This window comes from Apteryx mantelli, chromosome 3 (genome assembly GCF_036417845.1).
Source record: "Apteryx mantelli isolate bAptMan1 chromosome 3, bAptMan1.hap1, whole genome shotgun sequence".
Classification (NCBI taxonomy): domain Eukaryota; kingdom Metazoa; phylum Chordata; class Aves; order Apterygiformes; family Apterygidae; genus Apteryx; species Apteryx mantelli.
In genome coordinates this window covers 128,179,929-128,468,286 of record NC_089980.1, presented here as the reverse complement: position 1 = coordinate 128,468,286, position 288,358 = coordinate 128,179,929, and positions in this window count along the sequence as shown.

Genomic DNA, 288,358 nt, shown 5'->3' with positions numbered 1-288,358 from the left:
AAGCATTGCTCATTAACTTTAGGAAGCAAACAATATTTTGCCTTTTTTTTTGGGGGGGGGGGGTGCAATCACTTGGCTATGAGTCTTGCCTCTCATTTTATCCTGATTCACTCTGAAAATTTGTCGGTACTTCAGACAGTTCTTCAGACTCACTCTGTCTTGTGTTACTTTGCACCATGGTAATACACATAGTAATGTACGTGTCCATTGATAGGCCAAAAAGTGAACTTCTGAAGGGGACAAATCAAAGTCACACCAACTTCATCTTTAGAAAGAGTCATGTGAAAATATTGCCAGCTCCTTTCTGCTGAACATTTCTTTGGACGCTGCCTCTGTACTAGTAAACTATAGAATGCCAGAGCCTGTTTTCTGGCTCTAAGTTACATCCATACTATTAAAGCTTTTCAAGTGTCCAAAGCAGGACAGCTGCAGCCAAACTACATACTGGGAGTAAATCCTGTCCCATGCTAAATCATGCCACCTGCATGGAAATTATCTGGGAAATTGCCCGCTGACCCAGGCCAGAAGTATGCCAGGGGCCATTTTCATAGTGTAACAAAGTAGATGATTGAACTCCAGTGCCCAGAAACCCTGGCATTCTTAATTTATTAGTGTAGGCATTACTTTAGTTTACAGATTATCCAGAAAACACAACCTCTTGCTTCTATTGTGTTTTCTAATCAGAGATACTTAATTTCTAAGTCAGTGCCTCCAGAACACAGAGAAGGAGCATCTAGGTCTTCAGGTATTTCTTGTATCTAAGAAGTTTAAGCAACAATCACTGTCTGGATCATGATTTGGAAACCTCTTCCATGGTGCATCCTATCAACTGTGTTAGTGTGTGACAGGTTCATACTAACCTTTAGTTTGCCTCCTTCTGCTCCAATAGGGATAGTTATTCCAATGTGTGTCTTGTTGTGCTCCAGTAAGTAGTTCTTCTCCTCAGGGTTTACTATGACTCGGCCATTTACTCCCATTGAAATGTTTTTAGACAGAAAGGTGGATTCTTGAAGCACTAATGTGGGGATAATACTTGGCACAGTCCATGTTAGCGTAGTATCAGTGAAGCTGGTACCATCTGTTGAGTTGGATAGACAGTCCCAGAAGGCCAGGCAATTGGAGTTGCCAGTGAGTCTTCATTCTGCAACAGTTGTCTTTCCCTGACTCCCTTTTATCAGGGTGCCATTTACAGCTAATGAAACACCTTACAGGGTGTTAGCAGACTGGTGGCTATTCTGTAGAAACCCTGGCACTCAAAGTAGACTTGAATCACCAATTTCAGATGAATAATTAATTTATTAAGAAGAACTGACAGTCATGCTCCCAGTTACTTTCCCTGTTCTCCTTCCGGTCCCAGGAGTTTTGCCTTACAGGCTTCAACAGGAGGAGCAGGACACAGAGCCACCTGTTTGGGCCTTTTCTCTGGCATGTTTGCTTCATGATTTTGACAATTTAAAACATCCTACCTCCTTGTCAAATGTTCCAATTGCTACTGTTCTGTGAGAGACAGAGGGTGCAGCTATTACTGTTTTTTAAAGAGCCAGGCTACATCTACCCCTCCACAAAAAGAGACTGGGTGAGTCAAAAGGGCACAGAGCTGCATCCCCTGCATGCGTTTATATGACAGTGGAGAGCCAAGGCCATGGGGTTAGTCAAGGTGAGACACACTTCCTAGCCCTTGTGCAGCAATTAAATATTTGTGTCCAGTTCCCTGCGTCTGATGGGGGTGGGGGTGAGAAACCAGAGACAAGACATGACACTGCACTAGGGACGCAAGTAACGTAGTGTCACGGTAGGAAGGATGTTTGTCAGGGACTAACACCCTCTTAGCCCCTGCTGCTCGGAAGACAGATTGTAAACCTCTTCCCTTAAAATGTAGGTTGCATGGAAATGTGCAGACTGTGTTTCCTACTAGCTCCTCAGACAGTTATTTCTGGTAAACAAGTAAGAAATCCTTACCAACAGGACAGGAGACAGTTGTGTCAATCAACAAAAGCAGCCACCGCTGCCTGTACATGGAGGTGGAAGTGACCATGTTCATATTTACACCACCAACCTGTTGGGATGCAGGAAAAAAAAGTAAAGAAAAACAAATGTTTTAGAGAGGCAGCAGAAACAGCACAATTTTATGTTCGGTTGAGAGCAACAACTCACCATGCTGAAATCAGACTCATTGCTGTGATAGGGTGCACGGAGATATACTCGAGACGGTGTGTTATTGAAGCTGTAGCCTAGTTTTGCTGCATCGCTTACCATTATTCTCTTTCTCCCTGATGGAGAAACAAACATCAGTTGCCATAGCTGGTATGCAATTTTTTGAGTCTGCAAGAGAGAGAAATTATGTTAAGATACAAGTATACAAAAGTCTCTTAAAAAGCTATGAAATTGTAGAATCTATTTTCCCATTAGGAGCTGGAGTAACTGGAGTTGCACTGGACATACTAGTCCACTAGTAACACCCTTGACATATATAAAAGTGAGGAATCCTATAGCTCTTTAAGGCATTTTTAAAGGGGGTCTTACAGCAGCCCTAGAAGAAACTTAAACTAGTGGCCTTGAACAAATCCCCCTGGTCAAATTGCCTGTGCTGTTAATTAAAAGGTTGCCTTCATGTGAGTTGATTGTTGGAGCAGTCTATAGGCCAAATGACAGACTACCTTTTATAGTATATAACCATACTGTGTTACACATAAGAAGAGAATAATGTCTGTACTGGTCTAGAATGGAGGTCTGTCCTAGACAGTATTTCTTCTCAAATGATGACCATATGAGGGAATAACCAAAAAGGACAATAGACATAAGAAGAAAGTGAGGCATGAATAAAAGTACGACAGGCATATATTTCCCCCTAATACTTTCCAGCCTCAAACAATTTTCAGCTCAAGTACTCCTGAGCTATTTGTGGCTTCTTTGTATTTTGTATGTCTTATTGGATTTCTCCTCTATGAACTTTTCCTGAATCCCCTTGAGATCAAGCAAAATTTTAGCAGCCGCAGTATCTTTTGGCAAGGAGTTTGACAGATTCACTATCTGTTGTGTGAAGAACCACCTACCTTTGTTTTGTTCTGAACTCAACTTTCACCAACTCCTACAAGCATGTGGCCCTTCTGTCCCACCTAAACATCTTTTTGCAGTCTTGAACTCTAAGAAGACTTGAGAGGTTTTTCAGTACTAGATGGCATCTTTGCCATATCCATTTTTTCTATGAGGACAGAGATAGAGCTATGCTCCAAGAATGACTCATGATGTTAGAGAGAAGAGACAGGCTAAGAGCTGTTAGGAAAGACTCTCCTTCATACCTCTGGCAGTGCTGACATCCATGCTACAGTGTAGTCATTTGAAACTGCAGGGACATCAGTTTTCACTGATACCTGGAAACACAGAGGAGATTGGGAACAAATAAAATCTTCAGCATTATTGCAGGCATGAGAACTGAGGCCTTTCAGATTTCTTCCCCAGTGTCTGCTGGGATTTAGCAAGCTACATTCACTGGAGGTAATTAAAGTGTTTCCAAGCTCTTGATTTTAGAGGTTCTTGACTGCTGTAAGTTCTGTGCTCTTAAAATGAAAATTAAAGCCATAGTATTTATGGGGATGCATGTATAGTAGAGTAAAGAGGGTCCTGGGCAGTGTGCTTTAGGTGACCCTGCTTGCGCAGGAGAATTGAACTAGATGATCTCCAGAGGTCTCTTCCAACCTCCAGAGGTCCCCTTCCAACCATTCTATGATTCTGTGAATGTCTTTGTGTATAACCAGGTAAACTAATGGTCCTGTTTCATATATGGTAAGCTGTAGGCTAGATCACCAGATATGACTGCACAGCCTCCAGTCCTAGCAGGGGAAATATGCTTTTGTCCTACCTTCAGTAGGTGCATACAAAAATTAGTGAAGTTCAGTTTGTCCAGTGCCTTATTCCTAATTTGACTTTTAGATGCCAGTAGCAGCCTGGACAACCAAAGCGTAGCACCTCCAGCAGGAAGCAGATTCTGTCTCACAAGTGCTGTCCGGTGACACAGCAGAGGTGTAGCTCTGCAAACTCTGGATTTTACTATTTTAAATGAAAGGATGACATTCTTGCAGCTGTGGCAGTACTTTTTAACACAAAGGTACTCCCATGAGTGTAACAGGTAGGGTCTTCCTGGCTTCCGATTTGCTTGCAGTGGCATGAATTACAGCATTCTTTACAGTTAACTGAGTTTCACTGCATGCAAAATACCAATGACATGTAAATGTGTTATTAATGAGCATCTACAGTTAGGCTTTCTGCTGAATAGCCACATGTTGCTATTGGCCCTGGGTGCATAGTGTAAAATCAACTTCTGACATAAGTCTGTATTTGTGGAGATTGCTGTGCCTCGCAGGGAGCTTGGCTGTAACTCAGCTTTTGATGGGAAAGTTTTTACCTCCATGTAGTTTTCTTCACACACAATTTCTCTTGGAGCCCAGGAAGAGTAGGAGCAGTACATAGGGTAGGTGTAGGTCACAGCTGCTCTCATGTTTGGAAATGAGGACACCCTGATGTTCACAGTCAGTGAAAACAGCTCATCTGCCTAGGAAGAAGAATTAGAAATTCAGCAGGTCATGTAGAAGGTCATGTTCTTATGCACACAGGAATGGCTGTGCAGGACCATCTTGCCTACTGTCCTGTTTCCAAGAGTGGCTAGTAGTGAGGGCTTATTTAGAAGGATAAGAGCAGGATGAGACCTGTAGTGACAGTTCCTCCACAGTACTATCTTGTCTTAAGTGGTTTGTGCACAGGGGCTTTCTGAGCCACATTGTCTTAGTACTTACAGACTCTGTGTTAGATCAGATCTCAGCAATATTCTTTCCATAGTATTAAGTGTGCAGCTAGTCAGAGGAAGATACCCTTATTTGACCTTCCTCACCATGTGGTTCTTGTTTCTCTCATTCATGATTGCTGTGTGCTTTCTCACGGAGACAAAGCACTAGACTTTTTAATTTGATGTAGGTAGTTCAGGTCTGTCTTACAAATGCTGTTTAGCATTTGTCTTAACTAGCTCCATTAAGAGATCTCCTCTTGGTGCTTCGACTCCACAGGAGCCAAACGTGAAGACACTGACTGTGCTGCTATCTACAAACAAACAAACAAACAAATGCAAAACCTTTCCAGAGAAACTTCCAGTCTGGATGTTCTGGTCATTGCACAGCACAGTGTCCCCCTATTCATATTAGCATAGGATCTACCCAGCAAGTTTCATCTTATTTTTGCTGTGAGGCTTCCAGAATCAACCAGACATGGACAAAAGATGAAGTTTCTATTCTGATATATTCTGTTTCTAGGTCAGGTGGGGTACAATTCATCTCAACTACCATTTAGAAATTAGAAATCCGGGCTAAACTTTTAAACATATTTTAGGATGGTGTGAATCACCTTCCAGAGATGCCTGTTTTTCTCCATTGACTATTGTAGAAGTGTAAACAACTAGTTTAGACTAGACATTATCTTTTAGATGGCTCAAGTTACATGAGACAAATCTGGGTCTAATAGATGTGTGTGATCTACGTTCCTAGGCATGTGTTAACAGGCACATTACCACATAAATTAAGCCAGGAAATGATCTGCCAGAATCACACTGCAAATGTTGCTTTTTCAAGCAGATGCCTACTTCTTTCCAGAGAGGCTTTCAAGAAACTCTCTGGCAAATCAACAGCAACAAGAATATGCTTGAGAGCTGGCAGCTAGTCAGCAGAATTATGCTAAGTGTCATTTCATGGAGAGAGGAAATCCCATGTCAGTCACACTGAACAAACCTCATACTGGAGAGCCGTTGCCTATTCATTTCTACACACCACCAACATTATACTAACTCCTTGAGTTCACTATTTCTTGAGTTCTCAAAACATGTCACTGGAATGTCATATAATATCCCAGTCTTGTGTTTTTGGAGAGGATGTACTGTCTGAAATTGTTTTCAATCTGTCTCTGGGTCTTACCTCATTGGCCACATGACAGCCAAGCACTGATGCGCGGAAGACGGGGTTGCCCCAGACATCTTCTGACAGGACATAGCCACAGCGAGATGCTAGTTTCTCATCCAGCAGAACAGGGCCGGCATAAGGATCTACAGAAACAGGATATTGGGGAATGACATCTGGGAAGAAAAGCTCAGGTAAGTCACTGGGCAGAGTACTGCTGAGGCCTCTTCACCCAGCTGTCTTTAGAAAAGAGGCCCAGCTGGGTTGAGTGCTCTCCAACAATGCGTATTGTTAACAAGCTAGTGAAGCCATGTTGTTACGTGTTAGAGCACATGTGATAATTGGCGTTTCTCAAGCTCACACACATTTTGTTCTCTTTAGTGCCCACTTCTTCCAGAAGCTTGTGCCACAGCCACCTTGAAGTACTATTAAGGAGAGTTTCTCTGAGATACTGCACACATTTCTCCCTCTCCAGTTTTGCTCTCTAAAAAGAATTATGGGCTATTATGTCCATCTGTTTTCAAAATCCTCAAGTTGTGGTAATCTGTTGCTCAGTATGATCAAAGGATGCAGTCATGGACATATTTTGGATGGGCACTGCTACAAGTTGATCAGGTTCGCCACTTACCTCTGCCAGACAAGGCACTGTGTACTGTTAAACCTAGAGGGGAGCTGAGTAACAGGCACTCTGGGAGATGACTGAGCTCAGCTCTTGATGCTGGTACAGTTAATAACATCATTGTATTCTGTTAATTATCTGCTCCTCTGATTAAGGAGCTATTTTAGTCTTGGGTTAGACACAAGAATCTATACAAGTAGATAGGATTTTACTAGCTGTCATTGTAATTTCAAGATTTATCTGTCATCTTTATATGTCGGACAGTACTAATAACTGCTGTTTCAGTAGACATATTCTTGCAGCCAGGATAGTGTAAGGAGATAAGTGAGAAGAATTTTGGAAGAAGAGAGAATAGCTTTTATGAGACCAACTGATAGAGCTGGAAGAAACAAACAAGCTTTGTGTGCCTGAAGGCTTGTCTGTTTTTTCCAGAGATATCAGTTGCTCTCATAAAAGCTCTCACTTCTCTCCACACCCTTGCTGTACTTGATTTTTTCAGTTCTGCCTCCAAATTAATTGGAAAAAAAAACCCAACCCCAAACCCAGAAAAAAATGGACTGATCCCAACAGAAAGAAATATGGTTTGGGGTGAAATCACATACTTTGTTCAATTTGATGTAATCATTTTCTGGTTTTCATTTTGGTTAAATAGATTTTTTTTCCTTTCCTCAGCAAAATGGAGACCCTTTGTTCAGTCTGAAATAGAGTATTTCACTGCCATTGTGGTGTTAAATAAAATAGAAAAAAATCTTTTAATTGCTGAAGTCCTTACCCAGTACTCATCGAGAGTATGTTTTCTGGGTATTACTCAGCGTATGCTGCTGTTGTCGCCTGTGCTGTTTAGGATGTACCCAAGCTACAGTTTCACCTGATTTCCTGACTAGACATGTGTAAGGTCTCAGCAGAGAAAAGGATAAAACTCAAATGCCAGTTCTTCCTTATTGGACCGTCCTTTCTCCTTTTCTCAGGCATAGTAGACAGAAGGGGCAAAGGGGACTATGGCTGTAGATATAAACTTTACTGCTTAGAAGCTATCTGTAGAGATATTGGGCAAATTCACTGTGATAGGTCAGGTGTAGGCAGCAAGGACATTCTGCCAGTTCTTTCAGAGTAAGTTACCAGTTAACGCGTAGATGGCAGCAGGATCCAGCTCATAGACCCCGCACTTAGGTGGTACTCCAGCCTTCATCTTGCTCAGGGCAACCACTTTGTGACTCACCATTGATTTCCAGCTGGAAGAACTTTCCCTGGAGCGAGAGTTTATTCAGTTTCATCCAAAAAATCCTTGAGTGGCAACTGCTGTCTACAAAACCTGGTGGAAGCACACAGAGAACAGATGAGCCAGTGGAATGGTAGATTAGAGGAGAGGCATATGTCATTTTGAGTAGATTTACCTAGTTCTCCCTTGAGAACTATCCTTGCCACTCCCCGCTATCCTTTTATCATGTTTCACCAACCTTGGGGAGCCATCCGCCTCCCTTGTGCCAGGCAGAACAATAAGAAAAGCAGCCAGATCCTGTGGTATAAATGTACAAACAAATGATGGGATGAAAGAGAAAAACAGATGAAGGTGGAAAACGAAAGAGGCAGAAATCAAAGACTTTTTACCTGCATAGTGAGTAACCTGCAGCCTCCATATGTTCCCAGAGACCTGTGCAAGTGCAGCAGAGTCCTCCTCACTTTGAAGTAAAGCTGATCCAGCTATGGAGAGGAGACTTGGTCAGACTCAGGAGGAGAAGTATAGCCAACCTTTTATAAAGGAGAGATTATTCTGTCTTCTCCAAACCTTGTGTGTGAATCAGGAGAGAAGCCTCCTGTTGCAGAGGAAAGCCTGGGTTGAATCATGCAGTGCCCTCCAACGTTATCTGAACTCCCTACGGTGGGAGGCACTGTCCCTCTCACTCAGCCAGAAGGGCAGAGCACCAGGTATTTACAAGGTCAGATGTTACTGCTGAGCCTAATTGTAATGAGAGCAGCAGGAGGTGCTCAGTACTTTCCATCAACCCCTAGGAAGTAATCACATTCCCTATAAGCTCACTGGGTAGCTTTGGCTTCTGGATCTCAAGTGCATATGCAACATTTTCCCAGAGGTATTTTAACTGGGTCTATATAGGAAATATATTTTTGTTACTGTGAAATGTCCTAATGACCCAGCCATGCCAGAGATAACAGCAGTTCTTTGGCAGCTACGTGTTTCACTTTCATGGATCCAGTTAGCTTGCCCTTTGATTTGTTTGATTATCAGAGAGTGTTTTGGTGAAAACATCATGTTTTAGAAGTGCTCCAGTATCACTGGATCAGTCAGACCAAATGCAGGTCTGGTCAGTAAATGGCCAAACACATTGGCTGGAAAGAGCCAGCTGTTCTGCCTGTGGTTGGAAATACCGTGGGAAGCAGAAAGGCTGAGAGATTTGGTGAGCTAAAAATGCAGCTTGTGTGGCAAGGATGAATTACAGCGGGGTAGGAAATACAGGAAGACTGACATTTTAGCCACAGAAAGCTAGGGTTTAATCTCCTTCTAGTCTCCATTTTGGGGTGTTACCCAGCCAATCCTTATGCAGTTACAACCTCACCTTACTTTCATTCACATGTGTGAGCAGAGCTATGCTGTAGAAATGAGATTGCTTTTATGGTATAGTTTGCACTGCCTCATGATCAACAAAAATCAGTAAGGACATAGCATAATCAGCTTTCCTTTCTCTGTCCTCCTTTCTCTGAGGGCCTCTGCAGTAACAGCAGTATCCACACAACTGTCCTTGTGAGATAGGCATGTTCATTTTATACAACAGGAAACAGTGGCACTCTTATGTAAGCACTCTGGAGCAGAGCCACAGGACTTCAGCTGTCTATCTCATAAATGATGGTCTTTGGCCACAAGACCCTCTCCCCTTCAGTAGAAGCCAAGGTCCAACTTCTGTAACAAACTTCTTGTGAGCCCACAGAGAACTCACTGCACGATCCTGGCCTATGTTAATTCTGCTTTCCTGGGATTCAGAGTGACTCTTCATTGAATCCAGCTGTGACTGGAATTCAGCTGGAAAGGCTGTATTCAGATACCACAGTGATGAGTGTGGTGTAACAATGAGATTTTGAATTTTGAGTGAAAACTCCAGTATATTTGGATAGCAAACTGTTCCAATTCTGATAAGCAGCTTCCAAGAGCCATGTAGCATCTTTCTGAGATACTGGGAGTCAAAGTCAGGGAGCCATGTTTGTGAAAGTGTTATTGCAATTTATTAACCAAGAACAAGCCAGCCATCAGGACAGGTACATGACTGCAGTTAGCTGACTTCTTTGCACAAGCAGTAGGGAGATGGATTTCTGGATCTTTGGAGAACTCAGAGCGTCAAGATTACTTTGTTTCTGACATTAATTGTGGTGCTAAATATGGCAGACAGGACTTTGGATGTGACATATCAATTGTGGTCAGTGTGCGATAGCCAGCTATTGGCCTCGTTGTCAACCAAACAAAGCAAAGCAAGTCCAGGTCAAATCCTTTTGGCTTCCAAGGATCACTTAGCTGCTGCGGAAAGCATTGTTAACATTGGGCGGCTGGAAGTATAAGCTGCTTGTGGTCCCTAAAGTCCCCCTGGTACTCATTATAAAAGTAGGGAGGATAGGCTTGTGCATTCCGGGTTATTATATGTTGTCTACTCAATTTTCCTTGCTGTTTAGGCAGAATAAGAGCACCCATCCTACTGTTCTTGTAGATTAATAAACAGCTGCTGTGTTTTGGTGTTGAGGTGATGGCATTCTGTGGTGGATAGGATGGTTCATGATTTGGGTTCTTCTGAGTTGAAAGGTACCGTAGGAATGTAATATTTTGGTTTCTCTTTTTTTTCAGCAGGGGTCTGGAACTGGGTTTTACGTTATATAAAGTGATTGAAAGTTTAAAAAAGGATACTTGGAGCACCATATATATAGCAGCTCTCCCAGTGAGGCTTGCTTTTAATGGTGGAGAAAGGATCCAACACTTTGAGTCATAGTATTTATCTTTCTGTTGTTCTGTGGCATTGAAATTTCCAGCTTACCTGAATGATACAGAGATTTTTTATTTTTCTGTCCCAAGTCCTTTAATTATAACGTTTCTTCTTTGTTTTCCAACAGGTTAAAATAGAGGGAAGGATTTTTTTCACTAGGTCCTACATCATGATTTTAAGTAAGCCTAATACTTTGATGTGTAGTCGAATGTAGGATAGAGTAAAATGGTATCCATTCTTGGACAAGTGTTTGACTGGTGAACAATAAATGGGAAAGGAAAGGGGGTGAAGTCTGGTTTTAATATTCCAAAAGCAGAATCTTTGTTATATATAGATGGGAAAAGTCAAGATAAAGGAAGGGACAGTGAAGCAGGGTAATGCCACTTAGAAACCATGAGGCAGGATGAGAATGTTTTAGTGTATAGCTGTATTTAAACTTTCCCCTGTCTCTTGTCCTTGGGTGACTGCGCAGGCATTGCCATCTCATTGGGCAGTGGTGTACCTTCATGGTATGCATCTGCCCCTGTGCAAGAAGAAGGGGGAAGAGGTCCCGGAGGGGGACAAAGTTGGCTATACATTATTATTAGGGCCCAGTTCCTTCCCATGATTTGTTTCAGCTTTCTGTTAGTGATCCGTTTGCTGGAAGTGAACGGCAACTGCAGTGCAGCAGTTGAGAGGGTGGGCTGCAGTTATCTGGCTGGCCTTTGAATTAGAGACTGAGGGAAACACAAAACCCTTGGAGAGCCTAGCCAGGCATTGAATACAAATCCCTGCCCTCCTTGTCTTCTTGCATCTGCAGGACTAATGAATCTGAAATACTGATAGAGATATTGGTATTTAAGTATTTCTAAACCTATAAATGTCTGCCCAAGATGGTGACCTAAGAAGTGACAATAAATTAGAGAGAACCGTGAAGAAAATCATCAAGAGGTGCTAGAGAAGATACTTTTCAATGGGGAGATTTATGCCTTGTGGGAAGCTGAGAATCAGATATCTAAGCTGCAGGTTCCCTGGGTGCAAAATGGGACTGACGATAAGCTTTATCTCTAAGAAGTGTTTTCTTGGGGTGCCCCATGAGGCACTGAGAGATGTAAGTGACTTCTATCATCCGGGAAGTGATCCTGTTCTGGAAAGGCTTTAATCACCTTAGCGTGGAAGAGTGCCCAAGCTAGCGAGCTTTGCCTGCCACTGCTCTCTATATACATCATTAGCTTCTAAGTGTTTTCAAAGGGCTTTTAAATCCCCAGGGTAAAAATAGCATTTAAGCATAGTTCTGGTTTAAATTTATGTAATATTGCAAGATAGATAATCTCGTTGATATGACTAAAATACTCTGCCCCTTTTCATACACACACATAGTGTTCCGGAGGGCTGAGGCCTAAATGTACTTACTGTTGGGTGCAGATGTTACAGAGGAAAAAGTACCCTGTAAGGAACAATTATAGAATAATCTGCTCAAAGAGGCAATTTCTTCCTATCCCCATGAGCTAGTAGTTGGCTTATACCCTGGACTGTGATGGTTTACATTCCTAGTTTGTTATTATAAAACTATTATTATTATTGTCTGTATAATGTGTGTTTAGAAAGTGCCCTTACGTTTATGCCATTTTTATCTTTAAAATACACCACACTCAAATTCATATGAATTCCAAAGAGCAACACTTGTTATCATTGCATGCCATTAATTTGTTAAAGTAGTGGAAAAAGCACAAATAAGCAGACCTGTATAACGATGAGCTTTTAATTTTTTTAACGTGCTATCGGTGTTAATTTCTGTGTGCCTGCAATGTTTGTGTTCAGTGTAACTGAACAATAGAACTTTGTTTTTGTTCTTTGTGTAAATTAAAAACATCTGTTCTCTTTATACGAAAAGTTGTTTTTTAAAAGAAGCTGGTCTGATCTAACTAAATACCAATGCTGTGTCCACAATGAGTTACTATTAATATTTGGGAAAGGCAACCATCCAAAGCAAGTGTAATGTCAAATCACTGGCGGGAGTGCATATTTATTGCTAGAAGTGACAGATAAAAATGCAGAGGTTACAAAAACAAAATTCTTGTGGATGACTAATGATGCGTATATATGCCCCCAATGCCCCATCACCACATTTACAGTTTGTGGGGTGTTCTCTCTGGCCTGTTACTCCCCAGGATTAATTGACAAGAGGCTAGTAGCTTGCCACCCTCCATGGAGAAATGACTCTGATCCCACCTTCTCTCCAGCAGACCCTGAATAGAGTGATCTTCAGGGAGGGTTGGAATCTATCTGATCCATCTATTTAATTTGTCTGGCTTTTCCCCCACCTTGCTCTGGTATTTGATTGCATAGGTTTGTTTTATAGCCAATGAAGGTATGTGACTTTTTTCCCATGTGTGTGGAAGTGGTGGAGCACCCAATGTATGCTGTTATAGTGCCTGTGATGCCAGCATGATGGTTGTTTTCAGAGTTGTCTATAAAGTCTCGGTATGGAGTTGGCATCCTAAGACCAGAGTCTGTCATCTTTCTCCTGATGAATAGTGCTGTATTCAGCAGTAGTCTTGCTGAAGTAGTTGGCTGTTTCCAGGAAATAAACTATTTGTCATGACCACCAGTGGCAAAACTGGGGTCTCAGAGGTTCAGAGCTCTGTCTATCTGGTAGTTATAAGCCTTGTCACAGACATCTTAGAAAGGGAACACATATAATTAATATAATTTCTTGATATCTAAAGGACAAAGCAGTGAAGGGGCTGATTCAAGAATGCATATCCATTCAGTAGAGCAGTTAAGCCTTTGCTTGAATCTCATTTATTTCAATAAGATTTAAACTTATAACTAGATACTTCCCAGAACCTGGGTGTACAGAACCCACATCTGCTTTCTACCATTCCTGTTACTATTTATATTGGTCTCTATTGTCCTATGCCAAACAGGCAAGAACCAAGAAAAAAAATGTGGCTCTGTTAAAGAGTTAGATATTTCATTGATATTCCTATTGCAATCAGCGCCACAAAAGATAGCCTGTTATCATCATAGCTTCCCTGCTTCCTCCTAAAATGCCCCATCCTAATGTGTCCTTCCTCTCTCCCATTCTTCCTCAGAGGAACCCTATTTTACTTACTTTCCCATATTCTTTTTCTTGAATATCCCTAATACCTGTATTGTTTATCTACCATCTCTTATTACAATATCTGCATTATCTCTTCACTTCCTACCACGATGTCTCTCCCATCCCTTACTCCCTCTCCTTCCAACAGGTACCTGCACCTGCTCTCGCTGCAATTCATGCAGATGGGGAAGCTGCCTCCCATGGAAGCCAGATATTATCAGCCAGCTGGTGGTGTTTTGCCTCTGTGTCAGACACCAACTGCTGTCTTCAAAATCCAGCTGAGTTCAGAACTTGCTGAGTCACATTTTCACCACAAAATACTCATGTTCCTGAGAGTCACACTGTTATAGGCACTGTTTGGCCAGAGAGGAGTAGACAGCTCTCACCCTGAAGTGCATCCAGGAATGCTGGCAAGAGGTTGCTTTTTATTTCCTATCTCGAGTTACCGCAACATGGGTTAGGACTACAAAAGCTTGAAATTCCTGGCAAGCTAACGCTGTACATCTGTCTAAGATGATGGCCAGTGTGGACAACCATGGGCTTCGACCCATGACCGGTATGAAGCACTTTGTTCCTTGCTGAGCAGCTGTCATTAACAGTGATCCGTGAGATTTCTTTCTGATTTCACTTTCTGATTTGCATGGCTACGTTCTTCTCTTACGAGATCTCCACAGTTGTCTGGCTGCTGAGGTGATCTACCACTTGGAATCACTTGCTAATTGTTCTTGTTGTTTCATTGTCTGGAGAGCATGTGCTATTTCTGTCAGCCTGATGAACCCCAGCCTTTTGGATCTCCTCAAGCACTGAAGAACAGGGGGATAACTTCAATTCTTTTATCTATCAAATGGGATTAGTACCTGCTCCCCAGGACATTTGTGATGGTTTAATGGTTAATGCTTGCAAAATGATTCTAGAACAGCTATAATTCACTAGGCTCAGTTTTCCAGTGAGCAAAGGTCTGTTTGGAAAGATGTTCAGTGGATTCTTTGTCTCAAACTGGTGGCAGCTTATGTGACCTTCCTAATGCCAGAAAATGTTGAGTTAAATTTGGTGCTGTACTAGAATAACTGAGTCTTGATCTGGGTTTCATAGGGAACCTCTCAGACTTCCCTTGCTCTCATTATGACTTGGATCGCAAGAAGCTGCCTTCATGGTCCAGAGTGAGGAGGAGAGCAAAATACAGAGTTGCTTGCAGTGTACTGTTTTGTTACCTTGAGGGTATGGGGACTGATGCCCTAAACAGTTTTGGCGCTGATTCTCCCTAGTTATCCAGATAGATTCCTATGCACGATACTGTTGTAATATGTGATCATGACATTGTTATTTTTGTGTGAGGGCAGGACAATGGTAGATTTGGCTGAACACATTTTCAGAGTAGTGTTAAGAGCAATAGTTGCCCTAGGCTTTGGGGTGGCCTTTGCCCTCTTTGCTCTCCTGACAGTTCTGCTATAGCCCTGCCAGGGTGCTTCAACAGAGCAGTAGTGCCACAGCTGCAGTACCACAGCAGTAGTGCCACAGCTGCAGTCTTTTCCTCCATTGCAGTGGCTGTGCCTCCGCTGCACCTGAGCTGATCAGGCTCCGCTGTCTGCAGAGTGAGTTCAGACTGCCTGCAAAACTCTTCTGCCCTAGGACTCTGGGCCACCTTGTCTGAGCAATTTTTAAGGAGGTGCGGTATATGAATACTTTCAAGTCAGACACAGAGTTGGGGTCCACATGCATGGCAGGTAAGTGGAAGCTGTCTTTTGCCACAGAAATAGCACCTATATTGCCCACTGCCAGACCTCATTGCTGCTGCAAGCAGTGTTGACAGGGCATCTCACAGCAGCAGGCTTTCTGCTCTGCAAGCAGAGACTCCTGTCAAATCCAGGCAGGCTTCAAGATAACTGCGAGGGCTGGCAGGAGCAGTAGTGGCAGCAAGGCTCTCAGCAGCAGCAGCAGCAGCAGCAAAGGCCTCGCAGGCTTACTTTTTCCCAAATCCTTTCCACCTCTCTGGGCCATTTGAGACAAAACTGCAGGTCTTTGCCTTTCATTCACACTTTTCTTTCCCTGGTGTACTTTTTCTGTGTGTGCTTTTTTTGCCTGTTCCCATTAGGTGTCTCCCTTTTCCTCTTTTTGAAAAAGCCAGGGTTGTATGTTTGGCAGTGAACACTCCTCATGGCACTGGTCTGAACTGGGGAGCCCAGTGGGAGCACTGTGGATCAGGGATATACTTTCCCTTTGAGGAAGAATTTCTGGCTTGGGCCATGTTGTCATAAGATGGCCAGATTTTGCTCAGGGATCTTTGTGCAGGAAATTTCTGTGGCAGGATAAGGAAGCTGAATCCTGCCACTGGCCCCTGCCAGTGCAGGCCTGCGTTCTCTCCCTTTTCACAACTCTTGGACTGCCTCAGTGTGTTCCTCAGGGCTCTTTGTGGTTTAGGGCTGACAGCAGCCCTGTCCAAAGAAGCACATATGTTTGCATATAGTGGTAGTGTTGACTGACAGCACTTGCTGTGGGAAACAGCTAAGCATCTAGTGGGGTTATTTTGTAGCTCCACCAAACCCACCTCGATGGGGTTTCAGGCTGAGCCCAGATTCCATGGAGAGGTTACTGCTTGGCAGGAAACCAAGTCAGTGACATGGAAGAAGAGCTTAAATAAAGACTGTTACCTTCTCTCAGCTGCTCTCTGCTACCTAGGATATGCTCTCTGCTATCTTTGGGACCTACGGTGTTCCTCTGTGTTAAAGATACATAAAACAAATGCCAAGAGGGACATCCTCATAGCAAGCTATGCACAAGGATTGTTGTTGCTTGCACCCCCAATATTAAATGGTGGCAATGATATTTTTGAACATATATCTGAATGTTCAGATAACATATATCTGAATGATATTTATATGCAGGGAGAAAGGCCCTTTCAGGCCTCTGTGGCAATGAGATGTAAAATACTGACTAAGCTAATGTCAAGGCCTGTTAATGCTCCTTTGCAGGGAGACTTTCACCCTTCTGTTCTGCAGCTGATGTCTGAACCTACCTCTGCTCTGATCAATTTGGGTGCCTGTGAAGCCCCCATGACATTTCATGGGTCTGTGTAGAATTATTAAAGTTTTCTGCATCCTGACATTGGGAATAGATTTCTGCTGATCCAATATTATTTGGCGCTCAAAATATAGAAGGTTTTGAAGGCAAAGGCAAAGGCAACTGTGTACTAGGCTGTATCAGCTAGAGTGTAACTAACAGGTTGAGGGAAGTGATTATTCCCTCTATTTGTTGCTTGTGAGACCACACCTGGAGTACTGTGTCCAGTCTTGGGCCCCTTGGCACAAGAATGACATTGACAAACCAAAATGAGTTCAGCTGAGGCCATGAGGATGGTCAGGGGACTGGAGAACATGATGTAGGAGGAGAGGTTAAGAGCTGAGTTTGCTCAGCCTGAAGAACAGAGACTAAGGAAATATCTAACTTTTCTGTCCAAATGCCTAAAGGAGGGTTATAGAAAAGGTAGAATCAGATTCTTCTCAGATGTGCATAGCAAAAAGACAGGAGTCAATGGTCACTGTCTGTAGGAAGGGAAATTCTGATTGAATATAAGGAAGAAAAATTCATGATCAGTGGTTAACCACTGGCATAAGCTGCCCCATTAACCAGTGGCATAAGTTGCCCAGAGACACTGTGCAATCTTCATAAGATTTTTAAAACTTGACTGGACAAAGCCTTGAGCAGCCTGATCTAACTTGGAAGATTTGAGCGGGCATTTTGACAGGATGATTTCCAGAGGTCCCTTCCAACCTAATTTATTCCATGATTCTACAATAGTTGGATATCATAGGTGTAATTTCCTGGCGAATTGAACTGAATCTCTTGTCAGTATTGTTTTCACAGGCACACCTTTCATAACCACCACAGAGAAAAAAAAAGTGAAAAAAACTTCTTTTTTTCTGAAACGAAAAATTGTAGTAAAATAATATGCAAGAAATACACATAAACTCCAGTGTTTCAAAGCTGCTGGTTGCTGCTAGTGTTGGCATGAAAGGAAGCATAAAGTGGATTAAGTGCAAGGGCAAACAATCTGAGGCATTCTGCTAGTGGAGTCTCCTGTCATCCTCCTGCTTCTCCATATGATGATGATCCAAGCTGTAGAGAGTCTCAGATTAGGTTCCAAGCACTGAATCACTTAGACTCCCTGCCTTCCCCTGCAATGATCACACATAGAAAGCAGACATGACTGAAAGAGACTCGGGCCAGTTATAAAAGGAAAGCCACCTTTCAACACAGTCCTCCATGCTAAAAGACTGTTTGGTTTTATTGTTTAACAAACACCCCGATGGTCTGATAAGGAACATACTGGTTAAGCTGAGCTTCCTTTCTCAGACTTGATAAAGGTGAGGTTTGGAAACCACAACTGCTGCAGAAAAGGTGGTGGTAGCCGTGAGGTGGTATCTGTCTCTTGATGGCTTTCCTCCCCGATAACTCCTGATCATGTTTCAATTTCAAGATGTTGCAAACAAATGACAAACGTATCTTCCATGATGCCAGAAAAATGCATTGACCAGGTAATTTTTACGTGGCTTGAAACCTCCAGAATTAGAAGAATATTAATGCTGCAAAGTGAAACTCTTGGTTATTTGGTAACATTAACTCTATCCTTTTATTGATATGAACTATGATACAAAGGTGTAACAAGGTATTGCCTAACTGCTCTTGGCTCCTATATACACGGGAAAAGGACCCTGCTCTAGATTGGTCTGGTAACTAGCAAATGGTTAGTGAATGGGTGTGTGGGTGAAGACTTTCTGGGTCTGTCTATTGTTATGTTAAACTGTGTCAGAGCACAGGCATTGGTTTCTGGCACGCTTTTGCCCTGGACAAATTTGCAGTCTTCAGACTTCCCAGAAGTAGTTTGGGAGTTAGCACAGACAGATGGGAGGTTTGGAGTGAAAGCTAAGAGTGCTTAACAGTATGGATACAAGTAGGGACAGCTCAAGTTTACTAGCATAAATGTAGTTAGTGAGACTGTTGAAGCCCACTTCTGTGCTTGGCTCCTACACCTACTCATCCCTGGACCTTAGTCCTCATCCTCAACTTTGATCATGTCTTCCTTGACCTTTGCCTTGCTATCTGTTTCTTACCAACCTGCCTGAGCCTGCTTCAGCCTGGCCTGCTCCCTTCCCACGGTGTTGCCCTGCTGTGGGCAGTTATTCTGGCTTTCTGTCTGATCACTGCCTGTCTCTGCCCTGTCCTGTCTCCTGGATGTGGTTTAGATTGTCTTCTCAATTTAGGTGCCTTCTCTGTATTTTTCAGTCATGACCTTGCTTTGCCTCTTAGCATCACACTCATGACTCCTCTGGTTTCTGAGCTCATTTTGCCATAATTTTCACCACTGATTCCAGGCTGGTTTAACAAGTAGGCAGATCCATGTTGTTGCAGTGAGCTATTTTCCTTAGTCTGCAAATCATGGAAACACTTCAGTATGTCCTTAAGTCTATCCCGCTCAGAGTGCTTAAGCATGTTCTAGTGTTGACCTGAGCAAGGAGGAATCCTGTTGCTGGGTGCGACAGTATGTCCTAGTGGATTGATTTAGGCTCCTGAGCAAGTGGAACAGTTCAGAGAGTCTGGGTAGGACTGCAGCCAGATCTCAGACGTAAACAGCAATGTCAGCAGCATGTTTCCTGTTGTTGTTGTGGCCCAGATAGTTGTGCCTCTGAAAGGCCAAAAGTGACATATGTGAAGAAAGGACACCAATTAATAGGACTCAAGGGGAATATTCAATGTACGGTAATCTATGTTGTAAGGCACGGGGAAAGAAAGGAGTAGCTTTCACTAGGGTGAGCCTAGGAAATTCTCAGCAATAATTCACCCTAAAAAATGATGATGCTACACTTGTGGCAAAATCTGTGGAAAATGGGGTTGGAACCAGTTAAACTAAAGGGGCTTTATCAACGTCTGAAGCTGGAATTAACATTAGATCAGTCAAGGTTGCCCTTACTTGCACTTGGGTGTCATACTTAGTCCAAGTTCTCCATCAAAACTGCTCCAGCTGTGCAGGCCAGACTTTGAGACAAAGATAATCATTTCCTTCTTTGCACCTTTGAATTTGTTTGAGGTTGTTTTTCTTTGCTCTTGCATGATTTGTCCTTTTCCCCCTAAAATCAAACTAAAATTAAATTTCAAGCAGTATTTCTGAATTTTTTTAGAAGTTTGAGGTGATCCTCTCCATTGGAGTGACCCTACATGACACTGCAGCAGCTCAGTTCCTTTGTCAAGGGAGAAATCAGTATAATTACTGGCTGTAGTCCCCCCTGCCTGGGGGATTTGGGCAGCTTCAGGCAATGAAAGATAGCAGCTCCATGGTTACCGTGAACAGTTTCAAACAGTAACTGCAACTATTTTTCACCCCTCTCGCCTAGAGAAACTGAGCTGCTGCTCTGCTGTCTTCTGCCTTCAAACCTTTTGGCCCTCATTTGAGCAACACCATTTCGAAGTCCTATGCCGGTGTGCTCATTACGCATGTGCCAAATAATCCTGTTTAACAAGTCCATTGACTCCAGTAGGACTGTTCATGTGCTTCAGCCTGTGTGTATTTAAATGTCGTGCTCAAGCAGGCTTTATCTTGGATTACCACCAAAGTAATTGATGGGAAATCTATTCAGAGGATGAAAAATATTGAAGCCTATGCCTAACATGGTTTCTTTTCAGGTTTAAACTATATAAACACTCTTAATAAGCATCTTTGGCAAAATTCATGACCCAGCTGTGCCACTTTTCTTGCAATACATTTGTGCCTGGATTCATCTTGCCTGCCTCTAGAAAATTACTTGAAGCACCTAAGTAAGCACTCATGTTGCACTCCCTTGTGATAGTTAGTAGAGAGAGGTTAGCTCTTCCAGACAGCAAGTCTGATCTTAGCTCAGCTCTTCTCTGGAAGCGATGAGGAAGCCTCTCTTTCTTCAGGGTTCATACTGGGAATTTACAGTGACTGGGCTCTGAAATTAGGTGTCTCAATTAAGTCCCTAAAGTTGGGGGCAGAAGAGGATGACTTCAGGTCTTAATGTCTAAGAATCTCCTATAAGTTTATTATTAAAGTCGTTGCACCCAAAACCCGTGCTGACCTTGAACTGGTTGTTCAGGATTATTGAATTGGTCCTAATCCTGCTCCAGCTCTTTGTATGGGTCCTGAATCAGAGCCATGGGCTTCAGCATGGCTACGGGTGACTACAGCAGTCTGTCCTCTGTGCCGAGAGCTGTGAGATCAGAGTCTGAGCATCCACATTCTCCACGCAGATGATTTTGCACTACACGTACGAACCAGATTATTTTCAGTGAAGAATCATATATCATGCAGCAAGTTAAAAGGACAAAAATCTTACCCTTCAGGAATTAATTTCCAGCTATGGAATACAACAGATAACATGTATCCACAACAAAATATGATAAAATACCTTAAGAGTTAAATCTGATGAATACAAAATACTCTGAACTATAACTCAAGTTATTCACTAGGTTTGTTGAAATCTCTCTCATGCAGCATTTTAAAAGACATCATTAACATTTTTTAAAGTAATCTTTTCCCAGCAATTCTGTATTAATAACTATTTACATAATAAGTTTTTGTAAAAGATATGTACATAACATATTTCTTTGAAGATATGCACTGGGTAACTTGGAATAAATCCTACCTCATTTAATACAGATTTTCTGAGACGTGTAGAAAAATGAGAGTCCTGAAAAACCTGGAAAGAATTCAAATCTGATGAAAAACAAAATATTATATATGATTAAATTTTCCAACCAGCTTTAATAAATGCACCGATATTTAAAACAGAACAAAACAGAATAGTGAGGTATGTCAACATTTTTCAAGGCTTCTAATCGTATTTTAGAAGAGGAATACTGCAAACATATCCAAATTATTATTGTTCCTTTCTTTTCTTCTAAAAAATGCTGTTAAGTAAATAAAAAGGTAAAAGGGTATTAGAAGACTTAAAATCCTTTCAACAATAAACTGAACATAATGGAGATCAGTATAATACTCAAATGATATAAAAATTAAACTAAAGTTAACACAGTAAGGAAAATAATAAAATATTTTTTTTTTTGTAGCAGGGAAATTAAAAACTAAAAAGAGTAACATTTTCTATATGAGGTAGAAATTCATCAATAAAATCAATAATACTTTTGCCTTGGAAGGTGTTTCCTTTATGGATTTTAAACCTATATCATATAAAAACTACTTATTTTAAAATTCCCAATTTAGTCCTGATTTTTCAGGCATTTCAACTTTTGAACATATTTCCTGTATATACAATTCAGTTCTTCATTCTGTGAATGCAAGCTTTTAAGACACAATACCTGAGGTTCTGGAAATATTTCATTATCTATTTAAGAGCACTCTTTCTAGTCTGTCACTCATATACTTTTAATTTAAACCGAGTTGAAATGGGGAAGTTAAAGCAAAAGCAGAAAAGAAAATGAAATGTGAGTCTGTTCGGCTGGGGCACAGCCTGTCTGTTAAGGGAGATCAGAACACTAATCTCATTGTTGATTTACATCAGATTCTTTTAACTTTTGTCTGAGTCTTAAGTGAAGTTGTTTGAATCAGTTTGTAAATGTAGATTGAAGTAGCAATTTATACCATTATCTTGACAGGCAGCTCAATCAGGATAATTAATTGAAAATATCTATTTAAAACTCATCATTGAAGCAGAACATTTAATGCTTTCCTTTTTTAAATAAGTAAGGATTATTTACTAAGGAAATGGGAAATTGAAACACTGTTTTTTTTTTCTAATTTTATTTTCCAGAAGACAGATGTACTTATGGTCTTACAAACTTTCTTTTCATTGGTGTGATAGTGCATGATGCTTTCTAAGTAAGTCATGAATGGAACTTTTTAAGAAATCTATAAAAATTACTTGCAAATTGTAAAGTTCAAATTTTTAAAAAATGTTTAACAAGTTATAGTAAGAGAAATAGTATTCAGATAACAGATATGACTTTAAAATACAGGCCCCAATTCAGTAAATCACTTTAACATGTAGTTAAGTTGATGAAGAATTCCCTGTATATGTATGTATAGTGAATTCCATTGCTGCAGTGAAGTTTAGGCATCCAAATCAGGAATCTTTCCAGTGATTAAGGCACTCATTTTCAGAAACCTGCTTTCCATATGCTTAAAATTTAGGTTCTGAATAGCAGCACAGGTTATCTGAACTGGATCTCACCTATTAGCTTCAGTGACAGATTTTTTCTGATGATTTCACTGGTCAGGGGGGTCTATATGCAATTCTTAGTCACGTGGATTTTCTCATCACCTTGTAACATCCATGAGGGCAGTAGGCTTGCAACTGCTGATAGTGTGGCAGCATCCCTAAACTTCATTCAAACTGGACTTGTTGCAGGGATGCAGCTTTTGTCAGCCTTTGAAGGTTGTTCTCTGGTCAAAATATAAGGGATTGGCAGTGAGATGCAGGAAGGATTTTTATGAAAGATGCCAGTCCAGTGAAGAGCAGAAAGATACTAAAAGGAGCTTCTGTATATTAGTATGAAAGGAAAACCTTGTTTGGCTCTGAGGGCATAGTTCTTCTTTGTAGAAGGTGCCCAAATATTTTTCAGCCAGGAATCCTGTGAAGGAGTTAATATTTCCCTGCTTTAAAAACAAGAAAACTAAGGCACAGAAAACTTCTTTTTATCCTAGTATCAGGGAGGCAGCCAGTGGTAGAGATAGCTCCTGATCTCTAGTTCCATAGTGCTGCCAGTTGAGTATGTATTCTCATTGTTTCTTTTTCTCTCATGGAGTTATTAATATATTTATATTGTGTAATAAATAGATACCTACGATATTTTTCAATACACTAGGGATAAAAATGGGAGCAGTGTGTTAGTCTGAAACTGCCTTTTCAGTGAAAACATCTTAATCTTTTTGATGTGTGTGTAAAACCAGTTGAAAAGTTAATGAAAAAGGTGAAGGCACAAGGAAAAGAATAATGTGAAGTTTTTTACCATCTGTTAGAGTGGGCTTTTTTTAGAAGTTCAGCAGTGCATGGACAGCTGGACAGCTGGAAGAAGCAGAAGGATGTGGGTTGCAAGAAGCCCTTCTGGTGTCCAGTAGGACACCTGGTTCCAACATGTTTGCCTGGGGATTCATGGAATGCCTATACTTAGAAAGCTCAGATTATTTTAGAGGAAGTTTTAAGCAGATCAGGGCTGTTTAAACCTTTACAATTTAAAGGGCTACTGCTCAGCACAGAAAGAAAATGTTGAGTTTTCAAAACAGTGAGATGCAGTGACAGAAATTGCACAGCAGCACTGGAGAATAAATACATGCCGTTCAGGCTGATAAGCATCGGGGTACAAACTGAGTATGAAGATAATTTATATTTGTTTTTCTTTGGCTATTATGAACTTTGATGATTTTCATCCTAATTTAATAGCACAATAAATCATTTTTATGAAATGCTCTTTAATTGCTTCCTTGTTAAAATGTGAGCTAATTGTCCTTGGTCTTGGAATAAAACTTCAGTGAAAATAAAATACAATTCCAAATAACCCGAGTCTTTCAAGTTCAGCAGAGTTGCAGCAAAGTGCAAATGTCAGAACAGTCTTTTGTTGTGTTCCCCACTGGAAACGGTAAAAGACCAAAACCTTGCTGTGTGCTAGTTGGTGCTGTAGGGTGAAGAGCTAAGTCTGAAGAAATTCTATCATCACTAAGATTTAGCTTTCTGCCTCTCTGAGCACCTCCACCTTTTCTGACCGTAGGAATGACTAACGCTGAAAGCACACTTATCTAGGCAGGCCTGTACACTCAAGTTGAACGTGCTAGTGCTATCCTGTCACAATTGTAGTGCTGACTGTAGAGAAAGCTCTGCTGCTCAAAAAACTCCTATGCCTGCTCCTTGGGAATGACACCAAAGAATACCTTATAAATGAAATATGCTTCCCATTAGGGATTACAGCATCATTTGATCAAAGTCCACTGGAAATAGCTCTTGGCAGCATAGACGTTCTCTGTAACTCTTCATTCGCTTGAGTCTGATTGGCAAAGTTGGGAAAAGCAAAGCTGATTTGAGGGCTAGAGGACAGAAGGACACAATAGAGATTTTATTGTTTTTGTTGTCTTTCTTGTTTTAAGGAATGGCTGTGTGAAATTGGCTTTTTGGATGCAAAGAAAACATTGGCAATGGGCTTGTTCTTCTGCAGAGTTGATCGTGCCCTACATGTTGGCTCAGCTTGTAAGAAGTAATGCAATACAGGCATCGCTTAAAATTAAACAATTTTTTGGCAACTCTGGTGAAATATATTGTCATCGGCTATAGAGCACCGACACACTTGATAGAGTTAAAGAATGTTTGGAAGACTTCAGACTCTCTCTGGTTTGAGTTTAATGAAAACTGGGCAATCAAAATGTCTACCTGGCAGCTCACGAGAGACACTTCATGTTCATTATTTCTTAGTTAAACTATCTATCTACCCCGATGTGCAAGGCTACAAATTTGTATACATTTTTATATAGTCTATTTCCATTGTAAATTACCCATAAATTAGATACAGACTTTTAGGCACAGCAGAGGGTTTTTTCAATCTCTATTTTGGTATTAGGGACAGATATTGTAAGGTTTTGTACATTGGTTCCTCTCTTGAGAAGATCAGTGCTTGCAGTTGGGAGAGAAATACATCACTCCCTTGCCTCTTCATTCCATCTTTCTATGAGGTATAAATCATAACGTTTAAAAAGATGAAACACTGGTGCAGTGCCATTATTTACAACTTTCTTGTAAAGATTACAGAGCATCTGACAAATGTAAGTTGATCCTGACAAAACCTCAGTAACTTATTATGGAGCTAAACCTGTCCTTTATAGAGATGGGAAAACATAAGTGATATGATTTATCCAAACTTCCACGCTCCAAAGTTCCCCCCCAGCATATTTTAAGCATAGTCCTGTGTAAATGAGTTTGAGTCAGTTTTCATGTAACAAATAAATCTACAAAGTCTTTAAGACTAAAGGCAGAGATAGATGAAAAAAAGAAGAGATGCTCTTTTCTGCCATATTGTGCCTGCAACTATAATGTTTGCACTTCAGTGCACGGAAAATGTGGACCAATTCACTAATTTCATTGGATTTTGTCTTGTGATGGTACCTAGCTTGTGCAGACAGAGAGATGCATACACATTTGGTTTCTCCTTATCAATGGAGGAGACAGGGACCTGCTCCCAGCTTCTTACCCTCATTTGAAGTCTTTACAAAGCTGTATTACACTACCAGGTCTTAGGCAAAATGTCCCATTGTTAGTGTATGGGCTATTCTGGTTTTTTTAAAAGTTGTAAAAAAATGGCTCCTCCCAAGCACTGAAGAGACTGGTGGAAACGAGTGCTTTCCTGCTGCAGCAGGCCTTAGAAGAATTTCTTTGAAAGGTCTTTAGGCCTCTCTCTTTTTCTCTCTCACACTCTCTCTCTCTCCAGGCACACATGCTCATTTTACTTTTATTTCCTTTTTGTGAGTGTAATGTGCAGATTACGCAGCTGTCTTCTTGGTTATTAAATGGATTTTTATAGTTTAAATATATCTCATGTCTGTGGATATAATGGTCCCAACATGTTTATGACAGGTTATGTCATTGGTTCCCTTGTTAGGAAGACTAACAAAGCTTCTCCATTAGCTTAAGAGGTCTGGGAATTTTGTGCATCCTGTTCTTGTTGGTGTATGTCAGTGCTGGGCAGAATGCCATTATACCTCTGAGCATAATTCACTGGTTAAGAACATGTGAGTATGTCTCCCTCTAATGTGTGGCTCCAACAACAACCTGCTCATTCCCCAAAGCCAGTGAAAGCGGTGTTGCCAATTCTTGTGCTTTTATTGTGAGTCTCTTGACATTTGGTGTGTGCCTTAAAAAACACAGCTCCTGGAGTTAATATGAATGCATAGGAACCTCAGCTTTCATTTGAAAAATAACATAAAATAACACATTCTGAGCCTTCCTGTTGTGAAAATGTTTGGAAGTGGACCCCAGCGGTTAAAACTTCAGAAAGTAAATACAATCAACCCCAAATGTGTTACTAAAATCATCTCTCATGGTGTGATTTTTATTTAAAGACAAGTTCATGAATATGGGAACCTGTCTAACTTTTGGATGACTCAAACTGGCAATGTAAGAGATGCTGTTCCTGTTCAAGTGCTGGACTCTTGTACCTTCGATGCTAAAATTCTCATGCTTGATTCCCAATGACAAATATAGTGCTGATCTGTATGCTGCTAGGGATTCATCTCATCTACAGCCAACAGTCTTAAGCCAGCCTGTGGAAATGACATCCAGGTATGTTGCACTTAGTCAAGGACAACTCTGCTTTAGTTCTCTCACTTGGAAGAAAAATCAGACCTGTGCAGGTGCTAAGCAAATTCCTCTCTGGTTACATCTGCATGGATGGCTCAGAGAGATCTTGGCTCCTTTGGTCTCTGCTCCAGAAGCCACACAGCAATGTTAACATAGCAATGCACTCTGGTTAATATATTCTGCTTTTCAGCATTGTAGTTAGTTTGGGCACTGTGCTGCACTAATACAGCTATACGACTTCTAGACGGGAGCTGGGTTTCATCTGGCCAGCTTGGAATTTGGGGTAGAGTGCATTGGCCTGTCTGCACCACTGTAAACAGACTTATCTTAACAGAACTCAGGGAATTGCTTCTTCATGGTAAATTGCCAAAAAGAGACCTTTTGTGATTGAATCTGAAGGCCATGCTTTCTCGTGCGCTGTGCCTGCAAATGTTTGACAATTGTCATGTTCATATGTGTGCATTAATGGATCATTCCAGGTTGGATTTGCTGTTTATGTCTTGTGCTTGTAAATGTCCACCCATGCACGTATCGATATGCGCTCTTTTACCTGGACTGGACTTTATAAAGATCATGGTTGTTTCATCAGAAATTGGCACTTGAAGTAACTTCAACACTGGCTCGATGATACTTATTGCTCCAGTTCCTGATATTCTTCATCTTGCTGTCTTTTTCCATCCTTTTCCTCCTTGGGTTGAGCCAACACCTGTGGTCCCATATGGGCAAATTTGGCAGGTCCAGGGGATGGATAACAAGCTCTGGAATATATTTTTCCAACTGTGTCATCTGGCTTATTGGAGAATTCTGGCTTAGCTGTACTGCCAGTACTGGAACGACTCTGGAACTGTCTCCTAGTCAAATGGTTGTAGAGCTGGCTAGGTTGCTTTGTTTTCCTGGACAGTGTATTGTCTTTTTTTCCCCCCCTCTATATATTTTTATTCCCCTTTCACTGTGAGAAATGTGGTCCATATGAAACATCTGACATTAAAGCCTTGTTTTAAATTCCTCCTGCAATCCTTGTGCTAGGTCTATTAAGATAAAAGAAAGTCTTTTTCCAGTGTCCATGTATGTTCTCATTATAACTGGGAAGGGTATTTTAGGAGCTACCTGTGTCTCTGCAAACTGCTTGTGAACATCTACATTGAAACTCTAAGAATGAGAGTAGACTTCCTCACTTGCAAAACCACAGCTGTGGTTAATGACTGTAATGGAGATTAAGCAGCACATTTTCTTGTGAACATTAATAACTCCTGTGCACATTGTCCACATTTTGCAACCACATTTTCAAACCACTGCATGTTTTTCAGAAGAAAGCTGCTTGAGGGAAGCTTCTCTTGCTACCAAATGCTGGCACTTCGTAATAAAGATCTGCACTTGATTTAAAAAGCAGAAATACAACAGAACTTGTGGATAACAAAGCCCGGTACTAGAAAATCATCAACCAAATAAATCAACTAGCTATTATTGATATTATTGATCTTAGTTTTCCAAAAAAATGGTATTAGACTTCGGCATTCCTCGGGCTGAAGAGAATGAGGAGTTCATTTTTGATTACTTGCCATAGTGCATATGTCAGTATTTGCCACTGACTTTCCCTCATCACAGCCATCTGCAACCCTCCTGAACAAAATCATGTGCAGCATTGTGTTTAATGTTCCTGAAAGAAAAGGGAACATGTAATAATTATTTTAAAATAAACACCAAAGGGACAAGTACTGTGTTCTTTGGCTTAATTCATGCATGGATGAAATCATTTTTATAAGCAGGCTTGCCAATGTCTTGTTTCAAAGTCTGAGCCTTGGAGGAGGGCTGCAATCACTGAATGAAGTGTCGGCCATCCCTCTCCTCCTCCCACCACCCTCCCCCGTGCACATCAGTGCGGCAAAGACGCAAACCACAGCCACCACAGCACAATGGCAGTGGCTAAGAGGCCAGGCTGCATTAAATATCTACTCAGGCTAAAAATACAGCATGGCAATAAACATGAAAGAGAGGCCTGGGTGCTTTGCAGCTGCTGGGTTTGCCAAAAGCCTCAGGGCTGCACTCGTGCTGTGCTCATAATTCTACCTCAGTTTCAAAATCAAGCAAATGCACAGCCATGATGCTATTCCCATGTGTGGTGTGTGTCTTCCCAACCAAATGGAAAATGCTTCTTTGGTTAGTCAGCTCCAAGAACTTTTGGAGAATCTGCCTTTTTCCCTGAGGGAGCTGGGGACTGTGTGGGTCCTTCAGTGGGTCCTGTGACAGCTGACCGTATGAAGTGCTGCCCACGCTGCAGGGCACTCATCAGTCCACAGTCAGAAGTGCTGTTTGGAGTCAGTAAAATATAACCCACAATTACAGTGCGTATTTGTCAGCTCCATCTACTGGCATATGCAGCATTAGCCAACTATGTATGCATAAAATTTGTGCATTTATTAGATATGTGTGCATGCCTGCCTGCCTTCTTTTTCTTTCTTTCTTTCTCTCTTTCTTTCTCTTTCTTTTTTCTCTTTCCCTTCTCTTCCCTTCCTTCTTCCTCCCTCTCTCTCTCCTCCCTCCTTACCCTCCTTCTCTCCTTGCCTCCCTTTTCTGTGACATTTTCCATGCATCCAATGAGGCATCTCCAAAGACATCCAGAGAAAGACACTATCACAGTGTGAACAAGGAATGACAGAACATGTTATCTTCACTCGAAGGTGGGCAGTGTGGCAGCAGCCAAACCCAGGGCAGATGAGTGGGACTGCTATCTCCCTTGTTCTCATTCGTGCAACCATAGCCACCACCGTGCAGCAGCAGCGATGTGGAGAAGGGACAGAAATTTGGTACAAAACACCTCACTCTGCAGGCACTCAGTAGTACCTCCTTCTCCGTCTTGACTAGGTAGGAACCATAGGCATTTATTTTGAGGAAGCTGGTTCACTAAGTGCCTACAATTTAGGCACCAGTTCAGTGCCTAGGAGAATGGAGTCCCACCTGCTGCTGTTTGTTAGGATGAACCCAGGGGAATGAGCTTGCTGTGGTGAAAGGCAATTTCTTGTTTGAGGAGAAAACCCAACCACACTCTGCTCTCACAATCATGAATCTCTGAGATGGACTACACAGAAAACCACATGAGACTGTCGGGTTCTCAGCCTACTTGAGAAGGAGCAATCAGACTGAACGTATGAAGCGTGCTGGGATGCTCATGGGATATTTGTGCCCAGCTGAGGTCAGGAGTGGTGAAGTCCAGGATAATATCTAGCTCACAAGTATTTTATTTTATTTTTTTTTTTAAGTTGATCCACACAGGAAGAATTGACATCTGTGAATAGCATTATATGCAACAACAGGAGTCTGGACGTGATGACCTCTGCAGTGTCCTTTCCAGGCCTGTTTTCCTATGCTACCAACGTGTGGGGACAGATGACCAGGGAGTTGGCAAGGGCATTCACCAGCTCTTGGCAGTCATTGTCTAGTTTAATTTTTAATTACCCTTGAGGCCAATCACAAGATTTTACCAATGCCCTCAGTGAGAGTTGCATCAGCCAGTATTCAGAAATCACAGTGAAAACTCAAACTTTGCTTTGGCATTTGTTCTGAGGAAAATTTTTAAACTTGAGTATAATTTAGATGAGACCCGATAACTCACTTCTGTTTTTTTTTTCTTTTTTCCATATCATTATCAGACTTCCTTGAAACTGTGACCATCTTGCCAAACAGGAGATGGTACATAAACTGTTTATTATTTGTAGGAAAATCAGTAAAACCTTCTCCAGAGGAGAAGACACATGTAGGACCCCCTAATTCCCAATTAGAAATAATTTGAAGAAGTAGGCTTCATCTTGTTTGTCTGTACAAGTCTGATTTTTCCCCTATTAGCATCATTGCTTAAGTGCTGCACCAGAGCAATTCATGCCAATGAATGCCACAGCCACACAAGTTACCTTTACAGACAAGCCACCCTACATTAGTAGACAGCACAGAGTTAGAATATGAGTGCTTCAAAGGCTTGCAGACATCTCAACAAAAAGATGCTAATCCTGTGAGCAACATCCTGAACAGATGTCTGTTCTGTAATTGCTTGTGTGCATGTTAACACTAGCAGGTGATGATCTGGCTGTGGGACAGTGCATAGATGTGTGGGTGTGAATGAAAGAGGATGATTTTCTTGACGATGACATTTTGATGTACAGTAGCGTTTGATGAAATGCACTATTTCCCCTAAAGTGGAACCCAATCAATCACAATGGGTTGAACAGTATCTACCTAGTCTTAGCCATTTTAGTCAGTGGCTAGGGAGGAAATTGTTACTCCCCAGCCTGAGTGGAATGAGTCATGAAAGAAGCCAAGATGCTGGCTAGAGATCCTGCATGAGTTTGATACAATATTCACTATGTCTTGGAAGAGCTATTTTAAGAAGAATTTGGCCAGAATGCTCGACTTTTGATTCTTTTTTTTCCTTCTCCTTGCATTTTACTATTTCCCTGTAGCATGTTCTAAATGTTGTGTCTTGATTTATATCTGTAAATAAATCTTCTTATTTATGAAGATGTAATGTCCCTGGGGTCCAGGAGGCCCCAGCCATTCCATGTAAGTGAAGGAGACGTTACCTAAGTGGACCATGAATCAGATGTGGGGCAGACAGGGAGAACTATTTTTACCAACCCGCTTAACTTGTGAGGAGGTCTGCCCAAAAGCCAAGTGGGGGCAGTTGGTGGGGGGACTTGTACCCTGAGGTACCATTTTGAGTTTTACAAGGTGCTTAGGCTGTGCTGAATTATGTAAAAGAGGAAGGAAACAGGAGAGACGGTGGAAAAGGTTTCATGATTAGTATGCTATCTAAGCAATAGCCAGGGCATTCTTGACAGAACAAGAAAAGTAGAAACAGGTGGCACCTGCTAAAGTGAGTGGGTTATCTTCTGTTGCTGTTGTGCTAAATGCAACCTGATAGAAAATCTGTAGCATCTTAAATTAAGTTGGTCACAGTCCAGAATTAACAATGCAGCTTTTCCCTGAAAAACATCTGCTTATAGGCTTCACTTCTGTTCCTCCTCTGTCCCTCTGATGCAATGAAATAATGCCTAGTGTTAATGGTAACGTTTCTGACCAGTTTCTGTGGAGATGTTACTTTTTCAGCCCATATGTTTGGGGAAGGAAATTTATAGAAGATTTCTGCTTCTCTTGGGAGGAAAAGTTCTGCCTTTTTGTGGGCAGGTTCTGGGTGGAGAAATATGGTGTGATCTGCAACAACTCCAGGTTATTAGAAGTGCAGGTATCTGCCACTCAACCTTTCTCTGTATTTAAGGCCTTTTTGGCAGGGTAGAAACCTTGTCCTAATCTGAGTATAATTTCCATTGCCTTCAATGGGAGATTTCACTGACTGATCAAAAGTCTTTTCTTGCTTATTTGTTTTTTTCAATTTGGCTTTGTTTTTCAGGAATTCATTTTACTCATTTATCTTGGTAATAACACTCCGCTAGCTCTTTTCAGTGAACTGAAGATGAAGAATGGCTCTAAGTACTTTTACAGATAGTTTTCAGAGCCTATTGTTGATGGCATGGTCCTGAATTGTGATTAGAAAAGTAACTGTCTTGGAAAATCCATCTTCTTACTCAAGATATCTGCTCTAGGTTGTTTCTGAGTCTAAATTATTATTCTCCATGATTGCAGAATTTATTGTGGTTATTTTAGTGTACTTAAAATATTTCTAATGACATCTTTTGTTTGAAAATATTTTCATTGACTTTTTCATTAAAAGACTCTAATTTCGTGGGAAGATTGAGGATATGAAAAATGCAATGATTTGAATAAAAAAAAAGAAATATTGCAAGTGAAAAACAAAACATTATCATTAGAAAGGGCCATTTCAGGCCACCCTCAAGTCCTCACTTTCTCATATGGGCCTGACTCCCCATCTCTGTGTGCCCATATAGCCACAGGTTTCCTGTGTTGCACTGCTTCCTTTTGCTAGGGAAGGACACCTGTTAGTGTGTTCAGGAGATGCAAGACAAACAACCATTAACATGAAACAAGCAAACAAAATTAAAATATTTGTTTATCAGTTTTTCTCTAAGAGGCAACGTTTTTCCAAAAAAGGGGAAAAACGCTGGCATAGGTAGGAGTCTGACTGAATTCCTCGACATGTCACATCAATACACTTATCAGCTTAGTAATGATGACAATGTCTTATTACTGGTTGTGAGGTAAGTGACAGAAAGCAGCCAATTTGATTATCAACTCCCCTGAGGACTTTGGAGAGTGACAAAGAAGAAAAATCTTTCATCCTGCACACAGACCAAATATGATATGTAATCACAGAGCACAAACCAAGCTAGTCTTTGTCAGCTGTCTAATTATAGCTAGATCCAGCTAAATAGCCAGCAACATGCAGTCCTCATTAAATCAGTTGTTCACACAAATTATTGTTAGGGTCAAGAGAAGCAGGGATACTGAGGGACTGGACAGAAGTCATACAGGGAAAAAATATTTAGTAGAGAGGAACCACTCTGTAGTCCCCTATCTTTGGGAACTGAGGAACTGCAATATTTGAAGAACCTGTCTTTTTTATTAGCTTTTCAGTTTGTGACTCACAAAGGGTGCTAAAGATGGTTACATAGCCACTCTCCGCAATAGTGTTCTCCTGCTGAAAGCTTTCCTTCCCAGCTTTTATGATTGTGTTTTCCCTTGGCTTTGGCTTCTTTTATGCCATTTTACTCACTGGTAAAAGATGGGACAGCTGTCTCTTACCAGTAAGTAAAATGGCATAAGTGAGTAAATAAAGAAACCTTCAAGCCGTTTAACAGAAATGTTGGTTACATGTGGACAGCTGGAATGAGAGTAACAGCAAGGAAAGCAACTGGTAAACCCACGATAAAATTGGCTAAACTGGTTGGGAAGTGTCTGGGTGTCCATACTGGCACAAAAGGCTTTGAGGATCCTTCAAAGCACCTTGAAATCCAAGGTGCAAAGCATTTTGATAGCTATTTTTTTAAACATATCACCAGTGCATTTTGCTTTTCCTTCTGTCCACCTGCCCCTTCTCCCTTAGAATTCTCCTGAGGAGAAAATCCCTTCCTGAACTCTTGCTCTAGTTGTCTGTCTTCTGCTTCACTTCTGATCAGCCAGCTTTCTCAGGCTATGTCAATGGTTCACTTCAGTAGCAATAGATGAATGACACAGGAATAGATCAGATCAGCATTTTTCTCCTGAAACTGTTCTCTGAGGTATAATGACTTTAAAAAATAATGGGAATTTCTGCAGAAAAAACATGTTTTCCTTTGGCTTGGGAATGTTTAAAAGAAATTTGAAAAATCCTCTGAAATTTTCTGCAGAAAACAAATGAAAGTTTGCCAGCAGCTCTCAGTAGGACAGAGAGTTCTTGCTGTGTTAGCCAGAAGCAGGCAGCAAAGGAAAACTGCTGTCAAATCAATAAGAGTGACAAGCTTCTCTCTGCTCCTGCTTCCCTCAACTCCCCACTACCTTACTCTGAGCTTTGCTGGTATCAATAGCAAGGAATGAAGGGAGGGGCTCTGTCCACTGAGGACTTTCCTTTCTGATAGGAGCCTGGTAACTGTTACTTCTAAACTCAAATGCTTCAGCTTTAAACTGGGAGCTCTATGATCCTACATATGTACCTCTGAGCAGAGTAGTATATAAAAGCCAGTCACTGAGAGCAAGAGGGTATCCACAAGAGCCTTTGGATATAAAAGGCCATGGATACAGAAAATGCAAGACATATCACTGGTGATTTTGCTTCTATTTATTCTCAAAGACCAATGTGAAGGAGTTCAAGAGCTGAATTCATTCTTAGCTGTGCACTGAAGTCGACAGAGTTAGACCAGGACTGCATTTGGCAGTATTTCCATATCCTGCAATTCAGCATGGAATATGTAATCATCTGACAGAGGATTCAGTATGTTTAGTTGTATAACTGCTAGAACAGATAAAAGATCAGCCAGGCAAACAATGAAATATGAAAACGGTTCTCGTAAAAACATCCCAGCCTTGGGGCATGCATCTGCCAAGACTACTCCATGGTGACATGAATGGACATAGCATTTAACTACTCTCCAAGAGGAGAGAGGATTACAAGGAGGTGGGGAAAGCAGAAGAAGCCAGTTCAGCCCTGCCAACAATAGCAGGTTGCAATACTTAATCTCAGTGCTTGTGCCAATGCACTTCGAAGCTGCTGTTGTTTTTATGAGGAAAAATGCAGCGAAGACTAATCTGTGTATTTATGTCTGTCTGGAAATGTTATAAGTGCCGTGTGGTCATTCTGATTCCAGAACCAATGGGGTCAGTATTCCCATGATGGAGAGACTTGGAGGGGGTGCCAGAACTCAGCTGCTACACATGGGACCAAAAGCAGAGAGAGTGAGTAAATGGTGGGATTCATTAAAGTGGGAGACTTAGGCAAACAAGGAACTCTATGAACATTTCCTAATAGCAGGATTTTCCTGGGCTGTTTCAGTTCAGTGCTACAGGAGATATGTCCTTGAGAAGTTCTAGAGCCTCATCTTCAATCCTTTCATAACAAGCTTCCCTATTATGCAGTTAATTTGTTCATTAATTTTCTTGTGTGACTGTAATTGCCAGTGTTAGTTTGGGGGACTTTATGCCCATGAGATATGCTAGAGCAAACATCCTGTGGGCCATAAGCTTTAATGATCACACTGTACAATTGCAACAAAGGTCAGTGGCAGTATGAACTTCCTTCAGTGTCAATGTAATCCTGTGTTTACCAGTAAAATGTTATTTAGCAAAAGGGACTGCAACTTATTATCTACTCTTCTTTCTGTTCCCAATTACAATTGAACATTTCTTCAAAAAATGGAATGGATTTTTAACGGTAACTACTGCAGTTTGCTCTTTGTGTCCCATGTCTCTCTTTTGACAGGGACAGCAGATGTGGTAAATGCAGTGCTGTTTTTTGCGGCCAGTAGGATCTGTACTCGGATCACTGGCACATTGCATAGGTTATCAAACACTATTGGTTTAGGACAGGCTTAATATGGAAGGGAAGGGAAGTCGGGAAGGGAAGATATCTGTGGCCTGTTCCTGCTTCTTAGCTACTGCCAATACCGACAGATTTTGGGAGAGCGGGTGCTTTGGTAGGATGTTATGTTACTGGTGATGGAGCAATATGGAAGCAGGTTGTCCAGTGGCTCTTTGAAAGATCTGCAAAAGAAGTGGATCTGGATTCATCTGGACATGCATTCCCTGAGGAGGCTGGAGGAATAACACAGATGATTTGCTGCTACATCATACTACTATTTGGTTACACAAAAGCATAATACACTGATCTATCTTTCCTATCTGATCCTGCCATGGTAGTCTCCATGCTGTCTAAGGGTTTGTTTGATAATCTGTCTCTGGTGGTTTTTTAAAGCTTTGCTTTAATCCAGCTAAAGCTTGACTGGTAAAAGACAGTGACATGTAGGAGTAAGGCTTCTTTGGCTTTCCTTTTTGGGTAGGACAGATATTTGGCAGCTGAGTTTCCCAGGGACCTAAGGATTAAAGTGAACCTTAAGTTTCTTTTTTACTTAAGTCTCTGTCACTCCAAACATGACATTTTTCTTCTGTATAAACTACTGCAGAGAAGAAACGTTTTCCAGATGACAGTGCTTCATAAATGGTGTTGTAGGATGTCGGTTATCTGTGATGGGAGTCATGCATCTCTGCAGTATTCATGGGATCTCTTTGACCATGAAACTTGTTCCAAGGAAAATGAAAGGTGTGTGTGGACAGGTAAGAAGGTGAACACAATCCTTGTCTAAAACAGATTATCCACATTTATGAACTTCATGAAAGTTCAGACCTTGGTGAACCTGGACTAAGCCTGGGCTAACCTGTACCTTAATAATTTGCTTCCATTAGAAGCATCTGTAAAAGTTTTGATTTCCTAAGGGCTCTGCATCTATTTATGTTCTTATAAATTCTTAACGGATGAAAAGAGCTTTTCCACCATAGTTGTGGCCTATTTTCATGGTCACTCAACTTCATGACCTTTCAGAGGCAAAACTGACTGGTTAATGTGAGTGTCTTACATAGCAGGAAGGAGATTTTGGGAGAGTCCTGCACTGACATGAGTTTCAGCTGAAGCAGAAGACTGAAACCCTTAGTTTGGAAAAGTAGTTGATAACAAAGAAAATGAATATTCAGCAGTATATGTACTTCAGATACATATTCTGACATGTTCTGCTGTATTTTCTTGTGATGATTCTGTGGAAGCCATTTTTTTCTCATGTTATCTGGGATCAGATCCCTCAAAGATATGGGACACTGTGGAAGGGGAGACACTGTTCTTCAGATGAAAAAACAACAAATAAATAAACCTTGCATTTGTGTAGTCGGGCACCGATACCAGGTATCTAAAGCTGTTATATATGAAGTTTATCATAAATTGGAATGCTCACATTGGTGTTCTTGCCAAATTTGTCTTGGGTAAATTACTATCCACATTCCAATTTCTTGCCAAAAAAAAAAAAAAAAAAAGATTTGCCATGTGCTGAGGCCCTGGACTGTGCTTAGATCTGGATTCAACCCCTGTCTTGCTGTGTACTCCCTCTCTGAGAAAGGCAATGATTACCTTCTCTGTGGGTAAATAACCACTGGGACGATAACTTTGGATGGCTGATCAGAGATTAAATTAAGGAGAAGCTCGAAGACTCTCTGGCAGTGGGGGCCTTAGCAGATGAAAGTGCTCTTCATCCCTTCCTCATCCCCTGTTCTAAATACCTGTATGATGCTACCATAACAGCTACAACCCTTACTTGGTTTTCCCTTGCAGGCAGTTGCATTTCGGTGGTGTTATGGATGGGTGAAATGACTCTTGCAAGCATGTAACACAAATGAGTTGTATGTCTGCCATAGTACACGGAAGAAATGTGAGTCATAAATCATCATTAACATCTGCTGGAAAATGTATCAATGCCCCGGCAGTTGTAGGTTACTCTGTCAGAGCACTTGACACAAGACCCATGATTGGCGTTGCTCAGTACATTTGGGGTGCAAGTTTGTAAAGACTGAGACTGCTAACGGCTGCTTTAACAGGCATGTCAGTTTTGACTTAATGAATTTGTTAATATCAAGCAACTTTCTTCCCCCAAACAATGGGGTTGGTAATTCACAAGCTGTTATTCTTGGAGCCCCACTTTAACAAAAGCCAGCCTCTGTGTCTGAATGTTGCTGCTTTCATATTTTATTGCAGAAATTACACAAAAATATTTGGCTTGTCTAATCAGGGCTTGACAATATACTATATATTGCTGAAAATGTGTCATCGCATTATTCCTACAAAAACAAACTTTTGTGTTTTTTTTCTTTGTCCATTGGCATTTTGCTAGTTCAAACTGGGGAATACGGGATGTCTATGTAACTTGTCTATTAATACAAAACAAATGGTTTGGGTGTAATGGTGGTATTATCAGGGCTACATAGATCCTTTGAACCTATGCTTGTTTTCCTCCCTCTTTGGATCTATAGGTTTAGCTTTACAGACTACATTAGACTATGCTATTGGCACCTGTAGTTTCAGAAGTTTTATGAACATGGGACTAGAAGAGACCTCCTCGAATCTCCATATTAATCCATGTTACTATGTGTGCTAGATCTTACGGTTTGTTTTGCAGGAGAGCTTTAAGGCCAGGAAAACTGGTTATCTAATCGTGACTTATTTCATTACAGAGGTCGTAGAATATCACCCATGGCATTTCTTGCAGCTGGATGAGGGAGTACTTGCAGGATGTTTTCCATTGTGATCAGAGATGGCTCAAGACTTTTCTGCAGTATAGGTAAAATTTCACTTTGGGGCAGCAGCAGCAGGGTTTTGAGGGAGGGAAGGCTGGAGGATTTCAGGAGATGTGGGTGAGGACACTGGGACAGGTCAGGAGGACTGCAGAAGGCAAGCATGAGATCAGTGATATTTTGGAGACTGTGAGTGTGAAACAGGCTTAGGACAAGTCACAGAGTAGATTTGGAGGTAATTAAGGTTATATTTTAGTGAGTGTATGGTTGGTAAAGGGGTCACAGGGCCAGGTGGTTTCAGGTAGAAGTTTTTCAGGTAGGAGATGGAGAGGAAAAGGGTCATTGTTTCCAGAGACTGGATGGAAGTGTTGAAGCTTTTGGGAGAGCTCTGATTGTGGAGTAGAAGGGACTTGTGAGATATGGGAAGTTTTAGAGGGCTAACATTAGAGGCAAGGATCCCTCTTATCCTTCCCCCAGTATAACCCTCTTCCCTCTTGACTTTACTTATTGCTCTCCCAGTTTGCTCAGATGTGAGCTCCACAACCCAGCCCATGCTTCACATAGCAGCCTGCCTTCCCTCCACCTCCCTTGGCAAAAACGGACCCCTTCTTGCAAGCCTTCTCCTGGAACAGGTCCTATTTGTTCTGTCACATTCCCAGGAAAGTAAAAGATAGAAGGAAATGGATGAGGAAGGAGTCCACAGGCAGGCATAGGGCTTGGAGAGTGGGGTTTTCTGCTTCTGCTTCTGGGAGCATCAGGATGGGGCTTGATCTGCTTCCAGCGTGGGCTTTGCCTCCACCACAAACCCTACTCTGTCCCTTGGGACAGGAGCAGCGCACTGTCCAGGTGTCTGGCTGAGCTGTGCTGTGCTGTGGTTTAGCAGGGATGCTCCTCTCTTTTCTGCCATTACAAGAGAAGGCAGCTTGTGGCCACCTGTTTCCTGCTGCTTGAAGCTCAGGACTGCTCACCTACTGATTTGGTTTGGCTCTGATCTTAAACAAAAGCTGTGCAAATAGTGAAGAATCTATCATGACTCTTGGTAAGTCGTTCCAATGGGTGTTGTGAAAAATGTACGCCCTTTTGCTAGTTTGAATTTACTGCATGAGGTGTGGGAGAAAAGAAATGGATCTGAAGAAAAGTGCAAGTTTTGGCAAGGCTGGTTGACTGCTGGAAAAATGGATGGTAAAGAGGGTTTTTCCCTAGACAGAAGGTTAGAAACACAGGCCAGAAAAAAAAAAAGAAAAAGCTGACATGAACTGGATTAGGCAACTAACGAAGAATTGAAGCAATATATTATATTGCTACTGTGGAGCAAAATAAATACCTTCCTCCCAGGGATGAGGGATGAGGAAAGAAGTGAATAATTTTTCAGTGTTCAGTTGTAAAAAAGATGATCATTGTCTTGTCGGACAACAGAGGATTCTTGGCTCTGCAAGGAGGAACATGTGGAAGAGTTAAAACTTTCAAACCTGGATTGAAGATTTATGAACTGTTCTTATAAAAAGAAATGAGAATTTAGCTTTGATAAACAGAGATCAAATCATATCCTTTCTGTCCAGTTTGATATTCCTTTTGCAACAATGGACCAGGCCTGATTCTTCAGAGGAAGTCAGTGTGTTTTGTATAATGCACATGGACAATAGCTCAGTCTTGTGAAGGGAAGTCAGGCCATACTTGGATACCTAAGTCCAATTTTGTTTGCTGACAACCTCTAATGTAGTCAATGACTATGTACTCTGTCCTTTTTTGCAAGCCATGCTGCTTGACATAATGATTGTAACCCTCATTGAACAACAGGAAGAGAAGAGACCACAAAGCTCAAGAGATGATAGTATGATTTCCTAGATGCTGAACCTAGCAAGTTAGAGCAATGGGACATAACCTAAGAAGTATAGAAGATCGATGTAAGATGCCTCTGTGTGTACTTACCTGTTTTATTACGGACAGAGATGCCATTTTCTAAATCTAAATGAAAATGACTCTTTTTGAGAATTAATCTAGGTTCTGGGAGGATTATTTGCACAGCTCTGTCTCCTAGGAAAATTGCTGCTGCAGGTGGTGTGGGGGTCCAGGCAGCTGTTGCAGGTATGTTGTGAGGCCAGTACACATCTGGATGCACTAGGTGGCAGGGTCTGCCCATAACACAGGAAACGCTGCTGCGTGGGGATGGTGTTTGCATGGGACAGAGCAGCAGGTGGAGAGCATATTTCCTCAGAGATGCCAAAAACAAGAGTCCAAAAGATCTCTATCTAAAGATGGTATGCAATTCATTATCAAATGCAAAACAGCCTTCTCCAGCATAGTTCACTGGTGAGCGAGACTTACATTTAGTTGATTGAAAAGGGAAAAGTGGAGTTTTGCTATCAGAATGTCTATGAGCCATGTCTTCGGATAGAAAAAGAACACCACTGGAAACAGCTTAGCAACTTCTTGCTCTGCCCTTTTGATATTCAGTAAATTTAAAAATGAATTACTTTTTAAGCCTTGGACAGACAGAGATTCATGCTTCATATCCTGCAGTTGACCTGACAGAGAGAGCTTTTCATTCTTGTTGGAAACTGTGCTTCAGAGTAACAAACTGCAGGTGTCTGCAAAGGGAGGACCTGCCAGTCAGTGCGGACAGGATCCGACATCTTCTGTAATGAAAGCCTGACCTTTTATGAGAAGCCTTTATTCAGGGGAGGGCTTTTCACAAAGAGAAGAGTGTTAGAGATGCTGGCAGACGTGAGAGATATGAATAAAAGAAGAATTCATATCCGTGCTTCTGCAGAGGGGGATTTTGAGGTGTTGTGGTTTGCATAGGATCATATGGAAAGTTAATGGCAGGGCCAAGACTGGCACCAAACAGGCTCCCTGAAGTCCTAAGCAAGGATGCTCTGACCATATTTGGAATGAAAGCGGGAGTAAGGTCCTGCTTTTTGAGATGTGGGCTAATGATGCTGGCTGACAAAAAGAAGAGAATGTTTTGGAATGGCAATAACCCTGACTGCAGTATTTGAGTGTGCTCTGTAGTGCACCCTAAAAGGATGCTTTGGTGGGGGGAAACAGGTCCCGTTTTTCTCCACCATATAGCACAGTGGTTTTCAGCCTCTACTCTGCAGAGAGAAAAGGCAAAATGTATACATTTTCTATCTAGAGATTCATTCCTCCACTGGGAAAGTTTCAGGGACCTCCAAATCAAAAAAGTTTGGAAACAACCAGTGCGGTTGTAGCCTGCTCCCTTTGTAGTTCAGAGACATAGGTATTAAAGACAGGCCCAAGCAAAAATGGGAATCTTCATGCTCTGTCCCTGTGAAGGAATCTGAATTGTCTCTTTTTTTTGTAAATTGAACAGACTAACAGTATGAATCCAATCTGGGGTTTTTAATTTTAGGCAATGACTAAAAGTCATTTAGGTCATAACTTCATGTAGACCTCTGTTGTTTGGGCTGCTCTCTGATAAGCAATTGGTTAAAATAAAAACATTGCCAGGTGCTGAAAAAGCCTGAGAAACACTGTCCCTTTAGGTATTTCTTTGAAGATCCCATCTGTAAAAAAGGCAGTGTTGCTTTTTGTTGTTGCTAAATTTGCAGAGTATGCTTTCTGTTCCACATAGGTTACATGTGCAGATTGGCTCTTTCTTCCCCATAGCAGCCTCTGGTCTGTTGGTCTTGTTGCACATAATTAATTTTGTCTGTCATCATCTGATCCTTTTTCCCACATCACTTGCTGCTTACACCACTGAAATTACAGCCATTGTTTAATTTCTTCTGATCTACAAAGTATTGAGAGAAAGTATCACATTCCCTTCAAGATCCATCCTGACCAAAACCTATGTTTAATGTGATATACTTGGACTGACAAATAAAACCGCAGGTAAGAAAAATAAACCTACAGATATTTTGCCAGGTAAGCAAAGGAGGAAAATAAAGCTGACTTTTTCCCTGCTTCTTTTTTCTTGTAACTGAAGAGGAAACCTTCAGAAGTCTGGGCCGAAATTCATTGGGAGCTCTTTATGGTGTATAGTCAAAGGGGCAACTTTCCATTACCCTGCCAATACTTGAGGAGCATGAAAAGGGACTGTCAAAGAGAGGGAACTCTGCTTCTCTAGATGATGTGGAGCCAGCTATGGTGTTTGCTTTTTGGAGGGGACTAGAGCGGGGAATGCGTTCCTGATTATCCTCAGATTGTGCAGCGAGAGTGCAGGGACTGCTGCTTCCTCCTGTAAGTCTGGCTCCCTGTACGATGGCTCTGACGTACGCCAAGAGCCTGATGGGCTGTACGCAGGGAATGTGTAGGTCTGTCAGATCATGCCTCAAGTGCCAAATGCTTCCAGTATGGTGAGATTTTACCACTTGGGAGTCCATAAAAATGCCTCCATAAAAATTGGCATAAAATCTGGGTGGCATTTCAAGGTAAGGACAAAGCAAATCCTCCCGAATTGAAGAGATTTGTTTCAGCTATCTGTCATCGCTTGTACATTAACTCTACACCTCTGGCTTTTTCATTGCTTCCTTAAATTCCCCTTTCATTGGCAATTACCTGCTCTTTTGACTTACCCCAGTTGAAATCACATCTCCTTTTCCTTTATTGACTGATTCCAATTCCCTCCACTCCCTCTTGTCCATATTTTTTGTCCCATCTTTCCTCTGGTGCGTTACCAAGATCCTTTGCAAGTGAGAATGCTCTCTTCATTAGCAATGCCTGACAGTCATCTTGCCTCTTTCCAGCAGACAAGCCTGGAAGAGGCCGAGGCAGGATCAGGAATGGTGATCCAAGTGCACCAGCAAAATATACAAAACCGGCACACATGAATGAGTAAACAGTTTTGCCACCAGAACCTGGCCCCAGGAACAAGGGAGTGTAAGTAATCAAGTGAGACAGTGTGTTTTTGGCAGTGTAGGGGAATGAGATTTAGTCAGGGCTTTCCAGGTGCTTGCAACAAACAGCTTTATTTCCAAGGGCTCTTGGGTGCAAAGGGTGCAAAGAAGACACTGAGGAGGAAACATGAACAGCCTGGGGTGATATATGTCTATCTATAGGGGGACTAGTGTGATTTTCTAGTCTATGTTTACAATTGTCTGTCAGTTCAAGGAGCAATCTGCTGCCCTAAGAGTAGCTTGAGCTTGTATCCAAATACAGCAGATGGACTTTCCTCTTGTAAATGCTTAATTGTTTCCAACAATGATTCTACCAGACACCAGTCAGTCTTGACTGGGCTGGAGTTCACTTAGCAAGTACCTCAACTCAATCACTTGTTTTTAGATTGTCTGAAACAAAAAAGACGGAGAAAGAAATCCCAGGAAAAGTGAACATTTCTGAAAACGATGGTTGTTTGCTATTTCATTTCAATTTTATATGAACTATTTGGGTTGGCTACAGCGGAGCTGCCAGGTGGCTAAACATGCCGAGTGAGTGTGGTCAGTGCTTGGGACACGCACTGTGCTCAAGGCATCCAAAAAATTACTCCTGACCTTCATTTAGTCTGCCAATCACTGCAGGCTGCCCTTACATCACATTTTTCACTAGCCAGTAATAAATTCATAGAAGTTAAGGATGGAAAAGACCTGTTAGGTCATGCAGTCCATTTCCCCCCTCCCTCCCCTCCGTTCCCTGAAGGTCAGCCCAGGGCTGTTCCCTACAGTGTATTTTCTAATGCTTTGTCCAGTCTTATTTGAAATGACTCAAGTGGTCGGGCTGCCAGCAGTTCCCTCTGGGAGCCTATTCCACAGTCTAATGGGCTTCATTGTTAATTTTTTCCTGATTTCTAGCCTAAAATATCCCTTTGCTTAGTTTTATCCCATTACCCACTTGCACCACCCTCAACAGTTCCTTTCCTTCCTTCTCATTAACAACACTAGCACTCCACACTGCTAACGCACCAGTTAGCTGAGAATTTGAAAGCATTTTGCAAAAAATAGACACTATTGCTTCCTTTATCTCGATTACAAAAAGAAGTTAAGGAGCTGAGCAAGAGAGTGAGTGATGACTAGAACCAGACACAAAGTTCACATTTCCTAGCTTGTTTAGTTGCCTTTGTAGATAAAAGTCTGTTCTCACCTTTCCAGTGAAATTTATATTCAGGGAGTTGAGTATGAGCAAAGAAGAGAAGGGCAGATCTGAGGTTTTGATACTGATCAAAGCAATCCCTTGACACTTTGGTTTATTGAAGTGGTGATTGGGAAGAAGGCTCAGGGTCTTTTTCTACTCCATCATCTTCTCTGAAAAGATTTCTTCTTGCTATTTGGACTTAGCAATATTCAGGGCATTTGTTTTGAATGGAATGAGGCAGGTTGCCAGTATATTCTGAGTAGATAACGTCCCAAACCAAATTTCTGGATGTAAACAGATACTGTAGTAGTCTGACTCCAGTTCCAAGCTTCACAGCTGGGCCTTGTCTCTTATGATACGTTGAACCAAAATCCCACTCCAAAGAGGCACAGTCTTTCTTAAGTATCACATATGGATTTTGAGCCTTGAGCCTCTGCCTGGTCAAAGAAGAGACACTTTCTAATATATCCTTTATCAAGTGTTTTCAACGGTACTTTCTGACCTTTCAGACCAGGTCTTATTAACTGGGAGACCTTTGCAAAGGTGCTTATTGAATTAAGTTGAACAGTAAATCTATGACAGTGCCTTTCTAGTTTTAACATAGTTCTTGTTTCAGTGTTCTTTGAAACAATCTGTCATGGCTTGGGCCCAATCTATAAGGTCCCTTGAGGACTGGGCCCTCAGAAACTAGAGATGGAAGAGACCTACAGGATTAGATCATCTTGTTCATTCCCCCGCCAATACAAGTCTGTTCCCCACGGTACATTTTCCAGTGCTTTGTCCAGACTGATCTTATTTTTAAATGATTCATATGATAGGGTTTCCTCCAGCTCCATTGGTGACTGGATGGTTGCCAGAACATTTTTTTTTCTTACTTTGACTTTGTATCTTTGAATTCATCCAGAATTTTGAGGGCTGCAATTTGTACTGAGAATTAACTGGCAACAGACTGAATAACTGCGGAGAAAACTTTAAGGACTTTATCCTGTTTTTTCAAGACAAACAAATCCCTGAAAGAAGCCAAGAAGAGTGTTGTTTCAGTGAGACTCACAGGGTTGGGCCTTCAGTGAAATTTCCCTGTGAAGGACAGATGTGGATTTGTTTGAAAACACCTATCCAAGCCTTCACACTGACATCAGTGGTAAGGCTGAGATTTATATCCTAACTATTGAACTCTTATAGCTGGTGACTGAGATTACTTTCTTCTTCGAATTTACACTGACAGCTTGAATTTCAGGGGAGTATGCTTGGCCTGTATATCCAAATAGTGCTCGCCAAGTAATATGGAAGGAGCTAGACTGCCTGGGTGCGTTGCTGTGAGCTGTGCCGCTTGCTTTATCATTCCATGTCATAAACACTTCAGTTATTTACTACTACACAGTGTTTGCTCTCGCATGTCATTTGTCACTGATGTGCTCGCTGCTTGGAATCCTTGGATACTGTTGTTTGTGTCCCCGCTATCTCGCCTTCTATGAAGAATAAATTACCACCTTGAAAAAGCACTGTGACCAGATTTCCTGAGGCCTTCAAGGTTCAATGAAGGATTCATTTGGGGCAGCTGTTTCTGCAAAAGGACAAAGGCTCAACAAGCATTGCTCCCTCTAGCCATGGGAATGAGCTGAAACTAGTAGCAAGACTCCTACTGTGAAAAGGGACTTCATGCCTTGTACTTTTTTCTCCTTTCAGAAACCCTTTCTCTGTTGCATTTCCATAACTCTTTCTTTTCAGAGGTGATTCATTTTGAGGGTGGGTTTGTGTGCTCTGCCTTCAGGGAGTGATGCATATATAGTTGCAGCTCAGTGGGCAGGTAAAGCTTAAAGCCGATGTTGCCAACAAGAGTCTTAAATCATTTCTGCAGCGTAACTTGCAGGCTGATGGAGCCCCTGCCATGGACACCTATGGAGAGATTTGGAAGTAGTATAGAAATGACCAGAGAAGGAGGGGAAGAAAGAAGAGGACAGAATTCAGACCCGCCTCCTCAGGGAGCATAGCGGACCCAGAGTCACTCAGAGCTTGCATGCTCTTGTCCATCCCAGGAGCCATGACCTTTGTCTGCAGGATGATGTTATTTTTAGAGGTAGGGCTCGGTGTTCTACCTCTTCACACTCTGTCCTGGAAATCCTGGGCCCAGATCTATTCCCTCCTGACGTATTAAAGATTTATTTTAAATTGCCAGACATCACACATCACTGCAGGACAAACTATGCTCTGGTATGATTAACCTCAGAAAAAGAGTTGAGTTTTCACCAGTGTTGTTATTTACTTTTACCTAAATGAGTGGCAAAACCTAATTTCTTCTCCTTTCCACTAGTCAACTGCAGTAGTCTTATCATATGAGATCTATCAGCACTTATCTTACTGTATGTTCTTTCAGAGATGACTACATGTGGTCATGTTTACTACTTTTTTTTGGAGCCTGGAATAATTTATCTATCATTCTTAAACTGGCACCTACTTTCAGTCCAGTTCAGAATGGTTTGGAGGTATGATTATAGGGTGACTTCTAACAGGTGACACTGCATTAGATGCATTGCATTATGCTACACTTGGTCTGTATGCCTTTTTTTTTTTTTTTTTTAACTTACATAGCTAAAATGTGTATTGCATTGACTGAAATGGAAGACTGACCATAGAGTAAATAATAGTGTGAATTCTGACACAAATTAACCGAAGCAAGGTAATTAGAAATCAAGGTTGGATTTTTTTCCAGTTCTTTCCATACTGCAGGTCACTCTACGTACTTTCAACTTGTAGTATATTTTGAAATAATCTGATCCAGTGAATGCTTTTGATGCCAGTCACTGCAATGGTAGCTTCTGACTGGGACCAAGTTGTGTTGTTGTACACATGGCATGGGATACAACTCCCAGTCTCCTTCCTGCTGTCCAGGAAATCCAGCTCTCCTTCAAACAATAGTGATAAGATTTCACAGCTGAGACCTGCACGCTTAGAATAGTTAATTTTTCCACGCATAGAAAAAAATTGCATTTACTTTTTTTTTTCAGTGAAGTTCAGATGTCAATCACCACTGTAGACAAGCAGGAGGTAAAAAGGTGATCCAGTTTATAGCTAGAGGACACAAACTGAAGATAGCCTTTTGTTGAATGTCCCACACAGTTCAAACTTAACAAGCTTCAGTATAAAGTGAAGGGATCATTTATTTTGTCTGGCATGTGACTGAATAAAACGAATGTGTTTTTGCTCTGTTTATTTATAGTACCACCAGCATTGCAGATAGGGTTGAAAATTTTCTGTCAAAATTGTTTTTGGATGAAAGTTTTGCTTTTGACAGAGCAATTCATTTTGGTGAAAAATGTTCACTCTTGGGAAAGGGACAAGCTTTCCTTGAAAAACAGACTTTTGGCTGAAAACTGAATTTTTTTCATTTTTCATATTCTGATGAAAAGGCAAAATTTTCCATGGCGAGAAAGGAAAAGTCCAACTAGTTTTAGCGTGAGGTATTTTATAGATAGGCGAGAAATAATCCTTGCCTCAAAGGGAATATAATATAAACTGACAAAAATCTAAGAAATTTGGATCAGTAGTTTTGAAGTTACAAAAGTTTAAATTCAGCAACTTTGCATGTACTTATTAGAACCTCTCCAGTGATATGTTTTTAATGCCTCAATTTGGGATTACCCATTTGAGAACATCTCATTCCAATTGCAAAGTCCTTTTCCATGGTGTTTAAAGTCAGTAGAGACCATGAGATCATCTAGTTTGGCCTCCTTATATTTAGCTCAATTAACCCCTCTCTGAGCCCAAAACTCACGATTGGCTGAATTACAGTTACCAGAAAAGCATCTAAACTTTGTTTGCAGACAGGCCACCTTTTCAATTTGTTGTTTCTTATGGTGTTCAACCAAGCTAAGAATTAAAATTAATTAAATTTTTAACTGAAAATTTGTCTTGTTTTAGCTGTTGGCAGTATTTCTTGTGAATTATCTGGTAGACTAAAGATCACCTCTGAAATCCAGTATTTTCTTCTTATGAAGTTCTTATCTACTATCATGAAATTATCAAAAGTTGAATGATTGTTAATACTATTTTGATGGTAGAAATAATAGTTCTTTTAATCTCTGCCTGTGCTGGAGGGAAGGGGTGGGGAAGAAGTTATTGCAATATACTTTAAAAACATCAAAATTGTATCCAGTGTAATGACATTGGTCCCATCAAAGATACAGGAGAAATTTAATCTTCCTACAGAACATTTCCTTTGTGAGGTATACCAGCACTGCAGCAGCATTTTTTGCCACAGCATGGCACTGGGACCTCAGCCTGGCCCATTCTGGCTTCAAAAACCTTCTCAGAATTGCTGCTTTCCAGAAGACCATGCCCTTTTATTTTATAGAGCAGCCTGATTTTTTTTCTTAGATTTATGACTTTATGAAAAGCCTTTTCTTTGGGCAGACCCAGATTACCTAGCAGTTCAGATCACTGTGATTGTCTTATCCCCACTTCTGTCTACTATTCTACCGTTTTGTACCTTTACATCATCCACAAAAATTATCAGCAGTATTTCCTATTTTCTTCCAAATACTTGGGGATAATATGGTGTAAATCTTTTATAGCAAAGATTTTGTGACTCTCCTTGAAAAAGCCCTATCTAGTGACAGTATTTATAAATACTTTGAGATATATCAGTTAGCTAATTCTCAATAAATTTTGCATGTAGTTTCTTGGTACTATAAATAGCTGATTTTTAAATCAGAATGTTGTGTGGTACCAAGTCAAACACTCCGTAAAATTTTATTACATCTACACAGTTACATTTATCCTAAAAAAATGTCTCTGAGAATGAACTCCGGTTTGTTTAAGCAACATTATTTTCCGTAAAGCATTTCGTGTTGTCTGGTATTCATTATTTTATATTCTTTATCAGTTAAATTCCACATGAGCTTTTTTATTCTTTTGTTTGAGACTGATGTCAGGATAATCAATATAGAAGCTCTGGTAGGTAAAGATTGCCCCTCTGAAATGTTTGCACAAGGTGATCATTCTTCTAGTGTTTTGGGACTTCTTTGGTATTCTGGGATTTATTATAAATAAGGAAGAGTTGACCAGTGATTTCTTTAGGACCCTTGAGTTCAGGTTATCCAAGCTGATGACTTTAAAGTATTTATCCTTAGATGTTATCTAACTCCCTCTTTTGGACAGATAAACTAGAAATTGTTTAATTATACTTAGGTAATCAAAACACATCATAGGCAAACAGAAGATAGATATTTATTTAATATTCCTTTGTTTTCATTATTGCTATTAGGAATTTTGCAATTGTCATTGAGAAATGTGCCTTACTAGTTTTGCCACTCGTTTTTTTTCTTTTGCGATCTTTTGCCTTTTTAATGAAATTTCTACTCTTTACAACTGCTAATCTGTATGGTTTGATTTGTGTTTGGTATCTTTTTTCATTTCTTGAATAACACTTCTTAAATTCTAAGCGTTCAGTATATCACTGAACCAAAGCAAGCTTTCAGGTGGTGGTTTTCTTTTTTTTGATCATATGAGGCTATCTGGTCATCTAACAAGTTCTTTAAGAACTCTCATTTGTCTTTCATATTTCTTGTCTATATTTTCCTATTAGTGAATTTCTCTTATAATTTTCCCAACTTTAGAATTTTTTTGTTTGGAAGCACCCAAGTATTTTTGTAATATGAACTATACTGTGTTTGCCTGCATCAAATATAAAGAAGTCATGATCTGCAGTTTCTAATCAAGTACTGTTTTACTGTCCAGAGTTCAATTCATCTTTATCCATCATAAAAAGCTACCGCATAGAATTACTTTATGGAAGGGCTCGTACATTTGTTTCCCACTAACAGGCAGCTGTTTCCTCATTCCCTTCTCCTTTTTGATGCTTCTAGTGGCTAAAAGCCTTCCTCCCTCTCTCCTTTAAAACTTCCTTTGGACTTCACTAGTTTTGTTGACCCATCAATGTTCAGGATCCTGCACTTCTGAGATACCAGAACTCTGTCATGAGCTATCAGAGATCTGATGTATCTTATTTATCTGATTTATCTTACAATATTATCCAGCAATATTTCTAGTTTAAAAAGACTCTTCTGATATGGTCAATAGGGACTGCAACTCCACAGACTGAAAATTCCCATTTAAGGCAATGTACTCGGTCAACTAGGGAAAAGCTAAATTTAAGATGTCTCTTTTAAGCCTGTTGGGTCTTTCTGATTAACAAAGTACAGGAACCTTTATATTCTACCAGCTGAAGCAGTGAGATTTATGAATCCACCAACAAATGATTCATAGGTTTCAAAAATAACGAAAGCAAAAACTTCCTATAATTAATTTTTGAAGTGCTAAGATTGAAGAGTTGGCACTCAGAAGCTAAGACATTCCAGAGCTAGAACTGTTGTTGCAAATTAACTCTGTTGCCTGCACATATATTCTTTTCTAGCTTCTCTTTAAATGTAAACTTTAATCTCAGCATAACAGTAACATATTAGAAGTGTGAGATGTATAATGAAACAAAGTTAGAGTTTCATTGACAAACAAAACAACTTAAAGGCTCACAGGCTAGTGAGATGTTGGGTTCACACATTTTGGGACCGAAAGGGGCCACTGTCATAGTTTTCTGACCTACTGTATGACAGAGACCACTTAATTCCAGGCAGTAATTTTACGGTGTGGGGAATTATTTTACTTTTATACAACTGTGCGATACTATGGCTGCTAACTTGCAGTTGAACTTAACTTAAACATCCAATCTGTGTTTAAAGGCTGCAAGTGATGATGAATTTAACACTTCCCTGGGTAGTACGTTCCAATGATTAATTACTCTCTCACTGTTAGGAATTTGTGCCTTATTTTCAGTTTACGTTTTTCTACTTTCCACTTTCAGCCAAATGATCCTGTTGAGTCTTTCTTTGTTACAGTTAAGGGGTTGCTCATGCTCATGCTTCTCCATTTCAGAAGCTTTAAAAACCGATCATTGTTTCTTAGAGAGTCTAAGCTGATTGAACTCTTTACATCTCTCACTGGAAGATGTGCTTTCCAGAACCTTTACAACTTTTGTTCTGTTTTAAAATGCGAATTCCAGAGCTGGACACATTGTGTAGGGTTCTTACCAAAACCATGTGTAGAGGCAGTATTGCTATATTTAAACCAAAGCATCAATATTTTTAACATGGAGTTAAAATGATTTTTTTCTGCTTTTTTTGCTGCTGTATCGGTCGTAGGCTGTGGTTCCTGTAGCAGATTCCCATGATCCACAATGTACCTCTGTGGTGTCAATCTTTTTGCTGTGTATACCCCTGTAGTTAACAAAGGTCAGTTCTGAGGCAGAATTCACTCCATTACAGCAAAAGTAAATAAAGCTTGTCACCACTCTAGCAATGAGAGTAGGTGCTTACCTTGGAGCTGAACCGAGTGTGTAAATATACACTGCCTTTAAAATAATGTGAATAGCCAACTGGATTACATCCATGTGAATGCGTCAGAAAGAAATCGTAATAGTCTATTGTTTCACTTGTGCCTGGGTCTTTAATGATTGCCTGATACAATGAAGAAAAAGCAATTATCAAATGCAGCTTTTAGGAGTAACTTTACATATGGGATGCAATTATAGTGTGAAAGAACACTGGCTTAATAGTAACAGACAATGACTAAGAGATCTGATTACCAGGGAACTAACTGCCAAAATCACATCCAGGAAAAAAGTGTCAGGAAAAAAGCTTTCAGACTGGCTTGCATATTTGCTGATCCACAACTGGAGATACAAACAAACTGTTGTGCATGTGGCCTTGTTCCCAGATGGATTTGTGCAGCAGTTTGTGTCCTTTAGATGTCTGTGCTCACCTACATGAAGCCCATGTAGGTAGGTAGGTAGGTAGGTAGGTTGCAGGACACGAAGGAGGCACAGCCAAGCGCTGTACCTGGTAGGCCTGGGTTTGTAAGTCTTACCCAGCTTTATTACTGCTTAGAGGAATGCAGTGCCATGATGTTATCCTGCTTTCAAGCCAGAATTGCCTTAGTCACAGCTAGCTCAGGGCTCTCTGCACTGAAATAATAGTGTGGAGTGAAAAGGATAAAGTGCTTGAAGTTATCTAAGCACTCTCCTGTGCCTCCTTGTCTTCTGTCTCATTCCCAACTGGGTCTGCACTATACCTGTGTCATTCCTAACTGATGCGCTGTGGGCTTCATGTTTATGTTTGAGGACTTAGATACCAGATGCAGTTTAAAATGCTTGCAAAACTGTGCCCATTACCATCTGACTGCTGGCAATGTCTGAAATCTGCCACTGATGTTCAGGCTCTTGGTGTTTAAATTGTCATATATTTTTCTATGAAGATGTACATGTTGTCTCTGACAAACAGTATAGACCATCTTGTCCTCCATCTGGATATGACTAGTCCTAGCATCACTTGCAAGCTGAGATTGAAGCGTTTAATGTTTTTCCCTTTGGAATTTTTCAATCATCTGGCATCGTTCTGAACCCTGAGGGTCCAGAACATCGCAGCAAAATGACTGAAATCAGCACCACTTCCTCAAACCTCCTTGGGCTTGCTCTTTATTCCTGAAATCACTTCAGAGTGACTTTGCTTTCGGAGCACCTCATGGCATTTCTCCAAGATACCTCTCTGACTTCACATCCTTTCACTCTTGTCTAAAGTTTCATTTTGGCCTCTTCGCTTTGCTCTCCTCCTGATTTTGTTCCATAGTTCCCAGGCTTTCTGTAGCTGACTCTCACTTCAAAATGTTTCTGTGCTCTGCACCTCAGGGAACTTCATTACTGTCCCAGGTTAAGTTTCTTTAGGCCTTAGGTATTCAATTTGACGACAGCAGCAGTAGGATGGTGGTAAGAATAGTAGTCTGCAAGCAGTCTGTGGGCTGTGAGATGTGAAGGTTAGAAGAGGTGTGAGGGGACTTGGAGGCTGTGCAGGGCAGTGGGGTTTTCAAGGAATTTGGGTGACTGAAGTGGATCTGGAGGACTTCAGGGGGTTGAGACCAGCCAGTTCGTGGTGAACCCTTCTGTTAAATTGTCACTGTGGTCCCTGGCAAGTGCCAGCTAGCTCTCCTAGGCTTTGTTTGGGGGTAGCATGGCCCAATAGGCAGCCAGGATGCAGCCGACCTGTTTTGTAAGAGCAAGAGAGCTGAGCTGTACAAGCAATCCAGGCAGAGCCAAAGGCCTCATTTATTTTACTCGTATTGAGATAGCCCCAATCATTACATAGCCTTGTGTCTGCAATACGCTCGTGCTTTACCAGTTGGAAACCACTGGCTTTGCTAATGCTCTCACTTGTATCTGCCTTGGCTGATGAATCGCTCACGCAGAGCTGTGGCATCTTTACGCCCTGTTTTAATACTGCTACTTGTCAGTGGATAGGTGAGTCAGTACATTGTCAGCTGTATCCTGCCGTTTTCCTCTGGCGCCCAGTCTTGAGTCTCTGATCTGCAGTCTATGCCGAAAAAGACAGACATCCTTATTGTTTCCTTTTTCATGTGCCTACCTCTGGACAGCTAGAGATTTCAGATGTTTCATTTTGCTGTGTGTCATTTTTGCTTTCCAGTGTGTTTCTCCAGTCGGCTCCTAATGAACAAGCAGGTTAGCTTCAAATTCAGTTGAGACGGTGAGGGAGGCTCTTCCCTCTGCCCCTCAGGGTGGTGTGCTCCAGGGCAAGTGTGGCTGCACCATCCCATCTCTTCATAATTGCAGTTGGATCCAGACCTGGAGCTGTGGTTTCACAGGAGTGTTAAGTTGATAAGAGGATGAGCTCTGAAAGATGCAGTCCCACTCTCTACTTCCCCTGTCTCTGATTAGCGACTATATGACCCCAGGATGAGCCTATTCAAGGGCTGCTCTGAAAGAAACACAATTGTCCTGTTACTCCCCCAAAAGCATCAGATGTAAAAACCAGCAAATTTTAATGGGCATCCATTCAGTTTTTCCTTTGTTTAAAGTTACGTACCCAGAGAATATCTAGTAACAATTTAAGAAAAAAATGTTTGATTAGAGGGATTTTTTTATCTGAGCATGGAGAGTGAACATTGAGCATGGAAAAACAGACCTAAATATTTTGTTTCTGAGACTGTGTGTGTAAGATTAGCAAGATAACTAACTACAGAAGTGCCAGCAGGACTATGTAGTTAGGTCATTTTTTTTAGAAATGTAACTCCTGATTTGTAGTTGCCACAAATGTTCATTGCCCACACTTTGCATTATAAAGCACTATTTACTGGCAACTTGGGCAAAACTTTGTAGCATGCACTCATGCTCCTTCTTTTACCATTGTCATTTTCTTTTGAGTTTCTCACACTACAAGGAAACAGTAATATTGTCATTTCATGATGTATGCTGTGTTTTGAATGCTGAGGCATTTTTTGTTCCTGTCTCCCTTTACAACCAGCAGATTAGATCCGGAAAACACACTATATATTCTGATAATGGAGGAGAAGTGAAATCCTGGTCCAAATGAAGTCAGTGACAAAACTCCCATTGACTTCACTGGAGATAGGATTTCACCCCTTCTTGTGTTGCCTTGCCTAAAAAAGGAAAAGAGACCTGATCCAAAGCCTATTGTAGTCAATGGAGAGATTCCCAGTGATTTTAATGGTCCAGCATGAGGTTATTCAGTCACCTCCAAAGTTTACAGGGATATAGTACTTGTGCTCCCTTCTGCATGGACTAATAAGCTTGCTCTGAGTTAGACAAGTTTCTGTACATTTCTTCTCCTGAAGCATTTGGATGTACTATGAAATTCTTTTGCTTTTTATTTTTTCAATGTTTCTTTTGACACTTATTTTGCCTTGTGGTGATTCTAAATCATGACAAAACAAATCAACACTGAACAATAATCTGGGTATATGAATTTGGGTTCATTGATTCCAGTTCCATGAACTTTAATTTAATAAACTTACCCTTCTTTGTAGCAGAAAACACAAAACATGGATGGGTTGGTGAACTTGAAACCTGGTTCTGATTCTGACCTATATTTAAAGGCTAAATTTGAGTCTGATAAAGTTTTAAAAACACCGGTAATGTGAAAAAGATGCCTCAGTGTTCCCTTTGTATTTTTAACCTTCTTTCCTATTAAAATTCTAAACAGTTTTATATTATTGCAGTGAATTCTTCTCTAATTTACTTCAGTGTAAATCCAGTGGAATGTTCTTTTGGTCAGAAGAACTGTTCTGAATTCGCACCAGGGTTAACAACAGATTCTGTCAGGCTGTTTCCCTCTTCCTCTTCCTTCTTTCATTGTTTACAGTTACCTTAGGCAAAAAATGTAGCTGGTAGAGTAGGGCAGAGGATGGTAATGGGAAGTGCAGTTATATGACGTAGTGACGATGCCTGTGATATAACCAAAACAATTTAGGCTAAAAAATTACTTTCTAGTGGATTCTGTTTCCAAAACAATTTCAAAATATGAGTATTTACTTTGATTTTGCATTGGAAGGAAAACAAAGCCTCAAGCATTTTTGTGAAAAGCTTTTTGTTAGTTCAAACATCTGTTTCAGCTTCACATGTCAGGGTCTGATTTGAATCTTTCACATAATTTTTGATAAGACAGATGGACTGTCTCTCTCACTCTCTCTCTCACACACATGCATACATACACAGAATGTATCCACCTTGAATTTCAGAAACTTTCATGTCAAAATTTTGTTTAAATTGGTGAAGAAATTGTACAGAAAATATTTTCTTCCCCTTAAGAAGTTAGCTTTAAGTTAATGTGTTAGAAGAGTTGAAGGAACACTGAGCTTTTGATTAAAAGTCTTTGGTTAGTTTTTTTTCTCCCATAATGAAATTACTTTCAATGGAAGACTGACTTTTTATTGAGTTTCACTCCAAAAGTCAAAATGTTCTGTAGAAAATCTTATCTTTTCCTTATTTTTCTTCTTTTTCCTTCCACATTTTTCTACCCTGTTTCCCTCACAGTACTCTATAGAAATAATGAATATCCAAGTAGTTTTTTTAGGTTTTGTGCTAGATCAGAGTTTTTTATTCACTTTGTATGATGAACAGCACAGATCTGTCTTCTTTTGACTGATACCTTTTTATACATCTTTTTGACTTAAGCATCAGTCTTCAAACACTTAGAGACTCGTTGAGCCTAGCTGTATGGACCTAAAGTTAGATGTATAAGATTGAAGTAATCACCTTTGGCTCTCAGCCAGAGAATTGGGCATCTCCAGCATATACTTCTGACTTCCTTAGGTGTCTACTGTAGGATGAGTACTGGAGGCAGCTATTTCTCTCTTTGACCATAAAAGGACCCTGGAGAACAAGTTCAGGCTTAGACATTTAACTTTCAGGTGTTTAAGTTATACCAGATGAATCCTGCACAAAGTCCCTAGAACTGTTAATTGACTTCCTGAGAAAATCAACTTCTCTCTTCAACTTGATTAAATGATTTTTTTATTCAGATACTATATGAAATTCTTGTAAAAATGTAATTGTAAATTAAAGATTCTTTGTGCTTCGTATGGTTGCTTTTCAGAGGTAAGCAAACATCTCTTTATGCCTGCTCTATAGAGATCTTTGCACATGTTGATTGCTTTCTTCCACCTCAGGAAGACAGACTCTTTTCTTCCTTTTCTTGGGAAAATGATCCAAAGTCCAAGTCTTTCCATTGACTTTAGTGACTTCTGGATCACGGTCAAAAGTATTTAGCATTCACCCCAAAAGAGAATTTTCCATTATTCAGAAGATGTAAGCTGTTGTCAAATGTTAAGGACATTGTGATTTTTAAATGAAAAGTAGTGCAATTAATTATTTGAGAAAGTTTTTTTTTCTCCTCCAAGCTTCGTATGTCTATAACAGTCAATAATAGTTCATAAATAAATTCACATCTACGGACAACAGGATTGCATCAGAAATGAAAGCATTTTTTTCTTCTCCACAGATTAGATCCTGGTTAGAAACCAATAAACAGAAAACAAATCAACTAAGTTAGTATATTCATTTTTTGTTGCACTGGTCTTCTGTTTCTAATACTGTGTAGAAAAAAAAGTTGACAAATTGTTTTCTATAACCAAAATCATTGTTTTGTTCCTTTTAAAGCTTTTTAAGGCAAAAGTTCCAGAGACTTAGGCTCTATTTACATATTTTTAGCAGCTTTCTGTACTTAATTTTTGTCATGTTATCAGCACTACCTTCTGTAGTTAATTTGGCTTGTAGAAAGCCGTGATTAATGGGCCTTTGCTATAGCATTAATTTTCAGCCACAACCCTTACTTGCCCTTTGGTATTATGTTAATTACTGGAAAAGAACCATGAAATCACATATAGCGTAGAGCTATGGTGTGGCAAAAAACAACAATCAGAACTGAAGTTCTGAGATGTGACCAAATAGAAGAATGCGAAAATATCTGACCTGGCAAATGGAACCAAAAATGTAAGGGTTTTTCAGGATTAGGTAATTCTGGTTTGTTCTGGGTAAGTGCTCCATCATAGTGCTTTCCAGTGCCAATGATAGCTTTCTGGTAGGTCTGAAAAAGATTGCTGGGCATTTCTTTTCAGTCCTTGGGAGGGCACTTTTAGTTTGAAAGCTCTTCTCTTGTCTCAGTGGATTGTCTCTCTGAAGGGACCATTGTAGGGGTTGTTGGTTCTGGATCCAAAAGCCACTGAAGTAATTGCAGTGAGTTAAGCTTTAGATACGCCCTCCTCTTATGACAGGATAGTTCTAAAATGGTCACCCTTTGAGAAGTGATTTGTTCTATGAAAAAAATCACTGCTACTTAATTTTCCTGTGAGCAAACTGCTAGAACAGCAAATGATAACTTCATGATGAGGCCACAGTTATTATTTATTACTACCAAAATAAATGTGACTATGGTGAGTCTTAGTGGAAAAGAGAAAGATTTTCTTTAATGTGGGGAAATATTACAGTAGCCAAAATTAGACCTGTTTGAAAGATTTTGTTAGGTAAATATAGTTTCTCACTTGAGCATTACTTTAAATAAAGTAAGTCTGAAGTGTTGTCCTGTTTATGTAAATTTGGCCAGAACCATCAGAGCTTTGGCTCCTAGGGTGGGACTTGCCAGAAACTAAGGAGCCAAGTTTAAGAGGGTGAGCCCCAAAGCCACTTTTGAAACAGATGGGTGCCTAAATTTCTCATCCTGCAGATACTAGAATAGCTCAGAGAAGCCCTTATGCTTAAGTCCAACTGGGATTTGTCAGCCAAGGAGACATGTTAGATCCTGTAAGGCATGCTCAAAACAGGCTAACCATAACCTGTCAAGAGTGAGCTCCACCAAAAACACACAGTGGTCTTGACCAGTCCAGCTAAAGAATAGGCAATAAAGGTGGTGCTGCCTATTGCTCCTCATTTATGAGCAACAAGAGTAGTTATCCAGGCTGTGAGTGATCTGGGTTTCATGTCTACCTCAATCAGGCAGGAGCCTACATCTCTTTTCCTTGAAAAATGTTCTACCCACCAGGCTGCTTGGGAAAGGGGGAAAGAAGTGGAAAATCATACTTTTCCCTGCTTTTGAGACTGTTCCTTGAAGCAGAATTCCAGGTTCAGCAGGAAAAGATTAAAGGGGGAGAGAGAAAGCAGATGGTGCAACCTGCTATTCCATGGGCTGCTTCAGTGTTTTGTACTGAAGATCACAAGTAGTGGACAAGGCCCAGCACTCCCTTTTTTCACACAAACACCCTGCTCACTGGGTTAGAGAGTCATGCTCTTTAGCCCCTGTAGGCAGTTGCCCACAAAGAAGTTACTGCACTGCTGAGGCGCCTGGCGAATCGAGCCGTAAGGCTCAAGCCAGTTGTCATGTTAGCACAACGGTTGATGGCCCCCCAGCTGAGTGGAAGGAGCGGCAGGGGGCTATGCAGAAACATCAGGCACTTGGCAAGACTTTTGACAGCACTGTGCAAAAGCAATGACAGGTTCGCCTGCCCCAGCCTCTTCAGGAGTGACCTTGTGGGCTGATAAATGACAGGTGTCACCAGTAGAGGAAGGGAGACAGGAGAAGTAAAAACAAAAAGTAGATATTACAGTGTGAAATGCTGGGGCTGTGTAACTTTTCCAGTTTAAGTACTAGACTTTCCTCTCTGAAGCCAGGAAATATAATTTCAGTCTCTCCTACTGCATGATATAAGACTGCTGCATGACACATAGCCTTTATAAAGCATCAAACTTCTAGCAATATGATAGTTGTTTTTATCACAATGCTCCCAACAAATGGCACATGCTGTTAATATGAATCTATCTTTCAGCAGCATATATTTCAGGCACTGTTAGTAACATAATTGTGTGATGTTACCATAATAGAGTATGCTGCAGATCCAAATCTTGCTGGAGCAAATTCTTTCTTTGGTTGTTTTCCTGTAGTTCTCCTTGGCTTCAGTGGGACATGTGCCCACATACAGTGAATATGCTCAGTCTTACTAATCTTTATACAGTGCTAGGGCTCTGATAGCCTAAATCTGTTGGCTCAGAGATGCTGGAAGAATATTGCTGCTAGTGGCATGGTGCAGGGGAGCACTGTGGAGGAAAGGGGGAGCAGCAGAAAACCCAACCAAGAAATAAAATGGGACAGTACCAGGGTTATGGTGCAGTTTGTGCTCCTTAGAAGAATGTGTAGCAACACACCTGAGAGGAGATTAATGCTGTAGCATGCAGAGGGCAGAGGAATCCCTGAGTTCCTGGTCCACTGTTCCCAGGAGAGCTTGCACTGCGCTTGAAGGGCTACTTGTGTTAGTGTTGGCTGGATAGTATGGCCTGGAATTGCCTGTCTTTCCCAGGCAATTGGCCATATCCATTTGCTGGGTCTATCCTAATAAACTAACAGTGCCAGACATCTGACCTTGGCCCTGGAACTCAGTTGTTTCTATCATTAAATTGTTAGAGTGGTCCTTGGCATGGTTTTGGCTTGGGCTTACTGAAAAGTCTCTCATACTATTCCTGGGTCTAGTTCAGGAGTTAGCCTGGGCCAGGGACCATTGAAAAGGCAGTTTGGATGTGGTCTCCCTATTTTAGAGGCCAGGAGAGTTTAATAAATGTATGTGGCCATATTATGACAGCATGATTCTGTTCCTAGGGCCAGAGAACAGGGCCTGGAACTGCCTAGTTTATTGGTATGGATGTAGTCATTGCATCTGAGAGCCTGTTGCAACTGTGAAGCTCTCCTTTCTTCTACTGTGATGCAAACAGCAGATGAAATATGGCCAAGCCAGGCACCAATAACGCTTTTTAAAAGATCAATTCTTCAAAAGTTAAAATTTCACTAAGTGGAGAGCTAGGCAGAGAAATTTAAACATTTGAGGAATTAAAAGAAATGACCTAATTTATCAGATGATTAAAATTTCAAATTTGTATAGACAATTAAGAAAGCTGTGGAGAATTAAATATTAACAGAAAGTCAGTGTACAAAAATCTACATGTTTGATAAACTAGATTTGGGAGATCTGCTGAAATTTCAGGTCAGTATTACAAATTTATGTGTTGCTAATATGCATATGAACATGTCTAAAGGTGTTAATCAGATACTTACTCATGCCTGAGCTTTATTGTAGGTACACTGTTTTCAGCCAGCTCACTACTTTAAATGGAGTTGATCCAATATCAAATTGGTGGGACACACCTCTGAATTGGGCCCCATACATGCTTAAAGACTATTCTTATGTTTGATGTTGCAATCCATATGTTAATTCTTTTAAGATGAAATGAATAGCATTTTAGTATTCCAGCTTCATTAAGCCCTCTGTACTTGTTAACCTTACACTCTGTGTAATCCTAACTAAGATTTGTTTCCAATATATGTCTGTGTTGCCTAAGTCCCGTGTGTATACAGCATACAGTTTAACACTCAGTTATTTGGAAAAAAAAGTGATTTCACTATTGTGGCCTCAGAAAAAAATGCTTTTGCAGTTGCCTGTGACTAGCACTGGAGGAACATTTTTGCTGACCAAAATACTCTAATAAGTAGGTCATTGCTGTATTATTCCAGTTTTGTTATAAAACTTGACCACTGTGTTACTCTGACCATGTTAAAGGTACAGCTATGGTATGGTGTAGCCATCATAAAGTCTATTCAGTCACTGAGTACCTGGACATTAAATGGGATAAAGGCAGAGAAATAGCTCTGATTTATCTGTCATTTGCTGCTGTGATAATGGCTGAGTGTTGGGAACTGGAGATAACCTCAGTTTTGGGCTGTAGCATCTCTATGACGCTTGGAGAATCTGTACATGTCAAGGTCACTTTGTGCTTGCACATTTGAATAAAATTTCTCTTTCTTGCAGTGATCCTCCAAGATTGGAAGGCAAGTAATAGGTTTAATAGTTTCTCAGTGATTTGTTTGAAACTTCAGTAATGCTTCTAGGCTCCCCCTTTCCTTTCCACATCTCCTTGCCATGGATGGCTGGTCCCTGAGTAGGCTCCAGTCTGGCTTATCAGACCTTGTCCTTCTTCCCAGCCATATTCCCTGCTCATTCAATTGAGGCACATCTTTCGTTTTTCTTTTCTCCCAGTGTGTGAGAACTCGTTGTGATGGATCTCGTGTGTGTAAGTGAGGGACATACCAGGTGTGTTGACTTAGCGGAAAGGAGAGGGATGAGAGTAGTAAATTGTAGCTGTGGAGGAATCGCCTTTTGACAAGCTCCTTTGGGCATAAAATTGTTAAACTGCACACTGGGGATAGAGAGCAGCTCCACAGCCTGTCTCCCTAGACTAGAATTTGCTGGTAGGTATATGAGATTTTAGACCAATGAGTGACTGGCATATGGAGTCACAGAGTCAGAGGGAGGCCGCATCCGAGGTGCTGGCTGGGCTATAGGGGGCATATGGGACACCCCACTTCGGAACCTTGCTCTGGCAGCAGAAACTCCTTTGCCAAGAAGACTCATCTCATGTGTGTGCGTTCTCAGCTCAGACCAACAAACTTGAAGCAGATTCCAAAGAAGGCAACTACAGTTTGCTGACTGCAGTCCAGAGCACATCTTTTTTCATGATCCATGTGAGGTCCCAATCCTGAAAAGTTCAGGGAATAAGCTTCCCCCCCCCCCTTCTGCTCTTCAGAGCTGATAATTTAGTATTACTTTCTGCCACACATCTGGAAAAGAATGAACATTTAACCACTTGGAAGTGGTTACTGTGTCTGTTCCAGGTGGTCAAAGATTTAGTCTGAGCCTATCTGCAAATAACTCAATGCAAAAAGAAGTGTTTTCCCTTAAATACATTTAATTGGAGCTGTGCATAAAAGAGAAAAATGTGTAAAGCCACAAAGCCGTTTCAAAAGCTGGTCTGTAGAGCTATTAAGTGTTCTCTTTTTCAGAAATAAGTAAGTTTCAGTCAAACACCTATAGAATGTAATCGTATATGACAGTCCATGTTAGAGTACAGCCATGAAAATGAAAGTAAATTTTTTTAAAGCTGGAATTCATGCATCAGCCTAATGAATAACAGGTTCTTGTTTGTTTGTTTGTGTTTTGTTTCGGTTGGTAGGGAGGATGTATTCTTTTGTTCTCACCATTTTGTGTTGGCTCCAGTCTCTGAATGCTACCATCACATTGACTTTGACAAATTCAGCTGGAAAAACAGACGCATTTTAAATAGTGGTGCCCAAATACTAGCTCTGTGATATGATTCACTTTGCGGAGGAGGAGAATGGTTTTTTTAAATTGCTGGCTGGTTTATGCCTAAAGGAAGCCTATTGCAGAGGAGATTTCACCTGCTAAGTCTACGCAACCCATTCTATTTCTGAAAGAGTTTCTTTGACAGTTGTCACATACACACATGTGCTATATAAATGAACTGAGGTCTGCTTCATACACTTTGAATTATAACCACACAGTGGTGCTATTAATTGTCTTTGCTATCAGTTTGCTCAGAAATTGTTGAATTTTATAGCACAGCCCTAAGAAAGGAGGCGCAGTGTTTCAGGAAGAAAAACATACACATTTATTCCAGAGAAGAGGATAAACACTTTTCACTTTAAAAGATGATCTAATTAAGCAGTCAATGAATGTTTAGTTTTAAGACTTTTCTATGTATTCAAGTCTCCTTAGCACACAGTTTTGCTAATTCAGTATGCTAGATGATTGAGGAGGGTAGAAGACATGTCAGGAATCAAAAGTGGCATGATTTTAGTGATCAGGGAATGATTAGTCACTGTTTATCATAAAGCGGGGCCTTTGTGGAAATGATGGGATGGCAAATTCAAAATAAACAGCAGATAGTTAAACTATGGAACTTGCATCCCTGAAAATCTGCTGGTGCTGAAAGCTTGTGTGGATTTTAAAAAGCAGTTAGATGAATTTGTGGAAAAAAAGGTATTCAAAGGCTAATAATATGAAGAAATAATCTCTGGCTCAGGAAGTCCTTAAGCCTCTGATTACTGACAGTAGGAAGGAAATGCCAGGAGAAGTATCAAGGTACGTTTGCCCTGTTATTCTGCTCTTTCCTAGGTATCCTCTACTGGTCACACACCTAAATATATCTTTGGTGCAAGCTATTCTTGTAAAATGAAGACCATAAGCACAACAGTGAATATAAACTGGTGTTAAACTTATAACACATGGAACATAAATTTGGAGTCCTACTTCACTGAATACTGCTGATTTCATGTTACATTTTATTAGCAGTTGTAGCTTAACTTGACTCACACAGAAATTGTTAAATTTTCTTTATTTGTGTTTCTCTGTAATTTTAGGTTGATAATCAGTTCCTCTACATCTTTTTAACTAAAATGATTTGTAATATTACTCTGTTGTTAAAAGAGTTACCTTGATAGATTAATTGCTTTGAAATTCAAGTAAAAGTGAAACAATCTCTGTGTCATTTATAGCATTATAAAAGCTGATCATCGGCAAAAATACACATTTATGTAGTTAATTGCTTTCTTTTTTTGCTGATTGCAAAAATGGCTTTAGGATACTTTTCTTAAATATTACCTGAATAAGAAATTGTCTTTCTGAGTTTAAAGAATGGAGAAAACATTCTACAATAATGGATATCAAATACAAAATTATAAGGCTTCATAATGTCTTTAAGTTAAATCCAGCTACATTATACGGTATACAAAAGGTTTGACTTTTTAGATTCAACTAGTACATATAGTAATGTATCCTACATAACAATTACCTTATACATATATAAATATATATAATCTACATCTGTATTCACATACATATATTTTTTATAGATACAGGTTATTGAAATATTTTGAAATATATACAAATGTTATATAAACGATATATAAATTGCAGATCTGAAAAGAAAATGAAGAAACATTGCATATTAAGGAAAGCAGGTGACACTTTTCCTTGACTATAAATAGAAGGACTTTTTTTTATTACAGTTATCTAGTGAAAATACCTGTTCCCAATATAATGTTAGTGTGTTTACTACCTTTCATCATAATAAAAGGCTTACTGAAAGTAATGATTTCACTTGTTTTAACAGATACATATTTTGTTATTACAGTTTTTAGCAGAAAAGTGTCATACTATTGGTCTGATAATGGGAAATGTTTCTGTTAATGTGGCAAATTATATTTGGAGACAGCATGTGCAATACTAAACGCCAGAACGCCAGTGTGACCCATCTGCCCAATATGTAAAGTAAAATAACACCATTATGAAGTGATGATATGTTTACATACCCTTGTAACAGGATTAAAGTTTTCTTAATTGTCCCCTGCTTGAACCTCATGTAATGTTTTTGGTGTGTCCTATAGAATAATATTGAAAGAATGAACAAATCAGTGGCAGAACCTTCTGAGATTTGCCTAATTACAACTCAAATTGTTCCCATATTGGAAATTACATGCATATAATGCCTTTTGGGGCGCAGAATAGAAGACGCATATGAAGGTCAGCCAACAGTGCATTGCAATGAGTTCTGTTTTCAAGAACTTTTAAAATGTCTTTTTCATGCAATGAGACACATTAATTTACTAGAAACAGATTTCAGAATTGTTTTATCCAATTTTGGTAGGCTTATTTCTGCAATCCCCATAAACCTGCTATAGAAAACATAAATTGCAGTTACCCTGAATTTAGTTAAACTACCACAAATAGAAATCACTTAGCTTGGTCAGGTGTGGGATTGGGATGATGCTGTTGCATTTCAGGTACATGATTCCTTTCATTTTGAAAGATTCTGAAGAGTTTTTACAGACCTTAAACCAGATCTTGATGCATGCATCATCCAAAACATCACAGTGAAATGCAGGGGAGTTGTGGATAGGTCAAGGAGTACCAGCTGCATCCAGTTGTGTGTTCCCCGTGCTGCTGTTGTGTGTTTATGATAGGTGAATATATGATGGATTTTTAAATCCCACTCTAGCTCTTTTAGAGCACAGCTGCATGTGCACCAACACAACTGATAGTCAAGAAGTGGTGACCCCCCTGAGCAGAACTGCATGCTTGAGGGCAGAGAGCTACTTGCAGATTGACTAAGCCTTTGGGGAATGCATTAAAGATCAGTTAGGTTTTGCTATTGGTAAAGGCTAATGTTTCAGGAGATCAAAATGAGTCTTTTCTTGATTGACTTGATTTCTTCAAGTCAAAAAAGCTTGACTCTCTGCTTCAAGAAGAGTACTATGTAATTATTTAAGGTATTGAAAATCATATAAGGCATTAAAATCTGTTAGTTTCTCTATATTACTATATTACTGTAACAAACATTCTACTACCTGTATTCTAATAAAATCCCCATCCTGTTAATGCTTGCACACTGCAAAATGTTCGAGGACTTACATATTAGAAACAGGCTCCATAGCTCTCTGCAACCATGAAACTAAACAACACCCACAAGTTTTTGGTTTTTTTTTTTTTAGCTGCTTAAAAGATGGCCTGCCTGCTGCAGAAGCAAGACAACGCAGAGGAAAGGAATGGATATGGTGCACTATGGATGCGGATCAAAGAAGCATCTAGCAAGATTGTCCTGTTACAGAGAGAAACCAGCTGGACCTTCCTCTGCGGTGGTTCAGTAAGATTCACATAATGTGGTTTAAAATCATTAGCTTTCATATCTGAGTTTTGGCACCAGTTTGGTTCATTGGTCGCCTTTTTCCTTCCAACAGCAGTGCTGAGTCCCATTCTATCAGTGAAAAGGACAAAAATGGAAAAAGGAAAAAAATGACCATGACCTCCATGACCACGATTTGCTCTGCTTACAGGGCACAAATGAGAGAAATTTTTTTTGTGTCTGTAATTTTTTTGCTGAAAATTTCACCTGTCTTTTTCACTTTGCTGAAAATTTATCAACTAAGAAAGCCAAGCCAGACTCCTTGCATGGGTGAGAAGTGAAATGAAAATGTCATTTTTTCAGGGTGGGCAGAATATTGACTTATTGTCATGGCCTTGTGTATATCCAGTGACCTTGGAGAACTAGGGGCTTTTGCATTGCATCAGTATCATATGGATGATGGGAGTAACATGGGCTGATGCTGGAGCAGAGGCTCAAACCCCAAATCTGTCACTACCAAAGATTTATGCCTCATGTCATTATAAAGGAGAAGCAGCTTAAAATTCTTAATTCACACTAAAGCTTCATCAGCTTTTCAGAGAGCTTTAGATTTTGACTTGACCTATTCCAGCAGGGAAGAGGGGCAGGGAGTTCATGCTCCAACCCGCAGCACAAGTGTGGATAGCATTAGCATTTGGCTTTGATTCCTTAACAGGATAACCGCAGCCAGACTCCCCAGGGTGTTATGGATGTTTTGTGCTGACCCTGTAGTGCAATCCGGTTCTCAAGCCAGTGTATCTGGGCTCATCACACCAGCATAGTCAGTGCTTTCAGACGTGGAGAGCTGGCGTGGAGTCTACTGTGTCATTCCTTTCCCTGTTCTTGGCCAGAGGATTTACGGCATGTGTTCGTGACATGAAAACCTTAATGTTGCTCCAATTCATGGAGACTGGTTTGGCCCAATGGCTTGTTATCAGCAACAGCAAGACTTGTCCTTGCTGCTTCATCAGTGGTACTGACATGGCTTAAAAGATTTGTGCACATTGTTTGTAGGGGCAGGCATAAAAATTTCCAACAGAATGAATGTGCATAAACAATATTATTTGCTTCTGGAGCTTATTTATGATTATTCTTGCCCTTAATGAACCTTGTAGCTACTACAAAAGTTGGCAGTTTAGTGGGCATTATCTCAGATAATCAGCTGTGGTAGCAAAATCAGTTCTCCCAGCTCCCTTTGGCTTGGTTCAATGCAAAGGAGCACTAACAATTTAAGTTCAGTCTGAACTACTTGCTTAGATGGAGATTGCCAAGTTTATGTGCATGCTTCTGTTCAATTATAATTATGAAAATTGCTCTCCAGCTTGTGAAATGGTGGAGCCATGCAGGCTTTTTTAATTAGGAGTCTGTCAAAAATGTATGCTGTTCCAATGCAGAAATCCATGGCACTTAAAAAACAAGTCCTTTTGAATGTAAGAATCCAAGGCTCCTGCTGTATTATTATATTCTGATTAAGATATTATTCATGTGTATTATGGTAATACCAGTTAAGAAGCAATGAAGGGATATTATGAGAAAATATTGACAGAAGTTGCATTTGATTTGATGATATTGCTCATTTACTAAAAAACTTCTTTGCTATTCAACAATATAGTATTAGAGGATGAAATCCTCAGCATAGTCCAGGTAGAATTTAGGGGTGACATTTAGAATTATACTTATAAAATGATATCTTTAACCTAAACTTGAGCAGGGGGGTTGGACTAGATGATCTCCAGAGGTCCCTTCCAACCTCAGCGATTCTGTGATTCTGTGATTCTGTGAACTAGTTACAGTAGGTTCTTAGGGAGGAAACTCCAGAGGACAATAGCCAGGTGGGCTTTTGGTTGATATAATTTTAAAGAAAGGATGCTGAGCTTTCACAACTTAATCTGTAGTCTGCTCTTTCACATCATAATGGAAATAAAGTTGGTGCAAAGTATTCATTACCAGTTTGCCAGTGATAGATAATCAATCCCTTTAAAATATTTTGGTCAGGAACAAACTTTGCTCAAAGAGGAACAGGCAGTAGGCTTTAGCAACCTGGGTTATTCAGCAGGTTTGGGTGAGAATCTTAAGAGTCCTTTAAGGTCTTAAAGTTTTTGCATAGATGTGTATTAAAAGTAAGCCATTTAGAGGTGAAAAAAGTGTCTTTTTATGGTTTCCACCTGTGCTTTTCATTAATGCAGTTTCTCTCTGATTAAAGCAGGCTGTAGAACTACATGAAAAATACAGAAAAGTAGTTGTAAATAGCAATAAGGTCGAATGTGGCGAACTGAAGTTCTGAAATCTGGGAGGTTAGAGAGACTCTGGAATGTACAGTCTTGAATGCCTGTGAATCTATGTACTAATTAACAAAGGCCAGGACAGTGCACTAATGTAAATCAATTACAGCACACTGAATCGAGCCAAAGAAACACCTGTCTTTAATATATAAAAAGAATAATTGTCATGAGGGACTTGAGTCCAGGATGCAATGATGGAAGCTTCACTTCACGCAGAGGGTAGTAAAGCTTCTAAAAATGATGGATGATAGCTGATGGTTTTCTAACACAAAACATACTGGGTTTGACAATGAATGATTCTACTCTGGATCTTGTTCTGATGGATATAGATGAATTAAATGCTCGGCAGCAGCCTTTAGTGGCTATGGGTCTGATGATCCTGATCTGGTTGCAAGTGATATGTAACTTAATATATTAAAAGAGAACAGTCCCAGCAACTTGTGTATTTGTGAAAGTTATGGAGAAATGATGAAGAAAGCTGCCTCAGAGGAAAACTGGAGATGCAAAAATATGAATGAGAACTGGGAATTCCCTGACAAGATTTTATTATTTGGCTAATAAGTCCTGATTCCACACTCAGAGGACATAATTTACTGAAATAAATTCTGGTCCAGTGGAGAAACAAAGCTACAGTCATCTTCCCCAAATATTTAATATATAGGAAAAAAAAGAGAAAGTTGAAAACAAGCTGTATAAAGTAGAAGTTATGAAATCTGTCTAATTGATAAGAGAAACTAAACCCGTTATAGAAAAATCCCTGGTGACAGGATAGGGATGAGGATATCAGGAACAGAAGAAACCTTAGGAATGATATAGGCTTATTACTAGAGCAGCCAGATGAAGTTGATAATGATAAAGTAAAAAAGACAAAAATAAGGATTTTTCATCTCCATTTGGAAATATGCACTATGGCATACTTTATCACTTCCTAGCTCGTCAGTATGTGAGGAAGAGAATAGAGAAGATCTACTAGGGGTAACAATTTTTAAATCCTCCGTCTTGGCTAACTTGCACCTAGGAATCCTGAAAGAGCTGGCTGAGGACAGCTCTGCTTCACAGATGTTCATTTTTAATAAGTCTTGGAATCTTGGGGAACCTCCAGAACAGAAGAAGAATTGCAATATGGTTCCAGCAATCAGATATCGGAAGTGAGCTGATCCAGACTGTTGTAGGTTGGTTTACCTGGCATCACTTCCAGCCAAATGATGGATAATCATTTTTTGATTATCCTAAATGATGGTACAGGATTCAATTGATAAGAAATTAATGTTCACAGGGAAGTAATGAAAGTCTGAAAAAATGGTTTAGGGAAATAAGCTGTGTTTTTAAGATGTCAATTGCAATTGTTTTTGGTAACAGCACAGCTGGAGTGTGTGTTACAGTGGTTTAATCTGTACCAAGTGTCATTCTGACTAAAGAATCGGCACTATATGACATCAACAATCTAAATTTTGAGTCTATTATGATCTACCTGACAACATTAAAAAAAAAATTGTCCGTGGGTTTTCAGAACAACTCCAGAATGGTGGCTTTTGGCTCCAGTGTGATGCAACATTGTTCTCAATGCTGGGAAAATAAGTGTAAATCTATTGCTACCAACATCTGTGAAAGATAAGAATACTGGCAAATTGATCTCTTATGATGATTACATGGGGTAATCTAGATAATTTGGTCCAATAAATTATAATTTCTTTAACTGACCCAGAGATTGGAAAGATATTTTACTCTCTTTGTTCTATATGGACCCACTTTACAAAAAGAAAGATGATAAGCTGGAGTTTTTGCAAAAACAAACATAAGAATGCTGGAGAAAAAGACTTTCAGTGAGAGAATTATAAAACAGGAACAGTTTATTTTATTTTAAAAAATAAGATTCAAGTGGTTTGGGAATATTTAACAGTAAATATTTATTTGGAAAATGATGTTTTGTGGACATAAAAAGATGGTTAATTTTTTTTACTTGGCTAATTTATTTTTTATTTGGCAAAATCTTCAGAAAGGTATTTTGAAGTTGTTGTCCTGTTTCATATTAACATTTTTGAAACTTTAAAGTCCATTTTTTGTACTCTAAAATGACTCATTGTTTTGAAATGCAAGCTAATTATACTGATAGGTAGTTGTAAAAAGTAGAAAATTACATAAATCTAAATCATATTAGAATCTAAAAAATATAGAGTATTTTGAAATTATGAAAGTCTTAATGTTTTTCAGAATTTGGTGAAAATATTTGATATCTGAGATGGGAAAGATACCTGCTTTGATAAAATTTTTAGTTTAGAGAAACAGTAAGAGAGAGATTAATTATAGAATTATAGAATTAATTATAGATTATAGAATATGAGTAATTTCAATCAAGAAGATAGAGTACTAGGAGAGAAAGACAAAAAAGATTAGTAGCATAACAAAAAATCTGATCTTTTGTACAATACAGCCACAGTAACTTAACTAATTATTTTTATATTGAATCTAATAATTAATATAATTAAACTTTAGCTTCTGAAAAGATACTCAGTCTTTAGTCAAAGACTTCAAACAGGAATAATCCATTCTTCTCCTTGTTAGAAATTTCAGTGGTTAATCACTCATACCGTTAGCAACTTGCACTTTTCTTCTACTTTGAAAGCATCTGGCTTTTGAGTCCAACTGCTGACTTTTCTTATGAACTTATTATGTTACAGTAATCCTTTAAAGCCTGCTATTTTTCTTCACCACATACATTTTTATACATTGTAGTCAAGTTGCCACTTCAACTGGCAGTGCTGCCAGAAGAGGTAATCAAAATTAAAATGAAGAAGTTATGGCTAAGCCAAAGACCCAAGTCCAGGTGTTGTGTGAAAATAAATGTTACTCAAAGCATGTTTGGATGCCTTCAGCTGCAGGTTTCTGAAACAGAGATTCATAGAAAATAAAGCTGTATGGGACCTCCAGAGGTCATCTCGTCCTGTGACTCAAGACAGAATCAACTAAGCTTATGTCATTCCTGCCAGATGCTTACCTAACTCGCTCTTAAAATCCTCCAGAGAGCCTACAGTTTCCCGAGAAAATCTATTCCAGTCCTTTATTATCCTTGTCACTAGGGAGTTTTCCATCGTATCTGAGTCTTCCTCACCACAATTGAAGTCCATTATTTTTTGTTCTTGTGGACAAGGAGAGCAGATTATTACTGTCCTCTTTGCCTTAGACTTTTGACTATCTAAAGCTAGTCTTTCCCTCAAATGTCTCTACAGTAAACCAGATCAGTTCTGTGAATCTTCTCTTGGAAGTCATGCTTCCTAGACCTCTGCTCAAATTCATGCTCTCGAAGAGGCTTGGCCTTCCTTGGAGTGTAATGCCCAAACTGTACATTGCACACTAGCTAAAGACTTGCTAAGATTGAGTGGAGAAGTATTGCTTAAATTTTGTATGTATTCCTATTGATACATGACTTTTAAGAAGATATTTAGTCAGATATTGAGCACTCAACAGTGGAGTCTTATCTGTTCAGTAACTGAACGTTCATTTGTTTCTGTTGTGGTATATTTAGGTCCCTACACTGCACGCGTTACCAGAGTTACACACCCTTAAAGATCTGAGATGGCATAAAAATGTAGTTGAAACCTGTCACCCCAGCTTTTTTGGTTGTTGAAGTCTGATGTGATATTAACCTTTTTTTTTTGGAACATATTTTTCACATTTGAACATGTCTGTCACAGTTTGGAGCATCTTGCTAGATTACATCACAGTGGCATGCAACACACAGGAAATCTGAAAAATATGCTGCACTAAACTGCCCTTAAGGAAACTGTGGTATTCAAAATAGAATGTGTTTTAAATTTTACTTGTTTGTTTGTACAACTGGCCTATGCTACATAAGCCACATTAAAACTTGGAGGTTATATATAGTAACTAGGTATCTCACTGTCTGAGAAGTTCCCTAACATTTTCAAACACTCAGAGCTGATGGTGAAGGGAGCTAAATAAGTTGGTGTTTTAACCTGAGACAAATTATTTGTCAGTTGTACTTCTGCCTGACTGATAACGGAACTGGGATAGAAAAGAATGAAACATTTATCATTTGAACTCAGCTCAGTTTAGTGAGATTTTATTGACACTAGAACATCTCTGAGATTTGCCAAGGAATGTTAATCACTGTGCTATCTATCGAGAAGGAAGGAATAACTCAATAAAAAGTGCCATTTATTGGAGTGTAGATAAATATAGATGTAGATAAAACCAATGTACTTTGTTTATTCATCAGGGACTGCACCCTCTCTGAAATTCTGCTCATTGTTGCCAAGTCATAATTTCATTGCATATCTTTCTTTACAAGATATTGAGAAGACAGTGTGAATCCCACTTAATTTTAGACTTTGATGATTTATATAGCTGCACTGAGTTTGTCACCTTCCATCTGTTTAGCTTCAGGGGAGAGAAATAGGCACCTTTAGGATATGAAACTTTTCATCCATTTTAGATATTTGTGTGGCGATGAAATAAATTATACCCTTGTAAGGCATATTTCTCTCCTCAGATTAATATTAAGAGAGTATGTACGTTTGATCATACATCTCCCACCCCAATCTTGTATTCTAGCCACAAGCCTTCCTTCCGCCTGCATCACCTCTCCTTAGTCTCTCATCCTCCACCATCACTCTCAGCTACACACACCCATCCATTTCCATAGCAAAAATGTGACTATAAGATACCTTTGGTATCTCTCACAATAACTAGCATGAAACCACTGATATGTTTTAGGGCCTTTAGCGTGATTGTAAGTGAATAGCAAAAGTAAAAATAACACACAAACAAGAACTGCCAAAGAATAGAAAGGTTCATATTTTGTATTTTTTCTTTTCTTTTGAAACTAGCATATTGAGCATGTTGGGTTAGTTTCAATCATGTTTTGTTTCTCATTCTTTTGGAGAGAAGTGGACTGTGGCCAGGTTTTCCTATCACAGCCCATCTGTATTATGTGCTAGGGAGACAAACGAAAAGATTAAAGATGTTACTGTGTAAAAAAGCTTTATATTTTGGGGGGAGTAGAGGAGCTGTGGAAGATATAGAAAATTATTTCCAGTTGAAGATCATACTTAAAAATGATTATCATCTTTTGTTATTTTCAGTTGTCTGGGGAATTTGAGATGAATGATGCCACAAATTGCTGATCAGATATGTCAGAATTAATTTCTGCTTTCCACAATTTTTTATAAAGCTTGCTCTGGTTGAACTTCGGGCTGCTTTTCTTTGGAAATATATTCATAAGTGGCTTGACATAAAGGTGTAACTATGGAAAAATGGAGAATAAATGCTATCATAGTACTAAAACTATATGTGCTACAACAATAAAATCCCAATCATCAAAGGAAAAGCCTGACCAATGTGTCAATCTCTCCTTTTCCCAAATGCTCCAGAGTCTTTAAATGCAAATTAACTGCCCAGAGTTATATTAAAAAGATATTATTCAGGTTGCAATGTCAAGTATTCAAGAGTTTGGAATTTTCTTGTCCTTACAATGTGAATTAAAATCTCATGTGCTTATGACACGGTCACTAATTGCATGATCCAATATGTTTTGTTTCAGTGGGACCTTTGCCACTTTTAGTAGAGGGAAAGGATGTTACTCACTTAGGGAAGAATTACTATTTAACATACGGCTAAGTACCTATTCAAACTATGAAGACAGAGTTTTTATTTTCCTCATGTTTCTCTTCTACTCATGCCTTTAACATCTGAGGCTATGTAGATCCACACTTCAGGAGAGTTAATTATCTGCTCCACACCCCTTTCGGGTGCAGGGTGGAATTATCACAAAAGCTTTGAGAGACTGAGGTAAAATATTATATGCCAAATTTTAGGTGCCAGTTTGAGATAACCAGAGTCTAATTTATCACGATATTTGCCTTGTATATGCTCAAAGTACAAGTCTTGTTGTCTTTAGTGACAGTTACAAATCTTCAGCAGTTATGCCAATCATGTGGTCACTCCTATAATGAAGAATACAGTACTAGTGACTGCCTGGGAAAAGCTTGGCATAAATGGCTTGCCTCCTGTTACAGAGACAGGGCTGAGTTGCTCTGCAAGATACATAAAATAAAAACATAAGAATGGTCATGCTGGTCAGAACAGAGTTCCTCCTGACCCTATGTCTTGTCTCCAGCAGTGGCCAGTGGAGATGCATACATAACAAATATAGACATCTGTAAGTTTCTGACTGTGAGAAAGTGTCCAGTGCTCTTTTGCATTATTCACTATACAAAAATGAGTCAGGCATTTTGCAGCCTCTTTCTAATATGTCCCTAGAACAGCTTAATTTTCTTCAGTGGAAAAACTGCTGTTCAGAGGGGTCAGTTTCGATTCCCAGCAGCTGGGAGGAACAATCGTATTTAAAGCCCAATTTCACCTCTGTAGTCAGGGCTCATTTTCCATTGCTCTGCAGAGCCTGGCATGTATAATCTGGAATACAAGGACTATGAGGAAACCAAGTATGCTCATGGAGGATGGAGGCTTCTAAGATGCTAGTGCTAAATGTGTCCCTTTTTGCTAAGTATAGGCAAATATAGACTATTTTCTGAATCTCACTATTTGACCATTTTTGTTTCCTTGGGAGGGCAAAATCACACCCCTAATATACCAGGCTCTCTTTACCGTCAGATTTTAAGTTTCTTAAATGACCAAGACCATAGCTTTCCTGAAACATTGCTTTCAGATACTTCTCCTGTGTTTTCATTCGCCAGAACTGCTAACTGCGTTAGCTGGAAATTAGAGGAAACTTGTGATGGGCACCTACTACGCAGAAAAAATCAATCGAAACTGTTAAACTGTGGTAAAGGGTCGCTGAACATGGGCTTAAAATGAGAAATTTGGGGCAGGCTTGTTAATAGGCAGTGCCACCAGCTACGCAACTGTTAGGAACAGAACTAACTTTGACAGTGAGTGTCTGTCCTTTGAGTTTGGTTGTTTCGTATTATTCTTTTAGGTTGGAGAATTCTGTGACTCCACCATTGCCGTATATCCTAAAAATAATACATTTGTCTGATCATCCATGTAATCATAGCACTTTACTTAAATGGAAAAGTATCACCCATGCCTTGTCCTTTAGAAAACTGAACCACATATGGACTAGAATGAATCAGTGACTGAGACAAGATTAGAATTTAGATCAGGTTCTCAAGCTGTCACCCTTTTCCTTACATAGCTACCTCCTTCAGCCACATCAGTGTGTCAGTGTTTTATGTTCAGATCTATATTCCAAAATGCCTCTCTTGGAAAACAGATGGCCATCAGTAGTATGTCAGATTGTGGCTTGTGGATGCATATCTAGTTAGAGTTCACTGGTTGGTTTTGACATAAAAAGCACTAAGTTATGTAGGTTCTCCTGACCTGAGACACTACATTTTGTGGTGCTACATTACTGGAGATTAACAGGATGTTAAAGAGGACACTAGCTGTTTTTTTTTTTTTTATAAGCCTTGAAGTAGGAGGTCCAGAAACTGGTGATATGAATTCTGTGGTACAAGGACTATCTGTTTTGAGGTTCTGAGGCTATAAAGAGCCTTTCTTGAGAGTTTCTGCTGGGTTAGGTGAAAAATCACAAGTAAATTATTTCTCAGGAGTTTAAATGCCAATACTGCAACAGTCCTGCAAGGAGATTTTGCACTATTTAGGTGTTAGTGCCAGAACTTTGGACTTTTGCTGGTTAATCATATGCAGTTTCCTGGAGCTTTAGCTCTTCCTTTAGTTCGATCTCTTGCTCCTCAGTAGCAGCATTGGTACTGTCTATATTTCCACTGCTGGAAGTGGTTGTGTATCAATTCCTGCTATGAGCTGGGAGTGAGGGACAGCCAAAAGTACTCTCTACAGCTGTGGTGAGCCAAGGATGGTATGGATCTTAAGAGGCACAATCTTTCTGGCTACATCTATAGGAGGCAAAGACATGGATCATGGGCTGTTCTCTGGCACGGAGTTCAAGTGGTGTGTCATAGCTTGTGTGCTTACACCTAAACTCACTGACCTTCGCCCAGAAGCGAGTGGCTGCATCCAAACTGCCTACTAGGAATGGTCACTGTCTGTGCTAATGCCTGAACCATGCCGGTGTGGTGTCGGGCAGAGTGCATGCTACCACAGCCCAAAAATCTGCCGAGGAATGCTGCTAAGTTAGCCGTATGAATGAATGTCTGCCAGTCCTCTGGCGCATGCACTGGTCCTGTTGAGTTTATTAACATAGATACTGCCTCTGTGGCTGGGTTTGTGTTATGAAATCTGGGCTTCAAGCAGTGCTGCCCCTGCGGTACCCAGGAGGGCAACGTACCCTATCCCCATTGTGCGACTCATGCAAAGATGGGGCAGTGAAACTCAGCATCCTTCCTCACACAGGTCCTGTAGTGACCTCTCTTCTCAGTCACAGATGCTTAAAAATTGACTTCATCATAAAAGATGGCTGATGTCTAAAGAGGGTGAGCATGAACAGCTCCACAGGTTTTACATGAACAGGCAGTGCAGCTACCTGCTAACCCTAAAAAATCAAGCCCTGAAATTCCTAATTTTAGTTGCTTGAGTTTTAAGGACTTAAGCCACAGTGCCTGGCTGTGAATGAATTCCTAAAACTGAAGGTTCTTCTGAAGATCTCCTTTAAAGGCCTGTATTTCATACCAAGCTGATAGTAGTGTAACTCCATGGATCTTAGAATAGTACTTTGTTCATCTGCCTTATTGAGTGTGGGCTGCTGGCTAGAGGGGAATGCTTTTTGGTGTTGGGTAACCATTCAGCTTAATGGCTTTTATGAATTTCACTGGTATGTACTGTAATAACATTAATCATGATGAACTCATTTGGCACTAATAGGAATGTCATATGTACTTGTATAAGAATATTCACTGTAGTTCATCATTAATTAACTGGGCTATTATTTTAAAGTGTTACCAGACATGGTATGTAAAAATGGTTTACTTTGCAATCTCCTAGTGTTGAAATCATGTAGACTTTTTTGCTATGGTTTATGTCAGAGAAAATCACAACAGAAAGAGCAAAGAATCCAAGACTAAGATAATACATTTCAGCTGTATAACCTTTGGAAATATATGAATTAAGGACTTGCCATATAGGCGAAGTCCTATGAATGTAGTGGGCTATCTAGTCTAGTATCCTGTTTCTCAAAATGCCCTGTCCCAGATATTTCGGATGTAAAAGTGAAAGAACACAAACAGAGAATTATATTCTGAAAAACAGAATTTTGGTATATCCCACTATTAATCTTTTGCTTTAAGCCTGAGATTCACATAGTAGTCTGTAAGAGTCACTGTCATTATTATTTGAATATCCAAATAAATAATATCAGCTGCTTCTTCTTTATTCATTAATTTGCTGTCATGCTTAAAGAATTACAGAGAAACCACTTCTGATTTGGGAACAGGGGAAAGTAAGAAACAGGTCTGGAAGAAACTCCTGACTGCTTATGTCTTGTCCCCTGATATTCCAGCCACCCTTTCAGAAGAGGGTCAAGCTTCATTCTGAAATTAGCCAGGTTTCTTGCTACTGGAAGACTGTTGCAGAACCTGCTCTGGTTACAAACCTTCTTCTACATGCCAAATGTAATGTTTTTTTGGGTTAATTATTTCTTGTGCTAAGCTTGACTTTCAAGTTAAATAGTATTTCTTCCTCTCTGGGTTTATGCTTCTGATGTATTTATGGAGCAGGCTACTCTCAGTCTTTATTTGCTAGACTAAACAAGCCAAGTCATTTAATTTCCTCTCATAAGACAGGTTCTTCTTTTCCTCTTAACATCCTAATACCTCCTCTTTCATCTTTTCTCCAGTCACATGTCATCTGTCAAAATGCAAAACTATGTTTCTGGGTCAGTGGAATTGCAGACAGTACAGTAATGTTGTCTTGATGCTGCTTCTGACAACAGTGTTTATATTTCCCTATCTTTGAATGACATACCTCTCCTTCTACATCCTAGGCCTTAATATTGTGATTTAGCATTTCACCCAGATCTTTTTCATCTTAGTCATTTCCGAGCATGGAACCACAACCCTACAGCTTGAACCAAGAGATCTTATTATACATCTGTAATAGGGATATTCATATTGACTTCTTTAAGTTGTTTTATACCCATAACCCATGGACTATAAGGCTTTTATATAATGAACAAAGAGAAGCTGCAGCCTCCCAAGATGATTCAGAATCCCAGCTTTGACAGCTAACCTCTAAAGAGCAATGCCTCTGCTCATGTATGACTTAAACTTACTGTGACCTTTCATCCTTTATCTGCTAGTCCTCAGAATCATCTAATAGGAAAATTTGTTTTGGTAACAGTTCAGCCACTTGGAATTTTCAGACAGTTTTCAGGTAATTAGTGGCAGAGCGCAGCTAACAGAGGCAGCGAACAGAGGCAGCAGTTTGCGCAGCAGTGTTTGGGCTCTGACTAGAACTTGAGGATCTTGTTGGAAGTTGTGGGCTTTCTGAGGACCCCCGAGAAACTAGAAGGTGATCGCTGTGAACAGGAAAGGGGAAGCTAGGCAAGGACAACTGCAGGAGGCCTTGACTTCTCCTGGGAAAAGCTCGTGGGAAAAGCTCTAGCTAGGAGTGGCTGCTGCTAACGAGCTCTCTTGGTTGCCCCTGACCAGAGGGAGTTGGGGCCTTGGCCCTTGATTAGGGCGGATCAGGCACCCTCTTAGCCAGTGCTAGGGAGAGGCCTATATAAGAGCCAGGCCTAGAGCACAGCTCCCAGAGTGCAGCAGTTTGTGCAGCAGGGTGCACGAAGGTACCTTCGTTTCTGTTCCCTGTGGTGTACGCTTCCTCAAGTATGGTCGTGACACGCCGCACAGCGCGTTCCCCAGTGGCTGTTGGAGTTGCTGTGTCAGAGGCTTGGACCCAGACCGACCCTCTGACAGTAGATGCAGCCCTACAGGTCTCGGGCTGCCAGGAGCGCTTGGGGCCTCTCCGGGAGGCCTGGGCTGGCAGCCAGCTCTCCTGCAGGAGCTGTGCTGCTGTTGGTGAGTTGTGTTGTCAGGTAAGGGAGTTACGGGAGGAGGTCAGCAGGCTGCACAGCATCCAAGAAGCAGAGCAAGAGATAGACAGGGTGTTCTTGGAGACTGTACAGCTTTGGGAGTCCCAACCCCCCACAGCAGTGGAGTTGCCGGAGGGCTCTGTGCCGTGCGAAACGGTACATCTTAACACCGTAGAAGAAGGCTGGAAACTGGTCACTGCTCATGGGAGGAGAAAGGCTCCTACTCCTCCTGAAGACTTGCAGCTGCAGAACAGGTTTAGTGCCCTCCAGGATGAGGAGGAGATGGACATGGCTGCAAGGGAAGTACCTGGGACAACAGACCCTGTGCCTTGCCGGAACGCCCGGAAGAAGCGGTGGGTGATTGTTGTGGGGGACTCCCTGCTGCAGGGGACGGAGGCATCTATCTGGTGACCTGACCTCTTGTCTAGAGAGGTTTGTGGCCTGCCGGGGGCTCATGTGAGAGATGTCATGCAAAGACTGCCAAGGCTTGTCCATGCTTCGGACTATTACCCACTGCTGCTCTTCCATGTGGGCGCTAATGACACCAAGGGCAAACTGGAGACCATCAAGCAGGATTTCAGAGCTCTGGGGATGGTGGTCAAGGGTCTGGGAACCCAGGTCATCTTCTCCTCAATCCTGCCAGTGAGGGGGATGGATGAGAGGAGGAGGAGACGGACTTTCCAAGTTAACGACTGGCTGCGCCGCTGGTGTTGGCAACAGGGTTTTGGTTTCTATGACCATGGGACCCTGTCTGAAGATCGACAACTGCTGGGGAGAGTGTGGATCCGCCTCACTAAGCAGGGCATGCGTGTCTTTGCCAACAGGTTGGCCAACCTGGTAAGGAGGGCTTTAAACTAGGAAAGATGGGGGAAGGGGAGAGTTATAGTGCCAGGGTAGCTGGCAAAAGACTGCTCAAGTCGGGATGCCTCCAGCAGGTGAATGCAGCCAGGGAAGTGCACATGGGATGTGGCTATGGAGGATCCTCTTGTATCCCTCCTGGGAAACCTGCATGCTCGATCACTTCTCTGAAATGCCTGTACACCAATGCACGCAGCATGGGGAACAAACAGGAAGAACTAGAGATGTGTGTGTGGTCACAGGGCCATGATCTCATTGCCGTTACAGAGACATGGTGGGATAGCTCGCATGACTGGAGTGCTGTCATGGATGGCTACGTGCTTTTTAGGAAAGACAGGCCAGGAAAGCGAGGTGGTGGAGTTGCTCTTTATGTGAGAGAGCAACTGGAATGTATTGAGCTGTGCCTAGGGGTGGATGAAGAGCGAGTCGAGAGCTTAGAGGTAAGGATTAAAGGGCAGGCTAATAGAGGTGACACTGTTGTGGGTGTTTACTACAGGCCACCTGATGAGGAAGAGGAAGTCAATGAGGCCTTCTACAGACAGCTGGAAGTAGCCTCACGATCCCAGGCCCTGGTTCTCATGGGGGACTTCAACCACCCCGATATCTGCTGGAAAGACAACACAGCTAGGCACAAACAGTCCTGGAGGTTCCTGCAGAGCATTGACAACTTCTTGACACAGGTGGTGGAGGAGCCAACAAGGAGAGGTGTGCTGCTGGACCTCGTACTAACAAACAAAGAAGGACTGGTGGAAGATGTGAAGGTCGGGGGCAGCCTTGGCTGCAGTGACCATGAGATGGTGGAGTTCAGTATCCTGCGAGGAGGCAGCAGGGCAATAAGTAGGATCACAACCCTGGAGTTCAGGAGAGTAAACTTTGGCCTCTTCAGGGACCTACTTGGAGGAATCGCATGGGTTAGGGCCCTAGAAGGAAGGGGTGTTCAAGAGAGCTGGTTAATATTCAAACATCACTTCCTCCAGGCTCAAGAGCAGTGCATCCCTATGAGTAGGAAGTCAAGCAAAGGAGGTAGGAGACCTGCATGGCTGAGCAAGGAGCTCCTGGCAAAACTCAACCAGAAGAAGGAAGTCTACAGAAAGTGGAAAGGGGGACAGGCCACTTGGGAGGAATATAGGAACGTTGTCAGAGTATGCAGGGATGTGACGAGGAAGGCTAAGGCCCATTTGGAATTAAATCTGGCAAGAGATGTCAAGGACAACAAGAAGGGCTTCTTCAAATACATCAGCAGCAAGAGGAAGACTAGGGAAAATGTGGGCCCTTTGCTGAATGGGGTGGGTGCCCTGTTGACAAAGGATGCAGAGAAGGCAGAGTTACTGAATGCCTTCTTTGCTTCAGTCTTTCCTGCTCAGGCCAGCCCTCAGGAACCCCAGACCCTGGAGGCAAGAGAGAAAGTCTGGAGAAAGGAAGACTTTCCCTTGGTGGAGGAGGAGTGGGTTAGAGATCATTTAAGCAAACTTGACAGCAACAAATCCATGGGCCCCGATGAGATGCACCCACGAGTGCTGAGGACGTCATTGCTAGGCCACTCTCCATCATCTTTGAAAGGTCATGGAGAAGAGGAGAGGTGCCTGAGGACTGGAAGAAAGCCAATGTCACTCCAGTCTTCAAAGAGCAAGAAGGAGGACCCAGGGAACTACAGGCCAGTCAGCCTCACCTCCATCCCTGGAAAGGTGATGGAGCAGCTCATCCTGGAGGCCATCTCCAAGCATGGAGGAGAAGGTGGTCAGGAGTAGTCAGCATGGCTTCACCAAGGGGAAAATGGTTAACCAATCTGATAGCCTTCTGTGATGGAATGACTGGCTGGGTAGATGAGGGGAGAGCAGTGGATGTTGTCTACCTTGACTTCAGCAAGGCTTTTGACACTGTCTCCCATAACATCCTCATAGACAAGCTCAGGAAGTGTGGGCTAGATGAGTTGACAGTGAGGTGGATTGAGAACTGGCTGAATGGCAGAGCTCAGAGGGTTGTGATCAGCGGTGCAGAGTCTAGTTGGAGGCCTGTAGCTAGCGGTGTCCCCCAGGGATCAGTACTGGGTCCAGTCTTGTTCAACTTCTTCATCAGTGACCTGGATGAAGGGACAGAGTGCACCCTCAGCCTCCAAGTTTGCTGATGATACAAAACTGGGAAGAGTGGTGGATACCCCAGAGGGCTGTGCTGCCATTCAGAGAGACCTGGAGAGGTGGGCAGAGAGGAACCTCATGAAGTTCAACAAAGGGAAGTGCAGGGTCCTGCACCTAGGGAGGAATAACCCCAGGCACCGGTACAGGTTGGGGGTTGACCTGCTGGAAAGCAGCTCTGCAGAGAAGGACTTAGTGGACACCAAGTTAAGCATGAGGCAGCAATGTGCCCTTGTGGCCAAGAAGGCCAATGGTATCCTGGGGTGCATTAGGAAGAGTGTTGCCAGCAGGTCGAGGGAGGAGATCCTCCCCCTCTACTCAGCCCTGGTGAGGCCACATCTGGAGTACTGCGTCCAGTTCTGGGCTCCCCAGTACAAGAGGGATGTGGCACTACTGGAGCAAGTCCAGCGAAGGGCTACAAAGATGATTAGGGGACTGGAGCATCTCTCATATGAGGAAAGACTGAGTGAGCTGGGCCTGTTTAGCTTGGAGAAGAGAAGGCTGAGAGGAGATCTTATCAATGTGTACAAGTATCTTAAGGGAGGGTGTCAAGAGGATGGAGCCAGACTCTTTTCAGTGGTGCCCAGTGACAGGACACGAGGCAACGGGCACAAACTGAAACACAGACAGTTCCATCTGAACATGAGGAAAAACCTCTTCACTGTGAGGGTGACAGAGCACTGGAACAGGTTGCCCAGAGAGGTTGTGGAGTCTCCTTCTCTGGAGATATTCAAGACCTGCCTGGATGCAATCCTGTGCAACATGCTGTAGGTGACCCTGCTTGAGCAGGGGGGATGGACTAGATGATCTCCTGAGGTCCCTTCCAACCTCAACCATTCTGTGATTCTGTGTGATTGAAAATAAAATAGGTCTCAAGACTTATCCTTAAGGATACTCAGTGAAAGCATAAATTGACTGACAACTCTTTTTTGTATGATCTGCTATAATCTTCTCTTCAGCCAAACAAATGTCCACCTTAAAATTACTGTACTAATGTCTATTTTCTCAATTGTAAATAATTTCTAGTCTGGTTCTGCTTTTTGTGAAATTCAAACAGATTAGCTCACAAGATTTCCCTTGTATAAAAATTATTTATTTCTTTATCAGAAATAAAGATGAGTTATGTCTGTATTTCAAATACATCCATATGAATTTTATTTTGTCTTTCAGCTTCTGTTCCATTTATTCTTTTCTTCATAACTCATCATTCTTGTGATGCAGTCTTCAGAGAGGTACCAAATTGTATGAGAAATCTAACATACTGCATTTATTTAAAAGTTTGATAGTTCTACTTTTATTATAGCTTTAACTAGTTACTTTGCTGCTGAAATATCCCTCATTGATCTTTGTAATTTCCAGGAACACATTTGCACAATAGCCTTGCATTAAGTAACAAAGTCTTGAAGAGCTATATGATGTTATGGAATGAAAATTCCTCCATAGTGACTGATGACTTATTCTAATAAAAGAACCTTTTCTCATAGCAGTTTTTCACCACTGTGAATTCTTTAACTGGGAAGAGAAATTCAAGGACATTGTCTGATCACAGTGACAAAAAATCATTCAGGAGGAAAAGATGTCCAGTGATGGACAGGCTATGGTGTTTTTATCTCAAGTGCCCTGTTTTTTTCAGCACTTGCATTGAAATGTATTGCTTATTTTATTTCATTTTTCACAGGCCTAATTGTAAAGACAGAAGAACTGGGTTTAACTTGCCCTTTATTGGAATTAGTAAATTAAAATGAGACACACACACACACACACACACACACATATATATATGGAGCATTCCTCTGGAGCAGTCATTTTCCTACTCAGATGTGTTTCCTGAAATAAAAAGAGAAATAGAGCTCATTTTTCTCATTCCACACTCATTGCTGATTCTAACGAATCAACGAACTTAAGCCAAATGTAAAGATAAAATTGCTTGGTTAGACTTAAGCATTGAGTAAAAAGATTGTTTATCCCTAGGAACCAGGTGGCCTTGATATAAACAAAATTCAACAAATGAATATTCTGGTAAGTTAAGTGAAGCAAGACACTTCAACATTCAATGAATAATAACTCAAGATGAAGATGCTTTGTAGGATGCTCCAAAGTTTGTTCCATATCAGATCAAGGGAAGGATGAATTCTCAGTAAGGGTTATTGTATCTACTGGTCACTCCTCAGCTCTCCTCTGTTTATATCACTAGAGTTTTGACTCAAGTACATCTGCCAGCTTTGACCAGAGTTTTATGTCAGAGAGAGAAGAGGGTGACTCCTTACCTTAGCCTACTGAACTGAGAATGGTTGCATGGAAGAATGTTTGGAAGCACCACAGTTATGTCATGCTGCAAAAAAGGAGAAAGACCTTGGCTATTGTGAGCTGTGTAAGATCTTTGGCACCCTTAGGGCATGTCAGGTCTTAGCATATGAATATTATGTGGCCGAGCTGGGCTGCCAGATTCTCTTTGGGGTCAATATAATGCATCACCTAAAAAAGTGCAGTCATTTCATCTATACATTTGAAATGTACAGTTAGCCCAAAGATGAACATGCTTCTGAAATGAAACAAGATTATAAGCTAAAAGTGCTGTTTCAAAGACAATATGATATACTGAAATATAGAAATGATGATGAAAGTTCAGAATTTGTGACTTGTAAAATGCTTTCAGAGATATGTTTTCTTAGTAGTAAAAGCTTTGTAGTTTGTCAGTGTTATAGTAAGTCAGTTCTGTAAAACTCCATGAAACTCATTAGTGTAGAAGCAGTGCTTGACTTTGGAATGGCAAAATGGTGTAAATTATAAGAGACATTTGAAGAATAACTGCTTTAACTGTGATGATGGAAATATTTAGGCTAATTTTAATCTATAGTCAGTGTTTTCTAAAGGGACCTAAAAGGATCATTCACTAATATGACACTTTGGAGGAGATGGTCCTATAATACTTATTGAGGGAAATAAATAATACAGGTGTGGGGACATTATAGAAAAGAGTACATGTACATGTGTGGAAAAGATGGGATTAGCTACTGGAGTTTGCAGCAATAAGAAGGTCTGAACCTGGTTTGATATATACACAACTCAGCTCGATGACTCATCAAGAAGCAGATCAGTAGTGGCCAGTATCTTCAGAAGTGTCCCCTGTCCAATTTTGGTTTTCCATGCGAGAGATGCTAACTCCCTAATTAACCTCCTTTTGTATGATACTGTGTAGTGTTAATTAGTTGACCTCCAATCAGTTTAATGTGAGTGGTTTTATTGTATTTTAGCTCTATCTTAAGGAGGAAAAGCTGTCACGGTTAATCAGTTCATCATGGCTTATGGTAGAGACAGGAGGATCCAATCATTCCTTGTGAAATTTTGTAAGAAAAAAACATATCTTTATGTTCTTCTGTGTTTTCTTTTATGTTTCTATATTGCTTCCTCTATATTATATCATTGCTTCTTCCATCTTTCTTTTCTCTGCAAACGAAAATAACATCTCTACTTCGGGAATGGGCCAACTTCCCAATCTTACAAGATCTCCATATGGCTGAGAGTCACAAAACCTGGAGAATCAATGGGAAGGGAAGCTCTTGAGGAGTGTTTCATAGGCAGGAACTGACAGTGATTCCCCTTGGATTCCAATACTTTGTTGCAGGTGATATTGGTCAGAGACTGCTGCTGCTGCTGGCTTACGAGAATTCTCGTCAAAAGTTTCAGTATGCGTCAGCTTCTGTGCCTGTTTAGCACCGCTAAACGTGTGCTATAACTCTGCCATGGGAACTACCCAAAACCATATATCATTCTAGAGTAACTGGATGGCCACCCAAGGGCTAATCGTAAGGATGGAATGACCTCTTTTTAGCATATATATTTTAATGCAAATTTATCTTTGCATCCTGTGAAAATGTGGACACAGGTCTAGATAAATGAAATACTAGACACCACTACACTATAGTTAATAAATAACAGTTGCAATTACCTGTGAATAAAATGACTCAATTGAATCAAAAACAAAGGTACCATTGTGTGAATATCAGTGGGAGAAAGGGAGGTTAGGAATAAGGGAAGAGGATTTTCATAGGTTCATACATTTTACAGCCAGTAGTAATTATTTGTCTGACCTGAATAAATTAGGCCATAAGACTCCCACAGAGTGATTCCATCACTGAGTGCAGTTGAACTGGAGAATCTGTTTTAGGCAGATGTCCAGTCTAGTTATACAGAGTTTGTGTGATGGTGAGGCCATGGTTTTCATTGTTAAGTACAGGCAAAGGCACCCTATTATATATTTACACCTCCTTTATGGTCTACATGTATCTAGTTACAACCAGCTGTGTGGTTTACAAGAACAGAAACTGCACTTGTGTTGTGACAGTGCTAGAAATCATCTGCTGAAAGATATGACTGAAAGATTATGAGTAACATAGCTCATTTTATAGGCTGACCTTCCATATCTTTTCATAGAGATGGACTTCCCAGACAGTTCTGTAGTTTTTTCCAGACCTTATTTTTTAAAAATATATTTCCTACCATCTTTATCAAAGTTCTTGAGAAGGTCTCATCAGGACCATATGAGCTTTTCTTCCATGTCTCCCTGTTTATATCTCAAAAGATCACATTAGCTTTCCATTCTTTTATTCCCATTGTCAGGAAAAATATATATATCCTGTGCCTTAGGTGCTTTATTAACATTAAAAAAAATGCAGTCTGCAAAGTGAATACCTTCAGCTTGGATTCATTCCACCCAACTTCAGGCACCAGACCAACTTGCCTAGGGTTTCATACTCCTCAGTTCCCTATACAGGCAAGGAACGTGTCTGTCTGTATCTGCTGCTTATAGATGAAAACTAGGCTCCAATTTAGGTATCTCATTTTAATGTCTCAAGTTATGCAGGATGAAGCAGAGGAATTGTCCATAATCCTAGTGTCCATAACAAAAACAACCTCCCAGGCAGGATGTACTAACCTTTCCTGGAAACTCAGCCATGTCTTGTTTCCCTGGAAGCTAACATGATTCACTAGTATATATACACCTCCTAGTGCATTTGGTGTGGGAAACAAGAAAATAAGGTTTCTTTAAAAAAGAGCTTTTAATAATTAGCAAAATTTCTTTTTTAAATCTTGGAAATTTCTTTTTAAGTTCAGCTAGGAAAGACAAGGGGCCAGGGGAAAGAGAAATTCACTGAGAAATGTTAGAGTGAAGCAGCACAGTAGGAACACATCACAGGTTTTGGATATTTGTACTAAACAAAATCTAACATGTCACCTAGCAGAATGCTGTAATGAAACCGGTAAAATCAAGTGTAAAAATAAAAGAGCAAATGCCAATGTGTTTGTCGTTAAATCTCTTTCAGAGTTATAATCCATTCTTGACTTTTCCTTTGTTATATTTTCCCTTTGTGGATACAAGCCAGAAAAAACAAAACTGTGCAGGCTGAAAAGGAGAATAACAAATAGTACTTGTGTGTTCTTGGGTGAGATGGATGAGAGGTGGCTGGATAGGGCTTTGTTTGGAAAAGATCCTGCATAGAGGAGCCTGACTTTCACACTCTCGATGCGAAGGTCCCTAATTCTACAGTGATATTTCTTTCATGGAAGCTGGAAATCACTTAAGCCAATTGTGGTCGGTGGTTCCAGCTATACAGATCACCAGAAACGACCATGTTTTAATATTTCTTTGCAAACAGTTTGTGACACCTTTTCCTTCTAAAATCTCTTTGAGAAAGGAAAAAAAGTAGGAAGCTCGTCCTATGGTTAAGGCCCTGACTTGAAAGTTGGCATTTCTGCTTCCAGGTTTGGCATACTCCAGGCAGGTGGCATGGATTACACTTTTGAGAGTAATAGAGTTATTTCAGAGGTTCCCTTGGAACTTGGGTTCAGGAGTGTCCAGCTCACTTGTGATGTGGAGACAAGGCCCCTGAATTCCCAGACACAAAGCTTAATATGTTTGGCACTTTAACTTCTTCTCCCATAAAATGAAAATAACATCTCCTTGAGAGAGGTCTGTAGAGTTCTGATATGAGCTCATGTTGGCAATAGATGACCAGACTAAGAATTATGGTTTAGCTATACATATTACGTTATCATAGGTAAACAGTGTGCAATACTACAATCATCTATAGTGCTAAACAGAATATAGACCTGCTTTTATCCTAAAGACCTCAGAACTGCTTACAGAGGATTTCTCATTCAACTGCCACTAGCTGTCCTTCTGAAGATCATAAAAGGTCCAGGGAAAATGCACTCTTTCCAGTATAAGACTTATGAGCCCTCTGACATTTCATTTCTCAGAAATTGCAGTATTCAGTGGATTTGCATAAGATCCTGTATTTGGATTTTCCTTGGGTATGTCTGTGCTAGTAAAACAGTGTCAGGAACTTTTCCTGCACGCTGGAACTTTATTGTTTATAGTGTTACTCAGAGTAGTCTGTGACATGCTCTCAGGCCATGCCAGCCAACACTATCCCAAGCAATTCCCAGGCATTTCAGGAATTAGGACAAGATTATTCCGAGCAGACAGTCTGGTTGTAGCCCTCTTGATTTGGAGGGCAGGAGAGTTTGAGAAGGTGGATGTGGGATGTTCCATGCCAGCTGGTCCCTAAGCTAGAAAATGCTACTGAGTATGTTTAACGTGTTATAGATGTAGCCTGAAAGTCTAAGAGCTTGCCTGTTCTGCAAGAATCATAAAAATGCATTGTCCTTTGCCACAATAGACATTTTCTGTATTATCCTATTCTATCAGCCCCACAGTTTCTCAAATCCTAATTAAATCTCATATTTCATTTTTTTTAATCATCTGCTGTATATTTTCCTACCTAAGAAGCAAACATTTGAGCTAACAGGTTTTCCCTTCTGGATTGTGTCACAGAATTATATGGACCAGTAATTCTCTAATTTTCCATGGGGCTGTAGCAAAGTCTATTCGGGATCTATTTCCTTAGCTCTCTGTGTGGTTAATACCCTGCATTTCTATGTGAGTCTTCTGTGAGGTGAAATCAACAGCAAAAGAGGGCCAAATGCAAATAAACAGATTGCCCTTAAAATTTACAAATACGACTGCTCAAAATCCCCATCTAGAAACCCAGGAAAAAAAATGTAGCTTCTGTGAGTGCCTTTTGCAGGCAACGCTCGCCATCACAAAGTACCATCTGATATGTAAGATGAGGAAAATGAGACAAAAAAGGGAAACAGGCAACAATTAAAGGGAAAAAAAACCCAACCCTTTGTACATAGATAATCACAAAAACGTCTTTGACAATAGCAGTGAGCTGCTTTTCCAGCCTTCCACACAGATGGCTGTAGCGTTAGTATTGTTTTTATGCCTTCCTCCTATTCCCTTTCTCCCAGAAGGCTGATTTTGCAGCACCTCAGGAGGACCATCAGGCAGAGCATCTTCTGCCCTTCCAGGGAACTAACTCCTGCCTCTGTTTATCATCTCTCCCCCCCAAACTTGAGGCCGTATCAGTGGGGCAAACCATCCCGGGGGAGCAGTGACCAGGGAGGACAGGTAACAAACGTACAGATGAGATCAGTTCATTTTCCGGTATCCCCAGAAAGCAGCACAGAGCTGCAGACCTGTGACAGATTTACACGGACAGTGTTTAGTTCAGTGACAGAAGGACAGCACAAAATGAAAACAGTACAGGGATAAAACACTGTTCTGTTCAAGTATCACTTTTTCAGGGTGTCAAGTTTTTCAGGGTGCTTTTATGACCGTGGCTCTTGCAAGCTTGTACTTATTAGCATCTGCTTCACCTTTTCATCACTATTACCACCACACTAGCACTTTTTTTTCTGGTTCTCCCTTCATTGCAGCCTCCATTGTTTTTATTTTCACTGGACATTTTAGTATTTTCATTTTAGCTCAGGCAAGCAGTTTTCCTATGTATTTTCATACTGAATTTCTGCTGAAGTCAGTGAGGGATGCAGCCTGCACACACACAAGGAATGCACTGCCTCTTTGTTATGATTTTGTTGTTATCAACGCCAATTTGCTAGATCCCAAAACTGACTTGCTTTCACTGCAATGCTCCCAATTCCCTTGACATGCTTTTGATTCAAGAAAAGATCCTTATATAGGGTCGCAACTCATAGGCATTTAACAAAAGCACTTCCCCTTTGTTTCTATTGTCATATTTGTTAAAACATACAGAATTTCTTTCCTTTAATAAAGGAATAGACTTTCTCCCCAGTTCCTTTTCAGCAATAGGCTCACAGTGGGAATTGAGATTGAAAATGCAGATTGAACATGTAGTTTGTGTCATGCAGCTGAACTAAGTTTGATGCACGTGTCCCATCAGGCACAGATGTTTATTCTTCCAAAATAGATTGATACTGGATTCATATTTTTCAGAAGTTTTATTTAAACTGTTATTAATAAAGCATCAGTATGATTGGAGTAATACAACAGAAAAAAAAAAATCTCTCCAAATCTTCAGATGTGCTAGTTGTGCACATATCTCCTTTGTTAGCAAATGGAAAGTCCACAAGGAGCTCTTTTTTGCTTTCAACTCTTTCCCTCTTACTAATTGGCTAAAGTTGAAAAGTTCTGGATCAGGATTATCCATCTTGCAATACTGCAAGCCTTATGCCAGTGTGACAGATTCTCCTGGTTCATGAGTGATCTTCCAGGTGCTCGTTACGGGGAGGGGAATGTGGCTGTATCCCTCAGCATGGTGTGTGGGGGAACTAACTCACCTGCAGCTTTCTGTGAAGCAACACACAGAGCTTATGCACTTATCTACAAAAAGTGTTAGAGAGTAAATGGGAATAATCCAGGTGATCATATAGGAAACAATTATTATTATTAAACTTTGTGGTGAAAAACTGCTAGATAGTGCTGGGGGAAGGCTCAATTTGTTGCAGCTTTGCATTCTCCCTGTTCCAGATTTCAAATCCCTCTTAGGGCTGGCATGTGCCTTTGCTTGTCGATACTACTGTTCCTAGCATTTTATAATATGGTAGTTATTATTGGACAGACAAGTCTGGGATTTTTGAGAAAAGAGACTGTATAAACTTAAAATAAATGGCAAAGCTATCCTTAGTACTTTTGAACTCCATCACTGCAGCATTTGAGAGTCAATCAGTACCTAGTCTGAATATCCACATATTACATCTGGGAAGTAGGCAAGCGGCTCTTAGAGGAGGTGAGGCTGAGTAAGGCAAAGGGATTTGTCCAGACAGAACAGGACTGCAAGCCTTGGTTCTCTGCATCCCAAATTACATAATAACCACAAGACTGTTTTTCCACAGATTGGCTGATTGCCAACATTTGCTGTTGGATTCATTTATTTTTCTCTTTGCAAACGAATGAACAGCACAATCTTTTTTTGCGTGCGGACCTTTAAGAGAGGAGAAACCAAAACACCCAATCTCCAAACATTCAGTGAATACTGGATAAAGCTAAGTTTTCTGTAGCCTTGTATCTCACAGTGAATTTGGACAGAAGCTTTCCTTAAGGCTCGGGCATTTGTAAAGGGTTTCCCTCAAAATATGCTGGTGTGGGTTTCAGCCTTTCCTTCATTTAAAGTGTCTGTAGGGACTCTTCCTCCTCTGTCTGAATGCATATTTCATGAAAACTTTTAGGATTTTAGTGACTGTTGCTGTCTCTACATCTTGGTGAAAAAGTTATTGGCAGAGGGTTGGAATACAGACAGATACTCTGATAGACTCATTTTCCTTGGAAACTGGGATAAAAATCAGTATGCATTCGCAACTCTGGACTGGAGGTTAAGGAGAAGGAGAATGAATTTGATGAGCAGGGGCAGCAAAACTGCCAGTAAGCACTTCTCATATCTCTCTGGGCATTCGAGCACACACTTCCAGACTTGTTGGGATTTTTCTTCTAAGCTCTGTTGGCAAAGAGTTAATTGTTCCTGTCTAGGATTTTTCTCACCTTGCACCCAAAGCCAGCTGGTTTAACTCCATTGGCTTGGCTGGCATGAATGGGTCATCTGTTCTCAAATATACACACTCTCTTAGGGTGCTTGCTTTAAGCTTGTATTTAGGGTTAAAGATAAACCTGAGCAATATGGAATCTTTATTTACCACCCTCCTCCTTTTATTCAAAACTGGGGTCCAGTTTTACCTTGTACTTACACATACGCCTATGTTTAAGAGTGCAAATAGTTCCGCTGACTTCAGTCAGCTACTCATATGGTTAATGTTATGCATGTGCCCAGGAGCCTTGCTGATTTGTGGCCTAAGGTCATATCTATTAAAGTGCATAACAAAACACTAAAACCTCTCCTACTTATCCAAACCCTGTTAATCTAAACTACTTTCATGTCTCTGTTCCATTTGGCTAATCAAGGTTTCAGCAGAGTTACTCTGTAAGTATAAATACCAAAATTGGTTGAAGTCTGCCCTCGACAAAGTACTTCTGGCTCCTGGTGCCTTTAACGAGAGCCCTGAGTGTGTATCTGAGGTTGGAATTTGGCTCTAATGGAAGGTGGATTTTTCAAATCTTCTGTGGAGTGCTTCACAAAATACGTGTTTCAGTTTTTATACCCACACATGATATTATACTAACAGTTACCTCTGGCTGAACGAATCTTGGAATTTCTTGCTATCACATCCAAAAAAATGACACATTGAATTGCATATCAGCTGCATATATAAGAAAAGATCATACCGTAAGACAACATAGGGTTGTCAAGGTTTGTAAATGCTGCTTGGATTCTCCCTTGTGTCTCAGTTTCAGTTCAGTTTTCTTTTTAGACTGTGTTTTTATGTGTGTTCGTTTGCTTTCTAGTAACCTTGGGGATAAGAGCATCTCTAAATTTCTTGATTCTCTCTTCTCTGCTGTGGAAAAAGGAAAGATGGCCAATTGTTTAAAAAATAGGAACCTTTTTTTCTTGTCACGGAATGATTTTTCATTGACTATGGAAACTTGATATTTATGGATCACGGAAAAATACCTTTAACTCTTGAACTATGAGAATACCCTCAGCTAAAAAAAAAAAGTGTTTATTCTGCTGTTAATTTATGAGAAAGGTGTACTTATATGTGGGACAACACTGAAAAGATGCTGACAGTGAGCAAAATCTTGTACTCATGGTTTAAAAGCATGTCCTCTGCACATTTGGTAGCTGAATATATTTTCAGTAGGCCGTATACCGAGATCAGCAGGAGCTGAAACAGTGCTACTAGCTAGGCCTCCGATCCTGCAAAGCAGTATGCACATAATTTCTTGCAATGTGAGTTTTTAAGAAGAATGTCTAGGATAAATGGAATAAATTCCTCCCTGGACAGATATGTCCCTTTGCATGGACTTTGAAAGAGGGTTTGCTGACTGGTTTAGACTAGGCACCTAACTTTAAAGGGTTCAAAATAAACAGGGCGAATCCCAGCCAAGATGACTTGCTCTGTGCTGGAGCTGGTTTCCAAGAGTTGGGTGTCTACAACACCCCACAGGAAAATACGAGGTAACTGGAACGAGGTAACTATTATGCAGCCTTGATTAAGGGATCATTCAGCCATGCCCATCTCTGGCATAGCATCATGGTGTTTTTCCATGCAGCACCAGAGGCATCAAACCACACTGTAGTGTTACCTAAGATCCATGGATGCAGACAAGTTCCCAAACTGGATGGATGAGTCACTACCCTCTGAAGCTTCAGAGAAACCTCATTTTCTCCACTAAACCTCAGTTCCTACCTTAACTTTTTCTGGGCCAGGAGCCTAATTTTTGCATCCCACTGTGTTGATATTAAGTGCTCAAAGTGCATAGTCTGACTACAGATCTAAAAAGTTTTTGAAAATTATATCTAATATTTTCAAGAAGTCAGATAAGATAGGATTACTACTGAGTTCTAATGACTGTTGAGACTCTTAAAAATGGAAATAGTTTAAAAATTGCACATTTTCCGTTTATTTGCCATTAGGTTGCTCTGTTAATTTCTCAGTAAGATAGTATTTTTTCTTCTTAATAGGAGTGGGCATTAATCTCATGATTAGATCTGATTTCTCAGTAAGAATGTATTTTTCAGATTTGACTTTTTTATGAGTCCAGGGTCTCAAAGGGATTTAAGATCTTAATTTTCAATGCAAGCTAAGTGTGTAAATGCTATTGGTAATCTAGTCAAGAGTCAATGTTGAGTTGGTTTTGTGGCAGGCTCTCATAATGCCATTATTTGGATCACAGACATTCAAGGAGAATATGTATTGGTTTTAATAGATGTTTTATATGAGAAGCATTTTTATGGCTGGGAAAATTTTCCTATCTAACAGATTTTGTGTTAAAATCAATAAAACCTAACAGTGTGTATTCATCCTTGACACTTAAAGTGCATATTCATCCTTTTTGAGTGAAGGTAGAAATTATTCATTTTTTAATGGACATACTCCTTTGACTTTGGAAGGAGATTAAGACAATCATTTTATAGATTTATTCTTTGTCTTCAATACTAGCACAACCTTCCTCCTCTTCCAAATTCTTTCTGTCATCATAGCAATTCAGTGCTGCTGATTTAGTGAATTGGATTGAGGGAGACAAGCAATCCAGCAGTCTGAATTTGAGCTCTGACCCTTCCTTTGCATTGTTGCACAACTTCTTAGTTTTGCTAATCAAAAAGTGTTCGCCCTCCCCCTCTTTTCTCAAATGAGCAAAATCTAAAAATGTAGAGGGACAGGGTGGTTTTGGAAATGATCAGGAAAAGACACCTGTACATTTTTCTGGTTTGGCTCTGTGGTAAGCATTTCTTAGGGCCCCAAAATCTGATACTATTTTGCATTGTTCTTCAAATATCAAGATATGACTAAATTCCTTAAGATTCCTATTATGCTTAAACACTGGAACATATCCAAGCACATGCCTTTTCATATGCTATCTTCGTCAATACTGAGCTCTTGACATACCATTCATGATAAATTGAGATGGACAAGACATCAAGTGCATTTTAGCTCTACAACAGCTAAATTCACAGAGACTTCCAACACGGTTGTGTGTGTCATGAAAGATCACAATACTCTTGCTGGAGCTGTGGTGTGTTTAATACTTGCTAGTATTCCGTTAGGTCATATAATGGGAAAAAGTACAAAAATAACAGACTTGTTAGTCTGCTAATTGCAAGCTCATTAAGTGATATTCCATTTCTGTTTTTTTTCCCATTGCTCTGATTAATGACTTTTTAAAACAAATACAAAAAAGTCTTCTGTAGAATATTAAAAAAGGTCACTCTGCACCTGAAAGATCTTCTACCAGATTTTCTAATGTAAACTTTGTATTTGAATATATAGCTAGAAGAGTGATAGCACCACCAGTGTGGACAGTCCCACTTGATTTATTCACTCAAGTGATATCCAGTTTTTGAGAGGACTGTCAGTGGTGTATTGACTTGGTGTTCCCTGAATTTGGCATTTCTTTTTCTCTGCTTTTTTAACTACAATTTTTGCATTCTTCTAGGGCAGGCATTTCCTCTGTATTTAGGATATTTCCCTTCTTTGCTCTCTGAGACAGGAACCTGGAAGGTAGTGGGAGGATTCCCATAGGCTTTGAGGACTTGTGGATTAGCCCATGTTGTATGTCACTGTGCTCTCTTTGGATCTTGTCTGGAACCTAAGGAAGTCAGTAGCATAACTTCATTGGTAATGTTTATTGGTTTATAACACAGTAAGAACCCTCAAAACTCTTGTTTCAGTGAAAGTAAATCATATTCTTTTGGTGCCTCATGAGTCTGAGCTCTTGTGAAGACAGTTTTGTTATGTTTTTGGTTCCCATGTGTTTTTAAGAGCCTTAAGGACCTTGACAGGGAGTACTTAATAAGCAGCATTTATTATTATTTGATATGGACACCTAACATGTAAAATAACAGCATTTTATTTTAATCTATTACAGTCACATCAATGTTTTAAAATGGCTGTCTTTTAAAGAGCACCATCCAGGAAAACTGCTGTGCCTTCAGGGAGCTCCTCAGCTGGATCATGGTAGCCTGTGAAGAAAATGTAGAACAAATTATTAATTTCTATTTGGAGCTTTTTGCTTCTAGGTTACTGGGTCAAATCCAGGTCTCATTACCCTTGGTGAAAGCATTTACTACAGTAGTTTGAGATTCAAGAGTTCTTACAAATGAGACCTCACAAAATTCCTCCCCACCACTCCCCTAGTTGCATAGAAGAACATTTTGAGCACTCTCAGTAATAAGCTTTCTACAGAATATAGGAAGATGGCACCAACCATCCTGTGTACACAGCTCTGCCATGCACTGATCAGTGGGCTTCCCTGATTATGTGCAAAAAACTCTTCAATTTCACTGAAAGCCTGAATTTCACAGTTCAAAATCTCAGGCATTGCTACTTCAAAATAAAAGCTTTCTGCTCAGAATAAAACTGAAGTCCTTTCCTCCAGAATGGACTCTGTTTTCAAGCAAAAACCAAGACACTTTCCAGTTTTGTGTTCAAAAGACATTTAATTATGACACTAAAATGAAATAGAAAATTTTCACAAAACCCTAGTTTTCAGCAGAAATCAGACTAAGTCCTAGTCTGTGTTGTCACGTGCTTTACTCCCTGCTGGTGGTCGCTGAGCAGATCATTGCAAGGTCCTCCTTGCAAATCTTGTAGATTACCCCTCACATAACTCGTATGTGCACTGCTGAAATATAAGAAGGAAGAATTGGAGGTTGATCTTCGCCATGCAGGGACATTATTACTCTTTGAAATATATTCAGTTGGTGTTGCGGAAAGGCATAAAGCTGAACAATTGAAAATAATCATAAGGGAGAGCTCTAGAACTAACCACTGCAACTACAAAGACACTAACTAGTAGCCTCCTTCCAGATACTCTGTTTGAGCATGTCTGCAGCCTAACAAGCCATTTACCCCTTGTAACTTTACTATTCCATGAGAAATGACTCATGGATGAAATTCATCAGTTTGCCATGGCAGTATGCCATTTATGGACGGAAACTATTTTTTTCATCTGGGCACAAATTTCCTATTACTTTTGGTATTGCAATTTACTGTTATGAGGCTGTGATACCCCTGGCTTCTGTAAACCGGTAGGGTTCATTGAATTCAAGTCATTAGGTCATTTCCTTGAATATTTGTAACTGGATTAAAATTATGTCTATGAAGACACAGAGTTATGTCCTCACACCTAACTTTAGGCACCTGACTTTCTCTATAGCTCATGCTGGGAAATAGGCACCTTGAGAGCAGTGCTTCACCTTACCTAGCTTGGATACCTACCTCCACTGACTGTAATTGGTGTCTGGATGAGTAATTGGACAACATGCCCTACTTTTGCAGGGTTGCAGTAAGAGGAGAGGAATCCCTCATATCTCCCTCATATTGTGAGTGGAGAACAAATGGATTTATGATGGAAATCACTGAAAGCTGTATTTTGTAAGTCTGATTCTGCTTTAAATCAGAAGCAATACTTTTCAACATGAAGAGTAGGTTTAATGCACCATCTCTTTCACTATCAGTTTAAATGGTGGAGTTTTCTGCATTCCTTTGTCTTTGCCGTGGATATGTGCAAGAAACCTTGTGGTTAACTGAACTGTTCTTTACAGTTTACCTTTCATTAGAATCCCTTCACCCCCTAGTTATTCATTTTAACTAGCTTCTGTCTACTTTTTATATAGTTCCTCGTGCTATTTATGTTCTAAAGACCCTTTATTGGGATTGTTGCACACAATGTATAAGACTTTATATCCTTGCTTAACCGAACTGGCCTTTGTTGCCCTTTTCTGTGTTTAGATTATAACCAGGATGAATTTCACTTGTGGTCTTTCCAGCTGTTTTCTAAGTAGTCCCCACTTCTCTGCAGTAGATTTCCTACATGTTAGAAGATTCCAAACCAAATTCCATAGGTTTTTTTGCATTCCCTTTAAGTCAGTTTTCCTTTATGTTTCCCTTCTACGAGTCCTAGCTCATACAAATCGTACAAATGCAATGTTATAATTAGAACTGTGTGAACACAGCACTTCCATTTCTCAGAGGTTCCTGCAAACATTTGCTTTGGGTTTCGTCCATATGAGCTCCCATTCCTTGATATTTTTTACTTAGAATTTCAGATGTGAACAAACCAAACATCACAGAAGGCAAAAATCAGCTCCAGTGATTTAATTTTATGGATCCTTGAAACAAAACAACAAATTTTGCTTAGTTTGGGGTAAAATCCACAAAGCCTAAATGCTCACTTGAATGCTTACTTACCCTTAATGAATCGTCTAGCCTAGAAAACAAACTTGACCTTAAAATAATTTAAAAGGGGTTCATGGCTAAATTTTTTAGTCTGGAGTAAAGTACCTGGGAGCACCTTCCATCCTTGACAGACTGGGTGAGAGCTCCCCCTCCTGTTTTAATCTATTTTAGGCTGTGGCCTTGGTTATGACCCACACATCTGGACGGCTGGATTTTCCTAGTATCAGGCACATTGCAGTATGCTCAATTTCCAGGTTAAGTCCAGGGTTACCTCGAGTTACCTTCTGTTCACAATAAGGAACTGTTTCACTCTCTCATTTGTGTGTAGTTTTTATTTCTGTCTCCATTTAAAGAGTAGACCCTGTTCAGGGAGATAACTCTTAATTTGCCTAACACTAGACTATGCTGTCTTTGTTGAAAATGTCTTTCATTATAGAATGGGAACATTTCAAGACATTTTTCCATTCTATTTAGATACTTATGTTTTTCAACAGAAACAAAGAGAAATTGGAACTTTTGTTTCATTTTTCTTCTCTCTTTTTCTCAGTCTCTTTGTAGAAAGAAAGAACTGAAAAAAGACACATGAAGTGAGGGGAATGAGAATATTTGCACTGAATCACTAAAAAGTGTAACTCGGTTTCTTAAAAGACAGGGATGATCATTTTGTTATGGACCTTCTTTTTAATAAAAACTTATGAACAGAAACCCTAACACTCCAAACTTTGTTTAGAGCATGGTAGTGTCTATTCCACCACAAATCTGCTCCTTGAATCACTAAAATTATGCTCTTTTCTGTGAGGCATACAGAAAATAAAAATTGCCTACAGTTGGACAGGCTTATGGGTGAAATGCCATCTCTTTGCTCCTGAGTTTGGCGATGTTTCTGAGTGACTGTCCAGCTGCCTCATGTAGTTTGTGGGCACTGCGTGTTGTAACTGGAGCTGGGTAGAAAGGTTGGATTGGACTTAAATCTTCATGCCAGTAAAACTGTATATCACTTTTGCTGGAAGAGAGTAGTGAAAGGACAGGGGAGTTTTAATTTATCTAATAAGTACTGTTAACATTCTTTGTGTTAACAACATTAGGAAGCTGTTGACAATTTTTCTTTTTTTTTTTTTTAATTTCATCTTAGAATTCTTCAATGGGGATGGAGTATTTCATCCAGAATGAATGGCAAATTGCAAGTCACAATGGAGTAGAAGAAAAGGTGGAATTTTCCTTTCCAGATATGGCATTTTCTGGAAACCATAAGAATGAAATAACAAATTACAGAATGGAGATAATAGTGTTTTAGAAAGCCACATTAATTTAGAACAGTTGAAGGCAAATTCTTTGCAGCCGCTAATGCCAATTTGTGGATAAAAAGCCAAGAGGATTTTTAAAGATCTGTTTCTTAATTAATTTAACATTTTCTTGCTGGTCTGCAGAGTTGCCAGTGTGAATAACTTAAGTCTTTCTCATGGGCTGTCTCATTTGTTTAGCTTCATGAAGTCATGTGGCTTGGTTTTCCTTCCTCAGACAGGTTTGAAGATGTGGAGGCAGAATCAGCTGGAGTCCACTGGAGGGCAATCTAGCACCGTCTATCTGACCTCAGCCTGCTCTTCTGCATGACCTTTTTTTAAGATTTTTGATCTGAACTCTAATAACAGTTTACATTTCCATGTCCATATTAGATCTGGGGTTCCATAAAGCAAGGCCAGCACTATATGTTTTTGCTCTCTCAGATATTACATCGTCTATTTATACTGTGTGTTTTTGTAGCCCATGATGTAATATGACAAAATTTCAGCCATGTGCATCACACATGCAAGTCTGAGTGCAGCTGGGTTGTGTAGCACGGCTGAGGTAATGTCAAGAAATTTCATATTATATTTAAAATGACACCTGTAAAAATAATCTTCAATTTGTAATTTAAATACTGTAATACTCAATTATGCGAACTGACAGGAAGTGTCCCAGCGGTTTTGGAAAATAACATTCTTTTATCCATCGAACCTTTGATGCATTTTTGCACAGCCATAATGGAAGTTCGGATCATGACCTTCTACTTCGAGAGAACAAAGTCAGGGGAGGAGTAAGATCATCTCCTACAGCAAGGTAAAGTTCTCTCTCTACATATATTTTCACTTTCTTGGAGTTAAATGTCAGCTATGCACGCTTTATCATTATCCAAGCCAAGGAGAGCTCAAATCTGTAAATCTAGCCTCAGTTCTAATTGTGTGCCTTGCTTATGGCAGCAGATGCATGTCATCTGTAAATATATATCCTGCTTTACTCCTACAGAGAGACTTCGAAGGTTTTCCTACAGTCTACATCAGTAGCAATCAGCTTCTATTAATGTGGGAGTGAGGTTTGTGACTTGGCCATTGAAAAAGCTCAGAAGTCTTCCAGATGCAGGAATCAGCTTTGGAAATCTACTGAGCTGTTTCTTAAGTATGTCTCTTTTGCTTTTTTTTTTTTTTTGGGGGGGGGAACTGCAAGACATAGGCTTTGTGCATGTAGACTATGAATGTGATAGCCCTGGGATTTCTCCCATTGTAAATTACACCTTCTTCCCTAATTTCATGGCATTTCCCTTATCCAAGAGCTGTTTCTTAAAAATACTATCATTCTCATGAGTTTTACCCATGCCCCCCAACTTGTACCTGTTATTGGCTTCTGCAAAGTCTAAGAGATTTCTCTAATGTCCATTTCCATCATGTATTTTCAAAAAACTGAATGTGACTTCCAGAGAGTTGTGTTTTGTGCCACTTAAATAAACTTTGTTCTTTCCATTCAACTCTGGTAACCTGATACCACACAATAAATGCTAATAAGTTTCCTGCAGAGTAGTGGTCTTTAGACAGCTTATTTTTCATCCCTCCTTTCATGTTGTGCCTTTATTGATGACTCAGTCCATACCACAAGTGTTCTTAAAGAAGATAAAATGTAAATAAAAGTGAAAGATGCTGGTCAGATAAGGCACTCAGAAGGACACAGGAAATGCTTCCTAAAGAACATTTTTTCTCTCTCCAAAGTTGCCCCTTTTAAGTTGTAGTTACTGGCTAATACTCTTTGTAGGAAGTTAAGGACAAAATGGTGTATTAAACAATTAACAAAAGAAAATTAATGCTCTGGTCTACTGTAAATCAAGGACATATGCCTTTATTGACTATCTTGGATGTTAGAGATTGGTTTGTTTGGTATTGATAAAATGTTTTCCTAGAAATATTAATTATGGGTGAAATTCATTCAAGGTATTGCAGCAACAGAAGGCCTCACCCCTGTGGATATCTGTATGTGGGGAGTCAGAAGTGAGAAGTGCAGGATGACATTGGCTGGCATGGAGATACTCTGCCAGAGAAGCAGAGAGTGTAGTAACCACGCACCATAGGGCACACACATGATGCTCGGAAGCTGTGGCCCCATGTCCAGAGGATAGTCTGTAACAGAGGGCACCTGAGGCTCTCCTTCCCCATATCATGTGTCTTCGCCTGCCTTCTCATGTAGCTCCCATGTACAGAGCTTGCTTCCTTTGACACTGATCTGCTGGTAATCCGCGTGCCAGCATCTGTATGTGCTGATCCCCAGCAGTGTTATCTTTCTGTGTATTGTGTAGAGCAGCTGCTGCTGCATTGGGATGGGAGGAGGCAGCTGGAGGGGCCACCTGTGCAGTGGGAGATGTGAGTGCAGAATAGGATGGGCTGCCCTCCAGGGTGGAAAGCAGGCTCCTGGGGTGCAGAGACAGATGGGGTTCGCAGGAAACATCAGCCACTCCGCCCTGCAGTGAGTTTTGTTTGATGTTGGTTCATTATTATATTAGGTTGACTGTGGTAGTGCCGTAGGGCCATGCACTCAGTGAGAAGACAGGGCTCACAGGGAGAACAGTAGACAGTGCCTGCCCTGAAGAGCTTCCCGCGTTAATGCTTTAATGCAAAGAACAACACAGCTGGGCCTTTTTTAATGCTTGGTGAGGAAGGGGGGACCATCTCGCTGCAGCCTGCTTGCCTCACGCAAAAGACAACAGGAAGCAAGTGCTCTGCTCTTAAAAGTTTGTTTCAGTCTCACATTTTGAAAGAGCAGGTTGCTTCAAAGTCCCACCATCATATGCCATCTGCTTGTTACAAATGTGCAGGGGAAATTATTGGTGCTTCTGCCTTGTTTCTGTGATCCAAATTTTTGTATGTGCCAGTTATTTATTTTATTTTTGAACAGACACATTTGGTTGTCTCCCACCCTTCCATGCTTCAAACATTGAACATCTTTTTGGGATGTCAGTTCTATGGGTAGGAGACCACATGTACCTGCACCACACTGCTCTTGTGTGTGTTCAGATGTAAAAGTACCACAGTGTCCATGAGAAAACCCAGGGAGGGCAATTGTCAGGTTCCATGTGGTGCAAATGTGTTTTCTGTTGAATCAGGATAAATCCAGTGGCTGATATCGTGCAGCTTTCCTGCTGTTTGTAATCCATAATGGAGCACAGAGTAGTGTCCCTTGTTGTGTACTGTTTCCAGAGTTGATGGCCAGGCAGGCTTGTGGGTTTGCCCTGCTGCATATCCCAGATCATAAACTTTTACCCATACACTCTATCAAAGTCCTTTTCTAGACAATGGTTTTAAAATCCTCAGCTGCTTCAGCCATGTAGAGCATCAGATTAGAGATGAGAGGAGCAGACTTCAAGTCTTCCCTCTGCTGCAATCACTTAAAGTATAGTTCCTCTTGCCACACTTTGGGTGTGTAGCCCAAGTCAGTTATTTAGTTTCTGTCTATATATCTGCACCTGCAAGGGGCACTTTTCCCCCATTGTTTGAGACCCATAGTAGGATAGGTTGGACATGACACTGTTATAGAGGGAGATGGAATAAAAAGCTTAATTAGATTCCTGACTTTTATAATGCTGAAGGTGACACAAACCCCACATTTAAAACCTCAGTGTCTGAGTTCCCTTTTTGTGAACACTGGCTAATTATAAAAACTCTGAAAGGATTGTTCTACTAGGCTTATGGAGCAAGATCTCAGTCAGAGCCCTAAAAATGCTTCTTTAATGTAAACAGTAACCGATCGCAGTGGGGTTATTCCTGATTTATGCCAGTGTAAGAGAAGGACTAGTTCTCAGGTTTCCTTTAGCATTCAAGCTAGATAATTTTTCTCAAGGCACATTCATACAAATTTGGAGCTGAGTGCTTTACTCATTTGTATGAAGTATACATTTATTTTTAACTAGTAATCGTTAAAAATAAGCTTTTCAGCAGTGAGCAGGCTGGGATGGACAGATGACTCACATGTGCTACTGGGAATGGGATGAATCAGCAACATTGTTTGATTTGTGGCACAGTCCCTGTTCAAGCATCTGTGTCTGCAGAGACTGGACATGTTCCATCTTTCAGCTCTTTGCAGTCGTGTCCCCAGCATGACTGGCTTCTTCAGTTGGCAAACAGAGTGGTGGGGCTGGTTGCATTGCAAGGAGAGATCGGAGCTGGGTAGAAGCTCCTGTACAGTTGGTTTTGCTTTTTTGGAAGGCCTCCAGGTATTCCTGGGAGGCAGCTGAGAAAACTGGTTCTGTATTTCTCTGTGAAAGTGTTGCAAGGGACAGGATCGAATGTGTGCTCTCCAAGGCAAGGAGAAGCTTCTTGTTCAGCCTAGCTCATTATGATCTTGCAGAAGGACTTGCACAGTCCAGCTCTGGAAGTATTTCCAGCCCTGTCTGGTAGTAACACTTGCTTCTCAGGGCAAACTTACATGGACCAGCAGAGCTGGGTTAGAGACCCATGCTTAGCTTCAGGGTGAAATGATATGTTGCATGGCACCACATAAAGCTTTGCAGAGCTACTTGGGAGCTGTAAACACATGTGAGTGCTGCAACACTCTTGGGCTAAGTAGCAGGGCTAATCCCTTGGATAGAAACTACACTGGTATGGCCATCCCACACAAAGATCTTGGACTAGCTTGGCTGGCACCAGCTCAGGGATCTCAGCACTGCACTCTGCTGCACAGTGTCAACCTATCTGGCCCCAGGATAAGGGAGATGAAGGTGTGAGGGCTCAGCTGCTGGTCTGAGCTGTGTTTGGCAGTGGCTACAAGATCAGATGGTAGGATGCACACAATATCTGCTAACGCACTTGCACATTGTCTGAAGCTAGCTGTACTTCCGCTTGGCAGTTGTAAATGGAGATTGGCTTTTCGCCTCCCAGTGTTTCCTGGGCATTTCCAGGAAAAAAAACATTTCAAGAAATGGTGTGTCCACAATCACAGAGTTATTATTGAACTATTAAAGTTATATTGAGTCTACAGATATACATATTAATGTCCTTCTTTTAGCCCAACTTTATGTTTTTCAGGCCTTAAAGCTGCAGGTAATGTTTTATATTTGTTATTGAGAGCAGATGTGCCCAGTTCCAGTCATATTCTACTGAAGAATGTCAGGGTTACAAGAGGTCGAATGGTGAATGCCTTTCAATCTCCATTATTATTTCCTCTACTCAATTGCCCCAGCAGGGAAACTACAGTCGTTAATGGAGACCTTCAAAATATTCAAATCAAAACCTTCCTTGCACTGTCTTGGCTGCCTTCTTCCACTCTTGAAAACCACTCTAGCTACACTGTCACTTCAACCTTCAGTTGGGATCTGAGCTTTTGTCCTAACTCACCAACTGTGGATGCTGGGAGAATAGTAAGCCTACTTATGGTGCCAATCATCTCAGAAGTCAAGCCCCTTTGGGGAACATGTGACAAGGCAGGCCACAGTGGTAAGTCTCACAGATGCCCTGACTCTCTGGGCTTTGCCTTGCCCCAGGGCTTGCGTTTGGCCCACGTCCCAGCTTTCTGCTTCCTCTGACCTCTCTGCCTTTGCGCTGGAGTGGAGAAGGAGCACCCACAGCAGCCTTAAATGGGAGGTGACAAAAACAATTTTGAGATGGTTTAGAAAGCTGTGTTATTCTGAAATATGGGCCTGGCTATGACCAAATGGAAAGGAAACAGTGCTGGATGGGGAAGGCGACAGGTAAAAGCCCTGTACGTAGGCCCAGCTCAGAAATGCTGTCCTCAGTTTCCCACACTGTGCTCTGAGATGGTTGGGGTTGCATTCAGTTCTGTCACAGACCCAGTGGAAACATCCGCACTGAAGACCAGAAGAGTCCGATGCTAGAGCTATGACAGGTTCTTCCCTTTCCTTCAGGGGCCTTGGAAGGCCTTGGAAGGAGGATTATGGAGGAACGTGTGATTAATGCCCTCTCTCTGGGAGGAAGAAAACACAATTGTGCATTCTTTCCTAGTCCCGTCCATCATCTTCAGTGATGCTCATGGGGAAGCTTATTCCTTCACATGCAACATTTGCAGAACTAATTTCTGAAAAAATAGGAGTGGTTTTAAATAAAGCAACATCATTTTGCAGTTATCTGCAATGCTTAATGTTTATTGATTTTCTCACTCAGACAGGGAAATTTTTTCTCTCTCCACAGAGCAACTTTTTAATACAGCTGTTCTTTTTTTCTTTGGGACTTTTTGCACTGAAAATGCTCAGTGCGTAGACTGTCACTATGATCAGAAGGCAAAGAATTGGAAATGTAATTGGGAACATTTAATGAATGTGCAAGATTTGCTACCAGTTCTTGTCTTTTTTCAGTCAGGCCCCTGGTCTTTGCTGAGTGCTGCAGACTCTAAGTGTTTCTTTTTATTTCCAGAGTTTCTAACTGAAACAAAAACCAGGCATGGAATGAAGCTCAAAAGCATTTCCACTTTGGAAAGGAGACGTAAGTAAATGCAATATCTTGGGACAGGAGTTTTCTAGTGTTCAAGAACGCTAATAGTCTTGAAGACAGACCTGCCAACTGGCTTTAGTGCCTTGGGCGTTAGGGCAGGCCTGTGTACTTTCTCTCCAAATCAGTGGGTTTTAGGGGGCTGTTAGAAAGTACCACTATTCAGAAATGGTGCCAAATCCAAAGCTATCAAATTCAGCACTTGCCACTTCATCCCTACCTCTAAATATTAAACTCCCATACTGTGCTTCTCTTGCTGTGCTAGGAGCCATAATATAAAATTGCTGTGAGCTTATACAGTGCTGACAGGATGGTTAACGTTACACTCAGTTAGAAAACTCAATAGCTTGGGAAGGGTTCTTAAAAAGAGCTGCCCGACCCTTAGTTTATTCAGAAAGAAAACACAAGCCAGCAGATACAGTAAATGAGCAGAAGGGGAATGGTGATATGTATCAGGGCCTCTGTGTTGACTCATTGCAGTCTGAAGCAGGTTAATCATCATTTATAATGTGTTGGTAGCTGATTTATTTAACAGTAATTAGAATAACAACATTATCAGTGAGTTCGTTACCTGACATTAGAAAGTCTTGTGATGAGATAAGGTGCTCTGTCCATTTGAGACTGTGCCAATGCCCTGCGTTCAGACACCAGCTCCTGCCACGGACCTCTTCTGGGGCTGGGGAGGTCCCTGAGGCTGTTGTTCAAGGAAGAGGTTAAGATGCCTTGCCTACTGAAAGATGGAGTCCCACCTTAAGGCACCTCCTTTTGTTGGTGCAAGCATTTGCGCAGCTGTACACCAAACTGGGATGGGGGAACCAGTGCAAAATCCCTTTCTAACCCCCCTCTGAATATCTTCATAGCTATTTTGCATCTGGGTCACCAGTGGAGCTTACCACACACCTTTACAAACCTGGGGAGATGAGTGGAAATGAGTGGTCTGGGGAAGGGGAAGACTGGGCTGCTTCTTCTGACAGTAACTGTTGGCTTGAAGTGTTCACTGAGCAGCACAATATGTGTGTGCTTGGATCTCCTTTTAGTCTAATAGTGGTGATAGCCCAGCCTCACCTCACAGAAATGAAGTGGTCATGAATATATGATAGAATATGAAGCACTACAGATGCTGCAGGAATAGGGACACTCAGCTACATAGAAATGGGTGTTGAAAGCCAGTACCTGCCTTTCCGGGTAAGCTAATAGGAAAGCTCTCGCCAGAATGCTGTTTTCTTTGATAGATAAAGGACTATTCAGGGAGCAATTTGAGATATTCATTACGCTCTCACACAAATCTAGGGAGTCATTTCAGTTTGAGCAACACTGAAGATTAAATATTATAGTTCACTGAAGGAGCTCTGTGAAAAAAGCCAAAGTACAGTTAACTAAAATCTGACAGCAAAATATGCAGCTCAGCATTTAATTGGCCTCCTTCTCTGATGCCTCAGGAAAAAACAAAATAATCTTGCTTCCTCCACCAGGCTTTCAGGCTCCTGTAGCGCAATCATTTCTTCCTACGTTGTGAAGCGCAAAAGACATCACTGATGCCTTTTTTTACAATAATGTGCAGGGATGGCTAAAATGTATTCAAGGCATGGTATGCTCCTCCATTAGGGCCAGATTGAGGCTAACCTCTGAACAGGCATTCAAGGAGAAAGATACAAAGGATGTGATGTCCTGGTTCACCCTCCTTTCACTTGCAGAGGTCAGGCCACTGCCCAGTGCCCCCTGCGTGGAGTGGCAGCAGGCAGCTGGGACTCCTGCAGCCTGAGCAAAGCTTTCGTCCCTCTTACCTCGGTGATATGCATGCTCAGTGTGGGGTCCTTTATAACCAGGGCACTTTGTCCAGATTTGTAAAATAAAAGCCTTTGCAGCAATGAGCCGCATTGCTCAGAATGCCTGGAGCAAGAAGTATTTATTAAAGAAAATACGTTGATTTTTTGCAAAGAAAGTCTTTGGCTTTTTTCTCACAAAGCTGAGGTGTTTTCCATTTGAAAACACCATTCAGATGTTGTGTGGGATTTGTACTTGGGGTGCTTCACACTCCATTTTCCGAAGGCATGGGCTGTCTGCGCCATGGCTACCTTCCCTGTAAGGCGTCTGCAGGCTGTGTGGGAGTCTGACAGAGGCAGGAGCTTTTTGGGGTGGTACAGGCTCATCAGGTGGTATGGCTGGCAGAGAGCAGCAGTGTTCAGGAGTCACATGAAGATCTTCTTTCTGAAATTAAAGTTTTCAACTGTGGCCTCTGTTTTTTATCTGAAAAACGAACCTCTCCTCTGTCTTTATTTTGGTCTCATTTTCAGGCAAAGTTTTTGTCTTGTTTCTAAATCCATTCAAGGGCTATTGAGGAAAAATGTCCTATTTTCTGGTTAAAAAAAGAAAAAAATGGAAACTTTTGATCCATTCACCTGAAAAGCCTTTCACTCTGTGGAACAACTAACATTGAAGGGTGGGAGCTGCCTTCACAGTGTCCCAGGGTATCCCTTTGAGTCTCAATTATATGGATCTCTGGAACTGCAGCCAGGACTTCATATATTTACAGAAGATCTACTCTGAGAGGAGGTGATTCAATGCTGGAGCAAAGGCCGTCCCCACCAGTGGTGATGCCAGAGGAGAACTACTCTGGCACTAAGAAAGTCCTAAATGGGAGTTCCACAAATGCATGAATTAATTTGAAGGCAGCACCACTACTCCATTGATCAGTCTCCATTTCTTTCATGCATTCAGTGACACAAGTGAGTGTGTTGAAGGATAGATTCCAGTTTTCCCTCTCTAAAGTAAAAGACCATTTGCCAGCATTGCTTATTGCTACTGCTGGCCTCAGCAGGCCTCAGCAAGGTGAAAGGTCCTTGTTCCCCCGGAGGACTGACACATTATGATGGCTTCATTTGATTAAAAGGGGATGTTGATCATTAGTTATGACCCAAATTTCTTTTTTTTGGCAATCATTCAAAGTGTTCCCAGATGCCCATGAGGCTGTTGTTACCTGCAAATAAAACATATCTTTATAACAAGGACATTAATGTTAATGAATAATATCAAAATGTGCCATGTGCCTTTGCTAGGCCTTTTTTGCATTTTGATGGATTGAATGATGGAAGGGAAACATATGCTTTCCAGATTTGAATCCAAAGAGCTCACTAATTCAGAGTCCATGCTCCTTCAAGCTGCAGCCAAGCAGAGAATAAATTGCTTAGTATTTGTCATCCACTTGGGATTAATTATTGAGTTTTAGAGGTAAGTAGCTGCACCAGTGAAGGTTACCAGTTTGTTCTTTAACATCTAGTTAGAGCATTGAGGGAACTAGGAGGGGGGAGCTGGCCAAGCACAAATAACTTGGATATTTCTGTCCAAAGTAAACTGGGCAACAATAAAGGAGGTCAGATGTTCAGCTCGCGAAATAATATGCATGTATGCACTTTTGTTGGTGATTAGTTCAATTGTATGAGGAATGGGTACTCCCTTCAGGTTAACATTAAAAAGCATTGACAGAGCAACAGGAAAAGTCTTTGGTTTTTTTATAGTTAGTGCCATAGTTGACCTGGAGCTGGTATGGGCTTGGAAAAAATGAGTATTGTTCCCTGAAGGACTCCCGTCAACCTTGAGCTTTAGACTTGTAAGAAAGGAATCTTCCATCTGTCAGACAGGACAGGGTTAGGACACTGGTCCCCAGAGTCCCCTTTGATTATGTGATGATGTTTTAAGGAAATTAGCTGATGACTGTGATAGGGAAAGAATTGGATCTGAGTTTGAAAATTAGGCAGGTTTTTCTTTCATTAAACACACATCTTAGCAGGAAGTTGAAAAGATAAGGTCAAAAGAGTAGGGTTGTGCCAGGGGTGACTGTGGAAAGGTGATGGATTAAAATATAGTCTGATTTAGCTATTTTTAAGATGAAATGAGGCACTTGAAAAATGAGTTAATTAATCATAATGTCATAGCAAAGAGCATTTCCAGTGGTACAAAAAGTAGCTTTTTGTATTTGCTGTGGTCACAAGTTACGAAGCATTATAACCTTTTGCTTTCTTTGGTCCTTCAGAAATATTAATGTGGGAAAAGGTGAGATCAACAGGGAGGCTGTGATGATTTATAAGTTTTCAAACAATCTTTTTGCAGTTGTGTCTGCATTAGCATTTTGGCTTGAAGCAACACTGTGCTTTTGAAGTGACTCCCCAGATTGTCCCATTTGCTGCATGCTATGTCCCTCCACAGAGCAGGATTAACATGCATCAAGTAGATTCATTTTAGGGGAGACTAGACTGAAACCTCTGCTCCAGGTTTGTACCAAACCTGCTTTCCAAATCCTTAAGGTAAACATAGGGATCCGGATCAGTCACTGGTCCTTCACACAGCTTCAGACCACATGTGCAGTCGGGAAGTTTGGTCCATGGAGCCAGACTCAATCTAATCCCAAGTAACCTTGTGAACTGCATAAAATACAGATGAAGGCATCTCAACACCAACTGATTTATGCTTTATACTACAAATTTAACCCAGTGCCCTCCCCCTCTCCCTTTTTTACTCCTTGTGACTTGGGGCTTTTGGCAATGACCTTGTAGCTTCCTCTCCAAAGCCAGCTGTGCTCAACTAATGATACTGAAGCCAGTAAGACCTACTTCAGCAGTCCAGGAGTCAGTTCCTACTTGGTTTTGGTGGTATCTTGTTATAATATAGGTGCTTGTGACTTGTGGAGGCTGAAGTGGAGCAAGGACCGTTGTTCTGTTTAATGCATAACAATGGTGTGGCGTGACGCTTTGTGCCTTCTTTTAGAGTGCAGTGATACAGGAAACTATTAAATACCGCATTCATTAACAAGTATTCCTACTAACTGGCATTCCTTTAACCTTGACTTTCGTGACCCTCTTAATACCTTAGTCCTGATGGGCTTATTCTATGGGCTGGTACAGAAAATACCCAGTTGCATCCAGCCTACCTCCCCTGCCCCTCTCTTGAATTCAATGATGTCTGAACATCTGTCAAAACTGGGCATCAGGTTGGAGGGGATAAAAGGGCTCCAGGGGCAGCACTGACTGCACCACCTTGAGTGGTTCCTGCTCTCAGCCCTGTGTCAGGGCTGCCCAGCTGCTCATTCCCATCTCCCCTTCCAGGATAGATCACACCTGCGTCCAGCCTTGGGCACTGAGAGGAGTGGCAGTCAAGGCCTGGTTCTGTTTTTTCAGATGTCAGATGTGATCAGTGCTCGTTTAATCTCTTCCTCATTTCAAGCCGAACTTCACAGAGACAATAGCTTCAACTGAACTCCATGAAGGCTCATTTCAAGAATACAAATTCAGCAGCATTTGCTCTAAGGAACGTGTGTCTTCAGGAAATATAAAGTAAGCACAGGCTCATGCTTCCCTGCAAAGAAAAATTTCCAAGTTGTAATCAGAACTTTAATTTCAACCCTCACATTTTTTTTCTTTTGGTCAAATTGCAGGTGAACTGAATTTGCTATCACTACAAAAATGAGACATATAATAGATCTATTGAAGCCTATTAGCTATTTATTTTCACTATATTTAAAACTTTAAGAAGATTCCCTACAGGAAATTGCAGATGAAGTCAGCAGAAGTGTGGCCATACACTGAAGTTGGTGAAGCTCTGCTGATCCAGGGATCTGACCCAATTAACAGAGAGAAGCCCTCACCCACCCCTATGCAGAAAAAAAAATAAGTGTAATAAACTCCCCTCCTGTTTTACTCTTGCAATTCTAACTCCAGGTTTAATTTTTCTCCCTCACTAGCTGTGCTCTAGAAGGCATGAAGCTTGCAATCACATCTTTTTTAATACCTCAGTGAAAATAATTGAATTGTCTATTTTAGTTTGCACTTGCCCTTTTCTACTAGTATTGCCTTGTATGTGAGGTGAGATGAATAAGACATTGGACAATAAGCACTGGTCACTTGTGACAGCTTGTCATATGTGGTCTCATTTGCCTACCCTACTTCCTACAGTACTTATGCCCAGAAGAACAATGTGGTTGCTACTAGTGAAAATATGTTCACAGTCTGTAGGAGTTTGGATACATGCATCAAGAGCCTTACAAAACACCACTCAACATATCATTGCCTCTGTCGAGGAGCGAAGAAGAGGATTTTAGATTGTGTTGCTCTCTCTGTCTTTGAAAAGACCCGAATGGTTCTATTGCAAGGAAAGGTTTTCTTTGTTCCAAAGAGGCAGGAAGCTACAGTTTTATGACTATTACACATCACTTATTAGAGAGCTTTTATCTGTTGTGCCAACTGTCAATACTGAAATTATACCGAACTGTCTGGTTTTGTATTTTATCAGATATGTAACTCAGTTCCCATGGTTATGTTAACAGAGTGGATGTCTTTAAGGATTTATTTAACTGCTGTATGTGACAAAGGGGTGCAACATCAGTAACAGATTCTTCCAAAGGCGAAGAGGCCAGAGAAGTTGTGATGTTTCTGAGATCTTGAATACTGATTGTGAGCTCAAGCACTAATCATTTTCTTATTATCACGTCTCTACATTAGAAGTAATATTTACTGAAGCCAAATAAGTTGCCTCAAGCTTATATCAGTGGAAATAATATGAAAATGTCATGCATGCAACTGTCTCATCATGATGAATGTGGGCACATAATGGAATACAGTCTGATTTTTTGGTGAGCCAGTTTATGGAAATACATGAACTCTTGGTCCATCCGGGGTCACTACGGGGAAGAATGTGCTGGCTTAAATATCAGCTACATCAGACAGTCTTGAGGTAGTACCTCCTACCCCTTGACTGAGGCAGAGTAACAGCACTCATGAAATATGTTACACTAGCTCAGGTGAGGAGTGACATCCACTAAGTTTTCAAAACTTGTCACTCGATTTTGTTCCCACACCAAAAAAAGAATCCTCAAGCAAGAATTAGGTTTTCTGTCTTGGCTTTATTAAGTGGAAAAGATAAGTCTTTGATAACAATCTGTTTTTTGAGGAACATTTAGCAGAGAAACTACAGCAGACATGAGTGAAAGGCTGCAACTTGGAAGATATATTTCTACTTGTTACAGATGAAGTTTAAAGTGTTGTCAAGGAGAAGCAAAGTTGTTTCCAATAGCAGGCTTAGGGGTCATTTAAAATATTTCAGAATGATTTTGGGCCTCAGCGACAAAAATAAATCTGCTTTTTTTTTTTTGTAGGAGTAAATTTAGCATATCGTTTTTGTAGTAAGATTTGCTCTCTAGAAAGAATTGTACCTCACAAGCAGCAGACTGTATAACTGTAAGGGAGCTGCCAGCAATTAGTCATCAGAAGATGAAAGGTGTGGAAGCTGTTTATTCAAAGAGATAAAGCTCTATTCCCTCTCACAGAGAACAGAGGAGGTCTGGAAAGCTGTGACAGAGAGACTGTGAAGGAACAGTTCTGGGCTCCCCAGTACAAGAGGGATGTGGCACTACTGGAGCAAGTCCAGCGAAGGGCCACAAAGATGATTAGGGGACTGGAGCATCTCTCTTATGAGGAAAGGCTGAGAGAGCTGGGCCTGTTTAGCTTGGAGAAGAGAAGGCTGAGAGGAGATCTTATCAACGTGTACAAGTATCTGAAGGGAGGGTGTCAAGAGGATGGGACCAGACTCTTTTCAGTGGTGCCCAGCGACAGGACGCGAGGCAACGGGCACAAACTGAAACACAGACGCTTCCATCTTAACATGAGGAAAAACTTTTTCACTGTGAGGGTGACAGAGCACTGGAACAGGTTGCCCAGAGAGGTGGTGGAGTCTCCTTCTCTGGAGATATTCAAAACGCGCCTGGATGCAATCCTGTGCAATGTGCTCTAGGTGACCCTGCTGAGCAGGGGGGTTGGACTAGATGATCTCCAGAGGTCCCTTCCAACCTCAGTGATTCTGTGATTCTGTGAACTCAAACCTGTTTCCAGCTAGTTAGAAAAGATTCTATCGATCACCTTATCCATTTATACATTATCCATTTATCCAGTTTTACTAACAAGGGATTTTGCCTGGACTTTGCATAGTGAATCTCCTATTGGACCCCTTATTTATGTATCATTAGTTTAAGAAGCCTGCATTCATGGGGAGCCTATTTCTTAACAAACTGTACTTTCACACTGTTTTCATATTGCTTGAGTATTCTCCAAACATGGAATAAGTGCCATAAGAAAGTTGTCAGCTACAGCCATAAGAGAAGCCCTCATGATCCTTGAACAGATGACTTACCTTACTGAAAATGCAGATGGTGATTTTCATAGGAACGAAAAGGGGGTGCTCATGCCTAGGCATATAGACTTAGACATCTTCCAAGGGCAGGGTCAGTCATCACACAGTGTGACCATAAATAGTACAAAAGGGTTCAAAAAGTGAATGACAACATGAATAAAAAAATACTAGCAAACCCTCATGTTTGCTTTGCTAAAAGAAGTGTTTATAAGACAGGCAATTTTTCAAGGTGCAGCTCAGCCTCTGCTTCTGCATCCTCAGAAGAGCAGGCAGAGGTGTTAGCAGAAATGCACAATCACATCTGTGCAAGGAATTAGTCATGTGGGGATCGTGTATCCAAACTGGACAGCCAAAGTAAGCTCGTGTTCAATAGTGTGAACATAAATAGATGACTTCTGGGTTCAGTTTCCGTTTGATTTCTGATGAGATTTTCCCCAGCTCTTGCCTTTGAATAGGAACATAGTGCCTTTCTTATTGGCTCAGCCTTGCAGTCTCTTCAGACCAACATGCTGAGTCTGATGAGCATCAGGGGCTTCAGGAGGAGGTATATGAAACACCACAATTAGCAGAAATAAGGTATTTATCACATGTGACAATCCCTTAATATCAAATAGCTGGAGATTAATCCCTGACAGATAAGGTTTTATCACCCTAGACATGTACAGTTTAGCTTTAGATGTTACAACTGTGATTATTTTGGTTAACCTTCTGAGCAGCAAAGCTATCTTTCTTGTCCAGTCCAAACTTGCTACATCTTTGTTCTTAATGACATTAGATGACATCAGTGTACTGCATCAAAACCCATCACTTTTTTTCAGTGTTGAGTTGGTCATCTTCCCTATTCCCCTTTTGCTGTGATTATCAGGCAGCAAAAACTTGCTCTTGTGGCCCGTCTACATTGTGGTGGAAAATCTGAACTCTTGTCCCTTAATTCCAGGTAGTATAAAATATTTTCTGATTGGGTATTACAGGTTTACAATACATATTCTGCAGTTAGATCAACAGAACTCCACTGTGAAAAAAAAGACCTTTCTTTGCCTTCATGAGGAACAACTTTCTGCTCTATTGCCTGTTTTTGTTTACTGCACTTTTCACTGTTAAATAGCAATAATGTATAAATAAAGTGCTTTGGATTTTACAGGGAAAGTGAGCATTAGTCATATTTTCTTCCTCAAAGATAAACAGCCTTAGGCACAAAGATGAAACGTGGTTAGTTTCAACTCATTCCACAAGTCATTAGCAAAGGTGTTGAAGACAGTGAGGGACCTATACCAGTTTACATCAGGTGGAGTGATTTAGTTCATGCCTTTTTTTGCTATTTGTTGGACCATAGTTTGTCCCATTAAAGCAGAATGAAATGGCAAATGCTCTACTAAAATAAGATCATTGTCCTACTTTTAGGTAATAAAGGGCATGTATTTTTGGGCATTGATTTAATAAGTTCTATCTCTCATTTTTCATATGCAGTAGGAGCATGATGTGTATTTTTGGTGGAAAGACTTCTGTGACCACAGTCTTTATTTGTATCATGTCACCTAGGAGGTCTAATTGTGGATTGGCAACCCAGTGTGCTGGATGCTTTAGAAACAGCAGTAGAATGGTCCGTGTCTCAGAGAGTTTACAGTCTAGGTATTGCACAAGGGCTAGTAGATAGACATAAACAGAAAAGTGGGAGTTTGTGGAAGGCCAAGACAATATTGCCCAGCATGGTGGGCCGTCTGACACATCTCTCTAATTTACCAAGGTGGTCTGGGAACTTTTTCAATGCAGCAGTCACTAGAAAAAATGTGGGATTGAAAGGTTTTTGAGTAAGGAGTCTTTGGCACTGATGCTGGTGGGTAGCTAAAAGGGGTCCTATGGGATGCATTATTTAATGCTTGCTGCAGGTTAGCAAGTTAAACAGGTTTGATGCTTTCTTTTTCCAGGTTCTGCCCCCTTTCAAAGGCTAAGAACTTAGCATTGTGCAGAGCCTGTGCAGAGCCATGTGGCTCTCCCAGGGTCTGAAGCTTGTTCTGGAAGATGGTCTGTGAAGATGGTCTCTTTCTATGTTCTCTCAGGGTCCTCTGCTGTTGTTCCTTTCACAAAAGAATAAATCACTCAGATGCTACTGTATATTTTTCCTTTCTTTAAAGAACTTAACAAAACACATTTTTATTCTATTATGCCATTGAATTTGCAATTCAGCTGATATTCTTTGTTCACAGATGCCTGCATTACATGTTGTTGAGCCAAATCAAAGTTTATATGAAAAATGCAATTGTATTTTTAAACGCAATTTTGAATTCTTATACTTGCAAACCAAAAGAACAGTGCTGAAACCAGAAATACAACAAAATGTTTGGCAAAGTCTTCACAGAAGCTTAGTTTATTCATTAAAATCTGAAACTGCAGTAAAACCTAAATTAAAAAACCCACCATTTCTGCATTTTTTATTGTTCTACCACTGAAAATTGGCAGTAGTAATTCACCTTTGTCATTTCTCAGTTTTTAATCTCTTGAGTCTTGTTAATGGATTTCGGTCTAAGCAAAAGGAATCAAAATAGACGTACACTAAGTTACAACAGGCATTTCAGCACAGCAGTAATGTCAGTTGTCTGTTTTGAGGGTAAATCATACTCGCTCTCCTTTCCTTCTCCCCCTTTTTTGGCATAGGATGTTTGCTATTTGAGTAGCTTGCATTTGTTCTCAGTGCTACTGTTTTGTGCGAGATTGCTGACTTTCAGCATGGACCCCAGGGTTAGACTGTTGCTCAGAGCTAGCTTACTAGACAACAAATGTCACCAGCAGGCCAGTGAGTAAAACTTTCAGGGGTGCAGCAGTACACAGAGTGTTTAAGTCCTATTTTCAGACATGTCTCTGGCTCCTGGGAGTTTAGGGCCATCATATCTGCCCTATAAGCTGAGCTGTCACCACAGCATAAACAGTTATACCTGCCCTAACAGTATTTGAAGTCAACGGTACAAGCCCTGTATGCAGAATGAAGTCCTGGCAGTCAGTAGGGTGCATAAACCAACATAAAGCTGTGCTGCAAGTGGTCCTGAGCTGTCGGCACCCTTGTTCCTCGCATGCAAACTGCTTCAGAGGTGTGCGTGTGGTCAGCAGTCACTTCTCTGCAATGCACAAAGCCAGAATCCTTTAATGTCTGCCTCATTGCTGAAAATGTCCCTCGAAGAGACATGCCAGCTTGTGTTCAAGACCGCAGTAGAAAATAAAATCCAACACATTCCTCGGTGTTAAGTGTATCCTACAAACTTTCTCTGACCTTTCTCTTTGACCCTCCATGCTCAATTCACTTGAGTGGGACTGCTCTTTGGTCCCATCATATTATCTTCATTATGGGGTTTTGTTTTTTTTTAATGTAGTTTTTGCTCATGGAACTCATCATTTTCCTGACAAGCCATTTCCTCCCAGAAGTGTAAGAGTATCTTCTCCATTTTCAGTTTTGGGTGAATGGTGCCAGGTGCCAGGTATGGGGGTCAGAGCTTCACGGGTACAGACTAGCAGGATGGCCTCACGTCGGTTGCTGTGCAGTGTCCGTAGCTCCACCGTAAGCCAATCTCTGGGCTCAGATGTGATTAAGAAATGAGAAGGCTTGCTTTTAAATCAGAGCGCTGAGCGCTGCTAATGTAAAATGAAAGTAGAAGTGAAAAGAGACAAGCCACGTAAGTATGAGAATATAGTTAATTTATTATGGCAGGTCTATAGTTTGGCTCTAATCCCATGTTTGGAAATCAAAACCAGACTGCTGGAACCCCACCTGCCAAAGTCAATCGCTTTCATAATTACCTGTGGGTTGCTATTTTTGTTTACCTTAATAGCACAGTACATACTGCTTCTGCCTTTGTTTATGACCTATTTAAGTGATGCAAATATCTTGAAGAAATTCTGGTTTTAATAGTGCTCCAGTGACTACCTTCTTTCACCTCCCAAAATAGAAGCCAATGGATCAGCCCTCCAGCATCAGCTATATTAGAGGGGGGAAGAAATTTTAGTATGCTGCCAAGCCTGATGTTTATAATGATCTTCAATTTTTAGTTGCTGCAAGTGATTAGAAAACATTGGGGATTTTATTTTCTTTTTCCTTCTATGTAGAGAGCTCATTTCTGTAAGAAAAGGTCCAGCAGTCAGATGAGTTACTTGCAGAAGCTTAAAGCCTGATTATCATTGCCCCTTTCTAGATACTGTAGGGAGAAAGAAAGGGACAGAGAGCTCTTCCCCCGCCCAGGCAATCCTGCAAATGGGAGATGCATGAGGTAGGAGCAAAACTGAATCATATACCGGTAGGAGAAGTACCTTGGCTGGGCCCGCTGCATATATGTGCTCAAAGGTTAGAATTGGCTCCATCTCATTCCACTATATACTGTGAATCCCAGGCTGATTTTACCACTTGTGGAAGAGAGAAATTCATTCCTCTCCTGGGCTTAGCTGTGTCTCACAGTATTTCAGCATGCAAGTAGTAATGTAGTTAGAGAGAGAAATACATTGCTTTGCACAGCACATGGTTGCAGGCAATATTCACATCCTCCTGCTCCCCTTTTTGACTCGAGTACCTTTCAGAGCCAACCTGAAGGCAGTGATTTGCATGTGTTAAAGAGGCAGTCTGTTGTGCACCTTTAACTGAGCAGGGACCCTGGAGATCTACAGGGTCACACATCACACAAAACCGAGCTTGATGCCCTGTGAAAATCTAGTAAAATGAACCCATTTACAGGAGAGGAAAGGGGACTTCTGAGAGGCTTGGGCTACAGGTGACTTCAGAAAAATCCAGATTATGACAGCTGAAAAGGAGAAGTGTTTCTGTGCAAGGGACATTGAGAAACTTCTCATCATAGCTGCTTTTGTATCTGTGTTGGATGAGGAAATTATGAGCCTAGCTCAAAACACTTTACATGCTAAAATAGCTCTTTTCACTTTGGAAAATCTTACTGAAATGCTACCATCTGTAAACAAAGTAAAATAACCCAAATTGCAGCTCTGAGAAGCTATTATCTTGGGATTTGATCACTTCAGGTCAGTCAAAGACATACGATACGTCTTGGTTAAGGTGATGTAACCATCATTTTAGTATCTAGGTGACTTCCAGGTAAAGTAATACTAATAAGGTAATAACAAAGTTTTATAGACTCTCTGCCACTTCTCTGTTTTGGGGTGTCAAAACAGACATTTTCATGACAATCAGAATACTGGAGTGATTTCTTTTATCCTTTTTAATAGGTGTGTTTTTTGAAGGTGGGCCTTTCATGAGTTTTACTTAACAAAAAACTTAGCAGTTGTTATTTATGAAAATAAGAGGGAGGTGAAGAGCCCTTAACATTTCATAATAGCAGGACATGTCTCTGAGTGGCCAAATTAGGGCTGGGTTTCAGAGTTTGATTTGGGGATTCTGTTTTAGAAAACACTGCCTTGACACTTTCAACTACTTTTAAATGAGACACACCCCAAAATAAGTTAAGTCTCATGGTACTTGATAATGTATAAAAAATCGGTTTCAGTTCAGTGCCTAGCTGACATGCATTTTTCTAGTAATGAAACAAAATCACACTTGGAAGCTGCACTGCCCATCTCTACACACAGAAAGTAATAGGAATTTCCACCAGCTTTAACTGGAATGAAGGATTCTTTAAAGCCAAAGGGAAAACTTTACAGTCTAACATTTTAATGGGTTGTACCAATTCATGCTTGATGAAATCTGATCATCTTATTCTGTGTTTTAACTTTATAGCTAAACTCCTCTAATTTGGACTTAGGAATCAGCAAGGATATAATCAATTTTATTACTCTCTCAATTTTAAAAGGATTGTAAAGATTATATTTGAACCTGCAGTTGTAAATGATCATTGACTTTTTTCTTTCCATCTAAAATCAATTTAAAAATGCTGTCGTTAATATGTGAAATTTTACAGAGGGATAGTTGAAAACATATGAAACGTAGCACTTGTAGACAACTGGTATCCTTACTTGAAGTCTTATCTGGCAAACTATCAGAACTGAATGTTATAAAATCATATTTTATTTATGAATCTATTACGAATTGTGACTTGCATAGCCAATCTAGTAAGAAAAAAGAACAATTAAAATACAAGATCATTTTTTGCTGCTGGTGGGAAGATTTACCTCAATAAAATGGGAAGAAATATAGAGAAATAAGCATAAATATGCATAAGCAACATTCATTAAAAATAAAATCAAATTCCTTCAATCTTGATTATCTTCACTATGTCTCTTACCTCTGGCAGATTTTCCTAGTCTTGGAAGCTGTAAGGATAGAGATTTTCACTTCTTAAAAGGAATGATAAATCTGAAATCAACAACTGTTAGTATGATTGGTAGTTGCTGGAAGAAAATGCTTTTTGTGCAGCATCTTGTCCAAGATTCAATCAGGCTTCAAACCAAAGCATTCCAGTTAGACAGTTCTCATGGATTTTCAGCAATGAGCAAGATGGGGTGGGTGGGGAAATATTTACCAGTGTCTCTAAGGCTCTTGAACTTTATTTTCCTTTGCATAGTCAATTTACTGATCTCAGTTATTAAGGTTATGATTCTCAGTGTATGGCTTCTTTGCTCATGTATAGTTCATGCAATGTGTGGCAGAGCACAGACTGAGAAGGTGAGATCTGCTATTTCAACTTGATTACCTGTGTCAAGTCACACGTCAATAAAAGATGAACAAGCTCTCCTTAAAATATTGAGAAGGAGGGGCCAGGCTCTGAAAAGGTTTAATCATTTTAGCTCCATTGACCTCAGGCCTTAGGGAGTATGGATACATATATAGAAACAAAAGCCAGAGACCAAGGGCAAGATGGATACTTCGGCTCTCATTTTGTTAAAATTAACCTTGGGTGCATTTCTGGAAGATACAGTTTGAGTACACCGTAATGAAGAAAGAGTAACGAAAGTCCTTGAATCTCTGTATGACTGAACTGTGTATCTCTGGTCATTTTCCAGGACTTGACATTGAGGGAAATGTAGTCAAAATGCATTTTCTTTTCAGCTTGTATTTAGTCGTTTGTCCTAATTTGGATATACCCAATTTGATATTTAATTTCAGGTTGATATTCTAAATGAGAAAAAACAAACAAAAAGCCCAATCCAGATTAAATGGGATGGTTGATTTCAAGATGTATTTTTGTCAGTCTGGTACCGATCACTTACACAGGGTCAAGCTTCCCTTGTTTTAACAATCCAGGCTCAGTTTCCACCCTGGACTCTTCATGCATTTTCTGGCCAGGCAATATCTGGTTATATGCCCTCTTGTGCATGTGTCACTGTTCTAAAATGATGGTTGCATGTTTATGTGGTAAAGCAGAATAATTTACACAGAAATGTGCATAACAACTTCAGCTCCTACATCCCAGGGACAAAAAGGCTAGAAACCACCACAGAAAAGAACCAAACCTGTCAAACTTTATATTTGTCATCCATATATCCAATTTTCCTTAATTCTTTTCTTGCTATCTAATTTATCTACTCACAGGCTAGAAAATATGTTGTTATTGAGAGCTCTGCAAAAATCATTGCTATTAGCCATTATTAAAAAAAAAAAATCTGCTGAAAAATTGCCCCATAAGACTGAAAATCTATGCTGTACAAGTTTGTTTCAATCAAAGTAATTATTAGCTATTTTTCTTTTCTTTCCTTTGACTGGTGATTGGATGTTCTGTTTAAATGCCTAAAGTGTCTGAAGCCCAGCACTAAAAACCAGCTGTTTTATAAAATAATTAACTGACATTCTTTCATCTTTGACAAGTATTACATTGAAATTGTTTATAGAAAACTGTACAATATGAATATTCAAATATATAACAGCTTATCTTCTAGTAGAAGATTCAGCCCAGCTGAACAAGCTTCATGTGAGAGAAATTGATGTTTGGGAAACTGATTTACGTCAGCTAAGGGGCCGCTAATTTTACATATCAATTGTAATAAATTAATGAACCATGGTGTAAAATGAGAGTAATTCAGCTTAAGCAGGGAGAACTGTTTCAGGTTTTACTTGAAGATTAAACTCTGTTGTGTATCTAACAACCTATGAATACTGTCATTGCAATTTTCTTACTAATTCTCTGTTAAATGTCTGTGTTTCAAATGCATGAGTTTATATGTGAAAATGTAAAAAGTACAGTCATTTCATACATTTTAAGGCTAGCATGTGACTGAATGCCTTGGCAAATCAGAGCTTAGTTATTTTATCTTCTTTATACGTCTTCTAGTTTATTATGCTTGGATCTTGGAACAATGTTCAACTAACAGGATTTTAGGAAAAAGAATGCATGAAAATATTTGTGAAGACATATATATTTATTTCCCTTTTTAACAGGGGAAAAAATAAACTCTGAAAACTTGTGCTTTGAAATATAAGGAGCTCATCTGAAAGATAAAGCACTGCCCATGCCCAGGAGAGCCAAGGAGAGATGAGAGGCCAGGAATCTCGAAGCACCTTTTGCTAGGGAAGCAAGAGTAGCCCCGTGGTGCCATTCCCATTGTTATCCATGGTGTGCTAAACACTGCTAAGAGAGAGGGGAGCTAAAGGGGAGACTTGACCTTCCCTCTCCGCCTTGCCTCCCAAAGGTCACACTTCTTCTCTGGCTTTACATACAGTACAAATGTTTCATTTAGCCTCTATTTTGGCTCTATAAAATAAACAAATCTGGACTGAAAAAATGTCAGTTAGATAACTTTTAGTGCGTTTAGTGGGCTTCATATGGTAGACACTGGCTTTGTATTGTTTTATACTAGCTGGCATAATATGTATTCTTTGCAGCTTTTATGAGATAATTAATGAATAATTAAATTACAGTGCTTTGTATGCTGGTTGTGCTTCATAGAGGGAATGGCTGCCATCACTGTGTTGAGAGAGAGGTTTCTAAGTCTCTTCACTTTGTAAAATTCTGAAATGCTTCTTGGAAAATTCCAAACAACCCCAAAACACAACAACTTCTGGTCAGATTCCCACCTGATTCCAGTATTTCAGATCTGAAAGTTTTCAACATTTTTATGTGTCAAGGCAATTCATATTCCCTCACCTACTCTTCAAGATGACATATGTAGTGTCATCAGCATCAGGCATCATACTCATCTCAGTTGCTGCTTTTCTCTCTGACTTTTCCAGGGCAAGCAATAGTCCATGTGCTGAACTCTGTTTGGAACAGTAAAAGTCTTACTTTGTTTAAATGGTTTGTTCCCTCTTTCCTAGCAGGATGTACGGAGAATTTTGGGCAGAGCATATCCCTGGCCTTAGACTGACCCCACTAAGAGATCAGCTATAAGATACTCCATTATTGCCATGAGCATGTTTTGATACACCTTTGATCATCCCTGGAGTTCTGTTTTTGCCCCAGAATTCATACTCCGCTTAAATAATTTCTAATGGCAATTTTAATGCAAATGTAATGATTGCAGAAGGTGCCAGTTTGACAAATCTGGAGAACAGCAGCCTGTGAGCCTTGTCCTGTTTCATGAAGGTACAACAAGAATTTGATACTTCTGCAACATCTGCATGCAAAGACTTCTCCCTGAGCTGGAGAAATCAGATCTAGAGCCAGACAGAGAGTTTTCGAGTAGCGTAAATATAACCTTTGGAGGAAGTTTTCTTGAGTAGGGAAGCCAAAGTTGCCTCTTTTCAACTGGTATCCACAGTTCAAACATCAATTTTCTCTGCTGCATAAATTATTTTACTAGAACACTTTAATATCCAAGGATATTTTAAGTGAATCATGGAGCTGACAGAAGGTTTTTCTGCTGAAGTACTATACAGCTGTAAGGTTGAAGGAAATATCAACACGTGATATTTTTTGAAGTTCTCCCTTCTGGATTCTTTCTACTGTCCCTCCAAAACTGGGCACAATATTTAAGATGAGACCTTGTCAGTTCTGAGAAGGGCTGAATAAGTACTGCCTGTCTTTTATAGAACACTCCTCTTAGTATAGCCCAGAATGAGAATTGTTTCTTCTGCTAAACACCATGTTTGACTCGTCATGCGTTTGTGATCCACAGTAATTCTGAGATCTTTTCTGCTGAACTGTTGCCCAGCCACAAATATTCTCCACTTTGTATTTGTGCATTTCATCTCTTCTCAGCTGGAGTCTATCTCACCTCACAGCAGCCACCCAAAAGCTAAGCATTTTGTCTGGATAGCTCCCTAGGATTCATTTCTTTGCAAAGCGGTGACACAGGTGTCTTTAGAGGCCAATTTACCCCAACTGTCTGAGATGTCAATCCTTGGGGTGCCTGGATTTCACATGAACTATTGCAGCTTGACTTTGAAGAATTTCTTTGTGTTGATTTTGGAACATGTCTCCACTCTCTCAAGATCACATTGAATTCTGAGCTTGTAATCCAAGGGCTTGTCAACCTTTTCACCTTGGTGTCATTCACATATGATATAAAGGTCCTCTTTATAGTAACTGTCTTTAAGTAGTCTCCTTTATTGATAGCTTTGCTGAGTAGGGTTTTCAAGTAGCTACAAAACATCTTATGGGGTTTTTACCTAAATTCTACTACCCAGGTTTGTTTATAAAATTGTGCTGTGTCAGGATACCTTGCAGGGTCTATTTCTGCAGTCTCTATATCCAAGAAGCTAGCAATCATGTCAGAAGAGGAAAATTGGTGGGTTTGATAAGATTTCATTTTGATACACCTACTGAATTCTCCTTTTATTACTGTAATTTTTTTTCTATGTATTTATATTATTTGAGGAATGAAAGATAGGCTCATTGGTCTTTTAATTCCTGCTTTTAAAGAAGGGGTAATTGACTCTTTTGAGATTCATGCAGTTATCCATGAGTTCTCAGAAATAATCACCACCGGTTCAGAGGTTGTTCTATCTAGTTTCTAAGCTGTGAACTTGATAACTTGATGACATACAACTTATTTTACTTTTTTAAACACATTCTTCTTTTCCTTTTCTGACCTCTCCATTTTTTAAAAAATATTCATGCTAAGTATCTGATTAATGGTGACATAATTACAAATTCTTTTGAACAGTGAAACAATTAAGACTTAGACTTATTCTGCCTTGTTTGTGATTCTCCTTCCTGGTAAGTAGTGGACCTCTGTCTTCATCTGATTTCTAATGTATAGCTAGATTTTGTTCTTGTTTCCTGTGTTTCATATTCTTGCCATATAGCCTTTCTGATTTTATCCATTTGTTTTTTCTTCTCATCCTTAGTTGCTTGTCCTGGATCTCAGTTTTTGTAGGAATTGTTTCTGACTTTCAGATCCTTCAGGAGTTCCTAATGGAGCTGGGCCTTTCACATTGTCTCGTTCAGAAAACTCCCACTCTCTTTTCTTTATTTTTCAGTTCATTTTCCTCAAAAGATCTTCCACTGCTTTGAGTTCTTTGTATCCCATGATCCTTTTTCTATGGCTTAAAGAAAATCCCATGAATCCTGACTGATCTTGCTTAGTCACGACCTAAAATAACTGCTTTTTATCTACCATCTTCTGCTCCCTGAAGCAACCAGTTGTCCCCAACATATGCTGTGAATTTACTGAATGGTCTGCATCCTGCCTGCCCCCATCCCAGCTGATAGTTAATCAAATAAAGTCACTGATGTCCAGAAGATCTTGCTCTTTGAATGCTTCTGATGTTTGGCATCAGAAAGTCTCATTCACATCTTCCTTCTTAGTAGACATTTTATAGTACACTGCTTTCTTTTCACTGAAAAATACAGGAGACAGAAAAATATACATCTGCTTCTTGCCTTCTCCTGAATTTCAGAGCAAATATGTCTGCATGCTATTTGTGTACAAGCAGTTTCTCCCCTTTTTAACTCTGCTGTTTCCTAAATAAGCTTCTCTGCCAATATCCAAGTCCTGCATTTTAGCATATTGTTTCTTGTGATGCCTTTGTAATATGAATTTATGTTAGAAATCTTCAAGGAGTTATTTAAATGTATTCTTCTTAAGTAATATTTTGAAAACACAGAACACTTCTGGGACGAGCCTTTAATTACTTTGGGAACTACTCAATTCTCTGTATATGAAACACAGAGCTGCCACTTTATCCAGATAGGAGACAATGTAGTACTGTCTTCTTTTTTATAAAGTAGGATTTTTTTCATCTAACTTTTGCCTGCTCCACTTCTTTCCCTTCCTCTACCCCCTTACATATAGGATGTAATCTGTGCTAGTAGTTTTTTTACATTACTCTAGAGCAAGTTGCTTGGTGCCTATAGCATGAATTAGGGCACTATACCAAGTTTAGAATTTAGTGTAGAATTTTATAAGTACTACAGAAACTCAAGGCTATTTCATTATAAAACTTACTTTTCTGTTTTCATTTCAGTGACATTAGGGGACGTCTCACTGCTAATTTTCCTTCCATAACTTTCATTCTGGATTCTATCCTCATGTCCACTAAACTATTATTGCAAGATATAAACTCTTTACACTATACACAGTATTAAAAAAAAAAAAAAAAAACCCTACAATGGAATACTATATCCTCTGTAAACCCTTTTTTTTTTGCCTGTTGCTAAGGGTAGAGGATGCACGATGCTGAATGTAGAACAGTTGTAAAATAAGTTAGTTTTACATACGCATTTCTGCAGAAATAAATCAGTCACTAGAGAATCATTCTCTTGGAAACCAAACAGTGCGGGTGAGTAAAGGGGTTTGGGAGTAGGGATAATCAGCCATGACTACATCTGCAAGCAAGGACCAACAACAGTCTATCCCAGAACATTGCATAATACACCAAAAGCCTCCCCCTTAACCTTGAATCTGTCTTTGTTTGAGTGAAGTCCATATTTAGTTCATTGTTCCCAAACACACAAGTGTTAGTTTATGGGGAAAAAAAGGTTGAGTCCAGCTGACCCCCTTCTTATTTCCTCACATGCTCAACGTTGTTTTTTTTTGAAAATTTCTGCACTGTTACAAACAACTCATATGTGGAAGAAATCTGCACATAAGCAGATAAGGGGTGCAGCATGATCCTTGCTGCCATTTAATCCTCCATTGTGCTTCCCATGAGATCAGACTCAAGCTACAATGCCCTAATTAATAAAAGAATTATGAAATACCCCACTGCCTCTGCTCGAATGCTCCCTCTCTCCTCTAGGCTACTTCTGTGAATATTGGTCAGGCAGCAGTGAATATCCACAGAGAAGCTTTGCCAGTATTTCTGACATAAGAGCTCAGATTTTATTTTCTGCTGTCCTAAACACTTTGTTCACAGACTGTTTCTGACTCTCTTGTTCTATTCTTTGCTCCATCTTTGTGCCCTGTTTTCCAGGGGTGTGAAGGTAACGGAGGTTGGAGAGCTTCCCAAAGTAGTACATTCCTCCTTGTCAGCTGCAACGATTGAGGCCACCTCTGCCTAGCTCTCTTGTCCTGGTAGAGTATTTCCAAAAGGAAGAAGGAGGCTGGGGCTGTCCTGTGCTCTTGTAATGGCAAGCTGGGTAGACCTTCACTTAGTCAACTGTTTTGACTGATGCAGAGCAGATATTAGAGCTGTTTTATTTCTTGCCCAGTTGGAATATTTTTTGCAGGACCAGAGGTGTAGCCTTAAGTCACATGCCCATGTCTCAGTTTCTGTGCTGGATCCTGAGATCTTGTCCTGGAATTTTTACATGTGTGCCATAGGGGAGCAACTCTCTGTCACGTTGAGTATCTTTGTCCTCTAATAAAATCAAGTAAGGTCAGGCTGTAGATGAGAAATATAGCTGTATTTTTTTTAAAATGGCCATTATTACTATAGTAAAGGAGAAGGGAGAATCCACTGGGATTTTCCTTGTATAAAAACTGAATAAACAAGAAGTAAATGGTGAATGCAGTGATGACACATAACAAAAGTATCTAGCTCTGGAGGTCCATTCAGTATCACTTCTCAACACCAGTGATAGCTTTGAGTTCCAATGGATGCCATATCCTACATATCTATCTGTCTGTCTGTCTGTCTATCTATCTATCTATCTCTCCTATATATCAATATGTCTATATCTGTATTGATATAGATATATATAGGTATGTAGGATTAGGCATCTGCAATAGTATATGGTATCTACTGAATGTATATATACCTATATGTGTATGTATTTAAATCCTCTTTCCTAAATTAAGAAGATGGGATTGCTTTGTCTTTGGCATCCAGAATGGATGTGTCTGAGGCATTCAAACACAACAGAGAACAGAAAAGAAGACCCACTGAAAGCCACAGAATTCTTTAACCTTTTTATTGTCTTGTACAGAAAGCAACATTTTCATAATTTTTCTGTTAAAAATGTTACAAATCATACAAATTATCTGAGACAATTCAAAGGGAGCTACAGAAGCTTGAAACTGAAGCTGTCTCATTCAAAACTTTTTATTTGATTAAACTTTATTTTAACTAGAAACTTTGCATTTCTAAAAATAAATAAGTGGACCTAGAAGCTTTTTTTTTTTTTTCAAACATACTCTGTCCTTTCTTTGCCAGATCACATATAACAGCTGCAGACTTTATAACATTATATAAATGTTCAGACTGGCTATAAAAGATTAAATATGAAATTCCAGTGCATAGGAGTACTGGTAAAGAACAGCAAAATTGAATTGACTAAAGGCTGTTCATTTAATCTACCTTTGTTAATTGAAACCTTCATCAGGGAGCAGAAAGAATCTGTTTTCCATGCAAGGTGCTGTAGCAGTGGTAGTAGTTCTGGAGAAAAAGTACAATGCAAGCAGAATTCCCTCTGGAGATATCTGGCTTGAGAAGAAGACAAAACTATAATTTTACTTTAGCTCATGGCTCCCCCTTAAGTAGGTTGGGAGTTAGGGAATTCTGTAAGAAAAGAAAACCTGGAGAACATTTACGGTTTTGTTCCAGCTCTACAGTCCTGCTGGATTTAGCTCTGTGCCAATATCATAACAGATAAGACAGTGGGAAGAGAGAGCCAAGAGTGAATAAGCTTGCAGCTTGCGGATACTGCACTAAGGAAGATACGTTTTGCAACACACACTGCTCTGCCCTTTTGCATCTATGCTACATTTAACAGCACATGATCTGTTTTCAAGATAGTTTTCTTCTGGAAGTTGTTCTTGCGGCCCAGGCCCAGGAGGTGTTAAGTGCCTTGAACTTCCACTGACGTCAGCACGAGCCCAGCTTGCAGCACCCTGGGACAGGGCCCGCTGCCCTCCATGGTCGTGATCCCAGCTGTTCCAGTGACATCTAGACTGTTGCAGGAGCCCTTACTTTTCACCCAGCTTACCAGCCCCCTCCCTAAAGGCTCATGCTTCTGCTTATGGTTGCAAACCATTTTATATCACAACTGCTGAATCTTGAGCCCAGGGGTCCAGCAAATGTATTTATTTGCAGCTCCCATTAGAATCCAGTCTACCATCTGCAGCATTTACATGTAATTGTAGGGCTTGCTGGAGTCTCCGGCAAGGGTAGGCCATTGCATATGCCACCCATGCTGTGCATCCGGTAGAGCGAAGAAATGAAATCTACTTTTTGTGCTGCCTGCACCATTTGCTGAAGTTACTGAAGGACTTGCTTCCTTCATGCCTCACTGCCTGCTCTTTGTTCAGCATTGCTGTGTTCCTGTTTCTATTCCTTCACGAAACCCATGCACTTACAGTCCTGCTTTCCTCCGTAACGGAGCGGAGATGGCATTGATAGCACCTGTTGGGAGGGTGAAAAGCAGTTCCTTCATGAGAACATCCAAACAAGTAGGGATGCCCCCAAGGGAAGGAACGATCTGCCAGTATCTTTTGGAAAAGTGAAAAGTTGGTTGGATAGCTAAGACCTCATTTGCATTTCTTTTACATAAGTCTTGAACTTTTTGTCTTCAAGTATGATATTTTTTGATGTTGCATTTGTATGCAACATTTCAAAATGTCTGACTGAGAGACCCTGCAGTGGTAGGATAAGGGACTCCCAGAAATGGCACAGAGCAAAAGGAGGATGAGAAGGAAGAAGGCATTTCCAGGATGTTCCCTGTATTGGAGAGGAGTCAGTGGAAGTATCATCCTGGGCTACAAGTTCCTGTTCACATTGCCGAGATGCTGCACAAGTGTCAGCTAGAGGGGAGAGGAGCTGACATGAAACTGAGCCCAGAGGAGTCTAGTTCAGGAGCTCAGGCACAGACCTCTTTATGCAATCAGCATAGGGGGACTTTTACTCCTTGGAAAAGCCCATTGCTGTCTGTTCTTATTCCTGACTAGTCTTCCTGAGCTACACTCCACTCTGGAGGCCTGCAAAATCCTCGGCAGCTCAGGAACAGCGAGAACTGTAGTTGCTCTGTTTTCTTGGTCCTAGTTTGTGTCTCCCAACTGGTGATTTCAGCTAGGCTCAGAAGTAAAAGTCCTGGAAATTCCATGTCCCTGAATGCCTCCAAGCCGGGACATTCAGCTGGTAGTGGTATAACAAGGAAGGTACAATAATGACTTCCTCAGCAGCCAGCCCTAGCTATGGATGAAGGAAAGGCTGAGAGCTGTTGCCAGAGCATCCTGGAAGAGGACAGCCTTTTCAGCTGGTAATTATTCAGCTTTTCCAAGTTAGTGTTATGTTCCTCTTCTTTGGCCTGTTCCCCCAAGAAAGTTCTGTTTGTTTAAAATTGTTGTTTACGAGTGGAGAAGCATTGCTCATTCTCAAGTATCCAGATGGTGCTGTTTAGGTCATGTTGACCAGATGCAGAGAGTCCAGGACTAGCAAAGACCTGAGCAGTGAATCCACATGTTCCAGCCAATAACCTGAATGGGGAATTATAACTTTGATTCTGTAAGTAGTTCAATCATGTTCACTTGGGCTGCCTTTGAGCCGTTTAGTTTCTCTGCTAGACCTGTATTGCTTGGGTACAGTACTATACAAGTGATAGTATAGTGCATCTGGAGCAAAAATAGTTTATGTCTGGTCAGGATGCATATCTCTTCATGACCCACCTGCCCATTTATGATTCTCGGGTCAACATGAACAGAACAAGTTGAGTCTACCTACAAGTGCTAGTGCCCTTAATTTCCTAGGTTTCTGGGGAGGGAGCTGGATCTGTTGAATGTCTTTGCCTGGAATCTTGGATATTGATTACAGCCCTTCTTTTCTGCCTGGCAGAAGTCTTACAGAAGCCTTAAGATGTCCTCTGCATCCTGCTTCCCTCCTTCCTTCTCTACCCAGCATTCAGCACCTTCCTTCATCTCATGTTCTGACTCTTTCCACCTTTCCCTTCAGGTATTCTCTTCTTCTCCCTCCCTCCTAAATCAATAAGTTTAAATATTGACAATGCTTACATCTGGACGACTTCTTTTACAGTTAACAGAGGGACACTGACATTTTTAGTGTGTTATTCATCATATATACCTTTAGGTGTTTGCACTAGGATAAGACTAGGATGATATGCCCTTGAAGTATGTACTTTTGCTCAGATGAATCCCAATGCTACTCTAATTCAACCTCCTTTGCCTTCCCTGAGACTTTCTCTAGATGGCTACTGATTTCTCTTGTTCTCACACTTAATATTACATAACCTTCTCCTGGATCGTCTTTGTTCAAACTCCATCTACACCTTAAACCTTCTCTGCAGTCTACCCTTATCCTATTGTTTGTTGTTACTTTTCCATTTATCTCTTCACTTAACTTTTCAAATAACTTGGCTACAACTCTTACACCGTAGACTCCTTTCTAAACACACTCCTGACTAACCTGACTTCGGAGGTCTGACTATGCTCCAGAAGCTTTCCCTGCCCTCTTCTGCTCTTTAAACACCCAACTCTTTCAAGCTCTTTCCTTGGGAAAGTCTTGACATCTAAACTCCATTTTTTCCTTCATTTTTTTGCTGCCTTTGATAGCCTCTCTTGACACACACTGCTCCTTGTCTTCCATGACTCTCCTCTTGGTAGCCACCTTTGTAGCTGCTTTTTCAGATTTCTGTTTTCTAGTCTCCCCATTTATCTCCTCAGGAGACATTCTAAAATTCTTACCTTCTTCTTGCTCTTTTCCTTTTATTTATCCTTTGGAGACATCATTTGACTCCAGAGACATAGCAAAATATCGTCAGGGCTTTCAAAATTTACTCTGTATTGAGGCTTTGTGTCTTGTGATTTGGTCTTTCATCTCATTTCCCTCTACTGTCTTGGTCTGGGAGTTGGCTGCCATCTCAAGCAGTACATGCTGTCTCAAACTTCAGTTTGTTGTTACTGAGGGCAACTCACACCCTTTCCTGCCACTCAGTCTCTTTTTCCATGCTTTGGCTGAGCATTATTGCATCTTCCTCCAGAACATTTGCAAAATCTACCCCTCAGTGTGTGCTTTAACAGTGCACTCTGTTAGTGAAATATCCAAGCTGTCATGAAGAAATGTGTCAGCTAACTGATGGTGTAGAAAATATAATATATGTAAAGATGATGATAACCAAATGCAGTAACACAAAGCCCATAACTTTTCTATGGTACCTATGGAGGGAAACAGCTTGTCCAGTGCTCAAACTAATACACCCCAAAAAGACACAATTTATTAATTTAATTACACCTTTAAGAAACAGTCACCAGTTTACAGAGTTAATCTTAGACTATGTTACTTCTGTTGTAGACTTGGATATTGACAGCAACATTTATATTGAAGGTGCCACTGAAACAACTCCTGAATTTCAGATGGTGTTTGTGAGTCCATAATTTTTCAAGGATTTCTTATATGAACTTGTTGACAAAGTTAGCTGCTTTTATTCACAATCTTCCTCTGCAAAACCCACATTGAATTTCCTGGGGTGATATGCATTACCCACCTCTTTAGTGCAACATGCTCATCTCTGCTTAATATTGAAGTCTGTGGCAAGCAATAGACATGCAAGTTTCTTAAGCAAAAGGGAAAAAATCCATATAAAATTCATAGTCTGAAGCCCACAGCATATAGGTCTAAAATGGTACTTTTCTACTGCAAAAAAGCAACACAGTTTATGTTCCTAATTTGCTCAAATCCTGGATAAAAGTAAACATTTTTTACAGTCCTACACTTGTCCTTCTTTTTTAGTTATTAGTGTTTTTTGCTTCCTGTGCTATTGTCCAATGTGATCCAGAAAGCGGTTAAATAACCTGACTGACAATCAGAACCAAGCTCAATGATTTTTTTCATGTTTTAAAAAAGCAGACAATCTATCTCCTTTACTGGCATTTGATGACCAAGTGGGCAGACTTAATAAGGACTCAGATCTCAGGTCAGTTTTGAATGTAACATATTTGTATTGTTATTAAAAACATACTCAGATTCTCCAAAAGTAGGAGTGGAAACGGGAAAAGGGTTTCTCATGACCTTCAGAGGGATCCCAGCATATTCATACTCCACCACCCTCTGTGGCCTCCAGTTGCACAATATGCTATTGCCCTGCAGCATCATGGGGTGAAAAACGAAATTCCTAAACCTCTCAGAACATCAAAAAAGTTTATGTTCAGGTTCCAAATTTGAACAAAGATTCAAGGAGTTCTTATTTTATCTGAACTTTTTTCACCCAGCCTTGAAATAACAATGTTTTCTGTTTTGCTTGAGAAGGAAAAAATTCTCAGCATACATGTGACTCAGAAGAAAACCTGTTTGTTTTCTGCAATAAGTAAATGATGAATCATTGGTGGTTTACCACATTTATTTCACTGCACATGAGTTGTGTTGTGCAGTTAAATTTGTTAGCTTTTATTACCTCGGTTCTGCAGTAGAGAAGACATCTGTAAAGAAGTCTGACTGAAGTACTAAAGGAGCCAAAACCAGTGGGTTAATTCTTATGCCATAGAGCTGGGCTGCTGAATTTGTCCCTTCAGGAAGAACAACTTGCAATTAACAGCACAATTTGACAGCTTCAAGAAAAGTCCAAGCTGGAAATAAGAGTATGTTTCAGAAACTGGAATAAGCTAACATCCCGGTGCTCCTCCCAAAGGGAGAGAAGATTGAGAACAAATATACTGAGAAAGGCTGTACGTTTCAGGACACAGTAATCCGCTTGTAATTAGCTCGTCTCAGTGAGGCGCTCTGGCCATTCTTCAGCAAGGCTGTTGCACAAGCCTACCCTTGGATCACCTTAAGCCACCTATTCCTCTTTCTGGGGTCACACCTGCTGTTAACTCTAGATGCTTCCTCTTCATTTACAAAAAGATTGTTTAAAGCACTAGTACATTGATATACTGTAGGGAACAGGCCTATACTGGCAAAAGATGGACTGGATGACTTCATAGTCTCTTTCTATCACAGATTCCTGTGATTTCTTCTCTGTATTTTTCTGTCGCTGTTAACCCTGCCAGTGCCCAGCTGTGTGGTAGAGGAACAGTAGTAGAGGCTTGACACTTCTATCATGTTTATCAGAAAATCTCAGAGCCCTTTTGTTCCTAACTAATGAAAAATGAAATAGAAGAGTAGTCTGTTTGGAAAAAAATTGTTGTTTTTTTTTTTTAGATATAGTGGCAGATATTAAAGGCTTACAGTAGGCAGGAATCCTAGTGTGCAAATTCTGTGAATGATTCATATTATACACAGACAATGGACAAATGAAGTTGGATGAGCAAAGAATTAAACAATGTTGTGATTCATCCCTTGAAATGAAACTCAGGAGACTCAGGAAAATGCAGTCTAGAACAAAGCCTTAGTTATTTTTTGCACTCTGTACTTCTTCGGTGATTAATGAAGCCTGAAACACCAAAAGAACAACATTGATAATTCTGATGCTCTATTTATTCTGAAAGAAAGCTTAATCAGAAAAGTTCTTGTAGACAAACCAGGGTCAGAATCCGTACTGCAGGGTATTTAACCTAATGAAATTTATGACTTTTGGGTTCAGCCATTACTCCAGTAATGAGAATGATCAAACTGATGAAGGAAAACTGACTAAAATATTTTTCAAGTAAACTGATACATGGAAAATAGATTTTATACTGTTAAAATAATGATAATAAGGAGGATGAAAGTCATTGGTATCTGGCTGCTTAATCATTATGCCATATGCTAGTGAACCTTCAGAGTTTATATACTTGCTTCAAAATGTTTTACCTGGATAAATGTATTTAAAGGTTTAACATATAAGATTTAGTGCCCTACAAATCTTCACAGCAGCTGACAGCTTCCTTACTGTTCGAAGAGATGAGCTTGGAAGATGGAAAATAAAGGTCTCCTCAGGGAGAGCAGATGGGGCGAGAATGATGAGGGAAAGGGATTTATCACGAGGTGATTTGAGCTGAGATTTAGAGTGAAAATTGCCAAACAAGATAGGGACTTAGAGATGTCACTTCTACAAACTAAGACAATCAATAAGGACTTAAACACCAGATTCCAGCAACGAAGAAGGGAAACTGGTGTCTTGGCTATAGAACAGTCCTCTGGAATTTAACTTGCTTTACCACACATATAGAAGTAGTTGGTTTGGGAAGTATGTGAGGGGCTGGATGGGAGGAAGGAAGGAACTGTAATGCTTTGGGAAACCTGGAAGAGCACAAGCTCTGTGTCTCTCAGAAAAACTAATCCAAAGAGAAGCTGAAACACGAAATGCTCCTCAGATCACCTTTTGGTCTTTTCTTAGGGCTGTATTTTGGTCTCAGAGAATATTTCCATCCATGCTAGTAGTCAAGTAATCACATTTACAATGCTGGCTTCTCTCACGGTTAATCTTCTCCCTTCCCCCACCTCTAGCCCTACAGTGAAGTCATTATGTTAAATCTCTGACATCCCAATAACTTCCATAGCAACAGAGCATGGTGTCCTAAACACAGGATTAGACATTCAAGCAGAGACTGTGCAGAGGAGGAAATCAAGTTGTGAGAGCAAAGGCTCTCAGCTAGACACAAGCGAGACACCTGCCTGCCCTGCTCCGGTGAGGGAAGAGTGAAGCCACAGCGGCAAAAGCTAACAAACTGAGAGTCAAGTTGGTGATTCACTTTGTGGCACTCTGGGGAGGTATTGCTGGAGCCCTGTTATCCTTTGCCACTAAAGGCAATTTTTGTCTGGCTTCCTTCTGCCAAACTGCTGTGTATTTTTGCTCTCTCTGCTATCCCTCAGTCAGCTAGGCTTGAGCTTTGACAAAAACAGAACCATAGCAAAGCAGGGCTATAATGCTTCCTGTACTCAAAGCACTTCAGCCAAATTCGTGGTTGGTTGTAATTTAAGATGGTTGTACAGTAATTTAGACCCCCTTGAACTCAGATTCCCTAGTACAGTTAGATTTCCTGAAGATAAAGCCCTGTTGACATGGGAAAGTTTTACCAGTTATATAGACAAAGTTAAGCTGGTGCAACCACACCTTGAATATCTTTGAGTGTTTGGAGACTCCTTTGGGTGTAAAAGTGCCTTTTTTCAGTTTAGTTTATGCCTTTTCTCAAGCTAGATCAGAAAATTCACATTGATATTATATTAAAGGGCTGTTCATCCTCTCAGGACTTCGGCACCTTTACTGTGTTGGCAGGGTGAGGAGCCCAGATGCCCTGGAGGGTCTCTGGGGAGAGGGGGGTCCTTCCAGAAGGTGACTGGGCGTTTCAAAACTATGAGCCAAACTACTATTGCCTGGTATGCTCTGCATTTATCACCACTACTTATCTACTGAATGCCTTTTTCCGTTCACTATGCAGCTAGTTTCTTATAGCCTAATCTAAACTGCAAATATGTGGTATATAGAATAGGTAGTCCATCTTGCCTAACCTGAACTAGCTAAAAATTAGTATCAGCTCAGTCTTAGCTAGTTTTGGAAGCTCTTTATAGTCACTGAGGGAGACCAGTATCCCAGAGGACAACCAGTTCCATTGTGAGGGTAGATTTTTTTAGGGAGAGTTGAAAGCACATGCTTAACACAAAGGGCTTTCCCCGTCCAATGTTAAGTCTTTTCACAAGGGGGGTAAAACTGCTCAAAGAAAAAAAATCCGCCAGATTTTTTTTTTTAATATGGACAAAAATACGTATTTTCTTCTGGCTGAACTCTTGGAAATCCTTGATGTCTTTTGACTAAGAAGTTCTCAAAGAATGCTCAGTCAAAGGCAGCTAAAATTCAGTCTGAGACAGCTTGAGTGGTTAAAGTTTAGTAATGTTATAAGCCACTGAAAACACTTTTATGGTGGGAAAATGCTGGACAAAATGATAGATGGTACTATTGATAATTGATAATGTAAATCCTTGTAGCTGCATAGAATTGATTCCCATGGTTTGTGGATATTCTTATTTTGCAGATACAGTTCTAACGCTTTTGGAATCCCTGAGTTTCTGACATCTCTTATACCTTGCAATAGTCTTGGTAAAATAGTCCTCTGATTAGTGGTATTTTTGTTGGACCTTGATTTCATGGTTTGCTTTCCTTTTCTTGTACTACACAGGCAGCTCAGTGGGACTTTGCAGCTTAATTAGTTTCCTTATCTCAATCAGAAATCAACATGAGCTCCAGTAAGCCTAACTTAGGCATCTAACTTGTTTGTATATTTTGTGAATCCAATGAAGTAGCTCTTCCAAGGTAACTGTGAAAGCTGCTGCTGTCGTCAACAGAAAACGACAGGTGACTTTGAAGGTTTCCAGAAGAGAGTCTGTCTAAGTGGACAGATCCTTTCCCTCTGCAGCCCTTCAAAGACACCTGTGTTTCTCCTGACTGTAAAGGGAATTTAAGCCCTTAACTCAATGTCACTAGCCACCTAAAATTTAGGTGCCAAGTGAGTGCTTGAACTAAGCCAATACAATTTAAATTTAGATTTATGGAATCTAACACTGAATGAATGTATATAGATATATATGTGTGCGTGTGTGTGTGTGTGCATGTATCTGTGTGTTTATGTATGCATATGTGCCTTTATCTCCATGTTGACATGTTCCTGTTGAGACCTTTTTACTTATAAATATCACAAGTTTATACAGAAACTTGTCAGGTCATAATGATTTTACATTTCTGATTTCCATTTTGATGCAATTCACAAATTCTGTGCCTCCCAGAAGCACTAGCTCTGTTACCTCTCATTAAGTTCACTGATCTGGCCTTACAGTGTCTGGTTTACATTCTTTTTTGGCCATCAGAAATTTACTGCCAAAAGTAGCACATTTCAAACTGCACAAGTTACAGAAGCAACACTAGATGATTCATTGGTTGAGATTTAACTTGAGTACTCAGCAAGAAAATACCATGCACGGATCTTTGTGGTAAGGGCTGCAGATGCGATATTTTCCTTTTGTGTGCAATTACTTATTGTAAATTGTAGCTTTCAAGTCTTGATTGCACCGTGAAGAGGTGTTTCTCCACCATTGTCCATGTATGGTAAAGATGTACTGTAAAATCCATGCTTTATATTTAAACCACCCCTTTTGCCTGCCAGTGAAAATAAGCCAAGTAAAATAAAGTTGTGAATATTTCGTAAGGCCAAGTATTTTGTGCGTATCTTTTTCTGAAATTGAATGGCTACCTAAACTGGGTAGCAGATATTAGTTCTAGCCAGCTATGGAAGAAAAGCTAACTTGATTTCTTCTTTTAAGCTCACCACAACACTTTAAATGGTTCCTTCTGTTATTTGGAATGGGGGGGAGGGGAACATTTTAAAACATTTTAAGCTATCATATATTTATTCCAAAGCACTAAAAAATCAAAAGTTCTGATAAAATAAAGAGAAGCTGTTCAGAAAATGTAAACATGCAGTATATATTTCACATGTTTTTCTGTCAAGACCCCAAACCTGAATCCCTCTGGCTAATTTTGGTAATTAAATATCCCATGACATTCTTCATCTGATAGTGTTAGACTTGTGTATTCTGGCAGAAATCTAAACGTTGAACTCTTTCTGGTGTAAGAAGACACATCTCAAACTTCATTTTGGTTCCCAGTTTATCTGAGCACTAGTTATGTGCTTCTTCCTAAAGCATATAAATGGACCCATTGAAGCCAATGTGCAGTGATAGTTACATACTAGACAAATGTCCAGAACTGACTTTGACTGCAGCTGTGCAACTTGACAGAGTTAATGGTATTGCCGAGATATAACTGAGGGCAGAATTTGGCCCTGGTCCCATGCTTGTCATAACTTACCATGCTAAGCTTAACGTTAAAGGTTTTGTACAAGGAACTTCATGCAGAGCTCTGATGATTAATGGGATCTGGATGCAGAAATTCCTGTGGGCTACAACTGAAAATTCATTCCTCTATTTTGATGGCTGTTCATTTTAATATAGGACTTTGATACCATATTGTGCCGACAACTGTGGAATAGTCTGGCTACTTATATTTATCACTTTGAACTTCTGGAGGCTTGTGAAACCATTATGGAAGCTAGGCATTTTGTGCTGTATGAAATTCCTAAGTATGCAGAAGCTTAAAGCTTCTGTTTATTCCTTCCCTTGCATTTGACAAGTCCTGAGAGACCTTGTTTAAGCTTCTGTGGAGAGCATTAATATATTTGAAAGGAAGGTAACAAATAATGATTCTGCTTATATACGTACCACTGCAGCAGTGGCAGAAAATTAACAACATTCTCCTTTGGTAACTAACGCAAAAGTGTAACTGTGAAAGGTAAAACCCAGTGAGTTCTGTTTCTAGTATTGGATGTTTTACTAAAGAAAGCATGGCATTATCCCGATGGGACATTTGAATCTATTCCAGACATCATGAGCTGCTAATTTGCTGTCAGAACAACCCCAAAGGCTTTCTTTCAGATTGGGCTGGCAGGAACGAGGGAGCGAGCTGGAAATCTTAATGAGTTGAAGGCCATTTTTAGTTGCCTTTTTTTTCATCTTTTACTTGAGAAACAGGTTTTTTTCACAGTTCTGAGGCGAACAGCCCTGAAACTGTCCCTCTTCGCATGCTATCGGCCCGTGTATATTCTCCAGCACAGGACACTTGCTCCGTATAAGCAAGACGTGAGTTATTACTTAGCCCGCCTCTGTGCAGTGGGCCACCTAGAGCTGACACAGCGATGATATCAAGAAATTAGGTCCATGCTCCTTGAACTGCATGATTATGTTTATACTCCCCCTGGCGACACAGGCATGCCTGGATAGCTAGCACCCTACCTGTGTGAGCCAAGGGAGGGGTGGCAGACTGGGTATGCCGGGATTGCAGCTGCTAGACGGCTGCACTGTGAGTGTGGCAGAGACGTTGCCTGTGTGTCTCGATCCAGAGGCTTTTTCTCCTAGAGAACAGGGATCGGGGCACTGGAAAGATGACTCCTTGCAGCCCTTTGTGTCAGTGAAGCAGCACTAAAGGGAAGGAGGAAGAAGAAGGAAAGCACTTTTAGATACAAGCCTCCTCTAAATGCCAGTACAGAGCCTGAGAGTGGACTCACTAGGTGACGGTGATTTGCACTGATGCAGCTTAGCAGCAGGAAGCTGCTCTGGTGCATTTTGCAAACTATGGGGCTTTTTGTCTGTCTGTGGCATGAAGCTTAGCTGATGCAGCTACTGAGCACTGAATGCTCCAGCGCAGACTGACCTTGTGAATCCCTGGCCCAGCCGCTTCTCCTGAATGGAAGGGTCAGGGGAAGTGAATATGGGTGAGATGGAAAAGGCGCTCATCTTCCCATAAAATCCAGAGCTTATCAATTCCAGAAAAGAAGCAAAATTGCAAAACATGTTGGCAGGAGCACAGCCCAAGGGAAAAATTGATACAGGACTGCCAGCTGAATTGCGCTGTTCAGCTTTGGGAGCCAGTTTCTGTTCTCACAGGGTGCAAATCTGGACCATCTCTCCTGACTCCAGCAGAGTATTTCAGGATTTATATCTTCAGAGTGGAGCTGAATTTGGCCCTCTGTTGCACAGACTGGAGTTATGCTGTCAGCTACAAACTCCAGTATTTTTAGCAGCAGTTGTCACATCTAATCAAACACAAAATTTAGCAGGATGAAGTGAGAAAAGTGCATGGTTAAGGGGATTTAAAGCCGAAATTCCAAACGTATTATCCAATCTCTATGCTGACATCTAAGTAAGGAAGTTTTTATATGTATATATGTATTTATGAGTTATTACTGGTACTTTTGTGCTGTTACCAGCCTTTCACTTCTGAAATCTCCAGTAGGCACCTGCTATCTTGACACTAGTTCATTAAAAAAAAAAAAATCTCGACACTGATATGCTATATTTAAAGCGAACCATTTATAATAATTCAAAGACTTGCCATATTCATTTAACAAGAGAACAGAGACAATATCACGAATGCTCACAACAAACAGCTTAAAGGGAAGGTATGGCCTATAAGATGATCATATAAATTAGCTGATAAAAGAATTTAAAAAAAGATAACAATAGTAATTCATAAGCAGAACCACGTGTACACATACGGAAACAAATTAGGTTTAATAGGCTATTTATTACTGTCTGTACGTTACTGATTATTCACTCATCCTTATCTTTTAATTCCCCGTATCAAATCTTTTCAGTTCATCATCAGCTATGGAGATTGGCTGACATATGTTTGCCTAGTCCAATCTGGCATGAGGCAATATCACAGCTGGAGGTATTTCATGGAAAAAAATACCTATCCAGAGTGTATTGTCCATTATTCAAATGATTAAAATCAGTAATCTTGAAGAACTGATTTTGAGGAGTCAGTATATTCTTTTTCTTTTTTTTTAGAAAAAGGCTTGGAACAAAGCAGGAGGTATCAGGTGAATTAACTGAGAAGCCTGAATTCTCAGTGAATTCTCAGAAGCCTGAAAACAGGAATAATTACAGCCTATTGTACTCATTAATTTACTGCGAGAATATTTGGAAATTTATCTTTAGAATCTCTTTTACTGACAGGATACTGATATGTCAAGATGAAATTTTACCTCTGTGTTGCAATGAGTGGCATGGGAATGCCAAGTGAGACCATGATCTCGTCTTACTGGAGTTTTCTTGAGAAAAAGCTCAACTTTTTCAGTTTCTAAAGCAGAGAGGCAAACATCTGTGAGAGGAGTCTGAAAGTAAGACCAGTGTGAGGTTTCAAATGAATAGTTAATTTTCCAAGAGCTAATTGTACTTAGAGACACTCGGGAGGGGCAAACTTCAGTGTCGAGGGTGCTTTTTTTCTTAGTGTATTTCAAAGATTTCAGGGTTTCTAACTACTCCGAATGCATCTTTCTAAAATGGCCGTATATGTGCAGTTGCAGCTTTTCTGTGCATACCACCCCCACCCTTACGTGGTCCCGCTGGTATTTCTAGCTGAAGTTGTACAGACTGACTCACTCCACACGTTAGAAGGAGTCATGCTGCTGATTTCAGTGGCTTTTCAAGAAGCTTTGAGGAACCAAATGAATTCTGCCTTTTCTCCATTTCGTACTGGTGCTTGTATGGCAGAAATGTAGAACAATATAGTCCATTCGGCTGCATGTTTCTGGAGTTTAGATGAAGTGGCTGAGCATGTTTTAACATGTTAAAATACCAACAACTTTGCAAACAGGCATTCTCTATGGGAAACAAAAAACCTTTATAGCAAAAGAAAAAGCTTTTACTGTAAAATTTGATCTGATAATTCATTTTCTTATCATTTAAATGGCATGGAAAGAATAAAAGTTTACTGAGAGGAGTGGGGTGAGGGATTTTCATAGCAATACTTGATTCCACTGTAAATCTAATATAGGAGAAAAAAGTGTGGAGGAGGATGGGTGAAACATGGCACATGTTATTAGAGCAATGCAGAATCTGAGAAAAATAATTTCCAGCAAGATTTATTAGGCTGTATGTCAGACTGGGGAGTATTTCTCTGCTCAGAAGTGAGCCGGATTGCTGCTTGCTTCAGAAGCAGAAAAGTAGGGGTTGATGAATGGTCCTTGCAACAGTTCACCAGGTGACAGAGTAGCAGGAGCCTTCAATCCTCATGCCCCTTTCAAACCCTGAGCAACAAGCACGAGCCTCCAGGGTAGCTTTGGACCTTTTCTGTGTGAATTCAGTGATTCAGGTCACTCAAAATTTTTAGACTGTGCTTTCCCCTCCTTCACCCTGTAATAACCTGGATTTCCCCTGTAAAAATATGCAGACTTTTATATGAAGCGCGTCTGTGCATGGTGTCCCTTCCCATCATATCTCATCCCCATCTCATATCTCCCTTCCTCAGGACACATGTCACATCATTACAAACAGCCGACCTGGTTGTCCTCTTCTCCCACCTGAAACTCCAGCTTCTTGTCACAGTCCCATGGGACAAGCCCCTTCCCTGCCTGCTCTTCTCCCCCCACCTGGAGGTCTCATTTTTGGCCCTCTCCAGGGGATGGCTTCCCTCTCTCTGCCACCTCCTCTGCTTTCCCAAAACAGTCTTCCATGATTGCTCTGGCTGTTGCCTGCTGTCCTAGATCTGCCGGCACCATCAAATGGCCCAATTGCTATTTTTCTAATAAGTTTTCCCTAGCTTTAAATATACCTTTGTGAACATGTATCTGTCCTGCTTGATATTCCTTCTAGAGCAGTAGCAATTCATGTAACTGCTACTTTGCCATGCAAGGAGGTGCCTTTTGAATCCCACCTCACTGGAATCTCCCTGGAGACCCTACTCTTTTGCTGGCAAACCTTCCTATGGAATTTCTAACAAGATCATTGTTAATATATTGGGTAATTTATTTTCCTTCCATATTTCAAGTTGTCTTCCCCCCATATATCATTCATAGACGGGTCTGTCAGATCTCTTTGGATGTCCTGTTATCTGAGATCAGTGTTGTACAGTGTGGCCTGTAATGCATGAAATCGGAGCAAGCTGTATGCTTAGGCCATGCGGCATGGCTAATCATTCTCAAATGCTATTATCAGTTATCTTGGAGGAGCTAAAAAAAAAAAAAAAAAGACCTAAGCAGCCTGTGGTTGATTTAATCTTTAAAATCAGGAGAGACTTTGCAGTGATTAAAGAGCCATTTCCTGACTACATATTGATATGAGCTGCTTCCAAGTCAAATATGAAGGAGAGTGACAGGCATTCAGTCCTACTCTGATTGGCAGGTCCCAGCCCCATGAATGGTAATCTCTTTCCTGCTCATGTTTAAAGGCATTCTGGGGTGGTCTGTATTTAATACATGGCCATCTCAAGTAATGGCCTTGGTATTTTCTATTGTAATTGACAAAATTGCACTCTTTAATTTTCAGCATCCATAAGGACAGGTGGAAAGTTTTATTCAGAAACTGAAGGATTCGTGGTGTTTTCCAATAGCTTCCAGAAGCCAGTCACTTTGGGAGCAATTCTGTGTTCCGAGAAGTGCCAGACAAAAATGTGTGCTGAAGAATTTATCCAATATTGCTGCAGCGCGCTGAGCCCTTTTTAACATAAATCAGTAAGGCAAGGCATTGCAAGCATGAACAACAGCAGTGTTGTGGGACACTGATCTTTGCAATCTGTAAAGAGCCTCTAGAAGACCCTGTGCAGCACAGTGACTAAAGCACAGCATGTAGCCTCAGGAAAAGGGGAGCTGGTCCCAGCATTTCTACCGGGCTATTGGATGGTCACGGGTTAGTCATTTCACCCCTCCAATGATCAAGTTTCTCCATCTGTAAAATGGAGATCATAAAAGTGACCTCCTCCATAAAGGATTTTGGGATCTTCTTCAAGTTTATGAAAGATATTTTGCAATAAGGTACCCAAAGTAGCAGGAAACAAGACACTGATTCAGAGCTCCCTTCCAGTTCTGCATTCCTGAGGATGTAGAAAGGTCTGTATGAACTCAGTGCTTTTATTAAGGATGGCCTGGATTATGAGTTTACAATAGATAATCATGTACAAATGGTCTTCCATTTTTAGATTCTCCTCCCTTCAGAGGCTGCCTCACTGCGCTAACATAGTTTTCCCCATAACTTCAATGTGGCTTTAGGCAGAGACAGAGTAGTTGCAGCTCTGGGAGACTTAGTGCTGAAACCTCTTCAGTTTAATGGTTCACACAGTCCTGTGCTTTCCTTAGAAAACACTTCACTCCTACTCCCATTTTGATATCCCATATCTTTCCCCTTCAGAGATTCCAAACCTATTCTAACAAATCACTAAATTTGCAAAAATATTCAGCATACTCATGGAAAACAGCATTGGATATTTAGCTTTTCTTTCTCCTGTCTCGTCCAAATCTGATATCAGAGGCAAAACGGAATGTTGCCGTCCGAATCATCTTCTTTTGGTTATTTAGATTTTGTTTTATTGCTAACAGCTAATCAATTCAAATAAAAACAAATACTTCTCCAACCTCAAATGCAAATAGCTTGTGTATGTTTTTTTATATGAAAGATAGCTGCTAGTTATAATCCCAGGCAAACAAAAGTTTGCTGCAATGAACTAAAAATGTACAAAGACAAGAAAGGGAAAAAGGATGGGAGATTCAAAAAAAAAAAGGGCTTCAGGGAGTCATTGTGCTATTTGCAAAGCAAAATTGCCATTTCTGTAAACGATTATTTAATTGTTGATATGAATTTAGCCTGGTGATAAAATTTTTTCCTGGCTCTGACAGACATTCTCTAGTGGAAAGAAATAAATCTGGTGAGTTTGAATTATGCACAATTGGATCGCTGATTTACTCTAACTTCAGCAACGGTTGGACGTCATTGTACTTTCTGTTATACTTCCATGTATGAAAATGCAACATGAAAAGGATTAAAACTGATTAAATGTGACATCCCCCAACACAACACTAACATTAAAGGAAATTCCAAACTATGGGACACACCTCTTAACGTGCTCTCCTGTCTGCAGAGCATGTTCTCACTGACACTGGCAAATGTGCTCTTGTCTCAGAAAAGGTCTTTCGCGTCCTACAAGTAATGAAAGTATGTGACAGAGTATAATTTCTGTCTGAGTGTTCTGTCTGAGTTTCTAATCTGAAAAATAATCTAGTCAGCAGAGGTAAATAGTCAGGGTTACCGTACAGGAAGACATTAATGATGCGCCTTTTTGTAGGTTTATGGTAAACATATCAGGTTGTAAAATTATTAACAGGCCAAATGCATACGACCAACCTTCCATGAGGGGTGTGGTGTAGGAACCGTAATGTCTGTATATTTACGAAGCATCAGGGAAGTGCTGGGGGCTACTGAACTCCGATTCTGTAAGCTGGAGTCAAAGGGACTAAATCTTCTATTAGCAGATTAAAGGTTTTAAGCAGGAAGTATCGTTCACATTCAGTTGGGGGAAACGGAGCCACAGAAGCGTTAGACGGTTTGCTCAGCTCAAAGCTGTGGCAGAAAGAGAGTTTGGGAGCCCATTCCCAGCTTGGCCGGAGTCTGAGGCAGAACTCCCTTTGGTTTCAGTACGGTAGGACTTTGCCCTGATCACACTGCCTTTATTTTCCTCTTCTCAACCCCAATCATTATAAATTTCTTTCTCATTCTCAAGCAGATGTTGCTTGCCTTATGCAAGAAGATGTTGTCTTAAAAAAATTTCAGAGGAAAGTTCAGTCTGTGGCTTGTTACTGCCATTATTTATTTTGAACAAAATCCAAGGTTATAAGGCACATGGACAATCAGGCTATGGATAAAATGATTAGGATAGGGCTGACTCAGACCTGTTAGTCTGGCAAGGACTCAGTAGTGTATATTCCAGAAAGTGAACTCCCTAGGAGTAATTCGCCTTATCAGAGGCTTTTATAATTCTGTACGAGATGGTAGTGGACGGAAATAATCCTGCTTGAGTCTAGGATGCTATTTTTTTTCATATCTCTGGAGGTGAGAACTGTAGTCATAGCTACACAGAAAGCTTATATTTCTATCCTATCTTATATTTCTGTTTGTATTGCTAGGGGAGATGAATCAACAATTCACATTTCTTGAACTATGGGAGCCTAGGAAAAATCTGTCACTGCTGTTCTGAATTCCTCTACATGACAATCTGTGCAACATTTTGTCATCTTTAATTAGTTGTCTATAAGTTCTTTTTAGTCCTGGTCACTTTGACTTTCTGTTCAGGAGAAGTGATAAACTGAGGTTAAGTTTTGTAAGAAAGATCTGAATTTACCTGCAGGAGCTGAACACATAATATATGTGTAAGTATTAAGCTGGTAAAGAACAGCTCCTTCTTTTAGTATTCATTTTAACTTGTTAATGGAAGTTGGAGAACAGTGTGCAAAAAATAACTAACTATCAAAATAATTTACTTAATTTGTAAATTCTAGCAAAAGATATTTTATGCTATTAAGTATTTCCTTTCACTATTGAAAAGCAATTGCTAAGTTATGAGAAGCAGAGAGGGAAACTGAAAAACCATTTAAGGTTGAATAGGCCTGCTTTATTATCGATACTTACTTTCTCTGGGCTGCATTCAGGAATTAAATTATTTGTTTTTTACATGGGCTTTTCTCCACTGTGTTATATCACAGTAAAAAACTACAAAATTTTGACTCCAGAAGGATTTAACACTGAGATAGCTATCACAAAGGAAAACACAATAATAAAGCATTGAATTTATTTAATTTACTGGTGCATTCAGTTTTGCCTTGAGTTTGTCATAAAAAATACATGCAAGGAGCATTTTGCCTAAAACTGACTTTTTAAAAGGAAAGTTAAAAATAATCGCAAGATGGAAATAGTCTCTATGTTATTACAATGATGAGGACATTTTACCACATTTTGCGTGGATATTTTTATTGAAAGTGCTTTGAAACAATTACATTTTTAATTCTGAGAATAAAATTCTCTTCAAATTTACATAAATCATTTTTCAAAATTGCAGAATACTAAAGAATGTGTCTATTAAGTATTCAGTGTATAAAAATGTTCAATATTTTAAAAAAGAATTTAGAAAAATAATTCTAAATCTGCATGGAAAAATGAGTATCAACTTTCAAAGGGACGCAAATTCAAAGTGTGGATTTTTGTTGAAAGTATCTGTGACACTAAGGAGGAAATTAACAGTAGAAAAAGCTTTTATTGATCATTTACTGTTCACTGAATAAATAAAGCACAAAGGAATACCTGGCTCCTATGTTAATGGGAATTTCATATATCCTTATCAGAATATTGTGGTTAAAGATGTAGAACTATATTCTCTCTTTTTTTGCCCTGAGGGCTTTACTGCTCAAAACTAGGTGGACATTAGAAAGAAAGGCTTGAGTAAAAAGGAGATTTGAGTTTCCTGGAGTGATCTGCAAGAGCAAAGGTCTGCTCACAGAGGGAAATAGTGTCTCTCTGTCCTGAGCAGAGAAGTCATCTGATGGTGAGGAGCTCCCTTACTGGGCATCCCTCAGCATGGCCCACCCAGCTGCTTCTTCTGAGTCAGCAGTGTTGGATGTAGCACACTTACACTGTATGTAATTACACAGAAAATCAAAGCAAGGCACTTTCTGGTATAAAAGAACTCTAATGTGAAAAAAAAAAAGTGGCAGAGAACAGCTTAAGCAAGTAAGAGCTCAAGGTAGAGGAGTCAACAGTATTTTGAGGCTCCTTCCAGTGTTACTGCTGGACATAATATGGAAATTTTAGTGTGCTTGAGAATTTGTACTGATGCCTAAAGGGCTAAAGCCTCTCTCTCTTACAGTAGACCCAGCAGTAGACCCTGAGCACATGCTTAAACATGAAATAAATAGAATAAATGGGGAGAGGCTGAGAGAGCTCAGTGGGACTGTTCAGCCTGAATCATCTTGAGGGAATTTTATCAGTGTGTATAAATATCTGATGGGGGGAGGAAAGAAGACAGAACCAGACTCTTCTCAGTGGTGCCCAGTGACAAGATGAGAGGCAACGGGCACAAACTGAAACACAGGAAATTCCACTTGAACATAAGAAAACGCTTTACTGTGAGGGTAGTTGAATGCTGACACAGGTCACCCAGAAATGTTGTGGGATCTCCATCCCTGGAGATATTCAAAACCTGACTGGACATGGTCCTGTGCAACTTGCTCAAGCTGACCCTGCATGATGACCTCCAGAGGCTCCTTCCAACCCCAGCTGTTCTGTGATCTGTGATTCTCTGAAATAGTGGAGGAGCATGTTTCAATGGAAATTTCCTAAAAACTTCTGGTCAAGAAAGAACTTGAGCAGAGAGAGGAACACCAGGAAGGAAACTTCCTCACCCTCAAAAATGTGCATCAGACCATCCCTCAGGGTCCTCCTATCCTCATGCCCCATTTCACAAATAAGTCATTACCAACCTTTGCTCTTCCAAAGATCAGGCTACAAAAGAAGCTTTGCCATGGTCACCTCTCTCCCTCTGTTTGATCCTGCGCAGTTTGTTAATCAATGTTTTACCTGGTAGCCAACAGTCTTTGGCAAACACTGTTGTATCTACATCGTGGCCCATAGACTGTTAGTCTTGCACAGATGTGAAATCTATCTTTAAGATAGCCAAAGTAACCACCTGAACCAGGGACCTACAGGCAGCACTGTGTTAGGGGTCTTCACATCTATTTATGCCCTTATTGTTTATCCTCTTAATAACCTTAAGCCATTCCATTTGTCTCCAAGGTTGAAAGCGCCACCATGACTCCTGCTCTTTCCCTCCTTTCCAATTCTTAACTTGCAGAAAACCGCTTACAAGGTCAGAATAAAAGCAGAAGTTCAGAGGCTTTTCACATTGCTGAAGTGAGACACCACTTAGCTGAAGTGAACTGTAATTTTTCTTCTAGTGTGGCAGTGACTAATGGAAATTTAAAACATTAAAAGTGCCTTGTAGCAGGTTATTCAGAATGCAAGTGCAGGGCTAATTGACTTGATTTTACTCGGTTTGCATTGTACTTACAGTAAGAGCACTTCAGGAGAACATTTATCTCTTTGCTGCCACTGTAGGAGCAGTCAATTCAAATAAAGCCTATGAATGAAGATTGATCCTAAGCATCAGGGTTTTTTCCAACACCAATTTTTCTGTGGAAATGTCAAAAAAACTTTCAATAAAAATAAAAGAGCTAAACAAATATTAAATATACCATTACTTGTGTTCTTGAGGTTTTCTTCCTTTTGAGCTAGGCAACTTTCTCTCAGGTAGGTACTATGACTCTTTCTCTTCCTTTCTCCACTACCCACACTTAGAAAGCCTAAAGGGAGAAGAAAGATTTATTTTGCCCAGTTTCAGTGTACTATTAACAATCTGCAAGGAGTATACAATTATATGCAGTGCTGGTGAAAAAAAAAATTCGGAGCTCTTCAAGGGTGAAGTCACCTAATTACCCATGTACCTACTGCAGGACTCACTGCCATATACTGATTTATCAGTGGGTCTCAAATCTGTGCTGGAAAGACCACCTTTGAGGGGTGAAGTGGAGGTTCAGCCTTTCCAACTGTTCCTACTTAGCCCCACAGCCAGGACAGCTAATGAATGCCAAATGTAGTGTTGTGGAATTAGTCTACCAGGATTGCGCTGAAGACTGCCAATTTGTCTCACATAGACCAGCGAGTAGTCAGATAACAATCTTAGGTAGTAACTTTTGGGTAAAATACTGGCCACATCAAAGGCAGTGAGATTTGTAGCCATTGACACTGGGACTGTGATTTCTCCCCTGGCTGCAGATGACTTATTCAGATCTTAGCTGCCTGTTGATGGATTTAAACTACCTTCTGAGTCACCTAGTTTTTGCCTCTCCTCGCAGGCACTCCCCTCATCTCACTCCTGTAGTTTGTCTTCGGCTTTGGTCACCAACCATAAGGTTTATATACGAAAAGCACTAGTCCCTTTCCTATCTTTCCTGTTCTCAGTGAAAGCTGTTTTTACTCAAGCTGTTGTTGGTGCTTTGGATGACATTGTGCAGCACCCGGGGAGAGCTGGTGGGGGAAGCGCAGTGGGGAGGCTGGGCCATCGCAGAGGTTAAGAAAACAGCTTCCACAGAGCACCCAGCCTCCACCATCCCGTCATCTTCTCTGTCATTTTGCATGCATGTATGTGTGGAATCATATGTGCATTTGGAGGACATGATTTTTTTCCAGAGTTTCCTGCTAAGTCTTTTACATGTGCCCTCCGGCAGATGTGTTACAGCACCCTGTAGGTTTTTTTCTTTTAACACAAATTCCACTCTTGCAGGTTCCTTCACATATAAATTAACACTATCTGAAATAGGAGGCTCTGTGAAGTTTAAATTACTCTATCACTAATGAGGAACTACGCTGTTACTGTTACCATTCTCCATTTTGTTTAAAAAGTGAGGAAAACACAATTCAAATGTCTGCAGAGCCAGCCTAATAAAAATGATAGATTAGTTGTCAAACCGCTCCGCTCCCACCCAGCCCCTCCTTTCTCCTACCCTTCCTTCTGTTGTTGGAAAAGAAGTCATGCGATAGCTTTCTTGCTGCTGTTGGCTTTTGGAAATAGCCAGCTGATTCTGGTAGCTCGGGGATTACACTATTTTGCTTGCGCTCAGTGGGTGATGCTGTGTAAAAACCTGCTTTGCTTTAATAATTTAGCTCTTTATGCTTCGCTGGAATTTACCAGCCCTCCTTGGCTGTGGATCAGATTTTAGTTTAACCTCTGTGTTCTACCACTCATCTGAACAGCACAAGAGTTCACAAATGCAGAACGTGCAGGATGTTCCTGCTAGTATGGGAAGGCAGCTTTGCAGAATGAGCTGGTGAAAGGAATCCACGATGGACACCCCGCAAGCTGGCACTTTCCACTAGAAATCAAATTAAGTTCCAGCTGAGCACTGCTGGTATTTTATAGGGACCCTCAGAATATAGAAATAATTACAGTATTATAGAAGGAAATGAACTGAACACTTCAAAGAAATATTGGTGGAGTTAATGGTTCTAATTGTGTTGTGTATTAAAATGAATAGGTGAAGTGTCTGTCTCAAGAGTTACTCAGAACTAGTCAAGTAGGCACGGGAACTTGATTTTCGGTGAGCCTGAAATGTCAGAATGGACCTGGGCATGGTCTGGGCTTGGGCTAACCAGCCCGCTTGCACACAGTTCGCAGTTCCTGGGAACGGTTTGGGAGTTAGCACAATTTGGATTGGATATGACCACCCTATTTAAAAGGGTAAAAGAGTTTAGTAATATAGATGAAGGCTGTTCTTGCCAGCTGGCTGCAGGACCAGAGAGTGGTACTGGGCACATTTATTAGTATCGACTTCGCCAAAGAGGCCCAGAGGAATTTTGCCATGAGCTTGAAAGGAATGAGCATTTGGCCAGGGTTGTGCAAGCATCACTTCCAATCTGCAGCTCAGAAAAGCAGTTTGCTAAAAGGACTAAGAGCGAGTCTCAGTTTACACAAGGGGGAGAGTTAGGTTTGGACAGGCTGAATGGCTTCAATAGATCACAGATTTCATTTGTGGCAATGAAAGGAAGGGATTCCTAATCATCTTAACTTCGGGTCTTAGTATCAGACTCGTTCTACCTTTCACCTTGATGTAAAACCTTCAGTTTGGCGGCTGAGCTGCAGTAAGGCCATGTAAATCAGGTTGTTCTTCCTCATTTGTATGCCTATGATCCAGACTGTTTACTGTCTCCACTTTTTAAGCTTAAAATCTTTCTGAATATAAATGTGGGAGAACAACCGTTTCTGGTATTTTTGCCAGACTGTGATTTACCGTGTTATGCCATCTGTTTGTATTTTCTTTATGTGTGAACCTGCTGTAAAAATTATCTTAGTGAATTTTGGAAAAATCTACTACTGCTATTATTTAGTGAGCCAAAGAAATGAGAGAGAGAGATCATCAAAATTAAAATTGTCACCCCTGTAGTTTTTTAAGGTGGCAAGTTTTCTTGTTTTTGATTCTGTGCTGTGCTTTTTACTTTATTTTAAATGTAAAGTAGGCATCAGCAGTCCAGCTTTCCTGACTTCTATCTGTCTCTTTAGCCTCCTCAGTATATATCTTTCCTATTGGACATTTCTTATCCCAGAAGCCATGATGGTTTGGTAATGATGAGTCAATATCCTTGTCTTTTTTAATTGACACTCTCTTTATTGGCTTCTGTTTTTAGGGTTGGGCAACTTAAAAGGTGCTGAACATGTATTGATGATGATGCTAATAAGGCCAAAATTTTAATGCTGCTGGCAGTGGCTGTTTTAACAACTTAACTATCCTGGAGATCAAGATTTGAATTCAAAATAATGTTGACAAATCAGAGATAAGAAATTATAAGAAAAAAAAGGAAGGAAAAAAGATAATATTTAATACGAACAAATGATCTTAGGTAAGAATAGTCAGCTGCACAAATCTCAAATAGGCAGCCACTGAATAAATAGAAATTTTTCAGAAAAAATAGGTTTAGGATCTATGAAGGCTACAGTGTTTCACAAGTTGAACATGAGTTAATGTGATGCTGTGAGAACAGTATTCTGGGAAGTCGGCACAGAAGAAGGCTATATTGGAGATGAAGTAATCCAGTCTTTGCCAAGACTCCGGCAGGAGATCTGCGTCCAGTTCAAAAAGGATATGGACCTGCTGGAAAGAGCATGAAGAGCAGCAATCATAGTCCTTCAAAGTCTGGAAAATATGACTTATCAGGTAAGGCTGAATGATCTGGGGTTATCAGAGCAGAAAAGAGATGACCAAGGGGAAATGTACATATAAGATATACATATAAGAATGGAGAAGTTTGCTTTTTGTGACAGTGGTAGACAAGAAAAATAATGAGCTTATGTTACAGAAAAGATCAAGCTAGATATTAGAATTTTTTTTCTGGCTGTGAAGAACAAAACTGCAAAAAAAGGTCACCAACAAGGTTGTTGAGTCTCTGTTACAAGAATTATGAAAAAACAGATTAGAAAACTGTCTGCCAGAAATGTCCTCAGGGCAGAGAAATGTCTAGATGATTCAAGGGTCTCCTCCAGCTCTGTGGTACTATCAACCACAGACACGCCTATTTCTCCCTGTTCTCTGTTGCATGTGTCTGGATGCATAGTATAGGTGAAGTGTCAAAATGTAGGTGGAATGAATCCCATTCTTCTCTGAGTGCTTGTTTTGCTCCAGACAGGCTACTTGAGAAATGAAGTATTGCTCAATAAGCCAAACAGACCTGGCACAGGCAGCTGGAAGGGAGTAGAGGGAGTTTGCAGTGATGGACTATAGCTCAATTTGACCCCAGTGTGTAGAGTTAAAAGAAAATTTGAGGTCAAGACCGGCAATTTGTAGTGATGAGGTTTAACATCCTAAGACAATATCTTGATCTCTCAGATGTCATTGGGAATTTTGCTATGGATTTTTTCCTGATACACAGAATATTTCTAAATGTGATAAATGAATGTGCCAGCAATAAATAAACTTCACTTTATTTTGTCTTAAATTGTACACTCACCATTTGTAGGGCTGAAATAATGCTTTTTCTGTGTTTTCAACTCTGCTCTGGATTGAGCAACTGGGGTTCAGTAACATAAGATCATGTATTTTAACTGACATGCAATGTTTGCTGTATGAGATATTTTAAATAAGCATGTGGAAGTAAAAGGAAATATTCATTCAGGAAAGCTTCTCATGGAAATAGAGAATATTAATCATACTGAGGACAATACAGCAGAGGTTTTCCTGACGGTGATGCTGGATCCTGATGCATTACAGACATGGTATATTACAGAAAGGTGTTTGCTATCTAGAATCCATCTTCTGATCCTTCCTCAAAATTGATATCTTTGGCTAGACTTCCAGGGCTGACCTTAGCTTTACTGACCCACACCTTGCCCTAAAACTTTGCTCCCTCAGTTTGAGATCACGTATAATCAGTTATTAAAACAAATTGTTCTCACATCCTCGTCTCCTGCCCTCGAACACAGCAGAAGTCACATGGACGCAAAGGGACCGGCAAGGTGTCCCTGGCCAGAGTAACGGACAGGGTGAGGGCTCGCCAGGCACTAAACTGATGTAGGCCTTTGTGTGTAGCAGATTGTGGTTGCTGGTTTGTGCTGTAATTTTCTTCACATGGTTGCTTGAAATGCAAGGCCTTGCCTTGCTCCTGCTTTCTTCTCCAGTTTCCATGACCAGCTCCCTGGGGAATCTTGCAAGATCTGCCGGACAAAGGCTGGGACAGCTTCTCGCTTGTTCTTCTGAGCCTGAAATGTCATCGGCCACAATGCAAGGGCTTGCCTGCTTGCCTGCTCTTTGGTCTGCTCCCTGCAGAGCTGCAGAAATTATAAGTAGTTATGATAATAAGACTGAGAGGCTTATGAGGGGATTTTCCTTGTACAGAAAAAAAGAATAGCTGAGGCTATTACTCCAACTGATGACTAATTTATTGATGAAAATTGTCCTTATGTTCAAGCCTTCAAATTCGAATATAAGAAAGAAAATTTGCCAGGGAAGAGGTTGGCAGAGGGTGGTGAGAGAAAAAAAAAGCAAGTGCTACAACCAGATAATGAGTAATTTGGAGATTTGCTAAAGGTGGAACATTGATGGCAGATTTCATTTCTGAACTGTTTGAAGCAACTAAGTAATTCCCATCTTAAGGGCATCAATGTTCACTGTATGCTTGTGCACTGGGTACACATATTCTTATCTTATGGAGAGTTTATTCTGAAAAAATAAGTCAGTATAACAGTGTATAAATCCTTTGCATGCTTAACTCAATAATTAAGAAAATGTTAATGATTAGAGCACGAGACTTAGATTTAATTCTCTATTCTGTTCTGCTCCCAGCTCTGCCAACTGTCTGATGACTAGGGCAAATTTTATCAGTTTGCCTCAGTTTCCCAGTCTATAAAATGCACAGGTCCTTGAGCTCTGTTGATGAAAAGTGCCACTTAATAGACTAGTACTAGTATTTTTATTGAGTTTCCTCAACAGCAATGTTTAGTTTGAAGTATCTTGCCAACAATAATTTGACCAGTGTCATCATTATCATTTTCAGTAGGCCCTGGAAATGTCCCTGATTCGCTTTTGCAGTGCTAACTTTCCTCTTAGAGAGGTTAGCATTAAATTCTCTTCAGCTGTGTGTGTTTTATAGGGCATAGCATGTTTGGATCAGAGAACTGCAGATAACACAAATGAAGAATATAAACTAGTTTTAAGTCCCCATTGCCTTTCTCCTCCAAGTCAACCCCAAAAGATTTCAATGCAAACACAGAAATATGGAGAATTTGGATGTGCTTTTCTCTTTATATTGAAGGATAGAACTTTTTATGCACATGTGAAAGGCACTTAGCTCTTCACAGGAGATCTGCATTAATGTTTAACACAAAGTGCTGCTAATTAGCTTTCCCTTGTCACTTAACTATCAAGTTGTTCTTTTTTAACCATATTCCTATAATATATCTATGATATATAAGCTCTGGAAGAAGATACAATTTCCAGGCCTAAATCATTACATTTCAGCTCCTTTTCAAAGTTTAGGTGAAGTAGATGTTGTCAGTATCAGTTTCAGAAGTTTTGCTGGCAACAGCAATGGATATAAAACTATATTTTATAACCAGTCCTAGATGGAAAACTTCTCTCTGGAAATAGGAGACATGCTCCCAGAGCATGCAGTATCTTTGGTATTTTGAACCATGAAGTAATGCCCTGAGCTGGAGTGCTTGGAGCCATAGCAGAAGTCACAGCAGCACTGGCTCTGACTGAGGGTACCTTTACCTATACTGAGGACCACGCTGCTCCTCAGATGGTTTGCAAACAAGGAGAATGCTTCAAAGCTATTTGCCCTACTCTGCCACGTGCTGGAATGGAGAACTGACACCTTTCATGCTTGTAGTCCTTCCAAGTCTAAAGCTTGTAACCCATGGGGAGTACTGTATTTAAATTTGCCTTGAGAGTTTTGATATTTAAAATAAGTTTTATCTATTTCAAACTACTCAGCAGTGGCATGCTGTTTTGAGGAAACAAAACAAAACAGTGAATATCAAACATAGATAAACAGGACTGTGAATAGAAGACAGATGAAGAAATTTTTACCTACCACTCAGCACCTGTGGAATCTCCTCTGAAATTCTGTGGCCAGTTTGGGTCACTTTTAAGAAAGATAAGGGCTTGTTTAGAAAAAAAACCTGGGAATAATACTAAAGTGAGTGGAGGTTTGGAAGCACATACGTCTGAAAAACTGTCTTAATATAGAGAAGAGATGCCTCAGAGGACACATGAAAATAGATTTCAGATACATAAAAGATTGTTACAAGGAATAAAGGAATAAGTTCTTTTCCATGTCATTGGGGATAGTGCAAGAAATAATGGGCCTAAGTTGAAGCAAATGAGTTTTAAATTAAATATGAAGAAAAATGTGTTACCTACAAAGAGATTAAACCCTCGGACAGATTTCCTGGGAAGGCTGAAGGGTTGCCAGCACTGGTCTTTAAAAACAATTAAAAAACCATCTATTTAGGATGACAGAGGTAGAATTGAATCTGCAGTGGGGTGGGAGGTGGACTAGACAGACCTCTGGAGATTTCTTACAGACTGATTCGCTGTGGTTAGTATTAAAGCACACATAAACAGCCTTACATTTTATTCATCTCAGAGAGAAGTCTCACTCTGCCCTGACCGGACACCTCTGCTTTAGGGCAAACACAACCAAGTCAGTCATGAAGAACCTTTTCTATTTTGTAATGTAATTTTAACTGTTACTCCTAGCTTTACTTTTCATTAGGTCATTGCTGCACTCAGATTGCTTGTTCATGTGAGGTGGCCACCTATTGCCTTTGTTTTTCTCCCTTCCCCTCCTTTGCCCAGCAGCCTGAGTTTCTCCTTTCCCCACCACTATTACTCAGCCCGCTGCTTTGAACAGCTCCTCTCAGAGTGCAAGTGTAAGATACTTTCCATGTCCATCAGCTTGTTGACCTTGGAACCTCTAAATTGTGGAAACTGAGTTTGCAACACAGATCTGGATTTTAACCACCTGACAAATCAAGTGCAGAGAGCTACTGAAGGAAGAGACCTCTTCTTCCCCTGCAATTTACCAAAGTCACTGCTGTCAAAAATAAGGAAGATGGATTCTGCTCCCTGGCCAAAACTTCTGCTCAATAGCTTAGCCTGTTGGGAAGCCAAGATCCACAACTTTCTCTGCCTTCCAGATTATTGATTAAGGTGGCCCCTAGTAAGTGCTCAGTGCTAAAAAAACTAAATGATGACTTCCTTTACCAATAAAGGGCCTCTGTAGAACTTGCAAATCTGCAATAATGTAAACATCCTTCCATCATAACAGAAACAGATGTCTTTCTATTAGTTATGTTGCTATGTTTGCAGGTGCCAAAAGCATCACACATACTGTTTATTCTCTGCTTGAAATAGCAATGGGCAAACCTTAGGCAGTTTGGTGAAAATTCTGTTATGACTGGATGGGACCTGAACTTCCGTGACCGAAGGAAATCAGTAGAAAAGAGCTGTAGAAATCTATAGCTTTTGATTTGGAACTGTCAAAATCTAGAGCAATCAGACATAGAGTTGTTTTTCTGCTCTCAATTACTTATCATCTAGGCTGTACGAAGCCAGCCCACTGGAGGGAAATTTTGGACACTAAATTACCCACCATGTTCATGAAAGAGTAGACTCAGGGATCCAGATCCAGTGTTTCTGTTCTAAACCATTTCTAAAAATCAAGAATTAAGCTTTTTTTAAGAAATGAGATTTTTTTGCACAGCCTGGGAGACAAATTATCCTTCTATTTAGAGAACAGAGACTATAAAAAGTAGAGAAATACCAATCCATATGTGTTAAGTTTTTCTAAAGAATATGTGAAACAGAGGCTGAAAGGTAATTTTTACCTCCTCAGAAGCCATAGATGTCTTATTCTGGATGAATAAAGAGTGGTCAGGGGTTTGTAAGTATAAAAGACATATCAAATCTTTGTGGAATCATTCCTAGTAAACCACTGGAGATAGATTTTGGGAAGACAAACTGGAGCTAATTCTGACTATGTCAGAATTATTAGTCTCACTCTTTACTGACAAATTTTTTGGAGAATATATACTGAAAATGGTCAAAATGATCGTAAATTTTAGTTCCCTCTAGATTTATCTGTCATTGAGGATCTGGGAGGAAATGCAATAAAGACTTCTCCTATGAATGGGTCGTAGGATATTCAAAACTCTCTTCCACAGCTAATGTCTCATGCCTCTGCAGTGGAATGATATCCCAGGAATTCTGTAAATATTGCAATGATATTTCTTGTGGCTCTCCTGGAGTATCTTCTACATGATGCCACTTTCACTGCCCAGTATCATGGCTCTGCCTCATATCATGAGGTGAAGAAATGAAACAGAGGAGATTCAGTACATTCTCTTCTTCAAAATGTTTTGTTCAGACAAAGTCTCAGGTTGTGCCCAACAGATGTCAAAATTATCAATGGACCTCAGTGAAAACCTATTGTCTTCTGAATATACCTGAAGCTGGTTTATTCATTTCTGAACCATATTATAAATGTTAGCCCTATGTCAAAGTTGAATCCCACATAGATCCTAATAGGACCTAGATCCAAATATCCATATCTCAGTTTTTATCTATTTAAAAAACATCCCACTTTGGTTAAAAATCAAGGGACCAGTAATTTGTATTCCTGTGCTGTATTTTTTAATAATGTCATTCTTAGTGATTAGATATTGTAGTAATGGGAGTGTTAGAAATATAGAGATATGTACTTCTTAGACTTCTGGAAATACTTAATCTCTTTCTATTGCTGATACTGCTATTCTGTGCTGATGGCACATTAGAAAAACTTAAAATAAATGTGTACCTGGAATTGATACACTGTGCCTCCTAACACCTTACCAAGAGAGAGCTGCAAAATAATTCACTTTGTAATTGGTTTGTTCTGACATTACTTTGTGTGTGACTTTGGCTGATGCTGTAAGAAATGTCATCTAAAGAGCTAGGCTTTCTTATGAGACAAAGCCAAATGTTATAAGTTAATTAGTACCAAAATGTGAATGAAAGAGAGTCCACTCAGCCACGTTAGGCTGAGTGAATGAAGGAAAGAGATTTATCATTTTGAAAGTTGCTAATTGTGCCTGTTTCTCTGTTTGGAGAAGGGAGTCTGTAGGTCTGGGCCAGTTGCCCTTGGGGACCTATCTATTAACTCACTGTCACCTTCTCTTGAGATACCATCATCTTGTAATGCTGAGCAATAAAATTTGTAATTGTAGGTCTTTTGAAGACCATGGCTAAAGGACACTAACACAGTTTGTTTACACTCAAGGAGTTCACAAGAAAAGCTTAAGTAATTAGATGAGTATCATGGTTAGGTACCAAGAATAAGCTGTGCCAAATATAAACTGGTATTTCAACCAGATTTCTGTTTAACTTTGCTTAGTATTAGAAAAAAATGTAGTGTTATAATGTTGTCTCCAAAAGGAATTTTTCAGAATTAAGAAACTGTTCTCCTAAAAATCATCAGCTCACCCTGGAATTAATTATCATTTTAACTGCAACTACTCTATTTTATATGATTTTATTTCTATGAGCTATTTACTTTTGAGCACAGCTATCAATAGAGACACAGAGAGGTGATCATTTATGGCACTAAAGACTGTCTGGCTAAATGCAATCTTTGTTTTAGGGAGTTTTTTTGGCTTGTTCATACTTTGTTTCCAAAATGTACATATAGGCTCTGATTCAAGGAAGTTACTTCTGTCCAAGTATAAATTTGCATGTGTCTTCAATGGCTCAGCACACATGCATCATACTTGGGGTTCACTTTGTTTGCTCTCCAAAGTGATGTCATGACAGACTTAGGTGCATCAGTTAATATGTGAGCATGAAGTAGCTTTTCATGGCTAAAAAGCTTTCTTTACATTTATTAAGGTTTAGTCTATAAACATGTCCCAGCTTTGTTTCCTTGAGCTACTCTGGATCTGATTGGGTCAAATCTCTGCAGTGCACTGCCTTGCCTTTCTGCTTCCAGATTTAGCCAGATCAGGTCCATCACCAAGTGCTTTATCTTATTTATAACACATACTGCTAAAGCAGCACAGTACCATCTTGGGCATAGAAAATGAGTAATGACTAGCCAGAATGGTGATTCTTGCTGACATTGGGACAGTAATTCACCACATATGAATTTGTCCAGGTTATCCAGATTTGTAAAGGGCATGGCCCACTGGCTACATCCGTATTAGTAAATTCAGCTGTGCTAGAGCCTATTATATGGTTTCGAGGTTCAGTGACCCAGTTTGTCCATGTCTGTACAATTAAACTCTCTCATCTTCCAAAGTAGGTGAGTTTCATCCAAATTCCCTGTTGGTCCTGTGCTGGGCTAACTACTCAGTGATGCCTGGGAATTGTTTGGGAGTATATGGGTTGGCAAAGGCCAAACCCAGAATCTTTTAAGCAAAGTAATTATATAGGCAATCAAGCTCCTTTGCCTGGGACCCTTACCATGTACTAGTGCAGGTGAAACCGTTATATCTGTATCAGTCATAGGAGCTCCAGAAAAAGCACAACACTTGGTGCTGAGGAGTTGCAAAGGTGGTACTGCACACATCACAGTTGGGGAGGCTATTTGACGGTGGTGGGGACCATGTGTAAAAGAGGTGACAGTAGTTATGCCACCGTCCTTTCTTTCCTGTTGTGTTCTTCATCCCTGAGAGCTAAAATATGGGTGTACAATGTGTGAGGGCTCTGAGAGCTGGGTAGAAGTGGTGAGCTCCCACTAACCAGAGTCTGCTCTAATGTCAGGCTTCAGGTCATAGGACTGGACACAGTAAAGCTGTGTTGTCTTCTGATCTCCTCTAGAAGGATGAGCGTTTGACAGTGAACATGATAGTTTCTAGAGTAAGCCATTCAACTGCATTCACCATCAGGGCCAGAGTTTTCTTCCATGTGACAGTTTCAAAAAAAATTTTGATTCTGTTTTTCTTTTAGTTTATAGGATATTTCCATAACATCATGCATAAATATCCATAATTTAACCCTCTGACATGAACATTAACTTGGGTGTTGTTTAATGAAGCAGAGCTAATGTGTCACTCACTGTTTTTCTTTATATTAGTCTTTACACCCTTGAGACCAATATGCTTCCTTCAAGAATTTGCCCTTGCCCTGTTGGGATGCTTGTTGCTTCCAAACAGTGATATTGATGAAATGGCTTCTGATATCTAATGACTTTTCTGATAAAGAAAAAACATCTTTGAAATACTGAGTTTAATGGCAGGTGAATAGATGGAGCCACCACTTGATTTTGGTCTGACAGTGGTATTTATGGGCAGTACTGGATGAAAGTTAAGCTGGTGTTTTTATGCCCATCTCCTTGGCCAGATGCTTGGTGGCACCAAACGTTGTTCTTGTTTTCTTCCTGCATCATCTAAAACAGAATGAAACATTAAACACAGACACTGAACCCACTGGAAATTGCAGGCTCTGTCTTCTAAAGGCCTGGAGGACGTTCAGAATTATAGATCCATTGAGTCCTGCTATGCTGATTATTGCCATGATATTGCTTGGCTGCCAGCACCTAGGTGGCACTTTCCCTGCATATGGTACCACCCATCATCACCACAGAATCTGTTCGCTCTCAGCTGGCACTCATAGACTTATGCGATGCGTAGATGAACAAAAGACATTTTTCTGAAGCAGGCACTTGAAACTGATTGCCTGTGCTAGAAGCAAGCCTTTGTTTTGTTTTTTATTACTTTTTTCCCTCCACAAGTGTGTGTGACCACTCTTAAAAAAAGCCTTCTTAAAAAAAATTGAAAACAACTTCGTCATTCATGTTTCTGTTTTAGCTTAACATATTTGATGTTCCTATTAGTTCCACTTGGAGAGAGAAAAACGCTTTCGTTCTGCATTAGTTGATTGTTTCCATCAGTTTCCCTTCCCCCTCCTCCCCATTTTTCACACCTCCTACTGTGTACGAACGCCTGCTGCACCATTTATTTTTGCAATGTGTAAACTGTTACTTCCTCCAACAAATCAGGTCTGCTTAGGGTGAAATTAAAGATCTGAAGAGGTGACCGTCCCGCTGATTTTGACATTTTAAGATTTTAGTGCTATGCAAGAAGCAGCTGCCCTTTTCTGCCTATAGATATTTATTAAAACTCCAAAGGACTTATGAAATCAGAAATGAATTATTTTGGCGTAAAAAGAAAAAGAGAGGAGTCTATTCCAGAAAATACACCCTGCACTTCTTGTGAGATGAGATCTGGCAAGTAACAGGGTGAGAAATAATTAGCCTCTTTGGTGCCTCCAAGCTGTGGGCAGGAGTGCCTGGAACTTAGATTTTAGTACCAAGGTTAAAAGTCACAGTACAGACTGATTTAAAACTGACAGATTTGTGTTCCTAAGTCAGAAATTGGAGTGTGGCCTCCTTATACAGATATGGGGCCCCATTCTGCAAATCTCTACTCATGCGAGTTATTCATACAACGCAGAGTAGAGCCATCAGCCTCAATGAGAAGGAATTTGCATGTGCACAGGGGTTTGTAGGACTAAGTTTGTGCATTGTGTGCTAAAAAAGAAAGGATGATGCTACACTGCAGTCTGGCGTATCAGAAATGAACAGGTTGTGACTTCTAGGATAGGAGCTGAGATGCATGTCCGGAGGGTGATCCAGTGCAACATGCCCATCTTAGGATGGGACAAGCTGTGCCACTGGCTCTCTGGATGTGCCACTGGCTGTAAAAGCACCCAAGGCTGCCAGGTTGGAGAAGTTGTAGAAGGCTAAAGATCTGAATCCTGTCCCTATGAGAGGCTCTTGGCTGACACAGGAAGAGCAGAAAGAAAGATATTTGCACAGGGATAATTATATATGTCAAAGCAGGCTTGTGACTTTTCATCCAAACTGTGTTTTTGCCCTTTTAGGCAAAAATGTTCATAATTATTTCTAGAACTACTGGCCACTAAAAGAAAAAGAACCATTCTCTCGGCAGATAGACCTCGGGCCAAACACACATCATAATTACTGAAAGGTTGTCCTCGTCCTGCTTCCTTCTGCCTTAGCACACTGTGGACTGTTCCAGCTGCATTTCTTTTCTCAGCTCACTCTGTACCTCTATAGAGGGACCAGGTCTAGGAAAGCAACCTGATCTGCTCTCAAGGGGTGGAAGACAAGACTGCCAGCAAGTAAAACTGGGGAACACTCCCAGTCTAAGGACTGAGCCCCAAATACCCACTCAGTTGATAGCTTCCTGCACCAATACTCTAGTTGCAGGACCATTCCTACCCTTCAAATTTTCAAATATTCAAATCTATTCACTCTTTCCTCACTGCAATGGGTATATCTCACAAGAGCATTGCCTACAGCTTAGCCTCACTGGATGACATAAATGTAAAAACAACTGGATTCATTTGTAGGGGCCAGTTCAATGCTCTATTGCATCTTTAAAATTTATTATACTTCATTATACCAGTCTCTCTTATCACTATGGTAACTGCACATCTTCTAGTCATGTATTACATGACGTGATTAACATCTGTTGCATGTGGTTTGTCCTGTTTTGCATCCTCTTCCAAAATGATAGAATTAAACCTGTCTAGTTGAGTGTTCTGGTTTTGGTCTTTTTCTTTTAAAAGTACATGAAATGTAAGAGAGGGCAGAGTGAAGAACTACAGCCTGCGCTCAGGGGAGGAGAGGTGACAGCAGTGATGGCCTTTAATCCCTGTGGGAGTTTGTTTTGCCTTGAGAAAGTTCATAGCCACACTTTACTTTTGTGCTATAAAACAGCCACACCAGGGAGGAGCACAAAAGAGGAAAAAAGAAAAATCCTAAACCTGCCTAGTTAGACATTCTTTATGGGTATGGCTGTGAAGCAGTTGGATGCTTGATCTCAGTTTACGTCAGCACAAGCAACCCAGACTGCAACCAAATCCAGCCTGAAATGCCGATAGACTCCCAGGTAAAGATCTGAGCGCATAGCCCAAATTCAGCGGTTGGCAGCTGGATGCCCAGGAAAGCTAGCCGACGCCAGGTCAGGTAGCTCTGTGTGAGCTGTGACCCCTCTTTGGACCACAGGGCCACTTCACCCGTAGATAGGCTGGGCCCAGATCGCTGCCCCTCTTGGATGCCGTGACCAAGGCGGCAAGCTTGAATGCATCCGAACTAGCAACCTGTTCTCCGAGTGTAGGGCCATGGGTATGATCGGCATGCTTCCACACTGTTAACCTCCTTCTCCTTCGACACAGGGTGGCTGCATGCAAACTGCCTGCTGGGAATGGTCCCTATGCCAGGGGACTGGTTCTGTTTAATTTGCTAGTGCAGACGTGCCCTACAAGAACACAGTTCAGTGAATGGAAACCTCTCTTCTCCTTAGTCCCCTTGATTTTTCTCCTCATTTGACAGTGGTGGCTCTGTAACTTTATACACAGGCTGCTCTTGCTGTCCTCAGAGATAGCTCTTGCTCGAATGAGTTTACTCAACTTGTTATGATGTTGTCAGGATTAAGGCCTTAAATCGTTATGGGCTGCCTTCTTAAACTGCTTAACATTTTCCAGGAAAATAGCAAAGGTGAAACAAAGTGCTATATTAAAATCTCTTATGAGAAGAGAAGACAAACTTTCTTTATTCAGCTGTGAGCTGGATATGCCTTTTTAACTCAATGCTGCTCTAAGTTCAGCACACTGCTCTCAAGCAAGAGGTGCTTTGGACGCTGGCTTGTTCAGGCTGGGACCTGGGTACGTGTGCTTTCCTGCAAAGAGAACAATTATATGCTCCCAAACACACAGAAGCATCAGAATTCACAGCATGCTTTTTACAAGGGTAATAAAGTTTTATATGCATATACAGAAGAAACAGTTTGCAGCAAAATATTAATGCACCCAATTATCCCCCAAAATAAATGGATGGGAAAGAAACTAGCTGAATTTGGCTTGGGCTTAATTATTTTACATTTGAACCTCTCCATTCGTAGCAGTAAAGTCCCATTCTACCACCCATTTCATGGTACTTTACTTGTTCTGGCCTCTTGTAACTGCACCCTTAGCATTTAGGAGACTGCCCAATGTCAGTGTGAAGAATATGGGAAAGGCTTGACATCAATTACAACATTACACACAACATAAAATTTAACGGCTTGAATCAGCCTTTCATTGCTATTTAAAGCAACTGTGTATGGCTTTTTTAAGATGCTAAAAATTAATCAGCTTCTAAAAGGTCTAAAATTTTCAACAGCACAGAATCTTACCCTGAGGTTTTTAAAATGTTATTTCAGTTCTGTTGTATAACTGGAGGGAAGTTTTGACAGGTAAATGTATTTTTTAAAGTAAAAAAGAAATTGATCTCCTGGGTAAATAAAACTCTATGGGGCAAATTAAAAGAAATAAAGTAGATCAGATTCTCCACTGACTCGGACTCTTTGCAACTCCTTTGAGAGGACGTAAGCCAAGGCAATGAGGCTGCTGGGGTGAAACCTGGGGAAGAATTTGGCCCGCAGCTTTTTATGTTTGCTCTTAAATAAGTGGGAATTGCATTGAGGACTTGGGTGGCTTGGTGATAAAGTGCTGGTTTTCCACCTTTGTGGCTTGAGTCAAAATTTACGTGGAGGCCTCAGCTTCGTCTCTCACTGGCATGTGATCATCTCATAAAACACCAGTTTCTGCTTAGGGGAGGCCCAGGCGAGGCAAGAGCAGAGCCCAAATTACCTTTCGCCTCCCGTAAGGGTGGTCCCTGCAGGTCAGCGCGGAGGTCGCTCGAAGGGCAGCACGAGGAAGCCTGCTCGTCCCGCAGCTGCAAGTTCTGGGCTGTGGATAAATAAAAGGCTCAGTTTCTAATTTTTTTAACTAAATAATCAGATAAAACTTGAAAAAAGAGACCCTGGAACTGTTCAGAAAAGAAAAAAAAAAGAGACCTCAGGAGATCTGTAGACATGTTTTTTCTCAATGCACTGGAGTATAATTAAAAAGCTACTTTGGTGCGGAGTGAAGTAGTTTCACACAAACCTTGACCATCCCACCTTTAATAAGGGGTGGGTGGGGAGAAATATATAACTATTACATTATGAATGTTTCACTGATTTTTTTTTTAACTATACATAAAATTTGCTGCTGTCTGCCAGAAGTAGCTTTAGTTTGGACTGGATGCACAAGGATGTTTGGTGAGTTTTATTTCACACTGTATGAACACTGGTGTTTTTTTGGAAATATTTTTTTCCAGTTGAAGTCTAACTGTAACCATGGCCTAGGTCACAAATGTTTCCTGAAGGGGCTGTGAAATTTTCCATATAGTCTGATCTTTTCATTGTTAATTCCATGTTTAAAATGTTTCTGGTTTTAAATATAGCATTTTGCCTTATCAGCACTGGAAATCACACATTGCATTTATTGACTATATAGGTATAGACAGCAGTGGACCTTGGCTTGGAAAGTTTGGGACATCTCAGCAAGTCTTGGACAATTCATGCAAGGGCTAGTTTTAATTGCACGAACTTGGCTGGATGTTTTTTCCCCACAAAAGCTGGGCATCTTCTGTTCTTCCCATCCCAGTCTTTGCGGGAGAGAGTTTGGTACTGGATCACAACATGCCCCCTCTTTCTAAGAGCTGACCTGAAGGAGACAATCTGGTCTCCTTGTGATCGGGTAGGTGGACTCAGAGGTCATTCTCCAAAGTGGCCAGCGCTGCCTATTGTTGTATCCAAGGAAAACGGTGAGGAATAATTCAACTTCCATTAGATCTCAGGAAAAAAATGCATTTTTTTTTCTTTCTTCAAAGTTTTAAAAACACAATCTGATTCCTGATCTGAATGCCAGTAATAAGCCCGCACCTGCTGAAAATGAAGACTGGAGTTACCTCTAATATCCATGTTGTGACCTGATATGCAGTATGAATGCAATTCTCCCACAAAAAATAAATATCAAGAAGAGAAACTATGTCTGAACTTTGAGGGAGAAAAACATCCCAGATTAAAAGCCGAGTGTTGGCCATAATGTTGTTGAGAAATTACACTAGCTGGTCTTTTATCTGGTACAAGTTTGGCATGTAGTAAAAATAAATGCAACTACCCATTTTATAATGTAAATGATCTCTAAGAATTTATTCTTGGAAAACAAAATCTCATTATGTCAGTGGTTTAAAAGCCCCCAAATATTGGTGTATTTGAATAGTCAAGAAATATTTAAATAAAGTATTATCTCCTGCTGGACAGCAAGGTTTTCAAACCACAGCATATATACGTTTAACGGCTCCCCCAAATTCAGTTGCACAGGGCATAAAAAACCTTAACCAATGCCATTTTTACATAAAAAGAAAAAGGCTATGTTTCCCATCATAAAATGTTATGGTGTTTACACAGAAGCTGCAGCTAACCTCATAAAACTCTATTGATTTCCCAGTGGAGTCCTCAGAGGACACTTGGCTGTGCTAGATGACACACTGATTTCTAGCACCAAAAGAACACTGGTTTCTTTTTGGAGACTGGATGCATAAGGTTACTCTTATCAGGTGGGCCTTCTTACGAGCTCATACTGAATTCCTCATTCAAACAGAGAGCTGCCTCTCGAAAACGTCACCTCCAGTGGTCTTTCTAGGAATATAGACAAAAACACTGGAAATAAATCACTAAGACTGGAAATTTATGTTATTTTGCTCTGGGTTTTCTTTGGTGGTAAGGTAGATTTTTTTCTTTTAAAAGAGTGCCTCTGGTAGAGTGTTATTCAACAGCTACAATAAATAGTGTCATTCTAAGAACAGCTAAAGAAGATCAGCAGGGGAAAAAAAGGAAATGAAAAAAGAAGAAAATCAGCAGAAGGAAAATAAAAAAGAGAAAAATAAAATTAGCAAAAAAGCTCCCTCTGACTTAAATTAACTTTAAATGAAGCATATACTGAGAATTTGTATCCGTAAAAAGTTTTTTACATTGGGCAATTAAGCATGTTTTTCTCCAAAGACAACAGACCTATCATATTTTCAGAGACACGTCAAAGGATTTATACAACAGTCAACATCAAATGTTTGATTTTTCCACAGGGTGAGTAAAACAGAAAGATGTGAATAAATAATAAAAATATGACCATAATTCTCTTTTGCAGCTTAAAATGCTATGTAAGATTTAAAGTCTTATAAAACCTGAAGTCTTCTGGTAAAAATTCATTGTCTTAAAAGAAAAAGGGGGGGGAAGAAACAATTAATGTTTTCTTCCTGTTCTTGAATCTTAAGCTCCAGTATGTTAAATGAACTGAGCAAATTAAATCCTTTCTAGGTAGATTGTCACATGAACTCCAAGTAGATTTTGTTGCCAGAAGAACTTACTCCCCCCACTCCTATTATATACTTTAAAAACATTTAATAATAGCATCTAAATGATAAAATAGCACATCCTGCTCTTTTGAGCTAGCAGGAGCTGGGGGATGCCTTTTAAGGGGTTTAGTCCCCCAAGATCAGAGATTGCAAGATCAGATGCATTGAGAGTCAAGACGTCATGTCACAGGTCTTAATTTTAAGGCAACTCATTGCAAAGAGACTGGATCAGCTAGTTCTGAATTACAGAGAAAACTTGGAATGAAAAATGGAGAGATAAAACATGTTTGTTGGGAAATCCTCATCTTTAACTAATAAAAGCTTTTAATGTGCACTTTTCTTCCCTCTCTTGCTCAATTAAAAGTATGTTAATACAATGTTAAGTTTGAGATTTAAACCCACAAGAGTCAGGAAATTCAGAATTAAGGCTCCCTTGGTAACCTTAATTCTGTTCCCCTTGTGCATATTATATTTTATGACAGGGTCTTTCACTGAGTGATCACATAATGGTGGGGCAGTGTGACGTGCAAAAGGGGTATTGAATAAGTGTGTGGTTTGTTGTGAAGGTCAAAGGAATGTCCATGTTACTAAGCAGTCCTGCAAAAATATAGCAATTGCAGTTTTTATAAAATTAATGTTTCATTATTAAAAAAAAGTCATTTTGAATATACTGCTGTACACAAACACTTTCTTCTTAATGATAGTATGTGCAACAACATAAAATAAGAGATTTTTTCTTTTGTTTCTCCACAGACTTTTCTCAGGCGCTTCTGAGGTGGATATTCAGGGTCTTGGTATTTGTAAGTTTGGAATTGCTGCTTTCCTTTTCATCTTTGGAAAATGTATGGGTTGTATCAAGCTCTGGGAAGATGCTGGGTTACTGTTCTGGATGATGAACAATTTTGTTTCCCATTCAAAACATTTTGGGGAACTTTTTCTTATAAAAATAAAAATGCTTAAAAAGTCTGGAAAATATTCCCCAAATCTATTTAATATACTAAAAGTAGAGCGTGAGTCTCGGCAACATTTGAGTTTGGGGGGATGTTTTCCCGAAGGATTCTCCTTGTTTCTGGGAACAATTTTTGATTTAGAGACATAAAGCTAAAGTGGAGGCAAAGATCTGAGATATTCCTCCTCAAGCCTCCTGATTGCACAGGCACTAAAACACTAATTTCTCTTCGGGCATTGTCTCATAGAAGTGCATTTTCTGTAGGTCCAAGGTAAATCTATACAATTTTAAACAACCACCCAAGGTGTACACAGATACATCCATAGCTCCAAAGACTCTCACAGTCCTCAAGTAGGAAATCTTAGTCATGTTTATGTTTTCTTTCATGGCAAGTAATGTGTATTAAGGGCATGTCAATAGGTTTCTTTTGGAGGGGCACCACTCCATGGAGCTGAAGAACTTTTAAAGAAGGGCCAAAAGTTCCCTGGGGTGTGATAGGAAGAAAAGGGGAGTTTTTCCTGCTACACGTGTCCTGGTAAGTTCCCTATGCAATGTGCCTGTGCCAGGATCAAAAGCAAGGGAACACATTCAGAAGGGTGACCTGAGAGGCAGAAGACATCCCTGGTATCTGGGCTGACATGCTTAGCCTGTGGCAGAGATGGCTGAAATGTTTCAAAACAGACTTCACGTTTTTCTGCATAAAGTACTCTTTTTGGCCAGGAACTTAGTCAGCTCTATCCTTTGGCGTGACTACTTGCAGTTTTTCTTTATATTTTGACTCATTATTTTGTTTTAGCCTCTTTATAAGCTTACTTAATTTATTGAACAGGGGTAAGGCGGTGAAATTTAATGACCTGTGACAAACACAAGGTCAGTTTAGATGATATATAGATCTCATCTGGCCCTAAACTTTTTGAACTGATCAGCTTTGGGAGCAGTTGTTAGCTAGTTGCCTAGCTAAAACACGTAACTTGCAATGAAATCTTAAGTGCTCAGTTAATAAGTCTCAAACTGTCAGAGATCCCTATACAGTCAATGAAAAGACTCGGGTGCCTTTGACATGTAGTGACCTAATCTGATGGTCAGAGTCTTCTCTGCAGGGTGCAAGGATGCAGGAATCTGAAGATGACCATTTTGGCCCATTTTGACCTCACACATGTGAGATCTCCTTGCTGTGACTTTTCTGTTCTATCCCATATGGAAGTCAGGGATACTAAGCATGTTGCTTAGGCCGAAATTTCTTCATAACTAGAGTCTTACAACTAATATTTTAAAATAAAATATCAGTTGTGCTGAATACTTGTAACTTGTATTCAAGCTGATGTGGTGATGGCCATTCAGTATTTCTTAAAACCAGTCCTATGTTGATTAGGAATTTAAATATACAGTAAAGATCCAAAAGTCTGGCTTTTCATTTCTAATCTTCAAACGTGTTTCAATACCTAATGTTTATTAAACTCTGTGGGAATTAGGAACCTGAATAAAATATGTCCCTGCGTTTAGGCCTTGGTTTTCTTATTTATAACATGACAATGACAGAAATAGTGACTTATTCTACCTGGAGGAGGGGAGGAGAGAGGGAAAGCCTTATTAACACCTCTTTGGAAAGAGGAGCTGAGATTCCTCTCAGCTAGCAAAAAGCATGTTTAGTATTTCATTTGTGGAAGTTAGGAGCTGAACTAAGGAATGAGCTAAGGGGGTCTGTAACAGCGATGCCCTTAACATACAAGTAACCTGCACGTAAGAAACTGCAATTAGGTGAAAGAGTCTTTGGCTACCAATGTGCCAGGCTGTAGTTATTACTGCAATGTGCTCTGCTGCGGCAATGCTGTCTCACATTCACTTCTTCTTCTTTTTTTGGCTGAATTCCTCACTTAGCAACTGGACATTCAGGACTCGAGGTGAGTTGGTTTGTTGCAGAACAAGACTGCTCATTTTTCATGAATCAAATTTTTAAACAGCTGATGCCGGGAGAGACTAGTAATGCACGTCTTCCCTCCTGCCTAAGAGCAGCGTCTTAACAGCAAGGCTGAAGGAGCGACCCAAGTGTGACAGGACGGCAAAGACAAACGGTGCCGCTTTCACAGTCACCGCAGCCACCGTCCAGTGCATCAGCCCCGGTCCGCTGGTGGGAATTCAGGAAGGGATATTTTTCCCTGTAGCTTCAAGTAAGCCAGTTAATCTCTGGATGCTCCCACTATAAAACGAAGGTAATATAATCTTTTCCCTCCTCCTTTTATGTGTTCTCTTTATCTTTTATTCATCGAGTTCCTTGTGGCAAGCACTGCCCCTCGCTATGTTTAACAGCAGCACTTGTAAATAATTATTAATGACGACTCTTAAGAGGTAAAACTAAATGCTGCAAACTCTGAGGGCAGACACATGCTATCCAATACCGAGAGGGTTTTAAAAGCTTCTCCTTCTTCTCTTCTTTTGGATGCGAAAGACATAATTAGTAACATGTTTCCTGCCTCTGACATTAAGTACCACCTCAGACAAGAAACATAACGACACTTTGTCAGCACAGACATAAAAAGGTTAGATTCAAAATGGTGGCATTCCCCATGCTGAACTAGATAGTTTCAGAGAGATTTATAACCAGCTGTAGAGATTTCCTCACATGGCTGCCCTTTTAGTTCCAACCTTTTAAAGTCTCTGGTGATTTAAAACCGCGCACAGCTTGACATTTGAAATGCATCGTTTTTTGTTTCCTTAAAGTAACAAGAGCTTTCTTATTCTTGGAGTTTTTTTTTTTTTTTTAAAAAAAAGGTCTAAGGGAGGATAGGGACTAGCTCTCATTACTCATTCAGCAGCATTACATCGCCGGGTTCATTTTACTGGCTCACTCGTGTCTCTATTCTTTGGTTCTTCCCTCTTAGAGTGAGGTTTCATTAGATTGTGAGCTGACCTACTGGTTTGCATATGAAGTCCCCCCTCTCCCTCACACTCCTCTGGGTGTCCTGCTTTCCTTGTATCGTATCCAGTGCTCATCTGCCCCATGGTGAGCTGGTGCGGTCCCATAAACTGGTAGAAAACTACCCAAATGAAGGGTGATAATTTCTGCTGATTGCTGAGCTGAACTGGCTTGGGAGGAGGCCAGGTGAGTGCAAGAGCTGGAGCCATGGAAGGGGCTAGACAACACGGAGAGGAGTTGGGGAAAAGGCCCTGTTCTGGAGGCAGCAAATTACAGAACTGGTAAAAGTTACCTTTAGGTACAAAAAGTTTCATCAGATATTCAGTACTTAGATAGTCATGGCTTTAAAATGCCAGCACTGCACGGTGAACTGGCTCCAGAAATTAACCTGAGTGAATAATAAGAATTATTTCTGAGCAGGATCTATTCCCTGATCTGATTCACCAGTGGTTGCACAAACCCAAATTTCATTTACTGGCACTGGTTAGAACATTGTCTAAATTAAGCAATGCAATACAGCTAAATTAAGTGAGATGAATGTCATGATGAGCAGTACATGCATTTTTTGCCTGTTGACATAAATCTGAAATGAGAAAAGTAAAATGTTGAAAATTGTAAGTATCAATATTTTTGATTTTCAAACAAAAAGAGAGGTTTTATCCACAGGACTTACAATAGTCTAATATGAGCTTGATTTCAAATGAAGTAACTTAATTTGAAATGTCTATTCTTTATAGAAAGCATTCTGAAGTATGGCAAATCTTCAGGAAAAATGAGGAAAGAACAAGGACACTCTTTTCATAAGTACCAGGAATTTTTCTTGTCTTTCACATCTTTCCTGTGTGATTTTTCAGCAAACTGTTTCCTTTCCCTTAGGTTCTTATTTGAAGAAGGAGGTTTATCCTTTATCCCACTTCTTTCACAAGGCCGTTAGTTCAAGACTATATTTAGAATGGCAGAATTCTTAGCTTAATCAGGTCTGTAGGCATGGTGCTAGTACTAGCATTGCTATTAATATTATGGAATAATATTAATTATTTTTTCATTCAATAATTAATAAAAAACACAATGATATTTTTGGATCACAAGCTGATTGTGAAAAATGGAGATTTGTTTTCTCTTCCAGCTCTGTAACCAACATATGTGAGACTCTGAGAAATCAGCTTTCAGTCATTTCCCCCATATGTAAAATGGACATAGGGATAATTTGTAATTTATCTTAAAATTTTTGAAAGAAAAGTACTGAACTAGTTATGAACTGTTTGCTGGGCCACTATGGAAAGGGGGACCATGCAGGGTCACAGTGGAGTGGTTATTGGATTTCATTTTTTTTGCTGCTGTGTTCATATTTACTTATTAAATATGCCACCTGTAGGCAGTAGGAATTGTTTATTTTTTACAGATGTGCTACTATTGGATGTTATGTAGGGGTCAAGTTAATTTCCTCAAATACCTTACTGTGTCAGACATCTTTTCTTTTGAATGTTGTTTTCTTTTTCTTTAAGTATGGGGCCCTTTATGCTGAGTCAGTAGCTCATACACTTGCAGTTAAATATGAACCGAAACTGTGGATTCAGTGAGTCACCAATTTACCCTTCTGCCATCTGAGAAGTCATGCAAAGGGGAGACAGAGGTCATTCTTGTTACAGGAGTTTGGACACTTTGTCACGTTATTATGATGGGTGCTAAAAGTCACTTCTGGGTTCAGACAAAATATATACGGTGAGATTTCTCTGACGTTAAAACAATGGTGGTTTTAACATCAGGACACGACAGCTTTATGTCTTTCTCTTTTTATGTGGCCTGATCTCACTCTGTCCGTTTAATTCTCACATCTCTGGAACTCTTCGCCTAGAGATACTAACAGGGAATATTTACAACTGGAGGCGGGATCCTGCTCTTGATTTTACTAAGTGTGCTTGTGTTTAAGCAGTGTGCGTCGAGCAGAACCTGCTTGCAGGGCTCGGTGCTCTGCTCCTGCTTCTCCTGCTTGGCCAGATGCTGGGGGAAGCACAGGCAGCCCCCAGAACTGCCCCCGTCGCACCACAGAGCGTAACTGCAGCTTGAGGGCTCAGATAGCCTCTGCGGTCCCTAGGTGGCCCTGCTTTGCTGAGGGCACCAGGATGATCTGGGTTGCCTCTGCGAACGAGGCAAGTTTGCAGGTCTGCCTCGTCAGCCCTTTGCACTTCTGCCGTCCCATCGTGCTCCGGAGAAATGCACAGGTGGTCATGCCGAAGGATCTCTGTGGTGCTGGAGAAAGGGGTTGGAACTGGCTACTGGTCGCGTCCTGAATAACCAAAGGGGATTCACACTGAAATATTATGGATATTATTAGCCTCTGCAGTAAAAAGAGGCTCCGGAGAGTGAAACAGCTGGAGTTGAAGGTTTTACCTCAAAGCAAGTCTCGTCTGGTTTTTGGAATGAAAGTCCATTAGTGCTGGAGCACATGGGGTACCATCTTGGAGGGCAATTTCTAGGTTAGTTTCATTCCAGAGAACTTCAGCTCACGTTCTCTGAGGTTGCTCTGCAATGGGAGCAAAAGTGCCATAAGTGGGGATGGTCAGGAGACTTCAAAAGCCCATTTCTAATGCAAATGAAAGAGCAATATAGACATACTTTTTGTTTGTTTTCCTACTATTATGAACTCCAATTCTGGTTCCATGGAACTTTTTTTTTTTTTAGTTTTATCAGCTGTTCTATGATTTCTATAATTTGCTCAAAAATATCACCAGCATTCAGATTCGCAGCATAATAATCATAGTTTTCTGAAGTTTTTACTTCATCTTCTTTTAGTTCCAGTAATGGTTCCTGGAAATAAAACCTCAGAACTCTTTAGGATAACTACTCACAGTGACAAAAGGAAAGAGGAAAGTGGTTGAATCTCCCTTCTACAGACGCGGGAACCGAAGCAGCTGCTGAAGGCAGCTTACCCAGCACGGAGAAGGGACCTGGGGCACAATGTGGGGTGAGACTCAGCAACTTGCTTGCTGGTGCGGTGCTCAGGCCACATGCCCTGACCTCAGGCGGGATGCATCTGACAGGTAGCGGTCCAAGGCTAAAGTAGCCACTGTTCTCTTTCTGAGGCTGGAGAGACAGAGGCACTTCCAAAGAACGAGGAGGCTCATCCCAGGGAAGGTATCTGAGGCAGACAAGATGAATTTTCTCCAGACGCAAGGCTTTCGCTCAGTTTACCAAAAGGGTGCTTAGGGTGATTGGTTTATATTTGGAAAACTAACTTTGGTATGTCTACAGTTAAATGAGAAAAGCTCAGCCTGCAAATCTTCACCAAGCAGGTAAGTAAACCAGTGCCTGTTCTGTGAGGCCATACTGCCCTTCCCTCCTGCAGAGAAATAATGAAAAGCCTGAGGTACAGTCATCTTAAGGAAAATGTTCTTTAAGGTTAAAAATAAAATGGGGAAAGAAAACAACAAAAGCATCTGTTGATTGTCTCTGCTCTCCATCCTGCCTGGCAGCCCCCTTTAGAGTCTGCCTTATGGTCCTGCCAGTCAGGAAACAGGAATTAAAGATCTGTCAATCATAGATAGCAAATAAATGCTATCCCATTCCATAAGCCTTTTCTTGTGCAAGGCGACTTCGTAGTCATCAAAGCCATTTCCAGCTGTTTTTGTCTTTTGCAGGACACTGAATGTGGCTGATGAGTATTTGAAACGCCATTTGGCCCACTGCTGGAGTGATGCCGGCTGCAAAACAAGGGGCTTTGAGGGCTGCTGCTGGAGAGGATGAGAGGGGAGCAACGCACAGGACGATCACGCAGGGTTATCCTGTTTGTTAGAGCCTGCTCGTCTCCCATCCTGCATCCCTGCCAGCGCCCCTTGGGGAGGGTCACTCGGAGGATTGCAGCCTCTGCTCTTGCTTTGAAGCTTTCCCCTGGGAGGAAGTGGGTGGGCTGGGATTTATACACTACCCAAGACTGAAAGATGTTAAACTCTTGTCTTCCTGGACCATGGAGCCATAATACCGCCAGTGGGGGGCTGGCGGGATGTGATGGGAGAAGACAACACTGTGTCAGACTGAAATCCAGGTAAAGAAGAGGTCTTCCCATGAGAAAGCAGGGACAAATTATGGTCCTGTGCGCTTTTAAGATTGGCTCTCTTGAGGCTGACATTTTTTGGAAAGAGTGACTTAAAAGTATTCTTCCACAGACTGTGAGGAATTGCATTTCAGAAAAGTGCATTTCACCTTCAAGTTCATTTAACCCTCAGTCTAGCAGTCCCTAACTTCCCTGACCTTCCGGACTGACCTTTGGCTTCTCTTAAGTGACAGTTTGAGGGTCTCTTGCCTCTCTCACTCTCTTTTTAAGTCTTCCTTTTTTTTTTTTTAACCACTTGATTCAGGGTAGTGTGGATTTTGAGGACTGGGGAGGACTGATGAGGTTCCTCAGAATATCACTGAATATACCTTTGACTTTCCCTCCAAGACATCCACCTGTGAAACAAATAAAACACACAGTGGAGAAGAGAATACTGATTTAAGGCAGCTATGTTGCAAATTAAAGTGGCTTGAGCTCTCCTGTGGTTCGGTTGGAGTCCTTGACACTTGGTTATTCAGCTACAGTTTTAGAGAGCCCTAGAGGTGGTTCAAAGATGGGACCCTGATCCCTGTGGGTTCCCACAAGATTTTTGAACATTAGTTATGCTAGTGCTTTTCTACCAATATCTATTTTTGTACCATATTGTAACTGCTCAGTGACTGGTATTTTCCATCTTCGTGAAGTTGTAGGTGAATGGGTTCCTATTAACAAAAGACCTGAAACTTCTTTCACTAGTCTTAGCTGTGGCTAGGGGAGAATCAGGCTCCTTTCAGTTTCAGTTTCAGGATTTCTTTGGTGCTAGAGCATTGTGAAGACAACAGGATTTTATCTGGAGGACTGTAATCCTTTTTATCGTGCAGTCCCCTTTTGTCAGAGAAATCATTTCACATTCTCTAACAGTCCTCAGTCTTTCAAAGCCCAAAGCCTCGCACTTCTGTTTGAGATGATAAGGGAAGTCTTACAGTCCAAGTACTGAAAACACTAAATCTACCTCTTCTCACCCTCTTCTTCTACCAAAGGTCACTTCAATGCCTGCTCCTGTCCGTTACGCAAGTGATGGAAAAGGACACAAGCGTGCAAGAACGGCTATGTTGGATCAGACTAAAGGCCCGTTTGGCCTTGTATCCTGCCTCTGACTAAGGCCAAGGGAAGAGCCTGGAGCCAAAGAAGGTCATACAGAGATATTTTCGTCTTCTCTCTCCTCCCAGCCAGCTCCCAGCAATCTGGGATTTCCTGAGCACAAGGCAACATCTTGGTGGGCCCTAGGTTTAGTTCAAGTACAATGCCTCTCTAAAATTAATATTTCTTTGCATTAGTGAAGACCATATGCAGCCTAGTCACAGTGATAGGTGCTATGCCAACATCTGACAAAAGGGCCCTCTCTGCCCCACCAAAACAGCACTGACAGTGGGCTTACAATGATGGTATGGAAAACAGATTATACAGATTAACACAGAGGAGGGAAGCGCAGGGCAATAGTGAGACATTACTAGCCTGAGTACTTCAAGCACCTACACATTTCCAGTTCTTTGTAGATATCATGGCAGAGGAAAGTTCAGCAGAAGGACTTGAGGGATGCTTCTTGCTAAGGAAAGGCAATGGAAGAGCTAACTGTCTCCTCATCATCTTCTTGTTTTTATGATTAAATCTTTTTAATCATCTTGTTTTAGATACTTCCAAACATTCCTCCTGAGCATGAAGGAGCAGTAGAGGGCAAAAGTATAAGGTACTTGTATGACAACTGACAACATGGATGCTGAGAGAGATGAGCAACACAGAGGGGAAAAACTGGAAGACAGCATAAAGAAAGGGCTTAGAGGAGGGAAGCACAGAAAAAAGAGACAAAAGTGGTGTGGTAAAAGTGATGGATGGGATTAATGACTTTCCAAGGGACGTTATGAATTGATATGAATGGAAATGATGCATTTGCCCAAATCCAGAGAAAAAATCACTGCAGTCTTTATCCTGAAAAAGTGTTCCAGCTTAACTGTTCTGTGTTCAATTTGTTGTGAGAAAGGGTAGTAAGAGTTACCGGTCACTAAATGCCAGTGATCTATTGTAAATCACTAGGATCAGCAAACAGCTATGATGAGTGCCAGGCAGTAATTCCAGTGCTGCAGAGCTGCAGTTCCTGAAGTGCTGAGTGTGGAAGAACTTAGGGAAATTAAGTTTCTACCTACAGGTTTCAGGTTTTTTGCTTGAACTGTCCAATAAAGATTATAAAGCACATAGGTACTGTACCCATCTTTTCCTGATCTGCTAAACTCTTCATGTGCTGTTTTTTAATATAAACCTGTCAAATCTTTGTTTGCATGGCCATTAATCTTTAAACAGAATCCCAGGTTGCTGGAGTGGAAAGAAGTAAAAAAGAAAGCCTTCATGAAAGATAGTAGTCTATATTATTTTCTCTCACACTAGAGTTCGTATTATTTCTTTGTCTTTTAGCATCAGCCTCAGCACTAAATAATTATACTTTTTTACATTTTCAGTGATTATAATGAACATGGTGCAACTGAAAAATAAGCATTAGAGTAGCGATCCTGCCAATTTCCTTCCATTCCCATCCCTCTCATAATTTGTTCCTTTACGCTGGTTCCAACAGCCACTCTCCCTGGTAGCAGAATTACTCTAACATTGATGTCTGTCGGATTCTCTTTTTTTTCTCCTCTCCCCTTCAAGTATATAGCTTACTGCTCTTCTCCAAATGGCAAAAGCTCTGAGGAACAGCCCCTTGCTTAACATGTCAAAATGTGAGTTCTGGCTGGCGATTGCTTTGGTTTCATTCCCTGGAGATCTGACAGTGCCAGAAATCAAAGCATAATTTTGCAGATGTTGAGATCCTGTAAGCCCCCTAGGTTGCAAAGCTAAGCCATAAAGCCAGCTGGCACTGTGTACGTGTGCTAAGAATGTAAAAGTATACATTTTTAGTTTTCAACCAACAATGACCGACTGCTGGTAACTTCAACAAAGTGAAGCATTACTAGCTTTATTCTTGGAGAGTAAGTGGCTCTGTGCATTCCCCTGAGCTCTTCTTCTGTTCTAGTGCTGCTGTTTTAAAGATGCTGTTCAGAAGTATAGAAGTTTCTTTGGTGCCTTTCCAGCATATCTGCTGTTCTTTAAAGAGATACTGCACTCTGACAGCGCCTTCAGTTCATGGCAGAAAATTTAGAAGTTATTTCAGCGAACCTTAACCTTGTTGATTACAAACTATTTTACCTTTCTTCTAAAGGAAATGCATTTGAGGGGGTGGAAAAAAAAGCCCAACATCTAAATTAAAACCAAAAGATGAGGGGACAGCTAATGGGCTTTTTGCCATATATTCTTATCTGCAAACAGACACTGGACAGCCAAAGTGTGTGTAGGAGCTTATACAGATATGGCACAATTCTGTTCTGTGCAGTAGTGGGAAAATTAAAAAATATATATTTAAATTTCTGAAGGGTTTGGACAACAGACTGTAGCATCAGGGTCTTTCATTTGGTATTTTCCTTTCATGTATTTGTTTGAGTTCTTTGGTTTGGTATAACATGTCTTTCCTGAATCATGAGAGTGGAGATAGATAGTCGGTTAAAGCAAAGATGCTGGTGAGATGTTTTCTGAGAGGTTTGCAGATAGGTCTGCACAGAGCAGGGTGGGAAAATTTTTCCTCCTTTCTCCAAGCTTTCTTAGAACTCAGAAATGGTTTTTATTTCCCACCAGGACAAAACAATGGCCTTTTTCTGTATGTGAAACATATTCAGGGGAGAGACTGTCCCTTTGCCGAAAGGTTTATGGTCACTCAGGATTTGACTGAGTCAGCTTCAAACTGGAAAGATAAAATTCATCCCCAGATAACCAGCAAGCTGAGTCGGGACTTCATCAACAATGTGTGAACAACGCGGCAGGCGCTCATGTCCAGTGTCCAGCCAGGACATTACTGACTGCAACATTACTTCGGGTTTTCTTTTTCCAGTTTCGATCAGAAATTCCAGGACCTGAGAAACCTTTCCCAAAGCAAATTGCACCAGAACTGCTACATTCTCATGAACAGTTTAGATTTCAATGAAGTGATATTTTCCAATGAAAAAAAGGTTTAATTGAAAAATTCCTGACAAGCTCTAATCCCATTAACTTCACTGTGGTTGCACATATGCTAATGAGAGCCGTGTGTGAGAGACTGTTGCTAAATTTGCAAAACACAATACCCAGGACATGCATATTATATGCAGTTTGACACAGGCACATATGGTTTATATTCTGTATTCTAAAACAATATTATGAACAGTTTATAAGGTTGCAAAAGTGAGTATTGTAAATTCAAGAAATGCAAAAGTTATTGAGGCATATACTTTGGACTCTTTCTCCTGTGTAATTGGCCATATACACCTTCCACTTCCTCTTCACTCCCCATTTGTTCCTCATATATTCCTTCTCCCTCTCTCCTCAATGTCTTTCCTCTCTTCCTAGCCTTCCTTCTTCACAAGTATCACCTCCCACACCATCTGTCTGTCGAAACATGGTTTTGTCATGGCTATCCTACCCAAAGGGTAGGAGCATCTCACTACCTTCAGTCAAGTCTAGTCTAAGGTAGGCATCTATACTCTGTCATTAACCAATGGAGAAGGATGGCTGAGATGAGTTCCCCTTCAGTGACGTTTATCTTAATCATCTATCTTTGAGCGGATAAATTGTCTTCTGGAGGAATTTTATTTCTAGAATCAAGGGATTTTAGCAACCTTGCTTAGATCCATTTTTAGATAGTAAAGGTATGATGAAGTGAATCCTACATTTTGTTTCAGTTTGATTAACATACCAGATAACTCCAGAGCTGCTGTGCTGAGTCTTGGTGCTTTTGGGGTGGGTATCTTGTGCTCCTGCTTGCAGAAGGACAGGTACATCAGAAGAGGGGCAACTGCACTGTGTGTGTCCTGCAGCAGAGGACCTGGTCTGAGCTGCAGGTGATGCACTGCAGCAGTGCTGGCAGATACACATTAATATCAAGTTGACCTAAAATGAAATGTTTTTATTCAGCTTGACAAGCTGAAATATTTAGAATCCATTTGACTTGACCCAAAAGGATGTATTTTGCTTACATTTTCCCTATGGAAAGTTGGAGCATTTCTGGAAAAAAAACAAAAACATTTTCCCACAGAAAACAGTTTTTCACTGAAAAGAAAAAGCCCAAAACATTTTGATGGAACATTTCCAACCAGCTGTAATTATAGTGCATACATAAAAGGGGCCAAATTGTTGTTGTAAGGGCATTCCTAGATGTAGTCTATCCATAATCTCTGAGTGCTAGTCTTCGTAGCACGATAACTTTTGAAAGTTATGAAATCTTTGTCACATTCATAACTTTTAAAATCCCCACATAAATAGACTGTGTTGTATTCTGTGTACACTGACCTGTGCTAAATTGAAGGTCAAACCCATGGTAAGAGTAGTCACCTATTAGACATTCGGCAAAGACACCAAACTCAAGCTCGTGTCTGAAGCTGTTACTATATCTGATTCCAGGTCCCTGAAGGGTTCAGTTTTATATCACTAGCAAGTCAAAAGGAGATGCAAATGATAATTCCTAAAGTGTGAAAAAGTTTGGCTGTTTTTAGATGAGCTGCAATCAAGTTTTCTTGGAAAAAGGTACATTTTGGGGAGAAGGGAGGGTTGTTGCTCTCCTCCCCCAACCTCCACTGGAAGTAACTAGCTTATTGCATTTTACACCCAGGTGTTTGCCATAGAATCTGACACATAACCGTGCCCTGGAAAACTATAAAACAATATAATTTATAGAAATAAACTGAGTGAGAATCATTATTTTTTATTGGTACCACTTAATGTGCAGAAAAAGCATACTTTCCAAAAATATGGAATAAACTTTCTGTTAGCCTTATTGGGTCCAAATGTTAGGGTTTAAATTATTTTACTATGCAAACTTTCTTTCATATCTTGGCAGTAGTGATTTCCATTTTTATTCCTTTGGTATCCATAATCTTATTAGAATCAAAAACATATGCTTTGAGATCATTGGACAGATCCCTTCTCCCACCCTACCCCCTTCTCTCTGCATTAAAAAATGCCCCGAAAAGACTGGCACTCTAGTATTGTGAATAACAGGAATGGTATAGGAGAAAATGATGCAGACTATTGAGGCTGAACGGGAAAACAGTTTGAGAAGTGCAGTTTGGTTTTCAAGCTTTTGATTTGCAAGTCATTAAAGGTGCAGAAGTCTCCAAGCCTCCTGCTGGCTGCCACTCGGAATCCCACTCTCTCTCCTATAACAGGAGACGCTTGCACCAGGATCACGGATTTACAATATGAAAAAGAGTACAGTGGGATTCGAGCTTTATAACACTTCTGGGGATGCAACACTTGCTGCAACCCATACATCTACATGTCAGGGAATCGTATCTGTGGGACTGAAATGTTAGCTCATTGCTATGGATTTATGAATATCCCCTTTTTTTTATTAGTAGAGCAACGACAAACCTCTTAACATGCAAGCCCAACAGTTCAGGGAAACGTATTGCATATTTCACCTGGTTGCTTTTTAGCCATGGGATACTCAGCAGATGACAAGGAGTTAGTGGCCTTTACTCAGATATTTTCATGGTAGCAGGTAGAATTTTTTCTAGCTTCTCTTTAAAAAAGCACTTAAATTTACATTAATTTAGTGCTCATGAGAAGTGCTGGCTATTGGAGGGAGAGACCTAACAAAATACTCCCTTTTGTCTTCTGAAGCAGTCACCATATCCTTTTATTCACCTGAGGCATATTCTATATGAAAGTAGCTTTTATTTTTTCTGATGTCCAAAGCTGGAGTGAATGTTGAGATTCCTATCAATAATGTGACAGGAAGATGAATTAAACTGATTGCAACTACTCCTGAAGCTTCACAAAAGTGTAGCTCAAAAGCTACACTTAAAAAGAAATGCAAACATTCAAACTACATAGATTCACTATAAAAGTGCCCAAATCACCTTAAGTCTACTTGGTAGTAATATCATGCAACATGTTTAACAGCAAGTATAACTCAAACTCTGAATTTCTTAAAGGAGCTATCTTTTACTGAATTGCAGCTCATCAACTAATGGTGCTTGGAAATATCACTGGGGATCAATGAGCTGATGATATAACTTTGGAAAGGACATTTTTAGTCACTGTTTTAGGAGGACACCAGAACTCAGCCAAAACTAAGGAGTTGCAGCTCGTGCTTTTTTCAGACAGTGTCCATTCTCTCCTTGCGAGGCACTCAGACCTGCTCCGTGATTTGAATTCTGCTTTCAGCTGGATGAAGAATCCCCACTAGTTTCATACAGGATGATAAATGTCTACTGAATGTGGAGGATTTTCAGGACTTCCAACCACTTCTGCCACAGCCCAGCTCATAGCCGGGTGGTTGAGAGGTGACAAGCACTCAGTTCCTTTGCCATTTGATCCACAGTGTTATCCAGGCATCTTTCAATGTAATTTGCATTGCGTGTTATGATTCTGGTGCTTTGGGGAACTAGCCAAGATTCAAATCTGTCCCTTTAAAGATGGCACCAAACTGTATAGTTTTATTTGATGCATCATTTATTCTGCTTGACCCAGCACCAAAAGTTGTGAATTAGTATTATGCCTCAAACTTGCTATGTATACATGAAGAAGTACTTATCTGAGCATGATGCAAAATGCACAATTTAATCCACTTCTAAAACGGATTCAGCCGCTGTGAAAGAGGCACTTTTAATCCAGAAGGACACATCCATGATCAGAAGGGGAACTGTACCAGCTTCCTTTGGGTAATGAACGGAAGTATAGAAAGAGAGCAGAGCTGCCCTGAGCACCCTTTACAGCTAAGAATGGGACATAAGTGCCTCAGCCTTAGTTTTACACTTAGTTTTGGACACCTGAAGTGTCTAAAATTTAGTTTGTGTGTAAAAGTGTGTAAAAAACTTAGTTTTACACACCTGAAGTTGGAGTTGTGACACATGCTTCCTCTATGGAAGAACCAGGCACCTCCAGAAAGTGGAGGTACCTGTTTCTGTCAGGACTGGCTATATCAAAAACCTGGGATGACTGATTCCTAAATGTTACCTAATTTGTAGCCCATGTTATTTACATTATCTGCTGATTAAACTGAGAAAGAACAATCTCAGTTTGCTTGAACTTGTCATGAACTAAGGCAGTTTGTCAAATTGACAGTTATGGCTGAACTATGAGCTCAAGTCAAATTTCTCAAAACATGTACCTCAGACCCCAAAATCCATATTTAGTCACCAAAATAAAAGTAATGTAATAGGTAGGTAAAGTAAAGCACATTTATTTTAGGGAGTACTAAAGCAGCTCATATACACTTAATTTTTAGGCACCTGAACTTGAACACAAATATCTTTATTTTGTGGTATTTTTTGTTAAACAGTGACTTGAAGGCTAGTTGATTGAACATACTTTCTGCATGATGAAGAAATGATCTGAGCTATAAATAGGAAACTGTTGAAGATAATTAACAGTGATTTTTTTCTCTTCCAGAAAACATCCGTAAAAATAACAAAATTTAAACAAAAATATTTTGCTGAAAAGGAGTAACTTTTCCCGGAAGACATGAGGACTGTTTTTCATTAGTATGAACCATGGGAAATACTGCAGCTTCATCAGTGAAGGCCTGACATACGATTTCTATCAAAGACACATTTCATTTACCCTAGGCTTATTCAGCACTACTCTTATACAATGTTCCCTACCAGCTGTTGTTGCTGCTGTTTGCTAGTAATTGATTGCTTTGTTCCTGGCCTGAGAAATAGTGTCACTTAGTGCTTAAGCTTCTAATGGACTACCAGTTTCTTCCTTTACCAAATACTAATTGTGCCAGAAAATACGCAGAGTCCCCCAACAAAACTTGGGATACAAGTAAAGTTTTGAGTTTTGTTGCTTAATTTCATCCTTCCCCACATAAATTATACTGCAGTAAGTATTCCTGACCCTCTAAAATAACACTAATTTGGTAAAGTATTTGCTTCCTTATGTATTGGCCACATGTTCTATTTTTATCTCAGCAGTGAATCCAAGAAGTCAAATTACCCATTACTAATGGTCATGTGGCTGCAGTAGCTAGGAGTCCAGAAAATGCAGAGAAAATGCCTGAAAATGTCTTTGGGAACATACAAGAAAAGCAGAAGTGTGTGCACTTTGCAGAAGACGATTAGATGAAGTAATCTAGATACATATTTTTTTTGAAAGCTCTTTAAAGACTGGCATTCATGGCCATTTTCTATATGTATTTTCATTCTGGCTCTGCTTAGCTCATCTGAGTTGAAATTACATTACACAGTTATGACACTCAGACTTCAATAGCACTGCTTGCCTGGGGAAATGTGCACCAGCATGTGTCAAGACCGTGAAGAAGGACAAGCTATGATTCCTTTTTGGTAGATGTATTTTTTTTTCTACTTACTGAAATGGGCAGGGAGTTGGTCTTGAAGATTCATTGATACATATTATGAAAGTGATGAATTCAAGCACAGAAGTGAGAGAAACGGTTTAATGTAGGGTTGGTTCTTTTTTCTTGTAGAGATTCTTTTTTTTTTGGTAGCTGCATTTTGTAAAGGGGAACAGGCATGCATACGTTCATTTAAATTTAATCGATGACTATAGATGTGCTCTGTATGTGGCTGGCCGGCAGTCCCATTGTCAGTGCTACCTGCCTCATTCTCATGATTTCCTCCGTACCAGCATTTTGGTAACTTCTGGATAAATTTCACGGTATATACTCACCCTAAGTGGTTAGGAATTTATGATGTACTTAGCTATGTTAGTGCCTCCAGTAAAAGAGTAAGAGTAATCTTCATTAGGATACAAACGTCACATAGGAAAGAAGAAGCCACAAGTCTTCTCAAAGCTGTATGCATTCAAATGGTTCGGGGAAACCCAATACAATATACTACACAACATAAAAAATGCTTTCGAATTCGCTTAAAGAACAGTGGCTCTATAATTAGAATAGGCCTCAACATTTCTGTTACTAAAGTAAAGGGAGCTAACTATGTGTTCAACATTTGATAGTTTTTATTCTAGACAGTATATCAAATAGGAGTAAAATAATTGGAGAGTTGAAAACCAGCATTCATTACTCCTGATAAATGTGAGTACTAAACAATACATTGTTAAGAGTACAAGTTGGTTTAAAAAGTTATATGCATAAGATCTGGACCTAAATAGGTAGAAAAAAAAACCCTTTTGTTCTTCAGGGGTTCTAACCACAAGAATTTAATAAAGATTATTTCCCCTTCATGTGCGTCCAAAGACAAAGGTGAAGAGAATGTTTAAATCACAGTGAGAAGAACTTACACAGGATGTTGTCCTAATTCCAGAACTTAAACCTCTCTGCAAAGGGAAGAATCAGTCCACTGGTTTGTAATCAGATGCTGATCAGGGGGAGTTTATAGTCAAGGAAATTGTGATATAAAATGTCCAAAGAACACAGTGCAGGTACAATATGTGCTTAAAAAGTACAATTTGGAGTTGCCTGAAAAACAAAAGAGGGAAGAAAATTGCAAAAAATATCCTGTCAATTTTTCTCCTATTCTTCTTGAAGCTTTTCTTGAATTAAAGGATAAATAACGTTTCCGAATTCTAGGCATTTCTACAATGTTGATCCGTTAAAAATATTGATATGAGGATGTTCAAAATGCACAGTCTTTAAAGAAGACTCTGTCCAACCCTCTACTCTTTTTACTGAACTAGATTCACAAGAGGGTCAAATTTCATATTAACTTTTCCATGAAGTGCATTTCGCCACTAGGTGGAGGTGCATCATTTAAGCTCCCATGCTAAAGGCCACCGCGGGATCCCTCTGACTCCACCATTGCCTCCTGCTCCTGCCTGGAACACGTTTTCTTTAAGAACTATGTATCTTGAGCCCTTTTACTAGATGTGTTTCATAATATTACAATAATAAAGGAAAATTTGTGTAATAGTGATAAAAATAGTGACTTCATTCTTTTGGGAGAGAGCAGTATTTGGTGATGTCCCAGTTTTGGGAGTTCATAGCCAAATGAACATGAGTTGCTGACTGTAGGGTACTGTACTGAAGCAGCCAGGGGTTATAAACCTAAGGACTTTCTTCAAAAACAGAAGTATGGGGAAAGATCACTGAAGCTGGAAAGGAAAAACATACTAGATCATCCAATAGATAACCCAGAAACTGCAAGAGAATTTCCTGCAGTACTTTATAGTCAAAGCCCATGTTAATAGTAAATTCACGGTCTAGGATTTTTTTGCACACACCACTTTTCCAGTTGTCCATTCTTAGTTCCTGTCTATTCCGGGTTAGACAAAGTCCGTCTTCCTTTTTATTTCTAACAAATTAATTCTTATTAAACCGAAATGTTCTGTCTTGGCCTAAACTGCAGGCAAATGTTTTTGGGAAGTTGAGTTGAAAATGCTTTTCTTTAGTTATAAATGTGAAAAAGTATGCTCTTCACAGCTGCTACAACAATGATATTTGTACTTAAAGCCTGGCTTACGCCTGTCCTATTGAGTGCTCAAGTTTAAGCCAAGTTTTAAGTAGATTGGTTCAGTAGCTTTAGAGGTCTGAGTGCTTAAAATTCATGAATATTCCTTCAACTAGAACAACCTAAATAAATTCCTTTTGGACAATTTCAGGACATTCCAGAGCTTGTTATGGCCTCTGAGTTGGTGACAGACCAGAACGTTTCATCTGTACGACAGCAAAGTTTAACAGCTTTGGTCAGGGATCTGGACCTTTCTGCAAGGCAGGATACATACCTAAAAGGAAAAGATACTCCTTCCACATCAAATCAGAGTCTGCAAAATACCTGCTAAATATTTATCACTATGAATACTTACAATTACTGCATGATTCTTGTAATAATAAAGACACCCACAGATGTAAAGGGGGACGAATAAATCTGTGAATAATACATTTTCCTCTCTGCAAGATAAGGCCCCCCCCAGCTCTTTTTTATTTTCTTTTTTTCATCTTAGCCATGACCCATGTTCTTTGTTTTCTTAAACACAGAACAAGAGAATTTAATGTGCACAGAAATGCTATCTCAAGAACACATTCAAGAAATCCCCAAATTAAGCATGACTATCTGAAATGAGTCTGAAATGTACCTAAAAATATGAGTTTACCTAGTCTACTTTATACAGAACAATTTCAGAGAGTTAAGGACAGAAAACAACATTGGGTATTCTAAGCTGATGTGTATACCATGTTCTCAGATAGTCATATACTGAGTGCAGAGAATTAAGTTAGACTAAGCTATTTTGGTCCTCAAGAGGAGTAACATGACAGTTAAGGACACTGAGAGGTGAAGGTGCATTGTCTGTGTGGAGATCCAGTGAAGCTGCACCCTCCTTATGGGAAAGGCTAGAAGGGTAAATTGCTCAAAATATTCATGATTATTTGTGTAGTTCCCCAAATTTTAAAGAGGTTGAAAGTCACAGAAGATCTTACCCTGTGCAGCTCACTGTCTCTGCTTTTTTGCTAGGAGGATGGAAAGAGCACCCTGTTCCATTCCTCTGCAGTCCTCCACTCCCTTTCCACATGCATTCCTAGCACTAAGAGCCCAGGAAAACCCAAGAAGATCCCAAGGTTTGTTAGCTTAGATTTAACTCACTGATGTTTTGATTTATTAGTAATGAGGACCCCTTTGTATCCTGTGTTAGCCTTTTAGGATTCTGTCCTCCCAGTGTCTTGGATTATATTGAGACCACAGCATCCTTCCTGCCATTCTTGTAAAATCCTCTACAAAGGTCTCCAATGACCTTATTTATCCCTTAATAAACAGGCTATAACATCTATTCTTAACTATAGCTGTGTTCTCAAGGCAGGAATTCCTGTGAGTAATGGATGACAGCAGATTTGGGGTAATACTAGACTACACAGAACTAACATGAATATTATATAATGTTTGGATTTCATAAGCATCTTTATGGGAGGATGTGACCAACTAGGTCCATGTCCCCATTCATGGCAACTGTTCTTTATTTAAATTCCTTACTACTCCCTGCACTTCAGAGAGCTTTTTTTTTTTTTTTTTTTTTTGTAAATCATTACTCTACAGCCTGATATAAAACTAATCCTGGAAACTAAACCACCAACTGGAATATTATTAGGGTTCTCAGTGCTTTTTTCATCGCAGTGATGAAATGGTTTCTCCCAAGCATTATGATTTAACTGAACAACCATTTTGCATTTTGGTTTGTGTGTCCTGCAAGATGCAGAAATAAGTGACAATGTTTTCAAAGTTTAATTTGTTTGACTTGAATGAATCTGTCTCCATCTTCCCCTTATTGAATTGCGTCATGACTTCATCAACAAGACTCAGAGAACCTCCCTTCTGCCTCCTCCACAAGACATCTTTTCCATCTGTGAGCTCCTGTACCGAATGATCAGGTCCCCTTTCAATCTTTGATAAACTGATTGAGCTAGTCTGCATTTCATTATGTCTGAAAAATTCATTTAAGTTGGAGAATTTCCTGAAGGAGCTCTCTTGACCTGGTCTACCCAGCACATCTCCATCCTTTCCTCATTTAAGTCTTTCCTTAGAAGGCCTGTTAAGCCCAGTCCATGTGTATCTATCCTTCCGAAGCACAAAATCATAGCTTGGTCTTATATTTTCTTCAGAGCAGCCTTGTGGGATTGGCTTATTCAAGGCCACCTCAGAAACTTTCTGTTACCATGCAGATGCCCTGTATTATTCTGCCTCCACTTATTCAGTTACCCATGGTCTGTCTCTTTTTGGCACCTCTGAAGAGATCTTGTGTCTTGCTCTCTCATTCCAAGAACTGATAAGCTTCTTTAAAACCTTTCCTTCTCCACTCATTGACAAGTAGCCTAGCCTGTACAGAAGAAAGAGCCAGATTATCCTGGTCATGATAATTCAGAAAAGTTTTCTATATTTTGGCATCCCAGAAAAGTCTTGATCTGGATCTGCAGTGAAATCTCTCAGAGTTCCTAATCCTTTTGTTCTTTTTTCTTTACAGTAACCAATACAATTTTCAAATTTTCTTTTGGGGTTTTAAAAAACAAGATAAACAAACGTTTGTCAGGGCTGGTTTAGGTAGAATTGATCTCACCTTGAGGGAAGGGACTGGAGTAAAAGATCTCTTGATCATCAGCAGACCCCTGCTGCCCCATGTTCTGTAAATCAGTGATTTATTATCTTGAGGATTTTTCACTCATATTGATTTCTAGCTCTCCCCTGAAAAAAAATATTAAAAAGTAATAGGGACTAAGGAAAGAGGTGCATTAAAGAGGAGTTTAGTCAATAGGTTCCCCAATTTCTTGCAGCTGTCAGCCAGCTATGTTATAGGTGATCATCTTTTCTTTGTAACCCTCTTATGCCTCATTCATGCGACATGGAAACAATTACATGAAAATGCAGATGTAGATTCCAGTAATCTCTTTGGAATAGATAAATAGACTTTGAAATAATTTACAAATGATGCACAAAATCTGTGGGCCATCTGCTCACTGTTGGGGAAGAAAAACATGTTTCTCCCAACAGGCTTTTTATATACAGAATTGCTCTTTTCACACAGCAAGGAGGAAAACAATAGATAGCCAGCAATCTGGAATGCAGTTCACTCACACACGCTCAGAGCCCTGCACTGTGATCATCTCTTGTGAAAGCAATTAGGGCAAGAGCTGTGTGTATATTAAGAAACCTCTTTTTCTTCCACCACATGTGCAACCAGGGCTAGGACCACTCACAGCCAGATCTGCCTGTGCTTTCTGCTTCTCAGGTAGCAAATGAATGGAGGTGAATGTAAGAAGATGGGAGAAGGCCAGGTGGGGTTATAGCAACAGACCACAGGCAGCACTACCTCTGCTGCAATATCTGCACCTAGCAAGGCTCTGACAAATTTGAGCACAATTTCATCAAGTCTTATCCCAGTAGCTTGTGGAGCTCTACTTATGCAAGTCACAGAAAGGGCTTTCCCTAAAAGTCCTTTATATGGGGTGCCTAATATAAGAATCTGCTTTAATTTGGAAGTAGAAATGAGCTTTTCTGTGTTGCCCTTGTAGTAGCTGATTCAACAGTTAAAATTCCTTTGAATTAGTGACATGTAGACTGCACTCTAAGAATAATGTTTTAGAGGTCTTTTGTGTGATTTTTAATCATGTAGGTCACATAAATATTACTAGTGTTTGCATAAGCCAAGTCACAGCGTTCTTGGTGGCAGAATTGTCAGCCTCAACTCTGCTGATCTAGGGGATAGTCCTCTACTGTGAGTCATAGTCTGCACGTGGCCATATCAGCACTTCAGATTTTCTTGACAACCCCATCTGTGTGTGCTGGCAACACTTGCTAGCTTTGACCAGAGTGGAAACAATTCAGTATGATTCTAAGGCGATTAAAAGCTGGTTGCCAAACAGTAAGATTCCCAGCAAGAAAGTGGCTCGCCGCAGCTGACAGTCACATTCTTTCTGCTAGGGAGATCCCACTGAAAAGTTCTGGTGTGAGAAAGATGAATCAAAGGGTTGTCAGGATTTGATGTGAGCTACAGGGGGTGAAAGGGATCTTGGTACAGTGGGAGGTCAGGTGATCTATCAACACATGCCACCGTTCTGGCTGAAGTGTCTTCACAGTGAATGTGAGACAGGACTGGGCATGGCAGGCATATGGATTGTATGCTCCCTGATATGATGCATGGTCTTCACATGGTGTTGCACATCAATCAACCAAATGTGAAACAAGGGGGCCCAGAGTGGAGTCCAGTATCCTGCTAATTTGTAGCACAGGTCAAGGGTAGAGTCCTGAAGAGCAAGGGTGCAAGACACCCAGGTAGATCCAGAATACTTAGCTAGTAAATCATGCTAACCCACTAGATTGTTACAGGTCTTAATTTTGGCAGCCAATTTTATGAGATGTCACGGGATGTCAGTGTCCTACTAGGAATGAAGTCAAGACAGTCTGAGTGCAGCACGTTTCCTCCATTGCAATATTAATCTTCTGAATTCCACAAGCTTTTCTGAGTTTGAAAAACACACATATGATTTTGAAGCATTCAGCTTCATATACCAGTGTGGGCAGTAATAAAACATGACTAACCATATCAAAATTGGGAATGTCCTTATGGTAGCAAATGACTTGAGACTGAGTATTAAAGCAGATCTCATTGGAGATGATAGACTTTTAGAAAGACTGATGATGTAAAAGTTCAAAAGAATTTGCTGTATTTTGGAACTTTAAGATAAGTTTCTCGGCTGGGACCTTGAGGAATCAGCCTTCCTGTTATGTTTCCCCTGAGCTACGCTTTCCATTCACCCAAATTTAAATGATTTCATAGCGTGAAACTTACATGACCAAATTTGGAAAAAAATGTTCAAAATCCCAGTCTCTGTCCAATGCAGGAACATCCTCCAATTTGCCAAATCACATACTATTGTGGAAAATCCCATTGAGCTCAATCTCATTTAAGTAAGTGCTTATCAGTGTGAACTAGTATTATACGAGCAAAACTAACACTGTTTAGATTCATGCTTGTTTATGGTATGAAGGGATAGATTTTGTCCCGCTCTGGCCATCAAGTATTACTTAACTCTGTGAAAGATCTTAGTCCAACTGGTGGTAATGCTGGTGTGATAGGGTACTGCCCCAAGGGGGTCTTACCTTGTCTCACTGTTATTTCAAAGGCTCAAAAATAAGAGCTGTTTAGATCATTTGCAAATTTGGATGGGGAATCTGTAGTACAGCAGTGTTGCCACACAGCATTCCCACATACGGTTTTTGTTACCCATTGTCTGTTCAAAGTGCTAGACACTGGCCGTGTGACTCCTATAAAACTTTCTTTTGTAATTTATTTATCTAGGGAACCACAGTTTACACTCAATGTCTGGTTTCCAGTGAAGTTTTGCTTTTATTTCCAGCTGAAGTTGCTAAGGCACAAAGAGGTCAAACAGCTAGTGAAAGGTCACTTTGTGATATTAGCCAATGGCTCAGGCCAAATCACCACCCAACACCTTCTGGCTAGTTGGTAAATCTTTTCTTTTCTTTTCTTTTCTTTTTTTTGCTTTGCTGCTCTTCTACTCACCTGTTTAAATTGTGCCCTTAATGGAAGTTATAATGCAAAAGCCCCATGTATTGCTTCAGAGAAGTACTTCATGACCATATTTGAGGAAAAACTTAGAGGCAGATCTCAACAAGACCATTTTGTAGATGCTGACTGCATTCCAGATGTGGGTATATTCTAGTGTATATGCCACAGTGTGGTGCCCCAGTTATCCAGACCCAGAGACCTAACTGATCTCACTTCATCTCCTTCCCTGCCTCTGCACAGTGTACTTTCAAGAGGAAAGCAGTGGAAATGAGGAGAAGAAGCACAAATCATTCTTATCCTGGCATGGAGCTGGTACACTTGCCCCACAGTGACAATGTATTTGGAAGCAACACTGGTTATAAAGATAAGATCTTTGTACAACCTATTTAATCCAAAAGTACTAAATTTTGATCCTCACGGGAATCTGAAAGGATGTGCCTATTCCACCACTACCCCTTGCTTCACCAATTCTGAAATAAAATAAAAAGTCTCCCTTACAATAGGAAGCCTTGTACTTTGATTGACTTACTAGGATGAAACTGTGACAGAACGACAGGACCAAAGGTAAAAGGGCAAGAGTTAGAGAGGATCAAGGTCAAAGAAAGACAACGTGATAAGCTCTAGTACTCAGGCAACAGTTGAAAGGAAGGAAAGTAACATACCTTTAATTATGACATTATCCAATCATTCGCTTAATTCTATTCCAGCAAAAGAAACCAAATTTTCTAATTAGACAGCAGCAGTCATAAGAGAACTGGCAGCATAAAGAACAGAAGGAAAATGAGGAGGATGCTTCTTGCCTTACTAGAAAGGTTCAATTCAAGAATTGGCTGCTTTCATCCTAGGTTGCAACTGAGTACCATTTCCATCCCTGTGCGCCATGTGGAAGAACTGATCAGTGTGGGAGGACTTTGGTGAGTGATGTTTAGATAGCACATAAAAGCCTTATGGATGCATGAAGACCTTAGAGCCTGGCAGTGGAACAATATGCCCTGGACTAAAGAGATGAGAGAACAGAAGAAGCAAAATAAAAGGAAAAAGTAAATTTTATTTGATTGTCTAGAACAGAAAACCCCTTAACCAACCTGCTCAATCTTCTGCAAGTGATTGCCAACAAAGCATTCCTCTTTATGGACTTGGTTCCTCACAGAGGAAAATAAAGCCACTTTAGAAGTGTTGTAAATGCTCTGGGAGACACTTTTTTTTTTTTCTTGCCCCCATACCAAGAGCTGCATCACATTTGTGGTTACACACTGTATACAGTGCTGATAACTCCAGAGGATCAAAAATCACAAACCTGATTTGAGTAACTTTGACATTAATTCCAAAAATTATAAGTTTACTTGGTTTATTTCTTTAAAAATCACTATGTTGAATTGTTTGGTCTGTCTTTAAGTTTTGGAATTCTTTCCATCTGTTTTCAATCCCAGAACACCTGGTTCCCTAGAGTCTGGCCCTAGATCCCAAATCCTCCAAATGTATAGGATAAGATGATTCAGTACCCTGTTCCCAGAGCTCTCCTATCATTTCTAGCCTCATCAGTCCTGTCCTCCTCCATTTATCTTTTAATCATGCGCAAATCTCTTCTTCCCCCTCCAAAGACATATATTGTTAGTTCTTCCCCTACTTTGCTAATGTCATTTTTGTTCATCCTGGATCTCCTGAAGATAGACATCTTCCCCTACCATACCCACCTCTCCATTCAAAGTAAGGATGTCCATCTTAGGTCCCCTCCATTCTTTCTTCTGTTGTAGCAGAAGGAGGGCTGGTGGAGGGACAAAAAAGCCAAAAGTCTAGGGACAAAGAAGTTGCTCCCTGAGGAGCCAGGGTCTTCCTGCTCTCTCCTCTCTCCTGTAAGAATGATGTTCACTCCTCAGTGGAGCAGGAGAGAAGCTGACTTTCCCTCATTAGGTCCTCTTTTCTGGGGCAGGAAGAGCGGCATACGATAAACAGTGAGGGCAAGCTGCCCTTGCTGTGCTGGCAATGGCTTTAGCTGCAACTGAAATGCTCTAGCTCCCCCCTCAAAAATCATAATGGTTGCTTCCTGGTGTACAACAAGTTATGAATCCTGTGCCTGCAGAGTGCACTGATAAACCGTATCACCAACCATCTACATTTGCAACAGAAAGCCGTGGCGAGAAATTAGATCCTATTTTTCTCCTCTTATCACATGATCCATACCACCCGTCAGAGGTCAGTATTGTTTCACAGCGGGGGTATGCCTCCACTGATAGCCACGCTACTGTTTTTAGGTAGAGTTCACCACATAATAATTAACCTGAAGCTGCAGAATGTGTTAGGTCATAGGAATATCTATGCTGGGACCCGAGGCCCATCTTGCTGCTGTCCTGTGCCTGACAGCTGCCAATCCCAGCTGTTTCCTGTTGCAGATCTACAGCGTCACAGAACATTACAAAATGTTTTTAGCAGGGATGGGAAGTGTCCAAAGGAAGCAGACAGGATGAAAGGAAAAAGAGTTCACTCTGGTTGCTGGCACTGTAAAAAGAACTGGGAGTAATTTAGAAGAGAAATATAGAAATGGTTAAAAATCTTAAATAAGATGTTGCTGCTTCTTGCTGTGTTCCTGTCACCTCCATAAACTATATTTCTTTATCCAGATACTTGGAACAATTTCTTTTTATCTTCCTGGTAAGGTGAATTAATGGTAATGATTTCTAGCACTTGGAGCAATTCTTGGGTTATTTCCAAGATACAGCAGTATTTTCAACATATACATATATATATAAATATAATATGTGTGTGTGTGTGTGTGTGTGTGTGTGTGTGCATGCATTTCCACACTGTTACTAATACTTTTTCTGACTTTTTATCTGCATATTTATACACATGTAACTTTAATATGCGCACATCTATACATTTCAGTGCTGGTTGAAATTTTGTGAAAAGCAATACTTAGAGATTTAGCTCTAGTTTTGGAGTGCAGTCCTGTGGTCTTTCCTCTTCAAATTGTTCCAGTGACTCTGTCACAAGTTATAAAGACAAAATCATCTTGCAGCTGACCTGCTAGGGAAGCTGTTACCATGGAGGTTACCATCCATTCACAATGAAAAAAAAGAAGCAGAAAGTAGATTTGATTTACCAAAGAACACTCGACATCTCTGTAGCAGACTATAAAGTCATCTCTTCAAATGTAAACTCTGGAAAATAGGACCTGTATTTTTCTTATATTGCTTTGGTAATACAAAATGCCACGAGATCCTGAACTAAAATTTTAATACTGTATAATAATACTAATAATTATAATGAGAAACAGAACTAAAAATATCTTGCCCCCCTGCTCCCATTCTTTTGTGTAAATGTATTACAATGTTAATTTTCCTAAGGTATACACCAGAAGTTAGGATGCAATCACTGTTGTATTTTAAGAAATATTGTGGTAATTGGGACTATGAAGTAAATTGGTTCATTTTAAGAGGAACAAACCCACTTTAGGCATCCTATTTGATGCATAGAAAGAAACTGTTTGTCAGGTTATAAATGTTTTTGTTTTTAAATGTTCAGTGTGGAGGAAGGAAGGTTTTGTGATTGACGTAAAGACTGAACTGGGAGTTGGAAGACCTGGGTTCAATTTGCAGCTCTTCACAGACTTCCTGTGTCACCTTGAATAAGCTATTTACATTTCCCAGTTCTTCTCTTTCCTCCCATCAAAAAAGGAATAATTATATCCACCAACATCACAGGAGGTTCATGAGAACTAACTTAAGAGGAGAATAACCTTTGGGAGAGTTCTGGCTCTCAGAACTAGCTCTATAACCTCATGTTTTCAATATGCTCAGAGCATTAGACTTCAGAGCACTCTGGAGGGTCTATCTTATCTCCTCTGCATATGAAGAATTATATTAGATAAAGCTGGGTGGGAGTGGTTCTGTTACTTGATACTGTGCATCTGGGAAGGTTGGTTTCTATCATCTTTACATTGCTGCTGATCTGAGCTGGGGTCATACTTGTGAATGTTTGTTCATGTTTAACAGGTTGTCTAGGCTAGAGTATCTGCAGCAAATATAACAATTAAAGAAATGAAAAAAATAAGTCAGTAGTATCTGTATAGGGAACTAAAACTCTTGGAGGGGTCTTGCAGAGTTTCATACAGTTGAACATATTCTTATGTGTTATTAAAAGTTTGTAATAGAAAGGATCTTCTGGTCAACAATTTTTCTTTTTTTGTTAACGGACCTTAACTTTCCTTTTTTATTTGTAGACCTTTGACATCGATCAGGATATACTCACAAACAATGTCTAATTTGTGAGTATTGGTGCATGTATATATTTACATGTGTGAGTGTGGATTTGCATGTGTAATATATATGCATAAAGTTGCCTCTGAGTGCATGAACTTGTGTATGAAAGTGGGAACAATAATTTTTGTATTGCAGCTGTGGCTGTTTTCAACATCAAAGTGAAATGAAAACAGTAAAAGTAAAAGAAGGGAAAAAAAAGAAACATAAACCAAAACTATTATTAGAGAAGAACAAAGGAACTGATCCCACAGACAGTTTTTCAACAGCTGGCAAGGTTCATCAGCTATTTTTACTGGTCTAGTGCCGGTCCTGCTAACTCTGTCATTTTTTCTGTTTTGTTTTGTGTATTTTTTTTGTGCATGAGTATCACTTGTGGTTGGATTGATTTCAATTATGCAGGTGTATGTGTTAAATAAAACCATACTGAAGTCAAGGAAGTGCAAAAATCAGCACCTTCAACAGTTCTGTAGGGACTTGTTGCCTTGATCTGCCAGGCAGGTGGTCTTTAGATAATATACATTTAACAACTGGTCCAGCATTTCAATTAGCCTCACTGGATTTTGTCATGCTGTAAAGCAACCCTCCAAATAAGCACCTTCAGTCCCCTTTTCTAGTGAGCAATGAGACCCACAAGACTGCCAGTCATTGGTATCCAGAAATTATACTGGTCTTCAAACAGTGAAAAATCCAACTTCAAAATCATGGGACTTAATAAAATTGGGAAACTCCTAATTTCTTTTCATTCATGTTTTCTAGCTTGCAGCTCTGGTCTAGAAACTGAAATCTATTTGTTTGATAAGAGGAAAGCTGAGATCCTTGATAATCATATGACCCCAGGAGCTGAAGCTTAATGGAAAATAAACAGCAAACTGTCATAAGACTCAAGATGCAAATTATGAGAGTTGGCAATGCTGATGTTACAACCTCTCCTACTTCTGAATCTTGGATTGACTAAAAGAGATGGGCTTTCAGCATCCTGCAGAAGCTGTGCATATATCCAGAAGTTTCCTCCATAAATGATTCCTGCTGAAGCAGCTTCTCTTCCTTTTATGGGGCTGATGAAAGTATTGCAACTGGTAGCAAAGATTCTTCACTACCAGTAACATTGTTCCAGAAACAGATTTGATGAGGCAAAACTGAGATACTGTTTTTAAGAGTGTACTTATTAAAGAAGCTTAGCTGTGTAAGAAATGGGATCTGCCTAGCAGAGGGTAATAATTTACACTTAAGGCTTTGGAACAAATTTGACTAAAGCAGAGTAGCCCTCATAGATAGGGTGCAGATAGGAACAATAAAAACTGTTTGTTTTTTTCTCTCCTGGGAATATTTTCTGACATCTAATGAGGACACTAATTCACTGAAAGCCAAAATGGGAGAAACAACCAAAAATAAATCAAATCAATACAAGATTGTTTGCCCCATCTGTGACATTATGATTACTTTGTCACAAGCATATAATTATTATCTCCAATTTGGCCAGGTTCAGAATTCCTTCTCTGGGCATCTGTTTCTGGCAGTGCTATGTCTGTAAAGTTTGTATCTGGACGTCAGAGGGGAATCCAGATGTATATCCTTATACGGTCCCTGGGAGGAGCAACCACCTCCAGCAAGGAATTCCTTACTCCTGAATGTTGAGTAGGAGCTATCTAAAACTAGCCGATAGAATAAACCAAGTTCAGGGGCTTGGAGTTAGTATCTTCTTTTGAACTGCAGGTCCTAATGCCTGGATGCCTGTTAGGCATCTTCATCTGCTTTGGTGTGGAGCAGGCAGAGAACTTCATCAAGGAACTTCTGACATCTGTATAATTGCTCAGGAAGTGAGGACCTGGCCTCAATCTCCTTCCCAGTGGGAAGGATTCAAATACATAGTTGCCCTTCTCTGAGGGACTTATCCTAATCAATAGCAATTAAGAAGGCTGGCTGTGTAGGTGAAGGTAATCCACTGCCTTCCTCTTTCCTGAGAGCTGGGCCACTGTGCAGTTAAGAGTGCAATAGTCATGGAAACAGTAGGAACCTCTCAGGATAAAAATGATACCAAACTTGAGTTTTCCACCTGCTTAGTACATGATTTTACCACTCCTCATTTTGTAAATGCCTGTCTCCTGCAGTCCTGGTGAAAGCCACCAGGATGGCAGTGTTCTGTGTAGAAAACAATGCCCATGCATATTCACCAAGTGCTGCTTGAGCATCACAGTCAAGCCTTTCTGAGGGGCAAAGGTATAGATAGGTTGTTCCTTGCCTTGTGTATGGGTTGCTTTGACCTCAGACTGGTCCAGCAATTGGCATGGTCTAGGGAACTAACCAGAACCTAAGTGGCCCATAGTTCTTTCCCCAGGAGCTGGAATGGAGTCATAATTTAGGGCTACCTTTAATTTATATGAACTGAGCCCTTTCAAAAGAACTTTGTTAGATTTTGATCATGACCATTCTTGGGGTGAGTACATTTAGCTTTGGAATTACTTGATAACATGTGAAATAATATTTACATTGGCCTGCTATGAGAGGAAAACATGAGTATTTCAAACTGTGTTCCACGTTTACTTTTTAAATCCTTCTAAGCCAGCTAATTTTTACACCGAGTCTGTACATTCATTACCTGGTATCACACACTCAAAAAAAATGTCTATGGACTGAACCTAAGAGGTCATCATGCTGATTTCCCTACACATACAGAATCATTCCCTACAGAAATATTTGTTCTTTAGTGTTTTGTTTTGCCTTGTTTTAAGTAGCTGATCAATGGTTCTACCATGAGTTCCCTTGGGAAAATGTTCCACTGTCTAGTAGACCTCATCATTAAGAACATGACCCTGCTATTTAGACTATATTTTCCTGCATAATTTTGTCCTGTATCATTTATTTTTTGATTTACAATGATATCTGCTTCTTCATGTAAAGGGAAAAAAATCATCTAAAGCATCATCAAAATGTGGAGCAGAACCAGAAATTATGCTGTCACTAGAGGAAATGTGAACCTTCATATCTGGAGCTTGGTGATAGCTGGGGCTCGATTTGGTTGCCCACCAATAGCCACCTTGTGTCATTTTAAGCTCAGTATGGTATCTTGCCTTGCCTCCTGCTGCTGGTCCAGAAGGACCTGTGTGAGAGCTGCCAGCCTTACAAGGATGTCTCTGAGGGTGTCTCAAATGGCATTTGGTACTTGTGTTTAGGCAACTGAGCTGTACCAAGAGTCTCCATTTTAAGGACCTGAGTCTTATAAGTAACATAACTACATTAAGACTAAATGTTGAGTCTTATGAATAGTCTTCTTAATGCCAATGAGCACTTCAAGCTTAAAGCTGGGGCTGAGGTCAGCCTCTTTCTGATTGGGATGACTTGTGGCTCTTCTTACTTAGTTTCTACAAGGGAAAGCTTCTTTACTATGTGTGTAGCTTTCAGAGCAAGATACCTAAATGAGAGCTATTACAGTCACCTGAGCATGGGCCCCTCTGTATTGGCTGACCCTTCTGGTGCGATTCAGTGGCCTAAACGTAACATCTCTTACTACGCTAGCTGAATCTCTTTGATAAAATCCAGATGCCTACATGTACATGTCTGGTGCCATCTGAAATGCCCTGGTATATCCAAACTAGCCACGGAGGCTGTTATACCTATAACACAGGACCTGCAAAGGGACCCATGTGCTTCTGGAGTGGCTGGTGGAGGTAAGTGGAGCACTTCAGGGCATCTAAAATGGTGCTACATACCTATGTTTAGACAACTGAAGCTCACCCTGAATTTCTGAAGCATAAGTGTACAGATGATTCACAGTTTTTCAAGAATTTTATTTATTCAAATAATTTACCACACAAGGTCATTTTTTGGTGTATTTAATGCCTTTCACTTTCCACAATGGTGCATTAAGTGAGCTCTAGTTTATAGTCGGACTGGTAGAGGTTAAAAAAAGAAAGTAGGGTGCTCTCTTGATACCTAATTCCAATATTTCTATGCTTAAAAATGATGGCCAAAGCAGGAAGATACCAGATAAATGTTTACATTGGGCCAGGGGTATCCGAGATATTCACATTGCCATCTAGCTTGGCATCAAGCTGGAGTACCTGACTGGACATGGCTTCCTCTGCCCCCTGGCCATACAGTGAACTAAAGCAACTAAGCAGCTAAACATAGGTGCTCTCAGTATCACCTGAGCTGGAAACCTAAAATCAACAGTGTGTGACTATCATCTACTGAAAGCAGCTGCAAAATACAGTTCTGGAAATTTGTTGTTTGGATGCTTATTTCTGAAAACTGGGCTTCCTCTGCAGAGGCCATTGTGCAATATGGCAGTGATGAGTCCCAAGAAATGGACTGAGACAGACACTTCATTGTCAATAGCTGAGAAGCAGCACAACTACGTACTCAGAAAGTAAACTGTTTGTAAGGATGAGAAACTTTTTTCCTGCTTATTGTTCGACTCTTAGTTGACCCTAAGGCAGTAAAACTAATTCCATATGAATAATTTATGTGGTGTGTCTTGAAACTAATTTTGTTTCTAGAAGGTCCCAACAAAATTATTTTTGTTGGATTACTTAATTGGAGTTAGTCTGTGAACATTATAATACATTCACCTCTCCATGTCTTCATGTTTGAGATGGAAAATGCCAAATTTGTTCTGTTTTGCTTCATTATTAGGAGTTGCATAAGGCTTTTTTTCTCTACCATATTTGGATGTGAAGAGCTCCTTGAGAAAAGCTTTGTATTCCTCTTGCGTTAATAAATGTGGAAAAAATCATGTAGCTAAAATTTCAGACTTAACAAAGTAAAGTTTATTTGCATGACAAGAATAAGTAAATTCAGGAAGAACAAGTGAATGCTGTTGTTTACTGCTTTAAGTGAGGAATATAATGTTTATGAAGGGAAAAAATCCGGTAAGCTTGCATTGGTTTGTGTATGAAAAGAATGCTATTGATTTACTTATTTTAAAGCAATGTTTTGCAAATATTAACAGTTTATAATATAATATTTCAGAACTTTGCAGTTAGTCATGTAATAATAGCTCTGAAATTAGAAGTAGAAATAAAATTCATTTGAAAATACAGACACTGGAATCTTGCTGTCAACCCTAAGAGGTAAGAAGCTATCTCTGATAGCTCTGGTAGCATATTCTGTAGTATGTGCCTTGTGCTTTACGCTGAGACTTGCAAGGCAGAGTATGTCTGCATTGCTGCTGACCCTGAGCATTACAAATCATGAGCTGCATCCTCTCAAAATCATAAGTTTTAAAAAAATCATACATCTGGAGTTCATTTGATTTACCTTCTGTCATCAGAGCTGTTAGCTTTGAAGTCTTCAGGAGTTTCTTCAGGCTTGATATGTCCTTTTTGAAAAGAAAAATCTAAGGTGTGCAGTTAATCCTGGACAATAAAGTGCTTTAAGAAAGGAAAAAAAACCCAAACACATGCCCTTCTATTAGCGATCCCTTATGAAGGGATCTATATAAGGGCTCAAACTGCTGTTTAGGCACTCCTTATTCCCCAACCACATTTAATTTGTGTAACAGTGCATATTTGTATTTGCCATCTAATTTTACTAACTCAGATGGGAAAATACTCCAGAATATGTTGCAGTGCTCTCCCTCATGTTCTGGACTAATGCACTGTGCTTATTTTCATGTTTTTGCATTCCCTGAAAACATTATTGATTGATATTCAAATTGGTCAGTTGTTGTCTCAGCACAGTGAAAAAGTGAACTGTCTTTACTTGCCTGTTCCTGTTAGGAATGGGCTGTTCTCTTCAAATTCGGTTGACATTACAGCTCAGGACTTCCATATCCCATTACAAGTGTCATATTCTTGTTTATGTCTTTTAATCACCTGTATTTACATCCTTGATAATCATGGCTGGCTGATATGTGCATATCAGCAAATGCAGAAGTGTACTTTGGGTCAATTAAATGTGGCCTTAAAATTGCCAGATGGGTAAATGCAGCTCTTTCCTCGCTGTGCACAAAGGCATTTATCCATGCCGGAAAGGGTCCAGCCACACCCTGCAGAGCTGAGGCTGCACATGCATGCAAAACTACTTGTGTGGATGCAACTGCGCTGAATTTAATCGTGCAGGCCCAGGGCACGAGCATTGGGGTGCACCCACTGCGGCTCTCACGGCAATAACAAGAAGAGCTTCCAACTTGGCAGCTCGTCGCAGCCTGACCTCCAAGTGCTCATAAGAGGATCTAGTGGGGATTAGATTCCAGGATTAGGCCATGAAAATTGGTCCCAGTCTTACTTCTCTTACCCTGAACATAACCCACTCCTGGTCATGTACTTACATTAAGGTTTTGAGGAAGAGAGGTGGTATGAAGTATGGGTGTATTCAAAAGGTATCAGTGGCAAGAGTGTTTGGATGTGTAGATGTCTCCAGGCTTTTCCCCTTTGAGCTGTCATTCTGCAGAAGAGGAGCTCAGAAAGTTGTTCTTTTTGTCTAACTGGTGTAAAATGGTGTCTTTTCAAAGCTATATTCACCAGGGTAAGGGACAGCAAGTTTCCTTTCTTAACTAAAAAAGCTTTTTCTCCTTCTTGTAAGGGTAATTTTCACAGAAGCCCTCTGCTGTGAGCTTTGTAACTCTTGTCACTGTTCTCTTTATCCTGTTTCCAAAAGCAGAGATTAGAAATACTTTCTATATTTATCAAGTGTTGCTGCCCAAAACTAATGAGTGAACACCAGCTAGCTGATATTGTGAGTACTGAAACAAAAATGGACGCATTTTTACCCCCCAAATTGTTCAAAGTATACTTTCTTCCCCCCAAACATGCAGAATTACTGCATATATATTTATATTATATATATATCACAGAGTCACATAAATAGTTGGGGTTGGAAGGCACCCTTGGAGATCATCTGATCCAACCCCTGTGCTCAAGCAGGGTTACCTAAACCAGGTTGCCTGGGACCATGTCCAGTGAGGTTTTGAATATCTATACTATCATACATAAGATATGTAAAATATACTATATTATCATGATAGAACCTTATGTATAATATATAAATGTATATTAGTTTTATACTTTATTTCTAGGTAGTAACTAGTCACTTCTATTTGTATGAACATAATTATAAAAAGAGGAAGTGGCAAAGACGAGAATTATTTATCAGAGAGGTCTTTCTGTCATCATATGCGTCATGACACTGCTCTGAATGTTGAAGAATACTTTGCATCACTCTACATATGTTAAAGTGTAAGTTAAGCTCTTAAAATATATATTTTCACTGCATCCTGGTACAATAGCTTTCCTGAACATATGAATTGCCATGTTTTTCCTATGTCTAAATGTCTAAGTTCAGTACCTTTTTATAGATGTGATAAATAAAGCACATGTGCATCTTATATTCTTTAAAATGGGCTAAAGTTTTCTCTCTTCTGCTTATATTTGTAAAAAGGGGTTAACTTTATATACTAACTCAGGCTAACAGAACTAGATTAAGAGCTGCATTGGGTTAATGGTACTGGAACTTGCATGGGATCCACTCCTGCTCCTTCTGAACTGGTGGGAACAAAAACCAGGCTCATAGTGTAGAAAGCTTGTATTAAACTTTGGTTCACTAGAGGGTATGGAAAGAATATAGTTTCTTCTTAAAATGATTTATTTAAATTGGTAGACTAGAATTATACTTAAAACCAAGTGTCTAAATGCACCTGTTTAAGTCAGCTTCTTGTTCTCTCAGGTATTTAGGCATTGAATTTTCCCCATTAGCAGCATGATTGACACTGTGGTCTTTACAATAACACATGATTATAACTCTGAAAATAGCAATTACATAAAATGGAAACCAGATGTTGTATGGAATTTGACTCTCTTGGTTTCTCAGTGAAGTAGATGAATTTGTAAAGCAGAAAACCACAATCATTATTCAGATGGATTGTACATGAATTAATGACATAATATCTAAATCATATATGCTCGAAAATAATGATTAACTTCAGCTATCAAGATAAGCTAATGGAAAACAGATTTTTTTAAGAAAAAAATCAAGGATATACTCCTTTCAATATATTTTATCTTTATGGTAATAACAAAACCAGACCTGTTTTAACATTTCTTTATCCCTCGGATATCAAGGATATATGTTAAAAATAAACTCTTCACAACTTTTAACCTCAAGGAGTGACCTGAACAGTGATTTTTGTTGTTTCTTGTTGAAAGCATGAGATTTTACCCTTTTAGGATGGAATAAATTTGATCAAATCACCTCTGTTTAATAACAGAGAATACTTAGTGAACTAGTTTTAGCAATGGTTCAGCTTTGCATCCGTGCAGAATGCAAGCCTCATGGTAATGATAGGTCTGTGCAGCTCCATTCACAGTACAAATGCACAAACAAGCAAACACACCCTTTGGCAGATCAGCAGAACAGCACATTGCTTTGCAGAACTTTAATGCATTTGTAACTACAAATATTGCACACAGCTCTCAACCCTCAGTTAGCAGCATCGTAAGTGGTTAAATTTATGAAAGCCTTGGCACATCATTTTCGCTATCATGTATTCTCAATGACATCATCATTGTAAAATTAGGAACTTTCTTTCTCTCTTTCCTGCAGATGTGGAAGTTTGAAATTGCATTCCATGGTCCTGTGCCACATTTCATCAGCGTTTTTCCTTTGCTTTCTCCAAAGACTGGCCACATGTGGTGTGTAGATTGCTGGTGCTGTTTGGGATCTCATATCAAATACTGCTACCTAATCCCAGGCGGGCCTTGGCGGGCCCACACCTGCAGCTGATTGAATCCTCCCGGAGTACAAAGGCCTGATTTACAGCATCAAGGATACAGGGCCTGGTTGCAGCTGGGCTCCAGCAGGAAAAGGAAGTTGTTCATCATCTTGTGTGCATTTCATTAACAATAGTGTACCCGATATGTAGCTTATACAATAATTTCAAATCACTGACAGAGAGCATTATGGTATTTGGCATTAGGAGGAAAAATACTTCAGGATGGGCAAATTAAATGTGAGCGTGAGGTTTTCATGTGACCCAGTGTAGTTCCACAAGCTGATTTACACTGGGAGGGCTAATCTTGAAATATTTTGTTTCTTCAACTTTATCCCATTTCTTTCCCTTTCTCTGATGAGCAGACTGATACAGCACAGTGAGCCTCAGTGTACAAGCACGAGGGTAAGCCGCTTCAAGTTATACCCCTTTTCAAAAGAAAGGGCCCCAAAAAGAGTGCCAAAGAACGGGGTGATCATAGCTACAAACTTATTGTCATTTTAAAAACAGGGTACTCATGGTTCATAAGTGAGCCTTGAGATAAACTTTGCCCCAGTCTCACTGGGGGCACAAAGGGGTTAATCCCTTCAGATTTTCAGATGCCCAAATATGCATTAATTAGCTGTATAGCCATGGGAATAGGCACAGTTAGGGTGCAGTTCTTCAAGCCTGGTTGTCCCACCATAAGTAACCACAGTCCTGTGAGTTCGGAAGAAGTTGTGGGTATATATTTCTTTGCAGGATGCATCTGGCACTCCTGGCACTGATCTGGAACTTTTCTGTCTATTCAGTGACTTAGCTCATCTGTAGCAAATGACTCTTTGCAAAGCTGTATTCCTTGTGAAATTGTCTTTCATGTGTTCAGCTCTCATTCCTCCTTTTTGGGGCTGACCTGGTTTCTTATTTCAGCAGAAATAACATATATTTCAAAAATTATTTTGAGAACACAAGGTTGTTTTCTTCAACTTCCCCTGCTCAGAATTGTCTTCCATGCAGGGCTCACAGAAATGACTGTTGTATAGCTGAGCATTTCAAATTCAAAAGACACGAACTTCGATTGAACAGTTTCTAAATTGAACTCAGTCTTTTTTTCAGAAACAATTAAGTAGTTTCCTAGCTAAATGGTACTATTTACACTTAAAAGTCATTGAACTTCTGCAATTGCAATGTCAAATATAATTTAGATTTGAAGGCATTAAGCTGTGGCATTTATAAAAATGCATACAGTAACCTTCCAAACTGAGCACAGCTTTGATGCTGCCAGGACAGATAACACTAAGAAAACAGCAGAACTCTCTTATTTGCTTTGTTATCAGGGAATTTAAGAAGCTATATTGAAAGATATAAAGAAAAAAAACCTCATTGAGTTTAGTTGCTGCATAGTCATAAATACAATTTAAACAGGGTAAGATTTGCAATCAGGCAGTCTCCTAGATTTCACCAGTTTTACCCATGATGTATCATGGTCTAACAGTGTTCTTGCTGAAAAAGTAACTAAAATACAGAATGCATTTTTTCTCAAAAAACCCCACTAATTGTTCTATAACCAATCATTTCAGTAATGTGCAACATGAAATATTTTCCTTGGCAAAGAATTCTCTCTAATTTATAAATCCTGTTGCTGACTGCAGTTCTTTAATGAAGAAAAAGGTCTAAACAATACAATGTAAAATGTCTACGGAAAGAAAGTAGTTATTTTGCCATCTCATATTCTTGTGAATATACCTTATATTTGGCAATTGTGTGAATAATATCACATTAATTTGTGTAGTTTTCTGAGAAATTATTTGGAAAGCATGTAAGAAGTTCCCCACAAGACTAAATTGCATGGATGGTTTTAGAGGCATAAATCATGGGGAAAGCTCAGCTGCATCTGTTGGTCTGTGGTGAGATTCCCCTTGGCTTCAGTTGCTTACAACTTCTGAAATTATCAACTTAACGGCGTTCTTAAAGGACATATAGCAACAAGACTAGAGGCAGTGAGGGTCTGTGCGTCTCTCTGAGGTGGGTTTGCTGACTACATCCAAATTTCCTTGAGCAACACATGCTGAGCATCATTTTGAGACTCAGGTTCATGAGTGCTCAGAGTTAGGCCAAAATTGCCTCTACTTGATTTTCCTTAGCTTCCTCATTTTTTTTTTTTTTTTGGTATCATTGTTTGTATTGTCCATTTACCATCCCCAGACTTGTAGTTTCTAACTTGCAGTACGACCTGTCATAGAGCCTTCAAATGGCCTCCTATTTGCTTTTTCTCACCTACTACTTACTCTAGCACTCCTTTTCTTATCTAATTAAATCAGTTCTGTTTATTACTTTTTTCCTCTAGCGTCAAATTATGTTTGTGGTGTGTGTGTGGGGGGGGGGGGCGGGGCAGGGTTTCTTCACCAAGGGTTTGAAGTCAACAGACACTCAAGAAGGAACTGGCATCTCAGTACATAAACTCCTAACAAAACTGAGACATCTCATTTCTCTGCCTTGTGAGCACCTGAAACAGCCCTTAAAGCCTCAGTCTATCCAAAAATGCCTTTTATTCCCTATTCCTGTAATCATTTACCTGTCTACCCTGCTAAATGCTCGAACTATTTAGCTCTGCAAGCCACCAAGAAAGACTAACACCAGCTTTGTAAATTTGCAAAAGACTCAACGTCTCTATGCTCTCGCCCACACCTTTTTGCTCATGCCCAAGGTTTTGAAAACATCATGTGAAAATGATAGGAAATAGGAAGACTGAAGAGATATGTCCTAGGCTGGATATCCTGATTTCATTATGTGATGAGTAAAGGAGATGTTATCTTACATTTCAGAATTCCAGAAATACGAATCTAATTGAGGGCTGGAACAAGTCCATTGAAATTGCCTGTAAAAATAATTTCCCTTGAATAGTTATCCATACAGTATTGTTGCCTATACAGTTGTAAAAAACATTTAGCACTTTATAATCCAATCTCTGCTCCTCTGTGGGCCTGGGAACATATTCCGCTTAGAAAATTTTGAAATGCCTAGAAGGGTAACAACTTTTACAAAGTGTTCCTCCTGGAAATCACCTGGAAAACTTCCAGGATGGCATTCCAGATGTTATAGTTTTAGCAGTCACAGAAATGCACTGCACTGCATTTCCAGATCCTACACACAGTATAATGATTGCATGTTGTAGCACCTTCACTTTAACCCAAGAAAACTGATATTGAATTGCTCATCATTTGATATGTAATATGGGATATTCTAAAACTCTCAGTCATTGCTGGCCTACCTCTGCTCACAGGGGAGCCAAAGGTAAGACCTGAGTTGACTTTATGGACAGCAGAGTTAGACTAATACTGAAAACCTTTGGCAATTCCATATACACTTTCAGATTGGTCATGCACCGTAAACAGTTCAGTGTGTGTGTGTGTAGGGGAAAGGCATTGTAACTTCTCTTTGAATATGGTTACTTTACCAAAGGTATTCAATGAACTGCCCTTTTGATATTTTTGTCAAAATCATTATCTTTTGCATCTCAGCAGTGCCAAAATTTTATCTGGCACTGTACACACAATACAATGACTTTAAATAGTACAGAAATGACTCAAACCTACTGTACAGCCATTAAAAAAAAACACATTTCAGAATGCACCAATATGTTCTGCTCTAACTCTTTTCAGCTTTTAAGGCTGTTTCATGAATAATGTCATTGGTGTTCGAGCCATCTATCAAACAGGTTGTTAGGCTGTTATTTTGGTGTTCAGCAATACAAATAATACCAAGCCCAAAGCCTGGACAAAATATGAAACTTATCTCTGGATCCATGGCAAATTCAGGGGTCACATAAAACTTAAAATATTATATTTGGACATACTTGGCTGCCTGTTTTTTAATAAAGAACCTACTAATCCAATACAGGATCAGGAGTGCTAGCTACTGCATAAAGTACGCTTTAAAAAAAGCAGTATCTCTTCCAAAAAATGACTACAGAAGTATAAAATAAGAGACAATGACTAGAAACAAATAGTTTGAACAAGACTGTACACAGAATCTCAGTGTTGTGTCAAGAATTTTAAGGTGTGACTTTGTTGGCTCTTTACTGAGAAGTATATTTCACCCCAAATGTTCAGAAATGTTACATATGCACTGATCTGCTGACTCTTTTATGGAATCGGAGTCTAAATGAGACACGGCACAAGGATATGGTTGGATCATGCACTCTAAGTAAGTGGCTTCAAGTACAAGAAATCATGTTAAGCAGCTGCTTCGTGTTTCAAGATTACTTCATTTAGAGTTGGTCTGGATGTCACTGCATTCTTTCCTCCCATGGCGCTTCTTTAAATGACAGTAATCTGAGGAAAACTTTTGGTTACAAAACCTCTTGATTGTAGGTTATTGACATTTTATTTGCTAGCACATTATTCCCTTTCCTGATACTGCCTGCTGTCTCTTTTTAATGCCCCCTCAAGCAAGAGAGAGATTTCTTTTAAATTGTTCAGCATAGACAAGTTTCCTAAGGTTTACTTCTTCCAGAAAAAGGGAGTCATTGGAAACTGCTGAGTATACCGGGGAAGATCTCAGGAGGAGAAGGCCTCTTCCATTTATTTATTTATTATTTTAAAAATATGATCTCTTGATGATGCTAACATATGAGGATCTTTCCATCCCCTGTAAAGTAGCTACACTTTACTTTGGAGAAAGCGTCTCCTGAGAACAATTTCTATATGTAGTTTTTCTCGTTTTGAACATTTCTCCAGAGGTTCATCTTGCCTCCTTTCATTTCAGTTCACAAACCATCATTTTTCCAGCCAAAGACTCCTCTGTTTGGTAAGTAGCAGAGCAGAACTTTATTCACATGTTGTCACCACTGGTTTCCAAAATAGCCTATTCAAGTGGGCTGGCAAATTTCAACTAAAATGTGTGTAGAACTGAAAACAATATCTGGCTTCTTAAGTTACCAGGCTTAATTGTGCCAATATATGCTTTCATTTCTTATTGCTGTTCCACAACTTTTTCAAACATAAACAAAACAGAGTTCCAAAATATTAGAACTTTCCAGCTTTGAGAAAGTTGTTTTCTTCCTCAAATTGGGTAAGGGATTTTCTAGCTGTCAAAGAGTGGAAAAAGTGTTCACAAATATTTTTTCTACCCAGCTGCCTTTTAATGATTATTCCGTATTGCATTTGCACCCACCATGCAGCTGATGCATGTTAGATCATACAGCAAAGGGTATCTGCCTGCTCCCAACCATCTCCATGCAGTATCTACGTTGGCATAACTGTCTGCCATCCCAAAACTATGCTTAGAGTTAAGCATTCACAGGCTGGTAGTTGGGTGTCCTCTTGACCCTTTCGACCATGCTATATCTATGTATGCTAATTAAGAACAGATAATATTATAGAATAGAACTGATCTTGAAGGATTCAGAGAATTAGATTTTAACCCTATCAAGTGTGCTATGCTTGAAAGTCATTCCGGTAACTACCTGCTCTTCACTGTGTGCTCTCGGGATTCCAATATATCATTAGAGATGTGCATATGAAGATGCTCACGCAGGCTTTGTTCATGCTTCATAAACTAGATTTCATAAAACTAGGTAGAACCCTCTCCAGGAATGAAGGTAGCAGAGGATAGCTGCGGTTTAAATTTCATTATTCAGTGAAAAAAAAAATTGGATGAGAACATAAAAATGAGTCCAGAAAATTCCTTATTCTAGTGTTAGGCAGGTAAGTGATTTGGAATTAATTTCATTTCTTTTTCTGACCAAGATTTGGTGCAATATTGTTAGCTTTTCCCTGTTAATGCTAATCTTTTGCAGTGATGCTACAGAAAGTAAAATAAAATCCCATTACCCATGCAAAACTTGATCTATTTTAATGATCCCAGCGAGCAGGGGTATGGTTCTCAGGTTAAGGAAAGCTCTAATTAAAACAGCTGCTCTGCCCTATTTGCTTCAGTTTCCTAACTGCTTGGATTCTTCTTTACTACAATTGTTTGGAGAATTTTTGAGGCTTGAATTACGAGGGTGTGGATTAGAAGCTGACTACCCTAACTGCAACATCTGTAAGCTCTTAATTTCTGCTACAGCAGGTGTCAACTTTTCCCTAGATGACTGTCCTGCTGTTGTTCTGGTTACATGTAGCCTTGTCAACAAGCTGTTTGTCAGCTGGTTCTCTCATGTTTCCTTTCCTTCATGACCATTGATCAAGCCAACAACTGGAGAGGATCTAGGGTGGAATTCTCTTTAGTTTTGTACTGCTTGATTTAAAATATAATAAGACAGCTCTGAGAGTAAGGAATGGTATATGACTATTTGGGAGTAATACTGTCTTTTATGACACTACATTTTTTCAAGGAGTCATAAATTTTAGTACATTGGAACTAGCTTGACTTCCTACTTAGCATAAGCCATAGGAATTCCCTGGATGTCTGAGGACGTTTTCCCTGGATATGTTTCACTAAAAAGGCCAATATGACGAACACGTTTCCAGTGATGCAGAATCCACTGCAGCCTGTAGTGTGTTGTTCCTTTAGTTAATCCTCACTGTAATTTCATGCCTGAGTTGTATTGCTCCAACTTCCAGCTGTTGGAAGACATTTTATCTGCTAATAGATTATTCCCTTGCTTTATACTATTCACTGTCTCTTTTTTATATATTGCAATAAGATCATTTCTTAGCTTTTATCTCCTTGTTATGCTAATCACAGCTAAATCGTTGTGACTTGCAAGAGACATGCTGTCCAGTCCTTTAAAAGTTCTTGTGACACTTATCTGAACCATCCTCAAATATCTCCATCCATGTATTTTTGAGCATGCTTGGTTAATGACTAGCTTTGAGACTTTCTTGAGACATGCCATGGAACAAAAAGTCCTGATGAGAGGCTGAATATGTTAACCCAGCCAGGCTCAGTGCCACACTGATAGCTGTGTGCTTAGCTAACAGGGAATCTGTTCCAGTGCCTGTTGAAATCAGTGGCCAAGTTCCCATCAGTTTCTCTGGGTTCTGGAAAAGGCCCATGTTTTTAGGACTCTACAGATTTTTTAATAACAAATGTACTTCGTGAGATTTCGTTTCTGATGTGAACCTTTATTCAGTCCCAAGTGACTTCTTCATATTTTGAATATCTTCTCATTTTGAGACTTCTTCTAATTTTGAATATCAATTCTAAATAACAAACAGATGAAAAATGATTAGTAAATTTCAAATGAAGCCATCACTTTCTGCTGTATTTTCCCATCAGATGTGAAAATTTCAGTTTTGAGTATTTCCACTCAATTTTACTGATTAACTATTGATTATTAAGTATTACTTAATGGTTAAATATTTTCACAGTTGTTCTGATTAACTCTGCTTGAATCTCAGCCTGGATTGCCAAAACCTTGTCTCAGGCTTTGGGTTTCCTAATGTCACTGGAGTTTCTGCTTGTTTTTAAGAATAGTGAGCAAAAAGTCTCCTTATACCTTATTTGGATTGCATGCAAAAAGAAATTAAATGTGAAAATGAACACCAAAAATTGGATATGATTGTGGTTGGCTAGGTAGAAACTAACAGCTAAGAAGGGCTCACCTGTAGGGGTGAATAGGCTTCTCTGGTTCATGCACATAGCCATCATTCTGGTCTAGTCCTTCACCGTGCACCGAGAGCCTTTTTGGTGCCAGGTACAGAGGACTGTGTGCCCACTCTGTCCAGGATCCCAAAAGAGTGGGGAAGCCGATCTAGGAGCTGCAGAGCTGCATCAGTGTAATGCTATGCCTGGGGTGGGGAAATCCCGAGGCAGGGCCTGCTAACCCAGGTTATTGCTGCTGGTCGGCTCCCACATCGCCTCTGGCAGAGGGCAGCCACCTTCAGAAGAAGCTGATATCAATTTGAACCTCCTGCAGCTGACTGGGCAGACAAACTCTCACTGTCTGCATGCTCCAAAGCTTGTTGAAATCAGTGGCCAGACTCTCACTGATTTCCCTGGGCTTTGGAATAAGCATTTCGGGCTTTTATGCTTTGGAACAGCCCCATGTCTTTTTGGACTCCAAAGTTTCTGAACCAGTATGTTCAGTCTGTATTTATTTCTGCATGTTTCCACTCTTCTGAAGGGAGCAGAGGATGGATTATGAGCTGGACTACGTCCTTACTATGTGGCAGTCAGTGTGTGTGCCATAGATTGCATACTGCTGCTGGAATAAAAGAAAAATAGGTTTATGGGGAACTTTATGGCTATAAGAATAATGTAAGTCCAAAAAGTGCCAAGAAAATCCAAGAATCTGATTCCAGGGACCTATTTTAACTGAATATGAAATCTCATTTTGAAAACACTTTGATATCTTTAACAAATAATTTGCTTTCTTTCCCTGTATTTGCCTGGAACAACTAATTTATTTGCTCCTATTGCTCAGCCCTTTCACAACCCTGAGTCAAAAGAAACTTAGCAATCACATAACTGCTGGAAGAAGCAGTTGTTATTTCTTAAATAGGTTCTCTATAATAATATTCCTCAGTGAAGATCCACTTGTTCACTCAAAACCCAAAGAAGCAAAGCAAGAAGTCTGTGTGCAGGTATGTGTGCCCATCTATTGAACTTTTCTGCACCCTGGAGTCAAATGATGCCAGTTATAATGTCAGTATTAACCTTATATTTTTATCTGAGGATGCCCTCTGGCTTTTCTTAATTCACTAAAGATCACACAATGTGCTGTTCTTTCACAACAAATATCTATGGTAACACAAGATTTCTGTTATCCTCACAGGTTATTTTTTCTTTAACATCCTTTGTGAAGCAGATAAGAAAATCTATGAAAAAAAATCAGAAAAGCAGAAAAAAAGACTCGATAAATAGGAGCTACAACTTATTTCTATGATGAATTGCCTCCAACAACCTGGTTAATAGGGTCATTCAGTGCATATTTCCATGATTAACTCAATTTTCATTTTAGCTTTGCAGTTCACCTTTAAATATTTAGCTTGGTTCCTGTGGACAAATGTTGATGTTGGCTCTCTTGTTAGACTGATGAAAATGTTACACAGATGTCCTTTGGTGATCCAGTACCACTAAAAGGCTTGCAAATTACTAAATGATGAACTGTCTCCATCATTCTTCTGGCTGGTGGCATTCACTTAAGACCCTTTACTACTCATTTTGTTTCTTGTCTAATGTTCCTGCTCTTCCTAAATAATGCAGTAATTTCTGTGAGAATATTCTGTTTTCTGGACAAAAATGGCTGTATTACATTCTTCCAGAAGACTGTGTTTTATTGGATGCTGATTAGGACTCCTGACAACATCCTACCTTTTCTTTAGAGATACGTTATCTCAAATGTTAAAGCTTCAGCAGTTCCACTGGTAGCTCATAAAGAGTCCATCCTTTAACAGAAGAGGTTCATATTAATAAAAATAAACCAGCAGCCCAACTTCACATGCCATTTCAGGAAATATAATTTAGTCTACACAAAAATGCTGTCTCTCAGTCAGGTCTTTCACAGGTCTTTTATCTGTTTACTTCCAGAAAACTATGTGAAATTTTCTTTTTTCCCGTCAGTTTCCACAGCTGACTTGGTAAGAAAGGAGATGTCTCTGGTCCCTGGTCATCTGGGGGATGATCCGTTGTGTCGATTGTTTCCAGAGTTCCACTGCCTTTGAGGATCTTCAACTGCAAGGTTGGGAATTAATGAGCAAGGGAGCAGTATTCACACTAATTTAGATGCCTGAAGCTAGGAAGCTGATTTCCTCAGCTCCCTTCCTACACGGCTAACAGAGATAGGTAAACTACTCATGGGGCTATTTAGGAGAACAGCCAGGATCTGAATTCAATTCATAGGTATCTCATGCCATTCGAGGTACTTGAGCATCTTTGCTGACTTACATTTGCTTCCTAGAAAACTGAGAGTCTCCAGCAGGTGCTGTGTCACATCTGCCAGTCCCATGTAGATGTATTGAATTCCCTAGGGCACCTATGATTAGGCAACTGAATTGAGCCCTGACTGTTCGTCTTTGCTCAGTAAGTTGTTTCCAGCCTTAGACTGTCATATTCTTGCCTTATTTGTAATGAATATTGCTGTCCATCAAGGGGAGGATGGAATTTAGATCATAACTGCACTTAAATACTTCACCTATTACATCTCTAGCACACATCCAGCTGCAGAAACCTTGGAAGAAGTAAACTTTCTATTAGCACTTACTATACAAGCACTGAAGATACTTAATTGGAAAGATAGAGACTGAAGCATTTGCGAATAGAGCGCTTCTACACAATTCTCTCTGAAGCCTGCTTGCTCTTATATTCTTTACTGAGAACAGGCAAGGGGGAATCGGGAGCCCTGTCTTCTCAACACTTTCCTATTACCTAAAGATCACCTTTCTTTTTGACTGTTCCTTCAAAATACATAACTCTCATTGGCAGTGTGCCCTCTCGTTCTCTAAAACAAAATTCCCTTTATCCTCTAAATTCTCTTTTCATCTTTTGATTCAGCTGGTGATCAAGCTACACCTTACTGCACTGAGGTAATTGAACCTGGCCCCTACAAAGCCATTTGGTATCAATAAAGTTCTTGAAATACACTTCAGACACAGAGAGCGCTAAATACATTTTTTTTACTTCTTTAATCAATTAGTCTAGCTCAATGTTCACTCTTTCCTATAAAGGTGAGAAATCACTTTCTTCAACAGTCTGGGTTCTTTACATTATAACTGTGAAATGCATGGGAACACTTTTCAAGGAGTTCACTTTTGTCTGCTATGAACTATTTTTTAAAATTCTTTATGAAACAAAGTCTTCCATGTCTTGAGCACAGCATTTTGCCAAAAATGCAATGACATCACTTCATTCAGCAGAGGCTAGAAAGTGTGAATAACAGACACCGCAGTGAAATGTTTGGTAAATGAATGATACTTTCTTTTCAGCATCTACAGTTTCTTCAGTACCTTTGGTTGTGTTTTATATGCTATTTTCAAATGTCTTTTGGACAACTTCTGAAATCTAGACTATTATTTCCATTCTTTAGAACTGGTCCTCTAATTTTGGTGAGTGGATTCATTCCTTCATTGAATCTAACATTTTGGGCATATCTACATTACACAACAGAGCACTGCACTTGAGACATGTCAGATTGCTGTAATTGAGCTAGTATGTCCTCATGGGATAGCGTGGTGCCACATAAGAGAGTAGCTCCAATCTAAGAAGTACAGCAGCTCAGAGGTATGGCTATGCAATCCCCCAGCAGATCCCTCCTGACACAGCTATGCCATGTGGTTCTGGAGATTGCTTGTTCAGGGGTAGTTTGGTTATCTATTCCTGAGTTTGTGCTGTATGGTTATAGAAATATTGAACTGCATGGTGAATCAAGGGAACTTAGGCTGTTTCTTAGTTAATTGTGTGGGGTTTTTTTCACATGCTGATTGAAAGTTGACCTTGTGTTGATTAATTGATGCAAACAAACCATAATTAGCATTGCTCCAGAGGCTAACTTTCACTGCTGGCAAAATGAGGTTTTACTTCATTCACTTCAGTGGACTTGAGCCTGCTTATGTCAACACTGACTTTGGCCTCAGAGAATGAAAACAATAGAGTCATACAGAGGAGAGTGCTCTTTTTCTATCAGTGTATTAAACAAAGGATAATATTAAGTTTGGATAGTGGATAAAGTTAAGCTATGCTAATTCTTATAATCAACTACCACTCCATTGAAATTAGAAATCACACATTCCTGAGGTTTCTAGCTATTTTTCCTGCCAAGAACATGTAGTGCTTCTACCAATTGCATAGTAAAAATGAGAGACAGACTTTCTTGCACTAAAGCAGTCAGCAGTTACTGTAAGTTCACCTTTAAATCATGGACACCTTGGTTATTGATCATAAAAAATACACAGAGGATGGAGAGATACTGTTTGATAAAAAAGTGATGAAAGTGATGAAAGCATTGAGAAATAGCAACTGAACAGTGTTCCTCTGTGGTGTCAAAAACCTCCTCACCAAAAGTAACAGGGAAGTGAGTAAGCCTCTTTGTCTTCCTCTCTCTTTCTCCCTGTTTCTCATTACTTAGAGGAAATTTGCCTGCTCCCTGTGAAACTGTCACCATGTGAAACTGAAAGTTTTCCACAGGCGCTGGGCTGCAGAAGTGCAGAGGTGCACCCTGGGGCCATGTGTGGGGTTTGGTGGTCCCTGGGGTATCGCCTACACTAGAAGAACTGAGGTTCAGGTTAGACAATGGGAAAACACTTTTTTCACCGGGAGAGTAGTGCAGCACTAGAACAGGCACCCCGAAGAGTGGTGGGATCTTCATCCTTAAGAGATTTTCAACACTTGGCTAAACAAAGCCACAGCTGACCTGAGCTAGTGAGAGCAGTCGTTCTGCAGGAGGTTTGATGGGATGATCCGGACAGAGGTGCCTTCCAATCAAAATTTTTGTGAGTTTACTGAGTCCAGCCCTCAATAAAGAGCCATTATATTGGTGCGATTTAGCCTGGGTATTTTGCAGAATAAAGTTCACCAGGGAAAATACCTTCACATGCAGTGCAGCGCATCTACATGGGTGATCATACCAAAGCATGATCTTTTTGTTATGATACTGAAAAAACACCATTACAGGAATGTGCAAGGTCCAGGAATAAGACTTTTGTTGAGAACTTAGATTTTTCCACAATTATATAAGAACTTATGAAAAAAATATTCCCGTACATCTTCTTCCTCTGTTTCCTCTCCTTGTGGTGTAGTAGGAATAGGCCACATTTTGTCATCTGGGTATCATATTTTTGTTAGCTCTTTGTGGGAGAGGAGATTTTGTACAATTTCTATTTTTCTTTCAGATATACTATGTCAATGCTTGAAACTCATTTGGGATTTAAAGACTCTTCTTCTGCATAAACCACTGGTCTCAAAGTACTTGTAAATTTATTTAACTTCTGTAGGCAATGTGTAGCATCATTCTTTTTAGCACTGAGAACAGACCTCAGACTCAGCTCTGACAGAAAATTTCTGAGATGCAGTGTCCCTGTATTATAACAAATTATGGAGAAGTGAATATTTGCTCTATTTTAATCTAAAAAGACTGTTAGCTTTCAGAACTAAAGCACACATCTGACCTTCTAACTGGGAAGTGCTAGCTTGTATGTTTAGCCAAATAATTTTTTTCACTCCACCTAGGGCTACAGGACCTTTATATTGTGTATATTTTTTCCACTTAGTGTAATTAATAACAACTTCTAGGCAGTTTCGTTTGCCCTAAAGGATGTAAACAGCTTTATGAATTTATTATTAAGAAATAATGGGCTCTCCATAATTACAGTGGCCATCACATTCCATTTCAAGGCTTTACTTTTGCCACTTTATAACTTTCACTTGGGTGGGGCTGGGGGAACTTGGCCTGATAATGGCTTTTTTTACTCCGAGGGCAAAATAGAATTCTTCTGTGGAGTTTGATGAAAAGCCACCAAACTGCACCTGAGTTACAAGCCATTAAAAATCACCCATATTTCAAATTCTGGAATTTGGCTTGAACTTTAGGTTTGACACCTTTCTTCTTATGAAAAATGTCGTTCAAACTTTAATGATGAATGGTCAAACTCTGGACTTTGCACTTTAAGTCCCATGTGAAAAGTGGTACCTCTTGTAACACATTGCACCTTGATTTAGAGGTGACATAGTGCCTTAGAGCTGTGGCTGCAGCTTCCATTCACACAATTGCAAATCCTGAGGGGAAGACTGATGTGTGACTGTGGAGGTATTTCAGTGAAAAATCACTTAACTACATCACCAGCACTCCTCTTAACACAAAGTGTTTATCCAGTGCTTGTAATACCTTTCTGAATTATTATTCCCTTTTGTTTCCTGTCCTATTGGTATCTTGTCTCATTTTTTGACTCGTTAGAAGGTAACTGATTTACTGATTAGTTTTCCCCAAATGGTTTATTAGTTTATTTTTTTTATAGGTTTGTAAGGTTTCCATGAAATCCCAGATCCTACTGGAGATTTCCATTTCCTCAGTTAGCATAAGGCAAAATGCAGAATTGATCTAGAACTTGGCACGAGCAATAGAGCAGAGACCTCTGTATCTCTCTGGGGGAGAGATAAGAACAGCTGGTGAAGCAGAGCAGTCATCAGTGAATAGGAACCTTCTCCAGTAACATATTTGTTCTAAGAGTTTTCTGCCCCTTTACTCTGTTTTTCCTAGCCTTTCTTCCTCAAACACTCCCTGAGATATCTCCATGTGGATGTCTATATGTGCCCTAGAAATTTGCATCCCAATTATACGTAATGCAGTTTTAAGTCAAAGGGATCCCAGCTAAACACTTGCCTAGTTAAGTGTAAGTAACTCATTTAGGGTTAGATTATAATTTTCTAGGATCTGCTGATGGGGGAAAGGAAGATATCTCTATTTTAGGATCATGGAACCATAGAAAAATCCAGGTCAGAGGTGACATATCTGGAGATCATGTGGTCCAACCTCCTTTTGAAAGCAGGACCTTGGATTAGGTTACGCAGAGCAAAACCAATTTTTGAGTATTTTCAGAGAAGGAGACTCCAACACTGCTCTGGGCAGCCTTTTCCAACGTTTAGTTGTTCTCATGAAGAAGATTTTTTTCTCCTATATCCAGTAGAATTTCCCCTCAAGCAACTTGTGCTTTTTGCCTCGTGTCTTGTCATGGTGAGTTCTTCTGAAGAGAGTACTTCCATCTTCTCTAAAACTATCTTTTATGTATTAGAAGGCTGTGATTAGATTGCCCTTCAACCTTCTCCTGTCCGGGCTGAGCAAATCTAATTCCTTCAGCCTTTCTTCATATGTCAAATTCTCCAGTCCTATAACCACCTTGGTGGACCTCCCATGAACATTCTCCAATTTTGCAATGTTTATTACACTGCGGACCAAAACTGGGCACAGTATTTGAGACATGGCCTAACAAGTGCTGAGCAGAGTTTAATAATCACATCCCTTGATCTGCAGGCTATAGACTTGTGGGTGCAGGGCAGGATGTTGTTAGCCTTCACCGCTACCTAGGCACGCTGTTGGCCTATGCTTAGCTTGCTGCCCACTGGGACCCCCAAGGCCTTCTAAGCAGAGCTGCTCCTCAGCCAGTCAGACCCCAGCCTGCACAGCTGCTTGGGATTATTCCATAGCAGGTGCAGGACTTCGTATTTATATTTCTTAAACCTCAAACAATTCTTATTTGCCCAATCTTTTAGCCAGCTGATATCTCTCTGTGTGGTGGCTCTTCCTTCTGGCTCATTTGCCTCTCCTTCCAGTTTTCTACAGACCTGGTGAGGGAGCATTCGGTCCTGTCATCCAGACTGTTTAGGTAGATACTGAACAGATTTGAACTCACTATCTACCCCTGAGGAACTCAACTTATGACTGGCTGCCAGTTCAACTTTGAGCCATTAATAACCACACACTGAGCTTGCTATTTTAGCCAGTTTTCCATTCAACTTATGGTCCACTTTCCCAATCCATATCTTACCGGGCGGTCAATAATGATGTTGTGGGACACTGTGTCAAAAGTCTTGCTAAAATCAAGGTAGATGACATCCATAGCTCTGCCCCCGTTTACTGAGCAAATTGTTTCATCATAGAAGGCACATATATTGGTCCAGTATGAATTATTGTTGGTAAATCCATGCTGGCTTTTCGCAGTCATATCTTTTATGCCCTTCATATGCCTAGTAATAGCTTCCATGAGGACCTTTTCCATACATTTCTCAGGGACTGAAGTGAGGCTTACTTGTTTGTAGTTTCCTAAATCTTCTTTTCTTCCATTCTTGTAGATGGGAGTAATATTTGCCCTTTTCTAGTCATCTGGGACTTCCTCTGATCTTCATGACCTTTCAAAAATGGTAGAGTGTCTTTGCCATAATGTCAGTCAACACTTTTAGCATGCTTGGATGCGTCCTATCAGGTCCTAAACACTAGCATATGTCCAACTTGTACAGACAGTCCCTAACTCAACCCTCACTATTCATGGTTCACCATTCACTGTGTTGTTCCTTCTTGGCATAAAGACTTGGGTGATGACCTTATCTGTAACTAAGACAAAAAAGTTTTATCTGTATAGGGCTTATTACAAGTAGGTCCTAGCATCTAGAGGTTATTGCAATGCAAATAATAGCAATTGCAATGATCTCACTAAGTCTGTCAAACAAAATCGAATTGCTATGTCTTCATAAGTCACTGAAGTGAAAAGTAATTTTGCTTAACTTTTGGTGTCTGCAATGCGCATGTCTATATTTGAGCTAGTCATTCTCAGCTCCTTTTATTGTCAGTGGAGAGAAATGGGCAGTTTCAGAGTGATTCACCTGACTTATTTTGGACATCTAATGTAGGATGAGATGATTTGTGCCTTGCACTGACTACATTAACTAGATCTCTACTGACTACAGTGACTGCTCAGACACAGATGTATACAGTTGTCAGATGAATCCCCAGATTTGCCCACTCTTAGCTTGTAGCAAGTGTGAGGTAAAATTCTTACTCTAGCAGCAGAGAAAAAGGACTAAAAATCTGACTGTGATGACATGGTGTAGCTCAGCTTGTGCCCAGAAACCGAGTAGGTCACATTAACCCTATCATACACCAGAGTTTCCAATGACTTATCTCTCTGTGAAGCTATGTTGAAATCAGCTGGACAATGGTAGAACTATTTAATAAGGCAGTAAACTAAACAGTTAACATGAACAAGTTTAAAATGCAGAAGAGAATAAATGGAAAGTAATTTAGCTTCTAGAGCCAAATAAACCTCTTGGGCTTCTTCTAAAAATTTTTAAAGAGAGCAGTGGGTCTCATACTAGTAGCAACATAATGCTTCCCAACCAGCACACCTACTGTTTAGCAAGACACTGGAAAAAATCAGCACCTTTAGCCTCAGCTGTGGCAGCTGCAGAGCAGATGGAGGCTAGTGTTGCTTGACTCCTCCTCCACTTCTAATTAACCTGTACAAAGGGAAAGGCAGTCATAAGATCTTAAGTGAAAAACCCTATGTCTTCGCTAAGGCTTTTTTTATGTGAGAGTAGTGAAAAATGGGGAAAGCTTTATATCTTATCAGGTACAACTCTTGCCTTTCAACACAGAGACCACACTTTGAGTTTAAAGGAGCTGCTTACATTAATTCAGTAGGTCTCACCTCAAAACCTAATGTACTGTGGCCTAAATTGATGGATGACTTAATTCACAATACTCTTGGCAGTTGACAGTCTCATATTCAAGAGCAACCTCAGTTGTTGTAAAAAAGCCTAAGTCCATCTACAGATGGACAGAGGAAGAAGGGGCCACAAAACCTGTGCTGACCTACGTTGTAAGTACTGAACTGTGGAAGCTGTCAGTCAGCATGGAATCTGACCTTAGACCTCCTGCCCGTGGGGTGTTCTGTACAGATATATGTGTGTTACATATGCATCTATTTATATGCATGTATATATAAACATGCATATATATGTATTCTAAATGCTTGCAGTATAACAGTAAGTTTACAGCAGAAAAATATTTCCAGAATTTCTGTGCAACAGAGGTAGAGCTGACAAATATTTAACTTCTGTATGTGATGAATGATAGCCATTTGGACTGCCATAAATTTTAATACTCATGAATGGAGGTGGATTCTCATCTAATCCTTTGTTTGCTTTTTATGAGTTTATTTATTATTTGTTCCAAGATAGAGACACTTGGGAGTGGGAACATATGATGAAATACACTGGGTGATTCAAAAGTATAGTGTCTCAGGTCTGAAGAATTTATAATCTATTAAGACAAAAAAGAAGAAGAGTCTGGAAATGGAGATATAGGAAGCAAGCAAGAGGAATTGCTTGCAAATGTCATACCTTTATGTCATACCTTTTGAGCATTAAGGTATGGCATGCTGTTGCCATACGTCTGAAAAAAGAAAGTGTGTGTAAATTATGTGATTTAATCTTGTGTCATGATGAAATTTTGGCAGGTGCTTGGTCAGATGCTTATTTAAAATAAAATTTGAAAAAAATGTGTTTTTAAAATAAATGTAAAAGTTAAAAAAATACATTCGGATTAATAATTACAGACAGTGTCAGAGGAAAAAAAATGCTTAGCAGGTGTTGACCCAGCCAATTTTCCAACATACTTTATGTTATTGCCCAATGCAATAACATTAGACAACTACATCACTGTACCACTTCAGAGGTGTAGGTATTCATCAGAGAGTCATTAAATACTGGATTTTCTCAGTGTCACACAATTGCAGAAACAGTCTTGCTGGATATTTGTGCTGATCCACTGAGAAAAGTGTCACTGTTGAAATGGCCCCATAATGTCCTGTACTTCAGATATACGAAGCATGCAGAGGGTTGCAATTTAACCTAGGTTAGCTGGTGGACAACAGGCAACATTTTTTTTTTCTTTTAAAAGAAAAACACTGTCCAGGTTACTTCTGAGATTCTTAGCTTAATGAGGTTAATTTCTTGCACAGACTGTGCTTTGAGGATGCTGTTCTCTTCCTAGACATTCTCTGTCTTAACTCCCTCACTCAAATTCTTTCTCCCCCACCCCAAAATGCCATTGCTAACTTCAGCTTCTCTTTAAATCTCCCTGATAATTCTCCCTTTACTTGAATATCCTAACAGAACAGTCTCCCCTGTGTGGTCTTTTCTTCCTTCACTTCAAAGTGGACCCAGATCGTTGTCAGAGCCTGGATCTCGCCATATGCACGCTCTCACTGCCTAGATTATAGGAGGACGTCTTTTGCTTTTTGCACCTCCCTTTTGGGGCTTCAGCTCGTCAAGCAGTTTAAATGTATGCCTAACTAACTTTAGTCAAATGGACTGACCTATCCAGATGCTTAAAGAAAATGTGTATTAAACACCTCAGTGGATCAAAGCTCTGCTGATCTCTTTCAATCTTGGAGCAGCTCCCTGATGTTCTACAAGCTGCTACTTATTGCCATTGTCATTACGCAAAACATAATAGTCCCAGTCATAGACTAGCATCCTGTGGCACTTAATATGACACAAACACAGAGTAAAAAGACACAGTGCTCTTGCTCTTCTGAGAACTTCAGGCACAGAGCTGGACTGATCATACAGCATCTTCTAGGAGCTTCTCAGCAGAAATGGGCAACAGCAGGAAATGAAAGGAATTCAGTTAGCTTGTACATGGTAGAAATTATTTCCTAGCAGAATTAGTTTAGGTAATTTGGCTGCATCTGCATTTTCTTGAGAGAAGCTAGCCTATGTAACCCAGCAGCTGGTGATGCAGAACAATGCTATTATGGCCCAGAGAAAAGCTGTGAGAGTGTCCCCTCTGGGGGAGTTTTGCAATCAGTTGTGATAGGAGAAGCAGCCTACCCACCGCAGTTGCTAGAAATTACCTCTTTTTGTTTGTTTTGTGGCAGTTAGGAAATGCAGAATAATAGTGTATTCAAAGGCTGAATTTTGCAGGGCTTGCAGTCCTTCCTCTCAGGAGTGGCACTGCAGTGGGACTAGAACTGTGCTGGTTTTAGAGGGACAACACTCCTGGATCAAGTATTCCACTTCTTTTAAAAGGGGTTTCCATGTCAAATCTCCTACATTTTAAAAACCATTTTTACACAGTTACATCAGCACTCCTACAACTTCTTACTTATTAAATATAGTTCCCAGTGCAACTCCTTGGCTTAAATACAACAGGTACTTTTATGAAACCTGGTTTGAGTTTTTAGTGCAGCTGTGCAAAGCTTTTGTAATGAAACACAAAACCTGCCTAGGCTTGAGTTTCATTACAAACCTGAAAAGCACATCAGGTTCTCTAAAAGGTTCGTCGAAGTTCACAACTCTAAAGATTTGAGGCTGGATGAAGCAAGTCTATGCTGAGTTATGGTTTCAGGTGCAAGCCAGGGAAAATGCAGTGGTTTGACCCCCAACCAGATAAAACCCAGTGGTTTAGGTTAAAAGGGAATAAGTCCTTGCAAAGGGAAAAAAGGGATGAGTTTCATAAGCTCTTGTGAACCAATGTAATCAGGTTTTAAGCTGCAAACCTGGGTAGGTGAATGCTTCACCAATAGTTATGAGTCCACACTTTGGCTTTCTCTTACTTATTTGTATCTGTTTAATATTTGCTGTATTGAAATTATATCTGTTTGTACAGTTCCTAATCAGTTAAATAAAGGGACAGCACAAATACATAAGAATTTCTCTAATCTAATAGAGAAGCCACTCATCATGGAGTCAGGACGTGAATTTTGCAGGTACTCTGACAACTGACTAATTATTTCATCTTTAATAGCGGGGTGAACATTTTGGCCCCTGTATTTCCATGTCTGAGAAATGCTCTAAAATAAAGCACTTTAAGCACATCTGTTCAACGCAGTTGAACACTGTGTTGAGATTCCCGTGATACCTCATGGCTGGAATGTCTACAGGGCATGATGCATTGACATTCCCAAATATTAGCCACTTCCCCAAAGTGATACAAGAGAATCAGTGTGGCACACTGAGAGCTCCATAATGAGGGCACACGTGGCTCCTTGACAGAAACTATTATGCTGGGCACAAAACTGTGACAATTTAATCATGGCATTTCTCATTACAGTGCTAGCTTGCCCAGGGGTAGCTTGTGTGCTTCCACATTGTTCTCCCGTGGGGAGGTGAGAAAAGCAGGTCATCATGCAATAAGACACTAACATAAGAGATATAAAAATATGAATACCGCGATCTCAGAATTATTAGTAATTGTTCCTATTCTTGGTTTGGACTTCTTCCCCTTTCGTCTTTCATTTGATACAGCCATTGTCTGATGAGGATATGTATCAGGAATGCCGTTCCATACTTTGGTCCCACAGTTCCTAGGAGGGAACTTGCACATTTTTGTGGAATTTTACAGCTTCTGGTGTTAAAAAGTGGCTTAGGTTTTGAAAAGACTGAGTCTCACTGAAAGCTTATGGTTTCTTAATCACTTACAAATCAATAAAATTTCCTCAAAATATGAAGTTTTGAAGTATTTGCAGGTGGAACCACAGTTTTAGAGATTGAGTAAATTGATATAATGATTTTTGGTTCAGGTCCATGCATATTTTTAGTTAACTGTGAAGAGACTGGTGACAATGCTTATGTCTGTAGAGCCAGAGTATCAGCGCAGCCTCAGATTCTTGTCTCCCTATTAATTAACTTGTTTAGTGAAAAAAAGAGCCATTTTTTCTATCTCTTCTCCAAAAACTATTTAAGAAAAAGTCAGTGCCAAAAAATCATAAATCTGTCAAAATTCACAGAATTTACAAGCTCATCTTTGTAGCCTGTGAACCAAGTGGGATTGACCTTTACAGCTTTAACCAATTTAAGTGACATTCATTCCATAGTCAAGTGTCATTGTGTGTGTCCTGAAAATTTTAAGTATGGCTTTGCAAATGTCACTAGTCTACTAGCTTGGAAGGAAACTGAAGATAAGAAGATGTTGTCCAGTTCTCTAACTGATCCAATATGCCATAGCTAATAAGTATGTCCCAAAGACTGGGCAATGGGGTCCTGTGTACATCTGGAAGTGCTGGCAATTCAAATCCTCATTCAACTGTCACCTTTCTTAGAGTTCAGGCTGCTCTTGCCAAATTAATGGTGAAGAGAACAGGCCTGTGTAGGCTTGGATGGGTGAAGGGAGATTGTATGAGCTGTTGAATTCTTCCCTCAAGGATGACATCCTTAAAGTGTATGTGATTTATCCTACCTCCTTTTAGCACGTGTGCACTTTAAAACCTGGAGCCTTTTGTGAGTAAGAATAAGGTGTTTTTGTCTGTGACTGGGATTGGTGATGAGGAATGTCTACCACAGTCTTTTACATTACAGGTAGCAAGTGAACATACATTGGGTTCCCTCAGATATATGGAGCAAATTAATTATTAAGTAAAACTGTACATTTTAAACTCAATTTCTTAACTGATTTTAAGACCATATTATATTATTACATAAATCAAAAATATTACCTTAATTTTCACAGTCACCAACGAGGAAGCACAGATGACTGCGAGTAAAGCATGCATTGATTTGTGGATCCCATGTTCTCCCAAAGAAAGACCCAAATCCACATGATGCCCATAGCATTGGATGTTGCATTTGACTTTCTGCTTTTGCTGAAAGATGTACAAAATGACATGCAGACAAACAACTCCTAACTGGTTACCTGTCTGAGGAGAGTCTGTGTTTGGCCTAATTTACAATCAAGAAACATACTCTGGGAATGGCTGTTTGAAACGATAGAATATGAGTAATTGGAGACAAGACTCAAATCTCTGATTTAGATCCAGACCATTCATCCTTAAGGGGATTATTAAGTACAGGGTCTGTAGATTTTAAAGTATATTTTGCTTATGATTTCAGAGAGCTGTGGTTGCCCTGTAGCGAGCTGTTTGTTAGTCCCTGGGACACACAGATCTTTCCACTCCTTGATGATAAGTGGTTGTCCCTGAGGTAAGATGAGGAATCTGTTCAACCTATTCAACAGTTTAGTCACAGTAACAGAGGCATTTTGCATGAAAAATTGTAAAGAAAATGAATCTACATTACATTGATTAAACTTGTAATTTTAAATCCATTTCAGCATTACATTCTTAAACAGTGAACATACAAACTTTTGCTGATGGTGATTTTGGAAATATAATGGGAATGAATTGTAATTGTAATTATATTGATGGAATTGGAATAAGCTTTAAAATAATCTAAATAAACTGCACAGCAAGTGGGTATCTTAGACAGAAGATAAGAAACATTTAATTTTATGGCTGAAACATATACTTTGGTTCTTACTATGAAACAATGTCAGCTGTGTGCAGATTCTGAAGCTGCATAGCACAGGAAGGTGTTCATTTCTTTCTTTATACTACATAGATATTGATGGAAGGTATCCACTTCTGTGTTATTGCTTTGAATTAGTAGGGACCACAGCTTCAGACAGAAACTGGTGAAAGTCTTTCATCCATTTTCTCTCATCTCTTGTGAAAGAGGAGAAGAGAATTTTTAATCTGTTTTATTCTCACTTGCCCCCTTAATTGCTTGTACAGCCTTCTTGTGCCCAAAGAAAATGAGAATTCAAAGAAGGCTGAAAGAAAATCGGGAATGTGGATAGAAGCAGAGAAACCACAACCATTTTGTCTAGCTCCCACTCAAAACGACCCTTTGCAACTCTGACATCAGTGGAGTGATGAATCAGCATCTTCCTATGACAGCATAGTCCTGACGGAGTAGTTCCTTCTCACGTTTCCTTCCGAGCAGTACATTTGAGGGTATGCAGAGGTCAGGCCAGAGCCTTGGCCCATAGTTTTACTGTGTGAATCATAAGAGAATGCTCCAATCAAAAATAACTCAGTGAAAGGCATAATTTAACTTGCTTAATTATATTGACTCTTATATAGACCATGAGTAAATAAATACCCTGCGTACAAGGAAATATGTTTATTGAATAAAGCTTAGCTGAACTACAGTTTGGTGCATTTAATACATCTAGAGTACATTTTTAATACTTTCATATGGCCAAATAATACTTCCACATTGATTTTTCCCCTTATTATTTAATCTACTGTGCAGTGAACACACGACAATGGCTCATTGATTTATTGTAAGTGTAGCAATAGGTTTATAACTGCATGAATCATGCAGATTGCTCAATTCACCACATGCCTTAATAAAAGTTTCACTTTAATAAAACAGAGCTAAGGCAAATATGTCCAGAGCCTGGTCTGACATTCCTTATACATTACCCTGCCTCAGGAAATTATTACTATATATTTTACAGCAGCTACAGTAGGTTGGGGATCAGGATTAGAACATAGTAACTACTGTGACATTTAGCAGAACTCCTGTGTAAACCATTAACCCTCACAGGGTGGACTGGAGCAGATATATTTCAGGACAGTGGTTTTTCTCCTTCGTGATTGGTGGACACACCCAGAAAATTTCCTGTAAAGGTATGATTCCCTGCTTGCTGAATTTAAGCCCCTAGCTTTTCATTCTTACCTTACACACTTTGAAGTAGTTCATGGACCTCACAGGGGTCTACAGGTCGTAAGCTGGAAATCACTGTTCCAGGACAGCTTCTGTCATTTGGCTACATAGAGATAAACACAGCAACTCTCTATTTAATTGTAGTAGCCACACTTTTAAGACATAGAATAATTTCAGTAGTTACAGGTACTTCACACTGTTATCTCAAAGTGATTATGGCAATTAAATCTCACCAAGATCTAATAAAATGGATCAAAATCTTTTCCAGGTGAAGTGCTAGGAAGTATGAATTCCTATACCCAAACTTGCTCTTTTCTTGTGGGAAAAGGCTAGTTTTTAGGCTATTATGCAAAACAAACAAACAAACAACAACAAAAAAAACCCAAAAAACACTGTAGAAGGACTGATCTCTGGACATCTCCTTCAATCTAATAGAACTGGTCTCATAAAATTTCAGACACAGATAGTGAAACTCTTGTGACAATATTTTAGAATTTATCTAATTTGCATCAGCACCTAATTTAAACCTTGGCTGGAGCTAAGCTGGCCTTTCTTCTCTTTACACCAAAGAGTAAACATATACTTATTTGCTCTGCCCAGCTTTCACCAGTAATCTCACTTCCCTCCTGCCTTTTTCTTAACTAACAGAGCTCAGAATATTAAGCATAAAGTGATTTATAGCACAAAATTTTTGATATAAGTAATTTGAGTGGGATTTTAAAAGTACTCATTGTTGGTCTGACTAGTGAACTCAGTAAGAAGAGAACTGCATCAGTGCTAAATGATGACAAAAAATTGTTTGTCCATGTGCACATTGTGAAGCTCTCTGCTTGTAATAAGCTGAAGACTTGTGCTGTCCTTGACAGCAATATCAAAGTTCTGATGTGAGATTTCATAGCTTGGCAATTTATTTTATTTTTATTGTTTTTAACATTTCCAGTAAAAAAATGTGAAATTAATAATTCATTTTTCTTGCCCTAAACTGTGTCTGCAGCATTAAAATTTCCTTTTCTTGCTGTTTCTCACAATAAGGAGATATATTTGCCTGTGTTTCTTCATTTTGAACATTGTTGCATAAAGGTGACATGTTTACAAACAAAATGAAGGAAAAATCACAGGCTTAACTGTTCTTTGTGAAATTCCCACTGGAAAGAAAAAAAGAAAAAGAATTGGGAACAGTCAGTGAATTTAATAAAAAACAGCTCTGGTATTACTGTCTTCCAATACAATGAAAAACTTTTCTATTGCAAGGTTGTCAGTACTACGAAGTGTTTTTAATGTATAAACCTCAGGCATGCAGATAAACCCAAGTAAACTAGAGCCAAGATTTGAAATTGATGCTTGAAACATGTCCTTAAAACTATCTTTCTTGTCAGGGGAACTCTGTGTCATCTAGAATTATGGACTTCAAGGCACCCTGGCCATAAAAGGAGTAGAGAAAGTGTGAGGGCTTCACTATTATTCTTTTGTAGTTCAGCATCTGAATTACTCCTGCCACGCTAAGTCCCAGTTTTGGTCACAATGATAATAATTTTAGACATGTTCCTTTAAGTTCTAAGTGCAAAATGGCTGAAAGTCCACCTGGTTCCAGTTCACTGTAGCTTGCTTTGCTTATTAATTCCCAAGTCTCTCTCCCTTTCTGCTTTTCTTCCCTTGGCTTTTGATTGAATTCCCTTTAACTGATCAGGAATGACTTCTTCTGTAACTGTCCTGAAACTTAACCACAGAGTGCGTGTGGTGTATGAGTATGAACCTAATTGAAAAAATAAACATGCTGCTTGGCAGAAGAATATTTTGCACATTAATTTAATAAAATTAGTGTTATTTTTTAAAAATCTCATGTAATGCCTGAAAAATATCAGCCAGAAAAGAAAATTGTATATTAAAAGATGATTTATGAAGCACAGTGGAAATGTATTATGTAATTAATTTGAAGAGTCCTGCATGGAGCTCATTAGGTTTGTTTTTGGTTAGTAGCAGAGATGGACTATAGCAGGGTCATTCAATCTGCTTGTTTTGCTTGGTTGTGTGGATGCATCCCCTATAGTCCCATTACAGTGGTAGACTTGCAAATCTGTCATTATTACATCACGCTCGGATGTTTTGGTTGCACAAAGATGGTTTTTTCTCCAAGCGACATTGTGAAAAGGGACAAATCTTCACCCTCTCCACTACTTTCTAATATAAGCAGGAATTGGCTTTTATCTACAGGTGCTGTTAGAAAAACTCCCTGGATGTAAGCAACATATTCTTTTCGGCTTCTTTTATTTGAACAACTCTCATGAATATTAAATTACCAATAGGTTCAATTTTAAAATGTCATTCAGGAAAAGTCTTATTGTCTAGAATAATTCCTGAGAAATATACTTCTCTCATACTATACCGAATCTATAGTGCTTTTCATAAGGATAATTAAAACACTATGTGTTGAATAAGGACTGAATCCTACCATTATTTGAAAGTCCTATTGACTTCAGTGACAGAAAATGTTATTTCTAAGTGAAGAAGAAATATAAAGTGAAAGTTTTGTCTGTTTTATTTTTGTCAGATTTAAAAACAATGTAGCATTGGCTATATTTGCACTGCAAGAGTGAGAAACTAACAAGAGCAGAAAGAACATTTTCTACAATTAAAGAAAACATATATTGGTATTGTCTTGAGTATGGCACATAAAATATTCTTTCAATGATCTGTAATCTGTTAAAAATCGGTGGACCTTCATAGACAGAAAAAACAACAGATCACTAGTAGCCTTCATCTATGGCTTCCAAAGCATTTTAAAATGCATGAATGGAAGATGCCCACACATCTAGGGGATGGTTATGCAGTTCCTTTGCTTAGCAGATTAGTAGAGTTGGGAACCCTGACTGCTCCATAATTAATTTTTAGGTATCTTTCTCCTGGAGAAAAACTCCCCAGCCTGAGTTAGGTGCAGTGTACCCCGTGGGCTCAGTTAGACATGCAGGAAGGGCAGTTGTGAGGGTCTGCGCAATGAGTATCTGTGCGTGCATGAATGTCAAACTTACCCTACAGGAAATGCTGAAGGGCAGCATTTTTAAATCCTGCCCTTTTATAGAGGCACATAGCTAATATTCCTTCAGGGAGGCTCACTAGCTGACTTCAGACTGTTCAGCCATTGCTGGCAGCGGGGGTGACAGATAAGCCTGCCTGCAGATCTGATGTGATAGTCGAGCAGCTGACGATGAAGTGGGGAATGGGGTATCAGGGGCTCCTCTGTCAGGGATGGTTTAAGCCCATGCATCATTCTGTTAAGAAGACAGTCTTATCCTACTGGGCTAAAAGTAAACTGGGACTGAAGGTAGTTTCTTTAGCTCCTGTAAAAGCCATGCTGCCATGCAGAAGGAAGTATGAGATCTATAGGGAGAAAGATTCAGGAAACTTGACTACTCTGCTGGGGACGTTAGGGGCATTTTACCTTCCAGCCCTACTTCCAACACTGCAATTATGTGTAATTATGTGTAATTACGCACATTGTGCAATGTCTCTTTCATTCAAAAAATGTCTAGGAACAAGAAACAAAATCCAGTTTATCCCTCAGCCAAGTAGCCTTTGGCAACCTTAGCCACTAGGTCTTTGGGTTGTGCTCTGTTTCATCCTGCCTCTTTTTATGGGGTCATGGATGTCCGTTCACTTCTGCCTCATCATTTGATTTGACCAGGTGAGATGTTACAGGGCTTAACCAGGACCTGGTGTCCCCCACAGCTGGAGCGACTGCTCTAGTTGGTGGGATACTGCATAGCAAGGGTGGAGGAAGAACATCTGTCTGCAATTATTTTTAGAAGAAAATGGCTGTATTGTGTTTGATGTGGAGCTCAAGCCAGTCAGTATGCAAATGAGGCATGCTCTGGGCTTGTGCGTCAATGTTGTGTTTTACTGATCAGTCAGAGGTATACAGGAGAGGTGTACCAAGGCAGCTGCATGGGGGACACACAGAGACACAGCATTAAAAGTCTAGAAACCGGTCAAGGAAACAATACATGAGTTTAGATCCTTGCAGAAATAGCAGTGCAGGAGGTGGGTTTTGGATCAGAATATTGGGCCTTAATTCTGCAAATCTGCTTTAGTTTTGCTTTAGACCCTTGTATTTTTACCTAGATGTAGCCTCACCAACTCGTTCAAAGTTACCTAAGAAGCCAAAGGGCCAGCAAGGTGTTGAACATGCATCTTACAAGAAATGACCCAGAGCCCTCAGGAATCCTCCTCTTACTCCCTTCTCTGATGGTAAATGAGAAAGCTGAAGCATGACAAAAGAAGCTTTTGTTGAACAGCATCTTATACAGCCCATATTAAGGATACTGGGATCTCTACCAGTAACCGTCTTTCTGTTAAATGTCTCTACTCTACCAGTAACCCTTTTTCTGCTAAAATATCTGTGTTAGTGATGGATCAGGGTTGAATTTCTATGCTTTGCAACATTTGCTTCTCAGGCAGATAATATATTTCCATGGAAGTACAGACCGTTTCTCACTGCACATTTCAAAGAGAGAACATGGCATTATGCCATGTTATGGCTGTTAGCATCACTATATCATCCCTCCAGAATGGTCTGCTCTGCTACCACTTTCCAAAGGATCTCTTTCAGGGCATGACACTGTGAAACTAGAGAAATGATGTTTGACAACAACAAGGGTCGATGGCAAGATATGACAAACAGCAAAGATTGTAGGCTTCCTTTCAAAAGCTGTCCTCTGCCCCATCACTGCTGTTGTTGGTTAGATTTGTTGGTCCCACCTACTAGTTTGCACAAATGACATTAAAATACAGGATTGATACAGGAGCACAACACACACTGTGTGATGTGTGTAAAATGTCCCTCAGAATGATCTTAGCAGTACAGATAGCTATGTAAAATGAAGTGAAATAAGTGTTCCTTTGTGAACAGAGGCCCTCTGCCCAGCCTTTGCATCACACTGCTTAGCCTGGCCTACAGCCTATGTAAAGATACATAGATTATAAAGAAAACACTCCTTTCAGAATGTGATGTGAAAACTTGTAAAACATCGCCTTTGTCCACACAACATGTATTCATTCTGGAATGTCAAATAAACACAGGGACTTTCTGAATATCCTCCCTCTCATCCGGCATTTTGGGGTCCATACACAAATGCATTGCTAAGTAGGGCTAAAAATGTAAAATCTCTAAAAAGTAAAACATCTTAAAGAGAGACTCTAAATTCTTTTCAACACAAAAGTCCAGGCATCAAAGTGTGGCCTCCTCAGCATGGGTAGAGAACTGGGGGAATGTGAGGCCTTGATCTCTCTCTTAGCATTGTCCAAGGAAATTTAACAAGATGGATTGACTATTATGCGAGCTTTAAAGGGTATAGTCCTATTAGCTTCTCTGCCACCAAGTGAGACAGTTTAAAGATACTAGAAGTAACCTGAAAATCTGTTTGGAAAGGCAGCCTATTTTGATAAAGTGTACAAGGATTTTTTTTTTTTTTTTTACATTTTCCCATAGTAAAGGCTATTTTGCCTGATGAAATTCTGAGAAATGTCATTCCTTCCTCATCTTCTATCATATGCACTTCCTGTGATCCTTTGCTTTCTATTCTTTCCAGTTGGATAACAAGTTGAAAATGTGGAAAAATGCTTTTCACACTTTGTTACTGGTTCCTATTCAACAAAAGTTGTAAAACAGGAAGAAAGCAGGGAAAAATAACTTAAAACAACTTTTTATTTTAAAAATGGAAATTCTCCAAAATTTTCTGTTCCTTCCAAACATATTTATTTAAAAAACCCAGAAAATGAAAATGACATTTCCAAATGTACCTTATTTTCTGCTAAAAACACTGTTAAAATAATAATAATCAGCAGCTGTAATGAGCATTATTCCTAGTTTCTTCTTGAAAAGTGCTCTAAATTTTTTTTCATTTGCAGCTTCTAAGACTTGTTCATTTGCAGCTTCTAGACTTATTGCTACAACTCAATACAATATTAATCATAAACAATTAATACAACATTAATCATAAACAGCATGATGTGATTTTCAGTAGATTTTCTTTTCTTTTCTTTTCTTAAGGGTAAATAATGCCACCAAAGAGGCAAAACATAGCTACTTTCAGCAACTGTATGGATTGTGACTTAAGTTCTAAAACAATGCTACTATTCATGATAAAATACTTCTTTGCTTTCTGATGACCTTGGTTTGTGTAAACTATTTTAGTAACTTCTTTTAAACAACTTGCTGAAGAAGACAGTGTGAACGAATCTCTTCTGAATGTAGTGTTTCTGTTTTTCGCTTTTGCACTCCTCTAGATACTTCCTGTGTGCACAATCTGTCTTTGGGAAGCTCAGAGTAAAGCCTGGGATATGTCATCAGTAGGGGAAAAAATGAACTGAGTAGCATTTGTCAAATATCTGTGATGATTGCATTATCATATGTTTCTTATAGGATGTTCTGCTAAGGAAGGCCCACTTGCAAGGCCTCTTCCTTCTCTCCCATCCTTCCATCCTCACTCCATCAGAAAAAATATTCTAGCTTCCGTTGATCCACATAATGCTTAATGTCATTTTAATGCATGGCACAGAGCTGGCACCCTCAGGTTGTGAAAATTATGTTCTGGTATGTGATGTGGGGAAGGGAACAAGTGAAAGATACTGCCTGGATTTGGCAAGGATGTCAGGAAAGGGAATGGGAGTTGGAAAAGCCGTTAGGAAACATAGATTGGTAAGAGTGTCAAACAAAGACTGAATGGGCAGGACTCAAGGGGAAAACTGAAAGTTTTGTGGAGAATATATGAGGTGACCGGCTGTGTTTGAAAGCATCCCTATCAACCATTTCAAGTCTGTTCTTCTCTTATTTCAGCTTCTCGTTTACTCGTCATTTGTTACTCTGGTGGTTTGCCTCTCTAGTGACTTTTTCCCGTGCAAATGACATTCCAAGGCTTAAGTCAATCAGGTGCCCAGGTGCTTCCTCTCTCCTACCTTTGAATAACATCCCCTGAAAGCCAGGGAGCAGATAGGATACCTCATCATTTTCCCAGAGTCCAGGTTAGTGTTTTCTTTCACATTCAGTCTTGTGGCATCCATCCATGCTTGGGGAGGCTAACACTGTCTGACTGTTTTCTCTTACTGCTGGTGCGGCTTTCAGAGCCTGGGACTCTGTAAGCTGTTTTTCTGGTGTTCAGTTTATTTCCTTTACCCCTGGCTTTCAGAAAACCTTCCATTTTTCTTCTACCACATACCTCCTCCTGCTAACTCCTCTGGCTATATGTGGGATCTAATCTCCCTCTTAATTTCCTGCTCCTTCTCACCCCCTACTCTCAACTTGACAACAGCACTACTTCCCCCTGCCCCTCACTGGGTAATATTTACTATGACTTAAGCGCCGTCTCCTATTTTCCCACCTGACTTGGCATCCTATTCAGATTCCATAAATAAGCGTGATTATGAAACATCTTGGACGGGTACTTCGTTGGCACAGGTGTCCAAACATTCTGTTCTTTCATGGTAATGTATCAGCTGTTTAGATCTCGCAGAATGGAATAGGAGGCCCAAGCTGTCCATATGCTTCTACTTTCTTTGTTTTGGTCCGTAGGCAATGATTTTCAGATTGCAAACCCTCTGAGATGCATACTCAGGGAAACTATGTTTCACAGGTCAGCCCTTGCTATTTGTGGCCATCAAGGGGTAGAAGATGTATGATAGCAAAGGCAGCCACAAAAATAGCACTCCAAAATGTCACGAGGAATTGAATGCAACTTTTTACTTCTATGTTACAAAAAAAAGTCTCTAAAAGTCCCTTAAACAATAGTGGGCATCACAGGAAAGACTTGACTTTATAGCACAATCTTTTGTGAAAGAATTTAGTCCAAACCACGAGCCTCCTTAAGAACAGAGAACAATGAAAAATTTATATCAGGAAACACAGGAAAAAATTAAGTGAAAATTCAAGACTTCTCATTTCATATTGGTATAACTTAGTTTTGGTTGGAGATGGGCTCAGCTGTTAACCATTTCCTTGGCTTCAGCTGATTCAGTTCTCCTACAGTTGTGGCAACAATGGAGCTCCCATGATGGTTTAAATCTGTGTTGAAGCTAGGCCAAGCTCCCATCTCCCACAGAGGCTGATACCAAATGCTTTAGAGGAATGGTTAAGAAATGAGGGACAGTTACCTAAATTAAAGCCACTTGCCTTGGCTACATTAACACAAGTTTTTTCCTGTTTCCTGCCTGATGGTGGACATGTCAACTGGGATGTGTTGGCTCACAAGTCATCACTGTGTCTCTGTTTTTTAACCATTTCTTTTTCTTCAGAAGTCAATGAGAGCTTGAAGAAAAAAAGTTGACAGTTTACTTATGTACTGTTAGGTTTTTTTTCATGCTTTAAATATGAGTTTCTTTGCTCTTATATTAGAAGAGCACAAACCAATGAACTGACTAATGCTATCTACAGCATGCATTATTTTGCAGGATCTCAAATAAGGCTCAAAGACTGGCTACTGAAGCTATTAATTGGGTATTTCAGCCTTTTCACTCTTAGAAGTGTTTGATATTGGAGACTGAATGATCAGTTTTTATTTTTTCCCATAATTGTCATACAGGCAAAGTTTCGGTCCCCAAGGCTACGCTATCTTGTATGCTTTTAAAGTCTCTCAGGGAGGTGGACAATACCCCTGGGAAGCTTGAAGAGCGGAAAGAGTGAATAGACTAGTCTATATAAGCAGGTTTGCAAATGTTGCTTGCAAAGGTCAGTTGGTTGAGATAAGTCAGAGAGAGAGGGAAACTTCTGGCATGAAGGTTTGCTCTGTGCCTCATTTTGTGTGATCGCAAAGGCATAAGATTAGGGCCCACCTTGTTTCTCACAGATCATTTATCCTTCTGTGGTTGAGCACTGTGGGATGAGCAGTCTCTTTGCTGCCCTTCTATTCAATAGGGTCAGCTCTGGGCTGCTGCATTAGGCTCTTAAGGGGTTGGGGAGGACACAAGAAACTTCTGTACTTATCCTCTCAACAGAGAGGATAAGGACACCTTTTTGAAATGCAGTTTCTGGCCTTTTTATATACAACATGGCTCAGAGGGAGCAATCAGGGAGGGAGGAATAGCTCTAGCTGTCTTTGCTGGGGAATTATTTTTGTTGCACTATTAGGAGGTAGCAGGATGAATGCTTCATGCTACTCTAGGGAGGGAACGATTACTGCTTGGAGAAAAAATTCCTAGGCTAACAGCACCCTGGAAGTAGAACACTCTTTGAAAGACAGAATTGTCTCTTGGATGTACTCAAACTGCAGGCTTTAGGCACAATATGTGAAAATATTTTTTATTCTAACGTTGGGTTGAATCTGGTAGCGGTACTATTTGTTTATAGTGAGGCAAGAGGCCTCACTATATCCCAGTTTTCCCTCAAGAATTCTTCTCTTTAAGATTCAGCTCCAAGAATCTTGTGATATTATCAAAATATTCTAGATTAGGATGTTCTGGAGCCTGAGATCCCTTTTTACATGACAGTATTTTGCCTGGCAGAATGGCTCTGGGAAGTGATCCTAATTTAAGTGGTTAGGGACGTATCCTGGAAAGAAAACCATGATAAACATCTTTAATCACACGGGCAGTTTCAAAGAGCAAGGCTCTAAGACCAGTCATCTTACATCCCCTTATGTGTACCGCATGTCATATTCTGACTGCCGAGAGTGAATGACATAGAAGGTAGAACTTGTGTTGACTTTTGACAGTTTTGAAATGGTTTACGTAGTGATAAAAACGATAAAATTTCACCTGTAACTTCAATTATATCTTTTTCAGCATTTTTACCTATACTGAGCTACCATGTAAAATGAAAACAGCTGTTGAGGATAGCGGGAAGGCAACTGGTATGTCCACACAAGGCTACAAAACCTTGCTGTTAGTCATTCATGGTTTGCATGAATAGCTTTATTAGACAAATGATCCAATGCTGATTGAAGTCAACAGGAGGACTTGGTCTTAAGTGAGCTACCTATCCAAAAAGGGGTCTGGGTTTAATCAAACTCAATTTGTGTGTGAGTAATGAATTCATATGACTAATCCAAATCTTTTGTAGAAATATATCAAAGCTAGAGAAATATGCAACAAAATTGCTTCTTATTCTGTTTCTCTGAGGGGAGAGTAAAATCTGGAGCAGGATCAGCTTCAGGATCTAAGCATCTACAAGGTAGGAGGCTGTATGTGAGCTGGGTATCTAAGATCCCATTGCAATCAGCAGGGACATAGGGTTTAATTCAGATGCTCACAGAACAGCTAATGTCTTTTGCAATACCTGAGGTATCTGAGATATCTGATTGAAGATAACACATGACTATAGCAGACCTATGTTCTTCTGGAGTTGCTGGAGGCCAAATGAGATTATTTAGGGTACCTCAGGGGCATTAGATGCCTACATATGGACAAGCGAATTAAACCCTATTCAGTATAGCTTAAGGAATACTGAGAGTGATTCATCTCATCCCAATGGAGCCTCAGCTGGTCAGCTGAAAAGCTGTAGATTGGCGTTAATATAATTGTAGCCTTTGCTTTTTTGCAAGACCATAGCTATCTAGATGGACTCTGTTTAGAGTGCCTTACTGCTCAGCCAGTTTGTTCAGCTACTCATGATCTAGGGGTAAGTCCCATGTGCAGTTTAAGAGTTTCCTTTAAAATAGAGTCCCATCTCATAAATACCATCATTTCAAAGGAATATAACATGCTCTTATCCTGCGTTAGACTGAGATGGAAGATAGGCAGTCACCTGATAAGCTCTTTAAAAGACTGTATAAACACTGGAAAAGAGGAGGGTCAGAGCACTTCCCCTGGCAATGTTAGGGGTTTAAAGACACTAAAGACGCTAAAATAAAAACTGAAGAGAGTAGGTTGGAGTCTCTTGTGTCCTCATCCCTAACACCCTTTCTAGCCCTCGAGGAACCATTGCTCAATTCCATTTATTGCTCAAGCAATAAAAAAGGCAAGTTGTCAGCAAAAAACAACCCCCCCCCCCAAACTTTCTACTGCCTTCTTTTGTTCTGTGTAAAAGATGGAACATTAGTTCACAATCTTGAATATCTGTCACCACATCATCTGTCTTGCTTGAGTATCAAGATACAGTTTTGGGGTAATAAATGCCCTGCAACTGAAAGAGAGGGAATACCCCATGTACCAAACTGTCATAGAATTTTCTGCTTCATGCAACATTTTATTATGTTAAGTTACTCTATATAGTTTTCACCAGAGGTTGTTTATTTAACCTCTGCCTCATGATATATTTGTCAACTCAATTACATATTCCATGAATTCTGTTTTAGCCAAAGAACATTAAAAGTGGTATAAATCAAAACTGTATTTTCCCCTTTTTCTAATATTTAATTACCTGTTTTCTTTTTTCACCTTTCCCCCAGGTTTCTTTATTTGGCTCTCACACATAGTTTAGCTGATGAAGAAGGCTGGCTCCAAATCCATTTCACAGTTCCTTTGGGACATGCCAAGACCAGCTATTTAAACCATGTTTTCTCTGGATAAGCAACGCAAGGTTAATTTTCATGGTTGTCCTCTGCTTGGATGTGATATGAGCTTTTCAGTGCCACCCAATCAAATACATGAACACTAGACCAGCAGCAGCAATACAATGACATTTCCACAGTTTCATCAGGGAAAAAAATAAAATAGCCCACCAAGACTTTTGGGAGAAGTCAGATCAACTCTAACACTGTAATTGTGGTAGGCTGAGGTTCAAACTTGGGTGAAACACTTCAAACCTATAGTAAAGCTAAAGCAGTGACTTAATGCAAAATACGGCAAAACCATAGAGTTTGTTACCACACAGATTCATTCCACAAACATTTCAATGGCTTTTAGAAAGGAACTAATGGCAGTGGCTACATTACTGCTGAAGAAGAACGAAATCTGAGGTTTTGACTTTCTTTCTGCATGTTTTGCAAGAGTATGGGTGTTATATATATGGTACTAATTCCCTTACACGATTAAATTAGATACCGTACTTCCCATGAGTAAACTAAACCCATCCCTCTGCCAGCTCCAACCTACAATTACACTTCAGGCACAAACTCCATTCCAGAACAATGAAGGTCGCTGTGGCAAAGCCATTTTTGGATTAGATTCTCAAAGAGTTTCAGGTAGGAGAAGGCAGTTTTACAGCCTTTCATTGCCTGTTGTGCTAGACCACTCTGTCTTTTCTGATATTGAGCTGTGATATACCCCATAGCTATGGGTCATAACGGCTTTGATGAAGAGAAGGTGCCTGAACTTCAAGCAGTGTTGCACTTAAAGAGACCACTTCTACATTGCCAGGATAACTGCTTGCAAGCTGTTTTGAGGCTTTCCCCCAAACGGAAGGACCTGAAAGCATTTTATTTTTAATAAAAATCTACAGCCAATCTAGATGGACGTGGTCTGTGAACATTAAGAGAAATTTCAGGTATACATTTTTGGCTACTGGGACAGGACTGTAACAGTTTGCAGAATGATTTCCATCTTGCCCTGTAATCTGCCTGTGACAGTGACTGTGAGTAGTGCTCAGGGAAGCTGCCAGGTAAAGCAAACTTTCTGTTTTGACCCTTCCAGCATCCTGCCATCAGCACGTTTGGGATGTCCTGAAACAGTTTGCTTTGGCCCATCATTTATAATAGCTCTCTCTGGACTCCCGTGAATTTGTCAATCTCCCTTTTCAGCTAATCTATGCTTTTAGCCTCCAAAATTTTCTGTGGAGATGAACAACAGTGCAATTTTGTTCTCTGGAAAAAAAAAAAAAGTGTGTGTTTGTTAAACCTTCAATGTGATAATTTCACGGAGTGCTCCTTTGTGCTTGTTTTGTGAGCGCAATAATTTCCTGTTCAATTCTCTGCAGCATTTTGATTATCAGTTCCCATTCTCCCCTCCCTGCCTTAGTCACCATCTTTTGAAGCAGAAAAAGATGTAGTGTTCTTGTTAACTCAAAATGTAGCAGCCAGGAGAAAAGACATTATTACTTTTTAAAATACAATGAGAACTGTCATTGCCATTCCTGTGGTCATCCATGTACCTCAAGGTAGCTCTGGAGTAAACCCAGGTAACTTTAGACTTACCTTCTCTGCAGCGCCAAGGTAAAAATTTTGGTGCTGACCCTACATTGACTCCTATTCACAGATGAGGCTCTGTGGTTTGTATTAAAAGATGCTTTAAACCTGACATAGCTGAATGTGTGGTTTGAATGTTGACTGGAATTGATGCAATTCTGTGAAGATATAGTTATCTGGGCTGTTAATACAATTACCTTATATTTTATTTCATGACTGCTGTCACTTAAGACCACACTACTCTGAGAGGAGCAATTGCATGTGGATATTTTGAACGAGTTGGCCAGTAAAGAAACTCTTAGATAACACCTTTAAAATAAGGTTATTTTGTTTATTATTCTGCTTTTCTCTACCTTCAATATTCCAATATAGCAAGTAGTATTGTGATTTCTATCACTGAAAAGCCAGAAAAGGAAAAATATATTGGTGCTATAACACTCATGTTTGTGATCATTTCTCTTAATTAAGATATTGAAAACTTTATGGCATGAATTCAATTAGAAGAATTCCAAGTCTGGAGGACATGCTCAATTAGGTAAATGAAATGGCAGCGGAAAGGTAGACCAAATGATCATATATAGGGGATGCAAAAGGAATCACAATCTAGTGCTTTCTGTGAATGCATAGTTATGAATCTGAGAAAAAGTACACTCCACTGAAACAACCAAGTGTGCTGATTCCAGTGGTGGAATACATCTCATCTACCAAAGATGGAATTGTTCCAAGGCTGTTCAGTGACCAGCTATTTTTGCCTCAAAAATACCACACATGTTTCATAGCAAATCAATTTCTGCACTCAGGCAAGGCCAAGATAACTGTAAATATCACACTTCCAAGATAATTCTGGTGCCGCAGAATTGCTGTTATCGTTGCACAGAAATAATTCCAAAGGAAAATGATGATACTAACGCAGAGCATAGCAGCAAGGCATGCGAATGACATCTTAACACGTGGCCTCAATTCTCTCTTGATTTAAATAGTGCTTGTGAGGCTCTTCCTGCAAAAGCAGACACCACTGAGAAGTATATAATGATGATGATCAGCTGAAACCAACCAACATGTCATGCAATAAAGCTAAAATATGTTATTTTTTAGTCTGTGTATATGAAAACGAAAGATACAGGTTATTCTTACTGTGAAACATGTTTATGCATGCCTGAGAAGTTACTAGGATTTCAATGCATAATGAGATATGAAATAAAGATGGATCAAATGCCTGATGAAGACTTGGTAATTGTGCATACCAGTGTATTCTGAATTTGGCCAGTGCATGAAATTTGCAAACGTCTGATGATTCACAACTTTCAAAGCACTCTGTAAAACACAGGGACTGCTCCTAAAGGATGCTTATCAATATGAAGCTGCCCACTGCTGAAGAACTCCACAGAAAGCCATCAGTATGTGAGAAGTTCTCTCTCAGGGTACATTAAAACATACCCAGGAGAATCCATACTTTCTTCTGGAAAAGAAATAGCTTAGAGAACCAAACATAAAAGTTACTTTATGTCACAAGTTTATTTCTTCCAACAGAAAATTTCATACAGATCCTTTTCCAGGGAGCAAGATGGGGTATTTGGGCCTTACTAACACTTGTGAAACAGCACTGTTTTGCAGCCAGAGGCTAGGAAACACAGACACATTATTTATTCTGTGATTGTAGCCAGTGTGAGTTTTGTTAAGAAAGCCAGCATAAGAGACCATTAATAATCACTCACACCCTCAAAAGCATAGGGACTGACATCTGTGAGTTAAAGGGGAAGGTACTTGGTCGTGGTTGGCTTCCTTTCCAGATATTTAGAGATCACACACTTCTTAGTGCGAGTGTCATAAATCAGCCGAAAAATATATTGGCAAAACGGAGAATCCCAGATGAAATTATCACAGTCCAAGGCCCCCAGTTTGTTGAGGAAGAACACACATGATTTATGGACGTGCATAACTTTTGTCACGTTACAGCTAGGCTGCGTTATCCTCTCGGATGAACAGAGACGCTGAGGGAAACGTGCGATCTGCAAAGCACATTGTGAAACATGCCAGCTTAAGCTGTTCTGCTGTGGAGCAACTCCCATGCACAACCCAGACATTCAGCCCAGCTCCAGGGACGTGAATCCCTGCGGAAATGTCAAAGCATGAGATGACAAGAGTTAGACAGCAGCAACCTGACTGGTAAAAGTTACCTTGATTGGCATTTTGACAAAAAGGAAAACTTTACTTATTTTGAAACAATAGCTGAGAGAGTTTATAGATGCTTCTGTCACATGAAAACACCCTGCTTGCTGCTACGATCTTGAGCATTTCCAAGCTGCAGTTCAGTGTTCAAATAAGAGGAAATGTGAATTATACGTAACCCTTGTAGCACGAGATTGCATAGAAGGATTCATTTTTCCAGTCACACTGTCACCTAGAGCCAGGAGTTCCTCTGGGGTTGTACTGTTCAATCCATTGTTTGTGTTGAGCTTTTATTGGCTTTAATCAGAGTTTCCTGATTATAACCAACAAGATAATTAGGTTCCTAAGCACACAGGCCTTAAGAGACAAAAACCAGTAACCAGGTGGGATTCATCTGACCTAATCTCTGCTGTAAGGCATCTAGTCTCCGTCCTGGCTATTATTTCTCTGTAGTCAGTGGAAACAAAGGCACTTCTGAAGAGAAGGTTAACTCATTTATCTTAGGAACCTGTTTTAGGATAGGATCAGTCCCCTTGTGGGGATGTCTCTGTCTCTATGCTGACTACAAAGTAAACCGGGATGACTAGCTTAGATGAGATGCCTAAATTTTAGACAGCTAAAGAACACTGTCTGTCTTCACCCATGCAGGAGAATGTTTCTGCAATTTTCCCATGACTTTCTACGTGTTGATGACAAGTCATTTTCTTTAGTGCTGTGACCAAAGCCAGAAAAGTGATCAGGCAAGCCTGAGAATTTTAGACACATTTAAGTGAAATAATAGACATAACTGTAGTAATACATTCTTGTTATTACTTGCCTACTTAAACTTACCTGTTTATTACCATGGAAAATAACATACAAAAGTCCCAAAGTATGTTACTATGTTTTCTGACAGCATTCAGAATTCATGGGAATTTTGTTAAACTGTGAACTAAATTCATATCTTATAAAGGTATAGTAAGTACAGACTGATAAATGTTGTGGCAGTGGAAAAGGAATGAAAAATACTCTGTGGGCTGCCGAGTGTATATACAATGAAATGTTCACAGTGAGAGCATCTGTTACTAACTGAGATATATTTGGAGAGCTCTGATTTTTGCTTCTAGAAGTTTGCCTTTGGATTTCTATGCAATTTATGCATCATTCAAACCGATTAGGATGGTTTTCTTCTACTCTACTAAGTTCTCTTGAAACTAGATATTTTTGTCATTAGTTTCAATATGCTTTTTCACAGGGATTTCACATTGATTCCTAAGGAACTAGTGTGGCCTAAAATGGAGGCAATGATTGATTTGAAGAATATCTAGAAAGAAGTGGTAATGAACTGTGAGTAGTTTGAATTTCTCTCTGATGGTGCTTTAAGCCCAGTACCATCATAAGTGGATTTTATAGGACATATTCTAAGTACTCTAGTATAGATAGGGCAGTTGCTAAAGAGAAGGTGGCATGCCCTCACACCAACAAAATTAGATACCTAAAATTCTTTTACAGGCATTGGAGACAGGTTCCTCTGAAGGAGATTTTAAATACCTAAGAAAAAATTCCACTTCTTTAATTTAATACTATAGAGTGCCTAAATTAAATAATTTGAATGTGCACTTAGGTGTAAGAATATATACCTAATCAGTCAAGCTTGCACAGAGAATCTGTACCAAGGCAGGAAATGAATTTGGATTTCGTGACCCTTCATTTAGTGTCTTAATCAAACCCCTTTTTCCTTGTCAACAAATTATGTTAATGCCATTATTTCAATACTAATAATTTAAGGCTCTATCAGGAAGTCAGTCTTTTCTAATAAATATACAATTTTAACCTCAATCTCACCTTTAGACTAAAACCACAGTGGTTCTAAATTTAAAGAGTCTGTCAGGACCAAATAAACTCTCTTAAAAATCTTTAAAACTATCAGGGGCACAGTGGAAGTCACATAGTTCTATTAAATTTATTTTGTATGTGGTGATCAAAATTTAGTTTTTCTCAAACATAATATTCATTTTCTCACCCTGACATACAAAGAAATGATTATTTTGTTATATAGCAAGATACAGTACTGGATCAGAGCTTTTTTTTCATTTCTGGGCTTCTAAAAAGTCCTAGTGCTGATCTTTGCTGAAATATTATACTGTTGTATCCTAAGATGTATGGAGCGTTGAACCCAGCTTTCCTGTGTCCTGCACCTGGCAGATGGTTTGAAACGGTAATCTGCCACCAAGCTAAGAAGTCTGCTCATTAGAGCAAGCTGTACAACTGCCTCAAGCTTACCAAGTGGAAATAGTTCAATTAATCAGGCATGTCTGATAGAAAATCATGGTAAAATTAGAAAGTATGTGAGCAAAATAATTAGACTCCTCTATCTTTCTTAATTATGGACTAATTACAAAGTTGAATGGAAATACCTATTTTTTTCTCTCTTTTTATCTTTTTTGTTGGATTACTTAGCACAGTGTCAGGATAGAATGTGAGCCTCCATTGCAATAAAATTAATCCATAGATTTTGAAACACGACCATTATGGCAATGTAATATGGCAAAAACCAAAGCATCCAGTCACCCAGTAGCCTTTGCTTCAGGCCAATGATTTCTATTTGCGCTTTAACATATAATTTTAGAAACTGACTCAAATTTGATTGAAGCTTTAAAGTATTAAAGAGCTTGTCATAACTTTAGATAAGATATCCTAGTGTTTAATTGTCCTTATTGTTAAAAAACAACCACATGTTGTATTTTGAATCACTTGATCTTGGTGTGTGTGTCTTTTTTTTTTTTAGATTGAGGAGGCCTTTCCCATTAAACTGTTGAGTCAAGTCCTTCCTCACCAGATATGGGTGCTACGCTTGTGAGAATTTATTTTTGAAGACTTAGACCTGACTTAAGTGGTTCAGACTCTCATGGCATCTTATATTAATAAAGTATAAAGGCTACATGGCTCGCCTTCAGCCCCAGAGGAGGTGACCACTGTCTTTCAGGACTGTGAATAGAAAGAGTAACAGGGTACTCAGCACTTTTGAAACACAAATTTATGTTTGGGGGTATAAATTTTAACCTATGCCCGCTTTCTTTTTTAAATCTTGATCTGATCCTGCAGTGTGATCAGAATGAAAGAGTCTTTGGGGACATCAAATTCTTTAAGCTCTTCACAGATGGAAAGCTTTTTCTACAGGGATCTTTTTCCAGAAAGGGATTACAAGAGGGTTAAGTTGAAATGCATGATGAAGATATGTTATAGGTTTCCTATGGGGGAAAAAGAACAGAAGGGAAAAAGAAATGGTCAAGGTAGCTTCCTAAAGGAGTCTTCAAACAAATGTGCATAAATGTTAGTTCTCCCCAAAACACTCAATAATTGGTTACATTTTTATGCAAAAATGGTAATGAGCAGCAACAAAGCTTATGCTTTGTAGGAATGTATTTCTCCAGAATTATCAGAGAAAACCAGAGAAAAGGAAGAAAGTGAGTAAAGAAGGGGAGATGGTTGATTCCACTAAAACAGAAAACTCTTTTTGCCTGAAAAATACATGTCCAGCTAAAAAACAAAACATCCCGAATACTTTGAAGATTAAGGGGTTTCAAAGCATTACTGACTAGCTGTGACATTTGGATCAAAAACTCAGTGGATGTTCCAAATAACCCCTAATTCCAAAGTAGTTAACTCTCTCTTTTTTATTATTTTTTCTTCCTAGAACATTAAAATAAAAATAAGCAAATTGGTTAATTAAAATTAATGAAAATCTTGTAAAAATAACTGATGATAAAGAAAATGAAAGGAAATACTTCAAGAACATTAACATACATAGAACTGTGGGAAAAGGCCAATATAGGCAGAACAGCAGGGGAAAAAATCCTGGCAGAGTGATCTACAGGAATGTGTGGAAGTGGCAGAAAACCCATTGGTCATATCATTTAAATCCAGTTTGGACAAAGCACTAGAAACTGTATTATTGGTAACAGTTTTATATTAGCTTGAGAACTGATTGGATGACTTAATAGATCTTTTCAGTATCTGATTTCTATTAGTCTAGGACTCCCAGCAGTCTTTTCTTCCAAAGCCTCTTCAGTCTTTGGATTCCTTTCCTCAATATTGACTAATAATAGCACTTTTACCAGTGGCCATTAACACAACTTTATTTTTTCTTAAGAAAATAATAAATTGGCAGGTGATTAAAGCTTTCCGCTTAACATTACTCTTAAAACAGGTAAAGTAAAAATGTCTGCAAGTGTAGCTGAGATGTTATTGAAAGTTCTACCTGAGTTAATGCTACTTGAATTTAACAGAAATCCTCCTACTCTGCAAAGTAAGGAAACCAAAGAGGTCAGAAGTCTGAGATGAATGAGATACAAAACCTTTTTCTCATAAAATATCTTTTGGGTGTAAATAGGTCCTGACCAAAGTTTGTTGCTACGTGACAGCTACTTGGCTTATTTTCTGTGTAAGGGATTCCTTGCTTTTTGTAGACGACCTTCACTTGAGCTAGTTGGTAGTGTTTATTTCTCTGTTTTGTTCAGCTCTTCTTGTTCATGGATTGCTGCTGTTGCCCACTCAAAATCTAGCTCAACGAGCATGGTTATGACTAAGCTTATTTCTTTGGGCTCTACCACTCTACTGCTCTGTGTTTGTGTCTTCTCAATGAGACAGGCATTACTCATCGGGAACCATCATACTATGTGAAATGAACAGAGCCCAGGTTCATCCTGGTTAACGTCAGGTTCTCAGCTGAGTACCAAAGTAGACTGCAGCCATCTTAATGCATTTCATTTTTAAATGCCCACCCAACTTCATGGACGTGCTGGAAGACTTCGAGCTGCAAATTGCTGGAGGCTGAGAGAGATCATGAAAGAAATTATCACTGCATGCCAGCCAGCCCTATTGTTACAACCTTTTATAGACAACTGCTCTTGGTCCCTGTTAGATGGCACCACTGGGGCAGATAAAATTTTGGCCTGCCTAATAAGGTTTTTTACTGTTTTATATGTCTATGGAGAGAATGTACTTGCTGGAGCTCAGGTTCTCTGGTTTAATTCTGGTGGGAAAACACTTTCCCAAGTATTAAAATCTCAAAAATGTGTTGATTAAATTCAGTAATTCAGTCAGGGAACATCAAAAGTTTGAATGGGGTTATTTTATTGAAACAAATTCTTGCAATCCCCCACAACTGTACAAATAAAACTATGGCTGCTTCTACAAAACAGTACAGATATGTCATTGGAAATCACTTCTGTGGAATCAGGACTGTCTTCTGATAATTTATATTTAGTTTTAATCCTAGAATACTAGAATGATTCAGGTTGCAAGGGACCTTGGAGGGTCTCTAGTCCAATCTCCTGCTTGCAACAGGGTCAGTTATGGGCTCAGATAAGGTTGCTCAGGACTTTCTCCTGTTGGGTCTTGAACGCCTCTGAGACTGGAGACTGCACAGCCTCTCTGGGCAACCTGTTCCAAAGCTTGGCTGTCCCCATGGTGGGAAAAAAAAAAAAAAAAAAAGTACATTTATATATATTTAACTTGCATATCAGCAAGGTGGATCCCCCTATTTTACCACCTGACTCTATCAGCTTCCCTGATGGGTGAATGAATTCTGTCTATGTTGAAATGTTTCCAAAGCTGCTGATTTCAGCATCTTCTTTAGCTTTCTATTATGGGAAATGGTTATAAATTCAGCCTGCAAAACATGAAGCTGGGTGGATCATCCAGTGTTAGCTGTCTCCTGTAGTCTAAATCAGTCATTAAGATTCCTTCTGCAATGACGGTGGAGAAATAACTATTTCCAGGGTGGCATCTAATCTCACTCACCTTGGTTGCTTGTAATAGAAGACAAAAAAGGAAAAAAAATCCCTTCTATCAAGCATTAGAATTAGTCCACACACTGAATTACTAGAAATTTCTAGAAAGATTGCACAACCCACAAGAGAGGGGATAAATCACCTTTTGGAAGTGTCTCTTTCCATTGATTTCTGAGGGAGCCTAGATTCTTAATTACACAAGATTTCTAACTTTTAGATGGCTAAAATTAGAGACCAGTGTTTTCACCCCTTGTGTTTTAAAATACATTGCACTCAAAAAAGCAACAAACAAAAAACAAATGAGGAAAACAACAAGAGAGGAAGATACGGGATGGTAATGCCACTCTTTGTTACTTCCTCATGCACTGTATTTCTATGATGTGGTGGTATCTGAGCTAAACAGAATCATGAAATAATAGACCATATTTAATTTGAATGTAGATTGGGAAGCGATAAGCCTGCACACATTTAAATTCTGATTAAGACTCAGATTTTTCTCAAAACTCATTTCTGTATGGAAGCCATCTTTTGTAAGGTATAAATTGAGTGCCTGTGAATGTATGAGTAAAGACTAATAAATAAAACACAATGAAGACTGCACTTGAAGATGAAGATTCAGTATAAGATATTGGATGGGCATTTACATTGGAGAAATGGAAAGAAACAACATTATGACAATTTTGTCCAGAAAAGCAAGTTTAATTTAAAAACATTTATAGGGAAATGGGAGAAAGTAAAATGTATTTAAAGTCCTTTTTATTGCATATCAATCAAACCAAATGAAAAAGACATTTTGGGGGAGTTGTTGGAATACCATTTTTATAGTATTTTAAACTTTTGGTTTAATTTACCAAATAACCTTGAGCCAGTAAAAAAATCTGCAGTGTTCAATAGGCTTCAAAATACCTCACTTCCTAATTGTGGTCTAGTTATTGGATATTAAACCATCATATAAACCCTCCAACTATAGGGAATTAGGGGAAAACTTTAACTGTAGGAAAGTATTTTTTTCCTCTCTCCCCAAACCACCTGCTACAGGGTTTAGAAAACCAAAGTAGAACTTGCAGACGTGTTAATGCCCTGTCCTGCATAGTTCCCTGTATATAATCCTGTCAAAGTAAGTAACCTGTATGCTGTAATCAGGGCAGAACCTTTGTGATTTAGTAATTCTATTACACTTATCTGTGCCAGGTTTTAAAAGCAGGAAATTGATGTTAAGGTAGCAGACTATAGGTTATATATTATAGAAGCACAAGAGGATAGCCAGACATAAATTATTGACTTCTTCAGCAGGACGATGGTATGTGCACTGATCACAAAGTGCATCTGAGAGAAGATAATTGTTACACTGCTGTCAAGTGCCCTACTTGGGAACATGTAGAAATGAATAAAAACACTGCTGTAAAAAGTGGAATAATGATTCTAGATTTACGACCCTGTTATTCCTCAGTGCTCCTCTGCATGTTCTATCTCTCATTTGCTTGCAGGGTTCGATGCAGTATAAATAAGTAGGTAAAATGCTTCCCATTTAAATACGGCAATGGGCAAATAGTTATTAGATAGGAAGAAAACCTGAAACACACATAAATATAGTGAAGCTGTTCAGCAGGAAGAAAAGGATGCATCATTAGCATGTCCCCATAAAAGGGAAGCTGTATCACAGGATGTAATGTCTATTCTTTTTTTTCCGGGATCAAGGACATCACCACCAATGAATAAGAAACTTAAGAAAAAAATCACACAAGTCTATGGACAATGTTGCTACATCTGAACTAGCAAAGTAAATAGTGGCAGGGCCTGTTTTCTGGACCTAACACCAACTGCAATGGCCTGGCTGCTTCTGCACTTGTAAACTGTCCTATCCTCCAAAACTGGGTGATTACCTCCAGCTACTTAATGCGGCAGCTTTGCTCTAACTCCTACGCCATGCCTGGGAATCATCTGGGAGAGTGTTAATTGGCCCTGAGCATGCAAGGGACCATTTGAACAATTTAACTGAACTAAGTTTCAGTGTCTTTAGTAATGAAGATGTAGCTTGTGAGTGCAAACACGGGCTGCTAACCTGTGCTGAAAGCCAGACCGCGAGCTCACAGCCCTGCAGTAGCTGTGCCAGGTAGCTATGAACGTCCCTTCCGTTCCTGCAGTCACTGCTCCTTGTCCTGTGTAGACACGCTGCAAGAAGAGGAACATCATTCGTTGCTTTGTTCCCTAGCCTTTGACTCGATTCGTATGCAGGCTGAGTGAGATCCTCTCACCTAGGCATCTGCATGTAGACATTTCCATCTGACACCATATACACTTGGTGGGGAGAAACAGGTCATTTGGCTTGCTGGTCTAGCCTCTTTAAGAAGTCTTTCTTAGAATAAAGTCAGTCACACCCAGGAAGCACCTATTTTTCTCCAAAGAGAGTCTCCAGTGTTAAGGTCCAATGCAGAAGTCTATATTTTAAACACATCTGTTTGGGCAGATCAGATTGCCCTTTCCTGCTTTGCTAATTTTCACCCTTTTACATCAGTAATTCTTGAACTTCAGTGCTATAGCTGAGAGAACACACAAGATTTCAACCAGGGTATAAAAAAAGCTGAGAGACAGTTAACAACTAAGAAGATGTATTTATCTATCCAGCCTTGTCAGAGCTGTCTGTCTGTGCTTGTTAGACTTGCAGCACTGCCAATGTGAACTATAGCTTTATGGGAGAATATATACGTTGTTTGCCCTTTTACATTGGTTCATCCGAACTTTATCTATAACTCTGTTGCATAGATTTGGAGGTGGAAAAACAAACATCTACCATCTGCTCTATGTTATTTATGATGATTTCTCCAATTAGGTCCAATTAACTTGCTGTCAATGATTAAATGTAATGGGTAATAATAACTTGACTTCATCATTACCACCAGTATTATTAGCTCATTGATTGCAATAATTTCAAAAATTACCCATCAGAATAAAATATGTTTAGCACCTGGTTTGTCTGTTTAGGAACATCTGCTATAAATGTGTGATATATGTGGAATTTAATGTCTCTTGATGTGAAAGGGAAGCATATAATCCTTACTTTGAGAGTCTGTGCTGGCACAAATTTATCGTTAGACAATGTGAGGATCAAATAAAAATTGGTCTAAAATTTGCTGCTAGACTCTCTGAACTGTCAAAAACAGGAATGGACCTAGCGTATATTTACCAGCCTGAATTTTCATGTCCAGCAAGCAGAGAGTTCTGTTCAGATGATCTAAATTTATGTGCTTGTGTCCTACTATAAGTTGTGCTCATAGATGATTTAAGAGTAGGCGCATACATTGCTGAATAACCAGCCTATCTTTAGCAGACTGCTTGCTGCTTGACAAAGATAGCTGCTTCCCTCCAAATCCCCTGGCCTAGTTCGTTTGACCTTACTTGGGAGTCTTGCGTAAGAGCCTTGCTATGGTGGGCTGCAGTATGGGTTTTAAACATTTGTCTCATCTCCCTAACCACAGGACACAGCAAATGGAAGCATAATCTTAATTTCCCTTCCTGTCTCCCAAAGGCAATTGTTTTCTCTCACCGTGTTCCTGCTTGGATCCCTGGTTCCATGCAAACAAGCTTTTATTTGTCCATGCTGAACTGCATTTGCCATCTCCTAAGTCTGCCATGTGTTTTAGGTCAAGTGTTGTCTTACTGTCATGCAGTTCTGGTTTCCCTGTAACCATATGGAAATGCCGTGGAATAAGTGCTGTCTGGAACAGCTCATGACAGACTCTGTTCAGACAGCTAATGAATCCCCAGTCTTTAAGTGTGCCAGTTAGTTCCCCTTCCTGCAAACAATCTTTTTCTTGAGCATCATGAATTAAAGGACCTAATTCTACTCTGATTTACATCCTTCAGTGGGGCTAAGGGGGATGTTTACAAGAGCAAACTTTGGTCTTAGTTATAACTGTAATGCTCTTAATGACCCCTGAGAAATGTTCAGAATCAGTATTTTACAAGCACACAAGCACCTAAAAAACAAATCTCAGTTTATGATTCCTGAAAACTGAAAAATTTGGAGAAAAACTAGTAAAATGTCTGGCTGTTATTTATACATTGAATGTCTGCTTATTGGCTTGCCAGATCTGAGAAACATTAATTCTGGTGGTGTATTTCTGTGACTACGAGGGTTTGAGCCACACTTTTTTAAACCTAACCCAGTCTTGGAAAAACAAGCAAGTCTTTGGCTGGTCTCGCCCCTTTTCTAACATTTCATTGCCCATTTTCTCCAATTTTGACATCTGGAATGTAAGTTAAGGATTTTTTTCCTTACAAAAATTGTGTTTTATCAAATTTTCATTATTTGGCTATTTAACAAAATGCAGATTGGTAAGGTAATGCTTATTTGCTGTGATTATTTCACTGGATATTTGGCACAAAGTCTTCAGGAAATTTAGTAGTCTAGCTTTTAAACCTCTGATCTTTTTCCATTGGTTGTTTCTAAGAAATATTGAACAACCAGAAGCTAAACAACTTCCTGCATATTATTTGACAGCTTGCTTTAATGCAAAAATGTAAAACTTTCCCAACCCAAGTCCTGATTAGTCTCTGTCTCCAAAGCACTGTGTTCTGGAGAGGGTACTAGGCATTATCTTCCCTATCAGGTAGGTGGGGAAATCAATTCATTGGACTCCCAAGGCTTCCCAGCTCAGCAGTCCTTGTTTTCCAGTATTTTGCCCAGCCTGTCACAAACTTTAAATGTTGGGTCAGATTTTCACTTGGAGCTCTGTTGATTTGCAAGAGGTGAGGAAGAAGCCCTATATATATTTTAAACCTGCAAAAAAACGTTGCTAGGTTGGGTCTGCTGCTATGTAGTCTTCCCTTTTAAAAGGAAGCAGCTTTTTAAAAGTACTTCGTCTTGAAAACCATGCTGCAGAAGGAGGGAAGAAGCTTATCCCACAGAGATACTCTTCATTCTCATCCTCCACAGCCACTGTTTGATTGCTGCTCCTAAAGCAGAACAAATTCAGCTGTCTCAGCGATCAAATCATACACTAAACTAGATAAAACTAGTTTTTTTTTGTTTTTGTTTTTTGAGCAACAGAGAGGCAATCAGAAGGACAAACTTCAGCCTACAGTGCTTCAGCTCTGTGGTTCTGCTTTATATATTTTTATAGATCTGACACTGGTGTAAAGCAGAAATAATGCTATTTCAGAGAACTGATCACTCAGGTGAAAATGGAAAATGTGAGGATAATCAAGCTCTTTTTGACTCACTGGTATTAATCTACTAAAAATATAAACCTTAGTTATGATTTGTGCATTTTTATTATATTATATCCAGAAGCTGACCAGAACAGTCTGTCTAAATTATTGTCTAAATTTTGGATTAAACATTTTATTGTTGGTGAAAAATGCCCTGTCTGTGTATGGTGCTTTGGCGATTTGGGGGTTTGTCTGCTTGTTTCATTTTGATCAAAAATTCCTCCAAAACTGTATTTGAGACAATCACAATATTTTATTTGGATTTGCTGCTGTAGTGCTGATTTTAGTTCAACCAAACAGGAGTTAAAGTCCAAGCCCTGCAATGCCACAGATCAGAGGGGCACATCCTGGAGGATCTGATAATGTATAACCTCCTCTTAATGAGGCTGGATCCCATTTTACCCTTCAGGAGACCCAGTTCAGTCAGGGAACCTGAACTTTCGCTAAAAAGAAGAGCAAAGGTCTCCAGGACTACAAATTCTCTGAAGCACTGCAGCAGAATTTTTACAACCAGAAAATACTTTTATTTTTTTTCATTAAAAGTTGGATTTTCAATTTTTCTTTTCCGTGGGGAATATGAGAATTCCAACCAGCTCTGGACATGCCAAAACAAATCTCTTCTGTTTAGTGAGAAAAATACCTTGCCCTATTTGCCTCACATAAGCCTAAAATCCTGTTCTAATGACTGACTAACCTCATTGTGAAGGGTGTTTTCCTTAGCATTTTTTTCCTTACATGTCTAAATTGAAGTGTCTACACCTGAAGATGAATCCCACCTGCACTGTCCTCAGGGAGCTGGGGAAAAAGGTCTACATCTTAGATTCATCACACCTGACTTTGGGCACTGATCCGAGGAGCCTAGTCACCCTAAGTAGGTATGTCCAAAGAAAAATTATTTACAGCTAAAATCTCTGGCAGTGCATCTGTCTTTCCAATTACTGGACCAGCTACTTTCCTATTAGGAGAGTGCAGATGATGTGACCATACTTCGAATGCAGATATCTCAGCTTCCTAAAGCAAGGTGGACAGATCTGGATTCTGATCTGTCCAGAAATCTATTTTACACCATGCAGTATATTGTAGCCCAGATTTTTAGCTGTTATAAAATGGTGTAATGCAGCTGAAGTCAAAGGAGATGTATTAATTTATTTCAGCTGAATTTCTGACTTCGACTCTGAATGTTGTATAAGATATTTTGGTCTCCTCTTGTTAATGTTCTACACAAGATCTTAACTGGAATTAATGCCTTATTGAAAAGACAGAATAGTAATGAAAAAAAGGGTTTAGTTTTCAGAAAATATTTTTTTTTGTCTGAAGTTGTTTTACAAAATAGAGGTAAGCACACTTTTTTTTTTTAAAGCAACCATGATGTTCTTAAAAAGACATCAGCTGTGTAGGCCAATAAATAACAAAACTAGTTTAGGGATAATGAATGTAAATTAGTATTTAGGGGCAAGTAACCAACCTGGAGAGCTTGTGCTCCCTGTATTAGCCCCTCTGTACTGTTGAATAGATGAAAAATATGGGAATTATATGGAAAAATATTAATAATACCACCACAGCAAACAGTTGCATTTTGGGAAACAGAACTTTCATTGAAAAGCTATGATAAAAAATACTTGCAATTTGTATTCCTTCAAGGATAAACATAGAAAATGGATGCTATGGGAAGCATTTCATATAGCAAGCAAAAAAATCTTTCTTCATTAGCAGTCTTAGTGTATCCATTTGGAAAGTCTGCTTTAAAACAGTCTTTAGGCCTAAATTTCCTCTCCTTTAAATCCTGTTTCGCTGCAGTATGGAAAGACTGTCCAATACTTAACCATTAGAGGACTTGAGCCTGGTGAAGTCCTGTTTGCCAGGATGCCAGCTGTTGCACTTAGGAGTAATGCTGGAGTAAGTAATGAAGGGCAAGATGTTGTCCTGTGGGGAATGGACCTATTCCTAAAATCTGCCAGAGAGACTATGGCATGCCAAGTGGAAAAGCTGCTGAAGCAGCTTGGCTAGGAAGGTTTTTCACATGAATAATCAGTAACTATGTCACCGGTGGTTCAGATCCTCCCTAGGATATCAAGTCACTGTCTAAGAATCAGCACAAGGAGTCAAATCTGCGGTGTGTTTTCTTTCGCCCAGTCCTAGCTAACACGTCACTATTTCAGCAACAACCTTCTTCATGATGGCACAGCTGTAAGAGATCAAATACATTCAAAGACACATTAATACCTAAGTCTGGTCAAAAGTTTTATGATCTGATACAGGTAGAGGTATAGGACTTCTGATTCACAGCAAATGAGGGCTCCTTCTGTGCCTGATATGCCACATATATATCCTTCTGAATAAGAATATTTTGCACTTCTATAGACCTTCACCTTTTAGGCTTTCAAAGGAATTCACAGCCTTAATACTTTTAACCTCGTAAAACCTACTGGTTTTATTATCTCTGTTTAACAGGAGGCAAAACTGAAACATGGATACATTAAAAGATTGTGCTCACTAGCACAGGGCATCTCTAACAGAGCTGGGAATAGACCTCAGGTCTCTTGACTTTTCAGTTATCCTCAAAATCATCCACAGACTTTAAGCTAGAGAGCCCTAATGCTTCTATATACTGCTAACTGCCCCCAAAAATCCCTTGTATGATTGTTGATTATTACTTTGAGGACTTCATATTTAAGGGTCCCTCTCCTTACTGAAACCCCACTGTACTCAATACAAAGACACAGATAGGAATTATTTTTTTGTCAAAGATATTATCATCTAATTCCAAGAAAGCTTTAGATGGAGAAAATCAAAATGGCATATAAGTAAGATTCTATGGCCATCTTCATTTGGAATTGCTCACCCAAAATCAGTTTATATTTTAAAAATAAGTAAATGTAATGTATGAATAACCCCAGATTTACTCCCTCAAGATTCACATAACACTTGGATGCTCATTTTTAATAGCTTTACTTTGATAATATATTACATCTATACTACACATAAGAGAGGACCTCAAAGTGACCTCTCTTATTCTGCTTGAAACCCCCTTCTAAATCTAAAAGTTCCCAACCTTTCTTTCATATTGTTAAACTCCTTTTCTGTCCAGCATTCTTTTTGGCCTACTGCCTCATGACTTATTTTATACATTCAACTGAGTGTTGCTATGCACAGCCATTAAGTTCCCTTTCTCTTATCATGGGGGTGGTGTCTTCAAGCAACTCCAGCAGATCAGGTCTATTATTTATTTATTACTGGCATTTATAGTTAGTTAAACACAACCTGCTTGATTCCACACTGCTTGCACTTAACCAAACCACTTTCCCAGGTGTTCTTCCTACTTCATAGCGTAAAGTTTCCAAGATTTCCCTTCAACAGATGTTAAACTCACTGGTCTCTAGTTTCCTGGTCTTTAATCTCTTGACCCTTTTTAAACTAATGGAGTTGTATTTGCCACTTCCTAATCCTCAGGAATCTCCTTCTCATTTTTAAGAATGTCAGTTAATTTCATGCCTTTTACTAATGCTTGTGAAATCATGTAATTTGGGCCTGAGGTTTTATCTACCATAAGTGCACTCAATTTTTCTTTTTCTAATAACAAATTTTGTTTTTAACTATACACTCTCTTCCTTTCGTCTCTGGAAAATGGATCCATTGTGTAGTCAGAGCGTTGTTCCACCTTCTTCTTCTAAGACAAAAAGAGAATAACTGTTTAACAGTTCTTTTCATTCCCATGTGCCTCAAATGGTAAGCTTTACTTGCACAGAGGAAAATGTGGCTGCCGAAAGAAAGGCAGTTCCCATACATTTTGTTATCCTCTGTGGGACTTTAGCATTTCCAGCATTACTCTAGAAATGTGAAGTCATATCAAAAAAACCTGAGTCTGATTAAAAGTCATGAGATAGCCAACAGTTAAGAACTGTTGAGTAACGCATGGAATAAATGGTCTCACTACTTCTCTTGGGTTCCCTTGCTTCCCATCTAGTCTTAGTGAGGGAACCACCTATTATTCATAAACCAGATCAAGTGCTCTGTGGAACTGAAACCCACATCTGTAGAAGTGTAATGTGTTGGTATATTTTCTTTAATAATTGAAACTTTTTCTAGGCCACCCTCGCCTTCAGATAATTATAGAGAATATCTCTAAACATTTTGAGACTGAGTTTTTCAGAGAGCATCCAAATGGGAGTTAAAAAATATATGCGTACAGTTCTAAGCAGCATAGCTTGACTTTTTGTTGAGAGACATGGAATGTTTTTCCACTGACGATTTCCTCTTGGTATTTTAAGATCTCTTTCCCTAGTTGCAAGGCTTTTTTGACCTTATTCCTTGGAATCCTATCTCCTCATAAGTGATACATTAGGAGACTGATAGTCCTAAGAGTTAGATCTGCAGAAGTGGTGTGTATGCCACATGATATGGATCATATCATCTTTTGGTTTCAGCTGCTGGGTTTGCAATACCTGTAAAACCAAGTTCTATAAAAGGCAATCCATCTGTTTCTGAAGGCTCCGTTCATGCAATACTTCAGTGGAGCTGGTTTGGACACTCATTACATGTTTTGGACAATACAGAAATTTAAAAATTAAGAACTAAATTTTGCACATATGTGTGGGTGTTTCATAGGCTCTAAGTTGGGAAACAGTTTTTTTTTATCTAAAATCAAAACTATACTGGAATTTTTCTCATGATAAACTTGTCCAATGTCATTGTGGGCAAAAAAGGACTGAAGTCTAAGTTTAATTGGAACCACCTATTATCCAGCATTACTGAGCAAGGGAAATCTAAAATGCATATAAATTCAAGAAGTGTTGATGGGCTCTACTGAGTTTAAAACTCCCACAAAAGTGAAGGGCTTTAAATTTAATATAGATCATTAATTTCTTTGCTTTCAATTCCTGACTCTCACAGAAGTTATTGTATGGCATTGTATGTGTAAAAATAAGTTGCAAGTTCTATTGTTAGTCTTAGAAGCACAGCAGTTTCAACCTGCAAGGTATTTTTTGCATTGAAGAAGAACGTTAGAAAGAAGGAAAGTGCAACAGAAAATCAAAGGGTACATTTAACATATGCTTTGTTAGACTATCTGTCAAATTTCTACAATGATAAAAGACTTCAATATCTCCAATATGCATATAGTATACTTGTTAGACTGAAAAAATATCATGGAATCACAGAACACTTGGGGTAGGAAGGGACCTCTGGAGGTCGTCTGGTCCAACTTCCCTGCTCAAGCAGGATCAGCTAGAGCAGGTTGCCCAGGACCATATCCAGCTGGGTTTTGAATATCTCCAAGGTTGGAGACTCCACAACCCTTCTGGGCAACCTGTTCCCATGTTCAACCACCCTCACAGTGAAGAACTGTTTTCTTGTGTTCAAGTGGAATTTCAAGGGCAAACTTCAGTGAGAGAGCTAAAAACTCAAAAAATCTAAAAGAAAGATCCATAGTCTCAAGACTTTTCAGTCCAAAGGCTTGTAGTGGTAACAGAAAGCAAATACTGTCAAGCAGATGTTATCACTGTAATATTTTACCAAGTGGGTATGAAAGTCCTTTGGAAAACACAGGACAGGGAACTGGAGGAACTGGACTGTGTGTTATCTGAGGATTTGTTTCAAGACGGGTTTGCTTTGGGTTCATGAATGAAATAATGAAGTGTGGGAAGAGAAGTTACACTGTAAAGGCAGTAGGAGGAAAAAAGGAAACAAAATCAAATAAATAAAAAGGTTAAAGTGTGGAGGCAAATGCGAAATCATGACCAGCAGAAAAATGCAAGAGGGAAGGTGAAGACATGGATAAGCTTTCCACAAAAATCTTATCTAAACTAACTAATATTTTGGAATTTAATATCGTCTCTCACACAATGAAAAATATCCAAATATATATATGACTACATCTCAAATTTCTTTAAAATATAATTTCTATGAACTGGTACCTCACTGTACGTATCTGTACTCAAAAGCAGATGTAGGTTATAGTACCTACAAACAATGCCTATTGGAATTAGCTTCCAATATTGGCATGAGTTTTCATTTTTTGTGACCACAAAAATGACAGAAACTAAGGCAACATCTTAAGATATCATCTTGACCAGTTCTATGGTCTGTACACGGCCATTCCTTTTTTTTTTTTTTTTTAATGACATTATCAGAGTTTCTAACTCAAGTCTGGATGAGTACAATTAACCTTGGATTTTGCAGTTACAGATAATATTGCTGGAATAAACAGTTCTTTATTGTTTCTGTTAACATTATTCCACTCTTCTAATTAGTATTTGGGTAATCATTACACTGGAATTATCACAGATTTGATTTATCTAGATACAAATATGTCAGAAGAAAATGTTCAAATGGTTTAAATGACCTGACATTGAAATTCCATTTTCAGAAGGGATTTAGGCACTGAAAGATAGTAACAGATTAAGTAGTAAGGGTAATATATCATTTTTGAAAATGGAAGGTAAATTCCTCAGTCATTTTAGCACTTTTGAATGCTTACCCCTTTGTATAGCTCCATAGATTCCGGAGTCTAGAATCTGTTTTCCTGTCACCTTTTGCCACTTATTTTATCCTGAAAATACTTTAAAATTTTCTTGGTGCATTAGCCGTATGCTAATACACCCATCTTTTCATGTAACACTATTTTGTGCTGGTGTTTCCTGTCACCCTTCCTCTTCCCTTTATTTCCTTATTTCTTGTCACTTCTCTGAACCCCAGAGAGCATCCGGATTTAACTAAGTCTCTCTGACTCCCCACAGAACACATTCCTCTGTCAGCACATGTGCTTTTCATTCACCAATATTGTTATGCATGCAACTTTTTTCCCCTCTCTTTTTACTGCCACTACCTTGTTGGCACTGTAAAAGAGAATACCTTTAATGGGCCCTCAACCACTGTCATTACATGCTCCAGACAGCAACCCAGGGTGCAACTGGCACCTCACCATAAGTAGGAAATGAGAAATTCTGGGCTGTAATGAGTGCTATTGAAATTTTTTACAGCAGCTTAACATAGGCTATTTAGCTCAGGTGTTTCAGTAATGGACACATGGAAAATGCAATGCTTGAGGCCCTCAAGCTTTTTCATCTCTCTCCCCACCTCAGGATGTGAATCAATGCAATTCTCATGAAAGTCCCAGTAGCCTGGCAAGATATAATTGCAAGTGTATGTTATATAGCTTCTTATGTTCCTGTATATCTTTGGGAGCTGCTTGATTCTAAGTTTTTCCTTGGTGCTCAGCACAGTGGGTTCTTTGGTACTGGCTTCTCTGAGGCAAGCATCCTTTTCTTTCAAGCATTTTCAACCAATCTTTCAAAAATGCTTTAATTTTTTTTTCTATTTTTGCCTATTAAAAAGAAGGAAACCCTTTCTTTGTGAACATTTTCACTTTTTAGAAAGGACTCTCCACCCATCCTTTGGATTCTGCAGCCATGTCACCTTTTGCAGCACAGCTGCAAAGCCTATAGGACTTGAGAATGTGAGGAGAGTCTGGGCCCCTCTGACTTCAGCAAAGCTAGGATTTCACCCCATGTGCCCTGAAACTGGAGGTCATGGTCAATGTCTGCAACGTGAGACTGGGATGAAGTCACTAATCTAATCGTGACATAAGCCTGTGCTGAAATTCATGTCTTCAGAGTGACAGATGCAAAACAAACCAGCTTTGGGGGGCCTAATAAACCAATTAAATTCATCACAGTGGCTTCCCTGTTCTCTCAGATTTTTGTATTCATCCAAACTGTGATCTCAGGAAGAGCCAGTAAAGATGCCAATTGCTTTCTGATTTAGAATTACCAGGATTTTGACTTTGTTCAATGAGATTGAACTTAGATTGCAAGTTTTTTAGTACAACAGTTATCTCTTATGCTATACTTATAAACCTTTTGGCTCTAAGGAACCTAGGCAATAAGGGCCCTTCTTCTGAGGCCTTTAGGATCAGAAAAAATGTTCATCATGACCACAAAAATGAGAATTGCTTTAGCATTGAGAAAATTGCTAAAACCTGTTCCATAATTTAAAGACATCCAAGGAAAGAACCATTGCTTTTCTTACTTGGATTTGATGTTACTCTCCTGTCACCACTTATGAGTCTGGTACTGCTTGTGTAGGGCAGGAGGCTGTGGACAATCATTTACAGAGTAAGATTTTTTACCCTAAAAATTTCTAAACATAAAAAGGAAAAAACGTAAATAGTTTTGTGCCTGATGCTTGGGTGATCTTCCTCCCACTCCTATTTGTCTTATGGAGGAGAATGAGGTATTAATGACTAAGGAATTAATGAATGTTATTTCAAGTACTGGTGGAATGTACTCAGTCATGCTGGGAACAGGCAGAGTGTAGGAAAGCAAAAAGAACAGCAGATCGTCTGCTGTCATTGGTGCATGGTCTGGGGCATTAACTGTAAAAAAGCATCAGAGGAAAATTTTGTGTTTTTCTTTCATCCTCTTTTTGGAAAAAAAACAACCAACCAAACTGGTGTATATTTAAATGCAGTTCTCCTGCAGAAAGCTCTAGCATAAGTTCTTTGCAGTATCAAAAAATTATTAACTTTGGCACGTTTTCAGAATACACTAGAGTTACAATCACTATGGTGATAAGCGTCATAGAAATGCTTACAAATAAACAAAACAAATAAACAGACAGGTACCGGAATTCCCATCTCCTGATGTTGGGAAAATCAAGCCTTCTGGGAACTCTTTGTGACATATATAGAAGACTATCTATGAATTCATGTAATGTTCCACTGTGATCCTTTTTCACTCTTTTAGTTAAGAATATGATAGTGACGCCAAGAAAAATGTATGTGTTTTTCTTCTAATAGAGCAAAGCATAGTCATCGAATTAAAGCACTTCATAATGTACGTGGGGCCTGTAATTGCTGGAAATATTTATTATTACTTAATGTCAACAAATGTGTCTTTAAATATAAAAGCACATTTTTTTGTCCTGAGAAAGCAGATTTGTTTTAAGACCATTGAAATGCACAAACGATGAAGAGGAGAAGAAGCGATATCTCCACTGGACTTCTTATTTTCGACATCTGGTTGTGGTCCATTGGGAGAAATGTAAGTAACAGTTTACCACATGGATTACAAATGTGCTGAATTGCAAGAATGAATATTAAATGAAAATATCCATAGCACCTGCAGCTTGTCCGGGAGAATTCCCCTTGTGTGTTGTGGGTGGGTTTTCTGAAAAACCTCTAGTGAGATGCGAACTGCAACTGCAGCTGCTGGTAGTAGCAGCTCATATAGTGTTACTGAAGAGTTTGCAGATTCTATTCCATTCAATGAATCAACATTGATCAGGGCTGCCAACACGCTAAAAAAAGAAAGGGAGGGAGCGGGAGGATTGTAGGGGAAGGATTATGATCATTAGGATTATTCCTTTGGGTTTTAGATGATCAGGAAAATTTTAAAAATAGTGTTTAAAAAAAAAAAAAAGTCAAGTGAGACACATGATGAAATATAAAGCCAGTTTGATGTATCTGGGCGAGAAGCAATGTTTACTCTGTCAAAAGGTCAGGCCTGCTTTCCTTGCAATAGAAACCCTGTAATTGTGTGTTTTTCTGACTTCACATACATTCTGTATATACTGAGCACTGTACACATGTGACACTTGGCTAGATTTCAGACACTGCTAAGGGGGATTAAACTGTGGAAGATGTTTCTCCCTTAGTATTACTTTTTTTTTTATTTTAAAGAGACTGAGCTAATTCTACATGCACATGCCTTGAAAACAGAGTGGCTTATTAGAAAGTATCAGACTCCCCATTTTGATTTTACCCTCCAGAGGAACGGTGAAGAACAGGTTCTGTGTGCTCTATGTCTTGTTATCTGGTCTCTCTGAAGAGCACCTGCATGTTTAGGCATAGTGAAGTAGAAATCAAAGGCAGATCAATGCTGGCAGCACAAAGGGAAATATTACTAGTTTTTCCTTTGGGTTTTATAATGTCAAGATAATAAAAAATATTAACATCAAGTGGTACTTAACTTTTTTTTTTCTGTAAGAAAATAAAATTTTTAGCCTTGGGAATCTACCAACTTATTCTGTTCTGGAATTTGTGTAGGATCTTGCTATTATTACAAAAAATAATAAAAAAAGAAACATCTGTTCATATGTCTGTGATAGTGTCCAAGGAAACTCCGAGTTGTACAGGAATTAGAAAAGGTTTGCATGGCAAACGCTTATTACCCACATGCATCCCGGCCGAGTGACTACCCCTAAATGATAAGTTTCCTCTGGAGGTGATACTTGCACCACTGGTTCTGGCATGCTATAAGAACATTTGGAGCACTGGAAACCCATTGCATTGAACTACCTGTATGCAATTCCAGGTTTTGCATGCCTATATTTTATACCCCTGTAAATTACAGTCTGATGCTGACAGACAGTATATGGAAAATACCAGCTCAGTGGTGGAGAGCCTTGTTGGCCTCTGGTAGCATGTATCCTGCTTTTGCACATGTGAATATTAAGGTCTTCATCCTGAAGAGAAGGAGTGAGTGAATCAGAAGAGGGAGCTCTAACTGTGCTAATGAGGCCAGAGGGGGGCTTGTGTGCAAGTGGACCCAAAGTAGGAAGAAAAGAGAAACCTCTTTCTCTCTTTTCATGGAGGAGAAGTTGTGTTTCATTCTGCCTCTCTATAAGTCCATGTTCACATCCTACTTTAATAGCTCCCAACATACTCTCTGGCAACTTATTGTGCTGTGCTTCTCGTTGTCTTCCTCACTCCTCCTCCCCTCCCAGGAATACCCCAGGCATCTGACCAGCAAAGACTACAGTTCTCCAGATATCTCTGATGAGGAGATTTGACTGCTTTTGTGTGTAACATTTTCATGAGTTCAGCTTATAAACCTGAGAGGTCATATTAAGTTACTTGTGGGGACTTCTACATAATGGTCTTTGGAGGCAGTGCAAAGCTTGGGACAACACCTTTAAAAGTATTAGTACTGCAAATGTTTCCAAATAAGGACAAATGTTGCCTGGCCCTTACAGGGGAGGGAGTGAAATGTGGAAGAAAAGGGAATTTCCTTTCCTGTGTGGCTCTTGGTGGGCATTATTCCTTCTCTATCCCTCTCCTCCCCCCAAGATGACTAAAAGTTCAACAGACTGGGCCAGTAAGACATTAAGTCTTGCTTTGAGTCCTGCTGACCTGGCCTAGATGCTGCTATTGAGAACAGAGAAGGCCAAAAGCAGGAACAAGTGCTTTTGTCTGGAAGCTTTGGGACACATTTGGTGTGCGGTCCTTGGGGAAGGGTCACTGCAACCCATCCCAGCCCTGTTAAATGACATGTTGGGAAGGGACTGGAAGGACACAGAGGCTCCTGAGAAGCACTGCCAAGCTGACGGTATGCTTGTGTATTCTGTGTTTCGCAAGTCACTTACATAACATTTTACAGGGAGATTACTTTCAGGAGGTTCAAATAAACTGTGGTACTGTGGGCTAGACACAGTTTAAGAAACCAAGAAACCTAATATGCCTGCATCCATAAGTTCTGCTGTACAAAGGCACCTGAGTTTTGCCAAAGAGGTCTTCATTAAAGTAAGAGAAAGTTTGTCTTTTAAAATACATGCTGTCCATGAATTTCATGGTGTTCTCCACCCTGCTTACATTTTTTTTCTAAAGAAATGGCAAGTAATATCTTTTTGCTGCTGATTAGCATATCATTAGAAATGGAATCAATCATTGTGTTTAGGCAGTTGTGAGTTGTACAAAAGTTAATAAGAACTTTGACTAATCACTATAGGAGATGTTTCAACTTTCTCTGAGGGAAAAACGTTGCTCTGGCTGTACATCTCCTTTCAGCATGCAGAGACATAAAGTTGGCAAAGTGTATGGAGGATTCTACTGCTCTGCAGGGGTGCGTGTAAATTCTCTGACCGGGAGAGAAGTGGCTAGGGGTCTTTCATATGACATTGACTGTGAGTTGCACCAGGCAAATATAGATCTTAATTGACAAGAAAGGCCTAATATGAGAAAGTTAGAAAAACAACTAACATAAAAATATTTTATGACCACTGAGCTTTATTCAAACTGTTTCTAAAGCCTCCAGAGTTGCGAGCTGTTGTCTCACTTCTGGTTATATAAAGAGCATCAGTACTACTATATAGTGATTCAATGCTCTGGTATGCAGACCAGATGAGCACACAGTCAACCATTCGGGACAAGGAAGACCAAAGGAGTGAAGAGATGTTTGAGAAAGGGCTTTGCAATCAGCCTCTGCCTGCAACATCCAGCTCTGCTTAAGGTAGATGCCTGCAAGAAGAGAGAAGAAAAGGAGCAAAGGCACCAACTTATTTTTTTAATGCTAGGCTAGTGGATAATGCATGTCCCATGATAAGAGGAGATCGGCATGTGGGCTTTCCTACCTGTGATGTGGTTTAAGTCACCCTCTCCCACCCATGCCTTAAAAACCAAACTGAAGAAAATGCTGTCGTACAGTCATACATATATGACACGCCTGACCTGGGTCACTGTTTAGCCAGTAGTTACGAAACTGAGGGGCCAGAGACAGAAAAAAGCAACAGAAAGTCTACCTGCACAGCCAGGTGATAAAGATACCTTCTAGAAAATGGCATGCTTGTGCTTCTACTCTTCATGTAATCTGAAGCTTCCCACTAAAAGTACACAAAAAGTCTCCGAAGAATGGGCTTAAGTGTCTTCCTGCCTCTCTCTGTGCAGTAGTGGTTGGGTACTTTTGCTTTCACCCATCTTTCTAGAACAATGTGCCTCTGTGTATAGGCCCCAAAAGAGATGGTATTGACAGATGGTTCAGTGTTGACCGGAGGCACCTTCGGGGTCAGGTGTGGCCCTCTGCAGTGGACTCTTGCTCAGCTCTCCAGAGAACTCTCAAGTTGGGCTTCCAGCATGAAGCTCAAAGATTTTTTTTAACTTTAGTTCAGATAATAAATAGGGTAGGCCAGCATCATATTTTTTTTTTTTACTGATCACTCTAACAGACACCTTCTTCTTTCCTATTCCACCCTATGTGGACACCTGCATATGAATGTGTGGCAGAGCTCATGGGGTTGCATATAATGAGCAGGGTAGTTGGAAGATTAGCAATTGCTCTTTTGGGTTGTTTTTCTAATATTTTATCATGAGTTTCCTGGAAGTGTGCAGCTGAGATCTATATTACCATAATGCTTACATGTGTGACTTTAATGGACAGAAATTGAAAGAACCTATCTTTCTGGTTAGTGAAAACTCTAATTACTCATTATTCCCTGCTCCCTACTTCTAGCACGCTCCTTGGAGCCTGCTGGAGCGCTGCACAGAGGTGTTTCTTTTACAAGGGTTATTATAGAGACACCTGTAAGGATTGATATAGTTAATGCTGCATCAACATTTCCATTGATTTGGTTTATGACCCAGCTGTAAAAACTCCTTTTAATCTGAGACTTGATGAATGATGACTGAAGCAAAGAGCGTAGGGAAAATAATGATTGTAACTAACTAGAGGGCAACATCAAATTAGAAGAATCAGACATAAGGAGGTTTCAGAAGCTTGTTTTACATATTTATTAGGTGAAAAATATGTCTTTCCACAATGAAAGTTTGGAAGTTTCTTAGACTGTTTAGTGGTCTAGAGGCTTTGAGTACATTAAAAAAAAAAAAAATTAAGTCAGATGATGTCAAGTGGAGAAATGCTTCCTGCGTACATTTGCTAATTATTTTGCTTTGGGGAATTAATTGGTGTTTTAGCAAAGAGTTAAGAAAAGAGTCTAATTTAAACTTTTCTATTTGGACCTTTCTATCTTGGCCAGATAGGATAATCATCTGGACAGTCACCTGAGACTTACTGGGGAAGGTGGAAGTAATATCACCAATTTTTCTCCTCTATAACATGGGTAAGTAATATAGAAAACTTAGACCATCTGCCCTAGTGGATGTTATGTGATGGCACAGATGTACCGCACATGCTGTCCGGAGAAAATCCGCAGGAACAAGTGACCCATATGAAGCAAAATTTTTGTAAGGGGACTGATATGCACTAAATAATTTTTCTCACCTCCCTCTCCTCCCATGGTCCAAAACCACAAAATGCAACCACATGTTTGGGTAATGTTCTAGCAAAGGTGAAAAGAGGACTGTTAGAGGAGAATAGATCTGTTTTTAAACTCAAGAGAGTCAACAGTTAGAGCAGTAACAGATGCACTTCTGTGAGTGGTCCTAGTGAGGGCCATGTGTGCAATCCTTTACAGGCTGGGAGCAGTTTTAACCCCAGAATAAGGTCTAGGCTACAGCAAAAAAGACAATGGTGCCCCAAGGATGGGAAATTATGGAGAACTTTGTCTAAATATCTGAGATAATCCAAGTCCCTTAGAAAGCAAGGAATGATGCATTTGTGTAACTACTGATACCGAACTTGAGCTCATTCCTTGCACCTGACTTGGGGTGTGCACTGTTAATTCCATTACACTATATTGTAACTTAATATTTACGCACGGAAATGTTTGAGTGAGTGGCCTCAGCCTGGGTGACTTATGCTACACTCATCAAGGCAGTCAATCTCCTGGAGGGTTCCAGTTTTGCTTAACTCCTGTGGGTTTGCTAAATGTGATATAAATAATGGGGCTGGCATCACTTTCAGCAACAAGAAGAAAAGACTGATTTTTACAGTAAAAAATATCCATTTTTGAAGACAATATTGTCTAAGTTAAAATGTGAGAGCTGGGGTCTCAAAGGATGTGGAAGTTTCAGAAAATGTGAGATCTGATCCAGAGTTCACTGAAGTCATGGAAAGATTCCCCCCTCCATCAGTGGATATTGAATGAGCCCCTTGGATCAACAGAAATAGAAGATCCAGAAATGAGTTATCATGATGGGTCAGAAAGATGGAAAGAACAATCAGAAAAATACGGAAGTGTGGTATATGCAATACAAAACTTAAGCTTTTATTTTAATAGACGGCATTTTATGTCCTAGACCTCTTGGTTAAAGGCCAGGGTCAAAATATTTAACATCCATTATGAGTTTTAGACTTGATTTTTTGATCATTACTCACTTTCAGTAGCATATGTTCATTTGGTGTTCTTTACAGAGATACTATGGCCAAGTTCTTGGTGGCATATTCCCTACTGGACCCCAATGGAGAATTTACTTTAATAGTCTGTCCATAGAAGAAGGTAGATTTGATTTAGCAGATCTTTATTAATTTCAAATGATGAACATGATTATATTGCACACATTAATTCTAATCAAGTTTTAGATGAAATAAATGGTTCTATATACTAAAGAGCCATCTGCAGTGCATGAAAATTTTCTTGCAAAGATGACTGTGTCATTGCTTACACTGAGCTCAAATTAATCAGAGGCTGAGCTGGACACTGAAGAAGAAATGTTTTTTAGGAGACAGTACAGTCTGAATGTAAATTACAGCAGACGGCTCAGTTTTGCAGTGGTAGTCTTCACAGTCCAGATTTTAAATGACATTTAGATAGTTGATTTGCAAACCAGGGGAAATAGGTGTCTAAATGTACTTAAGAATCTAGGTCTCTGTATCCAGTCTGGAGAATTTTGAACAAAGTCCCTACATCTCCACCTACTATTTTACAACTCTAGCAGGAGCAGGATTCAATTCTATGTCATAGGAGTGTTCCTTGGACATATGTTGTTACACTTTCGGTAAAGGATGCTATCAACAGTCTTCTGAGGAAAAGCTGATGGATAAGAAGGGACAGTATGCAAGAATATACAGAAAAGTGCACGCTCCTGCCTGACAGGGACCAGTCTAAATGAGGTGAGGAAAGAAGTGCAACAACAAGCGGGTTCTGGTAGAAAATAAATGCCTAAGCCCTCCTGTTCTTTCTGGCAAATCATCTACTTCAGAAGCAGGTCACAAAACCCCTTTTGTTAGGTTTATAACCCAGCTGGGAAAAGTCTGATTAAACCAGAGTGAGAAACCTTAAAAAAGCAGGATATTTTTATGCATCTTTGAATATAAAGGAGACATCCTGAATTCTTCCTTCTAGTGAGCCAGTCACATTTCACCTTGCTTGGATAAGAACAAAGGACAGTCATATGAAAAACAATGGTCATTACTTTATTTTAAATGTTATTCAGGAAAAAATAATTTCCTTAGCATACAATGTACTTTTTCTCAAGTGTATGTTGATGCTGTGTTCAAATATTTTGAGATCATTAATTCCAATTTATTATTTAAAATGATACTCAATGTCAGTAATGCTTTTTACTTCATCTTTCCTTTCTGAAACCAATTTATAAAAGCCTTTGAATTTAGATTTGAAACTAATTTTAGTAGGAAGCTCATATTCAACATTTATCAGGTGTCTGCAATCTGTTCTTATCTGTTTATGCATGAAAAATATTCTTTCCGTTTCTGTGTTTGAGCTCAGAAAGGACTTAAGAGTTTAAAAAAATGAAGAAAAGTAGCATTTGAAAACAGGAGATTAAACCAGTTCCTAGCATTGGACTTCTAAGATATAACATATTCTACTGAACCTTTCAATACCAGATATTTCTCATATTCCACCTTTCATCAAATTTCAGCTTTTCAATAATACTTACAACTTCCTGAAGAACGAAGAAAAGGTGGTTGAATTGGGTTAACATAATTTTGTTTGATGAAATCAAAGTCTGAAGTCAGATATTTGAGAACTAATGTATATTGCTAAATGAAATCCTTTCCCATTTCTTCTAGTTTGCCATGATGTGTTCTCAGATAAGAGTTATATTTATGACCAGAGAATCTGTCATCAATTCTTTGATATAACTTAACCTTCAGTGAATAGATGAATGAGGTAATAAACTTCAGCATATGAAAAATCAGATCGTTTTAAATTGCATCACAGAAAGCTCATAGCCTGTTTTGTGAGAAATATAAGCAGTATTCAGTCGCTGAGTATTTTTTTCCATCATTATAATGACTGCCACCCTTTCAGAATTAAAAACTGCCAATGGGCAACCTTTACCTAGCATGCAGAGTGACTTTTAATAACTGGAAAACATTTTATTCCAGCTTCGGGGTACAGAGGTAATCAGTCTTTGAGATCAAATTATGACAAAGTCAAATCATGACCAGGGTAATTTTTTGTATTACACAGCATAAGAATTATGTAGGTAGCCAGACACAAAAAATCATTCTTATTTTGCATTACATGCTGGAAGGAAGAGTTAGAATTGCTATTTAGTTAGAATGTTAATATTATTTGCAGTAAATGCTCATTCATTATCAAAGTGGCACCCGTTTGATTGTAGTAAGCTTTCTACATTTTTTACTGTTTCTAAGGAAGTTTATGGGTGTCTCGAAAACAATCAGTTATAACAATCAACAGATTATTCCCCTATTAATTTTTCAATAATGACAGTCAGGAAAAAATATTTACATTGTTAAATGTACTAATGATCAGAGAGAAAAACACACAACTCGTTTTCTTAGTTGAAAAGGGAGATATGAGACTGTATAATGTAGGTAATGGTTAGTCTAGGAGAACAAATCAATGTAATATGCTATTAGAATGAAGTAATTATAAGGATTGTTACAAGTAATACTACAGTACGTATTTCCTGCTACTGCAATAGTCATCTTGTTTTCTGACTGTTCCTTTTTCTTAGACAAAATATTTCCAGTGTTTTGTTTTAGAACCTATACCAGAATTACTTTTATGACCTTTTCTGTTTACATGCTGATAAACTAAAGTAAAAACTCTGCTATCTTTACTGGTTCTTGCAATGTCATTCCAAGACTCATTCCTTAAAGTTATAAACTTCTTTTTCTGGGGGGTTGGGGTTTTTTTTGAAAAGGGAAAGCTGTGTTGACATTTTATCATCACGTTCACCATAAGAGTCATGATTCATACACAGATGTAATTTGATCAACTAAAATTATATAGATAATACTTTAGATGATGATACCTAAGGGAACAAGTCAGATGATACCTAAACAAAGGTTTTTGAAGTTATATGTGCCCTAGTGCCCTGCCTGGCCTCCAGCTGCTGTTGCAGAAGGGTGTGCCTCTCCTGTATGTCCTGCATCCTGTCATATACGGATGTCTTGGACTCCTCAGTGTCTGAAATGCCTCAGCTGCTCCTTCTACCTGCTTTACATATACACTGGTATTAATAGTCCTGAGGTGTTATGTTTGCTGTTATCTGTATATATGGAATAAAGTAATCTTTGGATACCAAAAGGTTAAGTAGATATGGTAAAGTAATCTAAAATGGTAATCTCAAGAGACATCAAGTCTCTCTGTTGGAGTGTGTATTATTCACAACACTTCTCTTAGCCAGTGTCCAGCCCAGCTTCTGAGGGATTTTCCCACGTTCCCTGAAAATCTCACCCAGTCATTGTCCTAAGACCACAGAGAAGCAATTTTGTTTCCAGCACAGTGACACAGCTCTGAAATGCTCCTTTTTACAGTCACCTCATTAACTCAGTACAATGGCAGAGCCGGAGAAGCTGCTGTCCTAGGCTGCTGGAGCCTGAATGAGGAATTTCAGAGAGCTTCCTGGTAATGCATCTGCTAGAAACTCCCAGGCCCTGACAGAAAATCTGACTTTTGCTACTATGTTCTGAAACCCTAATATACACACAGTATTCATTGACCTTTGCGATAAAACATACCAGTACTCATATGCGGCAAACGCTTGCTGTTTGTTTAGCTGTTAATGAATCTTTCCAAAAGTTTTCTTCTTTGTACATCATTTCCTGACCTGGATTACAAGTTCAACAACAGAGGACAGGGGTAATATATTTTACTGGGAAGTTTCAGATGTGAAACTATATCCATGATTTTAATTTCAGGCGTTCACACCTAGGACCACACAAAAGAAGAGCCATTTATTGCATAGCTAGTTTTCATGAAAGATAGCAGTTTTTGCAGGCTGATTGCTATCCACCCTAGTTTAAGATAGCACATACATAGCTTAGTGCTGCATTGCAAAAGTTTGATTGACTTAGCTTTCCCTTACTCCTGCATCAGATAAATGAAATTATTCCTTAAACCAGGAGTTGGGTAGTCACTCTAGGTACAGCATCTGGTTGATAGAAAAATCTAGGGATCTTCTGCTGCTAAGCACTGGCTTAGCACCTCAGGTCTCCCTGCCCCTAACGAGTAAGGGTACAGGCAAGGCTAAAGACCCATGTCTGCACCAGGACACCAAGTGAATAAGGTCCACAGGGATGAGATTCACTTCACCTAAATTTAAATATTTGCAATATAAACATATGCTCAACCAAGCATCACTTCATACTCAATGGAGAAAAACAAACACTTCTGGACTATGATTCATTTGATCAGCTTCAGACACCTACTTTGAGTTTGATCCTTGCTATTCAGTACAAAGGAAGTCTAGATAACTAGTTCAAGTACCAACACAGGTATTGCAGACTCTTCTGGAGCAGGATTCAGCTCCAGACAGATGAAAATTTTAGGGGTCTTCAGATAGCTGTCTACACCTGAGCTCTCACCATAGTCCATGGGGATCTCTGGCTCCATTCAGCTACATAAAAGATAGGCACCATTTGAGCTATCCGTGGACCTGGCCTCCACTCCTCCACATGCTGGTTCAGAGAGGCACAAGTATCCCACAGGTTCCGTGTCATCTCTGCCAGCCCCATGCAGATATCTCAGATACCCTCCACTGTGTTGAAAGGCAGTACATGCCTGTTGTGGTGCCATCCAAATTGAAGCCAAGCACTTGTTCAGCCAAATGGCTCTCAAGTCTCCTTTGAGTGTAATGGGAGCCTAGATACTTAGTGCACTTAATCACACACCTACAGGTAGTCTCCTAGATCTACATGTTTTAGCCTGTAGCTGAATGACATCGTAGGCTCTGAATGGATGTGCCAGACATTCTTGGTAGCTTCCCTCTGCTTCTTTAAATAAATATTTACTGTGAGGGATGCTTACAGGGGTTCTGCTTCTTTTTTTTATTAATCTTTTTGAGAGTGTTTCTGTACAATAGCTTTTCTGCAAAAGAGAGGGGAGGACCACGAGGCATAAGCTTGCTTTCCTTTTCTTTAGATGTGGCTTTTATTGGGGTTAGTGCATCATTTGCTCAGTCTTTGGCAGGACTCCCTGGGGATGGAGAAATGAGTATCAACAGCAGTCTCATCCTTCATGAGCTGTGTGCAGCTCATGATACTGAATTATACTGGTGAGGGAGGCTCTGGGTTTACTATTGTTCTTTCCATAGTAGATGTAGCATGTAGAGATTTTATTAGGGTAATAGATGGTTTTAGCTGCACCCAGGGATTCCAGGTACTTAGAGGTGCCCATGGGATTCTTTAAGAGATTGCTCTCCTGAAGGAAGCCCTGAGGAAAGACAGTCTGTGAAACTTTGGGCTAAAGTGGATGTATCTGGAATACCTTGCACAAAGCACACAACATCTGGGCTGTTCAGTGTCTAGACTCTGATTGCTTGTGCTTGGGGTGGGAGAAAGACAGAGGTTCTGCCTCTGCAAAGAAGACTCTTTTCATGTTTGGTTTTCGTTTGCAATTCAGATTAGTGTTACTGTCTTACATGCCATGTCCAGCCATGTTAAAAGCCCTGGGTTGTAGTCACTTTGCCTTTGCTGTGCCACCAAAGCTACAATTAACCAAGACGCATGTTAAAATTAAATGATGTGAACCCCAAACAAATCACTTCTCCATTTTGAGTAGTAAAAATGTTGGTTTTTAAAATAAATAAGGATCAAGGTCCACTTGCAATTTTTGAATTTAAAAAAATGGATGACATATAGAAAAAACTGTTTTTCTCACTGGTATAATATGTCCATGATACAGGTCCCCTTTAAAGCTCAGGAAGGCCTCTCTCAGCTTTGAGTTTAAAAAGAATTTCCCAGAATTTGAATACCAGACTCCAAGTCTCTAGTGATCCCTTTCTCACTCCTCTGTTTTCCAGTAGTATATCCTTTTTATGAAATTTGGCTTGGGAATGATACTGACCTTGAAGAAGGTGAGGTGGGTGATTTTAGCGGTTTTGTTGTCAGGAGTTTGGCTGCTATTCCTTTGTTGTAATCACCTTATCTATGAAGTTTTTGCACTAACCAATCAAGCTAAACAAAACAAACAAATATCCCAGTATGATGCGCAACATTTTATTTTATGTTGTCTGTTAATTTTTGAAAGATTTTTGGCAGTAGTTAGTTGGTGTGATTTTTTTTCCTGATATCATTTCTGAGGTTTGTTAAATATGTATTTCTTTTATCTAGCTGAAGCATGTTTAAGTGACCTAAAAAGAAACCCAACAATCTTCAAATAATTAGAACCACTTTATGCACATTTATTAGGTCAGCTTCACAGAGACACTGTACTTCTGTTTAACTGATCTTCCTAAAAAAGCATATTGCAGGCTTAATCTTATTTCAGACTCAGCTGAGTTGAGTTTGGCTTCTGTTCTTCAGTTGTATTCTGTATAGACTGTGACTTAAACAGCAAATATGTTATGTCCCACCATAACCTAGGTCACAAAGTACTCTAAAAGAATAAATAGCAGACAGTTTTGAATTACAGGGCTGTAGTTCCAAATAGGTTAATTCTGGTTCATTTACAAATTACAAGAGGGACAGTCAAGATGGTTTGTTGATCATGGCAAGCAGAGTCTGATGACAGAATTGGAGCCTGTTCACTCAAAATACTTTTATTATTGTTGTTACATGGGTTCATAAAGGACCAGACTGTGATAATCTTACTTATGCTGAGCAGTACCTTATTCTACAAGTAGTCTATGGAGGTCTTCTTAGTGACAGCTACTTGGGGAATAACATGTTCTTAAACATGTTGCAGTAATAGATCAGTTTGATCCACAGTGCATGGGTCAGCATTACTACAGGTATATTTCTGTGAAAACTGCTGGTATCACAAGAAAAGTACTATACAGAAATGAATTTATGAACTCCTTAAAGTAAATGAAGCATCCTCTCTTGTTTTTTTGTGAGTTATGGTCTTCAGAATTTTATTTTAGTGAGCAGTTTTGTGGTAGTTCATATTTTTTTTTCATATCAGATGTGCAGAAGGCAAAAGGAGCCTGATTTGTGGAGGTTTTTTTTCTTTACAAAAAGGGAAAGGATGGGACAGCATTAGACTCCATAACACACTGCCTTGCTGCTTTGGAAATTTCCAAGTGCTGTGCAGATGAATGGAATTCACAACCTCAAGTTTGTTGCATGTGCTTCACCTTGTTATGTACAGGGATAGGGGAGTTACAAAAGCCAGAATATCAAGCAGAAATCTGCCCAATTTAGTCAAGAAGAAATGAGGAGATGGAGGGCGGGAACAGTGGCTGTGAGCTAAGTCCTACCACTCTGGGCACTACTGTGCCCACCTCCCTGCTGTTCAGAAATGCCTATAACCAGACTCATGACAATGAATTATAATGATAAATAAAAAATTCCTTTCACATGAAGTACCAACTACTTTTCTAAAAGGTGGAGGAGAAAATTCACTTTTACCTCTTAAATCAGTGATAAGAGTATCATCTCTGGAGTTGGAGACCCTCACTTAACTCCCTCCCCTGTCTGAACATATTTGAGTAGGAAGAACTATATCTAAACAGATGAGCAAATAAAAGACAAAATTGGCTTTAGGATGATGGCCAGTGCTGATGGGGTGGTATATATGATCCTGCCTTGCTCTTCTCTGTCATTGCTTTTGTGTGAACAAAGTGTTCTAGAAAGGAGAAAAAGGAGGAATAGGAGCACATGGTCATTCACCCACCTCAATCCTCCCCCAAAGCTGCTCCCATTGAGATCTCTATCACAGAAGTTCTTGACTACTTGACTAATCTTGTAATCAGTTTTTCACTGAAAGAGGGATAAGCAAGAAATTGATTGTTGCTCCTTGGTTCAGCTGCCAGCAAATGGAAGAGTTTGGAAGCTGCAATCTGACCTATCAAGAACACACAGTGACACAGTTTCTCTTCCTTCCTGCTGTGCAGTGGAAGAGGCAAAGGATAGCACAGAGCTAGCTGAGTTAATATGATAAACACTGGGGCCAAAGTAATTCTGAAGTTTTCTTCATTTCATTCATAACAGGACACTTAGGAACAGAATAGACCAAAACATTTCTAGGATTTCCGTTCCTGTTGCAAAACTGATGTAGCTACTGCTTGTACTTTAGGGGCTGTAATAGTGAAGGAATGGATCTAAATGTTCTTAGTGGGAAAAAAGCAAGAGGTTTTTTTTTTTTTTGGTGCAAAAACCTGAACAAAAACACCTGCGTAAAAACTGCTCATACACTGTATGATACATGCAATTTATCATCATTGTGAGTAGGCTGGACTGAGCTAAGGTTTCCAAACCCTGTTCTTGCTGTGGAATGCAGCCATTCTTCATGATAGTCTTCAGGGCATAAGTATTTCTAAATCCAAAGCGTTTCACAGCATATTTTAAATAATCAGTCATCATATTAAATGTTCTCAGTAACTCCAGCGTTTCTACATGTGAGCTACTTCTTATTACAGAAAATTAACAGACAACAGTAGAGAAAATAACTATTTCACCCCCAAATGCTAGCTTAATCAAAGCTGTAAGTATTCTACCTCTGTTATTCTATTCCAGTGTGGATTTCTGAAAACATATAAAACGGATAGACATTGAAATATAAGGCTTAAAACAGATTTTTACTCAGAATTCTCCTTGGAGCTCTAGAACTGGCTAAAATGCAGGTTTAGTTGCAAATATATGTTTTCCTGATAGGGAAGACCATGAGGGGTATATTTTGATCTGACACATCTATGTAATATTATTCATCTCAGAGGAGGTATGTAGTGCAAGCCAGTCAGCGGAGAGAGGGAGACACACAGAGACACATATATCCACAGGACAACAGATCCCCCATGTTTTAGACATGTGTTTTAGGATGAAATGAGTTGCAGTCTGGAAAAGCCTGCTTATTCCTCACTGTTGACTCAAGAAAGAACATAGATGATGAGCTTATCAAGTGGCACTTCCTTCTCATTTCACACTGTTTTGGAGCATCCACCAGTTTGCTAGATGTTTATCAGAACATATGTTGCTGCCTAAAGACTCAACAATTAAATTACGCGTGTGACAGAGCAATGACTATTTGATATATTGTACAGTAAAAAGTGTCTTACGTGTGTAACGGATAATTAAACATGTCCTCTAGATATTTCTCTTTTAAGATACAACAGCTACAGGGACTGTGGGTATGAGGAATAAAGATAAAAAAGAATATATGATGATTTTATTTTGTTGATCCATTTGCTTTTCCAGCCTGAGAGAGATGGAGCACTTGTGGAGAGGGATTTGAAATTAGTCAGATTTTTTTCTGCTCAGCTGGCCCAGTGAATCCAACTCTGAAGCTGATACTTAGAATTTAATCAAATTATCACCAAGTTCAGTGGAAGTTTGGGTTCAGTCTGGACAGGACAAATGAGACAATGTCAGACAAATGATGAAGGAGGTGCTAAAATGAGATTTATGGAACCACAAGGAACATATTCTACATTGCTCCAAATTATGCAAAACTCACGTGATTTCATGTTTAATACAAGTATTAGATTTTTTTGAAGTGAACTTTAAGCCCAGTTTCAATTGAACTTTGGCTGATTTATACTTTGCATTCTCACATTATTTTGACGAGGAACTAGATAAAACTTGGCAGTTTTGACTGTGTTTCATTTTGAACTTTTGATTTTATTTGGACCTGAAACCCAAAGCAAAGCCTGTAGATGTGAACCCACCCAGAAAGAATCTGAAGAAAACAGTGATCCAGCCCTTCATAAAATTAAATGCTGGAGTTTCACATAATTGTGACATATAGATGTTAAAATTAGATGAAATAAATCCCGTGTTCCAGGACCACTACACTCAGTGACCAGAAGCACCCCAAGAGAGAGCAAGAATTTGCAGCTCCAGCCTTCATGGGCACCAGAAGACGCGTTTTCATATTTTTCTCTCAATTGTCTGTTCCACACTCTGAGATGAATTGGCAGAGCTTTAACTTGCTGAGAACCCAACTACATCCCTACACCAATGTCCTCATCTTCTTGCCATGTACCACTAACTGCACTGACTCAAATCCATCTCCTAATCTCGGGCATGCTTCACCGCAGCAAGCTTTTACTTCCAAGAGGCTTTCTGCCTCTTGATCCTACTCCTACATCCTCAGCCAGGAATACAAGTCTTGAAAATAGTTGGGTTCTGGCAGAGACTGGGGAGCCAAGATGTTTCTGAACTCAAATATTTAGCTGAATGATCTGTCTGCAGATCTACTAAATGCCTCCACCTAGACACAGCTGGCAGCTACTGCTGTTGAGTATTACTTTATCTGTAGCACATGTACCAGCCTGGAAACTTCTGCACCAGACTAAGCGAAGCTGTCCATCTATATTAGCTTTCCCATCCTTCCAGTAAGCTTACATCATGCTAGAGAGGTATGACACTTGGAATGAAGTTTTTAGTTTTGCAGTTTTGCAGGCATAAGAAACTGTACAAACATGGGTAAAAAGAGTAAAAGAGAGAATAATTCCCTGCTTAGGGGAAATTGAATTATAAGGATAAAAGAATTTACATTCACATGCTGATTTTATGTCTAATTTCAAGTCAATTATAGTTCATGAATGTATTTCCATTTATGCCAATGGATCACCCCTTTTGTCATTTTAGTTGTAATTGCCTATAGCTGTGCTTTGAACTGTCACTAATGAAAATGGTTCTGATGATCCATTATGCACTATAACCTAAACCAAACTGACTGATTTCTTTCCTTTATATCTTTGAGCAGCCTCTAGCACTTCATTATTGTTCTCAGAGCTCCATTTTTCTTTTTTTTTAAAAAAAGCTAGTTGGCCAAATGATGAATGCACTACTTTATTCCAAGCCTCATCCAGGTGAACGAATACGTCGTTCGACTTTCTGCTTGTTTCCGATTGTCCTTTTCTTTAAATACAGCTCAGGAACTCCAAGTGTTTTTATAGCCTTCAGGATCAAAATAGTAATAATTTTATTTCTCAGATATAAAATGTAGGGTGAATAAAAGATGTGTGATCTGACAGGGGAAATCTCCAGGAGATTTCTTCTAGAGATGTCAGATTTCTAAAGGAGTTGAAGAGCACTGGTGAGAAGAAGTCATTCAACAAAACGCTAATGGTTAGTTGTAGTTTCACAGGAATTGATTGAGTTTTCTGATGTACATCATTCATATGCAAAATTTAAGGAACATTTTGTGAAAATTTAGTTCTTGTCTTCAGAATCTCAAAGCATATTAGAAATTTAAATATGGCAACTCTGCAGGCATCACAGAGAAGCAGATTATAAGCAATCTCAAAACACTAGCTATATTGATTTAAATGACTCTTTGGTTGAATTGAGGAATAAGTTCAAGAGCCTTCTTAAGGTTCATGTATTAAAATGGTAGCAGGGGAGAGGATAAATGAGAAGGCCTGTGCTGCATTCTCTCACTATTATGAACATTATTGCTCCTGAAATGACATAAAAGGGAAAGCATTTGCACCTCAAGGAAACACAGCTCTGACCTGTAGCAGGAAAAGCTCCTATACCACAAAGAATTTCAGTCTGACTCATTTAGGTTAGTGAATAGTTACTCACATAAACACATCCACTAAAGTAAATGAGAAAACTCATATGGTCAGCTTCCCAGTAATGTTAGCTGTTTAAAACTAATAGGACAATAGTGTGAAAAACAACATTCAGCTGGCGGGAGAAAATCAGAAAAAAATGCATCACCTCCTTCTTTTTTTCCTTTTTCTTCTTTCCTTCATCTCATTCCATTCTTCATGACTGACAGAGTGTTACTTAGCCAGGAAGTTCACTCAAAGGCATGAAGAGGAGAAGGGACATAAAGTGTTTTCATGATGGAAACCATCATTTCTATTATTCATATTTTGGTTTATGAAGAGCTCACTGTGAGCCAAAAAAATACATTGGACCATTCCAGTTCAACAGATGACTTATAAAATATCGGGACAAACCCAAAATGTTGTCACTGAAAGAGACTCTATGAAGTCAGAAGGAAGGTAGCGTGTAAAGACCAAAACAGGTATACATTCTTCAAAAAACTCCTAATGGGAGGGGAAGGACCAACTTAATGCATTTATATTGAATGCCAGTTTGCACCAGGCTAAGAATAAAACCAGGGGAGAGAGAAGGAGTAGAATGTGTCTTGAACTACAAGGAAAGATTAACTGTTTGCTCAGCAAGCTTTCCAAGGTGAGGACAGGCTTTGAAGAAAGAAAAAGGAGAAATGAGGGAAGAAGAGAGAGGGAGAGAGGTTATATTGCCAGATCTTTAAACTCAGTGTAGCCAACATACTGGAACAGCTAAAAAGAACTTTAGTCAAATATATCTTAAGTTTCTGTTTTCATATATCATTTTGTTTCCAATTTTGCAGTGAGGAATCCATCTCACTGCTGCTAGGACACTTTTGTTTCCTTCTTGAGATTTGTCTTGTGTTAATATGGGTTTCTTTGGCAAGAGGTAAGCTACAGAGAAATAACCTGTGATGCCAGATTAACTCATGCTGAACATTGTCCTTTGCCATGGGATGGAGGACAACAAGAGAAATAGGATGCAGAATGTCTTCTGAATATCTTTCTGGACACAGCCCCCACACCATCTCAAAAAAGCAAGTTTTTTAGAAATATAATTGAGCCAACAAGGAACTGTATAAACTTCTAAATATAGAAGTGCAAATGAGGCAGGGTGGAAACTGAACGTTAAACAAGTCTTTTTTTTTTTTTTTTTTTTGAATCTCCCAAACCCTTCCAGATGTTGTAACAAGTAAACAGAACTGGATGATTGTGTTTTACTATTTAGGCTGGTATTGGAGTTAACTTTCACCTGCTTTTCTCCCTTTTCTCCTTATTGAAACTATTGCTTGGGTTTCCAAATGTGTTAATTTTAGCTTTTCATTAAAGGTAAACGTGTGCACCAGGTCACTCTAGTTATGGAATGAGTAAGATAGAGTTTAAATGCAGCCCTGCTCACATACATCTTGAAATTTTTATATTTTAACAACAACAACAACAACAACAAAAAAGTTGTTCCACATTGTGTTGGCATCAACTGCAATTCTTGTGAGTAATACAATTAGCACTGGTAGCTGAAATTCCCCGCAAGGAACTGATTCAAGACAGATGATAATAAAAATTGAAAAAAAAGTGGGATGTGGTTAGAGCAGCAAAAATCTCACTTACTGAGGTTTTGTCTTCACTGCAGAATTACTCAGCTGGTGCCCCTACTTTGGCAACAGCAAAGACTTCTGAACCAACTGCAGTGATTCCTCTATCTAAGCAAGCTGAATTGCAGAACGATATGTTATAATCTGTGCTTTAATTCTTCTTCTGCTTAGGCTGATAATTAGCTCACCTTGCAGAATGGATTCAGACATCCCTGCAATACCTTCCCACAGTTCCCTCTTTCCTTCACTCTATTCACAAAAAACAAAAAACAAACAAACAAAAACCCCTCCAAGTGTCTTCTCTGTGCAATGCTAAGAACCACAAGATGTTTCCATGGAAGTCCTGCCTTGCACCTTTAACTCAGACCTGACTGTTGTCATTCTGTGCAACATAATACACAATCAGATAGCTGAAGTTACTGGTGCAACAAAATAGGATAAGAGTATTTACATGAGCAAGGAGAGATTCATCTCCCCTCACTTCAGATATCTTTGATGAAGGATGTGATCCATCTGATCTATTTTAGGTGTTTGCGTGACACTGAGATGAAGAGCACTTAAAAAACACCTATTTCTCTTCATTGTCTATAAAGAGTGGCTAGCTGAGATGTAGACATTTACATCTGTTAAGATGAATCCTATCCCAAGTGACTAATCTTAACTGGGAAATGGCAATCACATTTTTTTACTGCCTCTGAGCTCAGATTAATGCCTGTCGGGGTGAGTGCTTCACTGCAGTGTTAAACAGATCAGCTGAGGTCAGAAGAAATGCAAAGCAGGGTGGAGCACAAGCACTTACAGCATCAGACCCAGGTTACCTGCCCTTCCCTGGTCTCTGCTAGCATGGGTGCCCCTTCCTTTCTCTTTTCTGTGTGTGGTTTACAACAGCCTGTTTGTTAATGAGCATTTGTCTCAGCTGAAAAGTTGTGGGTGTCCTAAGATTAATGTTTGCCATCAAGGAGGGAAGGTTAGATCAGTGACAGTGGAATAAAAGATGGGCACTTGTACAGACAAGCTCCAGATGCAGCTGAAATAGTCACCACTTGCAGCTGAGACTGGTGCAAGCAGACCTTCCTTGCTCTGTCCCTCCTGCTGTTTAGACTAAGCTGCCTGAATTCATACTGGATTGGGAAACAAGGGAAGCACTTGTACAGACAGGATCTGTTTGAGCTAAGAAGCAGCAGACCTCAATCTTAGCTGAGAGTTAACAAAATAAAGCCCTTCTTGTTGAATGCTGGAGTTTCTGAAAATCCCACCAGTCACACCACATGCACAAGAGAACTCAAGAACCTCAAGATGGGATTACTTTCTCACTGGAGAGGTCTTGGAAAATGATAAGACCCAAACATTTTGAAAGTTAAGCACATAGCCAAGCTTAAGGGTTAATATGGTTGATGAGACAAAGATGGGGGAGAGAGAAAAGCCATATGGAATAATGACATGTGTAATGGCTGAGCCCTAATGACATGTTTATGTAGGTGTGGCTAATGTGGGATCAATATTTCCAAGGTGATTTTGCACTGTGTTTGTTCAGCCCTCAACAATGCAAGTCGGATCTGCTCTGAAGAGTTTATCTCATATAATCAGAACATTTGATTAGCCTTGGAATCAATCAATCAGTCAATCAACCAGTTCTTCACTGTGTCCCTTCATTTTCAAGAAGGAACAACATATAGACATCAGTCAGGCAGGTTTTCTTAAAAGAATATATGTGGGAACTAGTGATTGACATAGCTAACCATGATTATTGAGCTGAACACCAATTCTCTGGGATAGATGACAGGTCTGTTTGTGGGTAACAGAGAGGACTGCAAAGCTCTCCTCTTTCAGGCTTCTTGCTGTAGTTCAGTCAATTCCATAGCTATTAGTTTATGTTACTTTATTTATAATTCTGTTGCACACATGGATGCAATAGAGATTATAACCGTTCCCTTTCAGATAGCTGTTCATTGGATCTTGGATCTAGCCACCTTGTTTGTGAAGTTTGCTGAGTATATGACAAGGCATAAACTGTAGCAATCTAACTTCAAAATCCAAGCAGCACTAAAGGCAAACTGACTATACAATACCTTATCTCACATTTCAGCAGACAAAAGCAAGACTATACCACTTCCCCATTTTATGTGTGAGTAGACCCCAGGCCATAAAAATCAAATAAGACTCAACTAGGAAAAAATCTGGGCTAATGAAAAGCTTATGTTAGAAATGAATAAACTCTGTAGGGCCAAGTACACATTGATTTCATAACCCAAACCCCGTAAGCTGCTTTTCCATTAGTTGGCAAAGCATTCCTCTAAGCTTTGCCTTGACTAGAAAGTGCTGGTTTTAGCATGATAATAAGCTTAGTATCAGTTTTTAAATGTTTGACCCAAACAGAATTAAAGCAGAAATCAACAGAACATTATAACCAAGATTTACTTGTATTTACTCTGACCAGTTAGTTACGATCAACACAGTGTTAGCTATATCAGATCTTCTCGTGTATGAACCATTTATTTTATGACATTGCCTGGAAACCTCTGACAAGCTGGGACACCACATTTCCCCATAGATTCCCTCGAGGCTGGTGAGAATGACTTAGTCATGAATACTATTTGTAGGTTTGCCTGCCTTTTCTATGAGTATGATGCATTTCCAAAAACCATGATAAGAAGTTCTA